The sequence below is a fragment of the Drosophila ananassae genome, chromosome 3R (assembly GCF_017639315.1).
Source record: "Drosophila ananassae strain 14024-0371.13 chromosome 3R, ASM1763931v2, whole genome shotgun sequence".
NCBI classification, from domain to species: Eukaryota; Metazoa; Arthropoda; class Insecta; order Diptera; family Drosophilidae; genus Drosophila; species Drosophila ananassae.
The window spans coordinates 6,561,855-6,811,970 of NC_057930.1; the positions used below are offsets into that span (position 1 = coordinate 6,561,855).

General features: G+C 38.9%; 17 protein-coding genes and 5 long non-coding RNA genes across 36 annotated transcripts; 6 read left to right on the plus strand and 16 right to left on the minus strand.

Moving 5' to 3' along the window:
* Positions 1-938: 938 nt before the first annotated feature.
* Positions 939-11,093, minus strand: LOC6496722 (ATP-binding cassette sub-family G member 1). 4 transcript variants are annotated; one of them, XM_001967295.4, is made up of 11 exons: positions 10,988-11,093; positions 5,303-5,519; positions 4,222-4,511; positions 3,938-4,083; positions 3,560-3,798; positions 2,953-3,260; positions 2,722-2,890; positions 2,556-2,656; positions 1,741-1,896; positions 1,469-1,677; positions 939-1,399 (listed from the first exon to the last, which is right to left on the minus strand). In XM_001967295.4, the coding sequence occupies exons 2-11, from the start codon at positions 5,388-5,390 to the stop codon at positions 1,261-1,263; spliced, it is 1,845 nt and encodes a 614-aa protein (XP_001967331.1). In that variant the 5' UTR covers positions 5,391-5,519; positions 10,988-11,093; the 3' UTR covers positions 939-1,260. The 4 variants fall into 4 exon arrangements, with proteins under 4 accessions (XP_001967331.1, XP_044572031.1, XP_032309171.1 ...); XM_044716096.1 differs by having other exon boundaries at positions 5,303-5,589; positions 10,988-11,086; XM_032453280.2 differs by lacking the exon at positions 10,988-11,093 and adding an exon at positions 10,724-10,856.
* Positions 11,094-27,988: 16,895 nt separating this feature from the next.
* On the minus strand, positions 27,989-83,532 carry LOC6496721 (protein O-mannosyl-transferase TMTC1). 4 transcript variants are annotated; one of them, XM_044716093.1, is made up of 9 exons: positions 83,358-83,532; positions 76,881-77,167; positions 50,138-50,248; positions 43,685-44,219; positions 38,055-38,889; positions 36,967-37,081; positions 28,888-29,368; positions 28,737-28,821; positions 27,989-28,459 (listed from the first exon to the last, which is right to left on the minus strand). In XM_044716093.1, exons 2-9 carry the CDS (start codon positions 76,931-76,933, stop codon positions 28,122-28,124), a joined length of 2,553 nt encoding a protein of 850 aa, XP_044572028.1. In that variant the 5' UTR covers positions 76,934-77,167; positions 83,358-83,532; the 3' UTR covers positions 27,989-28,121. The 4 variants fall into 4 exon arrangements, with proteins under 4 accessions (XP_044572028.1, XP_001967330.2, XP_032309187.1 ...); XM_001967294.4 differs by having other exon boundaries at positions 83,063-83,532; XM_032453296.2 differs by lacking the exon at positions 50,138-50,248 and having other exon boundaries at positions 83,063-83,532.
* On the plus strand, positions 62,593-63,997 carry LOC26514526. Of its 5 annotated transcripts, none has more exons than XM_032453298.2 (3): positions 62,593-62,671; positions 62,750-62,965; positions 63,037-63,997. In XM_032453298.2, exons 2-3 carry the CDS (start codon positions 62,814-62,816, stop codon positions 63,656-63,658), a joined length of 774 nt encoding a protein of 257 aa, XP_032309189.1. In that variant the 5' UTR covers positions 62,593-62,671; positions 62,750-62,813; the 3' UTR covers positions 63,659-63,997. The 5 variants fall into 5 exon arrangements, with proteins under 5 accessions (XP_032309189.1, XP_044572034.1, XP_014759276.1 ...); XM_044716099.1 differs by having other exon boundaries at positions 62,595-62,671; positions 63,040-63,997; XM_014903790.3 differs by having other exon boundaries at positions 62,601-62,965; positions 63,037-63,663; positions 63,730-63,997.
* Positions 83,533-98,737: 15,205 nt separating the features above from the next.
* On the minus strand, positions 98,738-99,947 carry LOC116655417. The gene is made up of 2 exons (XM_032453310.2): positions 99,311-99,947; positions 98,738-99,251 (listed from the first exon to the last, which is right to left on the minus strand). The coding sequence occupies exons 1-2, from the start codon at positions 99,353-99,355 to the stop codon at positions 98,778-98,780; spliced, it is 519 nt and encodes a 172-aa protein (XP_032309201.1). The 5' UTR covers positions 99,356-99,947; the 3' UTR covers positions 98,738-98,777.
* A 644-nt stretch (positions 99,948-100,591) lies between these two features.
* Positions 100,592-101,376, minus strand: LOC26514639. Its single transcript, XR_001408231.3, has 2 exons — positions 101,195-101,376; positions 100,592-101,143 (listed from the first exon to the last, which is right to left on the minus strand). It is a non-coding gene; the product is annotated as an uncharacterized LOC26514639 (long non-coding RNA).
* Positions 101,377-106,961: 5,585 nt separating this feature from the next.
* On the minus strand, positions 106,962-113,866 carry LOC6502736 (gustatory receptor 23a). Of its 2 annotated transcripts, none has more exons than XM_044716098.1 (3): positions 112,997-113,866; positions 107,201-107,359; positions 106,962-107,145 (listed from the first exon to the last, which is right to left on the minus strand). In XM_044716098.1, exons 1-3 carry the CDS (start codon positions 113,864-113,866, stop codon positions 107,056-107,058), a joined length of 1,119 nt encoding a protein of 372 aa, XP_044572033.1. In that variant the 3' UTR covers positions 106,962-107,055. The 2 variants fall into 2 exon arrangements, with proteins under 2 accessions (XP_044572033.1, XP_044572032.1); XM_044716097.1 differs by lacking the exon at positions 112,997-113,866 and adding an exon at positions 107,410-108,470.
* Positions 109,196-110,319, plus strand: LOC116655418 (ryncolin-2-like). Its single transcript, XM_032453311.2, has 3 exons — positions 109,196-109,369; positions 109,418-110,032; positions 110,087-110,319. Exons 1-3 carry the CDS (start codon positions 109,242-109,244, stop codon positions 110,211-110,213), a joined length of 870 nt encoding a protein of 289 aa, XP_032309202.1. The 5' UTR covers positions 109,196-109,241; the 3' UTR covers positions 110,214-110,319.
* Positions 113,867-118,478: 4,612 nt separating the features above from the next.
* Positions 118,479-119,668, minus strand: LOC6496718 (uncharacterized protein CG1339). The gene has a single exon (XM_032453332.2). It carries the CDS (start codon positions 119,631-119,633, stop codon positions 118,479-118,481), a length of 1,155 nt encoding a protein of 384 aa, XP_032309223.1. The 5' UTR covers positions 119,634-119,668.
* A 2,226-nt stretch (positions 119,669-121,894) lies between these two features.
* On the minus strand, positions 121,895-123,836 carry LOC6496717 (TATA-box-binding protein 2). Of its 2 annotated transcripts, XM_014903778.3 has the most exons (3): positions 123,664-123,836; positions 122,704-123,614; positions 121,895-122,600 (listed from the first exon to the last, which is right to left on the minus strand). In XM_014903778.3, exons 1-3 carry the CDS (start codon positions 123,714-123,716, stop codon positions 122,587-122,589), a joined length of 978 nt encoding a protein of 325 aa, XP_014759264.1. In that variant the 5' UTR covers positions 123,717-123,836; the 3' UTR covers positions 121,895-122,586. The 2 variants fall into 2 exon arrangements, with proteins under 2 accessions (XP_014759264.1, XP_001967322.1); XM_001967286.4 differs by lacking the exon at positions 121,895-122,600 and having other exon boundaries at positions 122,659-123,614.
* A 7,311-nt stretch (positions 123,837-131,147) lies between these two features.
* LOC6496716 (probable proteasome subunit beta type-2) lies at positions 131,148-132,330 on the minus strand. 2 transcript variants are annotated; one of them, XM_001967285.4, is made up of 2 exons: positions 132,101-132,330; positions 131,148-131,707 (listed from the first exon to the last, which is right to left on the minus strand). In XM_001967285.4, exons 1-2 carry the CDS (start codon positions 132,195-132,197, stop codon positions 131,172-131,174), a joined length of 633 nt encoding a protein of 210 aa, XP_001967321.1. In that variant the 5' UTR covers positions 132,198-132,330; the 3' UTR covers positions 131,148-131,171. The 2 variants fall into 2 exon arrangements, with proteins under 2 accessions (XP_001967321.1, XP_014759263.1); XM_014903777.2 differs by having other exon boundaries at positions 132,091-132,230.
* Positions 132,331-133,967: 1,637 nt separating this feature from the next.
* Positions 133,968-136,773, minus strand: LOC123257342 (piggyBac transposable element-derived protein 4-like). The gene is made up of 2 exons (XM_044716095.1): positions 135,828-136,773; positions 133,968-135,768 (listed from the first exon to the last, which is right to left on the minus strand). Exons 1-2 carry the CDS (start codon positions 136,150-136,152, stop codon positions 134,063-134,065), a joined length of 2,031 nt encoding a protein of 676 aa, XP_044572030.1. The 5' UTR covers positions 136,153-136,773; the 3' UTR covers positions 133,968-134,062.
* Positions 136,774-139,025: 2,252 nt separating this feature from the next.
* Positions 139,026-140,719, minus strand: LOC116655435 (odorant receptor 23a-like). The gene is made up of 2 exons (XM_032453335.2): positions 139,627-140,719; positions 139,026-139,574 (listed from the first exon to the last, which is right to left on the minus strand). The coding sequence occupies exons 1-2, from the start codon at positions 140,331-140,333 to the stop codon at positions 139,151-139,153; spliced, it is 1,131 nt and encodes a 376-aa protein (XP_032309226.1). The 5' UTR covers positions 140,334-140,719; the 3' UTR covers positions 139,026-139,150.
* Positions 140,720-143,033: 2,314 nt separating this feature from the next.
* Positions 143,034-144,713, minus strand: LOC6496715 (odorant receptor 23a). Its single transcript, XM_001967284.4, has 2 exons — positions 143,622-144,713; positions 143,034-143,569 (listed from the first exon to the last, which is right to left on the minus strand). Exons 1-2 carry the CDS (start codon positions 144,326-144,328, stop codon positions 143,146-143,148), a joined length of 1,131 nt encoding a protein of 376 aa, XP_001967320.2. The 5' UTR covers positions 144,329-144,713; the 3' UTR covers positions 143,034-143,145.
* A 3,456-nt stretch (positions 144,714-148,169) lies between these two features.
* On the plus strand, positions 148,170-152,458 carry LOC6496713. Its single transcript, XM_014903775.3, has 2 exons — positions 148,170-148,473; positions 148,536-152,458. Exons 1-2 carry the CDS (start codon positions 148,302-148,304, stop codon positions 152,153-152,155), a joined length of 3,792 nt encoding a protein of 1,263 aa, XP_014759261.1. The 5' UTR covers positions 148,170-148,301; the 3' UTR covers positions 152,156-152,458.
* Positions 152,459-156,209: 3,751 nt separating this feature from the next.
* Positions 156,210-156,848, minus strand: LOC26514922. Its single transcript, XM_014903791.3, has one exon. The coding sequence runs from the start codon at positions 156,736-156,738 to the stop codon at positions 156,364-156,366; it is 375 nt and encodes a 124-aa protein (XP_014759277.1). The 5' UTR covers positions 156,739-156,848; the 3' UTR covers positions 156,210-156,363.
* Positions 156,849-164,369: 7,521 nt separating this feature from the next.
* LOC6496714 (casein kinase I) lies at positions 164,370-166,026 on the plus strand. The gene is made up of 2 exons (XM_014903776.3): positions 164,370-165,560; positions 165,609-166,026. The coding sequence occupies exons 1-2, from the start codon at positions 164,575-164,577 to the stop codon at positions 165,676-165,678; spliced, it is 1,056 nt and encodes a 351-aa protein (XP_014759262.1). The 5' UTR covers positions 164,370-164,574; the 3' UTR covers positions 165,679-166,026.
* Positions 166,027-192,474: 26,448 nt separating this feature from the next.
* On the minus strand, positions 192,475-196,373 carry LOC26514868. The gene is made up of 4 exons (XR_001408228.3): positions 195,131-196,373; positions 193,113-193,562; positions 192,905-193,055; positions 192,475-192,660 (listed from the first exon to the last, which is right to left on the minus strand). It is a non-coding gene; the product is annotated as an uncharacterized LOC26514868 (long non-coding RNA).
* Positions 194,041-196,379, plus strand: LOC123257360. Its single transcript, XR_006507428.1, has 2 exons — positions 194,041-194,701; positions 194,829-196,379. It is a non-coding gene; the product is annotated as an uncharacterized LOC123257360 (long non-coding RNA).
* A 7,566-nt stretch (positions 196,380-203,945) lies between these two features.
* On the minus strand, positions 203,946-205,153 carry LOC26515564. The gene has a single exon (XM_014903794.3). It carries the CDS (start codon positions 204,768-204,770, stop codon positions 204,462-204,464), a length of 309 nt encoding a protein of 102 aa, XP_014759280.1. The 5' UTR covers positions 204,771-205,153; the 3' UTR covers positions 203,946-204,461.
* A 12,033-nt stretch (positions 205,154-217,186) lies between these two features.
* On the plus strand, positions 217,187-226,926 carry LOC26515515. 2 transcript variants are annotated; one of them, XR_004310511.2, is made up of 3 exons: positions 217,187-217,567; positions 217,621-218,284; positions 226,200-226,926. It is a non-coding gene; the product is annotated as an uncharacterized LOC26515515 (long non-coding RNA). The 2 variants fall into 2 exon arrangements; XR_004310510.2 differs by having other exon boundaries at positions 217,189-217,567; positions 217,624-218,284.
* Positions 226,927-229,354: 2,428 nt separating this feature from the next.
* On the minus strand, positions 229,355-230,502 carry LOC6503295 (targeting protein for Xklp2 homolog). The gene is made up of 2 exons (XM_032453308.2): positions 230,105-230,502; positions 229,355-230,001 (listed from the first exon to the last, which is right to left on the minus strand). The coding sequence occupies exons 1-2, from the start codon at positions 230,483-230,485 to the stop codon at positions 229,438-229,440; spliced, it is 945 nt and encodes a 314-aa protein (XP_032309199.1). The 5' UTR covers positions 230,486-230,502; the 3' UTR covers positions 229,355-229,437.
* A 9,667-nt stretch (positions 230,503-240,169) lies between these two features.
* On the minus strand, positions 240,170-241,136 carry LOC123257350. The gene is made up of 2 exons (XR_006507408.1): positions 240,869-241,136; positions 240,170-240,811 (listed from the first exon to the last, which is right to left on the minus strand). It is a non-coding gene; the product is annotated as an uncharacterized LOC123257350 (long non-coding RNA).
* Positions 241,137-250,116: the final 8,980 nt, after the last annotated feature.

A 250,116-nucleotide genomic window follows, 5' to 3' on the forward strand; every position in this document is an offset into this window, starting at 1 on the left:
CCAAATAAAATATACATAATTAATTTAGAAACAATATTTTCATCAATTTAGTAGGAGTTTTTTATCTCGTATTTTAAAAAAGTCATGGCAATCTGCAAAATCTGACGGTACATATCGTACATACATTTCGTTTGACATTAGTTTTTTTAGCAGATCCCATAGATTTTCAATCGGATTCAAATCCGGGCTCTGAGCTGGCCACTGCATAATCTGAAATCTTCGATTTCTTAGCCAATTTTCTTCGATTTTGGCCGTTTTCCTATTAGGTCCCATCTTGTTGAAAAATGATTTCTTCAATGGGGTAAGCACATTTATCCCCGAAGTCTGGTAAATTGGTCTCCAAAAAAAAAAAATAGGATAATGCTCCTTTTTCATGATTTATTAATTTTGGAGATTAATACATTTTTTGGTGTTTTATAACACTTTGAACTCAGAAGTGACAAAAATGTATCCACATGTGCTCGTCACTGTTGTTCTGGACTTTGTTTCAGCAGTTGCGTAGAGATTTTTTGCTGTCGGCCTGTGTTAGTTGTTTATTTTCAATCGACAAAATTATTACCTCATAAAATAACAAGAAATATGCAATTTTTCTTTTAAAAGGATATTTTTCGCAAAATAACAATTATTTATTAAAAAATAATAATAATAATAAATAAACAATAATTATTATTTTCATTCAAAAAATAAAACTCATAAAAAAAAGATTTTTAAAAATTTTTAATTTGTTATTCAATATCATAAACTCAACTCATGTTCAAATGAAATCTTCTGTTTTTCTCGCCTTGCACCTTACCTTGAAATTTCCTTGCTCTACTCAAGGCGAGTGCTCACAAGCACGAAAAAGTCCGACTCTGGTCCAACACCTCCCCCTTTCCCATTAATATTTTACTTTTATTTTTAAGTTATACATCTGAGAAATTTTATACAAAATGCTTAACTATTTTTTCCTCAAAACTTTTATTTCACTTTTATTTCATCATATAAGCGTCGCTTAAAATTAGGTTAAATACAAAAATAATTACACGTAAATAATAGTTTGCACATAAATCCGCATGAAAACAGTAGAAATATCTATGTTTCGTGGTTGTAGCCACATTAAGCGTTCAGCTTGGCTATGGTTTCGTTGCAGTTTTTAAAGTATCACACGCCGGTTTATAAAGCTTGATCTATGCAACTAAGCGATAAGTAACGTAAAATCACATTCGATTCAAATTAAGCTCAATATTCAAAGCACACATACACTGTCATATTGTATTTAAATCAGTTTGATTTGATCTTGCGTTTTAGAGTAAAATAAGCTAGAACCTTAAACAGCGTGATTTGGCCCAAAATCATCATTATATTATAACCATAGTGTCCCTGCTCCATTCCAAATTGTTGCAAAACTGTTACCGCGTATCTGAAAGCGGGTGTATAAAGAATATAATTGACATATGTGTTTGGAAGCTGGTTGTTGGTAAAAACTTACTTAAAGTGGCAGTAGAATTCAGAGTCGGGACAGTTCAACTGTCCCCGATTATTTCCATATAAGGAAACTACCATATTTTCCAGGGCATAACGCATTGGAGAAAGATACGAAATAAAACGCATAGCAGCCGGAATGTGATTCAATAAAATTAGGAATCCGGAGAACATAAGCATAAAGCATGTCGAAACAGCACCAATAAATGTTCCATTCTATAAAAAAAGAGTGTCAATATATGTTTTTTGTGCATTTTAAATTTTTTCAATGTTCCTTACCACTGGGTTTAGTACGGTGCCTAGAAATACTCCTAGGCCATCTGCACAAAACGTAACCACAACAGCAGTTAGCAAATATTTCACAAATCGGTCCATTTCCACAGGTTGTTCGGTCAATAAATAGCCAATTGTAATATAAACCGTTGAAAATATAATCTGAAAGAAATAGTAATTCATACGACTTAAATATTTTTTCGATGCAATCCATATATGAGTTTCCAAAAGATTTTAAAATATAGAACAACTCCAAACTATATTTTGAATATCGGTACTAACAAGATCTCCCGAAAACTACTCGACCGATCTATATAAAATTTTAGCAGGTCTTCAAAGTTTATTTAAAATTAGTAATTGACTAATAATATCTAATAATAACATTGCAAATTGAGTGAAGGATTTTTTTTATTTTAATTATAACTACTAAAAAAATTTAGTTACTTTTTAGTCCATTTATTGGAAAAATTTTTTTGCCATACAAAATTTCTCGACGAAATTACGGGGTTATGCCTCAAACTCTATAGTATTTGACAATGGTATGGTAAACACATCCTATAATATCCTATATAATATAGTATCCTATAATGTAAATATTCCTAATCATGTCTGCCTATCTATAGACCTAAGATATCTAGCGTATCGTTTAGATACCTGTTCTCCCTAAGATCGTGGGCACTTTTGCCCTTCACATAGCTTTGTTAAATTCTTACATAAGGCAAACCATTTAGGGTTTTACTATTTAGGGTTAAACTTATTTAAAGTAGAAAGGTCAAACTAAATAGAGATTTAAAAATTGTTTACTATTTTTTCTAACTTACATGAACTGGCGTAGCGGTAATAATTGTGGCAATGTAGTAAGTTCGAAGTTTGTACCAATTATTAAACGTTTCTTTTTTGATAATTTCGATTTCGGAAGGATCTATAAAAGTAAGACGGACGATGTTTCAGAGTATGAAATGTAATAAATGCGTTATTTATATTTACACCGCAAAATTCCAGGCATTATGGTGGTATACCAAAGATAAACACAATGAATCATAATCATGCCCACGTTGGAGATTTGTTTGCTGGCATTGCTGCCAGAATCGCCAAAGAAGAGGCCGATTAGAATAGCGCAGGTTATGTGAATGCCAAGCTTAAGATATGTTAAAGTCTGTAAAAAAATTTACGAAATTAATTTGGTAAAAAATACAACTGTTCTTTTAGATATGTTACCCAGTCCCGGAAGAATTGCAAATGACAGCGACCGATCAGCAACCAAAGTCGCATATATTCCGTTGGAGGATACGTGTACCGCGTGAGCTCTTTGGATGATTCGATTTTCTGGATTTCAATCTTCTGCACGTGGCTCTGAGCCTGCCCCTGCGACTGGGACTCGTTGAATTTGGCCACCTGAGATTCGCTTGGCGTTTCTGAATCCTCGTCCTGCATTAATTGTTGGGCATATCGCCATCGAGTATCTTTGGCACTTTCCGCCAAGACATCCGTGTGATCCCCATAGTCACCATTTACGCACTCAAGAACTGAAATAAAGTTTATGATAAAATAAGAACACAAAAAACAATATTCCTAACAGTAACGAGAAATCAAAAAACTATAATTTAAGATCCATTGGTTCATAAAAAATTATATAATATTCAAATTATTTAAAAAACTGAATTTTTTCCCCATTAAAGATAATTGCAATTTTGATATTTTAATATGTGTAATCCAATCTGATTTTTTTCCATGCTGATAGTGACAATACGAGTTATGAAGGGGCAAGAGGCAGTGGAAATTTTAATGTGTTAATTGGCCAAAAAAAGAGAGGTTTTCAACTCACGGAAGTCGGCGGGATTGTGGTACGGGGGGCACTCCATGCCGATCCCACTGAGAAACCTGACAGTGTTCTGGGGCGTGCCCTGATAGGTGCATTGACCGGCGCTCAGCACGTAGATGAGGTTGAAGAGATTGTAGATATTGGTCGATGGCTGGTGGATGGTACACACAATTGTGCGCCCCTCATTAGCCAGGCCACGGAGAAGCTGGATGGTGTCGAAGGAGGAGGAACTGTCCAGGCCACTGTGCGAGATCAGAGAAAAAACGAGAAGATCATATCACTGAGGTTCAAGGACTTATAGCACTGTCATTTTAACAGCCTGAGCAACAGGTTTGTTAGTGTTTTAATTCGAGGTTCGAGAATCTCGATCCTCTCACTCACGTTGTAGGCTCGTCTAAAAATAGCACTGCTGGATTGTCTATCAGCTCCAGGGCAATGGAAAGGCGCTTCTTCTGGCCGCCACTCAGGTTGGAACATTTTGTCTGCCGCGCCTTTGTCAACTTCAGGGAGTTCAGGAGGTAATCGATCTATAAAACACACGCCAATTAGTATTTTTCCGTTTAATGGTTTCACTGGTAAAACTGTTTATAATCATAATATAGTAAATAATCAACACTACTTTTGTAATTGTATTCTCTCTCTTGTTATTTTGAAATTGTACTCACATAACTTCTTTTATCCTTCATGTTAACACATTTGTTTGATATTTTAAGTGTTGCCGCCATAAGCATAGTTTCCTCGACAGTGAAATAGGGAAAAAAGTGATCATCTTGCATAATATATCCGCACAGTTTTCGGGCCTTTCCGATTTCTATCTTTCCACTAACTCCACTTTTGGTGAGGCCCGTGAGAATATTCATCAGACTAGATTTTCCGGCTCCCGAGGGGCCCATTATGGCGGTGAGTTCGCCAGATTTGAATGTTCCTGTTATTCCCTTTAGCACCTTTTTTTTCTCTACAAGAATGAAAATACAATTAATTTTTTAGTCGTTACAAATAAAAACATTCAAATGTTTTTCAATAAAAAGATAATATAGAAAATAATACTTAAATTTGAATCTGACTCATGATTCAGTAATTTCTACATCAAATATTTACAATAATTGTGTAAAAAAGAGATAAAAAATGTTAACATTTTTATCTTATCCATACCCAAAAAGAGCTTGCAAACACTTCCACTAATGATGAGATATTTAATATTTCTGGAAAATTATGCGCAAAAAGATATCTTTTCACTCGAGCATGACCTCATTGTGTTTATGATGCAGAGCTCCTTTAATTTGAATGTTCTAAATGACTAAACTTAACCGCTTTGCTTAACCTTCTCCCAATACCAACAATTGCGCACGCGCAGCGTAATTAAGTTGCATGCATTAAGGTCAACAGGTTATCTCCGTAAAAAGCGAAACACCAATTAAATTTGCAAACGCCGTAAACCAGAAGTATATTACAATTTGGATGGGTCGGACTATAAAAAGATTTCATAAGCAAGTTGAGATAATGCCACGAATTACGCACACTTTTCAGATTTTTTCCATTAGAGATAACACCCTGATCTGCTGGCTTTATAGATTATTAAAATGAGTATCACCTGTGACACCAGGGTCTTTTCTTCCGGTGAAGCTCGAGTGTTTGATAGTCTATTTCCAGCAGAAAGCTAATTCAGTTATTTTTAGATGATTATGTATAATGCAAGATTTTTGTTTATTGGCTATATTTTGGGTTAATTGAGGTTTGTATCCTTACCATTTTTGGGCGCGTTAACCTGGTAAACGAGATCTTCGAAGTGAATATCGATGCCGAAGACGTTTTTTAACAATTTGCTGCTATCCATGTTGTGATAATTTGAATTTTTTAGTTTTTTGCAACAAATACAAATATTATTTGTTCGATTTTTGAAATTGATTAGCTTTGATGGCTTTTTTGGCACATTATTTACTTATAGTGTCCAGTTTGGAAAGTACTTGAACATTTTTAAACAAACAACAATAAATTATGGTTACGCTTTCTGAGGTCAAAAGAGTAATTTGTGGCTGATGGAATCGAGATTATATCACCAGCTTGCGAAAGGAAAAGACTTATGGCGACAATTAGAGCGCGACTTGAATTGCTGACCTCAAGTTCATGAACTTTCGCAACGGAAGCCGAAAACTGCCGAGCTGAAGAAGGATTGCGATTAAAACTTAAAATATTGTTTTAACTATTTCTCGACGGTTTCCCTGAGTTGAGTTCCGCGCATGCGCTACCGCTCGCAACCAGCGAATACCTGCGGAAGAAGTTGCCGACTACTAGCACGTCGAAGCCGCTGTTTCTGCTTCTGCCGCTGCTGCTGCTTAAGCCAGCGTCACTGCTTCCGTCGCGGCAGAAAAACGCAATCAACAATACTGGGGCTACAAAAACAAATTATAACAAGGCAGAGAGCCAAGCACATTCGCATATCAAATATAAAATAATTTGGCAATGCAAATCGCGTTGGAAGTCAACAATCGAGTCGGCAGAGCGGCGTTAAATTTCAAGTTTAACTTTAGCCGCCTGTCGCCTGTTACTCGTTTTTTAATATTGGGCGCGAGAACGTCAGACAAATTGGTGTTTGAATTTATGAGTCAGGCCTAATAACAACCGCTCACCTACCTTCAAAGCACCTATAAAGTGTACAAACAATATATTGAACCATAATGCAAAGTTTATCAACGGCCTTGCCGAAGAACCAGAACATGAAACGCTAAATATTGTTTACCCAATAAATAAACTTTGAATTAATGTGTGAAATACCTTTCTTCTGATCTGTTGAAAGCAGTAAGTGAATGATTTTTTAAAAACGTAAGTTTCTCTGCTGGAAATATTGCCTGTCTATTTAATCAAACTTCCGCAAGTTGACGAATTAGTCATGTGACACGTATTCACCTTTAAGACAAACTACATCAACGTGACTTTCAGTTTTTATAATCGTTCAGCTGCTTAACATATTAATAAAAGCCCTTTTAACGGCTAGTCTAAAACCTGAATTTGAAAAAAAATCGTATAATCTACACTTCAAACCCATGTACCCAACAGTTTCAAGGTACAGTGTAATTTACCGCAGAGTGTCCCAAGAATAAATGTCTGTTCCGCAATCGAGGGCAGACCGATTAGCGGAAAATCAGAGGCAAGAGTGGCCAAAACATTTTTCGAGTTTTCAATTCAGGGCTTGCAACACCGTCAAAAAGTTGCAATATCAAAATTAAGGTAAATGACCAAGTTGTACTAAGAAGAAAAACGCATTGCTTGCGGTGTGGAGCCGGCACAGCAGTAAAAAAAGAGAACGTTGCGGCGGTCAGTGCACAGAATCAAAAGAACAAAGCAACAACACCGCTGACAACGACACCTGTCTAAGCTGCGCTGCGGCGCTTAATTGTCAGCCAGTCGGTCGCGCTGTCTACCAAGGCAGCGGCGCCGGCAGAGCACTCGGAAAAAGTGAATCTGAATAGTTTTAGTTAAAAAACTCGAAGGGTGATGAGGAAAAGCATCACAGTAATCACTCTTAAATGTTACGCATTCAATTATGTGGCTTTTCGTTAAATTTTACTTGTTTATTCAATTTTTATGAAACTTTTTTATATTGTATTACACTTGCTCATATTGTATTTACACTTGCGAGTTCCATAATAAAATATTGTCTACAAGAAATACAAAGATTTAAAAGGAAATGTAAATAAAAAGGCGAAAATAATATTACTAAATTAAATTCTATCTCCAAGGTACTTTAATTGACGTAACGATCTAACGATTTGGAGGTTTTTAGGAAATTATTAAATGTTTTTTAAAACTCTCTATTTTATCTGTCGAGGTACTACTGTACATGGCCCCTGGCTGTATATTAGTCTCAGTTTTCGCGACTTGTGCAATGAAATTCCTTCTTTGAATGGCCAGAGCCAGGCTCAGATTGAGACCGAGTGGCTTTAGAATTTTATTACGTGACCGTTGAATTAATGGCACAAGATTTTTATACTCGGCTTATATTGTACGAAATAAAAAGAACCTTCGGAACGTAAACAAGTGGGATGAAAACAATACGCACGGAAGCGGACAGCCCAATCCCAGGCGAATAAATATTTTATATATTAAGTGAGGTTATCATTATGATACACCGCCCCCAAACGGCCAACACGACTGGCTGGAGCTCCCATGGTTATCTTTTCTTTTTGAAAATAATGTCAATTAAGTGGTGCTACCTTGGTGTTCAGGCTGACCCGCAGGTTCGATAAAATTACAAATGCAGTCGACTATCGGACAGGCAGCAATAACAGATAATAAATAATAATAATAAAAGCACTAACAAAACAGCATGTTGATTTGTATACAGATATATGTATGTATCTACATACATACATATATATCTTGGGAAGGCAAACACTTGCGCTCAGAAACTCTGGAATGTCACAAGCTATCAATTAAAATAAATTGTAATAATATTGCCTTTGACTTTTCACATTTGAATTGAGTCACTCAGGGTGAATCCCTCCCAGAAATTATTTTTTTCGAAGTATCTCTGACTTATTTTATTAGTCGAGTCCAAGACTCTATCAAGGAGATCATAGAAGGATTAAGAAGATTATTTTCTAAGATGTTAAAAGGAAACAAGATAATGCAAGATCGAATTCATCGGATACATCAATACCTGTTATGAGCTTGTAATTGGTTAATTTGTCTAATTGGGTTTCATTCGTAATTTAATAAGATTATAATATGGTAATGTAATTGGTCAAAGGAATATTTTATTAAAGGAAGGAAGGAAGAATATTAAAGGAAGAATTCTTTGCGCAGTTTTATTTAAGAAACTTTGTAGTTTTTCCAGTCTATTTGCGGCTATGATCCGCAGTGAGGATCCCGGTGAAAAAAAACAGATGCCAAAGCGTAAATCATTCTAATCTAAGTACTTATTGCATAAACAAAGCATATTGTATAAACAATCCAAAAGTCTGCTTGGCACATCAATCGACAGATTGCTGAAACACAAAGGTGGGAAATGAAAAAGTTCCTGAACTTGATGCACGTGTGAGCGATCGGTCTGGCTATGTAATGTTGCGGGGAATAAAATATTTAAATAATCGCAATAACCTGATGCTATAAACAGCGTTTGCATTTAATTACAGCCAGGTTAGATAACTCTGCAAGCAAGTATTCTAATCCATTCATGCCACAGTCTTGGCACATTGTTTACACTCAGAAGTCGGCGAGACTTTGGGAAAGGTGTCAAGTTTTTCATCGATTCTGTCAGCAATATGTCGCAACACCTTTTCAATGCTTGCAAAAATTTCGAGGTATGGGCAATGAACCCCGTTGCATTGCAATGGGTGGCAATATTTACTGTAATCAGGTAATTCCAAAACTCTAAACAAGTTTTCTGTGAATACGCCAAGTTATCTTAATATTTGAGCTGTTGGAAGTGGGTCTTGGGATTAATTTTTGAGTCATTATTGGAGACTATTGTTGGGACGTTCGTACAGAGAAGACGCAACTTTCCTAAATAGGGTACACGCAAAAAGGCATGCTGCCCCACTTAGATAAATCTTTTGTAAAAAGAAAATAAGCTTTTATTTCCTAGAAGAGATAAGAGCGTTACATTTTACACAATACTGGACAATTGCTGAGTAGACTTGTAAAACGACTGAGTGACGCTCATTCAAGCTTTTATTATCCGCATATAGAATTCTCCTGTCACCCAGCTAGAGATTCCGTTTAAAACACGGACCAGATATATTTGTATGTATAACGTCTCAAGTGGAGGCAAGGTTAGACGAAATCAAATTATGCTCCCGGGCTCCATGGTCGGCCCGTGATCATCATTTCTCTGCTGATTACAGAAATTCGAATTTCAAGGCCTGCCGCACCGAAACGCCCAAACTCAGATCGTTTTCGGTTCATGGCTGGTTGTTTTTTAATTAGCATGGATTTCAATTTCCGTGGTGCAATTGTACTCACGCCGATAAGTTGTCTGTTTGTCCTAATAGATGATAAGGAGGGTCAGCCTTTTCGCACAGCCGCACCCCTACGCACCAGACCCCTACGTATCATGTGGACACTGAGAGAAACGGGCGTCTTTTACTATTCATGCAAGTGTAATTATTTTGTAATAGGTAAGAGAAACCGACTTGAGAAGCTGGCGAGTTGAATATAGTATTTAGGGATTCATTTCTTAATGATCAAAGGAAATAGAAGATTAACTTTTACCTCTGGCACCAAATATCAATTAACTAATGTTTTCTTGATATAACATATAAGCTTCTAATATAATACTATTGTGGTATGGTTTTTTGAACTGTGGGTCAAATGACTATCTTTGTTTGCACTCGTGTTTAGATTGGGGCGTGAACTTGGTGGCCCATGCAAAGCGCCGGGTATTGCATTACAAAATGGTACTTTTCCACATACTATGCCCACGCCACCCACCGTAGTACCCACCCAGTGGAGCAAGCCGGTCAGGCTGCTCCCCATTCTGCGGTGGTGACAATGGCAGTGGAGCTGATAGTGGTGGTTAGAGGAGGTGGGGTGGGCGGTTGTGTGGTGGGGAAGCGGGTGCCATCTTGGCATTGGTTCTGGTCATGTCCGGGCCATGAGATCATCATCACAATTTGGCAGGGCATAATCGCTGACTAATAAAATGCAAATAAATACTCCAGTTTATTTGATCAAGGCGCCCAAGGAAGGGCCGAAAAGCACAATATTTTCGTCGTACAGGGCGTATGCTTGATGGATGGCTAGGTCCTCGTTGAAATGTTCAATACTTTCTACCAGAAAAATTGTACTCTGATTGCCATATGTACTCTGATCTACGAGGAACAACAGAGAACGAATGGCTTTATGTGTGCGTCCGGGCTCTATTTTCTGTATGAACCTATTTCAAGAAGAACAGACCCAGAAACCGAAACGAGGGCCCACGAATTAGAGCAAAGTGAGCCAAAAATTTGAAAATAGAAGGGGAAATAGAACACAGCTGGAAATTAAATCAAATCATCAAAATACAATTCGATTCGAAAATCGCTTTCGTCTTCGCTTCGTTTTCGCTTTCCTTCCCGAATTCCGAGTTCAATATCAGCTCATGTTATACATTTTTCGCATGCGGTTTCGATTGTTGGTTGATTTTATTCATTATTCATTTTTCTTCATTTTGTGTTTTAGCTGACTCACATAGCCCGAACTTTATAATAAAAGAAGCCCAAATATTGTCCGATCGTAAAAATTTTTAAATTCAAATACGGTGTTTTTCCTTTGTTTTTTTTGCTTCTATCACTCGCAAAACACTAGTCACAAAACTGACACAGCTGGCTTTTAATATTTACCGCGAAAAAAATATGGTTTATTTATAATTTTTGAGAATATTTCCGAGCTAAACTTTTGAATTGTAACACCCGCGGAAACCAAGAACCAAAAAAATTATCTGTATATACCGACCAAGTATATATTTTTGTGTATATTCTTTTTGGCTGGGACGTGGCAAAAACGCTTCCGAATCGCTTCGGAATCGGCGCGAGACTGAGGCGACTTTCAGGCAACCACTGGCCAAGTACAACGCAGCCCGCTCGAATAGTTTATTTTTTATAAAGTGCTTGCCGGCGTCAGCGTAGATATTCACTATACCCTTGCAGAGGGTATTCTAATTTTCTAGAAAAGTGTGCAGGATATTTTTAGATAGGTGTCAAGGATTATTTCCCATATATAGTATAATGTTTATAGTGAATTGTGTAGTATTAAGTATATAGTGTCTGAGGCTGTAGGCTTCTTGTATCGTACTTTTAAATTAAAAGCCTCTCTCGCTTCCAAATTTTGCACATACCTTGTCTTCTCTAAACCCAGTATAGATGTACATAGTCGAAAGGGGATCAGGCGACTATATCCTATAGCTGCCATAAACGTAACAATTGTAATTGCAATAACTTTTGTATTTTTACAGATAGAAGACTCCGACTTTCTTAAGAATAATAAGGCATCGGCCGACTATTCCTTGTTTATACAATGCAACAATAGAAACTATTATATTGAACTGAAAGGGTATATTAGATTCGGCTCTGTTTTCTGTTGCAAAAAAGAGAGCGGAGAGAGCAGGCCCTACTGTACCTAATTTTATACTAATAATCCTCTTCGGAGATTCTTCTCAGCGATGTCTACTATATGTATGTTTATCATGAAAGATTTATGGGGGAATCTTTTATCTGCTTCACAGAATTTTCTCAGCTTTGCATTTGCCTATCAAAGTCGTCTCCCACCATATTATTCTCTTTATTTCAAATACAGTAAATAAGTATTTATTTAAAGGATCAAAAGATGTACCTTTTAGAGCTAATGCAACTCTTGAATATTCAAGGTCAATGCCAAGGGGAGCTTAGGAGCTTTCGGTGTACGCATTCTGTGGGCAAATGGGATTCTTATAATTAGACATTACTCAGAACAGAAATATGTATATTAAAATACTGGTTTTCTCAATTGACCCTTGGTAATTCTTAAACCTTAAAATCAATCGGGCATCCATTAAATCCATGCCCTGTCCTTGGTAATTACAAATTGTTTTCTAATTGTTTGTTAATAAAATAATTCTCTAGTTATCATTTCAGTTCGACTCATACATATTGCCGCTTGATAAATGGCAAAATGGACTGAGATTGTCTCATTTGTAGCAAGTGGCGATTCATAGGCATCGAACTTGATGTAATTTAATTTAATTATTGTACCTTGAATTAGTAGTGCATTGAGTTACTACTAAATAAACATAATTGTTTTTTGCTATTGAATCTTTTTTTGTCAGTACACTTTGTGGAGCTGCCCCATCCATTAGCGTTTTAATTAGTGATTCTTATCTGGCTAAAATACCGAATTAGCCAATTTGATATACGACACTGTACTCGAGGTACTAGCTCTGGGGAGTACAGTTATTTGCACTTCAATAATAATGGAATGTAATATCTAAATAGGGACAGATATGCGTGATAGTTGATTGTTGTGGCGGGGTTCTATTACGATGCCTTTACAGTGGGGTTCATGTCCATAAAAACAATAATTAAAATGGAAACAGTTTTAGATTAATAAGATTCGTGTAAAGTCAAAAAAATTCGTGTAAATTTTTAAAAAATTAATTTGATGTACTGTCGTTGATACATATTTTAGGCAGAACTTGGTAAGTTTTAATTAAAAAAAAAAAATGTATTTAAAAATGGATGATTAATTGCTCAAACCCATTAGAATATAAAAAATTTATCCTTTACTGTTTCAATAGAACGGGTTTATCTGGTTTCAACCACTCGAAAGTTCAAACTTGGTCAATATATGTTGATTCCAAATCGAGTGGTAAACCTGTTGCTGTTTAAGACAATAAAATTACTGTAACCGTGTCTGTATTCTGTCTAGACCACGCTTGTTAGATGAGGGTTATCAATTCAAAATAATCTTATTTCGGAAGTAAATAGAAAAGATGGAGTTTAACCGTGCATACTCGCTTTTCGTCGAGTACAGGCTGCAATGTATTCTAGAATTGAGTGTTATATATATTTGGACCATCATCATTAGTCATTTGGATCCCAGAGATATATTTATTAGAAATACAGTAATAATTTGCGATTCTAATGTGAAGTTCAGACAAATCTAGATACATGTAGTGGGGTCTGGAGAAATTATAGATCAAGTATTATCAAGTATAAATTAATTGTTTATCAAATCTTATCTTTTTAAACTTATATTTTTTTTACTCGTGTTATCCAATTCCCAGCATGTTTTGATCGCGTTCCAATGATCGTGATCGGGTTTGACATTGACATTGAAATCGAACATCGTACGCAGTGGTCCGCCAATAAAAACACGCAACCTAAGCGAAGACAACAGCAATCGTAAGTTGTCGTCTTCCCCCTTTACGGATTTGTAGAGGCGACAACAACCGGCTGGCCTTCTTGGCCCAAACAAAATAGAAATAAATACAAGCCAGCTCCGATATCCAACAGCAAAGCATAAAAAATTAACTGCTTAAAAGTGTTGGGAATGCCGCCGACCCCGTCAATTTCCCCTCTCCTTTCCCCTCTCAACTACTGTTATTTTTGGGTGAGCGATATCGCGTCATATGACGCTTTTGAGGGGGCGAAGCGGGAGCCCTGACACGGCTGACTGAACTCACACACCTTAGATAAATTCATTCAACTGCAGTCTATTAAATCAAACGATATTAGGATGGCATTTAATGAACTAAAAGTAATGCAAAAGGTTAATCTAAATAGTAAATAATAAAATATGAAATACATGCCGGAGTTAAGGCCTTCAATCACAAAAAATATAAATTATAAATAAAAGAATCCGCACTCTAAGCTTTAAAACTAAAAATGTATATATATTTTTGTTATTCAACAATGCTGTGTAATAATGGAGAAACTGTTTATTCATTTTGCATCGAATCAATAAACATTGAATAATTCTAAAGTGAAAATGAGAACAATTACCCATTTTTCCAGACCCGGCGATCGGGAAATAAAAAATGTGCTAATCAGTGGACAATTACCGGATTTAATTGAATCAAAAGTGTCAACGAATTCATAACTTAACGTGTCTTATAGATATGACACAATGCACGGACATGTGTAACCGGTTGGAATACGATTTGGCTTTTGATTTGTAAGCTGTTTTTATGTTTTTATTGGTCAAGTTTTCATTAATTGCTTTCCCTGAGACTCGGTTCCAATTAGCACCCTACATTCCAATAACGGTAACAGAATTATCTCTAATGAGTTATACCAAGGATCATAGAATAAACAACTCCAAATGGAAAACGGACCACTTTACTACGGCTGCGCTATGAATCCGTAATTGCAACGGCATTTTGAATTGGAAGTCAGGTTATAGTTGTAATGGAATCCAATATTCACTTACATATTTACATGTCAGTCACGAGCACCGGCTAGTTTTTGTGAATGAAAATGAAATCGTATCGCTAAGAAGTACTCTCACCTTTGTTTTTTCCAACTTCAGGTTGATAGAAGAGATCCTCGAATTGTATGCTGATGGGACAGGATTCCACGGTCTTTGGCGTCTTTGTGGTAGCCAGTGCCAAATCACGTAGTAGTTTTAATAAGATATAGTAGGTTTAATAGGTCAAAAGAACAAGCAACGAAATTCAATACTTCATATATTTAGTTATCAGTTTAAACTCTGATTTTCACCGGTATTGGTACTTCTGAAAGAACGCTAGTTGTCAAAGATTGTTTCTACCATCCCGTCTCCCGTCAGCTTTAGAAAATCTCACAAGAATAATATAAGACATTTAATTGGAAATTTTATTAGAGTCGCACTTTTTCTACCCGGATATTATAACAAATTGATAGATGTGCACAATCTGATCACTGCTTTTGGTTTCAGGTTTAATGTTTATTCGTGACTCGATAGAAATTCTGATAACAGGAAAAATGTATTTACTTAAGTTTTCAACGATCGCTGCCGGGGGTATTATAATTTCCGACCCCATAATATTTATATATTCTATAACAGGATACATTTCTGCCTGTCAGCCACTATATAAATATAAAAAAATATTCGTATTTTCGGGAAAAGTGTTTTTTTTTTAGAATTTAGAAGTATAACTTTATAACAATTTTATAATATGTATCGAAAATATTTCAAAATATTTCGAACAAAAAAAAATTAATTCGGCGTCTCCTAAATTGAAAACCCCGTTGACACCATTTTAATTTTATTTTGCATTTGCCAAAGTCAGTACATTTAATTACAGGCTGCTCTTGAATCTGTCCAACTTTTATGGCAGCCTCGCCAGACCAGATTAAATGCATCTAAACTCCAGCGGCTCAAGTACGATAAAAAATATAATTAACTATAAAAATATAATTCTTTGCGGCACTAGTTTATGACCTATATGTGTCTAACAAATCTGTCAAATCAATTAATAGTTAGTTCAAGTGGTTTGATGTGGAAGCTCAGCTCACTTGTCAGAAATTACCTTCATGTGAATTATTGTCATAAAGTAATCGCGCCTTGTTTGAAAATTAAAACTGGATAAACGTAAAATCCCAAACGTGGAAAAAAAAATATTTAATTAAATTATGAATTATAATTCCTAACTGTTTCCCTCAGAAACTGGAAAAACAAGGTCTAGGAAAAGTACGATAAACGTGATCACAAGGGTCCATTCCATATGAACTTAACCTGACCTAGTGGACTATTTGATCTTGTACTTTGCACGTGGGAAAATCATTTGAATCAATTAGCAGTACAGTTTATTTATTAAACGTTTTATTTGGGCACTTAAATTATGAATTGTTTTGACTTGCTAGTTGAAAAGAATAATAGTATTTGCCATAAAAAACTATCATCAGAATGATTAAATTAATTGCCATAGAAGCCGGGCTTATTTGTATTCAGTTGTTCAGTAAATATGAGATGAGATTTAAACTTACATTTACAATAATAAAATCTTGTTGCGTATTTTAAGAATTTTATGATTTATGAATATGTCATTTAGCGGAGGATAGATTGGCTACTCTAGTATTACCAAATGGGGATTTTGAGTTAAAATAAACTCATAAGGAGTTAAAATTGGTGTACCGACTATCGATATCATGTCGTAGAAAGAGAATATAACCAGCAGTCGATCCCTCGTGTTCCTATCCGATTTCTTTTCGATTTGACCCTCCATAGGAAAGGTACAGCAAGTAAAGAGGCTGATAAATTGTAGATTAAATTAGAGTTTAAAAACAACAAAAGCAAAAAACGAAATATAATTAATATGTAGCAGTAAAAGATAAGATTAAAAGTGACATATCAAACATTTTCTTATAGTGCATAAAGTACCAAGATTATAACTATTTCCATGCATAAAGGCATTTAAATAACAATAGCAAAATTCTTCCGTAAAATGGTTCAATGTGTCTATTAAGAATTATGTAAAAGATAAATAACTTTCAAGGTCAAGTGAAGAGAAAAGCTCTAAAGAAAAATAATAGGAAATGAAATTACATTATAAGATCATGTAAAAATCACAGAATCATTTAGAGAAGAGCTTACCATGGGAATTTGTCAACATGAGAATTAACCTATATTAACGTAGAAAAGAATCGGTAGAACAAGAGCTAATCAAAATAACGGTAAACGGCTAGTGCATATTGTAATGATAAGCAAAATAATAATATTTGTGTTTGTGTTCTCTCCGTATATCTAAGTTTTCAGCTGCATCACTCATGGAAGCGGTTTCATCGCTTTATAACGCTAAATAAGACATTTGATTGGAAAAAAAATATTTAACAAAGAAATCTTAAAAAGAAAAGATATGCATTCAAAGTAAACACGATTGAAATTAAATTTAAATTTAAATATAAATAATATTTAAAATCTCTGTCCTCCTTCTCTATTCTTTTTAAGATTAATTAACATAATTAATTACGGTAATTGTGAAATTAACTTAACTAGAAAAAAACTATCGACTCGCTATATCTAATGCCATGATCAGTTTGATTTTTTTATACTAATTCTAGAAATTTATGAAATTTACATTTATGTATGAGAAAACTTACAAATCTAATCACAATTTTTATCCACATTTATCTTAAGCTAGATTTTATTTTTAATTGTTAATTTTTTGAATTTTTTATAATGTATTAATTATTAATCCTGTTCTCCTGTGCTGATCGATGTGATAGACGCAAGTATAGGCCATGGTAGGGTAGGCAAAAAAAGCCAAAAAAAATTTATGATCCTAAGACCACCCCAAGACTGCAGCTCATCGAAAACCACTTCACTTGCAGACGAGACAGAGCCGGATAACAAATGCGTGCAACGCTCAGTCGGGACTATCATCCGCTCTGGGTAATCAGTTAAACATCTAAATAATGAATATTTTTTAAGTAAAGTTCCTGAGAACGTTATTTTTATTATCTACATGAAAAAACGCGTTCCACATTACAATCACTAATACATATCTTCCACATTGTAGTTGAGTGTAAAATTCATTCCGTGGCGCCACCTGATGTGATTTTACTTGTATGATATATTTTACAAATTATTTCGTTTCGGCACCAGGTGTCGCCGGTAAATTTTTTATTTCAGTGTGACCAGGCTTGAGAAAATGAGACCATAAAATGTCACGGCGCTCCTGGTGGCAGAACATGGCACTACATTTTGTTTACTAGTTTTGTCCAGAAAAGTGTGTGAACTCGTTCTATTCTATTCACCCGCTACTCGCCCAGTTTAAATGCCGTGGTTTAACAGCAAGGCGATTTTTCTTAAATACTTCTACAATATTTACACTTACAACTCACACTTAACAACGTACACGTACAACCGTTCTTGGTGGATGGAAATGGGCTCTTATGCCACTGCAACTCAACACGCCAAGACCCAAAACGCAACGCTCTTAATTTGCCCACAATTGGACTGCTGCAACAATATTTGTATAAACTTATCTTCCAGGGAAGAATTGTTGGAGCGCTCCTCTAGCTTGGCCAGAGTTTCGAGTGTTAATCGAAACAGCTAGCCGGCGGTGGGGGAGTTCAGTTTGCTTCGTATCTGCGCGATACAAGATTTCTTGTAAATCCCAGCAACTACCAACTGCAGTGATCGGAGCCAGCCAAAGGAGCACCAAGATTGCAGCAAATCGAGATGCAGAGCACTACTGCAAAGATTCAACCCGGAGACATCCAACCGAGGTGCTCTGCGGCCTTAAGTTGAATTAAATTTAAGTTGATTATTTATCAATTTTCGAATAGTCTTTTCGGTTTTATTATACCCTTGCAGAGGGTATTATAATTTTGGTCAAAAGTGTGCAACGCAGTGAAGGAGACATCTCCGACCCTATAAAGTATATATATTCTTGATCAGGATCACCTCCTGAGTCGATATAAGCATGTCCGTCTGTCCGTCTGTCTGTCGGTTTCTACGCAAACTAGTCTCTCAGTTTTAAAGCTATCGAATTGAAACTTTGCACACATCCTTGTTTTGTTTGAAGGCAGTACATAAGTCGGAACGGCCGGGATCGGTCGACTATATCCTATAGCTGCCATATAACTGATTGATCGGAAATGCCATAACTTTGTTATGTTAGAAAGTTAGAAAGACTTGGTACAGATTCCTCTTTGGGCAAAATAATTCAATATGCCAAATTTCATAAGGATCGACCATAGTCGGCCGCTATATATCCAATAATATAAGATGCGTGGCGCCCCCTAGCGGACTGCGACTCAACTGCAAGGGTATATCAACGGCCCGAAGTTAGCTTTCCTTTCTTGTTTTTAGTTGTATCCACTTTTTTCTGTATGAATTCGGGTGAATTCGATCGAGCACCATTTTGTCCTTTGCAGAATCGTTGATGTTGCCCGGGCCTACCCACGAACGGACTCGGGAAAATTTTGCTTATTTCTAAGCAATGTTCTATGTGTTTTTCATATTGCTTTAATGACGAGACTGTATAGAGACAAAACATTACATTGAGTTTTCTTGCACAGTAAGATCCTTGCACAGGGGCTCTACGCCATCATGGACATCGTACTATGGACCTTCCTTCATTCACCATAACTTTCTGGTATAAAGATGGCGAACAGGAAGGGCTCTATGTGGTCTAAGTCGATGGAGTCCAAATATAAATCCTGTGGGGACTAAATATTTTGTAGGGCGTTTTTGGCCAGTGCGGCCACATTAGAGAGGGGGTTCTCGGCCAAGTTCGAGAAACTGGTGGTGGTGGCAAACGGTCGCTTTTAGTTCGAACTGCGGTAGCTACAATAAAGCTGCTGGTGATGGTCAGACCCTTTTTTCACCAATATTATTGGTGTTGCTGTTTACACATTTAATTAATACATACACAAATAACTACAAAAGCTTATCATATTTTCCAATAAAAATTTGTTGGAGGAATCAACAAGGTTGTCTTTCTCGAAAAAATATTTTCAACAATTTAGTGATATGCAAGACTTTCTTGACTATTTTCGTTCCCCAGTTCATTGCATTACATTTCCAATTATGTTTTCCCTCTTGCGGAATTATCTAGTGGAATCAACAGCCACCGCCAAAAGTTTGACTAAGCGGCTAAAACTGAAGTGAGTACTATAATTGGAATTCGGCCAAATCAAAATACCAGCAACAGTGGGGAAACGAAAATGAATTATTGAGAAAAGATTGTCCGGCAGTTCGAGAGGATTCTCTCCGGCCACTCCGCCCTCATTATCGGAATCTATGGAAACATTTCGCTATTTGTCGCCCATTTCTGGGGGCAGTCTGGCATCCTCTGACTTGGTTCGTTGCCGTTCGTTCGTTCTTGTTCCTCTTGTAGTTTTTGCTTCTTGTGCCCTCTGATTTTTTCAATCAAAATTTCAAAGCCAACTTAAGCTGAGCGGGATTTGCCGAATGTGTTTGCCAATGGATTCTCATCGGGCGCCTGTGAATCCGTGAATTGGGTAACCAGAAATCGCGAACAATCCGTCCGGCCATCTGCCGGTTTGTCTGCCAACCTTCCAGGGTTTGTGTGTGCTTTGTCTTATTTTCATTTCACTTTTTATTTGTTGGCTGTTATCTATTTGTGTTTACTTTGCTTGTGCCATAAGGCGACAATCGCTCCCATCGCCATCACCGACATCATCATCATCGACATCCTCCCTCCTTCGTTTGAGGCATCTCAGTGCGTGGTAATCCAGGGATGATGATATTCCCCAAACTAAACTAAATCAAAACCGAAATCGAATCGAATTCATTGTCGTCTCCATTTTGTGCCTTAGATTATGCCAGAGATTTTTCGTCTTCGGGTTTCAATTTCAGTGCGAACTTTGCCTCTTGGGGTCACAGTAACTTGGCGTTGTTTTTCAGCATTTTTATTCTCATTACTTCAGTGCTTTACAAAGGGTGTATTAATTTTCAGGCCATTCTGGGGCGTAACGGGAAGCAGTGGTACTTACGTATTTTGTTGTTCATTTAATTTCAAACTTTATTGTAAAGCTATTATGTCTTCTCAATGTACGTATTCACATGGTAATATATTTATGAAAAAAATGTTTATGAAAAAAAAATTAATCAAACTTTGTATTTTTTATCATTTTATTTTTTTTGGAAATAAACCCTATATGTATATATTCCCTATATGTACGTATAGGGAGTAGTTTTTCAAATAATTTTTATTTTTTTAATCTTATGCACTAGACTTGTGAAGGGCTTGCCTCGCATCTTCTGAAATTGCTTTGTATCCTGAAAGTGTCCACTGCTTATGGGGTATCCGAAAGTTGTTTCGCCAAACTTAAAAAGCATCTGGTTGGTGATGGTTAAGTTTCGCTTGAAGCTACAGGTTATGATGATTGCTGGTGCTCTGGCGTCCTCTGTCTTGTGGCACTTTGTCTGCGCTTTGGTTTTGTTTCGCCCCAGCAATTTTTGCTGATTGTTGTGTTTTGGAGCAGCTTCAATCAAAAATACATCACTGATGACTTCCCCTCCTAGTCACTCCCATTTGTGTCTCATAAGAGTCGCAAACTGATGCTGACACGGCGGCTAACCCAAGAAGACTTCACTTTCTCCGGCAATTAGTTGAGGTCAAAGTTAAGTTGCATGTTGCATGCAACGTCTTAGCGCGTAAGAGGCATTGGCGAAATTTAATTTCTAACTAATTGTTCGTCGGGCTAAGTACTAGAGGTTAAGATTCCGTCAGAAGGCGTTCGTGCATTTGGCAGGAGCCACCACTCTTTCCATGCTCACCATCCTGCGAGGACAGGATAAGGCTTATGTGGATGTGTGGCACGTAGAAACCGCGATTCAACTGCCAGTTTCTAGTTGGTTTTCCCCGCTTTCTGCAACTGGTATTGCACCGTATTCCCAGACAATGGTCTGCTGCTGACAGTGGGGGCATGCGGTGGCCTCCCCCTAATAGTCTTCCTGCCAAAGCCCCTTCGTTCTCCCGAGCAGCCGCAGCAACGTTTGTGTGCGTTGATTTTATGGGCTTGCTCACATTTCATCATCACAACATTGTGTTGTATCCTTTGATTGTGGCTTACAATGCGTCTGATACAATAATTCTGCTGTCTGTCTGATTGTGGTTGGTCGCAGTGACCACTGCAAGTGCGTGTGGCAAGATTAAAAAATGTCATAATTTGTTAAGCTGCTGTAGAAGGCTAGAATGTTTTTTGAGTGAATTGGGTCTCTAGTTGCATATGTAAATAAATAAATGTATCCAAATCTTAACATATAATGCTGCTGAATTTATGTCTCCATGCTTTCCAAATTGTTGTATATTTATCCAACGAGAGGAATGCCATTTAAGGTTAAATGGGGTTGGAAAGTAATTTAAAAAAGATAAAGTTTAACATTGATGTTATCCATTTTGCGGTGACAGAAAGTGCTGTGAGTCTTAATATTAAAACGATTGAAACAAAAAGAACTGATTAAAAAGGTATGGACAAATATATGATATCCGGTACCAATTACATTCTACGATTCTTCTTATGAACCATATTTTCCTACGTTTTGAAAAATAATTATTTTCTTGTGTTTATTTTTTAATCATTTTAATTTTAAAGCGAAAACATACATATAACACATTATAAGCGTTGATTATATATTTATATGAATAAAAAAAATGTTTATTCAGAGATATAGATTTTTTTTCAGAGGTGTAGACCACTTTTGTACCAAGTTAGTAAGTAATGTCATACATATCTTTACACAACTTAGAAGACTTAACTGTGATAATTTCAAGTGGATACATATGTAATATGTAAAAAATAACATAAACTTTTTAAGTAATTAATTTGTTGCCATAGATGTGAACAAATTCAGAAAATTAAGTTGCCAATTGAATGTCCTAGTTTCATTGTTTTCAAGTCCTTTCCCGAGCCCGCTATTCCCGAATATTTCCACTCGATTTGTAAAAAAATTATATAGACAGTACAAAATAATAGGAGAACAAAGAAGGGCAAATTTGTTTTTGATAGAAAGTCATGTCAGAAACAATGTCCCAACTATTGTATGTCATCCTTTTTTATGTTTTTATACAGAATGCGACGGCGAAAAAGGACGTGGCCGAAGGGCGGAGAGCACTTGAAAATTGCGCCACAGACCCGTTGAGTTCGAGTTGACCCTCATCAAAAGCTAACTAAAAACTTTTCGTTTTACTTTAGTTTTTGTGCCGATTCCCCTGCTATTTCGCCCCCACATACATACATAGATACAAAAATATACATACATACCTTGTGAGTATCTGCGTTCGCTTCCGAACTTGTATCTGTGTTTCTCTGTCCGTATCACTATGTGTGCATGCTTTGTTGTTTTTGTGTCTTTTGGCCAAAGTGGAAAATAAATGGTTCCACAGGATGACCATTTGCGTGATGTGCATGTGTGACGTGTCTCTTCTCCCGTGTTTGGTCAAAAAGTTGAAAAGCCGAGCGTCACTTTTTTGCCCAATCCGAAACACCAACAACAACAATCACAACTACCTACATCAGCTGTGGCCAAAACAAAAGTCAAAAAGAAAGTTCAAACAAAAAATCCAATAGAAATTTAAACAGTTTGACGCATTAAATACTCATTGGCCAAGTTGCCAGCAAGGATTTTGGGAGAGAGGTGGATGAGAAGCTTGCGTTTGGTTCTAACCAACAACCCACTAAACGAACCAGTTGGTGACACAACACATCGAACAGTGTAGTTCAATGTGAAACAGTTAAATTACTGGATTTTATATTAAAAGATACAAAAAAGTCGAATTTTCGTTTTTCTTTTCGTTACACTTTTTATTTATTTTTAACAAGTTTTGTTGAAGCTTCATTAAAACAATTATTTTTTGCGTTCCCCGCAAAACCGACAGCTGGGGTATAACGCACGGCTCGAATCAGGTGAATAGACGTAGATAGTGAAAGGATCACTGTGGACGGAAGTCCACGAGGTGACGACCTGCATGCCTTGGCGTGCGCGAGGAAACTCTATATATAGCCGAAGAATTAAAAATTTTCTGTAGGCAACCGATCTAAATGAATTATATGCCAATCGAAAGGTATTGTTTCAATTAGAAAATTTTTCGAAACATATTCCAAAAGTTATTTGGTTTGGGAGAAATTAGGGTGAAAGTAAAAAAATGTTTAATCACTAAAGTGGTGCTGGTGGACACATTCTAGTCCCCAGATAGAATATCCCGATCCGATCCTCGACCCGATCCGACATTTCTTTCAGAAGTTATTCGAAAAATTCGATTTTTTCTTCTTCAAAATGAAGCCAGTGTGCGTCGGTTTGTCGGTCTGTCTGTTTGCACTATTTTTTTCTTAACATATGATGTTGATGTTTGTTACTAAAACTTTTTGAAATACCTTAAGCTTCGGTCAAAAAATTACAAAAACTTTGTTAATTAAAAAATTCATAACTTTATAATTAAGAAAGATATTAAAAAGAGTATTAGAAAGAGACTATTTCACTTTCTTTGAGACCAAACGTCTATATAGTACACAAAAAAAAATACACTGAAAATAAATTTTTTTTTTAAGAAAAAAAATAATTTTTAAAATTTGCTCATTTGATCCTAAATATATTGCACGTGGAGATAGCTTTTGAGATGACGCAACTTTTGATATATCGCTCATATCTGGCAAAATTCGTTAACTCAAGATATAGTCCTGTAATTGCAGCTACCAATTTTGTGCAGCCTCCTGTGAAGCTTGCATTTACTTAAAAAAATAAAATAAGGGACTTAAAAAGTTAAACATAAACATTGGCTCAACTAGGACTCGCACTCAGGCCTTACGTGTGAGGAACCACGACGCTCTCCACTCAGCCAACTTCGAACTTTGTTGCTTGAGTGTCTCATGTCTTAATGAGAAGACTCACAAGATTGGTACCTCAACCGACCTTCTTTCAGAAAGTTATTCAAGAAATTCGATTTTTACAGCTTCATCAAAATGAACTGGTTGTCTGTTTGCACTATTTTTTTTTCCTGAGCAACTGAGCAAATGAGCAACTATTGTTCTACAACTTTTTGAAAAAGCTGTAAAAATCGAAGGTACCAATTGAGGTTGAGGTACCAATCTTGTGAGTCTTCTCATTAAGATATGAGACACTGAAACAAAAAGCATTTTTTTAAGAAAAAAATATGGAAAATATGGAGTATATCTTTTCAGCTTTTAGTTTATTTATTTAAAAAAAAGTCAAAATAAAAAATTGGGTTAAAAAGTAAAATAGAAACATTGGCTCAACTAGGACTAGAACTCAGGCCCCCGAGTTAGAAACCACAACGCTCTCCATTCGGCTAACCTCAAACTTTGTTGGTTGACGGCAAATTTTTATGTAATTCTGCTTTGTGTTTCAGTGTCTCATGTCTTAATGAGAAGACTCCCAAATGCACAATTTTACGAGTAAAAAGCTTTATATGCATATGCACTGAACATATAATGCATATATATCACTGCTTTACTTAAATTACAGCCATTACCGTTTTTGGGTCTAATCATGGATTAAAAGCTAAAAAAAAAATTAGGCAAACTAACTCCGCCAATACTCACCCAATCGCACACCCAAAATAAAGTGTTACATTCAACAATTGGTTTAACTAGAAAAACTGGAAAAACGTTGTTTTTTTTTAACTTTTTATATTTTGCGCGGATGATTGATCGGATATGCCATAACTTTCTTTTTTTTATAAGTTAGAAGGATGGGTCCGATCTGACAAATTTTGATAAGGATCGGCCTACTATATCCTTTAGCTGCCTGTACTATATATATAACTGATCCATCGGAAATGCCATAGCATTGGTGTTTTTTAAGTTGGAGGGTTGGGAATTTCCACACATGTTATATTTGGTCAAAACATCTTATGTGCAAAATTCATAAGGATCGGCCGACTATATCCTATAGATGTCATATATTTATGCTGTGGAATGTTTTTTAAGTTAGAAAGATTAACAAGAAAAACAAGAAAAAAATCAGTCGCGTGCCGAACAAGAATATTTTTTATATGCAATTTTGTACACCTATATAGCATATTTTCGTCACTAAAATTGATATCAGATATTTTGGGTTTCGCATGCAGGTTCGTCACCGGTACATTACCTCGTCAAGAGGTTTTTTTTATGTGACAGAATAAAGATAACGTGGAAGCGAAGGATTCTTTCTGTGGCAAATTATTGATAAGAGATTATAATAATATATGCGATTGAGACCATGGTAGTCCGAGTGCCGATCTAGATGTATGTATCATGTAAGCTTAGGAATAAAGGAAAAAAGGTTCTTAAAAATCTGCAGGAAACACATCAACAATCTGAAAGGTTTTTATAGGCGCTGACTGTCGATATCACCTTTGAAAATATTAGAAATGAGAACAATATCTGAATTATAGAAGTCGCAATAAAAACAAGGAAGGGATATTTTATACATAATATTATTTATTGTATGTATATAAATATGTAAATTAAATATGAAATAAATATATGTAAATATATTTATATATATAAAATAAAAGGTTTGAGTAATGTAAGGGCCATTTCCGTTTTATTTAAAGTTATACACAATTTTAACTTCTCGCATATATTGACTCAGAATATTTTTTGCCAGCTTGAGAGCCAAAATATATGTAGGTACATAGAACACGTCAGGTATACGACAAAGTATGCATAAATCTGCTAAATGTTGGGATTAGTCGGGTACACCGGAGTGTCTCGCATCCATATTTAATTATGAATTCAGAATTGAGAGCTCTCGTCCACTTGTCGGCCCAGTTAACCCTTTACTTGACATAATTTGAATTGTGTCCACCCCGGTCATTGTCGTCATCAAAACCTTCATCCTAGTTGTCTTCTTGTGGGGCAGGCAGTGTCAGAAGTGCCACTTCATCAGTCGGTATCGATGTGGCCGCTCAGAAGCATCCTCCGGCTGTTGTCTGCGCCACCTGTTTTTCACCCGGCTTATGTCTGTGTGTGCACTAAAAAAAATCTTTGAACTTCTACATCAAAATAATTATGGCCTTTTGACGAATAATCAGATTTTAACCTCTTTAATTTTTAGAATAACTATTGGATATTGAAATATTGATATTGAATGTTGAAAGATGTAAGCTAAGTCCGGGTTTTTTAAAATTGATGAGTACTTTATATAATTCTAAAAATACCTTTAATACATCACTATTGATTGCAATTAAGAGATTGCAATTTAGGTTCATATAGGTAAAAAAGTGCTACTGGGTTTGTTTATTCTCTTAAATTTCGCAAAAATATATGAATTTAATATACAATAACGGATTTATTTAAAAATATTTGTATTGCAGAGAGAAAGTAAAAATAACCCATATTTTCCAGTGCAGTCTGTTGATTTCTACCCCACTGACCTGGCCGAATCGGTTATGTTTCCGGGATTGAGTAAAGTGATGGTGGAGGCTTGGCAGAGGGTCAGTGTGTTTTTGGGCAACTCCCTTTATTTGCACTCCCAACATGCAGTGGCATTCGGAGGCTCCAAAGAGCTTCCCAGATTTCGTCGGACGTGTGCGCCGGTGTGGTTTTTGGCGGATTTACTCGAGGGGCATCTGCTTGGCTTAGTGCTAAATGTGTGCCTACGCAACGGATGCCTCCCAGGCACACACGGCCCGCACACCTGTCATATCTGTGAGCTGGCTGTGTGTCTTTGGGAGCGTGCTGCTGATGGAATTTTAATTAAATACTTGGGTGTCTATGTTAATTTATATGCGCATATGCTTAGCCAGTCAGGCAGCCAGCTTGTCTCCCTGTTCTGTTCTCTGTTCGGGGCAATTCCATTTCCCACTCTCCGTTTTCCACTCTTCATTCTCCATTTTCCACATTGATGTGACGACGATGGCAAGACTCACCTTTGAAGTGGCTGCGCATGTTTGTGATTAAGGGCTTTTGGGCCGCGCCGGGCATGCTTCCCTTCGTGTCCTCTAACTGGGTTTCATTGTTTAAAATTTAATTATAATTTAATGCTTAGTAAGCACTATTTCTCGCATGAAGTTGTCTGCCAGCCTCTGGACCCCTTTCTGGTTGCTGCGGTTTTCTCTTCGGGTACACGCTTCTTGGCTGCTTTTTGCCAAAGCCAGTTGATATTATCATGTCTGTCCGCTTGGCCGTGTGTCCGCCCGTCTATCTATCTGTCTGCGCGATGAGTCCTCAGCCCACTAACTCAATTCTGTCTATGCTTCTGTTTTTGATACCCCCCCCGAGTTCCCAGCTCTCAGTCTTTTGTCTGTGCCCGTCACCTGTTTTCGATTTAGGACTCAAAGGAGCCGGTATGGAAATTATTTCTGTGTGGCTTTTTGAAGCTTGGTAAGCAACAGATTGCTGTGTTCCCACAATGGAAGATGGATCTTGAAGTAGGGTTCATACCAAAAAATGTATTTAAAGGTAGCTCAAAACAACAAATAAATGTATAGGTTATCGTATTTTATTATTTATTTCCATTCCGAACAAAATAAGTCCCAATGTATTTGTATTGTTTGTGCAAATAAAACCACATCAAATAATTTTTTCCCAATAGTTTTAATATTTAATGTTTAAAAATATATTGATATTTTGTCTTAGTAGTTCCCGCTTTTATTTACATTTCTTTAAATACCAAGAAGTAAGTCCAGGCTTCTATTTTAACTGCTCATCGAGTGCTACGTATTGTCCCAGTTGAGACTGATTTTCTTCAGATTCGCCCTGCTAATGTCATGTCCTGGCTGAAGCTCCAAGGCCCTGTGATAGCACTCAACCGCCTCATTTCGCAGGCCACGCATCTGTAGAATGGCGCCCAAATTGGCGTGGGCGTGGGCGGCCAGTGGCTGCAAGGTCACCGCCCGTCGATACCACAATTCCGCCTCCACGAGGCGATTTAAGAGACGGAGGGCATCCGCCACCGAGGATTGTAGGGCGTAATCGTGTGGCGCCAGGGCGGCGGCCCTTAACCGTAGGGTAAGTGCCTCCTGATGGCGCTCCTGCTGCTCCAGAAAGTCAGCTGTGGGGAAAAGACACGGGTTAATTGGTTACTGAACTTACTGCGAAATAGCTTTCAAGGAAAAAGTTTCAACTATTTAAATAAAAGATGTTAACGTTATCACTCAAAAACTTATCCTACTTCTTTTTTATTTTCCTATACGAAGTAGTTACATTAAGTGATTAAAATCGTTACATTTTTCCCTTTTAAGAAAAGGATTCCAATAACCAAGCCAATCACTTACATGCTAGTTATGTTTATTTTCTACATTTCTAATAATACATAACGATTTTCTTACCATAATGGTGATGGGAACTGGGCTCCAAGGGCGCCAGCTGGAGCGCCCGTTTGAACCACATTTCAGCCTCCGCTATGCGACTGCCCTGCGATCGAAACAATTTATTATTAATTTTTAATTTTCGCCAAGCCCGAGTATTTTTTTTACTTACATTTCTGGCCAGCGTCTGGCCGTAGGTCACATAGACGGCTCCCTGCCGCGGTTGCAGATGCAACGCCAATCGCTGTTGCCTCTCGGCCTGCTCCCAGTCCTCCAGATCCGCGTAGATTTCGCCGAGACGCAGGTGTAGCTCGGCTCGCTGGCTTTGATGAAGTAATCCAAGCACTACTAAGGCTTCCTTCATCAACGATGCAGCTTCCTTCAATCTGCCATCGGAGCGAAGCAGTGACTCCAGTTGCACGTAGCAGGTGTAGCGGGCCGTTTCGTGGGCCCCCCGATCCCGCACCTCCTGCCCTCCGAGGCGGGCTCCGGTCCGGAGGACTGAGATGGCTTCCTGCCGGTGGTCGCCCAGGGACGTGAGGGAGGAGCCCAGATTCAAGTAGGCCACGGCCATTTGGGGGCGAAGCGCAATGGCTCTGCGGTAGCAGGAAACAGCTGAGCTCAAGTTGTTCTGCTTCTGGTGCACAACGCCTCTAAAATGGTCCAAGAACATATTGAAGTAATTACAGTAAGGATATAATTAAGGATATACTCTTGGATAAATTTAAGTGCAACAAGAAAGGAAAGCTAACTTCGGGCGGAGCCGAAGTTCATATACCCTTGCAGTTCAGTCGCAGTCCGCTAGGTGGCGCCACGCATCTTATATTATTAGATATATAGCAGATCGTATATAGTCGGCCGATCCTTATGAAATTTGGCAAATCAGATTATTTTGTCCAAAATAGAATCTGTACCAAGTCCCATCTTTCTAACTTAAAAAACGCCAAAGTTATGCCAATTTCGATCGTTGTATGAAAGCTATAGGATATAGTCGGCCGATCCTTATGAAATTTTGTACATAAGATATGTTGGTATATATATATATATGGTATACAAATATAACATGTGTGGAAAGTCCCAACCCTCTATCTTAAAAAACAACGAAGTTATGGAATTTCCGATCAATCAGTTATATGGCAGCTATAGGATATAGTCGACCGATCCCGGCCGTTCCGACTTATGTACTACCTGCAAGGAAAAGAAGGATGTGTGCAAAGTTTCAACTCGATAGCTCTAAAACTGAGAGACTAGTTTGCGTAGAAACCGACAGACAGACGGACAGACGGACATGCTCATATCGACTCAGGAGGTGATCCTGATCAAGAATATATATACTTTATAGGGTCGGAGATGTCTCCTTCACTGTGTTGCACACTTTTGACCAAAATTACAATACCCTCTGCAAGGGTATAAAAATCTTAATTTTTTTAAGTAAATAGTATAAATAATATTGTGTTTTAATACAGGTAAGGTTTAGAATTACAATATGGGACCGAATAAAAAGAAATATTTGATAGCTAAAATGTAATATATATGCAAATGGTTTTGAATATCTGAAGTATTTCATACATTAGTACTAATATGCAATAGTATAATTGTTAATTAACTTTAAACTTGATTCACTTCAAACTGAACTATTTTTAACAAAGAATGTTCCCAAAAATGCATGGGATTTCAAGAAAAATAGTTTTTCTCTAGAGCAATGCACAGAAATTCTCAAAATAAATGCACTTCAAGGAAGCACTTCATATTTTTTCCCGCTCTTGAGAGCTATCCTAAAACAAAATTTAAAAAAAAATCGTGAATAAACGGAGAAAAATGTATCCAAGTTACTTAACTCGAGGGTGCGCCTCTGATAGTGTTGGAAGTAAATTAGCTTTAGGCTAATTGCTTGTAGAGTCGCGATTTCTTGAAAGGCTGACCTTCAAGTAGATTCTGGCTTGTTTCATTTAATTAACGCAGGCCCTGGCTTCGGAAAGTGACTATGGGGATTTGCTGCTTGGCTTATATTTGCCTGGCGTAGGACAATAAGTGGGTGGCGGGCGCTGGGAATTGGGGCCTGGAGGGGGAACCCTCCAGCCGACAAATGCATGCATCAACGGTGTCGTCTGGTGGTTATTCATGCATATATTTAAGCCCGGATGTCTGGGCTTTCAATATAAACAAAAATTTTTGCTGCTCGTTTGCATGGATAGGTGCTTTTCAATAAAGGCAGTCCAAAAAAACGGATAGTACCAAAACAGTGCAAAATAAACCTAGGCCCAGATTGCTCCAACACAGGATCAACGCCAGCATCCGGATGGCAATAGCAACAAAAATTATCCAAACAAGCGACGAGCTCTAAAAATTTTGTTGAGTGGCGACAAGGCTATAAAATCAACAGGAGGGCTGATTGTAAAGTCTTGGGTCTTTCACAAAAAGCTATTGCTGCCTGTTAGCATTTGTGTGAGTTTTTAGAAATTCTATAAATGTATACATTTAGACTGATTTTAAGGCCTACAGATCAAGCTAAGAGCCTCCAAATCAATACATGTGTGCATGTGAAATTACTAAAGTAAATATTCATATTTGCATTATTTTTGATACAATATCCTTATGTCTTTTACAACAGATTCAGATTCCCTTCAGGTTTAAGAAATAGATGTAAGAACTTTTGTGTAAACACTCGTGTGGATGCCGCAACATTGAATGCTAAATTTGTTTAAATTTTATTTTCGACATTTCATGTTGAAAATCCCTCGTTGCCCACAATTTCATTCCCATTTCCACCCACTGGCTGCATTTGTATGCTGTACTTGGACCATCCCAGCTCGGAAAATACAAATAAAAATAGAAATAAAAAAGAGCGAATGCATGCGAATTGCAAGCGAACAACGAATGGATCTGCTCAACTGAATATTGAGTATTCTATTTTATACCATGCTATTCAAGTATGTATAGAGTGTTTTTGGGTTAAAAGAAAAACAAGCCATGTTGTTCTATTTGTTTTGATGCTTTTCCATTTTTTCTTTGAGCAGGTAAGCAAACAGCAAGCGGCAACCGGCCAGCGCCCTGCAACCCCCATCCTCCAACATCCAACCTCTAACCAGGAACAGCCATACAAAATAAGTGCAGGGTGAAAATAAAACGAGCATCGGGAGTGAAAAAGAGAAATCGAATTATACAGCTCAGTGATTTTTGGTTTTGGTGTTTGGCTCCCTGTTACTTTGACTTCCCGCCGCTACCGCTACCACCGCTCTTGCCCCGCTAGCCCCCACCAGAAACCATCAGGACCCACAACCACTCAACTTATCCTTTGCTGTGGCATTTGCAGCTAAAAATCAGAACAGCATCAGCAGGAGCACAACAAATCCATGACAGATGACTGGCGCCCGGCTAGACTGCAGCTCAAAAAGAAGCAACAGGAGCTGCTAGTTCCGGGATGTGGCACGTGGCAGGATCTGAGAATCCGCAGCCGCAGGGCGTAAGGTGTTCGGCTGCAGATATGCCGGCTATAGATGGCTTTAATAGTAAATAATGTACAAACAACTGCTTATCCACATCGCCCTAGCATGTCAGTGGGTGGTTGGATTGCTCGACTTTTTCGGTGGCGCTCGAGGGTGGCGGAGCCTTCTACGATTGAAGGGCACCTGACATTGATTTTCGATTAGAAAACGAAAAATGCTATACAGAAACAGCTACTACATTTGCACACAGCTTGGTAGGTTTTTAAAGCTTTCATAAGCCTGTTTCAGTGTTCCTTCTGACTTTTAGATTTTATAAACTGAGAAAAATCATCCATCGTTTCTAATGCTAAAAACAAGTAATGAGTTTCTAGCTCGTGAAAAACACAACCCTTATTATATGAAAAGAAACAAAATGTAAGTCTACCTAGTTTTTAGAACTGGGAATAATGAATGAAATGATGTACATATGCTATTATTTCTTTAATAGTCGCTCAGAGAAGCCAACAAGTTTTTCCTTCGAAAATACATTCCAGAATGTAATGTTGATTTTTAAATATTTTTCGCAGGAGTTTTTAAGTCAGAAACCATGTAAAGAAGGTGGCTGCTGTATTGTGCAGGTGGCCTTGGAGAAGGTGTTGGGGCGAAAATTCAATCAGACAACTTTTCGATAAGCTGCAAGGGCGACTCGGTAAAGGAAATACAAACGGATGCCTGGGGTGTCGGGAACGGGGTGAGGAAAGGGTGGTAAAGCGGGCGACAAAAGCGTTTTAAACTTTCACGGCACTAAAATAAAATCTCTGCCTTGGCTTCCCACCAGTTCCGGAGTTCGGACTTGGTCAGAGGCCAATGTGCCAACAGCCAGTGAAGTTCAGTTCGCTGCCTCGAACCTCCTCCGTTAGGGGGTGTAGGTGGGAGCCTAGCCACTCCGACTAAAGCCCTTCTCGGGTATCGTTTTGAGCCCAGTTAATAAGCTGCAGGCCAGAAGCCTTAGCAGTTATGAAGTTCGCGCTTTGCTTTTATGTCATTGGCATTATTTGAAATTTTATCTAAGCCGTCAACAGTAATATTTTCATTCTACTCCTCCTTCTTGGCTTACATTTCCGCAGATTTTCCTTTTTGTTTGCGGAGGACTTGCCCAAGGATTATGGAGGCTACTGTGTCGATGCTGGAGCCCTGTGTCCCTTTGAAGGGATAAGGGAGACTAATAGGTGTGGCTACGGATATTTAGAGAGATTACAATTTGTCGGAAATATTATTACAATTATTCCTTTGCCAAATCGGTCTTGAAATCAGAGCCGCATTAAGTCTACAAATTTGGTGTTTGGTTTAATCCTGAACATTGACTTTTAGAAAAATTACATTTTATGTCAGCCTTTCGACAATAAAATGCATCGCAATGTGAGTATTATGTAAATGTGGCACACTGCCTTTTAATCCTCTACTTTAAAGAAGGAGTTTTTGAATGATTCGTTCGTTCCCAAAATTATTTGGTTAAATGAACAAACAATCATATCCAGGGATTAGGTTTGAATAAGAAAACTTTGTCAAATAAAAGTTCATTTTGCGGAGAGTGAACATGCCCACATTCGAAATTTTTCTATAAATGAGGCTGTCTTGCCCGAGGATCCATTCACGTGTGCTATCTTTGTTCACGGGCTTTCGTGAGGATTCAGAAATTATTTGTATTGGATTCTGGTACACAGCCACTTTCCCAGACACCTTTCCTGGCGGAAAGCTGGAGAAATGACTTAGCGGGAAAGGATTTACCTACAATTTGCCGAAGAAGCAAAGCGAACAGATTTATTCCATACGCCACTTTTTTGGAGCGTAAAGCCTATTATGTCAAACACAATAATCAACAACAGGCAGCAAGGCACAAGGCGACAGAAGCAGCAACGGCAACAATAATGACAACAGGGCGTATGAGCAATGGCTGCCTGGGTCCGCTCGGAGCCCTTGAGAGGCGCAGTGTTGAACGAATGTAAGCGACCAGTAGTGTAAGTGACGTCCTGCATATTCAAAAGGAGTCGAGCAGTTGAGCTGCCGAAGGGCCTGGAACCACAGTGGTTGTGTTTGCGGAAAAACTGATAAACTAAAACATCTAGGACGAAAATTGGCAAACTCACTGGAGAGCCAACATTAAACGCCTAAAATAGGATTCTTCAATTCATTATTTTTAAATCTTAAAAGCCTCAAAGCTAACATTTATTTGGAGCCCATGGTGTCCTGCGTTAAGCGTTGGCATGTTTGCACTTCTCTCGTAATGCTCAGCCCTCCTTTCGCCTTCCCGGCTGCAATCCTTTTCCTGCCAAACTGCACACAAATCCCCATGAAGAGAGCAAAGGGGGAGGATTGATGCAGAACGAAAGCTTCGTCTGCTCACAGCGTTCTCAGTTGGCGGTCGCCGTTAGCGTCGATGCAACGAGTAAATTGCACTATGACTATCCAAAGCCGGATTTGCACTGGAAACAAAATTTGGGCCTCCAACTGGCTAGAATAAATAAATTAATTATAGTTCGAAAATAAATTTCTTTTATTTTTTAAACCCCTATATAGAAAGGTTTTCCATTTCCATATATGTTAGTCTACGATTAAAAATGGCTTCTATGCGAGCAAGTGACAGCGGGTGCCTCCTCTGAGTCCAAAGTACAAGTGCCATTGGCCCCAGAAAATGGCTGAAACTCGGGGAAGGGCCAGGACCTCGGCGGGGGATGAGCGGGATGCCTAAGTCATGCGTCAGCAATTTTATTTTCTCATATTGTTGCATCAAGTGCAGCAAGTAGCAGAAATGCCAATTTCCCTTTTGTCATTTTCTAGTTTTGTTTGGGATTTTTTCCAATCTTATTTCCATTCCCCGGCCGTTCCTAGGATATTGTTGTTTTTTGTAGGACATTATATATGTCGGGGCTTTTGTTTATTTATTGTGTTGGACAAGCAAACGGCATCGGCATGCCAGGGAATGCAATTGTCGCAGCTGCTGCTTTATTGCCCTGTTGTTAGCTTGATGTACGTGTTTGGGCTTCGAGGTCGTGGTTGTATTTGACATATTATCCTAATTGAAAATAATAAAAAATAAGAAAGGAAAGTTAACTTCGAACGGAGTCGAAGTTGATATACCCTTGCAGTTAAGCAGCAGCTTATACTATTATTATATATATCGGATCGTATATAGTTGTCTGATCCTTATGAGAATTTCACCATCGCATCAATTTTCTTTGATGCATAAAGCATGTTTAAAAATATCAAGGTTGTGCCATTTTCGATCGTTCAGGTATAGAATATAGTCTGCCGATCCTTATGACTTTTGGCCAAATATAACATGTGTGGAATGGTAAAAAACACCAAAGTTATGGCATTTCCGATCAATCAGTATAGTAGCTATAGGATATAGTCGACCGATCTCGGCCGTTCTAACCTAAATACTGCAAATACCTCCAAATAAAAGAAGAGTGTGTGCAAAGTTTCAATTCGATAGCTTCAAAGCTGAGAGACTAGTTTGCGTATAAACAGACATACGGACAGACGCACATGCTCATATCGACTCAGGAGGGGATCCTGATCAAGAATATATACACTTTATAGGGTCGGAGATGTCTCCTTCACTGCGTTGCACACTTTTGACCAAAATTATTATACTCTCAAAAATAGAACACTATGGTTGATCCAATACAAACAGAAATCAATAGCTTTTGAAAGCACATACGGCAGCATGTTCATTTTATTTTTGATTTTGTTCAGCTTTGGAAAAAACAAAACAAAAGTTTAAAGACGAATAAATTTACCAAACTAATGACTAATAAATATAATATTCTTTATTTTTAAGTTTTCCTTTAGGTCACATTGTTTTGGCCAAAACCAGAACATGTACAAATATGGTTCAGTTACCAGTAAGCAACCCGCTCAAGACATTTCCGAAACTCCTTTAATTAGAAACAGCAGCCTCAAATGTAGCTCCATGTACAACTCCGTGTTTACTTTGTGTTACTGGCTGTTCTCGAAGTATCTGAAGGAATCTGGGGTGCCTAGCCAGACCATTCAGTTTTGGCCTAATTAACACCATATCTGCAGGGGATTAGCATGCGGAATGCTCCTCGCATTCATTTGGGGCTTATTGTTTCAAAGGTGGCCCGCTCGCCCTCAACCCACCCCCACCCTCATGCGAAGGTGCCACAAAGGCGGTGCAACAAAAAACGAGTTAGTGGGTGGGTATGGGAGGAAAAGTACCGAGGGAAAATGTGCAACCAGCAGCTATTTGCTGTTGATGGCTGCCGAGTGCATGCAAATTGCCATCCAAAAGATGTAAAAAATGCGCCCCGTGTGTTGGAGCTAAAGTTTCTGACCGAGTTGATTTGTATGCGCGATGTGTCTGGCCAGTCTTCACGCAAGTCCCTAGTTCCATTCAACCACACAGCCTCTCCGTCTACCCATCCCTCTGCATGCTTTTTTTCTCAGATGTTGCCCAGTTTTTGCAGGCAAAAGAGCGAACACAACCAAAATAGAAGCATCTGCAGTTGGGCATTAAGAGCAGCTCCTTTACACGCCAACTTCACTGCCCCCATCGTCTCCTTACGCCCGCGCTCCACGCCCACACACCACCCACCTCCAAACGCCCAAGGTCGCGACATCCATTCACTTTGAGCTTTTGAATTTTGAAAAGGCTGCCAGCGAAAAACTGACATCATTCTGTGGATTTAGCTTGCATGCTGTGCGGCTAAGGTGGGAGTTCGCATCAATTTCCTAAAGGGTTTCCAGTCCCGAAATTGGAGGGCGAGGATGGCTCCACATGCTCGGGAACGTTTACTCACAGATTAAAGTGCGCATCGGCCATGGATGGTCGGAATTCAATGGCCATTGTCAGAGCCAGCTTAGCCTCGTCGTACTTTCCTTGGGCGCTCAATATGCTGCCCAAATTGCCCAGGGCTGGAAAAGAAAATATACGTATTACGATACTGTGGTAAAATTATCAATCTTGTTCACAACAGTTTTAAGTCGAAACAAGTAAGGACCTTTATATTCGAGTTTTACAATTAACCGTTATTAATCTCCGATCCGTCCCAATGTCCGATCTTACTAATCTTACGAAATTAAATTGATTCTTAAAAGACATTTATGTGGCATACTTGTTGGCATAAAAACTAAAAAAATTGTTCCTAACACTCCATTTTTATGGGAGTATATAAATCTACGAATGTATATCTTAGAGATATATCTTTAAGTACTATTTGTCATAATCTCAGAGAGTCACGCATTGATACTCACAGATTGTCGGACGGACAGACGGTCATGGATTTATCTGCTTGGCTGATGTTCATCAAGCATATGTATTCCGAACATATATTTTAGGGGTCGGAGAAATTTTACCATATATTAAATTATGTAGGCCGTGAAATGGCCATGACCATGTATTTGTATCGACAAAAATTAAAAAATGGTATTTAGCAGTTATCTAAAACTTTTTCTATGTTCTATTGCAGATTCAGCTTGTTTAGTAAAGCTTTACAGAATTGTAGATAGCCATTACTTTTTAAAAATATGACGGAAACTGTGGGTGATAAGAACCTATGTTTGTTCTGGACTTTGGTCCAGGGAAGCTTAAAGGTTTTGGAGCAGCTGAAATTATGCGTGGATATTTTTTGCTGTTGGCCTGTGTTATTTTTCATTTTATGTAAGATATTAGAGGGCTTATATGTTGGATTTTAAGGCCTTTCATTAAAATTTCTATCATCAGCAGAATAATAGTAATTATAAAAAAATACTCTCCAAAGCTAAATAGGGTTTTTGTTTTTATATTCGTTTTCGGGTTTTAGAAAGATTGGACGATTAAACTTTCTCCGAGATCAGAGCTTATCAAGTTTTTATCCAGAAATGGCCCTCTTTCGTGTAACGTACTCACCCTTTGGGGGATTTATGGAGATTGCACTGCGAAACAATTGTTCTTCGTCCCGCCAGTCCAGGTTGCGTCTTAGAGTCCTGACGCAATGGGATCCCAGAAGCACTCCGAGGAGGCAGAGTAGCAGCGCTTTGTAGCGCCGGGAGCTATGGGCCCGACGCCAGATGCTTCCGAAGCCATAGCCGAAGAGCAAGCAGTAGCCCACGCTGGGAAGGTAGAGAACTCTCTCGGCCACAGTGAATCCCACATAAAATAGCAAATTGCTGGCGGGCAGGAACGGCATCACCAGGAAGGCGACGCACATCAAGCGAGTCGGCGCATAGCAAGGACTCTTGGAGGCGGTGAAGGATGCAGAATCATAGCTGGCGGCGGTTTGTGAGTTTTCCGCTACCTGGTGGTGACAGTGGCAGGTGAGACCCAGCCAGGTATGGCAGCTACTGCCCCCCAGACGTCTCACTAGGGGCAGGGATATGTCCGCTACCTCCGAAAAGCCCATGCAAGGGGATTTCCTCGAAACCCCGCTGCTCGTCCAAAGCAATAGAAACAAGGAACCGTAGATTCCGGCACTAAGAATATTTCTGGCATCCCATAGTGTTCTGATGAGCGGAATAGCCTCCATGCTCCAATCGAAGCTCAGGTCCTGGGGCCAGAGCAGTAATTGCAGGTTGGCCACGGGCAGGTAAAGGAATGTCAAGGAGCGAGTCTTCCAGTTTGTCTCATGGGCTGTAGGATTATCGGCTGCTGCGAAGGCGGCGAAGGGGCGTGGCAGTAGGCACAGGCGGCAGTAGAGGGCACACACCAACGAAAAACTCAAAATCGTGACAGATCGGAGGCGGTGCTGGAAAAGAATTTTAATTTTTTATTAAAGTCTATGAAGAATTCCGTCATTTTGTTCAATAAACTAATCCAAAGTGTAGAATTAATTAACTAAACAGCATAAACCAAATGGAATACTAATTAAAAACAAAAGCTAATATAAAACTCTAAAAATGAATTCAAATAATGGCACAGGCCAAGAAGAAATATTATTTTTTTTTTTTGGGCGGTTCCCACTGCATACGTACAGCCCACCTCCCGTCCAACCGACCGAGGGACGCTGCCGCGTGACGTACGGCTCGAATCGCGGGAATAGATCCGAGATAGTTAAGCGAAAAGTAGGAGAAAGATATCACGAGGAAGAGGGTTGCACAGATAAGGCAGTTAATATAATCGATTTAAGATTGTTAGTAGAGCAAAGTGACAAGATGTGGTAGAGACCATTGTAGTCCGAACATAATACCCTGAACGGATCCTGTTGGGCGTATGTCGAACTACAATGGCTGAGGAGTAGAGGACGAAAGTTTCTAGTCCTTCTACTAGGAACGTTAAAATTTAAGCGTGTTAGTAAATGCTGGCTGTCTATATTTCCATAAATAAGATTATATAGAATCATGACACCCAGCATCGTTCTACGGTTTGTTAATGATGGTAAGTTGATTAGTAAAAGTCTACTGCGATTAGAGGGGAGGAAAAGATTTGCATCCCAATTAAGTCCCCTATGAGCAAAAGTAAGGAAGTTTTTTTGTACAGATTCAATGTGATCTTGGTGTACTGCATATTGAGGACTCCAGACACACGATCCATACTCAAGAATCGGACGGACCAGTGGTGAATATAACGTTTTAGTTATGTACGGGTCATTAAATTCTTTTGACCATCTTTCAATAAAACCAAGACCACCCATAGCTTTATTAACCATGGTAGATATATGATCGGTAAATTTAAGTTTCAAATCTAATAGGACACCTAGATCGTTAACCTGAGTTAATCGTTCTAAGGCGTTCCCACTAGATCGGTAAAAAGACATGAGTTTAATTTCGATCCATTAAGCTTTAGGTTATTTGCTAAACACCAATTTTGAAGTTTATCCAAATAGGATTGAAGTCAAGACTGGGCGCTAGTGAATTTATACTGAAGGCATAGCTTAACATCATCAGCGTACATAAGTACAAGTGAATTAGTTAAGGCAAGGGGCACGTCGTTAATAAACAGTGTAAAAAGTAGGGGTCCAAGATGGCTTCCTTGGGGCACCCCAGATGTGGCGCGGACTAAACGCGAGGTAACATCTTTAAAGAAAACACGTTGGGTTCTCCCAGATAAGTAGCTCGAAATCCAGATAAAAAGATCAGTTGGGAATCCCAAAAGACTGAGTTTACTTATAAGAAGCGAATGGTTAACAGAGTCAAATGCTTTACTGAAGTCAGTGTAAATGACGTCTGTTTTGAAGCCATTCCGGAAGCCATCCGTGATAAAAGATGTTAGCTCCAATAAGTTGGTAGTGGTGGAGCGGCGCTTCATGAAGCCATGCTGGCACGGAGTTATTATTGAACTACATAGGTGTTGCAAATGTGGAGTGATAAGTTTTTCAAAAAGCTTTGGAATTGCTGACAATTTAGAGATGCCTCTATAATTAGCAGCGTCGGATTTTTTCCCTTTTATATGCAGCGGAATAACGAAGGATTCCTTCCACATAAGGGGAAAGATCGAAGTTTCCAGCGATAAATTAAAGAGTTTAACGAACGGTTTGCACAGAGCCTCGGCGCAGTTCTTCAGAACACAGCCTGGTACTTCATCAGGGCCTGGCGAATACACGGGCTTGACCTTAAGAAGATCCGATAACACACCACTTTGATCGAAAGATGGGCGAAATATAAGATTGGCTGATTGGATATCATAAGTGTAAGGCTGAGCTGAGCTGCTGCTAGGTGAATACGTAGTTTGAAAAAACTGTGCAAAGAGATCGGCCATTGCCTGGTCAGTGTTCGCATAAGAGTTCTCAAACGTAAGCAGTGGGGGAAAAGATACATGTTTACGCTTAGTGTTTACAAAGTTATAAAACTGCTTTGGATCCTGAGTAAACTGAATCCTGCAGCGGCGAATATAACTCCTATAACATTCTGCGTTATGCACGGTGAAATTGGACCGAGCTACTAAGTATCTTGAATAACTACGGCACGCAAGCGTGGAAAAATATGTTCAAAGTGTAATAAAATTTTTGTAATGCGATGTTTATATCCTCGCATGCCAGTAAATCCGACCAATCAAATTCCAAAATTAACTTATTTAATTTCATAAAGTCAGCCTTACGAAAGAAACGAACTTTCTGAGATTTAACTGTAGACTTAAGGTCAAAAGAGTAATTATTTTCGATTGAAACCTCAAGAGTGGGATGATATGGATCCTCAGGGTTAGAAAAGGGCCAAGTTCTGGAAAGAGTAATTCCATCAGGATCAGAAACGAAACTTAAGTCCAACAGCCGACCTAAAGAATTTCTAACGTGGTTAATTTTCCCGAGTGATATGTCGAACATGTCCTCAGGGAAGTCATGGTGGGAGTTAAGCTGTAAAGACGGTGAATTATCAACATTTGACCACATAAGTTCTGGGATATTAAAGTCACCCAGAGCTATCAGCTGGTCACCATCAGACAGACGATCGAAAACCAAACGAATAGCGGACAAATGTTGCCAGTATGTTGGCGGTTCGGATAAAGTTGGTATGTAAGAACAGGTAACATACAAAGATTGATCGGACAAAGTGATTTTGATGCAAAGGAATTTAATGTCACCAAACTCTTGTGATTTTACCTCTTCAGAAGCGAGTTTGGAGTCTACAGAGATTAACACTCCTCCTCCCCTTTGCAGAGTTCTATCGCATCTAAAAGTGGTGTTCCTACTAGAAAAAACTTCGGAGCTTAAGATCTCCGGCTTTAACCAAGTTTCTGTAAATACAATAATGTGAGATGCAAAGAAAGAACTATCAGAATACAGTTTGGGAAGTTTACTACGTAAACCTCTTGTATTCTGATAGGTAAGTGTTAGAGAAGACATTAGTTTTTTAAAACTGAGGAAGATGAGGTGGAAGGTTGGTCAGTGGCCGTAACATGTGAGAGTTTTACACCCACAGGTTTGGTTATTTTTTTTTTCACCGTACTTGGCTGATGTTCTTGGACGATAATATTCTCTGGCCAAAAGCTGGCGGAACAAATCGTCTTGAACATCTGCAAGGGCACACGTATTTTGAAAGATGACGTGTGCCTGGTGTAAGAATATTTGAATTTTGTAATATCCACCACCTTTATGTCGGCTTTTGCTTTGGCTTTGATGTAAGCCGAGATATCAATCTCCGAAGTATCAGGGGCAAGCCGGGAAACAAAAATGTGTTTTGATGGTGGGATCACCTGCAAGGGTTTTGGTGCCGCCGTAACTAATACTGCGGGGGTCCGGGCGGTTGGTTGCCCTGTTTGGTGACTGTTACAGGGGTTTGAATTATTGGGTCTGGGATCACTTGAAGCGATGCCACAGAGGACATATCGGACAATTGCTCATTAATCCTGAGATATTCGGAATTTTTCTCAGGTCCGGCCCTTGGGGTGGCCAGAGATATAAGCGGCTGCATAGTTGTCGGCTGAACAAGCTGAAGATTATTCGCCACAAGCACATCACTAAAAGAGGATTTCTTACGCTTTGGGAACTCGTTTAGTAGTTGAAGACTACTTAACTGCGTATCGAGCGCTCAGAGTTGGACATTGATTTTACGAAAACCACTAATCAACTCCTTGAATCCGCTTTTAGTCTGCCTCATGAACGATCTCATTTCGTCCTGAACAGCACGACAACCGTCACAGCAAAAGTGGAGACCAGACCTACGCGAGATTGCATCCGAAACTGAGGCCGTGAACCCGGCACACTTAGCGTGTAAAACGTTTTCACAGAGCCAGCAATGGATGTTAGGCTGGGAAGACGAGACTGTCTTATTACAAGACTTCAACGCACAGACCAATTTAAATTCCATATTTATTCCAAAATTTAAACAATCAATTTATAAAAAATTATTAAAATTTCAATAACACAGCTCCACAAAAAAAAAAAAAAAAAAAAATTCAGAGATCAGACCATACCTCCTATATGGATTTGGGGTCGCTGAATCCGAATCCGTGGTCAGTTGGTCGCCATCACGTCAGGTTTTCGAGAAAATAACGGTTAGATAGTCGAAAAACGCCGTTTTTGGCCATTTTCGAAAAATCGTACCGCAAAATTCTGATGTGTTACAAACCTAATTCAAAATGGAAATGCTCAATTTTTCGCATGCACCGTTAGGACAGGGGGTGCGTTTATATGTAGGCATCTTAGCAAAAAATGTATGCCGAACACAAAAATTTCAAAATTCAGCATATTCAAATAAAACATGGTACCCGGGGGTTTTTGGGGTCGCTGAATCCGAATCTGAGGTCAGTTTGACGCCATCACGTCAAGTTTCTTCATAACCTCAAAAAACACACTTTTCACTTTTTTGGCATGGAGCTCGTTTTAAAAATCACAAATCAGCCTTTCATTTCCATTTTGAATTAGGTTTGTAACACATCAGAATTTTGCGGTACGATTTTTCGAAAATGGCCAAAAACGGCGTTTTTCGACTATTCAACCTTTATTTTCTCGAAAACCTGACGTGATGGCGACCAACTGACCACGGATTCGGATTCAGCGACCCCAAATCCATATAGGAGGTATGGTCTGATCTCTGAATTTTTTTTTTTTTTTTTGTGGAGCTGTGTAATTAAACCAAATTGCAGGAAAAATAAGAATGAACCATTACCTTTTCTTGTCCCCTTCCCATGGTGGCCAGGACATCGCACACCACGCAAAGAAGCAGCGTCACGATGGCCGTCTCCTTGAAGAGTAGCCCGGACATGGCAAGGAGGACGGTGAGGAGGAGAGACCCCCATTGCCGAGTGACCATGTGCCGGCGGTAGATGAGATAGGCGAGAAGGCAGAAGATGCAGGCGCCCAGATCTGCTCGACCCACCAGCCCCGCCACCGCCTCCGTGTGGGCTGGATGGACGGCGAACAGAGAACCGGCCGCAAGGACTCCAAATCGCGAGGGCAGCAAAGTGCGGCCCACTAACACCACCAGTGCGGTGGCAAAGCTGTGGAGCAGCATATTCACCAAGTGGTATCCGGAGGGGATGAGTCCACCCGCCAGGTAATTGAGCCGGAAGCTGAGCACGCACAACGGACGCCAGGAGCCGTGGGAACCGCTGTCCACGAGAGGAGTGCCCCAGAAGTCATTTCGCAGGAGCTGAGCTAGAGCACCCTCCCCCCTCACGTCGGCGTTGGTCAAGATGGCTCGTCTGCAAGAGGACATCGGAGAAATTATTAAGATGGACATCAAAGCACTGATAAAAATTATAGTAGCGAGAGGTAGGAGTACTACAAAATAAAACTGGAAGATTTTAGTTGGAAAATTTTTTTGTCGTTTATTAAACTAAAAAAAATCTTTTATTTTAAATTACACAAATATTTTTTTTATAAGAAATTGTTTTCTCTTAACAACATTTTATTCAGATTTTGTTTTGTCAGATCGGGATAAGAAATGGAACAGTTCACATCTGATTCAAAAAAAAAAAAAAACATTCGTTTTCAAGTGTCTATTCATGGGCAAGAACGTTCAAATTACGTTCGTTAAGAGTAGGTGAACGACAACCTGTGGCACACCTGTCCTATTAATTAAAATGATTAATTGCCCGACCTGCCCAGGAGCAAAGCGAATTCTCCACGGCGCTCTTTATATCCACAGTTACCCACGTACTTTTGGCGGATTCCAAAGTGGCCAATTCGACCCGATTCGTCTCGACTTTCTTGCCACACGGACAAGGGATATATGGGACTGACTGCTTTTGTCTGCGCCTGCTACTCTATTTATTTTGCTTTTACTTGGATTGCCGGAGACTTTTGGGTGTGCTGGGTAAATTGAATGCATGATGGGACTTTCCAAATCGGGCAGGAAAAATTATAGTGGCTTTTTAGATTAAGGTGGAATATATTATTTTCTATATTCGTTTAAGTGATCTTTTTTTGAATTGTAAAGTTCAAAGATAATATGCCTTGAAAAATTAAAACTAATTGCCCCTTATAAATGGGAATGTTTTTTATATTCTTTTTATCAGAGTAGTCCTATTTTATTTATTAACTTTCACGTCAAGGTTAGAATATTTTAAATTCCCCTTTAGAAAAAATAACATTTCGCGCAGCAATAAATATTTTTGGGACGTCCGTTAGTCGTCTATACCCGTTCCTTCCAATTTTCTAGGTGGCTATTTTTATTGTTCTTTTGTTTTTGCACTCGGCATAAATATTGTTAAAGTGCCAAGCGACAGTTGACTCTTCGCCCCACCGCTTCCAACTTCCAAGCCCTCCGCCGTGCACTTGCGACTTGATTAATTGCCGATTTGTTGGAGTATTTTGTGCCTTTGTTGTAAAACAGCACACACACAGGTACTCCCCGCACACCTTGTGCGCGAACACCCACCCGCACACACCGTACACATCGAAGGTCTCGCCCGAGCAGGAACACTGTCATAGTGTAGTGGACGGGCCTTGGTAATTGCCTCGCCGTTGTAGCGCTCCTTGTTGTCCTAATCGATTTGCCCGGCACAGTGGCTCCGGGTCAGGTCGGCGTACCCGTCCCCACCCCTTTAGCCCGGTTGCCCTATAATCAGGGTTAGTTTGTTATCGGTGTTGTTGCTTGCTGGCTAGTATTTATAGGTGGCCTGCAATAATACTTCGGCCATTTTATGCATAATTAGTTTTTAGATTTAACTAGCAAATGTCATTTATTCACTTTCTAACTTTGTGGATAGCGCAAAAGAACAACGTATCAGTTTTAATATTTATTCCATCCAAAATAAACAGTCGCTCTCATTTGGCATACGTATGTATATACATATTTTAAGTTACATTTCTTATCCTTTAATAATAAGGGTATGGCCGAAGGGTGTAATCTTAGGAGGTTCTGGATCACAAAATTTCAAAGGTAGCACCAAACAAATACCTTGGAAAGCCCGTGGCAAGTAAAGGGGGTCCGGAGCCGAAAATTGCAAAAGAAAGTCATTTGCCAGTACATGAGTTAAAAAGCATTCTGAATAAAAATTCGGTTTTCAATTTAATATTTTATTTATCATTTGAAAGCTGGGAATGGGTGGCCGGAAATATGAGTTTTGAACAGGATGCCTGAGAGAGAGTATGTGAAGCTCATTCAATACCTGAACATGGTAATAAAAAAAATGTCAAGTGAGTTGAGTAAGCGGGTGGATGGCGACTGCAGGTGGTAAGAGTTGCTGCCGCAAATTGGGTTTACAAATTCGACGTAGGAACGTGCCCAACTATAAAGCAAAGTTATTGGAAAGATGGGCGTTTTTCCCCTTTCTATTGGTGGGTGGGGGCAACACACTCATCTGCACTTCTGCACTTCAATTTAAATTGGCATTCCGAAAACCAACCGCACCAGACCGGGGCACCGCTCCTGATCGGGGTTCGATTCCTTTTGGTTTGCTCCAAAGTAGCCACAAAAATGTCGTCGAGAGCAAAAAAATTCTTATCGGAGGAGCACAAAGCAATGAAGAAGCGCAAATGAAGGAGCAACCAAACTTCCCAGGGTTTCGCCTGGTATTTACAGTTGCGGTCGGAATAATGAAGTCTTGGGTCTTAGGGCGTGTAATGTTTCAGAATTGGCATGTACTGATCGGACAATTAATATTCGAGTTCCAAATTTAATTGTTATGAAAATTAGTTAAGAGGCATTACGTCCTGTTCTTATTCTTCAATTTAATATTTTATTTTGGTGATTTATTGATCATGTTTTTACAGTGTACAGTGCAATCATTTTATTTTGACTGTTGCCAGAATTTTTGGGAACGTTCAGAAATGCTTTTACATTTTGAGCTCAAGCGCTTTCAAATTTTCTTTCCCAAAAAAATTTAAGAGTCGGAAGTGGTTTCCACGCCTCATTTAAAACGGGGTGCAGGGTAAGGGGACACGCAGAGAAAATAAAATTTCATTGCTTGGCTTTGGGGCGAGTGCGTAGAACTCATAGAGCGAGGTCGTGTGTATGTAGATGGGCTTAATTCTCGACCAGGTGGAAACCGGGGGTGGAGTTGACACCTTCGTCGGCGTCAACATTATCGTCATCAGCAAAATTTCCGCAGTCCCCTTTTTTGTGCTTTATCATCGCTACTATTGAATGAATAGCAATAGCAGTCCAACAACCAAAACATCAACACCCACCGACATCAGGCAACAACAAGGTGCCACTTTGTCAGCGGCAGCGCCGACAGGAGGAACGGGGCGCAACAACCACAGCAACAATGGCAGGCTTCAAGGAGCTTACAAGTGCGGCATGTTACTGCCGTTATCGTTCGGGTTTCACTCTCAACTCGAGCAGGGCCCAAGTTCTGGCGCAGAGTCTCAGGACATCGAGGAGGACCCAGATAGCACAAGCAGCACAGTGTACAATGGGCGATTCTTACGGCATTTGGTCAAATTTACATGAAATCAAAAACGGTAATGAAATTTCGTTGTTAGAACAACGGTATAAAAAAACAAAATATTTTTTTCTGATCCATCCAGACCATATATGAAAAAGAAACACAATGTAGACTCGGTTGTTGAATAACATTAGATTTTATTTTATTATTTTTAATTATTTCGTATTTTTTTATAAGTTTTATTCATTTTATCAAAGCCGTTCTCTGTATCAAACCTATATTACAAAAATTTCAAAAGCCGATGGAAAAAAAACACGACAACCTAAAACTATTAAATTTTTTCCTGTAAAGCAATTGACAAGTGCTACGTATTTTCCCATAAGGCAACGGCTCGTAGCGTTTCGTAATTTTAATCATACAATTCAGTTAGGATTTTCATTCGCGAAGTATTTGGGGAAAACGTGATTTGATGCTATAGATTATGATGGTAAAGTTTTGATTTTTTTTTTTGGGAATAAGTCGAATGTTTTCGGTCTTAGGCCTGGGATTCCAGCAAGTGAGTCTTAAAATCTTTTCGATTTTCCACTCCACTGTTTTGCTCACCTATTTCATCCACAAACATCCGCTAGAACAGACGAACAGGACTGTGGTTGGCTTTTGTTGAAGACAATATATCATAGCATCAGCAGCGAATGTGGACACCATTCTGGGCCTCCTATCCTGTGCCATACAGCCCCCTCGCAACCCTGCGTATGGCTGCCCACAACATTTGTGTTTGTTGCCTTTGTTGTGCTTATGTAAAGAGAAATTTTCGATTTTATATACACAAGCAAAATAAAGAAGAGCGAAAAATTCTGTTACTCCGGCTGCACTCCGCCTTGCCAACAAACGCCGCTCTCGACCCCCTTGCCCAGTGGCCAACAGTGTGCCATCAAAATTACGTATACGCAGTTGTGGCTCCTGTTGGAGATTTTTTACGGGCTCACATCGGTGTTGTTGTCGCTGTCCTTTTAATACGGCACATAAATTATTGTAAGACTGCAGATTGGGGCATGTTTGGCAACATTTTGTTACGGCACTTTTTGGTTTTTGGAACACGGAAATATATCAAATCGAAGGTGTGAATCACAGGCCAGCTCCTCGAATGGGAATAATGCTAGGCTTTAAAATGTTTAAGCCGAGCTAAATGTAAGAAATTGTGTTTGATCCAGAAATAGGTACGCCTCGTTGGTAGAATTACTTTTAAACTTATTGGGACACATGAAGGCTCTTCATCAAAACGCTGCCAGCCATAACTTATTAAAATCTCATATCTCTCTTTAACAATTGCCAGCAACCGAGACTTTCCAGAGCTGGGCCCCCACACGTCTATATGGCAACACGCCCCTGCCCCAAGCCGAGGCTGAACTAAACCATTGCTCTTTTTCCAGTTGATAGGAAACAAATTGAAGGGAATTCTGCCATTTAATAAATCATGTTTTGTCTGGCCTGGCTTGACAATAATAACTTGTGCTCGTGTGGTCACTGTGGCCATGTTGTGGGATGACCGCAGAGCCTGGGTAAGGACCAGACGAAAGGTAGGCAACCGGTACGACGCCTGCACTGCGAGAAAAGTAGTAATCTATGCTGTTAACAAATTCCTTTGGTCCAAAATGGATTTTTGATACTTTCCTCAGTGCAGGTATCGGGTCCTGGAACAACTAGTGTTGGGGAAATGCGTGAAAGTGACCGCAGGAGCTTCCGCCTGAGCAAAAACATAAACTCGAATACAACTTTTTGTTGCCCAAGGGGAAGCTGAGTTACATAAGTTGCGTTTATTATTTGTCCGTGTGTGTGGATGTGCTTGTGTGTGTGAGTGGTTGGTAAGTTTTGCGCTTGTTTTCTGGACAGCACAAAATAACGAGCAACAGCGAATGCTTTGAGCTGAGCACTTTGTGCATAACTTGGTCGGGCCCCAGCTCCTCCCACTTCCAGCAATCCCCCATCCTTAGAGCCTCGACAATTGTTCGCTAGCATTGTAGTTGAACGGGGAACAGGATCAGAAGCTAAGGCAGCAGCAGGAGTCACTTGTTTGCCGGAACGGTCAGAAAACTCACCGGGTTGACTTCTGGCTAGAGCTTGACTATTGTGCGAGTGTGTGTGAAAGGACTACGAACTGTGGCCAAGTCCTTGGGGAAATTCCTGTCCATTGTACATGACTTTTGATATTTATGGGTAATTTCGTTTGCGTTTGCAGCATTTCAATGCGCTCAGGTGAAAGAGAAGGAGCGAAGAGGTGGAAAGAGAGAGAGAGAAAGAGAGTTACAGAAGTCCCCAGCCCAGGGACATAAATCAACATTTTGTTTTTTAATTTGCTCCAAAGCCATCCGCCGTCGTCTGCCTCTGACAATAGCAGTGAATCACCCCTATAAACCCATAAACACACTCATACATACATATATACGAGTATATAAAGTAGCTGTATATAAGTAAAGTATATAAAATATCAACAATTTTCAGGCGATAAGCCAGCAACTGGTCTGCCTCAAGTTTTACAATTAGGCATGCCGGGAATTTATGGAGGCGATTTTATCAAATAAATGGCGGCACTTGGCGCACAATTAATAACAAACTTTTTGTTTTAGGTGGCCTTTTTATTTTATGAATATTAGGCGTCGGCGACAAAACGAAGCTCCTGGCCAAAACCGGAGAGACAACAGAGCCGGCCAGACGAGCTTCGGGCAGGCCATTTACCTTCGTCAACGTGCTGACATATGGAATTTTTAATTCGGTTAAATTTTTCTCACCTGTCATCGTAGACAAATCCAGCGTTAAATGTGTTTAGGTACAGGACGAAAGCCAGCGCCGAGCACCCGACGAGTCCTGCGTAGTCCCCGGCCGAAAGGGATGGCGACATGCTGCAAAGGAGCCAGAGGGACATAGAGACGGATGTAGTGGCCGGGCATAAATATAAAAGTCGAGTGTCATAAAATATATGCTGAAATTCATTCTCGAAGCGGCAGTGGCAGCGGCAACACCACCAACAGACGAACAAAGCACTTAATCCTGACTGAGGCACGACTCTTCTCCGGCCAGATGGGCCATTTTCTGCGGCATTTTCGTTATGACAACATTTACATATTTTCCTTTTTTTACATGATGTAGTGGCTATTGTTATTGTTGGTGGTGCCCAAGATGCAGGCCGCCTTAGGGACGATTTAATTACTTAATTTTTCTCTTAAAATGTTCAAGGTGTAGAATGTTCGACTCTGTGCAAGTTAATCAAAAAGGCATTTTAAATCATTAATTACACTGTGCGACAAAAAAAAAAACGAAATACACTTGGGAAACGAGATAGTGTAGGTTGTTAATCTGGTCGAAGAGAACTCAAAAATATTTTTTTTATATTTTTGGAACCCTCCAATTTTTTTTTATTTAAAAAAAAACCGTTTTTCGGGACTTTTTTGCGCTTAAAAATTCCTGAACGCGTTTTTTTTCAACCGATTTCAAAATTTTCGGTGTTTTTCAATAGTTAAATGTTGTAGCTTTTGAAAAAAAATATATCTTCGATTTTGTTGAACAAAAAGGACAAAATTTTTACACCTGAAACTAAAGTTTTCGACTTTTATTCGTGTTTTTCGGATTTTGATGCCAGTTTTTCGGTAAAACTTACTAAAATTCTGTCATGTTTGCCACATATCAATGTTGTCTCATTCATTCTGAATAAAACGAGACAAATTTCATTAAAAAATAATGAAAATTGGTGAAGTTATAACGCTTTTCCCAAAAAAAGTCAACTCAACCTAGCGGGCGCTTCGGAGGAACAATGTGTATAAAAATAAGAGTATATTGCTTTCTTCTGACAAAAAGTTTGTCATTTATGCCACATATTAATATTGGCTCAATAATACTGAATAGAACGAGACAAATTTCATTAAAAAATAATACAAATTGTTGAAGTTATAACGCTTTTCCCAAAAAAAGTCAATAAAACCCTGGGAGCACTATAAGAAGAAGAGCATATTCCTGACTTATACACACAGGTACTCCGGAGCGCACGCAAGGTTGAATTGACTTTTTTTGGGAAAAGCGTTATAACTTCACCAATTTTCATTATTTTTTGATGAAATTTGTCTCGTTTTATTCAGAATGAATGAGACAACATTGATATGTGGCAAACATGACAGAATTTTAGTAAGTTTTACCGAAAAACTGGCATCAAAATCCGAAAAACACGAATAAAAGTCGAAAACTTTAGTTTCAGGTGTAAAAATTTTGTCCTTTTTGTTCAACAAAATCGAAGATATATTTTTTTTCAAAAGCTACAACATTTAACTATTGAAAAACACCGAAAATTTTGAAATCGGTTGAAAAAAACGCGTTCAGGAATTTTTAAGCGCAAAAAAGTCCCGAAAAAACGGTTTTTTTTTAAATAAAAAAAAATTGGAGGGTTCCAAAAATATAAAAAAAATATTTTTGAGTTCTCTTCGACCAGATTAACAACCTACACTATCTCGTTTCACAAGTGTTTTTTCACTGTCGCACCGTGTTATTAGTGTAGAATTTGGTTTCAAAAAACATCCAATTAAGAAATCAATCTCACTTTTATGTAATTTGCTCAAATGGCCAAAATATATATATAAAGGAGAATGCGTACTTGAGATGCATATTTCTGTATTCATGTATTTAAATACCTTTATCTAAATTTATTTTTAAAATAATTCCATGTTAAATTTCATGTTTGAAACTTACGAAACTATATTTCGTCAAAATAAAATGGAACTTTTGTCACAAAAATAAACTTTCAAATAAATTGTCACTTAAGTATTTGAGTTATTAACTGAGCATAGACGACTACTTAGTTTCCTTAATTTTTTAGTTCTTTTTGATTTATTGCCTTGAACATGAAGGTGAGCCAAACGGCTAATTTAATAATGAATCTTTGACGATTCCCACCCTGCTAAATCGAACCCCATTCTGGCCCCTTGCACCCTCCGAGTGCTAGACTATGCGGTTCGGTTCCTGTGCGCAATCAGCAATCTAAACTGTTGAATGCAAACAAACCCTGACGCACGTACCTAATGATTATTGCCGCAGTGGAGCGGAATGGCCGGGAATGTGATGGCTGCGGGACACAGGCCATAGAATGGAATGGCTTCAGCAGGACAAATGTCGCCATCATTGTCCTCATCATCATCCCTGTAGTTGGATTTGTATTTGTAGTTTAAGTTGTAGTTGGATTCGTGGTCATCGTGTCGGTTCTGGCTCAACTCGTTTGTCATGGCATTCTTCGTTTTATATTAGCCGCAGACATGTTGTGTCTACGTGGCCCGTCTCCCCTCTCCACTGCTACTCCCTCTGCACAGTTCGTCCTGGCCCCACATCCTGGCCCCCGTCAACGGAAATTAAATGTTATGAGGACATACTGGATAGCCCATGGCCGGCAATCGGAACACACAGCTCTGGAATTCTGGCTCTGAAATGCAGAATACGGCAATCCCATTGTAATGCAATCCCCTTTCCCGGATTCCCGGATTTCGTATCCGAGCATCATCCAGCTCCCTTCAACCTGGGCGCTGGTCGCTGGCGGTGGCATTGTTGTCATCATCACCATCAGCGCCATTACGAATAATGAGTGTGGTTGGTGGCCTGGTGGGTTGGCGGACCGGTGGTTCTGGGCCTGGGTGGTTTGGGCTGCTTCGCCTCGGTCATGGCACGAAAATTGTTATCTCGCATACTGCAGACGATTTCCGGCAGGCATTTTCCCCACGTGAGTCCCAGACGGCCGTCGAGCACTCTTCCCGCGCACGGCTACTCCGATTCGGATTCAGATACCGGTGATTCCAAAGGGTCAGACTGCGACACAGAAATTAAGTTCGCGTCGTTTGGAGTCGACAAAGGTGTCCAACAATGGCAAAGTGTGTTCCAGATACAGAGGCATAAATAAGAGAATTCATATATATTTGGAAGGTTTTTCAAAATCTGAATAAGACTAAGATGTTCATTGTATTATAAAAAAAATGAAGGTGCGTTCTACTATGTTACATTTTAGAAATTCTTTTAGAATACCTAACCTTTACCTAAAATTTCAACATATAGGTTTGTATGACTTGACTGTTTTGTAATAAATACATATATGTTTCTGTAACTCTTATATAACAGCAATAGAAACATTTAAATATTTAATGTTATTTATTCATTACTAATTTTCTTCCTCTGTAGTCTCCCTGTCACTGGAAACCGATTTTATTTGCTTTACCCAACCTCGTTTTAGGTTTTCTCGTCCGAGCCATTCGTTCTTCGAGGGCCCCAGACCAGCCGAGCTTTGTTTTCGCCCTCTTTGCGGTTGTTTCCAATTGGCTTTGCTTTAATTAAATTGCATTTTTTCAGCCAATGACCAAAAAAGCTCAAAAGTGAAGGTAAAGTAGTTTCCAGTAACAACTTGTACCACATTAGGTTTGGTACTCTGAAAAGAATTGGTTTACTCTCAATTCTTTGATTCTGACTTTTATGAGCAAATTCAGCGCCTCCTAAAAATTAGTCCCAATCAATAATCGGCAGAGGCCCAATTCCTCAGCTGCCAACACCTCTTCGTCGTGGCCTCCCAAGATGGGCTCTGAGTTATTTCCAGACCGTCACACACATCCCACCTATCAGGACCCACAGACAAGGGCATCCACACACATCCTCTACGGTTTATGTATGTTCACTTGCTCCTTTTACTTCCCAATGACGCTGCTAATGAGCTCTAATAACAATAATGATGGCCACGCAAATTCGAGTAGAGGGTATAAACACACGTTGTGCACATACACATCTCTTTATGGAATATGTTTATACATAGATATCAATGACTGGGCCCGAATAGCCATCATTTGTAGGGAATGATAATGGATTGAGGCCCTGGGGGATGCATCTGATTGCCATTGTCAGGAACGAAAATGATAGTTGGCCGGAATTCGCCTCTTAAATGTAATGATTTCCCCAAAAACAGTAAAGTGATATTCAGGAGTCCAAGTGATGAGACCAATTTGGACGAAGGACTTTGCGGAGTCACTTATTTAATTTTGGTTAATTTTGATCATGATGATGCGTTTACTAAAAATAAATACCTATCCCCAAGTCTTGAATCTGGGGCTTCCAAGGACTTACAATTCGGAATACATTATGGATAATTTATTTAAGTACCTACCGTGTATCTTTAGGAGATTCTTAATTATCTTATATTAAATGAAAAAAACCTTTTAACTAGGCGAACCCACTGCCCCGCAAAGAATATCTGGTATCAATTTTGGTGACGAAAAAGTGCTATACAAAATGATACATACAAATTACACAGTGTAACAGTGATTCTGAACTTTTGAAGGGACATAGTAGGAATTGTTTATTGGGTCGAGTATATCACGAAACCATGTTTGAAATAATTGTAACACCCTCAAAATCTTGATTTATGGTTAAAAAACCGTTTTTCGGGACTTTTTGCGCTTAAAAATTCCTGAACGCGTTTTTTTCAACCATTTTCAAAATGTTCGGTGTTTTTCAATAGTTAAACTGTTACTCCGGTGCGCACGCAAGGTTGAATTGACTTTTCTTGGGAAAAGCGTTATAACTTCACCAATTTTCATTATTTTTGATGAAATTTGTCTCGTTTTATTCAGAATTAATGAAACAACATTGATATGTGGCAAAAATGAATTTTTGTAAGTTGTACAGAAAAACTGGCATCAAAATCCAAAAAACACGAATAAAAGTAGAAAACATCAGTTTCAGGTGTAAAAATTTTGTACTTTTTGTTTAACAAAATCGAAGATATATTTTTTTATATTATATATGGTTACATCTTCTTTTCAATTTAAAAGGTCAACCCCACCACCGTAATCGTTTTAAGCCCCACTTTAAAATAAATTAAACACTTTTATTTACTTTTCCGCAGCGTTCCTAATGACATCCTTTAAATCCCATAATTCCCTTCCGATACTTTAAATAGGCGTTTTAATTGAATTTATTGATTTTTGCATTTTAAGCTTACGGCTTACGGTTTGTCCCTGTTGACATGGCTCATGGCATTTTTGTGTCGTCTTCCTTGAAGAATCACAACTGTCAGAAAACTTAGCGCCTAGGGAGGCGCCGCCCTTCCCGGCACCTGCGAGAAAGTTGAGACGACAAAACGGAGACAGGACCTCCTCGAGCGGTGCAATTAATTTCGATTGTCGAAAATAAAACGAACCAAAATGGGAGACTTCGGTGAGTATATAAATATATATAAACTAATCAAAGGACGCCACGTAAGGAGGAACTTGTCCTTTCTGCCCAAAATGTTCTAAGGTCCTGACGAATTACTTGCTGATTTTACCAGAGCCCGTGTGTCCTGAAGATAAATACGTATCTGTAGGTCGGGCACCGATTGCGCTGAAATGTCAAAGTGCAATTAGCCGTCTGCTGAGTCGTTCGTTCTTTACATTTGTCGTTGCAAATATTTATTTTCAATTTCAAATGTATGCAAATGTCGCAGCCGAGCTTCCGCCATTAATCTCAGCTGCACCACCTGCTGGCTGGGCGAGTGGGTGCTGGCTCTGGTTCTGGCTGAGAGGAGGAAAAATAATTAGGTTGTCATGTTTACGGCGTTGAAATTAGCTGGCAGTATCGGAATGGCACATCTTTTGATGATGATCTCGACTGGAAAATTTCCATGACTCTTCACTTTTCAGCGCTGCCTCTCCCTTTCGTTTCCGTCTCTCCTCGTTTTTTGTAACTAAATCTGCTTAAAAGCTGACCTTATTTCCAGCCCCGACTGCGGGGAGAGTCGGAAATTGCAGCAAAACACAAACGCAGCACACCTTAAACCGGAAGCGGAAACATTATTCCCAAAATGTCAAAAAACATAACAGAAACCCATTAGACACACTTTTGTTTCTGGGTCACTCAAGTCACCCTCACCCCCGACCTAGCCAGCCATCCAGTCATCCAGCCCTCCAACCAGAATATCAACTTCCCAAAAGTGAAAACCGAGCGAAGTAAAAAGTCAAAATTGTCTGAGGGAGCAGGACGGGCAAGAGAGCCCGGGCCGTGGCCGGAGAACTGAAACAAAACGAGGTGGGTGGACGTTGTTGGGATAGGAAGTCGGCGCCAAATCCGGAACTGACCAGGACACATCCTCTCCTTTCTCCTTCTCCTCACAAGTCCGGGGTCGCACGGAAATCAAGTTGTGTCAACAGCTTAAAAGCCAAAATGTAATAAGCCAGGGAAATGTAATGTTATAAAATATCAAATAGAAAATGGCGATGGTCTGACGGGGCACTGTTTTAAGCCATTAAAGTTTTACTTTGAAACCCAGGGCATAGGTCGGTTGAGTGCTTGAGTGGGCGGTAGTGGGCAGATGAGATGAATAGCAGAAAGAAAGCGAGGTCGCAACCCGCTGAGGAAAATCAACCCAAGAAAAGCTCATGCCGAAACTGCGATACATCTTAGAGTTATGAAAGATTTTGGATAAGCTTAATTGATTACGAAATTAATGCAAATAGAATTTCAACCAGAAATTTATTGAATTAATTTTTAGAATTATAAAAAAAATATTTAGAAAAAAATATAAAGGTTACAGAATTCAAATCTAGTTTAAATTTTAGACAAAATCCACTGAGAAATAAATATACCCGTTTCAAGGAAAAATCATGGTGCTTGCCTTAAACCTTGTACAGCCGCAAAATATGCAATGTTTTATTATTGTTGCCTCGAACAGTATGCAACACTTTATTTCAGCGCTATGTGCTTCCGCTCCGACCGCTTCTTGTATTTCCTTTCGCCGTCCCTCGCCAGTTTTTCAAGGATCTGGAACGGTTCCAAGCTTTAACTTTTTGGTATGCAGTGCCAAAAAGTATCCCAGATAGTTTTTACATGCTATTTGAATGAGACCGACCGGAAATCGCGCTGTGTGGAAATGGTTTTTTTGTGCGAGTGTGTCAGCACATAAGTGGCACTCGAAATCATTCTAAAACACTCTTTTGGGGAGATTAAAATTTAACTCAGCTTTCTCCTCTTGGCGCTCAGAGCTCAGAGCAAATAATCTATGGCCCTGTAATAAGTTAACTTCTCCAAATTGATATGCCACACAATTGGGTCCACAAACGGAAGTCACAAGCCCTTTTTAAGCCGTCCGATCATTAATGGGGCATCGAACCAGGCACAAAATGAATGTTTGCTAACTTTACCCATCAGGCTTTGTATATTTCCACCCTCTACCGAGCACCGATCGGGAGGAGTTCAATCAACCCTTTGAAAGTTGGAGCGTCCAGAAAGTTTTGAAAAGCTCTGCCTATTGGCCACTCAGACTTTTTAATAGCCGATTCGGCTCGGCAGGACGTCCATTGAGTGCGTTGCCCAAAAATTTAAGTTAAGGGCTCACGGGCAATGAAACGGGCTAGCGTAATGTAACGTATTGCAGCTTGCTGCACGCAATGTGTATGTTTATGCTAATTAAGTCTGGGCAGTCTCTGGGTCTGGAGTCGGGAATTTATTACCTAATTGCTTAAGCCCACGGTTTGATTGCTATTTGCACAGCAATTGACATTAAACAGTTGAATCAATAAAAAATTCAAAAGGAAGCCCTACACACAAACGCATTAAAGTGAGACTTCTCTCAAATATTTAATGGGTGAGTCTGGGTGGTGGCTTATCCTAGCCCCTGGCCTAATGACCAACTTAACAAGCTGTTACTCGCCTAGATGTTGTTTTTGCGGTTGGTACGATATTAAAACAACAATATTATTATTAGTAGTAACAGAAAACGGTCATTGGCCAAGCTCCGATTGAAGAAGTCAAGAAACCTCAATTAGGCTGTCAATCAACACGTCCGATGGAGTCGCGTCGATTGCAGTGTGGTCGTTGACACTCAGCCAAATTATAGAGCTATTGATTTTAAGCCGCCAGCCCCCTTCCCTTCTAGGCCACAACTCCCTTCAGTAATGACTCGTATAGCTCGGAGGCGTTGGCTGATATGGCCCAGGCAGTCCTCGATCTCCTAATTAGCTGCCTGTCCATGGAATGGATTGTTCCCGATTTTCGCCCGGCCCCTGCCGCAAAGTGAGCAGTTCAAAGTGGCGCTAAAGAAGAAAAACAAGCACTTGAATAATGAAAATAACATTTTGCCATGACTTCGAGTTCTGAGTACGTGAATATTATGAACGTACCAGGCCATACATTTTTAGAAAGGTAATTAGTGAGAATGATCACTGTGGACGGAAGTCCACGAGGTGACGACCTGCATGCCTTGGCGTAATGAACTTAGGATAAAAGTAGATAAAGTAATAGACTTAAAATATCAAGAGCATGTGCATTTTTATACTTCATTCTTTCTCAGTAATGAGATTTAACTGAAAATAAACATTTACTAATAAGCCCCTTATTAAGTATTTGAGCCTTACTTGCTTCTTTTCTTTCGACGAAAAAAATAAACAATAAACACGGTTTCTCGAGAATCGGAATATTCGTAAACAAACGTTTACGGGAACTAATTGGCAGACATGCAATATTTGGAGCAAAACCGAAAGTTCTACTGAATTCACGACAGTATGTGATTTGGATCCTCAGTGTGAGCTTGAGTGGCAACAAATTTATGTGAGTGCTGGAGATTATTCTCCACTTGATATACGACCGGAACGGGCAGGGACTGTCAAATCGCAGCCTTTGTTCGATTTAATTATCAGTTATACAAAGAGCTGCTCGATGGATGTCTTGCCAAGCGACCAGAGCCCGTGTCCTTGTGGCAGGGATGTAACAAAAAACCAATAATGGATGTGGAGTTGCACTGCTGGCGATGTCAGGCGCATGCAGCTTCCACCTACCGGCCATCGGCAAAGAAACCTCCCCAAATATCGATTAGCGTTTGTAATGGCTCCGACCTATGGGATTATGCACTGAAACATTTAGTTATAGGATTGGTGGTTATTCCATAGTTTGAAATGGTAAAGTTATCCCTTTCCGGAATACTTCGTTATCATACTCCTTGGTATCCACTTCAATTGAAATTCTTCATGTTATGCTGAGCTTTACTTCTTGAAATTTGGGGTTCAAAGCAGCTCGATTGTTATACCCTTGCAGAGGGTATTATAATTTTGGTCAAAAGTGTGCAACGCAGTGAAGGAGACATCTCCGACCCTATAAAGTATATATATTCTTGATCAGGATCACCTCCTGAGTCGATATGAGCATGTCCGTCTGTCCGTCTGTCTGTCGGTTTCTACGCAAACTAGTCTCTCAGTATTAGAGCTATCGAGTTGAAATTTTGCACACATCCTTCTTTTCCTTGCAGGTAGTACATAAGTCGGAACGGCCGGGATCGGTCGACTATATCCTATAGCTGCCATATAACTGATTGATCGGAAATGCCATAACTTTGGTGTTTTTTAAGTTAGAGGGACTTTCCGCACATGTTATATTTAACCAAAATATCTTGTGTACAAAATTTCATAAGGATCGGCCGACTATATCCTATAGCTGTCATACAACGATCGGAATTGGCATAACTTTGGTGTTTTTTAAGTTAGATAGATGCGACTTGGTACAGATTCTATTTTGGACAAAATAATCTGATTTGCCAAATTTCATAAGGATCGGCCGACTATATACGATCTTCTATATATCTAATAATATAAGATGCGTGGCGCCACCTAGCGGACTGCAACTGAACTGCAAGGGTATATCAACTTCGGCTCCGCCCGAAGTTAGCTTTCCTTTCTTGTTTTCCCTCAAAATAAGAACTTTATCTAAGGATAACAAACATTGTGAATTCGATGTTTAATCTAATATTGGGCTGATGTGCAATTTTTTCAAGTGTCCTTACATTGTATACAAACAAACACGTTGCTAAAATTGTAGGAGCCACTAACCCCTCACCCAAACACTTGAGTTCTCGGAGCAGGACCGCCTCCTGTGAGGAGGGTTCGGGAAGCCGGAGCAAATGACGCTGCAAATGAAAGCAGGAAACGTTGCCGCATTCATTCATTTTACACACAAAAGCCATTAACCGCTTTGATTCCATTGTTTTGTTTGTCATCATCATCATCAGCAGACGCAGCATCGCCAACAGGCAACATCGTCCCCATCCCATACATTACACCCCAACCCAGAGGAAATACAAACAGCCATTCCCCTTTGTGGCCCTCGTCATATTCCCAATTCTAGGGTCAGGGGTCATTAGAGGGTAGGGAGAGTGCCGCTGTCACGGCATTGATTTACACGATTTGACAATTTGATCTTTAAAGCCAGAGGAAGGGTTTTTACCTCTTCTAAAGAACTCAACAAGTGAGGAGACTCTCAACCGCACTATTAAATAAACAACATTAATGCTGGAATAGGTCTAAATGTGTATCGGAAAAATAATTATCTTGTATAATCATCGGGGGTTTAAAATAAAAATTAATGTAGCTTTGGAATTAGACGAAACATAATGCCTCAATCTTTCTCTACTCTTGACGAGATTAAACAGCAATTAACTAATGAAACACTGACAAAAAATTTTATACACATTCAATAGCATAATTAGGCCTGCCTGCGGATGTGATTTAAAAACGCCTGCCTTTTTTGGCGCCTTCAACTCAACACCTATGTCCGGCGGACACCGCATCCTGAGCCGAGCTTTCTTGTCCATTTGCCAGTGTTTCCCTCCTGCGCCCCAATATTATTATTATTATTATTGCAAGACTTTTGCTGAGCTGCGGGTTTTTTAAAGTGCTTGCGGCACTGCTTCCGTTGACTGTAAACCACGGACCATCGACGCGGGTTCGACCGTCTCCTTCAGCCGTCTCCGTCTGTCCGGCGATGGCAAAAAACGACTCTTGCGGAAAAATCAACATTGCACAAAAGTTTTCAACGCTCATCTGCCCCACGAAACCCGCCCTGCAACCATCACCACCCACCCAGTCTCCAAACATCCCTTCCACCTCGTCATAGCTTGCCTCCCTGCATTTGCTTTTTTGTTTTGGCTTAGCGCTGATGATGTATGCACTTTGAAAAGAGTTGAGCAAAGTGGTTTTTCGGGTTTGACGAGCTAACGTCAAGTACAAACTCCACCCACCACCCACACTAACACCCACCCTCACTCCCCTTTGTCTTGGCTAAGAGTTATAAGTGTGTGGGTGTTTGATCGTCCTTTGTGTGGGAGGAAGCTGCATAAGTTATTAATGGACTTCAATGGGGTTTCAATTATGCAATTTCTGCGATTTGAATTTGAATGATATTTTTGATTGTTTGCTTGCTCGCCTGCGTTTGTTAGAGGATTTTGAATAACGCTGCGTGGAATGCATTTTTTTAATTTAATCGCAAAGTTAATGGCTTCGCTCTGCCGCGAACTGAAGCGTCAATTAATTCGCAAATAATTAAATTCTCTGATGGAAATGTTATGCCACAAAACAACGGGGCTTCGCTTGGTAGTTTGTTTTTGTATCAAGCACTGATTGTGGTGTGAATAGTGATTTTTTAAAATCAAAAATTCAATTAAGTTGTGTACGTAAAATCATGAAGTTGACAAAAATAACCTGATGCTTATAAAGGGATAAAGGAAAGAAATATACGTGTCAGATTCAATAGAACAAATTCAGTATCAGTAAAATTTTTTTTAAAATATATTTCCTATATTTAAGTAATTTCCTTGCGGTTCTGACTTGCTTACCACAAAAAAAAGAGTGCGCGAATGTCGATCTCTTAAACATATCGATTAAGAACATAATTTACACGATAATGCTTTTGTTCATATGGATATATGATACAAAAGTTCATGGAGTGGTGGTCTTAGCCATTTAAATAGGTTTTTCAATACCGATTATTACAAAACTAAGAACAAAGACAATTTACAATGTACATACATATGTACATAGACAAAAAATAAAATAGATTTTGTGGTGAAAAAACGGTTATTGATTTACAGTATGAATTGCGAGTTGAATTAAATATTATGGAAAATATAATAAAAAACAGGATTTCTCTCCACTACGCTATCATAATTTTTTCCACTATTAATTATGTTTATCAAATGTATAATGTATATATAAAATTTTAAAGATCCTTTACTACATTACAAATTACAAATGACTATTACAATACATGCTTCGTCAAATTAAAATTATAATTAGATATAATTTATTAATGAATAATGAAAAATTTTTAGTTAATATGGTGAAATTAACCACGATAAATAAATTTGACAACAAAACTTGAGACAACCCATGGGACCAAAGTACCAATAAAATAAACATAATATTAATAAATGACATTTGGCCATTTTCATTTAGATCTGGTCACTCTTGGGTTAAAGTTTAGCAGGTTCCTCAAAATACTCAACCTTTTTCTGTGTAAGAATTACTACGATTGTAGTAATTCAAGACTCAAATCCCCTTGTTAGATGTGTAATAATGCAATCCCTTTAACAGAAGAGATCTTTTCAAGAACGAAAGACTACAATCCATACGAACTGCGAATGCCCAGGAGTCCATTATGAATGTATCGGGAGCTGAGAGGGAAGATTCCGGAAGAAGTACTTTTGTATTAGCCGATTCCAGGACTCCAACAGAAGACGACGTGCTGAATATATACCAGGATGTATCCAAATTGGCGGATATTGAGAGGCATCTGAATATGTTGTATCGGTGAGCACGAATTTCAGTGAAATACTAAATTAAAATTAATATACATATATATATTTTTTTTATTTTTTAAGCAGACCTTTTACTTGCTTTTCGAGCACAAAAGCCCAGTACAACTTGATGGAACTGGAGGTCCTTCTAGGCAACGCCAAGTACGATCCGGACAGACACCTGGCTTTGTTCGTGAACCGCTTCCACCCAGTGTGCAGCCTAAAGATATACGCTAACGGGAACATCTACTGCCAGGCCTTTAGCAGGGAGAGTGCGCGCAGAGGCCTCGTCAACATGGTGCAACTCCTGCAGGACACGGGCTACAGCCCATCCCTACCCCACATAAAGTTCAACGTGGTTAACGCTACCTTCTGTGTGCCATTCCATCTGGATCTGCGTCGCCTCCATCAGTGCCATTTTGCCCACAGCCAGTATAGTCCAACGAAGCAGCCGTTTGTGACTTACAGACTTCCGGACACCCTGATCAAGTTTGCCATTTTTCCCTCAGGCTACGTCTATGTGATGTTCGCCTCCCTGCCACGATACACCAAGCTGGCCATCGGCCACATCCTGCCTATCCTGTATCTCTATAAAGCTTCACCAGTCGATCAAGGGGCCCTCGGACTTTGCCGCGGAGACATCAACTTTCAGGTGCTCTGGGAGAAGGAGTTTCAGAGGGAAGACGACTTCTCAATCGAATGGTGAACAGAGTGAATAATGACCCCCTTCTGGTTCTACCGATGTTTAGTTTGTAAATAAACTTTAATTTCCCGCAGGCCTTCCGAGAAACTTTGCACAGTCACATGCATATGAGCTTAAATAGCTCATGAATGTCGGAGCCCCGCCCAATGCCACGTACTTAAGAGAAGTTTTAATGCCTGGTTAAAGTCTTTTAAGGCTCTCCGAAAAAGTTTACTTAAAACTGAGCAGGTTTTCACAAGTTGTTGGCTATATGGCGGTTCCAACAAGGTCTACCAATTTGGGAGGAGTGGAAAATCAGTCGCAAATTTACAATACAGATTTACAATGCCAGTTCGTTCGGAATCGAATGTTTGCTATTGTACACAAGTGGTCACTGTAGATGGGCGGCTGGATGCATGTAGATGCATGGATAACTGGTAAAGGTGCGCTTGTGGTACTAGTTGGGGGGCAGAACACCCACTAACATAATAAAAATGACAGCTAGCATGACAAAACCTAGAGAGAAATCGAATCGGCAGCGAAAATGTGTCAACTGGCATTTGAGCTGGCAGCTCCATCATCCATCCTATATCACAGCCCAGCCTTTTGCAGCCCAACCACCTTCTGTCCAGGTGACATGAAAAACAATTCAGTGTCATATTTGTGTGTTCGCTTTTTGTGTTTGTTGTGTAAACGCAGCTTCACAGAATGGTCTCGTCTGAGGGTTGTGGTTGTTTTTGGCATTCTACCATAACGTCCGTATAATTTGGAGCGTTTTTCGTTTTGTCATTCGAGCCACTTCAATGTTTGCTTTTGAATATTAGAAGTTGGAAAGCGATTCTTTTGTTTGGCCTACAGGGTTTTGGTTAAATCATTGCCATTATTAGAAATGGACGCAAATATGGTCAAATTTGGTTTGTCGGACCGATTTTTTTGGTTCTAAATTATAACTTCTAGTTAATTTCTGCATTTTTGAATTGGCTGATGATGTGTTGAGACTCAAGAGAAAGAGCTCTGTTCCATGAGTGCGCCATTACCTTCATGGTAAAAATAAAGTTTTGGTCGATTTTGAGGATTTGGAGCCTTAACTGTTAAACGTAGGATCCTTAAACGTATTTTAAAGGGAAACAAATGAACTAAAGTCTTCTTATTTGAATTCCAGGGGCAAGCTTAAAATGCAAAAAGTAATTAATATTTTGCGAGTGGGACAAGCCCGTGCCGGGGCCCTGCTCAGCTCTCTGATCCCGCACGACTCTGCGGTGAGTAGTGCTTGGAGTCTTCATTTTCATAATTTCCGTACAAAAACTACAGGAACTAGCCAAAGGACGAGGAAAGCCGAAAAGAGCGAAACGAAGCGCAGTAAATTCCAACGCACTGGAATTTATGCAGCAAATATTAACTTACCGCACACATACATTCGGGTAGAGTTCTCGCTGCATAGATTCAACTGGAGCGAAGAGTGGGCCTTTCGGGCCTGCTCCAAAGCTGGAGTAGGACCTGCCAAATGATCCCCAAACCACTGCCCGATTTTCGCTTGGGCAGCAAGAACTGACAACAAAACTCATTAGCAGACCCGGCGACCGTGACCGTCGCGCAAAATGGGCGTGGCAATCACCGCCGACTCCCGTCTCGGATGGGCGTGGTCCGCTGGTCAACCGCAGCCCCGGAAATCCAGGGAGAACTTGGACCCATGGTCCCAGGCAGAAAAACGTAGTATGCACTTCCGTTTGCGAAAAGTTCTTTCCCATTTTTTGGCTTTTCCATCTCCTCGATTTGCTTATTTTGTTCATATTTCACAGGCTACATTTTATCTCGCTACGGCGGTCTTAGTTGGCGAAATTGTGTGCAACCACGAAAATCTAATAAGCGCGCAAATTTGTTGACATTGCGCAAATGTTTTTTACGGGCCTAGGAGGAAAACTTTCGCCGGCCGGGGCCAGGCCTTCGTTAAAGACGGGTCTGATCTGGCCTTGGGCCTTAACCCATTTTGTTGCGGTGCCAGATTCAGTTTCTTTTTGTGGCTGGTCAAAATGGAAATGAAATGTCGCTATATGCGCCAATTAGCAAATAATTATGCAGTGGCCGAGAGATGATCTTTGATTTGCTTTGAACTGAACGTGGAACTTTAACTGAACGTGGAACTAAACTGTATATCAAGTAACAGGAGGTTTAACACCAATTCCTACCATATTACGTGAAGTTTAAATAAGCAAAACATAATTTTTTAATGGACTAATGGCGATTTCCGACAAGCAGGAGTTGGTCCTTTTATCGAGTTGCTCCTAAGATCGTTACTGCGGCATGACGAAACTTACTTTGGGCTTTTTTTTCTTTACCTGTTCCTGCGCGATGATGCGTAAACCTTTTTGGCTTTTGCACTTTGCAAGGCAGTGAAGGGTGAAGGCAGGCACAGACTCCGGAAAAAACGAGTAACCAAACAATAAAGGAAAAGCCGCAAAAGGACTCAGCCCATGGAGAGTCTGCATCGTTTGGTTTTTGCAAAGGCTTTATGGCCTTGTGTGTGTCCTGGGGAATCGAGGCATTCGTCAGAACCGGCGAGACAATTTCATTAACCGCTGCGGCATTTAAAGGCCGAGACATCGGCTCCTTTGATTTTTATCGGTTGACCTCGACACGACAATGTCCTGGTTCGTAGTCTGGTAGCCTGGACGCCTGGCAGGCTGGCTGACAGGATTAAATGCTCGGGGCAGGGCGTGAAGTTTTTAATTATTTTTGTGGTTTGAAAATGCATTTCTGGTCGCACACCCCCACGCCTGTCAAGGCGAAGGACATGCTGCCAGAATATGTTGTTCGTGCGTGTGTGTGCATCGTGAGATGAAACAACCGCAAATTCCTCGTATTTTCTTGCCGTTGTCCTGCATCCCTCAGTGGAGCTTACGGAATTCGTTTAAAAAAGGAAAGTGCAATAACATGTTATTGTACACGGCCAGGACTCTTCCCCTTCTCCCACTCCACCTTTATTTCCACTATGGATGTTAACTGTAAGCGGCTTAAAAACACGCTCTACCTTATTACGTAATTACAGGCGAATGACAGGGAAGGATGTTGCCTTCATTATTGGAAATATTCGTATAATTGAATACTGAATCCGGCAAGAATGGTAGAATCGTCCCCCACTCGAATTCCCAGAAAGCAATAAAAAATGTGGTGTTTTTTACTTGTATTCAGAGTCTTGCTCATTACTGGTATTTATTTATTTAACCATGGATACCATATTCGAATAAGTGCATGCAACGCCGATTTAATTCAAATTAATAACAGATTTAATATTTATTTTTTCGATTTTCCATAGCTTAGAGCTGCGTGGGCTTTGCAAGTTGGCAAAAAAATATATTTATTTTAAAAATAAATTATATTAAATTATTTATGATCTGTGTTACTGAATTAGCTGGACTCTTCGTAGCTTTAAATGTTTAAAAATATTACGCTTATTTTTGGGTGTTGGTAATTAAATTTAAATGACTGTAGGATAAAATATCTTATGAAGTGTATTGGAATTTAAGTCTTCACCTGATAAAGCCGTATTAAACCTATTTTATGCTTCATAGTAATAATCTTTCCAGAACTATCAGCCATAATTACATGAATTTGTGGGCAGGGCCTATCGCTAGTCGGCAGAGCATTTTTGAGGCCAGGAGGCACATTTTCCAAGCTCACTTCGCAGGCCACTTTCTGGGAATTTAAGTGAATGCCATATTTCCAAAGCCCGACCATGGCTTAGCCGGTTGAAAGCCAACAATTTATTTGGCAGGAACAAAAAGGAGGGCAGCTATTTTTCGAAGAAATATCCGTACAAATTTTCACAATTAATATGCACTTCCTGTGCAGACGACTTGCAACCATTTTTGTATGCAGCCGGCAAACTAGCAACAACAAGTAGCGGGAGGAGGTCGCAGGTGGTGGCAGGGGTGGTGGAGTGCTGCGCTGGTGGGTGGTGCAGGCAAGGAGCAATCCTCAAGTAGACTCGCACTGCCTTCGAGTTCATATGTGAGTTCATTGCTGCCATTAATGAATACGTGTGCAGCAATAAAGCCATTTTTTATGGGCAAAAGTCACGTGAGAAACTATTTAGTACATTTACGAAGGAGGTGGGAGTTGCGAGCTGGGCGAGGGGCCAGTGCAACTTTGTGCCTGACACAGCCAGAAGAAAGCCAACTTTCTTTTACATAAACGCCCTACTGCCGCACATACTTACGTGGAGGGAGGAGCTGGCGGAGCCTCGGTAAAAAAGTGAAAATATATATATATATATTTCTAGTTGCTCACATGCATATTTATGCACACTAACTTCCTCAGATAAAAAGCGAGGCATTTGTGTACTGGCTGAATTAATTTTTGGCATTTATCAACTAAGCAAATTGAAATCGTGTCGGTCGAGTCTGGCATTCGTAACCCAGTTTATTGTTTTGTTCGGCCAACTTCGAGTACTTTTTGTGGGAAAAGGCAAAAGCAAGGCGAGGGCTCTGCTAAGTCAAGCCCTTGGGGCTCTATGTTGTTGAACAAGTAAATCATCGAGTTTTTGATACTTCCTCAACTTTTTTGGCACATCAGATAATTGATTTGCGAGTGGAGCGACTAGGGCGTTAATGAGTGACGCTTGCCAAAGTTTTTGAAATATTAGAAGCCTGCTGCCTGGCTTTTTGGTTGGCTGGCAGGCAGGATGCATGAATTGGTTGTGGATGGAAAAGAAAAGGAAGCCTTTCGAATTTATGAAGTTTCGATCAAACTAGCAAGTGATTAAAGTGTTTGTTGTGAGTTATTCAAAGTTTGGGGGGTGTGTATGCACGAAGAAATGTTCACATACAGAAACAAAATAAAAAGATTCGAACTATGTCCTACAGCTGCCATATGACTGAACGATCGGAAATGGCACAACCTTGCTATTTTTAAAGATGCTTGGGGCTAATATCCAACATTTTTATTTGAAAATTTATTTGACGGTGAAATTCTCATAAGGATCGGACAACTATATACGATGTAACTGTAAATACGACTGTAAATATTAAAATTTTTTTTTTATATAAATCAATAATCACAGCATATCACAGATTTTGCAAATATGGCCTTGTTTATATTTCCCCAACAAAGAATCTTTTACTAAACAGAATTAAAATAAAAGAAAAAAATTTTAAATTATGCAATGATTTCATGAAAGCATACAGGACAGAGAAGAACGGTACCGAAGATCCAAAATGTGATGCTCCTCCAGTAAAAATACAAAAAAAGAATCAGCTGAATCTGAAATTCAGGCGTACACGGCCTTAAAAATTCCACTAATTAATGCATTTTAGGTATTGGAGTGGTGGAATAATAATCAAGATTTAATTTAAAAAAAAATTAACTTCAATATATTGGGCCATTGTTATTATTTTTCTTATGTTTCATTTTATTGATGACATTTTTTGTGGACAAACTCTGTGCACCATTTGAATGTGCTTGAGTAAGCTATAGTAAGCACAGAGTTGTTCTTTGTACTTATCTTCCACTGTTTTCCATGGTCAGTAATGTCAAGCTTAAGCAACTACCTTGTTCTCAAAAATACGAAAGTGAGGCTAGCCTTGGTTATACTTTTTATTCGGTGTTTTAATACCGGTCAAAGAAAACAAATGAATGTTGAATGAATTTGTGTAATAAAAATTTAAAATAATAGTTTTTCTAATAAAGTTCAAACTCTCATTTATTATTTTCAGTCCCTGAAATTGGTTTTTCAAATACAATTTAACCATCAAAATACTTTTGCATACAAAAATTTTAAAAAGAGTTTCTCAAAACATCTCACAATCATATTTCTCTTTAAACTCGGGGTAATAATATTCATAATACGTAATTTGTAAAAAAATGTTTTGTATTTTTAGTATTAGGCTATTCATGATTCAAGGTACGTGGATTATCTTTATTAAATACGTGTTTAAAAGTCCAATCGCAGCACCAACTTGCTGCCTCAAGGAGCCAGGCGCAAAAATAAGCATGCCGGGCACTCGGCTATAAAAGCTCCAAAACGTGTGCACTTTATAGATCTCTTACCGCAAAATAAAAACAAGAAAACATTACTAGCCAGTGTGTGGGTGGATATTACGGCAATACGGCAATGCACCCATTAGGCCGACCGGTAAATGAGCATTGAAGCAATTCATAAAACTGCCCCAAAGAAAAGCCAATTTTATTCTCCCTAGGCACGCGTAAGCGGCAGCTTCGTCTACGGTTTGGTTCTTTGCCGTGGCGCCATTATAATGGGCCGGAGTCCGGAGTCCTGAGTCCGGCTAGCCTATGGTGAAAACGTGTTTACGCTTTTATTATGTAAAGAACCGGACAAGGAGCTCCGTGGCCATAAAAGAGCAGACGCACACTTGAACTCCACAAATCTGCGTGAAGTGTTTTAGGCGCGAGGCTTTCCCCAGGATACACCAGGCTACTCTGTTAGACCGGCCGTGTCTGTGACCGCTTACGGTCGTAACGTATGCAAAGTAATTGCGCGCATTAAATATGTTCTGTTTTTATAAACTGCTTTTAACGAGAAACAATTAAGAGAGACCGTTGGTCCAGGCGAGCATCATAAAAATTAAAATTATGCAAATGCCAGATTTGAGCCACAGAATGGGACATAGACTGCAGTCGAATTTTGTTAATTTTGTTGTCCTGTTTTGCTTGCATTTACATTTCCTATTCAGGACATGCAAATGCCACAAAGCCCCATAAGACAGCCAATTGCCGGTCTCTTCACTTTTGTTGTGATTTTTTCCTCTTAAAAATTGTTGAATTCCAGGAGTTCTTTATTGCTCAGTCTCCGTTAGGATCTGCACTGCGGAGTGGATAGGAAGCAATGCAGGCGACGTGTTTCCATCATCGTCTCTGTGCTCGCCGGTAATTAACTTAAATCGCGTTTTTATTTGCCAAGTGCTGGAGAGGCCAGGGCAAGGAGCAGCGGGCAGGAGCAGGTATGGGACAGGAAAGCAAGAACAATGAAAAAATCCGTTCATTTGTGAAAATTGTTTAGCTCCGGAAGAATAACAGCGAATCGGATGGTGGAAAGCGGGCAATCGCAAATGGAAATCTGAAAATCCACTACTGGGAAATGTAACTGTAATACAAATGCTTTTCCCCCAAATCGATACAGAGAAAAAATTGACAGCGTCTAAAATAAACAAATAAATATTTTTGTTTCAAATGAAGTTCTATAAACATTTGTTTTATTATTATTTCATACCCAAATATTTTCTAATAATTTCCGGTATCCTAAATTTCCAGGCACAAAAAACACAGTTCAAATAAAATATATTTTCGTTTGTAAAGAAACAAATATATTAAAATTTTTGGCAGTGCAAAAACGCATCTTTTGAACGAACTTTCGCGAAACTCGCCATTCGATACCCAGGGAGGAGCTTGTTGGTTTTTAATTTTATAGCCAAACAATATGCTTACAGACTTCGTTTGCAGTTTTTATTAAAAATCGATTGCAAACACACAACAAACTCACATCGGAATAGAAAAATACATGCACTTGAGCCGGGATCGGAGTGCAGCGGGTTAGCAATAATACCCGTTTGGCTTGTGGCTTTGCAACTTGCACACAAACCCAACTATTTGGGGGCGGGTCATGGAGGAGATGGGGGCTCGGTTGGGTAGTACGGCATCCCTGCCCAGAGATGAAATACTGCAGCGCTGGTTGGCAAGAGTGGCAATAAGGTAATGCCCTTGCCCAGCCAGCAGTGTGTGTATTGACATGTTCGTGCACAAATTAATCATGGAGTCCCCTGTGAATGCCACAAACGTGCCCTGAGCCCGGAGAATCCAGGGGACGTACGCCCAGACATCCAGACACACATATGTACATGTGAACGGAACTGTAATTAAAATTGTAGATAGCTGGAAGCACTAAAGGTATTTGTTATATGAACCATGCGGTCCGGTTCCTGAATGAAGTATGCGTTTTATTGTATTGCGTCGAGATGCGAGGGCTTAGAGGTATTGTTGCCAACGGTTAGGTTCACAGGAAGGGCTTATCGGAGGCTAATATTTAGAAAAATCGAGTGTTGTGCTTTAAACTGTCTAAGCAGCCAGTTTTTAAACAACTTTAAAGCAATAGTCACTTTGTTTCCGCTGCCACTTCACTGTGCACGCATTTCCTCCCGGTATCGTTTTTGCTCTCCATAGATACTTTATATAGATACCACTGCACAGATATTCGCCTGTATATCCGTATACATACACACGGAAATGAAGCACCCACTGCAGATTACCAAAGTCGCAGCTAACATATTTTCAAGAAACAGAAAAAACTCCAACAAAACTCGGAAGAGAACGGCGTACAGCGGGAAACTGTTGCAAGTGTGCTAAAGTTTCATGCTTCATTGGATGCCGTCGCCATCGCAATATTCAGTTTCTTGTTTCTCTAGGTCCTTGGAGCCCGCTTTCTTGGAGGCAGCACTGGGGCACGCGCTTCTCCAAGAACAATCAAATTTGCAGAGAGCTTCTGCGGGTGTAATATTTCGAGGAGCTAGTCAGACATGCGGCTGCCACTTTTCCCGGTCCTTTGCTATATCCTGCTGCACCGCACTCGCCGCAGAGGAGGCGGTACTTTCATAATCGAAACACTTTTAGCACACAAAAACCGATAGCTGAACTGCAGCAGGCCCACATGCCTCGGGGGCTTGGGACCATTAAAGCCATAACACCGCATTTAAAAGGAAAACTGCCCCACCCTAGTGCTCTTCGTTGTCTATAGCCTTTGGATCACACATATGCTTAACGCTTTCTTCTGAGACTGTTTCCCTTAGCACACATATACAAAATGTAATATATATACGTGTATTGTCTGACGGAAGGACCTCTTCTATAGTTGGTGGGTCGCAAAACGTTTGGTTTTCTTTCGCCTCCTGTCCCCTTCACTTTCCTTCAGTTTTTTATTTGCATATTTTAATGCAAATTGTGCAGAATTAATTTAGTGCTGTTTAGTCTCGAACCGAAACTCCAGCCCAACTCTCCGACCCCATCCAAAACCAAATCCTTCCCCCGCTAGCAATTTACCACATTTTTTCCCTGCGTGCGACTGTGTGAGTGTCTCTGCTCGTGTCGCGTGGGTGGATTTCGTTTCATATGTAAATATTCAAGTTTCAACTTATTTTCAGTTCGTCGTTGGCTCCTTTGTCGTCTTAGTATATTGTTTATGCCCGAATCTTGTTTGAGGAGCACTGGAGTGTGGCCTAGTTTTGGGCCAAAGGGCCAATGGATGTGCGAAAAATATTTTATGAGCTGTATTATGTAAACTGAATTTAGATTCCATTTCCATTCTGTGCGCTCCTCATTTGGTCTTCATTGTGCAAGTTTCTGGCATTTTCGGCTTTTAGTTTTCAGTTTGAATCCGCCACTGAATGAACCAATTCCGACATGGCCGGGACTTGGGGCATCTTGGAATCCCTTAGAAACTCTCATTAGCCGGACTCCCACTCAGGTTCCCTCCATCGCGGCGCTTGAATATTCATGCGTGAAAAAGGCGACAGCTATGAGAATTATTACACAGAATTGCATAAAAAATGTTGCTCACGTACAAAGGAAATGAAATGAAATGAATTTGTGAGCCGTCCTTCACTTTGTTCGCTAGTTATCTTTCCATTCCTCTACGTACGATTTTTTCATCTTTTTTTATTTTTTTCCCCCGTAGCTGAATCTGCAGCTGGGCCTTGGAGGGCGGGCGCTCAGGGAAATTTATGCTGATCATTCATAATGTCAAAGACGCGCGAAAAAGCATACTGGATAGTGGCTGCTCCAGGACGTCAGACTAGGCCGTGCGCCATCGGCGAAAATGAATGGCCGAGGTCAGGTCGGGGCAAAACCGCTGTTAGCCTGACCTAGAAACGGTGTCCCCATCAGGGAACCACTAAAATCGTACCTAAACCAAGTACGAAAGCATGAATGAAAGATACTTTATATGAATACTAAAAATTGCTCCTCAATTCCAAATTCCGTTATTGATTTAAGAGCGCCTAAATCTTATTATACATAATTAAATCGTATTATACATAATTTTGTGAAAAGTGTGCGAAGCTACAGCTCAGACTCTACAGTACATATGTATATATTCATGATCATGATCACCTTCTGAGTCGATATCCGTCGGCGTCCGTCTGTGTGTCCGTTTCTATGCAAACTAGTGTCTCAGTTTTCAAGCTATCAAGTTGAAACTTTGCACACATCCCTCTTTTGTTTGCAGGCAGTTTATACGTCGGAACGGCCGGGATCGGTCGACTATATCCTATAGATTCCATATAACTGATTGATCCGAAATGCCATAACTTTACTGTTTTTAAGTTAGGGGTCGGGACTTTCTGCAAATATTATTTTTGACCAAAATATCTTCTTAAAAAATTTCTATATCCTATAGCTGCCATGTAACTGAACAATCGGATTCGGCAAAACTGTGTTGTTTTTTAAGCTAGATGGTTTGGACTTTCTGTGGGACTTTCCATTTTGGGCTATCTAATCCGATCTGCCAAATTTCATTAGGATCGGCCAAACGTTGCGGAAATGGCGTTACCTATCTATTTTTAAAGATGCTTAAGACTGTTTCTAACTTTTTTAATAAAAAAATGATTTGATGGTGAAATTCTCATAAGGATCGGTCAACTATATACGATCGAATATATATATATGGAAGTGCAAGGGTATATCAACTATAGCTTTCCTTTCTTGTTTTGTAACATTTTCTTGCAACATTTTCTTACAGATTGTAGTTCGAACATGATGTATTAATATTCAATAAAATGTAAAAATATTGCAGTATCTTTAAAAAAAAATCACGAAAATATGTATTTTTTTTTTTACTTTTATACCAGGATAAGCCCTAAAGTTTAGTCACATTTTCAGCGTAAAAAAACAAAACAGTGGGCGAGGCTGGAAAACGAAAGTGAGTTTTCATTTAGGGCGGAAAATGCTGCCTTCGCCGGCCCAAATTATTTTTATGGAAAGCGGCCATTGCAAAGCAATGTTAAGATTAAGCAAAGCAACAGAGACTCGAAACACGAAAAACCGTACACAATAAGAAAGGAAAATCAATTTCCGCTTTCGAAATAATTCCAAAGCCATACAAAAGCGGGATCCAAAGCCGGGACTGAGCTCCGACCAAAGCCAGAAGGAGCAGATGAACAAGAGCCATGGATGTGTACGGGAAACCGGGAAGGGGAAACGTTGCCATTATCCTGTGCGGCAGCGAGATAAGATATTTGCACAAGAATGGCATTCAGTTGATAAAATCCGATTTGAAAATGAGCGAATGCCTGGCAATGAGCAAGGCACGCGGCTCAGCCAGCTCTCCAATCGAAGGGACAGGGCTCCAAGAACTCGGCAGGGGCCAAGCTGAAACAGAAGCTAAGGCAGCAAGGAAGAGGTGGGGCGGCCTGGCTGGGTGGCGCCTGGTTGGGATAACAATTTTATAAATAAATATTTGTGCGGGCAAATCCTGGCCTTCTGTCTCTTTGCGTTTCGCTTTTGAACTCAACTATCGGGCGATAAATCATTTGAAGTTCCTCGTTCCTGCTGCGCACAATTGGCCCGGTGACAATCTCTGCTCGGGCGGACTGTTTTCCCTTTCCCATTCCTGTAGCCACTCCAGCCGTGCCTTTTTCTTTACGCACTTTTAGTCCCGTAAATCTGTGCCGGAAGAAGAGGACGACCGAGGCAACTGAAGACACCGGAGAAGCAAGGAGATGAAAAAGTTCAAGTAGAGAAACGGAAGCGTGTCTCCGCCTGATAGTCTCAATGACTTCCGTTCCTGGCGTTTAATGCTTTTTAATGAGTTGCTGCTGCAAAATATTTGAGGACATTCACACTGATATGTTCGGGGCGGTGGGTGTGTCCTGTACATCGACATAGACGACTTAATCGATTTCATTGCTGGCCAGCCGGGCTCTCAGGTCTCACGTCAGGAAATTGCGCAAGATCCTCGAAACTTTTCAGCTTTAGGCAGGGAGAAATTTTATAGCACACCTTTTGGCGTTTTTTATTGCTTTCCGAAATGAGTTTATCCGAAAACTTTCGAGGTTAAATATATAAAGGATTAATTGGATCTAGAGACGTAATGTTTTTAACACGAGAAATTTTTCAAAATGTAATAGGTCTAAAATAAATTACAATTTTGAAATTACATTATTTTAATAACGTTTATTTTGAAGACTTTATATTTTTCCCTTAGATGTATTTTAGTAGACAGAGCTAAAAACTGAATTGTTTTCATCGAAAACTGAATTCATCTTGGCACATATTGGGTTCTGGTCCTTGCCCTCTGATGTCCGGTTTGAGTATTGTGTCCAAATCGTTTTCGGACGACAGGTTAGAATTCGATTGGCCCGACTCGGACCTCACCTCATTATGTATGCCGGTCAGGTAATCCTGTAAAAATTGTCCTTTCTTGGTATGTGTTGTGTGATGTCAGTTCGAATTTGTTAGACAGGACAGGACTTGACCGGCTCTGCTTCACTTCTGGTTTGCCAAACTTGATTTGTAGGTTGTGCCTTAAAGTGGGTCTTTAATTTGTTTTGGTCACTGGCAGCGAGATTTGACTGTCGGTGCCTTCGGCGGGGGCAATATGTCTTGGTAGCGAAGCACCAAGATGAATGCCATGGGCCCCGGGGCTCGGTTTTCTTTCTTTCTGACCCTCTCATACCCTCCTTACCATCAGTCCTCGTTCGTTTTACAAATGAGTGGCCCCTAGGTCGTTGCCAGGGTCGCGATTTCCGCGCTCACTTCTGCGTCCGGTGTTGTTCTTACTGTATTTTTTATTATTTGTTTATTCGTTGACCGTCCTTCGTCTTGGTCTATTGAAAAATTTCCCTAGTTCTTGGCTTGGGTAAAAACGGGGGCTGCGCACCACCAGAGAAGCGGTGCAGGGAAGATAAACAAGTAGCCGCAAATGGCCAAGTCAAGACCAGGGCCGACACGTCCTCGGAACAGAGACAGGCCCTAACAAATTGTGGGCAATATTTTCATTTCATCAAGAGTGTCCTTGGACGGTGCTGCCACCGCCTTGGGGGAGCGCTGGCAACTTTATTGCATTATTGAAAAACTTGTCAAAATATTTTGAATGTGTAGGAAAGCTCTTTGCTGTTATTAAATTTGCCTCCGTCTGTGGAGCTGTGCGCAGGGCGCACATAATTTTGTAAAAATATTTTATTTCGAAAATGCGAAATATCTCTTATTGAAGTCCATATTTACATTGTTTATTTTGGGAGCTTACCTCGGACGTCGGGAGCTCTTGGGACTAGCCTGAACCTGAAGCCGAGTCTGCATTTTCAAGCGACTGGCTTTGTGTGGCTCTTGTTATTGGAATTGCTCATGGTTTAATTAACGCAAATGGCAATATTAAAATTTTATGAATATAATATTTTATGCAAGTAAGGAATTTTATCGGCAGCAAAATTTGTTTTTGCTATGCTTTTTGCCAGTTGTCCATTTTAGCATGCGAGTGAATTCTTTGCGGTTTAATTAAATTGATGTTGATCCTTGGTAAAATCGTTGTGCCCACTGCAATGAAAACATGAAATATTTATTTATTAAATATTTTGATTTTAATATAGAAACGTTTTTTGGATTTGTGGCTTAATGATAGGAGAAGGGACGTGTTATTTTTCTATGGATTTTGGTGCCAAAATGGGGAGGGGGTGATGCTGAGATCCTTTTCCGTGAAGTTCCGTTTTGTGATCAAATCGAACCATCTCAGATAGGAATTGAATTTTTTATTTTCTTGCACTAAAAATGGTTTCAATGGCATGAGCACGGTCAGAACAGCAATTAATTGATAGCAAAGCCCCTAATGCTGCTTTCTCACATTCCCCATCTCTCTTATTTCGTCTATGGAGTCAGAAACAATCTAAAACAACAGTTCTCCTGCGGGCACCATATTTTATTTTCAGAAATAATGATGCTTGTTCTGGAATAATAGGTGCACATTGATGAAATTTAATACGTGGCGAAGAGCTCAATTTGTTCGTTGGCTCTACGGACCGAGGACGGAAAATGATTGGTACGGGATTGGGAACTAGAGTGGGTTGTGGGAAAAATTCGCATCAAATTTCCAATTAAACAACAAATTCTAATTTATATTGCGCAAGTTGTCAGTTTCGTTATTTTGTTTGCCTTTGTATCTAATTCATAGTAAATTATTTTTGGGTAATTATTTTGCGGCAGGCTATTAAACATCTCCCACATAACGTTGTTTGCTCTATGTCGCTCAATTATTTTCGACTCATAAAGTCGATTTCTCTGCTCCCTTAGTATGCCCCACTGTCCAGCCGCTGGAATTTATAATGCTGTGTTTTGTTTGCAATACCGGTATATAATTGAAAATGTGCCGGCTAATTAGTTAAAGGCTTTGACCTCGTTTGCTCTCCTCATATGGATTTTAAGTTCGTTGCTTTAATCGCTGCTTCCGTCACTTTTGTTAAAAGGCCAACCGCCGAAATTCCCGTCCCTGTCAGGACCTTACACTCCATATAAACATACATATGTGTATGCATAAGAATGTGTTCCGGGGCGCAAGTGTCTATTATGTGAAAATGCGCATATGGCTGATTGGGTGGCATATAAATGTCGCAGTCAATAATATACGCAAAAGGTTCCAGTATACGCGTTTTAAAATGTTCATTCGGGGGTAAACTAACGAATTAGCCGACTGAATAGTACCTTTCAAAATAATATATTTTTTAATTCAATCTTATAGCTGCAATCCGTCCCTATACCTTAACTTTTTATCAATTAATTTTCAATATAATGTATAATCTAATAATAATATAAGTGAAGTTTGAATTGGAATATTCCAGTTCAAACTTCATAAGTGGAGTGTTATGAAAAAGGTACACCCTGGTCTCATTCGTTTGCGAGGATACTCTTGCGGAAGCGGTAAAGCCCATGAGTTGAGCGAGTGTCACGCACATTTCCCCATCTCAATGGCAATTTCTATGCGCATTTTTCTATTATTTATTATTTTTATTGAGGGGCTGCCAGGGAGGGAGCTCGTGGCGTGTTGACAGCCGCCATTGATTTCGTGTAGGGGCGAAAAAGAGAATTAGCCACGTTTTCATTTCATTTGCATGCAGTGCTGCATTAAAATTATATTCATACATACACGAATGTATCTCCAATGCAATAATATTTGTCCCTGATTTGGTATAATAACATAACCGCCTGTCACATAAATTATGCATTGAATAAGCAAGCCAAAATGATTGGGTGGAATACGTTTTGATTTGCTTTTCGAATTTTTCGCATACGAGAGTCACTCATCTAAAATTAAATTAGCTATTCCCCATTTCTATTTTTCGTAGTGAAGCCATTAAGGATACTAAATTCTTGCTCAAGACCAGAAAAGTCTCACTTTTATGCACAATTGAAATCCAATTTCGCAACACCCATGAAATGTCCTGGGCAGGCGGGGGCGTGGAGTTGGTCAATAAGTCAATTTCTGTATCGATTCGAAAGCAAAAGCAATTAAGACCTGTGCTGCAGGAAAATGTTCTTTAAATTGAAAATCATAATTATTCATGACAAGGCGGGCGGAGTGAGCGCTTCATACATGAGTAGAAAAATTGTTATAGTCAGTCACTCGTGTGTTGGCTGTGTGGTGAGCTCTTAAATATAAAACATTTAACGCCCGCCTTTGTCGATGCCTCGGCTCATTCATTTTTTCAACAATTTATAAGGTCCAGGCACGTTCATTCAGATGGGTTCTGGTATCCGTCGAGCCCATTGTGAGTGGTTTTTCCATTATATTCGCTTTTTGTTTTCCCCACATACATATGAATGATTCTTTTTTGTTTTCTGCATTTCCATTCATTCAAACAAGTAATGAAGTCCTCTTCTTCGGCGGAGCGGATCGTTGGCGCTTGTTGTTGCTTTTATTCGATTTGATATTCTTTTTATCGATGCACGTTAAATTTTATTGCAATTGTTATGCGCTCACATCTTTGGCGCTGCTGTGGTGATGGCGCGGTGTGGCGGTGTTTTATATTTAATAAATTTAAATCACTTTATATGCGAGTTTTATGTGCGTTAATAATGCGAACGAGCGGGCAGAATGCGTTTCAACTTTCCCCTTCTTATGGTTCTTTATGGACAAAGAGCAAAAATTGCAAAAGCAATTTATTCCACACAGTCAACCCGATACAATATGGACATAAACTAACCAGCGTTTATGTATCCTGGCCAGTGTGCTTGGTATTAATAATAAATTTGACGTTTGACGGAGGAGTTCTTTTAAAATTAGACAGCTTCTAGCGTAATACAAAGCATTCATCATATTAAATAAAGTTCGGTTAAATATTCAGCTTTGTAAAAATAAACCACATTAGAGATATTAAGCCACTAGATCAAACATGCCGTATTGTGTGTCTTGAATCATTAATAGCAGTATACTTTCAGGTGGCAAAAAATATAAAAAATCAGACGTATGGGAACTATATATTTTTGTCTCATTTGGCGCATTTATTTTAGATCATGGAACAATATTATAGTGCCAGTTTTTCTACCCATTTTTCTACAATATATTGAATTCAATCCATTTTTTTTTGCATTTAAAATATAATAAAACTTCATAAATATAACTTCACATGATGTATTCTCATCATTATTTCAGAGATTCTCCATGAATCTATTTAAGCTAATTAAATTCCCCACTTGCGCCTTCAAAAATTTCATCCCATTTTGAGTGCAACTATGCATCAGAATTTAAAACTAACACAAGTAACTATACAATTTTGTTTCCTTTCTGACCACACTATCCAACGGCTGCTTTTGCCCAACTTGGAAAAAGTTCGAGCAGTTTTTCTACTTTTTGGTAGCTTTTTTTTTTTTTGCTTGTGCACTTTGGATGTCAACACATCGACATAATGCCACATTAGTCCAATTTACACACAGGCAGGCAGCCAGGAAGTGGGACTCGAGCGCCAGACAAGCAGCAAACTTGAACTTTTAGGGGCAGCCAGATGGCTGAGACACTGCAAGAGTTCCTCAAAATGTTACTTGAATACATACGTATATTTGTACGTCTATATTCCAGTGCTTACATATAGTCCAGTGCTACATTACATACTTCAAAGCACCCACGGCCACAGCATTTTTGGCAACCACGCGCATTCCTCGCACTCTAATTACATGTTAAACTGAAGCCTTGGAGTCTGGGGGGCTTGCGGATTGCGGAAAACTGAAAACTCAAAACTGAAAACTCGGCTTGAGCATGCGTTGTGGTTTTTCATTTGCATTCGCCTGGAAGAAGTTCGTTCCAGAGTTTTAAGTGAATGAAATTTCTTGGCCCGGCCACTTCTTTTGGCTGGCGAGGATAATTAAATTGGACACAAGCACCATAGCTAGGCCATGTCTACACACATATAAATAACGTTTATATGTTCTACTGTGTATACCACTTACAGTATAGACTATATTTATGATTTCTTTGGCTTTGCTCTTGTCACTGACTCTCGAGGATGCGGAGCTGCGATAATTCCAGCAGGCGAATTTTCAGAGTTTTTGGTTTACGGTTTAGTGAGCAACAACAATTTTCTTGCCATGAATGCACTTCTCAACCCAACAATCACTAACTCTCAACCTACCATTGCTTGTTTTGGGTTTTCTCAAGCCGAAGTTTTCGGGAGGAAAATCATTTATCAATGTCAGCGAATGCAGAACATTCTCTCTTCGCACGAGAGAACTTGTATATGGCGGCAGATTGCGACGGCCTAACGTCTGATAGTGGGCGCTTGGTTTCTGTGCGGCGATGGGAGCGGTGCAGCCAGAAAATGCGTGAAACAAGTTGGCAAAACTTTTGACTTTGTTTCGAAAAATTCTCAAGTGATTTTGAAAATTATGCACACACTAAATGCATCGGCCATAGTTAGATATTATGGAAACTTTTTATCAAAATTTAACTCCAAAAATAAGCAAAACTAAATACTGCAAAAACTCCAAAACGGAATAAAAAAATCGATCATGCACTAAAAAAATTGGGTTGGTCTACTAGAAAATTTTTTTGCAAATCTTTATAAAAGTTTAATCTAAAAAAATTGAAATTAGTTCTGACGGACTTACTCTACATGTCATATATCAATAAAGGGCCTAGTTTATAAGAAAGTTTACTGTTGTGGTACATCAAGGAATTTAATTTGATGGCTGCAGGAATCATATTGCATGCATCTCTTTACCATTCACACTATTTCCGTTTGGTTATTTCCGAATGAGGCGTGGCTTTGTCTTTGGCTTATGCCTGAAACTTTAGCACTTAGTGCTAGGACTCTGCTCCTTTGCCCCCCACTCAGGACCAAATCGGTCGAGCGAGTGTTCTAATCCTCTGGCCGCCACTTGTTTGCTGGCGAAACAAGTTTGCACTCAAAACTCGTAAATAATGGATGGAAAAAAGCGCAACCGCACCATTCATAATGGAAAAAGTTGCCTGGCCACTTGAAACTATTGCACAAGCACTGGGCTGGACGAGTCGAGGAGCTGGAGGATTCAGCAGGAGGATTGGGACCGGCATGGTTGGTTCGGATGTGCAGGCCTGGCTTGTGCTGGCCATGATGCTGCTCCTGTTCCGGGGATGCACCGACCGCCACCGGATTTATTGTCATGTGTACAGTAAAAACAACAAATAACAAACACCGAGAAGAGGCCCCAAGCCATCAAGACGGTTGTACAATGTTTTTTGTTATTGTTGACAGTGATGCACTTTTCGTTTTTTTAACAGTTAAAAATTTCTTTCTAACTTTTTTTTTATGTACTCTTTTAAATTAAAATTAAAAAAAATGTTAATTAAAATATTCCATATTCGATCAATAACAATATGTATTTTTAAAGAGACTTCTGTTGGTCAATACTAATGGGTGCTCTTGCATTTCCGGTGGCTGTGGCCTTGGTGTGGTTTCGCAGGAGAGCCTTGGGAAAGGGATGGAAAAAACGGACGATAGAGTGGGTGATGGGTTGTGGAGCCTGTTCCGCTTATAGTCACTTCGAAGCCAAGGTTATAGTCACATTTTTAATATGCTGTCTGTTCCGGTGCGGCAAGATGTTTATGATGCGCATTTCCAATGGAATTCCATATCCAAAATACATGGGCAATGCTGGGATATTTAAGTAATAAATTAAAAATGGTGCTAAGTTTTAAGTTCCACCGGTTTTGAGGAGTGAATGTTCAAGCCATGCTTCAAAATTAAATGTCTTCTTAATGTGTTGCATGAAATATGTTTTGTGTTCCCAGTAAGCCGGCAATGAAATTCGATACCTGAACATAACCGATATAATTCGTTTATCTTTTAACTAATCTAGTTTGAGTTCTTCTGGAGAATTTTTTTGAAATTTTGTTCTCCAAAGAATTATTCTATTACAAATTGAACTTATACATTTTCCAGTGTTGTATTGCATTGTCTGTGTCCTTACCTTTCACTGATTTATTTGTGCCTTTTAATGCGACTCAACCCTGAACTTGGAAAGCGGTGCAATTAAAATTTGGGTCGACCAAAGCAGAACGAACGACAAAAGCCGGAAAAACCAAGGGGAAAACCGGGAAAAGAAGGAAATTGGATTCACACTTAAACAAACATACACGAACACCCACTCGCACACGCACACGGACTCGTACACGCAACTGGAGCAATTATTGTAATAATTTGATTTTAGTTTAAATCTTGTGCGGATTTAATTCGATTTAATATATGTTGCTGCATGTACGCACATATTTGCATTGGTCATTTCGGACTGAGGTTATGCTTGGGGTTAGGGCGACACTAGCCACCCGCTAAGCTCGCAAAAAACTCGTAACTTTGGCCAGCCGGCGAAAACCGAACGACGACGGACGGCGACGTACCACCACGCGGTTCGGAAGCAGACTGAGCAGCGACGGCGGCAGAGGCAGCAGCGAGTGCCCGAGCACCCGGAGCGCCCCCGCCAATGAGGGCGGCACTCGCTTGAGCAAGACCCTGTCTTCGGGTCCCATCTTGGTCACTCGTGACCCAAAGCCGGGTCAAAGCGCCGGCGCGCTCCCTTGCGCTGTTACGTCCGCTGTAAGCTCTTCTCATGGTGAGTTTCAAATGTTAACACAGATTCTGCTAAAGGAAGCAACAGTTTGGTATTGTTTTTAGGAACGAATTGTGCTAAATATTTTTGAAAACTCCTTTTATACAAAAAAAATATGTTTAATTTTTTATGAGCTTTCATAATTTTCAATGTTATCATAGTATATTCGGTGGCAATTTATTTCTTCGTTTCTAGGAAGAAACCCTATCCTAGCATTTTTTATCCGCTGTTATCTGGGTGCGCTAAACAGCCCCTCTTCCTATAAATCTGAATTTAACAGTTCAACCGTCTTCTTCTAAAACTATGCGACCTAAAGTAAAGGATTGTTTTCATCACATATTTCGTATTCATACAAATGTGTGCAACATTTAGAATCACTTAGTTTTTCTTAGCTGTAGGTATATTTTTTTAAAGGCCAAGTTGATCCAGCCATTTCCGTCTATATTGATGCGTGGTTCTTGGACACTTTATCTGGTACTTTCCCAATGTCCCACGCAGATCAAGTTTGTTGCAAATATTTGCCGCTTCCTTACCTTAAAATTTGTATATGTGGGGAAAAATACTTTAAATTTGACGAAACGACAAACGACTATTGATTGAGTTTTTTTTTTTAACGTGAGTTCATTGGAGTACGTAGGAGGATTTATCATCTTTTTCTAACCCCATTCTTCTTTAAGAATAACGTTCAAAGAGCTATCAAATAATCTAAAAATATAGCTAAAAGTATAACTTAAAAATATATAAAATATCTAGACAACTGTCTAGCCAAATATTATAGCTAAAAACGGCATAGTTTCGTTAAAATTGTTATTCCTTTTTTTTTGTTAAACTTCTTCCAAGCAAAGATTTTACCATAAAGTTTGATTTTTGGGGATACGATACTTTTAAGGAAATATGTACGTCGATACGTGGCCTATGAAAGATGCAAGAAAACTGCTTCGACCGTTGACTATAAACGTAAAATTAAGTTTATGTCAAAGGAATGCTGTACAAAGAGATTTGCCTAAATAAAAAATAAAAATAATTAATAGTTTGACTTAGCCAAAATAATCGGTATTTCATAAAAACTTTTCTTATTTATTTGGAATTATTGGGTTGTGTCCTTTAGAATCAATTTCATCGGCTTGAGCAAGACTGGACCATTCAAAATTTAGTGAGAGGACAATTGTCAACAATTGATATTAGATATTTTGGTCGTTCGTCACCTGTATTGTACCTCGTTAAAAGTTTTTTTTATATTTTATATACATACATTATTAAATAAGTTGATTTTACTTTGAAGTTAACGAATTTAGATTCTGGTTTGCCAGAAGCTTAAGATTTGATTTGGTCCAAATGCTGGAAGGACAGCCGAAACATAATAAGCTTAAAAGTCTCGTATGAGGGTTTATGTATGCGTTTCAACACCGCACATTTGCATAAATTTATAAATCCGGATTACAAAATAGTTTCCACTGCGTGGTTGATCCCACCACCCCGCCTTCCACACTGGCCGGCGCTTTCCGGCCAATTTTCCTCTCTTCCAGATCTGAGTTTGCCTCTCTTTTGCCGGCGGCTGCTGAATTAAGGAAACAATGGGAAAGATAATGCGAATTCCAAATTGGATTCAATTAAATTATTTTGCATTTGTGGCATTTTAATGGGCACGTTCGCATATGCAACTCACTGCGCCGAGAAGTCGGAAATTAAGTTTGATAAGTAAGTGCTTTAAATTATATAAAACCACATTTCTACATTCTGGGATCCAATGCACTTTGAGTTTTACATAATGCAACAGCTGGCTCAACCAAAATCCCACCACCCAGCATACAACCACTGTCCATGTATACAACCACCCCATCACCCAGCAACCATCAAGCCGCCTAACCCAAAGCCCCGTGCTCTTATGAAGTTCAACAAATTATTGTGAATGGATTTCATTCTTCTTTTTTTCGGGGTTGATTTGTATGCAGCGCTAAAAGCTTGAAAAATGTTCGCCCGCACGTGTTTCCTGCGCTTTGATAGAAAAACTCAAACTCACACCAGCGCTCCAGACACACATTTGAGACACATTATATAAATAAAATGGGAGAAGAAAAACACAACAATGAAATGCCAACTACAGGGGGTGGCTGGTTGGTTAGTGGATTTACTCCCAGCGACAGTCACATTAAAATTTAGGATGGTGTAGGAATGAACGAAGTGTGAGAACGAAGTGTGTGCGGCTCAAAATCCCGCTCAAATGTGTAGTAAAGAAAAAGAAAATTCTTTTGTTTTACAAATTCTTTTTAAAAAAATATTATTTTGTAAAATTATATTATACAGTTTTCTTATACTTACGCCTTAAAAAAGGCCATAGAAACTAAAAAAATAAACTTTTCTCAATTCAATTGCAACTTCAAGGTAATTGGCGATTTCTTGCATCTAGAATTAAGCGTAGAAAATTATCAGAAAATAAGGTGTTACAATTTATATGTATAGGAGAAAAAAATTAAGTTCAGACAACTTTTAACATCGATATGGAAAATAACTCCGCTAATACTATAACAAAAGTAACAAATAACTTAATTCATAGTATATTTAATTAATTTTTACAAAATCACTGATTGGAAAACAACGTATTGCGAAGCTCCCGCTCGTAATCAATTTTCAAGGACGAAACTGTTCTGTCCAGTAGGGACATTATACCCAAATGAATGACTTGGCCAAGGTAAAACCAAGTGATTTTTATGAAAGCATGCACAATATTCCCATATTCCAATTCCCAAACCGGAGCTCCTTTTCCAGATATGTTATTTCCTTGCCGGCTTACCGTTAACTTTTTCAGATTTCCCCGGCTGGCTGACGGGCTGCATTTGCTCCAAATTGAATCCTTCGAGAATGCGCGAGACAAACATCTAAATTGTCAACGTAATGCGACAAAATATTGAAGTCAGCAGGTAAAGCCACCTGACACATCCTCTACAGAAGCTTCTGTCGTGGCCGACCGTCCTTTGGATCCTCTCTCCGTCGCGCTGTGTCGGATCCCTATGCGACTCAATCCAGTTGTGCGGGTCCTGCCAGGCACGAATTCAATTTCGCGTCCACAGATGCCATTCACCTTCGGCACGTACGACTATCAACGTCAACAAGTTACCAGTGGGCGGCGGGAGCTGCCAATAAAGAATGGGGTGGCGGGGACGGTGTCGCCTGGATTGGGGCGTGGCAAACTAAAGTGGAAAACAGCAGTCAGACAATACAATTGCTTCCTTGACTGCATCACAGAGGCATCGAAGACATCATGCTCCTGCAGTGTCCTAGAAAACTTTCCCGCTGCTCCTGACATTTTTTTCTGAATTATTTATTTAGTTTTACTCATTTTTTCTTCGTATGTCCTTTTCCGGCTCTCATTATTTTTCTTTTGTTGGAGACTTTTCCATTTTTATTACTCTGCGTTGATGGCGACGAGTCAACAAAGTTTAAATTTAAGCAGGATCGGTGTCCGTCTTTCCGCGTATCCATTGTAATTAAGTGCACATAGCAGACACTCTAGCGTCTTTGATTACCTCTGAGATTTCCTAGGGGTCCTCGTCCCCGTGTGCGATGCCAAAAATTAAATATGACTGTGAAATATTTTCAATTTGTGGACACGGAAAAAGTTTGCCTCGCCAAGACTTTCGGCCTCCCCTGTATATACATTTTGTTACTTCTCTGCTTACCCGGCTTACCCGTGGGAAATTTGCTAACAGAAAATAAAAGTTTCTGGTCAAGTGGGTGCAAAAGTTTTAAGTGACGCACTTTTTCACCCCACCTCCCATTCTCCACTCATCCATTTATATATTTTTTCCCTTCTGGAGCAGTGAGAGTTAGAAGATTACTTTTGTCGTTCGAATGTGCCGGAGTGGAATTTTATTAGGCTTGACTTACGGGCCATGTGTACATTTGTACGAATGTACATAAAGGCATTTGCCGCAAATGCGTGTGGTTGTTGATTAAATTGTAAAAGCTGGCAGGTCCAGTAAAGGACACTGAGCTATGTGAAGTTATTACTCGGGGGAGCAAATGCCAAATTGCGGGCTCGATGTTTGTTTGAAAAATGTGCCCATAATACGGGCTTATCGTTTTTTTCAGGAACCCTAATTATTAAGAGTTTTATTTTAAAAATCGCAACACAGAATACACAATTTTTAAACAATTTTGTTTCCCACAACTACAAAACAATTTTGGATTTTTATTGGTTTTGTTAATAAATAAGTAATACAATTAAGTATTAACCAGAAACCCTCAATGAATAAATAAAACACACAATAAAGATTTTATAAACCACACGCTCTCAATGCCAGAAATGAAGTGAAGTAAAATGTCAAGAGGACAAGATATCAACAAATAGGCGAGAAACAAGGAACACATTAATAGTGTGTATACACTTGCTACATCCTTACATTCAAGTGAATATATAGCATAACTGCCTATGTTACTTTTGCATATTTGAATACGCAAATTTCAATACGCCGCCTTAAAAGTTACATTGATTATCACTACGATTCTTGACATGAGTTTGTGCTTTAATTTTAATTAGTATCTTCATTTCTTTCAAAACTTCATATTTTCATTTAATTCTGGGGATACATTGGGTCCAGCATTTGCTGCAAGAGTTGGGGAAACCCAGTAAAAACCCAACTAGACCAAAAAAAATATTAACATAAGTAACATAAGTTTTAGATAACAAAATAAGTTCCATAAGTTTGAAATTAATAACAAAAAAAACTTTTTTTTTTGTTGATTTACTCAGCAAGTCCCAGCTGGCTTCGCAGGGAAATAAACCGTGCAGTTGGTAATGGCTTCGTCAGTATATCGGCTAGTTGCAGATCTGTGGGAATATACTTTACACAAATTAGTTTTCTTTCAATTTGCTCTCTTGTAAAATGATATTTAATGTCTATGTGCTTTGTTCTCTTATGGCAAGTAGGATTATTTGCAATACTTATACAACCCTGGTTGTCCCCTGTTACTAATAACCCTGTTATTAGTGATTTAAGCCAAAGAGCTTCTCTTACACCTTCAAACAAGGCCATGTATTCAGCTTCAGTAGATGAAGCAGCAACTGACTTTTGCTTCATGGTACTCCATGAAATCAAACAACTTTCAAACATTTTAAATAAATACCCAGTGGTACTTCTTCTGTCAGTTTCATTTCCAGCCCAATCGGAATCTACATATCCTGTAAGAATACTATTAAAATTAGTTTCTTTCTTGAATCTTAGCTTGAGATTAACAGTTCCCTTCAGATATCTAAGAACTCTCTTAAGGCATTGCCATAGTTCCTTATTGTTGTAGTTTGCATACCTGCTTAGAATACTTATTGAAGTACTTAAGTCAGGCTTTTAATATATGCTGATTGACTAAAACAAATCTCTCCATCAGATCTGTCAATTTTTATGCCAATAAAGTGTCTAATTTCCCGTAAGTCGGTCATTTGAAACTTATCATGCAGATAAGATTTAAATTTTGACATTGTATCTGATTTACTTGTTGCAATTACTATATCATCTACATATAACAGGATATATATATTTTTCGAAATATCTCCCTTATCCAAAATATAAATACACCTATCAACCTAAGTTTTGAAATCCAACATCCTTCAATACACTTTCAAAGACTTCGAACCAACATCTAGCAGCTTGCTTAAGGCCATATATAGCTTTATTAAGCTTACACACTTTCTTCTCATAAGAATGATTCAGGCCTTTTGGAACATTCATGTAGATTTCATCCTTTAGAGTTCCATTTAAAAAAGCAGTTTTTACATCCATATGATGAACCATTAAATCATGTTGATTTGAAAGTGTCAACAAAAATCTAAAACTGGAAATTCGTGCAACTGGTGCAAATGTCTCATCGTAATCAGTCATATGTATATTCATGAGTGAAACCCCGCGCTACCAGTCTAGCTTTGTACTTTACTAAGTTCCCAAACTCATCTTTTTTAATACTAAATATCCATTTGCAATCAACTAAGTTTTTATTATCTGGCTTATGCACTAAGGTCCAAGTATTATTTTGAAAATGAGATCTAAGTTCATCCTGTATAGCATTTTCCCAGAAAGATCTGTCCTCACGAAACTTAATCTCTTCAAAAGTATTAAGAATATCATCTAAGCATGTTTGAGTATTCATAAGACATCTTTCTAAAAATCGATATGATAATTTGGGTTTACTTTTAATTCTTTCACTGCGTCTGATTTCTTCTTTCTTTTTATTTTCTTTTAATTTATCACCAGTTTCAACGACTGGATCGGCATTCTCAAGATATGTGGAATTTTCATTGAGTTGCTCATTTAACTCAGAATCAACAGATTCATTATTTTCCACCAAAGGAAAATCCAACTCTTCATTCTCTTCAGTTAGAGATTCATTATTTTGTTCAACAGTATTACTTTGAACATCCGAAACTTTTCCATGTAAAACTCTCGATTTTAGCATGTTTATTTCATCCACCACAACATCTCTTGCTATCATAAATTTCCTCGATTCCTCATTCCATAATTTATAACCATTTGGTTCATATCCAACAAGTATAGCTTTAATTGACCTTTCTTCAAACTTTCTTTTTTTTACTTTATTCAATGCATATACCGTCGAACCAAAAATCTTCAGATACTTTAACATTGGCTTTTTGTTATGCCACATCTCAAATGGTGTTTTATTTATCTTTTGCAATGCTCTACTTGGGGATCTGTTAATTAAATAGGTTGATGTTAAAACAGCCTCACCCCAAAAATGTTTATTAAGTTGAGCACCATTGATCATAGATCGAGCCTTTTCGGTGATAGTTCGTATCATCCGTTCTGATACACCATTCAACTCTGGAGTATGAGGAACCGTTAAATGATAGCTGATGCCTTTTTCAACACAGAAATCACGCATTTCACCAGAAAGATATTCCCTTCCATTATCGATATACAAATTCACAATTTTTAAATTGAAGTGAGCCTCGCTCTTCGCTACAAAGTCCTTGAAACAGAAAAACACATCCGACTTATAAGTTATTAAATAGGTTACACAGTAATGTGTATACTGATCAATAAAAACTACATAGTAGTTCTTATTATCAATGGTAGTGGGTGTTATTGGGCCACAAACATCGGAATGGACAACAAACAAAGGTCGTGTAATATTTTCCTTATTTTTAAATTTTTGAAACTTTAATCTAGATTGCTTGCCATTTATACAAGCCTCGCATAATTCATGATTAAAATCAATATTGCTTAAAATATTAGTATCTTCAAAAAGACTATTTCGCTTTATTTCTAAAAATTTTCCTACGCTTATGTGACCTAATCTTTCATGCCATAATCGATACTCAGCACTATTTGAAATTTTAGACATAAATACTTTACTGTTTAATTGAAATTTTATAATAGGTACATTGAACTCACGGATTCCATTAAAAACCAATTTACCATCCTTGGATACTTTTACACCTCCAGGATTAAATTCAATGGTCATACCTGTATCCTGCATTTTCTTTACCGATAGTAGGTTGTGTGGAATATCCTTGCAATACAAAACGTTTTGCATGGTGATTTTGTTTCCGCAGCTGGTAATATTGACAACTCCTTTGGCTGTAGCGTAGATAAACTCTCCGCGTTTGGCAATCTCGATGGGCACATTTGATTGCAAATGGTCATATTTGGAGAACAATGCTGTGTCATTTATTAGGTGGTCTGATGCTCCTGAGTCTAGTATAAACTCAGCCTTGTTTGTATTTGAATTGGAAGTTGCATTTCTCAACATGAAGGCAAAACTACGCTCTGGTTGGGTTGCTGCTGCTGTTGCCATCTGAGCCTGCCCTTCCTTTCTTTTGTTTACGTTAGAATTCTGATTTGGCTGTCTTTTCAAAAAGAAACAATCCTTCTTTAAATGTCCTGGCTTACCACAATGAAAACATTTTGGTTTCGGTTTGAAACTTGGCTTGAACAATTTTTTCTTAAACTTTTGCATTGGATTATTGTTAAATTTTGCATCTTTGAACTCCTTGTTACCTACTGCTTGCAAGACTTTAGTACTCGTATCCTTACTAATATTCCGAAGCTTTATTTCTTGGTCAATAAGTCGTGTTTTTACAAAAGCCAATGTCAAGTTATCTTCTGATAGAGTCTCTATTGCCGTTATAACACCATCATAACTGGATGGAAGAGTTAGAAGTAAATGGGAAATTTTATCCATATCATCTAATTTTGCTCCGGATGCGATAAGTTCGGTAATGAGGTCATCAAATGAATTAAAATGATTCAGGAGTGAAGTGTCACCTTTTAACTCCATGGCTAAAAGTTTTTTTCGCAGAGATAGTTGTGATGCCAAGCTTCTTCTCTCGTAAATTGCATCTAAATTTGCAAAAATCTGCTTAGCAGTGCTCTCACTGTTAGTGAAAGATAGAAATGCATCACTTAGGTATTCAATTATTAAACCTTTTGCATTTCGTTCTGCCTTTTTTATCTCATCAGTCACTTTTTCCTGCGTTTCATCTATAACCTTCAGAAGATCATGCTCTTCCAGCAACGCTCTCATTCTAAACTTCCATATTGAATATTTCTCACCGTCAAACGGTTTGATATTTCTTTTCCCTTTATCCATTGTAAGATTCTATCACACAAAAGCAAATTTCACAGCCACAATTTCCAGCAACTTCTTACAGCAATAACTTTTCTCAACAGTAGCACTATCTTGTAACACCGTCCTGCCGCTACGTGGTGATTTGCGGCTAATTTGTCAAAGCGTTTCCAGAAAAAAAAACTCGCGAATTGATTAAATGTATATAGGTATGCTTTACTTATTCACTGTAGTTGTGTCTGGGCCCATAACCTATTGGTTTTGTTAATAAATAAGTAATACAATTAAGTATTAACCAGAAACCCTCAATGAATAAATAAAACACACAATAAAGATTTTATAAACCACACGCTCTCAATGCCAGAAATGAAGTGAAGTAAAATGTCAAGAGGACAAGATATCAACAAATAGGCGAGAAACAAGGAACACATTAATAGTGTGTATACACTTGCTACATCCTTACATTCAAGTGAATATATAGCATAACTGTCTATGTTACTTTTTCATATTTGAATACGCAAATTTCAATAATTTTAAATAGAATTTTGTGCAAATTTTTAAACTAACCAAATTCCAATTCTTTGTAAACTAAAAATTTGTATAACTTCAGAACCACTGAAGACCTAAGCTCATAGACCTAAGCTACTCATAACCTAAGACTTAAAACATGTATTATATTAAAAATCTATATCTACTAGACTTAAAAGCCAAAGGCCCCACTGTAATAACCCACTACTTTACCCTAGGCAGGGTAGGCAAGCAGGCAACTTCGGGTTTACTTTATAATGGTTATTGTCTTTATTAATTGTCTTCCAATAATAATAATAATGAGTCGCGGTCACCTCGCCCGCAGTATGTCTTTTCCCGTTGTCGCTTCACTCTCGAGTGCCGCCCTGTTGATCATTCCTCTCTTTCTCTTCCGGTGCCGCGTCGCTGCCTGGATCCCGTTGGTTCTCTTCCAGTGCCGGTTCCCACATCCCTCCTTTATTAACGAGTTTCAACTTCAAGGGTGGCTGGGGTGCTTGGTCCGGCCGTCGGATTCGGCTGGTTAAGTTGAGGTCCTGGGAAGCCGCATCTGCTGGAAAAGTGATTGGACTAGCGCCTCCCTCAGGAGTCTGGGGTGGCTTAGGCCTGGCAGGCATTTTGGCAGGTCCGATATTCCTTGTTAGCTTTCTACCATCACGCTCTATTTCAACTATATTCCTGTGCTTTTCCACAACGGTATATTCAGTATTATCGAAGATAGAAGTGAACTTGTTTGGAAACACCACGTTCTTCTGGAAAACCTTGTCACCCACCTTGATGTCGCTCTCTCTTGCCCCTCTTCTCTTGTCAGTCGCTTGTTTTCCTTTATGTTTTTCCACCAAGTCTCGATCCCTTTCGGGTCTAAATACTGCTCTTCTATCTCTTCAATACCCGGTATCTTGTCTCGAATGACTCTATTGAACATCAGTTTCGTGGGAGCAACCCCCGTTGTTCCATGTGGAGTAACGTTATACATAAGAACGAAACTCGGAATTTCTTCCTTATAGTTCTTCCCGTTAGCGTACGCAATTTTTAGTCGTTTGACTAAAGACCTGTTCATGTTCTCTACTTTCCCATTCGCCTGAGGCCAGTAAGGTGAGGCCTTAACTTGTATTATGCCGCATGCGTTACAATAGCCGGCGAATTCCTGACTAACATATTGTCTACCATTGTCTGTTTTCAGAAATTTTGGATATCCTAACCTACAGAAAATTTCTTTCATGACTTCGATCAAACCGGCTGATGAGATGGACTTAAAAAAATTTATATTGCATGTAGCGAGAAAAATAGTCTATGAAGACCAGGATGTACTCGCCATTGGGTAGAGGGCCTAAAAGGTCAGATGCTACCCAGATCCATGGCCCAGTAGGGAAAAGGTGTCTGCCCATAGGGGGTGGGCGAGGCGCTTGAGATACCACGCAACAATCCCGACAGGCTTTGACAAATTATTACACAGCTCGGTCCATTTGTGGCCACCACACCTTTGACCTCAGGCGGCGCTTTATTGCTGTTTCTCCTGGGTGGCCCTCATGTGCTAATTCTAGCGTTTGTGCTCTTAATGGTCTTGGAACTACTATTCGGTTTCCCCTCAGTAACATGAAAGCTCAGTTGATGAAAGCTCATTCCGGAAAGGGTAGAAATTTTTCGATGCCTCTGGTGTCCAAGAGTTGTTCTGTAGGCAGCTGATCGCGTCTATTACTTCGTCGTCCCTCAAGCAAAACGCAACCATATTTGAAATGGTCAAGAACTTAGGGACGGAGCTCTGCACCAGGCGTAGTATACTATATTCCGTATTGGGATCCATTTCTTTCGCTGTGGATAGTTGGCAGAGTCGCGAAAGCGCATCCGAAATGTTTTCTTTCCCAGCTTTGTAGATAACGGTGAACTTGTATGACTGCAGCCGCAAAAGGCACCTTTCGATGCGAGCTGGGGGCTTTGAAGTTGGCTTAAAGATTGCCTCCAGGGGCTTGTGGTCCGTCACCAGTTCGAAATGCAGTCCGGCCAGGTAGTAATAGAATTTTTCCACAGCCCAAACCAGGGCAAGACTCTCCTTCTCCGTTTGTGAGTAGCGTGTTTCCACCTCCGACAAAGCCTTGCTAGCAAAAGAAATTATTAGCGGGTCACCTTTATCCGAGAACTGCAACAGAACAGCGGCAAGGGCTACGGGACTGGCGTCTACAATTACCCGAGTTCTATGTTTGGGATTAAAATATGCCAGCCTTGGTTAGCTGATCCTTTAAGTTGCTGAAAGCCATCCTCTCCGCATCGCCCCATGTGAATTTATTTTCGGTCTTGAGCAATTTCCTTGAGGTATCCGTATGGTGTGCCAGATCTGGAATGAATTTCCCCACATATGGTTACCAGACCGAGAAAACTTCGCGTTTCCTCTTTGTTCTTGCGGGCTCTAAAGAAACGTATGGTATCGATTTTTTCGGGGTCAACTTCTATCCCCTTTGCGAACATCAACCGTTTGTTGCGGAAGAGGCCTTTCGGGGTTATAAATGTTGTGATCTCCCTGCTCGCTTTGTCCAGGGCCAGTTGATGATATACGTCCTTCAAATCCAGGCGAGCGAAAAACTTGGCTTTTTTAAGCCTGGTCATGAATAAATCGAATGTGGGTAGATGGTAGTTCTCCCTTAAAATGGCTCTATTTGCCTGTCGCATGTCAACACAAACACGGATGTCCCCATTCTCCTTAAATGCGAGAACGATTGGAGATATCCAGGAGCTCGGGGCAGTAACTGGCTCAATTATGTCGCGACTCAGGGCTTCATTCAGTTTATCCATAATCCCATCCTCAAGTGCCACGGGAATTCGTCTCAGAGGCTGCTGGTCTGGTCTCACTGTATCGTCTATTGACAGCTTCACCTCTATGCCTTACCATTTCGGAAATGTTACTATTTCTTTTATTTGGTTAATGTTCCTTCCCAACGGAAGGACTTTTAGCTCCACTGCTGTGTCTCTGCCTAGTAAGGATTGTCTTCCATTTTCGATTACTTAAAATATAGCAAATATTTCAGCCCATGGTTCCACTGATATTGGGGCCTCAAAAATACAAATTACTTGTAGCAATTTATCAGAGGCGTATCCTCGAAACTGTTTTTCGGACTTGAATCGATCGTTGAAAAACGTTGCTTTTTTCTCTTTTCGATCGCGACCAGTCTGCGTGACTTAGAAGATCAAACTTGGAACCTGAGTCAATGATCAGTCGGATGTTCCGGCCGCTTACATGGCATTTTATGTGTTCCTCCCCCTCATCACTAGATATTTTGAAACATGGCGATGCCTCTTTCCTTTGTTTCGGCCTCGTCGCCTCCTCTCCCACACAGCGTATGTAGGAGTTTGGCCTTTTTAAGCTACCCCGCTGGAACTTCGAAAATCGCCTCTTTATAATAGTTCGGCACATCTTAGCAAAATGACCTATTTTCGAGCATTTATTGCAAGATGCTTTTCTGGCAGGACATGTTGGGTCGTTGTAGGTATGTCCATATTTTCCACATCTCGGGCATTCCCTTCGGCCTGGCTTGAAGTTTTGATTTGAGATTTTACAAATGGGACCATCACCAGGCGTTGATATCATTGTTTTCGACGCCTTATCAATCTGCTCCTGCACCTGGCATGCTTCGATCACTTTATCCAATGAATGCTCCTTTCCCAGGAACTTTTTCTTTAATTCCAACGGTGCCCAGGCGTCTATCATCTTTTCCTTAAGGCAGATGTCTTCAATTTCCTTTTTACAGGAGCCAAAAGAACATTTACTTATTTGTTGACGCAGTTGTAGTACGAAGTCCGAGGAACTTCCATTTTCAGAGGGTGTTAGGCTTCTGAACAAGTGTCCCTCAAACGTTGAGTTTTGCTTGGGCGAGAAGTATTTCCCTAAACTTTCGACGAGAACCGCGTAGATGTCGATGTCCCCTTCATCGTCCGGGTCAATAAGGGCGCCCGGTAAGGAGTACGCCACCGACTGCACCTCCCAAGAGAAGGATTTTGCCTCGCCTCGAGATATATTGTGAAAGCCCTCAGCCACTTTCCCATTCGTTCCTGAGGATCGCTTTATCCATCGCCTCGCACAACAAAGGCTTAATGGCCGTGTCTCCCATTTTAGACGCAATCTGGAAAGAAGAAAGGATTTTTTCCTTTTTTTTGAAATCTTAAAATTTTTTTTTTATTATTATTTTTTTTTGTTTTTTTTTTTAATAAAAAAAAAAAAGATCTATTCCGTTTGTCTATTGCAATTATTCATTGGCTTGTACTCTTTACTCAGCTTCCCGTTTCGAAAGCTTGCAATCTGTACTCAGCTCTCGACTTTTTCCGGTCGTTTCTCTATAATGGTTTGGCTTGCACTCTTTGCCTAGCTTTTTTTTTAAGATTAGGATTAGTTTACTATTTCCTATTTCACTAGTTAGTTTAGCTCATTTCTATTTTTTTTATATGCATAGATTGTTTTCTAGCCCATTGAGCATTGCACGTGTATAGACAACCACTTTTTTTACCAATGAAACGTTACTTAGTCGAATCTTTTTTTTTTTTTTAAATGTCTTTCTTTTTTTTTATCACTCGTCGCCACTGTAATAACCCACTACTTTACCCTAGGCAGGGTAGGCAAGCAGGCAACTTCGGGTTTACTTTATAATGGTTATTGTCTTTATTAATTGTCTTCCAATAATAATAATAATGAGTCGCGGTCACCTCGCCCGCAGTGTGTCTTTTCCCGTTGTCGCTTCACTCTCGAGTGCCGCCCTGTTGATCATTCCTCTCTTTCTCTGCCGGTGCCGCGTCGCTGCCTGGATCCCGTTGGTTCTCTTCCAGTGCCGGTTCCCACACCCACTAAGTTAGTTTAGTTTTGTAAACTGCTCTACCTTTAATAATAATAATATCCTATAGCTGTCATATGTTTATGCTCTGGCATGTTTTTAAAGTTAGATAGATTGCATTTTGGGCAATCTTATCCGATTTGCAAAATTTTATTAGGATCGGCCGAGTGTATCCTAGTGTTCTCATATAACTGAACAATTTGCAATGGCTTAAATTTGTTGTACGAACTACGGGTAACAATGTAACTGCGGATTCCGTTTTGGACAATGAAGTCCTATCTTTTATAAGGATCTGCCGACTATATCCTATACCTACCATATAACTGAACGATCGGAAATGCCAGAACCTTTCTATTTTTAAAGATGCTTGGGGCTGTTTTCAATTTTTTTATTCGAAATTTTTTTGATGGTGAAATTCTCATAAGGATCGGACAACTATATACGATCCGATATATATAAAATAATATAAGCTTCTGCTTAACTGCAAGGGTACATCAACTTCGGCTCCGCTCGAAGTTAGCTTTCCTTAGTTAGCTTAGCTTATTTTTTTTTTGATAATTTATTATATAGTGAAACTCTCATAAGGATCGGCCTCTCATATGTTAATTTGTTTAAACAATTTTGTTTCCCACAACTAAGAAACAATTTTGTATTTTGAATAGACTTGGGCAAATTTTTAAACTAACCAAATTCCAATTCTTTGTAAACTAAAAATTTTTATAACTACAGTGGTTCTGAAGCTACCGAAAAATTCTGTACGTCTTTGGAAAGGTTTTTGATTATTCCACCTTATTGAATGTCAAAATTTATGGAGTTAAATAAAAAGAGTTTTGGTGTTTATCCTTACTATTAAAGTATTGCTAACTGTGTAAATCGCCTGTGCAGAGGTAACTTTAATATTCTTTATATTATGTGTTCTTTTTTCAATAATTGAAGATCTATATATACAAAAAAACAACTGATATTAATATCAGATATTTTGGGTTTCGCCTGCAGGTTCGTCACCGGTACTATACATCGTCAAGAGGTTTTTTTTTATTATTATTTTCTAAGCAAAAAAATAAAAATCAATATAAAATCATTATTTTGTGAGTTTTTAAATAAAAACAAGAAAGGAAATAAAATTAGACCAATTTAAATTTATTTTAGTTTTAATTAAATGTGTTTCAAATGTTTTCATCAATTAGGTTCATTGAAAAAATAATACCTCCAACCATTTTTCCATTCTTATGAAAAGTAAACTTGACTTTTGTCAACCCTCGACCTAAATACGGTGGCCAGGAATCGCCATTTAATTTTAGGTTCCTTATAGGATACTCTCCCTTCGACAATGGGCACGGAGGATCAGGAAACTCGGTTTTTTGTAGGGCATCTTGGAAGTAATGAATCACGAATGTATTGAAGATGCGGCAACTTTTGCCCTGCTGCTTGAGATTGGACTTCACCCAGTCTCCGTTTTTGAAAGTCCAGAGCTCTCCATTGGAATCCACACTATCGTCTAAGTCTATCAAAAATCTTATTGTTCCATTTAACCGGCGCTCCCTTCCGATTAGTTTCAAGTCGAAAAATACCAATGTTTCCTCGTCTCCAGCTAAACACTCCAGGGTTTCAAGTCGCACCTCCACTGCTTTTACCAAAGCCTATTATTCAGTGGATTATTAACAAATTGAAAGTGAGAAAAAAATGTATGTTCGTTTACCGCAGATACCGTGAGCAATAAAAATTGTGCCAAGAAATGCGTCATTTTAGGGCTAGATCGGATCTCAAACTAAGCGGATGGTTTTTCCGGCTTTTAAACTCAATTCGAATTTGGCATGACAAGTATATTTAATTACGCTATTACACAAGTCGGTTACATTAATTTACAGTGGATTAATTTGAAGTGGGCGTTTTGATGTTAGTTTTGAAAAGTATAATCACTAATTTGGCCACGAAATCTACAATAAATAGAATTTAAGACGCGTTGATAACCAGTATATAAACCATAAAGATCCAGTGAACGTTCTTTTGTTGAAAGAGGGATCCTGAGAGCCATTTCTCTCTTGGAATTTCAGGAAATCAGAAGCATTCCTTAATGGCTTTGCTAATTGTAAGGCTTGTTTTACAAATCTCGATTTCCCTTTGAATTGAATCAGATTTGAAAAATTTTTTCCCTGTGCCCATAAGGTCACGAATATTCATTTTCCTTGTCTACTCCTGCTGGGCAAGATAGATCTACGAGTATTGTGGCGAATGGCAAGTCTTCGAGAAGATTCCAAGCCATAAACAAATTCGTAATTGCCTTGTAATGCCTTGTGTTGACAGGACTCGACAACCAGATAAGGTCCTAGGCTGACAGAGAGGGATGGAAACAAAAGCTGTGAGTGAGTTGGCGAGACAGAGAGTTGGGTAACTGAAATTAGCATAAAACTTCAATTTCGCATTCGGAAAATACGTCCAGTGCAGAAACACTGATGGGGAAGGGGCTTTGGAAGATTGGTGTGGGGAAAACCATATTTTCCATCGAACCAAAAAATCGCAATGGATTGCTACTATAATGTAGGGCTGAATTACGGCCCAGCCACACACAGGATATTTCCTGCATTAATTAGTAATTTATTCCAACTTTCGGGGCTTAGATCCCACACAAGTGGAAAACTGTGGACATGGAGTGTAAATGAACTTTTGTTCATTTGACTAATTTCATTTCTAAAGTTCTCTCTGTGTCTGTTCAAATTTTATGAATATTTAAAAACTCCCCCGGCAATTCCCCGAAAAATGATTCGCAGTCTGTGGCCCTGCGTGAAGACAAAGCCTCCTTCAAATTGAAAATTCATCAAAAAAGTTTAACAGTTTATAAACTGAATAAAATATTCAAGCATACAAGTTTCTATTAGTTCAAAAAGTTGGATTGGCTAATAATTTAGTAAAAAGCAATTAGCCCTCACGTCCCGTAACCTCCCAATAACTTAATTTCGGATCTACTGCACTCAAATTTAAATTAGAAGTAGTTTTAAAATTTATTCAGATTTCGTAAAGTCTCGTCAGAGTTCGTAAAAAGCTTGCTGATTAACTTATCAAAAAATTTAAACAAATGAATTTAGAATTAAAACAAAGTTGTGACCATCCTACATCTTTTTTCCCTTTCCTTTAGCTGCATTTGAAGTTCTCAGTTTAAATATTGATAGGTTTTCTATGTTGTCAGTTGCATCAAAAGTAAGTACCTATTTTAATTGATTATTTGTTGTTATAGTAGTCTTGATTCAGTAATGTCTTCTTGAAAATGACGCCTTACTGAGTTTTTTCAGTCTCTCGTCGTACTCTCTAACATGTTCGCAGATTACTTGGCAAAATTTATTGAAAAGTAGACACTTTTTGCAAATTTGCTTCGAACTAATCATTTCCATGTCCTGCGAGGCTTCTACGGCAAAAATGAAATGATTGTTCTTAAAGCCCTTCAACAACTTAAGTTCTATATCATCCAATGGGGCATAAGGAGGCAGCTTGCGAGCCTGCATGGATTCCCAGATTTTCTCAGATTCCATGATCAAGGCTAATGGAACTATAATATAATTTCATTATTTTATTTGAATTTTTCGCTTACTGATTTCTAGTATCCAAATATGCCTGATATAGTCAAAATATGCTGACAACTACACGTGTTCTATCTTAACACAAAAAAGTGTTAAAATCTTGAAAGGCTATGCAATGTGTACTTTGATACCCTACCAAACTAACAAACAATTGTTCCAAAGCCCATTGCAATTGTTTTGAACAGTTTCAGGAGTTACCAGGGCTGGTCTTAGACGATTTCCTGTTCTATGCGTTTGCAACATCGACGCCCCCACCCTTTTATTTAATCTGAAGAACATAAATAAAGGCATAGATTCACATACTAAGATTGCATTTTTATGCAGATAGGACCAGGCATAAGTTACATGCTACATTATTATTATAATAATATAAGGAAAATAACATTAAATCAAAATTCAAATCCACTATCTAATCAGATTCTATCGATAAAAGATAGTGATGGTCAAACCTTTCTGCCCCATTGTTGATCCAAGATTTTATTTCAGCACGCCGCACAGTGTAATATCGAAAAATCTAGGTCGACAAAATTCAATAATAGTGGCATTACTTAAGGTATCAACATGAAGTTTGAATACAACATTCAAATTATCATAAGCTATTATCAAAGAAAATGGGCGTGACACATTAAGTAAAATACTTAAAATACCATATGTTTTAACAAATTTTAAAAATTCAAAAAATGTTTTTGTATATTTTGGTACAAATTTTTCTATATATATTATATATAGCTACATATATAAAATATATATAATATTTTGTCTATATATATTACTACTACTATAATATTATATATATATCTATATAGTAGTAGTGTATCTGCAAATACCCTAGATAACGAATCCTCCATAAAACCAGTATACCCTGCCATACCTATCAAATCATATATAAACAAAATTCCAGAGCCTACTGTGGGAATAATTCAAATCGGCTAGACACAAACCCTTTCCCATAGCATTATCATTGGCATCCAGACATACCCAGTCGGACTTTTTGGTGCTACCTTCGTTCCGCAGCATGCGTGGCTGGCATCTTTCGCAGCGTGAGCGCAGCTACCCCGAGTAGAGAGAGGAAATTTGTTCTCTCAACAAAGATTTTCCTCTCAAAAAACCTCTCAAAAGACTTAGAAAAAATTTCAGCTCTCTAGGGACTTAGAAAAATTTTTGCGTGGGACTTTTAACTTAGAAAAAATTATTTCATGAACAATTCAACGTATATTATTTAAGTCTACAAATTTATGTTCCATAATAATTTTATTGAAGTACAAAATTTAAACATAGCTCAATATTTAATGAAAAATATTATTTATATAAGGAATTTTTTTTTTACATTAAGTGATGGTAGCAAAAAAATAATCCCGCGTAATTAGTGTGCGTTTTGTGCAGCGTTTTTAAGCTAAATCAACCCAAATCGAAACGGTCACATAGGGTTGTTCATAGTGCGTCGCATTGGTTTATTATTATGAAATGGTAAGTTTACTGCTCCGTTCATTCAATTATTTATATTTTATTGTGTTAATAGTGATGAATAAACGTTATTTCATTAAACAAATATTTTCAGTTCTGGCTGTACTAGAAATTTGGACGTCTCAATATTTTTATTTGTATGAATCTAAAATAATATGTTTTTTTTTTAATTTATTTTCAGCTTTTTTTTATTTCTTTTTATATCTTTTCAGTTTTATTTATTAATATTAATAAATAATAAATATAATTAATAATAAAGAAATATGACAAACAACGCATTTCGAATTTAGTAAAAATCAATGGGCAGGTTGGGAAAAACAAAAACAAAAACTGTGTTTTCCGCAGATGGATGTGCGCCGCGAGCATCATTTGCTATCGCGGGATGTTCATTTGGCAGTTGCAAGTCCCGACTGGGTAAACATATACATAAACCATTCACACGCCTTTATCGACGACAGTAGACGTCCCAGTCGTGCCTGGCGCTCGCCAAACGCGCATCCCGCGGTAGGAAATAGGAGTGCGCGGCGCACTCCCATCTGCGGAAAACCATCATTCCGATTTACATTGGCGTGGCCGCTTTTCTCACCCAGCGGAGCGAGCATCAATATGCTTGGCGATCGGAAAAAGAAGGCGGTTCTCCCCTACCCGCAAGCTTACCGGCTAGGGGAGATCGGCGTGAAATCTCACCCAGGGAAATTCTGGTTGAAAAAAAATTTCCCTTGCTTTTTGCTTTGCTTTTGGTTTTTGTTTTTGTTTTTCCCAACCTGCCCATTGATTTTTACTAAATTCGAAATGCGTTGTTTGTCATATTTCTTTATTATTAATTATATTTATTATTTATTAATATTAATAAATAAAACTGAAAAGATATAAAAAGAAATAAAAAAAAGCTGAAAATAAATTAAAAAAAAAAACATATTATTTTAGATTCATACAAATAAAAATATTGAGACGTCCAAATTTCTAGTACAGCCAGAACTGAAAATATTTGTTTAATGAAATAACGTTTATTCATTATTATCAACACAATAAAATATAAATAATTGAATGAACGGAGCAGTAAACTTACCATTTCACAATAATAAACCAATGCGACTCACTATGAACAACCCTATGTGACCGTTTCGATTTGGGTTGATTTAGCATAAAAACGCTGCACAAAACGCACACTAATTACGCGGGATTATTTTTTTGCTGCCCTCAGTTAAAGTAAAAAATAAATTCCTTATATGAATAATATTTTTCATTAAATATTGAGCTATGTTTAAATTTTGCACTTCAATAAAATTATTATAGAACATAAATTGGTAAACTTAAATAATATACGTTGAATTGTTCATGAAATAATTTTTTCTAGGTTAAAAGTCCCACGCATAAATTTTTCTAAGTCCCAAGCGAGACGAAAATTTTCTAAGTCCAGTTTTTTGAGAGCGAAATCTATGTTGAGAGAACAAATTCCCTCTCTCAACTCGGGGTGGGTGAGAACAAGGTACGAAAGATGCCTGCCGGAATGCACCGAAACGCTGCTAGCACCGAAAAGTCCGACTGGGGTAACCATCAAACCCCTTTTGCTCCAAATTCATAAACAAGTGCCCATCCTGGTAGCCTACATGTCAGCATAAAACTCTGACCAATCAAAACTATTCAACCAAAGTCCATCTATGCTGCCAGCGTCGCTGTCACCGATAAAAGCTATAGTTATAAGAAAATGGAATTTGTAAAATCAGTTTATAATCAACGATCAATCCAATGGGATATCTTTATAACTCATTCTTGATATTAAAAAATAAAATTTATAAATTAAAAATCTTAATTTTTATTTTTTTATTTTAAATCGGGAATTAAAACATATAATTTATATAATATTTTGTTTCAATGTTTGTTTTTTTCTAAGTTGACCTGTCCTTTCTTTCACTATTTCCACCTTAATGCGGACCTCATTTACCGCACCTTTTTGCTGTAAATTGGAAACTAATTAGCGAAACAAAGAAAATACGATTTTTTATTTTAATAATAAATAAAAAATTAAACATATTTAGGAACTTTTATTGAAAAAATGTGTACTTAAAGCAATTGATTACTTGAAATTTTATCAACTTGCCCATTGCAAGATCGTGTGCATTTCATATGTACCGTTTTAAAAATCTTTATCTCCTAGAAAAATTCGTTTATATGTTTTGATTCTGTGATTTTTTTCATATTTAAAAATATTGTTACGAGTTGCTAAAATATTCTTGACACCAAAAATACTTATTTATTTAATTTTGTCCACCTAGATTGGGAAAATCTTTGGGGAAATCCTTGAAGAAATCATTAAGCCTTGGTGACTGAAACGCTAAAAATATTAAGCCAAGGGGCACAGTTCGATTTCAATATTTTTTTTTGGTTAATTTCGTTCAATTAGTCAACTTAGCTGATGGTCAACTGCAAAATACATCTAATGAGCTATCTAACTATATCCGCTTAGTCAGAAGCTCTAAAACAACTTAAAAAGGGTAAGCGCTACAAATTTTAATTTATTATAATTAAAAGTAAGGCTAAATTATAGTAATAGAGATTCAATCAATTTACATTTAAATTCATCTTGGGACTATTAAGGGGATAATAAATGCGAAAATTGGTTGTAATTTTTACAAATATCACGAAAAGAATCATGTTCCGCAAAATAAGCTGCAAAAATTGGTAACCAAAGGGGTCGGAAGGACTTGGTTACCCTGATTGGAACTGAACATAATATTTTTTCTAGTAGTACATAGTTTCGAATTCACTTGACCCGAATTGAAAATGATCCTATGGAATAGCATGACCCCAGCACAAGAACGACGCACCTGCAAAGGAGGTAGATTTAATAATTTTAGTCGGCAACAATATATTGAAAGGCGATCATGAAAGCCTCAATTTATATTTTTTAATGCGAATAAAAAAACAGCTTTTGAACAGAAAAATCTTTTGATAAACGTTTAATAAAAGCTAGAAAGCTAAAAGATGCATAAATGTATTCATGTGCATTTTAAAATTAATTATACCCGCAAATAATTATACCCGATACATTTAGAGTACAAGGATACTCATGTATTCGTATAAATGTACATATGTAATAGGGTGAAGTGTGTATTCTTGATCAAAAAATCTTTCTGTGTAATGACACTAATATATTAGAATTATTATTATATTAATTCAGCTAAATCGTCCGATTTTTAGAGAAGTTATAGACATATATATTCTGATTCCCATATTAGCTTGCAATTTTTGAACGTCAAAATTTTGCCTTAATTACTAGAGTCAGTTCAGAAAAGTTTTTTTTGGAATAGATTTAATGCCAAACTATTTCAATGCCTAATATATAACTACAAAGTTCTACAAGAAGTTATAAACTTTTCATTCTGCTGGAATGTTTGAGTTTTTTATTTCAAAACATATAAAAAAATTGCACAAAAATTTGAGAATCATATATTGAAAGGTTAAATAAAGTCTTACTGGAAGAGATCCGTACCGGGGTACTCGCCTAAAGCCGTTTTTTCTTGTGCTGTCTGACTTACCCTGCAATCAAACAGTATTTATAAAATTACCGCGCAGTGTTTATAAGTACAGTATTTATAAATAGTTCCTTAGACCAAAATCGGACAACCCAGGGCAGTTGAAAAGAATGCAGATCATGAACCGCCTACTCCAGATGGTTTATAAATATTTATAAGCGACTGTTGCAGTTGTTATATGCTAATTTGGAACAGAAGTGGCGGCACAGTAAAATCTTGAGCATCTGGCAGTGCGGTAAATATTATTTACATGGCTCGGCGACATTTGCATATCTAACGACAAAAACTACTCCTCAAGCAGTTTCTCCAACATTTGCCTATATACTTTCTGCATACATGCATACATCCGAAGCTTAACCCTGAGCATTTCCAACACCAGTTTACACAAATTAATGCGAACTCGCACGTGTTAATTCAAGGATGTGCGGTTGTTTTATCCTTTTGGTTGGTATTTGGTATGAATTTGCATATTAGAAAAAGTTTTCTGCTTGTGAAATGTCAGTTTAATATGCGTGAAGTAGTTTCGTCTCCTATAATGCTTAAGAAAAACGAAAGATAAAACTTTTGAACAATCTAACTTTCTGTTCCGAACGCCCCACGTTGAACCCAGTCCACACACAGTCGTGGGCGGCATTAATAATTAGGGTTATTCTCTGGTTGGGAATGTGACAAAATAAGCATTTCTGTGTGGCTCTAAGTTTCTTGGCTTCTAACACAATATGTGTTTCATAATTAAATCATTTAACATTAAAATTTAATTCTTGGTTTGAAAACTTCCAGACTTATTTGAGATTTGATATCATTATAAAGACCCTCATACCAGGAAAGTATTCACACAAGGACGGTATTCATACAAGGAATGTATCCCATTGCTACACTGATCCAGTAATTCTCGTCGCACTTCTCTCGGCAAACATGAACTGTATTAAGATTACCAGGTAGGTCACCACTGCTGCAAACATCTGAGAGGTTTAAAAACATTATGAAATTGAAGTTTTGAAGGTCCCAGGTACTCACGCTACTGAGCAGATGCAGGTTGAGGCTGAAGAAGTCCTTGGCAGTGACCACAAATTGCTGATGGAGCGTTTGCAGTGAAAACTCACTGACTAGGTCGTTGTACCTCTTACTACCCACGGGTTTCACCAACTTGGAGATGAGACACCCGATCTGGCGACCCTGAAAAATTTATTAAGGGCAATTCAGTCGCAGTGCTATTTGAATCTCACGAGGTTATATCCCTGTTGGCAGTGCCAGCAAGCGGCGGTCATTTGGAGATCCACGTTGAAAATGTAGAGTACATTTAAAAGGATTGCGTATTTTCTTAAAGGAGGAGTCCTCACGTCGACGAAGAGCCAGTAGGCATGGCACACGTACATCGCGAAGAAGTCTATGAAAATTATCAGTAGGCTTCCCCCGAAGTTGTCGTTTATCCGTTCGTACAAGTAGTAGATCTCACTGTAGCGGCGCTTTAGATCTAGGACTCTGTGAGCCTGCTGGTCAAGGAATTCCGCCTGCTGCTTGACTTGGGGCAAACGGCACGACACCTCGCGTGCCAGGGTCTGAAACTGGCCTTTAGCCAGTCGTAATTTTATGTTAACCCCCATGACCTCAGAAATTAACGAGACGATCTGCAACTGAAGGGCCAGAAAGCTGGGTTGCAGCTTCAAGTGAAAGGACCAAACTTGGTCTGAGCTTGTAGCCAAGTTCGTTAGGATCATGAATGTGTTTAGTAAAACGGGAAGGACAATAGCCAGCGCCGTGAAGGCTACCAGTGGGTTCGAGGGCTCAAGAATCTCAACCACATCGCCTTTTGATTTGCGTAATTTTAGTGCACGGATGAAGCTGTTAGCCACCATATAGCAATGCGATGCTGCAAATAAAAAGCTCAACATGAAGCGCAGTTGACAGTCTAGATTGCAGACTTGAGCGCCACCAATCCTTGGAAGTCCTTGAACCAACAGGAACAGGTACCAGTTCATCCAACAGCCGAACCGTAGCCACAGGACTAGTCGTGGCTGTCCCAAGGACCTGAGAGAAAACACCACCAATAGAAAGTGTAACAGCCTGAGCATCACACACGAGGCAGCTTGAGATCTGGTCAGCGGAAACATGACTACTAATCGCAAAGTATTGGAAATTCCTCAACTAGGTCTAAGGACTCGAATCCATCATTGTCAGAATTCGTTTTTCAGATTCTAATCCACTTTCTTTGACAGCTAAAGTGCTTTCTAAGAGTATGTGCTAAGTACCCAGGAAATTCATAAAACGGGTAAAATTCTATGGGAAATATAAATAATCTAGCAATATGTGGTTTAATTTTACCAAGGGTAGTTCGTGACCTATATATACAAATCTACCTCATAGGTTTGAATATATATTTTGGAATATATTTTCATATATATGAATTCATATATTTTTCTATGAAGCTACCAGTTTAATCCATAAAAATTTAAAACGTTTCAAAAAACAACAAGTAAGGAAAGCTTACTTTGGGCGGAGCCGAAGTTTATATACCCTTGGATATATTTGGCCGAAACTTATAAGAATTTCATAATAAAAATAATTTTCTATAATACAAAATTTACAAAAGTCCAAACTTCTATCTTCAAAAACCCCTAAGTGTCGTTTCCGAAGGTTTAGTTCCATGGAAGCTATTGGGTATAGTCAGCCTATCGAAATGAAATTTCGTTTTTTAGGTTAAAAGGTTTTAGTTTTTATTTTAGTTCCTGTAAAGAAAGTTGATTCCGACACTATATCCAATCCCATATCTACTATATATCTACTATACTACTATATACTATCTACTATCTACTATATATTAAAAAATATGCCGTCATTTAACTGCAAGGGCATATCATCTTCGACTTTGCCCTGTACTTTTTTCCAATACGATTCAGTATCAGCATTATCTGGAGGGGTAGTACATAAAAGTTTCGTTATAGTACACATACAGAGCGAAACAAAGATAAGGAAAAAGCCCGGGAATACTAGTTCGAATAAATCAGCTCTATTTAGATCAGTCATCTCAGATCAATCTGTGTTTATAGAAGCCACCAACATGCACTCTAATTTGGTTTTATTTCTTTTAATAAGCGTTTTATCGTCCAATAATGGTCAAAGGACATGTGAAATGTCGACAATTTGCGGGAACGCGGCATCGATTAGATCTCAAATGATCGCCGTGCGGTAAGCAATGAAAAATAAAGCTATATGAAACTGAAATAAAAATTTTAGAGTGGAACAAGAACGGCATGGCGAGCTTTTGGAGGACTTGTCTCACAAGCTAGATACCTGCGTCTCTAGGAGCAGTGTGGAGGCCAAGCTCTACGGTAAAAGCTGTGCGGAGCCCTCAGTCTTGACGCAAAATAGTGAAATCATCGTGGTCGTGGTGCCGCAATACAGTAAGCACCCCTTCGTAGTGGCCTGCGATCAGCTGAGTCACGGGGGCGGGTGGACAATCTTTTTGAGGCGCACTGACGGAAGTGAAGATTTCTATCGCGACTGGAACGACTATAAGAATGGATTTGGTAGGCTGGAGGGTGAGTTCTTCCTGGGCCTGGATAAATTGCACGCCATAACCTCAGCCCAGCCCCAGGAGCTTCTTGTCTTGCTCGAAGACAACGAAGGGCAACGACGCTACCAAGTATACGACAACTTCAAGGTAGGATCGGAGGAAGAGGGTTTTGCTTTGCAGTCGTTGGGCAATAGCTCTGGGAGTGCCGGCGATGCTTTGGCAACGCATCTGGGTCAAAAGTTTACCACAAAGGATCGGGACAATGACAAACATGCCACCGCTAACTGCGCAGTCACGTACAGTAGTGCTTGGTGGTACAACGCCTGTCACCATAGGTAATTTCTATCCGTTTTTCGTACCCTGTGAAATTACGACTTTTCTTTACCCAGTAACCTGGCTGGAAAGTATGGCGATAACACACATGGAAAGGGTATCAACTGGTATCAATTTAAGGGGCACACCTATTCTCTGAAACGGGCTCAAATGATGATAAGACCGAAAAGGCTGTGCCATTAACTTTTAAATAAAATAAACGATCACTGTGGACGGTAGTCCCCGAGGTGACGAACTGCATTCCTTGGCGTGCGTAAACTAGAGACAGCCAATAAACTTTCCTACTAAACACATCTTTATTTTCTTTGCACGAGGTATTCAAGTCGAAATGGCTGGGATCGGTCGATTACATCCTAAAGATCCAATATAGCTCAAGGATCGGAAACGGGTCTCCTTTGGTGATTTTGAAGACAAAAGTTTGGGACTTTTTAAAAATTAATTTTATAAGAAATTTAATGATAATGAAAACTTCATTAAGATTGGCCTGCTATATCCGATATTCGTGATATAAATCAGATCCGACATACATATATCTAATAATATATAGTGCCTCTTAACTGCAAGGGTATATCAACTTCGCCTCCGCCCGAACTAAGCTTTCCACTCTTTTTTTACCCTTGCAGAGGGAATTATAGTTTTGGTCAAAAGTGTGCAACGCAGTGAAGTAGACATCTCCGACCCTATAAAGTATATATATTCTTGATCAGGATCACCTCCTGAGTCGATATGAGCATATCTCTGTATGTCTGTCCGTCTGTGTGTCTGTCTGTCTGTTTCTACACAAACTAGTCTCTCAGTTTTAAAGCTATCGAGTTGAAACTTTGCACACACCCTTCTTTTCTCTGCAGTCAGTATAAGTCGGAAAGGCCGGGATCGGTCGACTATATCCTATAGCTGCCATATAACTGATTGATCGGAAATGCCATAACTTGGTTGTTTTTCAAGTTAAAAGGATGGGAGTTTCAATGGATTCCTCTTTGGGGAAAATAATTCGATATGCCAAATTTCATAAGGATCGGCCAACTATATACGATCCGCTATATATCTAATAATATAAGATGCGTGTCGCCACCTAGCGGACTGCGACCCAACTGCAAGGGTTCCGCTCCGCCCGAAGTTGGCTTTCCTTTCTTGTTTTTAAATCAAGTCGCCGCAGTTGATTGTCATTTGAGCCCTTTTATTGGCATTTTCCATCGCTTTGGCCAGAACTTCCGCCTATATTCCGCGGATATTGTCTTTAAGAGCTGCAAGAGGATTGTTGACCCGCGACTTCAAAAAGCGCCACAAAAAGAAGTCTGGAACGGTCAAATCAGGCGATCTTGCTGACCAGTGCAAATCGCCAAGAAGGGAGATTAGGCGCCCGTGAAATGCATTCTTCAGCCAATAGTCACCAATAACCCACGTTCTGGAGCAGTATACCGTAACATTGTTTATATACGTGTATTTTTAATGTGTTTACTATTCTTGACATTGTTCTTGAAATTTGAAGAACGCCTTAGTCGCGCGGCAGGCAGAAAAAAGTACTATAATATTATCCTCATAGTCTCTGACATCCATGCACTCATATATGTAGACAGTAGGACGTATAAGTATAGTATAACATATAAAAATGCAATATATCAATGATCTCCACGAAAGCCGAATTTAAGTATACATAATTCTCTAATGTCGAACGCGACATTCGTACGCATTCCAACTGGAAAAAAACAATGTGCTAAGCTTGTTTTTTATTTTGACAAAAGTGAATCTAATAGGTCTTGATCAGTTATATAATTGGTGCAAATATTAATTTTGGAAGACTTTTTGTTTTTAGAATATTCAAAAAAAACTAGGGCTGTCGCACGCGACAAAAAACAGAAGTTACTTTTTCGAAAACCATTTCAAACGCTGATTTTAGCGAAACCTGATGGAAAATTTGTCTGCAATTAATTTCAAAACGTGATTTATTATTTGATCTTAGTAATTCTTTTTGTTTCACTTAAAATTATTTGGTAGTTTTTTTTTTTAAATTCAACAGTGAATAATGTCGCACGCGACATGTCGCACGCGACAGTTTCTTCCCTCATATTTTTTTAGTTGTTTTTGTACTTTTAAAATAATAAAACGTGAATTTGGAGATTCTAAGTTTAATAAGAATTAATTTAGCGCTAAAAAAAATTAATTTAGGCTTCAAACTTAACAAACAAGGAGAAAAGTAATATAATTATATGTAATATAATAATATAATTTTTTTTAATTGGTGTCATTATTTTTTAAATTTTGTCTCCAACGCTTGCAGCTGACTTTATTATTATTTTTTTCATTCATCTGCATTAATAAAAAGCAAACAAAAAATAAAAAAAAAAAATTTTAAATAAAAAAAATTTTTACCATGTCGCACGCGACAAACTTAAAAAACGTTTATAACCGAATGCACTACTTATATTTCACAAAATTTTTTTTTTAATACTTAAATATCCAATATATATACTTAAATATGGACCCAAGTTTTATGGTCATTCGACAAATTTCTTCGTCGCACTAATAACAAATGTTCTTTTTCAATGTCGCACGCGACAATGAAATAAACTGATAATCTGATAAGAAATTCTTAGTAATTAGCAATCGCATCGTTTCTTTTACATTATTGTTGTAATCTTTGGTTATTAGCCGATATTACAAATAGTGAATATCAATGCAGTTTATCTCTCTTTACGAAAATTATGTAAAACAAATTGTGCCGCTGAAATGCTAAAAACTAAACTTTCGCACATTTGAGACTTTGGATTAAAATATTTCGAAATGTGTTATAAGTAAATGTTAAATATTATTAAATTAGTTAAATTTAATATGTTCCCTATAAAAATGTGTGAAAAAAACATTCTTTTATTGACTTTGAATTTTTTTGTCTCGGTTGACCTTTCGGGAGAATTACCCATATGTCGTTTTTTGTATGTATGTACAAATAAGAATCAACTGCCACTTACGTTTTCCGCACCAGCATCGCCGTGCCAAAATAAAGTGACGATCGGCGTGCCAAAATCGATGGCGGTGGCTCCGTTAAAAAACAGCGTCAGGAGAATCTGGTCCTTGTACAGGCCCATCAGCATCCAGTAGGCATTGGTTACAAACTCGAAGCCGGTCACCAAGTGGAGGCCCAACATGCCCCAGCCGTAGCAGGTACTAAGTGCCTCGTAGCACTCGAAAATTCGCTCGTAGGTGATCCGCAAGGTCTGTAGTTGGCGGCAGGCCTGGACTCCGTACGGCTGCCATAAGTCATTGCCCGATGCTAAGGATAGCAGAGACCGCCTCAGCCGAAGGGACCGCTGATTCAGATCCATAACGTGTTGCACGAGCTGAACATACCGAAACCGAAGAAGCCACATCAGCGGCAGGGATATGGTAAACACGGGGGATACCTGATTCCTCGAGTTGATCAGAACCCTTACAAGGTCACAGGTAAACTGGCTCACTATCAAAGCGAGAAGATGTCCTGCCTGATGGCATCTGCCAAACATTCCCAAACGTTGGAGCTGCAGTTCCGACTGGAAGCGCAGGGTCTCCAACTGGCCGTGGGCCGCCTGCTGCAGGACACTTTCCAGGAGTAGCAGCAGTCCTAGCACAGAATTTCCCGTGAATAGTACAGTGCCCACTACGTTGCCGACACTTTCGAAAGCCACCGATTGAAAAGTGAAGGAAACCGATAGCAAAAACGCGATATAGGCGACCCAAACGCACCGGAGGCCAAGGGAGAGAAGTAGTCGCCAGTATTGGGAAATTGGAGGCAAGGGCAACAAGCCGGTTACCCAGAAAACTGTAGACAGGATGAGACGGGTTAGGCATTCCAAGGACTTCATAATGTATTAGACTCAAACGGACACTGGTCGTTTTTATTCTGGGTGGTCTATTTAAACACATATACCCGAACATGACTATGACTTTTTAAATGACAAGCTATTTTGGAGGGCCATAACAGGGTGATGTGAATTTATTAACATAAAGTACGATTGATGATATATTAATTGCTATATTAGTGAGTTCCTTTTAAGTCTCAAACAAACCAACTAAGATTCAAAATCGGCTCGAATCTTTTTTATACCCTTGCGGAGGGTATTATAATTTTGATCAAAAGTGTGCAACGCAGTGAAGGAGACATCTCCAACCCTACAAAGTATATACAATGGTGGACAAAAATATTTTGACATTAAAAAAGTTACACATTTTTCTGTGATTAAATGTTTTTTATTTATCAAAAGTCAATGAAAAAAATATATTTATATACAACAGTAGAGTAGATCATAATATAGGGGAAAAAAATTCATTTCATATTAAGGTTTACAAAATAAAAATAAAAATTCAAAATTGTGAGTGGACAAAAGTATTTTGACAATATTATGTATCTCAGTAAATCTAATAAATTTAAAAAAGTTATCAAAATTTAAAGTATTGTTAATGAAAAATATAGCCCCCTTTGACGTCTATTACCTTTTGTAAACGTCCAGGAAGCGATTTTACTAAATTTTGAAGTGTTTCTAGAGAAATATCCTTCCAAAGTTCTTCAACCTCAGCAATTGTCTCTTCGCGCGTTCTTGTTAGATTGGAACATCTTTTACGCTTTATATAAGCCCACACATTTTCGATTATGTTCAAATCGGGACTCTGGGGTAGCCAATCTAATAAATTGACGTCCAAATCCCTTAAGAAATTCATAATCATTGCGGCTTTGTGACAAGGAGCATTATCCTGTTGCAGGATAAAGTGATCATTTAGGACATGTAAATACTGTCCTTTATTCATTGTGCCTTCAATGGGTATCAAATCGCCGATCCCGTTAAAACACACACATCCCCAAAACATAACAGACCCTCCACCATGTGGAATGCGTTGGCATACAGGTCTTAGTTTTGAACGTGTGTTTTTGGGTAATCTACAAAATATTTTATTTTTCGACCCATGGTACTCAAATGTACTTTCATCAGTCCACAAAATTTGTTCCCAAAAAGATTGAGGTTTGTAACAAATGTTTTAGCAAATGCTAAACGCGATAGTAGAAATACGCGATAGTACATTGGTTCATGCTATGTCAAAATATTTTTGGCCACCATAGTATATTCTAGATCAGAATCACCTCCTGAGTCGATATACATAAGCATGTCCGTCTGTCCGACTGTCTGTATGTTGCACAAAAGCCATTGGCACCTCGGCCAACATCTGCATCCACTGGTAGGTGGTGTTGTCATTGAACTCACTAGAGTCTTTGAAAAAGAAAAAGTACATCATGCCTCCACACATAAATATATAAGGTGCTTCCAGGGCGAAAAGCAAGAGCTTAATGAAAACCGCCATGACAACCCATTGCCAAGGCGTGTGATATTTTTTTACCCTTCCACTGGACTGAACATATCGGAAGGATCCCAGGTCGAGGAAGCAGCAGAAGCCATAGACGAATCTTGTATTGGCGAAGATAAAGAACCTGTACAGCCTAGTCCTGAGGTCATGTTGCGTTGCCGCCATCCTTTCAACTAAATTTAGCCTCCAAAAAACGAATATACTTCCTGCTATTGCGCATATACAATGTTGGCACTTCAGTAATTGCTGTAATTAACACATAAATAAATTCACAAAGACAATCGATTAATGTTATTGTAAATAAGCCAACATCTAGCACATTATCTAGGGTTTGTAAATGGGCTGCGCTAGGTTACATGCATTTTAGATGTTTTTTGGGCATTTTTAGCTGCCTAGAAGTATGGAAATATTTTATTGCCAACTTGTTCAAGAGTCCCATATTTTCCAAGACTTTCTACGCAAACAAGTCTCACAGTTTTAAAACTATTCAGTTGAAACTTGCAGACATCATTCTTTTATTTGCAGACAGTATATAAGTCGGGACGTCCGGGATCGGTCGACTTTATCCTATTGTTGTCAAATAACTGATTGATCGAAAATGCCATAACTTTGGTGTTCTTTAATTAAGTTGGTAGGATAGGTAGGACTTGGCAAAGATTCCATTTTGGGCAACTTAACCAAATCTGCCAAATTTGATAAGGATGGGCCGACTATATCCTATAGGTGTCATATTACTGAACAATCGGAAATGGCACAACCGTGCTATTTTTAAGATGCTTGAGGTTGTTTTAAACATTTTCATTAAAAAATTGATTTGATTGTGAAATTCTCATAAAGATCGGACAACTATATACGATCCGATAGATTTATAATAATATAAGCTAATACCTAACTGCAAGGGTATATACATAAACTGCGGCTCCGCCCGAAGTTAGCTTTCCTTTTTTATTTATATTTGATATCAGATATTTTGGGCGTTGCATAAATGTTCGCTATGGGTATTTTACATCCTCAAGAGGTTTTTTAATTAATATAATTATAATTTTATATTTATTTTATATATTTTTTTTGTATACCATGATAATGTTTGATCACCATGTATCTTTGTACATGGTACAAAGTACATATATACAATGCATTCCAGTTAGATTCTAGGGCATGCGTGTCGCATGGACTGCCGTTCACTGTGATAGGCTATAGAAAAATAAGTACTAGGTGTGCGCCAAAGTAAACAGGACTTTTTGAATTTTGCGCCCCCATGGTGGCGCCATCTATCTGTCGACTGGTGCACTAGCTATTATCGGTTATCCAGTGACAATTTCATGACATTTCATCGATTGCAAGTGAAGTTATTGCGTTTTAAGGTCAGGTTGCGTTATCGGTGGGAAATAGAGCTTCTAAGAAAGAGCCGTCATGAAATTTTGTTTTCAAATTGATAAAACTTTTACCGAAACATTTCAATTAACGAAACAAGTTTATGGCTTTGATTGCCTACATATTCCGTAGCAGAGTGCACGAGTAGTTCCAATATTTTCAAAGGGGTCGTGAGGAAATAAATAGCGATCAACATGTGGGCCAATCAAAACTCTTGAACACTAAAAATTCCATCGAAACTGCGTGAAATCATAAAAATCAGCCCAAGTCATCATTGAAATCGATGGTTCGATTTATCGCATTTTGACCGAAAGTTTGGGCTAACGAAAGGTGTGTGCTCGGATTGTTCTGCACAAATTGACTGACGTCCAAGTGTTGCTCAGAATTAGTGATGGCACGATTAATCATATGATACACAATAATCGATTATTTGGACTCAATTTACGATTTAACTGTATTGAAAAAATGTTGCATTTGCAACATTTAAAGCTGAAACATAGAAAAGAGTCTGATTCCCTGAAGGTAAATATTGCACTTCTAATTGCTAAAAATATGTATATTAATAGTATTAATATTTTCAGACCGTCTGCAATAAAGACTCTGAAGGAAATGAGGAGCACATGCACATTGCAAAACTTAGTGTAAAAAATCATATGATTAATCATTTTCATTTTCTTCGATTAATTGCAATTAAAAATCGGATTGACTAAAATTAATCATATGATTCAATAATCGATTAATTAATTTTTTTTTTACATCACTACTCAGAATCCCACATTCGAAGGACATCATTGAAGAGGGCAAAAAAGAAAAACTTTCTTTACAATATTTTTATTGGTGACGAAACCGGAAATAAATTAATTTTGCCAAAAAATCATTTGTTCTGTTTATTTTTTAAGTTCTGTTTTCTTTGGAATAAACCTTGTAGTCAGCATCAGAGCTTTTACAGAAATACGTCAACAAAAGTTTGAAACAACCGACCTGCGCTTCATTCATAGAAATCTTCGAATAAAATCTTATAGCTCTACCTTTTAAGTCTCTGATACGCACGCATTCATACGGACAGACGGGCACGACATCTTCTTGACTGTTGGTGCATTCACACGACTACAATATACCCTTTTCAATATACTCTACGAGTACCGTGTATCACTTGTTCAAGATAAACGACATGAGACTGTAGGTGCTGCAAAATCATTCTCACTTATATTGTCACATGTATTACGTTATGCATGTATCGTATGCATTACGTATTTGCCAAACATTGATTTAAATCCATTTTTTATGCTATGGAGTGAAAAATTAATAATATGTATGCGAGTACCCAAACTTTCTAATTTATTAGTTTCATTATACAGAAAGTTTTTATGTTTAATAATGCATGTAATTCATTAAAAATAGTTAAATGTTAAAAACAGATGTTAGATGTTAAAAACATCTTAGCCACTAAGCGGCGCTAGACGACAAAACGGCGATTTAGTGGGTCTGTACCGGAAGTCTGTTACATCTCATCAATAAGTACATCCCAAACAGATCCTCATTATAGAAGTAATTCGTGATAGTATTTATTCTTATAGTACCTCTGCACAAAGGCTGCTATTATCGCTGATCAAAAACTGAAGGTATGTGGTGGCATTTATGAAGAGGTATACAAACATATCAAAAACCAGGTCCCGATCACAAATTGATCCCCGATTCCACATGAAATTTCGCATTGGAATTGAGAGCCTCTGCTGCTGAAAGCTCTCATTCTAGGATTACAGAACATATTATTAAAATGTCTTGGAAAAATCTTATAAATCCGACCTTGCAACTTATAAGTCTGGAAACTTCATTCGAAATCTTGGTATCTTCCTTTGCATGAACTAGTTCCACGAGAAAAATCCTCTCGCAGAGTTGTGCTTCTAGGAATTTCATTCGATCACTGGCCATTCCCATTAACAGAATTCCAACGAGGGGATATAGAAAGGAACCCATTTTTTTGAGCAGCAAGACCTCAGCTCTCTTCATGATGGACAATTGTGACCAGGAAAACAGGCAGTAGACCGTGTAGGTGGACTCATGGGCAGTGTAGTAGACGCAGATGAACAGCATCGACGATACTTTGAGCCAGGCACTAGATACTAAAAGATGTATTTTGGCAATCTTGGCGTAGATACTAAAGACACAAGTGATCCTTTTGTGACACTTCAAGCTTAGTGCCCTTCGAGGTTGCTTTAGGGCAAGGTGGGTATCCAGAAAGCCCAGTAATGAACGTTGCCAGCCCAGTAGCAACAGCTGATACAGAAAGTAGGCGCTATAGAATATCTCGAAGAGAATCACGTTTAATGTATGATATCGGACCAGAATGAAGTGCTTTTCCGTGGGTGTGTACTGAGCTGCAATGTGGTGAAATGTGAGAAACACTTTCAGCAAGAAAACGACCAGCAGCGAGTCATCCAAGTAAAGTTGCGCGTCGCCAAAGATCCTCCTGACCAAGCGATGCATTTCCAGGACTTTGTTCACCGCTAATGTGAAAAATTCACAGTACGTCGAGTTGTGGCTAATGTAAATCAGACGCGCGGTCGACACAAAAGCCATTGCCTCCTCGGCCAACATCTGCATCCACTGGTAGGTGGTGTTGTCATTGAACTCACTAGAGTCTTTGAAAAAGAAAAAGTACATCATGCCTCCACACATAAAGATATAAGGTGCTTCCAGAGCGAAAAGCAAGAGCTTAATGAAAACCGCCATGACAACCCATTGCCAAGGCGTGTGATATTTTTTTACCCTTCCACTGGACTGAACATATCGGAAGGATCCCAGGTCGAGGAAGCAGCAGAAGCCATAGACGAATCTTGTATTGGCGAAGATAAAGAACCTGTACAGCCTAGTCCTGAGGTCATGTTGCGTTGCCGCCATCCTTTCAACTAAATTTAGCCTCCAAAAAACGAATATACTTCCTGCTATTGCGCATATACAATGTTGGCACTTCAGTAATTGCTGAAATTAACACATAAATAAATTCACAAATACAATCGATTAATGTTATTGTAAATAAGCCATTATTATCAATATTATCTAGCCCATAAGCCCATTATCTGGGGCTTGTAAATGAGCTGCGCTAGGTTAAATAAATTTTAGATGATTTTGGGCATTTTTAGCTGCCTAGAAATATGGAAATATTTTATTTTCAACTTGTTCAAGAGTCCCATATTTTCCAAGAGCAATATATGAAGGACAATCTGTGAAGCGTAGGAAAGTTGTTTGAATTTAATTTGTCTTTGATCGCCAGCTGACGCCAATGTCAGCCATGATGACATATCCTTCAATTTTTCTGCCAGGGCACCTATCCCGGAGTGCGAAAATCTGCAATATTAGAGGACGAGCATGTCTCATTTTGTTTATGGATTTCCATCAGGACAAGCTGTGGCCAAACAGCAAACGAATCCAATCATATTGTAATTTAAATCGATGATTTTTATGAAAATTATATTCACAGATGACAGGTTTTTATTGCACTTGTCAATAACACCCCAAAAAAATGAACGAATTATTATTTTTGTTATTAAACACATTGGTTTATTGCTATAAAAACTTTGGCTGTTTATTGCCCGAAAAATCGATCGTGGGCCTCGTAAAGATAAGTGATGATTGGTATTTATTTTTTCTGCTGCGAATAGAGTCTTTAAAATATAAATACTTATGCATTTGAGCTTAGACTGGGGGTGAGGCCAAGCCGACATAAGGCCCAAGTTTGTATCGCGTTCATAGATGGCAGTGATGGTTCTCTGTGTTTTATTGCCGAAGAAGTCGAGCAGTAGCCGAGAACTTCATAAATCACAGAAGTTTGTTTTCGGCCATGAAAAGGCTTACGGGGGTTTATCAAAACGAAAATTTATTGGCGCCCGGAATTTTAGATTTATGTATTTCTACCCTCTAATACCAAGATATAAGTATTTTATTGACAAAGCACAATCCGAATGACGAATGATTTGAGAGGAAAAGTGTTTTATACGTTTTATAAATTCTGTGAGTTGTTCTTTGCCTTTAAATATTTTGGTCTCTGGTGAAATTGAATAATTTACATGAGTAAGTCGAATTTCCACGTAACTTTTTTCACTGCAGTTTCATCTTTTCCAAGCAAACACATTTGCGGCAATGGTAGCCGCAGCATGGACTCGGATTAATTTTCATTTAAATTCCAGTTAGTTAAATATGCAGAAAGTCCTTTGGCATCCTGCAGAGTGTGTGCGAAGGCCTGCCACCGGTTAACGAACCAGCTTACCACTTTGAGTAGTTATTAAAATTGCAAAAGTCCATTTACGACACCTTTCGAGTGTAAAATCTTTGCGGTCAACCGCAGTCGGAAAAAGTGCCCACTGGGGACAATGTTCGCACTCTTATTAAATTTCCATGAGGTAAGGGTGGGGGTCAGGAGACCACTCCTGAACTCAATTCGGTATCTTCTCTTATGCAATTTATGTTCTCTTGTAAAGTGCAAAGTCTCCTAATCTTCAAAGGCAACCGCAACTCTTTTTGTTTCGACGGCGAGTGAATAATTTTTGGCTTTGAAGCAAAAGTCCTTCGGCTAAAATGCATAATTCATAAAACGCAATTCCCCTTAGCAGATGCCAGACCCATAGTCGTGTTCATCTTCTTCCTTAAACTTTGATGGCTCAACTTTTAAATCGGATTCCCCTGCTCTAACCTGCTTGATTTCCACCGCATCGGATTCGGGTTCGGTATCGTATCGGTAGGTTTCCCGTCTTAATCCACTCGTCGGTGGTTTCTCCAAAATTTTTGCGGCCAAAAGCGTTAAAGGGCAACAAAGTTTACCATCTTCAACCAAAAATAGATAAATTAAGTATTATTTTACAGTTCCATCGGCATTTTTTATATCCCCCCCTTATACGAGTTCTTATTTATCCTGGCCAATTCATAATGTAAGACACTGTAGCATCGAATGGACGAAGTTTCGATTGTACCCCGTAAAAAAATTAAATGTCTGTTGGAACTCTTACAAAAAGGACGGTTTTAGAAACTAACCGTGAAAAGGAACTAATGAAAAAGTTAAAGGATGTCCTGCAAAACTAATTCTCGAACTAGCCACAAACTTTTTTTAGGAAAATGATTCAGAGAAGATCCACCCAAGAAATTCAAAGCCCAACAATCATTCAAATTAAAATAGATAAATTTTTATTTTAAGGGGCATTTTTTTTGATTCCTCATTCTATTATTTTCGACTTTGGAACTTTAACTTTATAATAAATTTTTTGGCTAATACTAATTTAAACTAATTTTGTAAAGGCAAAATATACGGTTTCCGTAATATTTTTACTAAAAGGAGCAAAAGTTGTTTGAAATGTCGTCGCCACTTGGGTAGGTGCTGTGGCACGTCGGAAACGTATTAAAGACGGCAACTTGTTTCGCATAATGTGACATTTTCCGAGAAAAGTTGCGGCAAGTATGCGAAAATGTTTCGTTATTTATGTATGCGCCTGTTGCAGTAGCAACTTCTTTGGCCATTTTGGTTCTTGCTACGCCTTTTTAAGCCACAGAGCTCTTTTGGAGCTTGACTGGCGCCCGGAGCCTAGGCCCTTCGACATCCATTACCTCTCTTGTGTTGCCAGTGGTTAGTCAGAGTGGAGTGTCACTGGTTGTTTGGTGGTCGCTCGGCAGCTGGCGGGCGAATAAATCACGTATTTAAACAAGTTTCCAACTTTGTAGGGGAGTGTAAACAGGACACGTGCACAACTTTGGTTTATGACAAATGTTTTCGGGGCAAAACTAAGTGAAAATGCTATCGCATCCCAGGACCTAGAACGGTGTTATTCCTCAACTTAACTCCGCTCCTGTATATGTGCACTTTTGCTCAGAAACCAAGTTCTACAAAAAAATCAAATCAATACAAAAATATTAATGATACACTAGTCTTTAAAAGAAATTTAAAAAATGTCTAATCAATTTAATCAGGAGTAGAGCAGCAGACCTTCTTTGTCCTCCTCAAGCCTCCGCTCCCAGAGCAGCTTGTATGATATATCGCCCACCATTCGACCTTGCCGTTCCGCCGACGTTGCGTACCCGTTCTTGAACTTGGCCAGAATCGGCAGAAACGTGGCTATGGCGGCGCTGGTCTCACTGCGACAGGAAGAGTGGAGGGCTAGGACGTAACCAGTTGGGAATACGGCGAACCGGACGCCATCCTCGTCGAGGGTGTAGGTGATGAAGGGGCGCTTGGCGTTGTTGTGAGTGACCTTGTCCGAATACAGCTGGTTCAGCCGCTGGAGATCGATCTTGAAGGGCATCATAAAGGTAGCGTTTACTATGTTTTTGCTAAAGTTCTTTATATCCGCCTTGTAATCCAGCTCCTGGACAACCCGCACCACCTTGAATAGAGCATTTCGGGCGGAGGCCGCGGTCAGGGCAGTGGACACCATCTTTCCACCTGAAAATATCTTAACATTGGCGCTGGGATTACGCACTTTAATGGCCACGGAGGGGTGGATCCCGGGATCGTAGCGGGCGTCAGGCAGGAGGATGCACAGCTCGTACATGTTGAAGCGACAACTCACGTCCATCATACAGGTGAAGGGCTTGTAAAGCAGTTCGAGGTGCTTTTCGACCTCGCCCAGCTTGCTCAAGTTGGCGAACGCTTTTTCGAAATCGATTTCATAGTCGGGAATCTCCGGAGCACCTTTTCGAGAAGCCTCGTCCCAGTTGAAGTCAGTGGGCAGGTTGCAATAAAGATGGGCGATTTTATCCGCGCATCCTCCACGTTCCAGATCTATGCCGTCGATTTTTAACTTATTCTCGGAGTCACTCAGGCTCAGGTCTTCCACTATGGTGGCGAGTTCCGAGACATTCAAGTTTGGTTTGTTCTCGGACTTGTCACCTTCATCCCTGGAGGAAGTATATAAATTAACATTCTTAAAGACCAGTTATAACTTACTCTCCGTCATCTAGGGGGCCGAGGGCGGCGAATTTATAAATTAACGAGTCCATTGAAGTAATCCACAGAAAATGCCCGATTAAATAATATTTTTTCGTTTTTGTTGCTTAGTTTTCATGTATTTGCCAGTTCGAACAATGGAGCAGTTTGATGGCAAAAGCAAAACAATCATCCGCTTGACAAATAAGCATTTTATTTAACAGAGGGGGTGCTTTTAAATGTTTTAGCCTATCAATCAGTCATCATAATATCAATCATGTAGAGCCAATATATTATGCAAATAAATCACTCCGATGGCGTAAAACCGAAGGTAAAAATATTAATCCAATCCTACACCACAGTAATTTCCAGGATATCAGATACCCCCAGGCCGTAATACCTAACCTAAAACCTAGATGCTTAGAACTTGGTTGCGCAAGCATGTGACAAACTATAATAAATTGCAAGGGGCAAGGGTGCCGGCTAAACAAAAAAAAATAATAATAATAATAGCCATTTCAATCAAGTTACGCGCTTGTCAAGTTTATATTTACCCACAGTTGACCATATTTTATGTCGATTCCGGTTATGAAATTTACAGAGCTGTCGGAAAGAGTTTGGCGACATTTTAGTAAATATTGAAATTTAATCAAGCAAAGTGCAGTGAACGCACCCACTCTCAGACAGGGTGACAGAGGAAGGCATACACAAACACGGGGGGAAAGGATATGCAGGATAGCAAGGATATGAACACGTCCACCCTCAGACACCTGTCATTGTCGTTTCTCGCCACCATCCCCTGCCGAAGGGCCATTCCCTCAGCTTCGAGAATGTGTGTATGTCCCACACAATGCATGTGTGTGCCACACACACATGGATAGCAGGTGTATGTTTGTCGAAGACAACAATCAATTGAATCGATTTCATTTTACAAATTGCGTTGAATTTTGTGGTGCAGCCACCACCAGCTGCAATTGACGGCGAGGCCAGCGGCAACAATAACGAGTCCTGGATAGCTTACTTATATGTGTGCGATGGATGGACCTTCAACCAAAATAGACACTTGTATCGAAAGTATCCGTGGTTTCATGAAACGTATCTGTGCCCTTTCGTTTCGCACAGTTTTGAATTTATTGCAAACCAAGTTCACTCCAATATAGAAACAACCACACCCCTGCAGCATGCTCTGCCCGCAGGATGTGTGCACATACTTGGGGCAACTGTCTCTTATGGTCTGATTTTGATAGTCAATTGCTACACGCAACAGCTTCTAATTGGAAGAGAGATTCGGCCGGCTCGAGAGATGACCAAAGATGCTCAGCCGATATAAACATAGATTGCATGGAAAGTATCGATTGGACTTCCCTGGTGGAGCCAAAAAATATCTCTCCAAAAAGGACTGTAAGTAATCCTCTAAATGGACATTTCATTTTTTCAGCATTGATCACCTATACAGTGAAATCTGTTCCAAAATAAGTGTGGGCATTTATTCGAGCTTTTGCCAAAAACTGGAGTGGCATGCAGGTTCGCCACCGTTATGTTACCTAGTCAAGAGGTTTTTTTATTCGATATCAGATATTTTGGGCTTTGCTTGAATGCTTGTCACCGATATTTTACAACGTCAAATGGTTTATTATTTAATATCATTATTACTTGATATTTATACACAGATTCGTAAAAAAACGAATATAAAAAACACCAAACATAGATCCAAGTTTTTTTTTCTATGTAGCTTCCAAAAGCCGAAGACCCATTTGTCATACACGAAATTGCAATTTAGAGCCTCGGCCACATAATGCCCGTGCTTAAATCGATTATAGACCATTACAGGCGACGCCTACGCAATTCGCAATTAATATGCTTTTTGGATTGCCATTGCCATGGCCGTTTCTATTGGCATTAGGATCAAGGATCTGGGTTGGGGATTTGGGCGAAGGGTGGAGGATTTGGGAATACAAACGGCCGCACTGCATCTGCAATTTTGTGTTGCTGTAATTAAAAGTTGTGGCGCCGCCAACTGTGACCGGGTTAAACCGGAACGGAGGGGCGGCACGGATGGCACTTCTCCACCCGGCGCGCGGCTGCCCACTCATTCTAATTCGAATTAAAGTGCCGTTTTTGTGTTGTGCAAGTAATTAGAACATAAAGTGGAATCGAAGCTACGGCCAAGCCAAATTACATTTCCCAGCGTCAGAGTTACGGTGGAGTCAGTCGGCGGTTTGAGTTTAATTTTGTTCAGTCCCGCCGATGAACAATCGGAGATAAGTGCAGGCAGGCATGAAATATAGCAAATAAAGCTCTGGTGGTCGGTGGACCGGTGGTTAGTAGTCGGTGGTGCACTCAAATAAAATGTCGTCGGCACGCAATGTTTTCATTTAGCTAATAGTCATTAGGCAAGCGACGAGTAACAATTCAAATAATTACAATTTCTTTTGCAATTGGGAATTGGGAATTACCTGCCAGCGGAATGGGATTTGGGGGCGGAGTGAGGTGGTCGAGTTGTTCAGTAGTTCATTCTTTTTTTCACTTTTTGGTAAATTAATTCAAATTTATTATTCACCAAAAAATGTTTAAGACGGGGTTATTTATTTAAAGTTAAGTCATTTCAATGCGCATACGAAAATATTAATGGTCTAATTTTTTGAAGTATTCGTTAAATGGAGACGCCCACATCAAATATATTTATTATGTGATTAATATTTCGCTTCTCAAAATCACGCAGGCTTTTAAACCCTAGTTTTACTGTATGGCCATATAATTGTAAGTAATCCCAAATCAGTATCAAAGTTTTCTGCTATTTGAAAAAAAAATTGGCAAGTGTGCAGTGGAGGAAACCCAGTCGCAGTCATTTTTATGGAAAAAACTTTATCATTCGCCTTGCTCGGAAAGTCTTCAATCCGATTGACACATTAATAATTGTGTTGCCAATGCCACTGACAGCACATCCCATTCCTTCCAACGCTTTAGAAACAGAGTGTTAAGTGCATCGGAAACTTTTGCCCAACCTTCCGCCCGGCTCGCCTCATCCTCATTTTTTATTATATTTTTTCATGGACTTTAGATTTTTTCTGCTCTTACTGTGTGCATTTTAGCCACGCATGGTCATCACAGTCCTGCAACTTAAATTGAATCCCCAGCCGTATCCTCCCCGAAGGAAGTTGGCAACTTTGCCAAGCCCTGTCGCTAGCTGTCGTCATTCCCTGCTGAAGGTGTTCATGCGTGCCAAGGAATCAATAGAAAAAGTTTGAAATTACAAAATTGGAAAGAAAACAAATAGTGGGGCGTACGAGCAAAATAAACAAACAAACAAACGGAGGAAACGATTGAGGGGCCAGTGGGAGTCCCATAGCTGGCAGGATGTTGCCTTTGGCCAGCTAGTCAGGCATCCAGCCAGCCCCAATGGCAAACAAATCCTCTGACTCTGACAAATGCTGAAAAGTTTAACTGCGCTTAAGAGTTCGAATTTTTTGTATTATTTTTTTTTAGTGCGTGAGTACATGGGATAGACTATATGAAGTGCCCGGCCGGCCGGATTATCCGGTATATCGGGGGTACAAAGGGACTCTAGCTCAATGACCCAACTGAATTTTCCATCAAGGGACTCTGAAAATGTTGCCTTAAAACTACTGGTAAATATAGTTGAATAAAATATACAACTATTTAAAAACAAAAGCACCTACTATATCCCTATTTTAAGAGATTATTCCTACACAAGGAGCAACAAGTCGGTTTTTTTTTACATTTTTTCACATTTATAACATACACCATTTATCGCAGTTAGTCTAAAATGTTGTTCAAACTTTTTTAATAGAATGCTATTTTTTTGTACAGTCCAGCTGAAGAAAATATAAAATAAACCTGTTAAAGTTTTGTGACATAAATTCAAAAGCAGCGAAACTCACTTCTGATGAGACATCGAGTTCCTCGAATCCAGGCATGCCCGAATACCCATAAATTACACCATCGCTGATGCTTAATGCTAGGACATGTTCTTGCAGTATCAGCATTCCTCTTAGCGCTTCGACCCATCAGGAGTCGTGATTAATGTCCGTCGAGGGCCACGAATATTGACGCGATCGCTAGCCAAGTCGGTGATTTATAGTCGATTTACCGGGGTCTCGCCCCGGAACGTAATGCAAGTTGTAATTTGGGAACAGTTGCATTGTTGGGGTATCGTGAATCAGAGAGACCCAAAACTATCGGTAAACCAGTACCAATACTTGGAGAATGTAAATTTAAATATGGGAACAATTAAATTTCCTCCAAACGATGTTCCTGGGTCCTATAAACTGTGTCCCAGCAAATAAAAGCTTTCTTTCAAAAATTTCACCTTTTACCGTTAATTTCCCCAAGGCATTTTGTTGCGTAAGTAATACTCGCACTCTCAGGTTCGTGGAGGTGTTTTTTGTAAAAAGTTTCTTATTTGTGCTGGGACTGTGTGGGGAAAGGCTTGCCACAACTCCTAATTTGGGTGTCACGTGTCTGGATACAAGCCGGTAATGCTGTTGCTTCATAGACAAGCATTTGAAATCACGGAAAATCGATACACCGACGTGAAGCCTATCCATTGCCAAAAACCCCATAGCTATGCATAGTCGCAAATAGCGTAGAGGCACCGCCGGCTGTTTGATTTCTGTCAAAGGATTATTTTCGCTCAAGTCAGTTATTTCCTGGCTTATTCTGTAGATTTCCAGTTGGCATACCTCAAGTGGCCAAAAAGGATGGTCGAATTTTCTGGAATTTGCCTTTTGCCGGTTCTCTTGTGAGCGACTTTCAGATAAAAATGCATAATTAAACAGGCGAGGAGTCGACATTGGGACGCAGCTGATGTCAACAGACCGGCATAAATTCAACCGTACCGCATCATAATGTCCGCAAATCCTGGACCTTTGCAATTTTAATAAGCACTCGAGAATGAAAAGGAGGATGACCGGTCACCGGACCGGTCCCGCTCCGGCCGCCTGCAGCAAAGTCTTTAAGGAATTTTAATGGGCTTGGCCGAGGACGAGGCTTTCCGCAGTTTACCCTTTGCATATTTAATGACTGAATTTAAATACAAAATTAAATCGAAATGCTTGTCGCCCCGCAACCGACACCTGGCAGTCGCCTACGCATCTGCGACTTATATTTAATCCTTTTTCGCCCGACGAATGTCCTGGCTGTTCCAGCCTGCGCTGCATATGCCAGCGGTTTTTGGCCCGAAACAAATGGGCCAGGCCCATGGGCGTCAAATGAAACATGGCCCTCTGATTGATGGCTTTGACTTTTGGCTATAATTTATCATAGATCCCAGCAAGCAATTGTTTGGCTCTTGTCACTGCAGTCCAGAAAAACAGCAGATACAGTGAGGAAAACAATTCAATTTGTCAAGGATCGTAGTACTGTTTTTTTGTAATTACAATTTTTTTCTTATTAAATGTGCATTTAATTTATAATAATGCTAAAATCATTTTCTGATTCATTACTTAATATATAAATAATAAAACCAATAATTAAACTTTTTTATGCGAAAAAATCTGGTATATTGAGTATAAACCTCAACCTCATCTCTGGCTGTAACTTATAAAAACGACATTTTTTAAAAGTGGTTAACATTTTTTCAAGTGCAATCAGTTTAGTATCGCTGGCGGCAACAGATGACGTCCATTCCGTTGAAAAATGTTCAGAAAAGTGTCATAAGAGGAAATGAGGCACGGGGCCAAAGAACTAATTGCAACAAATAATAAAAACTAATAGGCTGTGGAAAGAGGAATCTAGTTGCGACAACTCCCCCTAGCCACTGCCCTCCGCAAGGCCCATGAAAAATGACAACGCAAATGGGCTGCTTGGGCTGGTCGGGGCTGTAAGAACTTGTAAGAAGGGGAAGAAAAACTGAAAGGATCATCATCATGAATCATCATCAGAGTCGTCACACGGAAACATTCGGAGAGAGTCGGATAGAGCGACTCCGAGGATGCAAGAAAGTTAATGTCCTGTCAAGAAGTCACTGCCTCGTTCCGCCGTTAAACGTCACAAATTGCTGGGTGGGAAGGTCGGGATGGGGCTAGAAACGGGGGTAACAAGCACATTATCTTCTTGGACTCAAACTTTGAGATGTCAAGTTACCTCTACATGGCCATGAATAGGTATATTTCGCCTATGTTCATATGAAGGTGGTTGGAAAGAGGTCAAGTTTCCAGGGAAAGTCATGTTTATTTGGGACGCTCCTATGCCAAAAATTTTCCTGGAATGCAAAACTTTTACTTCCCTTAAAAGTAAAAAATATTCAATATATATGCAAAACATTAAAACGAAAGTGGGATTTGTTGCCTTTTGCTACACTTAATATTTGAATATACATAGTTTTTACTATATTATTTGTACCTATTTATAGTTTTATTATTTGATTTTTGCCTTATTTTCGTAAATTTTTTAGATTAATGGTTAAGTAAATTAAAAAACTGGGTTACATTTTAATCAATTAATTATTTTTTGAAACAATCACGTATTCAATAATAACGGAATAACCATTGTTGGGTAATCTTATTCATTTTGTCGCAAGGTAGTGAAACTGAAGAGGTTGACACTGGTACTTCTCGGTTGCGATAGCAGCAATTGGAAAACCAGCTCAATTGGCGATACTTTGTGACGTGCGGTCAATTAGCAATGGCAACTGCCACTGGACGCAGTCAAACAAACCCTCAGCTTCGCCTGGTGTTTCAAGGAGAGGATGATACGGGCCCCCCCAGCCAGCTGGAAGAATCCCCATCCTTGTGCCAGTGCATTTTTCCATCACTCCGAGCTCATTTTTATGAGTTCTGCTGACGACTCCATCCTTCAGGACTACCGACATCCGGACAGTCTGACAGACTGCCGCTCAAATGGGAAATAGGGACATGTTGGTTTTCCAGCTTTCGATTCGCAGGCGCTGTCATTTCATGAAGCAGCTTCTAGTTCATAAATGTAGGGGATGCACTGGCAATAAAACCGAGATCTTTATTCGATTGATTTAGATTCGCACATGGATATGCAAAGCCTAGCTTGAAATATATTTTTTAAAAGCGCCAAATACAATTTGAATTAAGTTCTTTAAAAAAAATAGATGATATTCAAAAATACAAAAAGTCCAATAAGTAATCTTAATATATCTTATTTGATACTTTTAAAATATTTTTTTCTAATATTGAAAATTCCATACTTAACCTCTTTTTAATGTATACTTTTTATGTAAGCATTATGTTTTTAATTAATTAATAATATATTATTTATTATTAAGCTTATGCAATAGGCTGGTTTAGAATTCAAAGAAAAATTTTTTCTACTCAAAAACAAATAGAGACATCCACATACTCCGACAGCTGCCACCCAAGCCGAACAAGGACCTGCCACAGATGCTAATACACGGTGGCATTGAGCCGTGCGATGTTCCAGGAAAGTACCAAATGCCCTCCCAATCCTGCCCAAACACACTACTTTACTGTGATAATCATACGAGGCCCGTCGAATATTTAAAGTAAAATGCATAATTACAAGCCTCTTGATAATTTATTCTACCAACTCAGGCTAACGGCTTCGCGGCTAAGCGATCCTGGATTTATGGCCTCCATCTTGCGCATTCCTTTCTTGTCTACCACGTAGACATCGAAGTTCCGCTGGTTAATGATTAGCCGTTTCTGGATCTCCACCACGCACTTTCGCAAGATAGAGTAGGCTTCCGCTTGGGTAAGCTTCGAGTGCCAAAACCGCTGCAGAATGCTGCCACAAAACATGCTGCCCCATCCGTGGCCGGCGTGGTTGATGGACTGTGCCGCCCCCAAAGAATCGATGTAGTGGAGGTCGGGGCCCTCGGCGGCATCGTACCCTGCCAGAAGCATCGCCACATGGTACCGGGTGTTTGTGCGTATGTAATCCGCCAGATTTTTGCGCGTAAAGTGCGCTGCAGCTTTGGCACTGAGATGGTATCCGTGGGCGATTTTGTACAAATGCAGGTTCTTGGATATGTAATCCGTAAACTGTATGGTATCGCCTCCATCGCCAACTGTGGCCATCATGTTGAAATCAGAGAGACGGTGAATTTTCGATTGATCTAAAAATTCAAAAGGATTATTAGTCGTTCATAACTATATCATAAAGGAGTTCTGAAGAATTCTCCTCGATTTTGGTTTTGTTTTAATATACATATATAACCTTTTTTTAGTCACTGCGTATCTTAAAATCTGTAAGGGGGATATTAATGCAATATGTTACTATGAATCGCAGATATAATACAATTCACTATGCAACGAAAGAAAAACTATCTTTGCTTTTATCGGTGGATGTAGTTACTTTATAGTATAATTTCGTCAACATTTTATATACAACATAAAAAATTATTAAATAATGGATAAATACAGAATAATAAAGCTAATAAAGAAATTGAAGAATATTTTAGTTTTCGGAAATAATATGTAATGGGCTTTAAATAAATACCAATATTTACCATCCTTCATAAAGATCAGAGACTTTGCTTGCATTGTATCCGAAGCGAGCATCACAAAGTCTATTCCCTTGATTCCCAAAATGGTTTCCATTGCCATGATTACAAAAAATTTTAAATTAAGTACCGCGGAGGATTGCCAAGATTTTTTTTGTTTCGTGAAGTGGATTTATGTTTCAATTGGATGAGTGTTGGGTATTTGACAGTTATTTAAAAGGTGTTCTTACCTAGTATTTTTGAGCTTTATTTTTATGCTACGCTTTTATTGGTGAATGGTCACTGTGGACGGCAGTCCACAAGGTGACGAACTGCATGCCTTAGCGCGAGCGAGAAGACTCTATACGAGGTGTGTTCAAAAAGTAAGGTGACTTTATATTTTCAAGAAAAACTATTAATTTATTTATCAATATTTATGTTGTTCCCTTCAAAGTAATCCCCCCTCAGATATAATACACTTAGGCCAACGGTTTTTCCAATCATTAAAGCACTTTTCGGTATAGCCTTGAGCTCTTCCAGCGATGCAGTCTTTATCTCTTCAATCGTTGCAAATCTTCGTCCTTTCATAGGTCTCTTTAGTTTTGGGAACAAGATGGGCCCAAATCCGGTGAATAAGGTGGCTAAGACATTATTGTGGTGTTGTTTTTGGCCAAATAATCCGTCAAAAGCAAAGATGAGTGAGCAGGGGCATTATCGCGATGCAAAAGCTATGAATTGTTTTTCCACAATTCTGGACGTTTCCTTTGTATTGCTTCTCGCATACGGCGCATAACTTCCAGATAAAACTGTTTATTGACCGTACGACCATATAGTAAGAACTCCTGATGCACCACTCCATGGTAATCGAAGAAAACAGTTATTAAAACTTTGACATTAGATCGAACTTGGCGTGCTTTTTTCGGTGTTGGCTCACCTGGGCTCTTCCATTGCGGTTTTGGTTTCGATATCATAACCATATACCCATGATTCGTCACCACTTATGACCCTTTTGAGTAAATCTGGGTCGTCGTTGACGTCATTCAACAGCTCTTGAGCGATGCTCATGCGACGGTTCTTTCGGTCAAAATTCAAAAATTCAAAATCCATGCAAAACACTAAAGTTATGTCATTTCCGATCAATCAGGTGATTGACAGCTATAGTATATAGTCTTATATACTGCCTGCAAACAAAACAAGGTTTTGTGCAAAGTTTCAATTCGATAGCTTCAAAACTGAGAGACTAGTTTGCGTCGAAACAGACAGACAGATAGATAGACGGACATGCTCATATCGACTCAGAAGGTGATCCTGATCAAGAATATAAATACTTTATCGGGTCGGAGATGTCTTCTTCACTGCGTTGCACACTTTTGACCAAAATTATAATACCCGCTGCAAGGGTATAAAAATCGAAAATAAGTTTCCGCGAAATTTGAAAAGTCAAGCCGAAGAATTTAACATTTACTTTATGCATCCCATCTGAATGAATTATATACTAATCGAAAAGTATTGGTAAGTAAATTTGGGCTGGTGAAGACATTTCCCCAGATAGAATATAAAGAAAAGACGCATAACGACGCATCGATTGGTAACACAACTGATCCGAAATTTCGTTCTGAAGTTATTAAAGAAATTGGATTTTTACAGATCTTTCCAAATGAAGGCAGTTTGTCCTTCTTTTTGTCTGCTTGCACTATTTTACCAATCCTGAAAAAATTGGAGATGTTTATTACTATCGTATAAGCAACTTTTGTTCTACAACTTTTTAAAATACATTAACCCTCTAAGACTACTTTCCAAAATAATTGAAAAAAACTATGCAAATAATTTTTTTTAAAGTAAATGAATGCTTCTAAGCTCAATTATGTGCTTAAAAATATCGTAGAATCTTCGGTTCACCTGTAAGGTGAGAAGAAAGGTAAGCGGGCCTGAAGGCACGCTTGGGGCTTTGAGGGAAAAAAAACATTTTCAAGTAATGAATATTTTTTTTTATTTTTTCTTATGGTACTCTACAAAACAGTTTTTATTTGCCGTGCAGCATAAATGCAGATTGCATTTCGTGCATATGCATTGCGTTTGTGAAGTTTTACAGTGCTTGCAATATCTTTTTCCACTGTTTCGATCCAACCAATGGGGGAAATGGTTTAGCTGATCAAAGCGCAAGTCCGATATTGGATGTTTTGATTTGTGACCATGTTTGAGCTCATGAGGTCGATGAGAGAGTGGAGACTGCTTTGCCCGATCTGCCTGCATTGTTCGTCCTGACTGAGAGGATGGAGACTGGTATGCCCATCGCGGTGAAGATGTATTGTTGGTATTGATTGGGCGACCCGGTAAGTTTTTGTGTTTATATGTCACCAGCCCTGCAGCTAGTGTTTCGCGAAAGTCTGGGAGTGCAAGTAATTGTTTGCATTCGTTCTCTGTTTGCATACGTCTGTATAAAATATAGGCGTTGGTGGCTGCCATATCAATTAGGTGATAAAAAATACGTGTAGCGGCATCCCTAGTTTTTGCTCTAATATGATAGCGTCCCATTAGGCCGTCCATGAGATCTACGCCGCCCATGTGAGCATTATACTCATGCACAATTTGGGGACAATCAATTGAGATGTGTCGCTTAGTCTTTCTATCAAAGCGAGAAGCCTTTGCAGTTCCTTCACGAGGGTTTGTCTTATCAAATGGCTTTACGCCCACATAGGTGGACAAAAAGCGAACAGGTTTGCTGTCTTTCCAGAGTACATTGGTTATATCGACACCATATGAGGACCCAACGTACTCAGTCGAAAAACCCCTTGGCAATTTGTTAATGGCAATATCGTTTGGCAGCTTGCAATTGGGGATACGGTTTCCTCGCACCGTGCCAAGGCTATAAATACCTATCGCTCTTAGATATACCATCAAAGGCAGAGATGTATAAAAATTATCGAAGTAAATGATGTGATTCTTAAATCTTTCTACGGTTTGTGTTAAGCGCACCACAATGTTGGCTGAAGCACCAAGATCTGGGTGACCAGGTAAGACCACATTATCACCTGCACCGCTGTAAATCTCAAAGCGGTATGCGTATCCAAATGAATCGCATAATACAAATAGTTTAATGCCCCACTTGTGCGGCTTATTTGGCATGTACTGACGCAAGTGGTGCTTCATTTTTGTGCTGCACATTTGCTCGTCAACACAAAGGCGAGCATACTTAGGCACCGAGTCAAACCGTTTGTTGAGACAGTCTGCAAACTTTCGCGTACGGAACAAAGGATCGTAGCCTGGTTCACCCTTTTTGATCCGTTCGCTCTCATCCCGTAGCGACAAGTACTTTTTGATTGACTCGAATCGGCTTCGGGACATGCAGGCTTGTATAGGTCTGAGCGCATTTTGTCCCCAGTAGCTCTTCAGATTTGGGTAGCGATAAAAGGACATGTACATCAAAATACCTATGTAATGATGCATCTCATCAGTGTTAATTTTGAACTTATTGTTTATATCATCATTTAAAGCTGCGCGCATGGTTTCGTCGACGATCATATTAATGATTTCTGCATTAAAAAAATAGCAAAAGAACTCTAGAGGAGTTTCGAGCTCCTTTATGTCTGCTGGAAGCGAAAAGTCGCCTCGAAATGCTACATTGTTAACATGTAACTGCATACATTTCTCTCGCCACATAATCTTACTGGAATCTTTTGTTATTGATTCAATACCTGTGTAAAAAAAACTAATTATTCACAAAAGTAACACATAGCAATTAAATTTGGTTTACCAGCTCCATTGAATCCACCCGAATTTGGCGGAGATGCGCACGCCGAATCTTCACTGATTGGTAATGGTGATCGCGGTCTTTTTTCAGTTCTCTGGGAAGTCTCAGCTTTTTGTGCATTGTTTTGGACATTTTCAACATTACTTTCAATAAATGATATAGTTTCAGCATCCTCTAACGCAGAATTAAGAGCATCCATTATATCAATGTCCTCCTCCTCGTCGTCACTTGAACTTGACACTTCTACATCCGACGGAACTGAGTCAAATATCTTGAGCAACTGCTCATCTGTCAAGTCGGACAGCTTATACCGAACCCGGTTTGCCATTTTCTATAATATTTCTAATTCTATTTAGTAAAATCACTCCATCAACAGAAACAAACACATAAATTGCAATCATTTGTGAAGTTATCAGCTGGCAACAAAAGTTGTCTTGGATCCCCAAACGGGCCTCAAGGCACGTATCGCTCGTTCGCTGTCACAAAGCATGCTTTTTATATATTTGCAAATCTTTAACTTAATTTTAAAAGTAAATAAACTTACCTTTCAAGAAAAAAAATAATGAGCTGGATAGGTTTTATATATTTACTAATATTTGAACAGCAACACACAACCTACCGCAGACAAAATTTTACGCGCGAAAAAACATATGCTTTGTGTATTCCTAAACATAAGTCCCGTTAAGAGCTTTGGAGATCTTAACAGCTGACACTTATAATTGAATATGCTTTTTATTAACCGCCAAAAATTATTTAAACGATTAAAAAGCCTTTAGTTTATTTGTTAGGGCCAAAAACGTAATACGTGCCTTCAGGCATGCTTACGTCTTAGAGGGTTAAGTTTACGTTAAAAAAATAAAAAAAAAAAATGTGTTCATTAAAAAAAAGTGCTTACACCTGTTCGGTGCATTTGAAACGCGTGTATTTATCCGGCTTCTATTTAAAACTATTAATAGCCATTTAAAAGTTTTTTTAAATCTATCTATTTCACTTCTTTGAGACCAAATGTCTTATTAGTAAGCAAAAAAAAATACACCGAAAAATAATTTTTTTCGGAAATTTTTTTTTAAATTAAATTCTCTTGTTTGTTCTTATTTATGTTTCACTAAATCACTTATATATGGGAAAATTTGTTTACTTAAGATATAGTCCTATAAGCGGAGCTACCAATTTTGTGCAGCCACCTGTGAAATGTGTGTATATTTTTTTTGTGAGCAATTTTTTTTGAGCTGGTGCATGTATGTATATGTGCAATAAACTTGAAAATATGGAGTAAATTCTTTCAACTTTTACTTTATTTGAATAACTAAAACCGAAAGCCAAATTGAAATATTATTTAACATTAGTTTTTAAATAAAAAATGTTATATTCAAACGTACCAAAAAGTTTTTGAAAAGTTATTAAGTTTTGGACAAATTTGAGAAAAATAAAAAGAAATTTAAAATTTTCAATAAATTCAAAGCTATCATGATTAAATTTACTAATCAATAATCCTAATTCTCTTGAATATGAGTCCCAACAAGACATTCGGGTCACATGAAAAAAATGTAATATTCTTATTCGGCCCGTGCAAAAAAAAACCAAAACAAGAAAGGAAAGCTAACTTCGGGCGGAGCCGAAGTTTATATACCCTTGCAGTCCAATCAGTTATATGGCAGCTATAGGATATAGTCGGCCGATCCTTATGAAATTCGACAAATTGTTTTTCCCAAAATAGAATCTGTACCAAATCCCATCTTTATACCCTTGCAGAGGGTATTATAATTTTGGTCAAAAGTGTGCAACGCAGTGAAGGAGACATCTCCGACCTTATAAAGTATATATATTCTTGATCAGGATCACCTCCTGAGTCGATATGAGCATGTCCGTCTGTCCGTCTGTCTGTTTCTACGCAAACGAGACTACGAGACTCTACGAGACTAGCTCTCAGTTTTAAAGCTATCGAGTTGAAACTTTGCACACACCCTTCTTTCCTTTGCAGGCAGTATATAAGTCGGAACGGCCGGGATCGGTCGACTATATCCTATAGCTGCCATATAACTGATTGATCGGAAATGCCATAACTTTGGTGTTTTTTAAGTTGGAGGGTTGAGACTTTCCACACATGTTATATTTGACCAAAATATCTTGTGTACAAAATTTCATAAGGATCGGCGACTATATCCTATAGCTGTCATAGAACGATCGAAATTGGCATAACTTTGTTGTTTTTTAAGTTAGAAAGATGGGATTTGGTACAGATTCAATTTTGGGAAAAAAAATTTGATTTGTCGAATTTCATAAGCATCGGCCAACTATATCCTATAGCTGTCATATAACTGACTCATCGGAAATGCTATAACTTGGTTGTTTTTCAAGTTAGAAGCATGGGAGTTTCAATGGATTCCTCTTTTGGCAAAATAATTCGATATGCCAAATTTCATAAGGATCGGCAGACTATATACGATCCGCTATATATCTAATAATATAAGATGCGTGGCGCCACCTAGCGGACTGCGACTCAACTGCAAGGGTATATCAACTTCGGCTCCGCCCGAAGTTAGCTTTCCTTTCTTGTTCTAACTTAAAAAACACCAAAGTTATGCCCATTTCGATCGTTCTATGACAGCTATAGGATATAATCGGCCTATAATAGTAGCTATATATAGAAACTATAATATTTCATAATTATAGTTATGAAATTTTGTACATAAGATATTTTGGTCAAATATAACATGTGTGGAAAGTCCCAATCCTCTAACTTAAAAAACACCAAAGTTATGGCATTTCCGATTAATCAGTTATATGGCAGCTATAGGATATAGTCGACCGATCCCGGCCGTTCCGACTTATATACTGCCTGCAAAGAAAAGAAGGATGTGTGCAAAGTTTCAACTCGATAGCTCTAAAACTGAGAGACTAGTTTGCGTAGAAACCGACAGACAGACAGACGGACATGCTCATATCGACTCAGGAGGTGATCCTGATCAAGAATATATACATATACTTTATAGAGTCGGAGATGTCTTCTTCACTGCGTTGCACACTTTTGACCAAAATTATAATACCCTCTGCAAGGGTATAAAATGTAAGGCACGTGCCAGGTAAGAATAAATTTTATTTTTTCGTTACCAAAATTGATATAAGATATTCTGGGCTTGCATGCAGGTTCATCACCGGTATTTTACCTCGTCAAGAGGTGTTTTTATATTATTTATAAAGAGGAAGATTTTCAACGATAATCAATTCATTTCTTTATTATGCAGTAATTTCGATCGGCATACATGGATACTAGGGTATGCGGTGCTTGTGCTATGGTATACGCACTTTACTTGCATTGTGTAAATTTATGTTTCTTGCTTCATGGTGTTGCTCATTAAAGTAAAGAAAGAATAGGCTGCCTTGCAGGTGGCCTGGAAGGTGCTCAAGTGAATAGGCACCAATCCACCAGCTAGAAGAAGCTGGTTCATCTTTGTGCGCTCCGAAAGGATCAACATGGTGCTGCGAAAACTGCGGCTCTGCTCCACCCAATTGCAACGAAAGGCTGCGTAGTGAAGCTCATGGAAACTGTTCTCCATATTGGTTCCATAGAAGCACAGTGGATAAGTCTCAAGAGTAAGGCCAATCAGAAAAGACACGTAGTATATGCGGTCATAGACGGTCTCTACATAAAACACCAGACCGAAAACAGTGACTCCAACATTAATAGCAATGACAATGAACTGAACAAACATGGGCCAGGTGATCACACTCCGGGAGAGATCCAATAACCTGCCAAATGAATATGAAAATTCGGTTTTCGGGCTTAAATTTTTCAACAAACCTATAGAGCTGCTTCTGATCCTTGATGCATTCCCTGAGCTCCGCCTCATTGGCCTGCAATGATTCGCCCTGAAATCCGATTCCAGATATGCGTAAGTTCAACAGTTGGCACTGCTGAGCAATCAAGAATAGAGCCAACGGTGGAAAGGAATCGCCCACATAATTTTGGAAGACTTGAACAAAGACAACGAGCTGCTGGTATGCCACTGCCACGATGTACGAAGACCAGGAACTCGTCCAGTCCAAGGGGAACCACGACGGATACGGCAAGGAGCGCTTGTCTTTGAACAAAAAACTCATTTGCAAACTGACAATTACAATACAAGATATTAATAGAAAACCCCTGGAAAGAAAATGCAGTCGTTTTTTCATCAACCGATGACAGATTCTTTGTTCCAGGCCTGCCACTCGCTTATCCATTTCGGCGATGATATTTTCCATTTCCGCCAGGTTGCTAAGCCTGCGAGTGTAAAGTCCAAACTTAACAATGGTAGCTAGTGATGTTATTGTCAGGCTAAAATTGGTAATGTTTTCCAGCGTCGAGTCGTAGCTAAAAAGCGAGAGTGCCAGCATCGGGAAAGCTAAAGCCACCAAAAAATGGAAAGCCATTGCCCATCCCCGGAAATGGCCTTCACTCAGGTCCTGGGCCCCCAGAACTCGCCAGGCAAGCCTTTGGTCGCAGAAATAACTTTTACCAAGGATTTCCATTTCTCTTAGCTGTTCTACTTTTACTGAATCCTGTTGACCATGGGGAAGGACTTTTATGGCACCTTTCCGAGTAATTATAGTAATTATTGTAACAATAATTTCAAGAAAAATAGTATGAGTAAGATTTTATATACTCTTCCTTTATTATCTCTTTGGACCTTCAGATATTTTGTACAAAATGTACAATAAGCAATATAAAGTCCGGCTTTATTAAATTTAAAATGTGAATAAATTGTTTAAATGTGAGTAGTCTACCTACAGAAAGTATACCATTTAATTCTTTATACTCTACCAATCCCGGCTGGAGTATAAATGTGCAAATTAAGTCATTATCTTACAGTACAAGTAAAAATATAATTTCGTCAGCAGAACACAACACCTGGAAACCCATTTGAAACGCGTGTATTTATCCGGCTTCTATTTAAAACTATTAATAGCCATTTAAAAGTTTTTTTAAATCTATCTATTTCACTTCTTTGAGACCAAATGTCTTATTAGTAAGCAAAAAAAAAATACACCGAAAAATAATTGTTTTCGGAAATTTTTTTTTAAATTAAATTCTCTTGTTTGTTCTTATTTATGTTGCACTAAATCACTTATATATGGGAAAATTTGTTTACTTAAGATATAGTCCTATAAGCGGAGCTACCAATTTTGTGCAGCCACCTGTGAAATGTGTGTATATTTTTTTTGTGAGCAATTTTTTTTGAGCTTGTGCATGTATGTATGTATATGTGCAATAAACTTGAAAATATGGAGTAAATTCTTTCAACTTTTACTTTATTTGAATAACTAAAACCGAAAGCCAAATTGAAATATTATTTAACATTAGTTTTTAAATAAAAAATGTTATATTCAAACGTACCAAAAAGTTTTTGAAAAGTTATTAAGTTTTGGACAAATTTGAGAAAAATAAAAAGAAATTTAAAATTTTCAATAAATTCAAAGCTATCATGATTAAATTTACTAATCAATAATCCTAATTCTCTTGAATATGAGTCCCAACAAGACATTCGGGTCACATGAAAAAAATGTAATATTCTTATTCGGCCCGTGCAAAAAAAAACCAAAACAAGAAAGGAAAGCTAACTTCGGGCGGAGCCGAAGTTTATATACCCTTGCAGTCCAATCAGTTATATGGCAGCTATAGGATATAGTCGGCCGATCCTTATGAAATTCGACAAATTGTTTTTCCCAAAATAGAATCTGTACCAAATCCCATCTTTATACCCTTGCAGAGGGTATTATAATTTTGGTCAAAAGTGTGCAACGCAGTGAAGGAGACATCTCCGACCCTATAAAGTATATATATTCTTGATCAGGATCACCTCCTGAGTCGATATGAGCATGTCCGTCTGTCCGTCTGTCTGTTTCTACGCAAACGAGACTACGAGACTCTACGAGACTAGCTCTCAGTTTTAAAGCTATCGAGTTGAAACTTTGCACACACCCTTCTTTCCTTTGCAGGCAGTATATAAGTCGGAACGGCCGGGATCGGTCGACTATATCCTATAGCTGCCATATAACTGATTGATCGGAAATGCCATAACTTTGGTGTTTTTTAAGTTGGAGGGTTGAGACTTTCCACACATGTTATATTTGACCAAAATATCTTGTGTACAAAATTTCATAAGGATCGGCGACTATATCCTATAGCTGTCATAGAACGATCGAAATTGGCATAACTTTGTTGTTTTTTAAGTTAGAAAGATGGGATTTGGTACAGATTCAATTTTGGGAAAAAAAATTTGATTTGTCGAATTTCATAAGCATCGGCCAACTATATCCTATAGCTGTCATATAACTGATTCATCGGAAATGCTATAACTTGGTTGTTTTTCAAGTTAGAAGCATGGGAGTTTCAATGGATTCCTCTTTTGGCAAAATAATTCGATATGCCAAATTTCATAAGGACCGGCAGACTATATACGATCCGCTATATATCTAATAATATAAGATGCGTGGCGCCACCTAGCGGACTGCGACTCAACTGCAAGGGTATATCAACTTCGGCTCCGCCCGAAGTTAGCTTTCCTTTCTTGTTCTAACTTAAAAAACACCAAAGTTATGCCCATTTCGATCGTTCTATGACAGCTATAGGATATAATCGGCCTATAATAGTAGCTATATATAGAAACTATAATATTTCATAATTATAGTTATGAAATTTTGTACATAAGATATTTTGGTCAAATATAACATGTGTGGAAAGTCCCAATCCTCTAACTTAAAAAACACCAAAGTTATGGCATTTCCGATTAATCAGTTATATGGCAGCTATAGGATATAGTCGACCGATCCCGGCCGTTCCGACTTATATACTGCCTGCAAAGAAAAGAAGGATGTGTGCAAAGTTTCAACTCGATAGCTCTAAAACTGAGAGACTAGTTTGCGTAGAAACCGACAGACAGACAGACGGACATGCTCATATCGACTCAGGAGGTGATCCTGATCAAGAATATATACATATACTTTATAGAGTCGGAGATGTCTTCTTCACTGCGTTGCACACTTTTGACCAAAATTATAATACCCTCTGCAAGGGTATAAAATGTAAGGCACGTGCCAGGTAAGAATAAATTTTATTTTTTCGTTACCAAAATTGATATAAGATATTCTGGGCTTGCATGCAGGTTCATCACCTGTATTTTACCTCGTCAAGAGGTGTTTTTATATTATTTATAAAGAGGAAGATTTTCAACGATAATCAATTCATTTCTTTATTATGCAGTAATTTCGATCGGCATACATGGATACTAGGGTATGCGGTGCTTGTGCTATGGTATACGCACTTTACTTGCATTGTGTAAATTTATGTTTCTTGCTTCATGGTGTTGCTCATTAAAGTAAAGAAAGAATAGGCTGCCTTGCAGGTGGCCTGGAAGGTGCTCAAGTGAATAGGCACCAATCCACCAGCTAGAAGAAGCTGGTTCATCTTTGTGCGCTCCGAAAGGATCAACATGGTGCTGCGAAAACTGCGGCTCTGCTCCACCCAATTGCAACGAAAGGCTGCGTAGTGAAGCTCATGGAAACTGTTCTCCATATTGGTTCCATAGAAGCACAGTGGATAAGTCTCAAGAGTAAGGCCAATCAGAAAAGACACGTAGTATATGCGGTCATAGACGGTCTCTACATAAAACACCAGACCGAAAACAGTGACTCCAACATTAATAGCAATGACAATGAACTGAACAAACATGGGCCAGGTGATCACACTCCGGGAGAGATCCAATAACCTGCCAAATGAATATGAAAATTCGGTTTTCGGGCTTAAATTTTTCAACAAACCTATAGAGCTGCTTCTGATCCTTGATGCATTCCCTGAGCTCCGCCTCATTGGCCTGCAATGATTCGCCCTGAAATCCGATTCCAGATATGCGTAAGTTCAACAGTTGGCACTGCTGAGCAATCAAGAATAGAGCCAACGGTGGAAAGGAATCGCCCACATAATTTTGGAAGACTTGAACAAAGACAACGAGCTGCTGGTATGCCACTGCCACGATGTACGAAGACCAGGAACTCGTCCAGTCCAAGGGGAACCACGACGGATACGGCAAGGAGCGCTTGTCTTTGAACAAAAAACTCATCTGCAAACTGACAATTACAATACAAGATATTAATAGAAAACCCCTGGAAAGAAAATGCAGTCGTTTTTTCATCAACCGATGACAGCTTCTTTGTTCCAGGCCTGCCACTCGCTTATCCATTTCGGCGATGATATTTTCCATTTCCGCCAGGTTGCTAAGCCTGCGAGTGTAAAGTCCAAACTTAACAATGGTAGCTAGTGATGTTATTGTCAGGCTAAAATTGGTAATGTTTTCCAGCGTCGAGTCGTAGCTAAAAAGCGAGAGTGCCAGCATCGGGAAAGCTAAAGCCACCAAAAAATGGAAAGCCATTGCCCATCCCCGGAAATGGCCTTCACTCAGGTCCTGGGCCCCCAGAACTCGCCAGGCAAGCCTTTGGTCGCAGAAATAACTTTTACCAAGGATTTCCATTTCTCTTAGCTGTTCTACTTTTACTGAATCCTGTTGACCATGGGGAAGGACTTTTATGGCACCTTTCCGAGTAATTATAGTAATTATTGTAACAATAATTTCAAGAAAAATAGTATGAGTAAGATTTTATATACTCTTCCTTTATTATCTCTTTGGACCTTCAGATATTTTGTACAAAATGTACAATAAGCAATATAAAGTCCGGCTTTATTAAATTTAAAATGTGAATAAATTGTTTAAATGTGAGTAGTCTACCTACAGAAAGTATACCATTTAATTCTTTATACTCTACCAATCCCGGCTGGAGTATAAATGTGCAAATTAAGTCATTATCTTACAGTACAAGTAAAAATATAATTTCGTCAGCAGAACACAACACCTGGAAACCCAAGGGCTATTAACAAATGTTTATTTTAGGTCTTATAAAATGAGGTTTACGTATATAAAATTTTTTCCTTCCTTAAAAAATGGTATTTTATAAAAAAAACCTACAAAACCTACTCCAACTTCGTTTAATTATCCACTTCGAGGTTCGTTGATGTGCTGTTTTCTTGAATTAGATAGAAATGAGATCAGTATTAAAAAGTCGCTACAACTTGCCATCATTCTGCACAACATTCTGTAAACTCATGGTATCTGAGAATAAGACGACAAAATCTCCAGCCCTGACTCTTAGAAGAGTGTTTGTTTCAGTTTTCGATTTTGAAGTGAGAGCGGCGTGTCACGTATTGATTATTTGTAATAAACTCTTTAACAAGATGGTTTAATTGTTTTTTACAGTACTCTTTTTTTATAAAAGTAGTATAAATAGTTAGTATTTAAGTTTAAAATTTATGTTCAAAAGTAAATCTAATAATACTAACCAAATTTGAAAAAATAAAAAATTGATGAAAAATGTGGTCAAATGGTTGATGATTAGTCAAACATTTTTTATTCTATTCGGCTCTAATTTTTAGTCTTCCTTGCATTCACAATACAATTTTTGCGTAGAGTGATTACAAGGATCTACCCCGTTGCCCCGAATGCGCTTTCGTCCTTTTCCGTTTGGATTGCACCACCGTGGGTGCGAGGGCACTTAAAAAGCACTTAGTTGTGTTTCATTGAAATAATTTTCAGCGTTTCCGCACTTGAACACGATTTTCATTATCCGCTGGCTGCATTTTACTATCGCCTCCCATTGTCTGAAAATTTAATGTGATGGAAATTCGCGCCATTCTGAATAATTATCACATCTATTTGTGAAATGGAAATATTTCCGCAATTAAAAACATATTTTCTAGCACCCTTACAGTAATGCAGACCGTTTCCACTCCCACGTCCTTTGTTGTTGCTATTTCAGGCATTAATGCTGCAATTAAATGGAGGGGCTGCAAACAAAGAAGGAAGCGCAAGTTAATGGTACATACTTCTTTGTGATATAAAATTTGTCTCAGGGTCATCACAGTCTGGCCACAGGGCACTTGCGGAACGGGATTCTATTCCTCGATATGTATGATGGAAAAATGGCAGGAGCTAGACATACGAATATATTTGTAAGTCGGCGAACGCGTAATGCCACCGACGCGGCATTAATAAGACGATCACGCATATATGTATGTTGACCCTGTAGTTGTGAATACTGCGCGGCTATTACTAATACTTATTCGTATTCTATTGGCTGAATGAAGGGATGCTTTTAACAACAACAGTTAGTCAGAGAAGAATACATTGGAATAAGGAACTGTATATTTTCACATTGTAATGCGGTCATCTATGTGACTCTAAGTGAAAATATCTGATATTAATTTTGGTGACGAAAATATGCTACATATATGTATGTATACAAAATTACACACTAAAAATATTATACAGAGGGTATTATAATTTTGGTCAAAATTGCAGAGGGTATTATAATTTTGGTGAAAAGTGAGCAACGCAGGGAAGGAGACATCTCCGACCCTATAAAGTATATATATTCTTGATCAGGATATGTCTGTCTGTCTGTCCGTCTGTCTGTCTGTCGGTTTCTACGCAAACTAGTCTCTCAGTTTTGGAGCTATCGAGTTGAAACTTTGCACACATCCTTTTTTCTCTTAGGTGGTATATAAGTCGGAACGGCCGGGATCGGTCGACTATATCCTATAGCTGCCATATAACTGATTGATCAGAAATGCCATAACATTGGTGTTTTTTACTTGGAGGGTTGAGACTTTCCACACATGTTATATTTGGCCAAAATATCTTGTCTACAAAATTTCATAAGGATCGACCGACTATATCCTATAGCTGTCATAGATCGATCGGAATTGGCATAGATTTGATGTTTTTTAAGATGGGACTTGGTACGAATTCCATTTTGGGCAAAATAATCTTATTTGACAAATTTCATATGGATCGGCCAACTATATCCAATAGCCGCCATATAACTGATTCATCGGAAATGCTATAACTTGGTTGTTTTTCAAGTTAGAAGCATGGGAGTTTCAATGGATTCCTCTTTTGGCAAAATAATTCGATATGCCAAATTTCATAAGGATCGGCAGACTATATACGATCCGCTATATATCTAATAATATAAGATGCGTGGCGCCACCTAGCGGACTGCGACTCAACTGCAAGGGTATATCAACTTCGGCTCCGCCCGAAGTTAGCTTTCCTTTCTTGTTCTAACTTAAAAAACACCAAAGTTATGCCCATTTCGATCGTTCTATGACAGCTATAGGATATAATCGGCCTATAATAGTAGCTATATATAGAAACTATAATATTTCATAATTATAGTTATGAAATTTTGTACATAAGATATTTTGGTCAAATATAACATGTGTGGAAAGTCCCAATCCTCTAACTTAAAAAACACCAAAGTTATGGCATTTCCGATTAATCAGTTATATGGCAGCTATAGGATATAGTCGACCGATCCCGGCCGTTCCGACTTATATACTGCCTGCAAAGAAAAGAAGGATGTGTGCAAAGTTTCAACTCGATAGCTCTAAAACTGAGAGACTAGTTTGCGTAGAAACCGACAGACAGACAGACGGACATGCTCATATCGACTCAGGAGGTGATCCTGATCAAGAATATATACATATACTTTATAGAGTCGGAGATGTCTTCTTCACTGCGTTGCACACTTTTGACCAAAATTATAATACCCTCTGCAAGGGTATAAAATGTAAGGCACGTGCCAGGTAAGAATAAATTTTATTTTTTCGTTACCAAAATTGATATAAGATATTCTGGGCTTGCATGCAGGTTCATCACCGGTATTTTACCTCGTCAAGAGGTGTTTTTATATTATTTATAAAGAGGAAGATTTTCAACGATAATCAATTCATTTCTTTATTATGCAGTAATTTCGATCGGCATACATGGATACTAGGGTATGCGGTGCTTGTGCTATGGTATACGCACTTTACTTGCATTGTGTAAATTTATGTTTTATTATGTTATTTATGATTTCTTCTCGAAAGAACTTTGTCGAGATAAGTAGACGTTCGTTCTTCTTCTTTAAAATTTTTTTCTTTTTAATAAGTTTTCTTTAATATTTCCGATATTAAAACTGGCATCTAGCGACACATAAATGTCTGTGATGCAGTGGCGTAGATAGCTTTTTGATATGGGGGGAGATATGACTCCGAATAATATCCTGTTTTTTTGTAAGTTTTATTTTACTCTGCGATAATAATAATAATAATGCTGTACTGCACAGTCATCGCGTAAAAATGTGTTTCTTTTTCAATTTTAAGATTATATCATCTTATAATTCTCAGACCCAAGGGGGGGGATTGATCCCCCTGATCCCCCCCCTATCTACGCTACTGCTGTGATGTATGCCGGCCAGAATCACATTGATTTCAAAACCGATTTCAACATTTGGAAAGAGAATCAAATGAAATAGCTTTGCAACTGACATAAGCACACAGTCGATATGAAAGTGAGTTTCTAGTTAAATTGGCGGCAACTGTAGGGTGGTAGCTCGGGGCTGGTGAAAATGTCATTTGTAGTGACGAACCAGAGCGTAATCCGATTTGGGAGCACCCAGGAAGAGGACGATTTGGAGCGGACATTGATGTTTTTCAATGTCGGTATATCGACGGGGGGGCTGAGCAACGACCATCAAAACGAGATTACCGCTTCAAGGACCTTCGATGGGAATGAAAAGCGTGAGTTGATTAACAGCTTATGCGGTTTCCAAGTCTTTAGACTAACGTATTTCCCTTGCCAGGACGTAATCCCGGTGGCGGGACAAACAATCGGATTGGGGAAAGTACAATGTCGTTTTGCCAGCAAAACAAATTCTTTGCTCAGAGTCAAAATAGTTTTGAAGCGTCTGGATGTAATTTGAGGCAATATGGAAAACGGGTTTCGGGAGGAAAAAGGGATAATTCCGCCTATACGGAGAGTCGCCGACACTTTCACTATCATTCGAATAAACCCAAAAGGATCTATCATTTGGAAAATACAAGTTTCCAACGGCCTACTCGTGATTATAACAAAGCCATCGACCCAGACGAAGTTGGGAATATGGCCAGCAACATGTTTTCTCCGGGGCTTTATCGGACGCAAGTAACTGAAACCGGTAATCCATTGGCCTTGCGTGCCTCTATTTCCCATCATGGAAATTACAGAAATTCTGAATACTATACAAATTTAGAAGAGTCCTCACAAGCCGAAGCACCACTTGGAAATGTCTTTTCTTACCCAGACGACCCTCCCGAAATAGATTATAGACGAGACTATGGAACACCCTTGCCCCGCGGCTCAGAAAATCCTCGTAGGAGAAACAAACAAAGAGAAATTTCTGGATCACCACCACCGGAATATCAATCAAATTATACCAACAGCAACTTTAATCATCACAGTGGCTTTGAATTCAATAATCCATATTATAACAGCGATAAGTTATATGACCGGTATTATAATGTCGATGAATACTTCAATGATAGATATGTTGAAGAAGGCCACGAAGCATCCGATCAATACAAATATCGCCCAGATTACGAGTACTACGAAGAACGACGTCCTTCTCTCCCATTACCCATTCCACAACCTAAACAATGTAGAAGATATAGAAATCCATCAGCTTCATATAGTGGACAGAGAGAGGAGTCTGAACGATACCACAAGCCTGAAAAAAACTATAGTGGCAAAAATTCAGAATCCAAAAGATACCGTAATAATGAAATTCATAGTTATCGGATAGACAGAGAAGTACCAGACAAGAATTATCGGCACGATGAAGATGCCTTCAGAAGATATGATAATGTGTCAAAAGAAATTTCTCGTCTTTCTTCACCCAAAAAATACCATTGCAGTGAGCCAATCGAGATATTCAGGCCAGATATTACCAATAGTCATGCTGAAAGAAAATACTGGCCAGATAGAAAATCACGAAGGAAATATAAAAATGACTCTTCCAAGAAACATCCGCGGGAATATTTTCGCAATCGCTCAAGGCATCCAGAGCTTGAGGAAATACCTCGATCCCAAAAACTTTCAGGAACAGATTCCTGGGGTCATCCCAATCAGTACGTGCATCCCAGAGAATGCAACCGCCTTGAGAAGCGGAAGCATCACAAGTCAACACCTAATCAAAAAAAGTTTGGATATTTTGCTGATTCGAATATCGGTAACGACATACCACATAGGTTTTTAGAAAAAACAAGGACGCCGTCATCCATATTTTTTACTATCGAGATACCCTATAAAAAAAAGGATCGTGGACACTCAACGCCTCCTAAAAACTGGAATAAAAGACGCGGCTCGGGGTGTGATACTATTGCACAAGATTCGGTTTCTGCCTGCGAACTTAACAAAGAACTTTCAGAGGTAAACAGCCATAGAAAAAAATGTTCTGCCTTTGAACTTAACAAGGAACCTACGGAGGTGAAGTGCCACCGAAAAATAGAAAATGTTTTCAAGCCCCACCCATCTTTGTTCGATGTGAAAACTCGTCGGTGTCGCAAAACTATTAAGCAGAAAATTTCTGGTTTTTTGAAGAGATCAAAACTTTGTTTAAAGAGATCGACCAATTTTAAAAGAAAATCTAAGGTCATGAAGTCTTCCTGCAAGTCATTACAAGGTCATTTAAATGGTTCGAAGCTTAGTGTTTGCAATTTATTAGGACGAAGTACCACAGTGTCCCGCAAGCAAGAAAGGAATATGTCGAGCGGTCCGAATATCTTAAAAGGAAAAGCCGGTAGTTCACCTCGAAATGAGGATTTTTCGAGAAACAGTAACGAGTGTTTCATAGAAGAAAATGATCCGTGTAAACACGACGAAAATGGATCCCATCAGTATTTTTGTAAAAAGGCAAGAGAATCCAGGTATCCCACCGTTTATAGGAACTGGAAAAAGGATCGGGAAAACGAGGATAAATACCAGCAGTACTCCATGTACAATTTTGTGAGTTCAAATCATCGGTGCCGCAGGAGCAGACCGGAAAGTGAGCAATATGACCATGGACTGGCCTCTTGGAGAACTGAATATATTAAACCTAAAATAGACAAAGTGGTTTCCCCACGGGTTTCCAGTGGAAATTGCAGTTTGTATAGTGAAGACAGGAAGAATGAGAACGAATCCAGTCCCAGTCAAATTAACGTGTGCCTAACCATTCGCGCTGAAGACTTGAGTTTGACCGGAAATCCTAGAATTGTTTCCTCCAAAGTAATTCGAGGCTCCCGCCTATCCAACGAGGATGTTAAAATGAGTGTTTCGAACGTCTCCTTGACTCGAAAAGAGAGTGACAGCGATGCCTTTAGAAGTGTGCGATTCTCCACAACTAGTTGCTCTTCTAGATCCAACAGTTCCCAAAATTGTTCGTTCATGGCTGAAAACGGCCAAGTTCCCTGTAAGAGGAAAACTATTGAGTCGTGTTCAAGGCCTCCTGGTCGAACGTCGCCTGGTCGAAGGTCATCGGGCTCATCCAACAGCTGTCGACGTCTCCGAAGTAAAACTAGTAGTAATTCGAATAGTCAGAAATGCCACATTAAGCTGAATAGCCAATGTTGCTCTAAGCGATCCAGACCGAGTGTGTGTCCTAGACCGCAGTCCAATTTGAACAGAAAGTCCAGTTTGAAGGGGGTTAGCCAAAACTGCGGAAAAGATATTCCTAAAAAAAGAGTTTGCCTTAATACAAAAACTTCGAATTATTGTCTTCCAAAAATTAGCTCTGTGGATGACTGCTCCGGAATCAGTAGTCTCTGTTCCGGAGATATACGGAATATAAAGCCTTATTGCTGTCGCCGATCCAAAAGTCACAATGCCAATTTTGGAGGATGTCAAAGATCAAAAGTCCGTTCAGGACAAAAACCAAGAAGATGCTCATCAGCACCCGTAACAAAAATTTGCTCATTGCCGCCTTGCTCACCAGAGACCGGTTCCCGTTGCTCCCAGTCTACTATAAGTAAAGACTCTGGCTCTTGTAATCGGAAAAAGACTCATCCAGAAAATCTGCAACTTGCTTGCATGCATGATGATTGTTCCCCTCGAATAAAATGCAATGGCTCGAATACCAGCAGTAATACAATTTTGTCTTCTCGGGGTAAGGCCGCAACAACGCGGGGCGACTTGTGTTACCCCAACCTGGCAGACGACTGGAAACAAAAATCCAAATACCCGCGAAGTTTTGTGGAGGAACTGAAACGAGAGCTTTTGCTAAGTTTCAGGCAGGATCAGACTCTCGAGGCTCAAAGACCCTGCTTCCGCCCTACACCCCTCATGCTTTTACCCTGCGTCCCCGAATCCATGCGCCAGCCCAATGGAAATCTGACTCAAACTACCTTTTGTGGCGCGGAACCTGTGGTATGCTGGGCACCATGCTCCAACCCACAGGCTCGTTTTTGAGAGTACGCACCAGATTTTAGTAATATCTTATCTCATATAATAACTAAAATCCTTAGATTTAAACTAGCCCGTGGGTTGGACACTAGTCTTCAGCATATGTTCAGGTTCTGATGCGAAAATTGACTGACAAAAATATCCCAAACAGAAGCCGCCATAAGACATGGTTTTATTAAAAAACACTTTCATAAAAAAATTAGATGGTATTTCTTGAGAAGTTTTGGTTTATTTTTATTATAAGATGCTTTAAAATTGAAAAAGGCGTGGGTCGCAAATTAAAATGAATTTGAGCTTCAAAGCGTTTTACTTACATAATATTTTATTGGGGGAAAACTCCAATAGATGTAATGCGGTAACAAAGTTGCAAAAATTGTTTTTTTTTCATCACAGAATGTTCTTCACAAGATGAAGTAAAAGGAAAAATTTTTTTGGCAAATCTTTAATCATATAAAAAAACCTCTTGACGTGGTAAAGTACCGGTGACGAACCTGCATGCGAAACCCAAAATATCTGATATCAATTTTAGTGACGAAAATATGCTATATAGGTGTACAAAATTGCATATAAAAATATTCTTGTTCGGTACGTGACTGATTTTTTTTTGTTTTTCTTGCACGTGCCGAACAAGAATATTCTTATATGCAATTTTGTACACCTATATAGCATATTTTCGTCACTAAAATTGATATCAGATATTTTGGGTTTCGCATGCAGGTTCGTCACCGGTACTTTACCTCGTCAAGAGGTTTTTTTATATGATATCAGTTGTTTTTTTGTATATATTGAGCTTCAATTATTTAAAACAGAACGCATAATATATAGAATATAATAATAGAATGTACAGGCGATTCACACAGTTAGCAATACTTTAATTGTAAGGATAAACACCAAAACTCTTTTTTTTAACTCCATATTTTAACTCCAGATTTTGACATTTAAGAAGGTGGAATAATTAAAAACCTTTCCAAAGACGTAAATAATTTTTCGATAGCTTCAGTGGTTTTGAAGTTCTACGTATTTTTAATTTAAAACGGTTTTGGAATTTGGTTAGTTTAAATTTTTTAATTAAAAATTTTCCCAAAAATGTATTTAAAATCCAAAATTGATTCGTAGTTGTGGGAAACCAAATTGTCTCAAACAGATGAGAGGCCTATCCTTATGAGACTTTTACTATATAATAAATTTAAAAAAAAAAAAACAAGAAAGGAAAGCTAACTTCGGGCGGAGCCGAAGTTGATATACCCTTGCAGTTGTGCCATTTTTGATCGCTCAGTTATATGGCGGCTATGGGATATAGTTGGCCGATCCCTATGAAATTTATCAAATAAGATTATTTTGCCCAAAATGGAATCTGTACCAAGTCCCATCTTTCTTACTTAAAAAACAGCAAAGTTATGCCAATTTCGATCGTTCAATTATATGGCAACTATATGATATATTCGGCCGATCCTTATGAAATTTGGCAAATTAAATTATTTTGTCCAAAACAGAATCCGTACCAAGTCCCAAGTCTTTCTAACTTAAAAAACATCAAAGTTATGCCAATTCCGATCTTTCTATGACAGCTATAGGAAATTTTGCATATAATGTATTTTGGTCAAATATAACATGTGTGGAAAGTCTCAACTCTCTAACTTAAAAACACCAAAGCTATAGGATATAGTCGATCGATCCCGGCCGTTCCGACTTATATACTACCTGCAAGGAAAAGAAGGATGTGTGCAAAGTTTCAACTCGATAGCTTTAAAATTGCGAGACTAGTTTTCGTAGAAACCGACAGAAAGACGGACAGAAAGACAGACGGACATGCTTATATCGACTTAGAAGGTGATCTTGATCAATAATATATATATTTTATAGGGTCGGAGATGTCTCCTTCACTGCGTTGCACACTTTTGACCAAAAATAGAATACCCTCTGCAAGGGTATAAAAACAAGAAAGGAAATCTAACTTCGAGCGTAGCCGTTGTTATACCCTTGCAGTTAAGCAGAAGCTTATATTATTATTATATATATCGAATCGTATATAGTTGTCCGATCCTTATGAGAATTTCACCATCAACAAAATTTCTAATAAAAATATTGGAAAAATCCCCAAGCATCTTTAAAAATAGAATGGTTGTGCCATTTCCGATCTTTCAGTTATATGGCAGGTATAGGATATAATCGGCCGATTCTTATGAAACATAGGATTAGATTGCCTAAAATGGAAACCGTAGATAGTCCCATCATTCTAGCTTCAAAAACAACAAAGTTAAGCCAATTATCCTAATAAAATTTTGCAAATCGGATAAGATTTCCCAAAATGCAATCTGTACTAAGTCCCATCCTTCTAACTTATAAAAAAAACAAAGTTATGGCATATCCGATCAATCATATAATAAACATGTATTATATCTAAAATAAATGCGCAAAGATAAAAAATTATAAAAAACTGGAAATTATGCTTTTCCAGTTTTTCCAGTTAAACCAATTGTTGAATGTATGTAACAATTTATTTTGGGTGTGCGATATAAAATAATAAATATTAGAAAAGTATTGGCGGAGTTGGTTTGCCTGGTTTGCCATCAAGCAACGAAGTTCGAGATTAGCCGAATGGAGAGCGTTGTGGTTTCTGACACGGGAGGGCCTGAGTTCTAATCCTCCTAGTTGAGTCAATGTTTATGTTTTACTTTTTAAGCCCTTTTTTATTTGGATTTTATTTTTGAAATATTTGAAAATATTTGAAAAAACTGTAAAAATCGAATTTCTTGAATAACTTCTGAAAGAAATGTCGGACCGGGCCGGTTGAAGTACCAATCTTGTGAGTCTTCTCATTAAGACATGTGAAACTGAAAAACAAAGCAGAATTACATCAAAAGTTGCCATCAAGCAACAAAGTTCGAGGTTAGCCGAGTGGAGAGCGTCGTGGTTCCTAACACGGGAGGGCCTGGGTTCGAGTCCAAGTTGAGTCAATGTTTACGTTTTACTTTTTTAAGCCCTTTTTTATTTGGATTTTATTTTTAAATAAATAAACTAAAATCTGAAAAGATATACTCCATATTTTTTAGGGTATAGACCAAATATATGCAGACTCCAAAAAGCAAAGTTGCCAATCAAATACACACACATGTATAAGTAAATGAAAGCTTCACAGGAGGCTGCACAAAATGGGTAGCTGCACTTACAGGACTATATCTTGAGTTAACGGATTTTGCCAGATATGAGCGATATATCAAAAGTTGCGTCATCTCAAAAGCTATCTCCACGTGCAATATAAAAAGGATCAGTCGACCAAATTTTGAAAAATAATTTTTTTTCTTAAAAAAAAAGTTTATTTTCAGTGTATTTTTTTTTGTGTACTATATAGACGTTTGGTCTCAAAGAAAGTGAAATTGATATTTAAAAAACCATTTCAACGGTGTAAAGCTCTTTTTAATATCGTTCTTAATTATAAAGTTATGAATTTTTTCATTAACAAGGTTTTTTTAATTTTTTTACGTAAGCTTAAGGTATTTCAAAAAGTTGTAGAACAATAGATGCTCATATGATAGTAACAAACATTTTCCTTTTTTTTTCAGGATTTTTAAGGAAAAAATAGTGCAAACAGACAAACCGACAAACCGACGCAAAATCGAATTTTTCGAATAACTTCTGAATGAAATGTCGGATCGGGTCGATTGAGGTACCAATCGACGCGTATTTAGCTCTAGAATGCGAATATATAAAAATATTCTATCTGGGATATTCTATCTAATTTGTGCCCCACTTTAGTGATAAAAATTTTTTTTACTTTCACCCTAATTTCTCCCAAACCAAATAACTTTTGGAATATGTTTCGACAAAAATTATCTAATTGAAACAATACCTTTCGATTGGTATATCATTCATTTAGATCGGTTGCCTACGGAAAATTTTTAATTCTTCGGCTATATATAGAGTTTCCTCGCGCACGCCTAGGCATGCAGGTCGTCACCTCGTGGACTTCCGTCCACAGTGATAGCTACTTAATCACTCAACTTATACAACTCTCACGAAGCTCATTTGAAACTAAATTTGAGCTTGCATTTGACATAAATTTATGTTTCAACGTAACATTTATTTGGAAGTCATTTTTGTGACAGTTTTTAAAATATGCATTATACATATAAGTTCAAACAATTTTTACATATCGTAGCAAACAATTTTTATAAATATAAATTAAATAAATTTGAAATTAATACCAAGTTCCCCTAGTCAAAAAGTGCCGTGATAGTGAGGATTCCTTTAGAACTCATTTTGCAAGTAACCTTAGACTGGTCCACTTTGTCCGGCATTAATATTCGCTTAATGAGATCCTGGCGATCGCGTGGGTCATGTTTGAAGGCGTTTAGATATATGAATTTGTCTTTCAGCTGAATAATAATATTATCCGGTGGAAACTCCTGCAAGTTATAAACCCAGGACACAAAACTCTTAGGGTTCACTTTTGGTTGACCACAGTCATCATTATTGGGCATATGCTTTTTGTACAACCAACGGCAGCAATCGAAACCTTCATGCTCTAGTTCCTCTTCTTTTGATTCATATTGTATCTTCAGATGTAGAAATTCTCCAGTCGAAGACATTTTGTCCTGCTGATTTGCTTCACCGAAAATGGAAATCCAAAATGGAAATGGAAGGGTTCGACAGAACTGTAATGTGTCAAGATGAACTAAAAGTAACTGACTACTTATTCACATTTTTTTTGAACAGCTTACAAAATATATTGTTGGGACTTGTGCCAGCATCAAATAACATAATTATTTCAATTTAATTCTCCCAGTGTAACTAGCCGCAGCGGTCCACTAATTGCCCGTTATCAGCTGTACCATATTCATTGTTTCTCCCAGATTCGCATGCGCTTTGTTGTTCTTTTGTAGCGCATACACTTTGGGAGCTTTGGTGGAGCTTCTGCGCAAGCTTTTAGGTTTTATGACTTGTAATTCGGCATTGTTTTGGACCGGCGGCGGAATTTGTTTTGGGGTTAAATTGACCCAATAAAAATATTGAAATCGAATTGTGGATTGTGTATTAATTCGGTCGCTATCAAAATTCTGATAGCTCAACATATATATTAAAAGATATTTAAACTTTCAAGCTTCCATACTTGAAACTAAAAATGTTGTGCATTAGGTGTGTATTATGTAGGCCACTTTTAATGTGGGTCTGCATTATACACCTTATAATACCCTAAAGAGATCTCGTTGAGCATACGTATGTCGAACTACAATGGCTAAGGAAAGGATGACGAATTTTTCTAGTCCTTCTCCTAGGAACGTTAAATTTTAAGCGTCTTAGTAGATGCTGGCTCCTTCACTGCGTTGCACACTTTTGACCAACATTACAATACCCTCTGCAAGTGTATAAAAACTATTTTTTTTATTAGATACTAGCTGACCCGGACACGCGTTGCTGTGACTTTTTCACACAGATGGTATTTGTAAAAAAATATGTTGATCTCCTTATTTGACTTTCTACTACTATAACATTTTAGTACAATGAAATTATTTACTAACAAAGACGAAAATGTTGATGTTGGTATACAAATTCACTGGACTGAGATTTGAAGGGGAAGTACGTTGAACACAATTAATTAAAATGTTCTTACACTTGATATTAAGCAGAAATCAATAGGTACAAAATAAAAATTTATCAGATTTATTATTTCCATTTAAATTTATAACAAATAAAGTATATTACAGTATAATATAGTAAATAATAAGTGACGCTTTAACTGAGGTAGGCAAGACAGATAGTCTTAAACTTTTAAATATTAATATCTATTTTTATGAATTATAAATACTTTCAATTTAATTTAACACTAATCGGTGCACAATGTTTTTTGTTAACCTGTCTTTACCTAACACAAATAGATTCAACGGTTTCTCAACACGTTAACACGCAACATACATATAGTTGCCCATGATAAAAAGATGGATTTTTCAAATCCAAACCACAAATGGACATTGACCTTGAGATTTATTTATAAACATGGCGAAAGCTAAACGAATTGGAAACTGTAGCCTTTTGAAGGGTATGGTAGAATCTGATGGTATCATCGGAATACGTGGCAGCAGGACCACTTTTCCTTTAAACTTCCCAGCCAAAATGGTTGCTTTAAGAATGTTTCCGGTGATCTTTTCCGGTGAAACGCGTACCGTTAAATGATTGAGGTGGATTCAAATTACGGAGGAGAATAATAGGGGAACCAATCTTTAATCGAAGATTATGTGGTGGCATTCCAGGGATATTTAATGAATTTAAAAATTCAATCGGAAAATTTACACTTTCATTTTCATCAACAACAGTATCATTTCAAAAATGATATGTACTGGAAACAATGATGGTCATCGCCATTACACGGCCTACATAATTCAATATATGGTAAAATTTGATCAATTTCTTCTCTTAGGTGTACCGCGGAAACAGTGGGTGATAGAACCTATGTTTGTTCTGGACTTTGGTTCAGGGGAGCCTAAAGGTTATGCAGCAGGTAAAATTGTGCGTGGAAAAAAAAAGTTGGAAATTGTCGGCCTGTGTAATTATTCTGTATATCCGGGAAAATACTCTGAATCAATTCATTTTTATCCTAAACAACAGTGCAAATTGTCCGGTAGTTGAATACATTGCGTATTTGGTTGCAGTTCTATTTTACCGTTCCCAATATCTAGTTATAATATGAATTAAATTTACACTTCAGTCTAAGTAACACGTGGCCGGCTATACTAACACCAAAAATTTATAAAGTGGAATTAATTGAATTATACGGTATTTCGTTCACTACAAAATAAATTTAATTAATTTTATAGCGTCAACAACACGTGGTAATTATGCTGTTAAATTGTAGCTTATATGACACGTTCGTAGATTTACCATAGCAGCGCCATCTATTGATTACTTACTCAACCCAGTCGAAAGGTAGAGACATCTGTTAGAATCATTTGGAGTTAACAAATAATTGTGACTGTCAAATAATAACAGCAAATAATTAGCAATAAATTGAAATTTCGACTATATTTTGAGAATTAAACTAAGTTGGATCGAACTGCACATGGTGTGCGAATTTTATTATAATCGGTTAAGTGGTTTAGGAGTCCATTAAAGACAAACATTGTGACACGAGATTTATATATATTAAGAATAAGATATGGACTGTAGCCAAAAACATTAAAACATAAAAAAATCATTATTATGTAAATTATTACTCCCTCATCCCATTTCTTAGTTTCGGCCAGGTTGAAGAGCAAAGTTCAATTCGCACTTAAATTAATTATGTATTCATTGGTTGGATTTCCCAGGTTAGTCTTTGTAACTGACTTTCATCCTCCTCCTCCGTGTCTCGGGTTCCCACCAAGTGACTCGGGTTTCCGATCGGTGGCACAAAGCCGGTGGAAGGTTCTATTATTCACAGGCGCAATATATTAGACAAACATGCTCTTAAATTGGCCCGCCCACCTGCCCCTAGAGTCTGCGATTTCGAGAACGGACCCACTCTAAATTGCTGTCAATGCATGTCGCTGGTAGTGGTCTGCACTCGCATTCTCATCCACAGTTGGAATTTGTCCTGGGACTTGCACAATGTGTTTAATGGCAGAATCAGCCAATTTAGGTTCCAGCAGACACGCTTAATTTTAACACGCCCTAGGGAAAACAGAGAAATATGTAGAAGCTCGGGATGTTCATAGTTTCCAAGATTTAAAATGAGTATTATACTTTCTGTGCAACATATTTGCAACCTGTTTTAAAAATAATTTTTTCTAAGCCGGTTTTTGTAGTGAACCTTTATAGCGAACTGTACTAAATTATTTATTTTATTATTATTTACTAAATTATTTATTTTATTAAATAAATACAATGTATTTATAACTACAACCCCCACAGGCTCGTACCATTATGTAAAGGTTCTCTTTCAAGCTTAATTTTTATAAATCTGATCCCAATACTTTAAGAACTGATCCTTCTTTAAGTAAAAACAGAGGACAAAAAATCTATACAAAACGCATAACCTCTACGGGTCTCACATAGTGGGTGCGTCTTTCACTTGCAAAGTCTATTCGTGTAACTGCTTGAGACTCGACAGAGTTTCGGCCAGTAGTGCTTGAAAGCCTCATATTTGGGACTTATCTCACGTTGATTAATAAAACGTTTAAATAATTCGTTTATTCAATGCGCCGTCGGCAGAGAGACGCATAAAATTTCTTTCTTTTAATAACAATAATTTTTTTAAAATTTTTTTTTAAGTTAAATTTTTTATATAACTATAAATATGTATGTAAAAACTAATAATAATAATTATACATTTTTTAATTTCATATTTTAAATAGTTATTTTAAAACAAAAAATAAAATAGTGTCATTTATTATGCGCAGATTAAATGCGTCACGGTACATTTGTACATATAATGTCATGGGAAGTAAACTGAAGCTTAAGCTTAGCTTTAAATTAATTCTGCAATTGTGCTAATACATACATATACAGTTGCGTTTTGCTAAGATGATCGGTGGTAAATGGGTGGTCATTTTGGGTTTCAAGTTAGCTTTTACTGAGCTACAGTTTTTGTCCCATTTTTCTCGCTCCCGACTGACTTCTCGATGCATGCGAAATTTATAGGTTTTGTTTTGTGATTTATGGAATGGCCTTTCGGTCGGTGCACGCATCTTGGAAGCGGGACAAGCATAAACCCGGAGAATATTTGCAACCCTCGTGGAGATTTTTACGCCGGAAATGTGTCCATCGACTGCGTGTTTTGTCCCACACACATATGTACATATATAAATATAATATATACACTGCTGGCCAAAATTATAAGTACACGCTCATAAGATTTCTTATGTCACGTAAATCTTTTTTTATTACCGTAACGAACCAATTCTAATTTCTTTTAGTTTTCTGGCATAATGTTGATTATAAAAATACTTAACATAAGAATATTTCACGAAATCTGATTGTCGACTAAACCTAAAAAAACATAAAAAAGGGTTGGTCAAAAAAATAAGTAAGCAATTCTTCAAAGCCTCTAACTTAAAAATAAAAAGAATTTTGTCTATTTTTTTTTTTATAGTAATCTTATGCTAATAACCAGTATATCCCCCCTTATTTTGTATAACTTTTTATATCCGTTTCGGCATGCTGGGCATTTAATTTACGGCACGTCTCCTTGTCTTCTCTGTGAATTCTTCTTTATTTTGAAATGTGTTTGTGCCAATCCGACGATTAAGCTCTCCCCATAGGTTTTCTATTGGGTTTAAGTCTGCAGTTTGACTTGGCCACTTCATAATGTCCACCTTGTTTTCGGTGAACCAAGCCTTGACCAGCTTTGATGTGTGTTTTGGGTCATTGTCCTGTAGAAAGACCCATCTCAAGGGCATGTCTTCCTCAGCATTATGTCAGACAATATATTTTTATACCCAAATCGGGTCATAGTATCACTGATCTAGACGATATTTCATGATCAATATAAGCAGCAATGGATCAGCAGCAAAGACTTAGGATTCGGGTGTCGGTCGTTTGACAGGATTTCTTCGTCCAACCTCGAGTTTCGAATTGAACCTTGCATTTTAGGGCATTCTGGACCAAAATGACTGCCCATGTCTTTTAGCGATTTTCCGAAGACTTTATCCTTCCTTTTGCAGAATTAAAGCAATTTTTCTTTTTTCTGTTGTACAATTCTTTTTTTTTGCCCAACTATAGAATTTTTTTTCTTGGGATATACTTAAATATGCTAGGAAATAATAAAAACCAACATATCTTAACTCGACATATCCAACATATCTTAACATATCTAGCTTTAATCCTTTAAAATTTATCAAATACACAGGTGTACTTATTATTTTGACCAGACCAATGGGACCAGACCAGGGTGGGCGATTTACCCAGCTTAGTATTGAATTAAAAAATTAAGCTTAGTATTGAATACACGAGGTTCCCATATATCTTGTTTTAGAAATTGTGTAACATTGTAACTTATCAATATAAAACAAGAAAGGAAAGCTAACTTCGGGCGGAGCCGAAGTTGATATACCCTTGCAGTTGAGTCGCAGTCCGCTAGGTGGCGCCACGCATCTTATATTATTAGATATATAAAAGATCGTATATAGTCGGCCGATCCTTATGAAATTTGGCATATCGAATTATTTTGCCAAAAGAGGAATCCATTGAAACTCCCATGCTTTTAACTTGAAAAACAACGAAGTTATAGCATTTCCGATCAATCAGTTATATGACAGCTATAGGATATAGTTGGCCGATCCTTATGAAATTCGACAAATCAGATTTTTTTTCCCAAAATTGAATCTGTACCAAATCCCATCTATCTAACTTAAAAAACACCAAAGTTATGCCAATTTCGATCGTTCTATGACAGCTATAGGATATAGTCGGCCGATCCTTACGAAATTTTGTACATAAGATATTTTGGTCAAATATAACATGTGTAGAAACTCCCAACTCTCTAACTTAAAAAACAACAAAGTTATGTCATTTCCGATCAATCAGTTATATGGCAGCTATAGGATATAGTCGATAGAAGTTTCAACTCGATAGCTCTAAAACTGAGAGACTAGTTTGCGAAGAAACAGACAGACGGACAGACGGACAGACGGACCGACGGACAGACGGACAGACGGACAGACGGACATGCTCATATCGACTCAGGAGGTGATCCTGATCAAGAATATATATACTTTATAGGGTCGGAGATGTCTCCTTCACTGCGTTGCACACTTTTGACCAAAATTATAATACCCTCTGCAAGGGTATAAAAATTGGCGGGTTTGCATTGCATAAAAATCGAGTTATATCGAAACAAATGAACACTATATCTGTGTACTTATTATTTTGGCCAGTAGTGTCCCTGCAGTACCAAAAAATCACTAAGGAAAATATTCCTCAACGATAGAGAGGGACACACTGAGAAAAGAGTGAGATGCAACGTCTTTAAAAACAATAGAAAATGCAAAGACAGTCGATGAGAGAAAAAAATTCTCTCAGCAAAGTAAGTGAGCGGAGAGGGAGAGTATGATCACATATTCTTGGGTTTCTAAATATTTTTCGCGTGAAACTTTAACCCAATGGTTCAATGGTTAAGATGTCTGCCTGTTAATCCTAGATCGTTGGTTCGATTCCCACCGGAAGACTATGAATATTATGAGTTTTCTTTATGTTTACTTTTATTTATTTTTTAATATCGCAACCTCAATATAAAATTTTACATTTATTCTTTTTTTTAAATGGGGATTTAAAAAATAATTGAGATTGATTGATATATACACCTTTGTAGAGTCATATTATTGTCAATCGCAGTCTACGCGCGATTCCTTGATAGCTTAGAGGCTTGCATGTTGGTCTATTAAACAAAAGCACGGAGGTGGAGGTTCGAATCCCAGTCCAGGCGAAAGTAAGTAAAAATAATACAATGTAGTTTATGATATTTGTAAAATGTTTCTTAACATTTAAACTCGTTTACGATTTGCGAAAACAAATTAATACATAAAAACATTGGTGTGGTGGGTTTCTAAAAATAGACAATGATTTTTTTTCAAAATGTCTTTCCAGGGATTTTTTTGCAAAAAATGACCAAGGAGTTCTTTGATGAGTTCTTTGCAAAGAATACCAAATACCTTCCCTAGGATTTCTTTGCAGGTATTCCTGGGGAAATTCCCTAACCAGTTAGGGAGAAAATTCCCCAGGTCACCGATGCATAGGACATCCCATACAAAAATTCCTTAACGAATTTCATATACCAGCACTGGGGAATTCCTAATGCATGGTGAGCAGGTAATGGAGAGTTCCACAAGGAACTCCTCAACACTGGAACTGCAGGGGTATGTATGTTTATACATACATATGGATGTAAAAGTGTAAGGATGGAAAAGGGGTGAAAAATATCGGTAAAAAGAAAGTTTTAATTATCGTCAGTTATTTTTGTCGGTCGTTGCATGACGGTGAAAAACAACCTCTTATGCAGTTATACACGAAAAAAAAATATTTTCATTTTAAATAAAAAATATCTATGCTAGAATCGCTTTGAAATTGACAATACGATTCTCATTGGTAACTTTTCGTATTAATATTGCTAAATTATAATTTGGTAATTGTATTAGATTCTTGAAAATTTAAGTTTTGTAAAATAAAGGATCCATAGAAACAATTATTCCATTGCCTACATTTTTAAATTTGTTGTATTGAAATAAAATAAAATCCTTTGGAGTGAAGTAGTTTTCGAACTTTTCTATTTTGTTTTACCAACACTTTTATAAACTAGAATTCAAAAGTTAACTTTGTTTATAATTTATTCTGCCATGCTGAATGATTGACTGATGGGAGACAGTTATCGATAAAAGACGCAACCCTGGGCGCTAAAGCTAAAGAACTGCACTTTCTACACTAGCAGGAAGAACACGTGTTTTTATACTTTGGTAAAAATGAGCGATGACGAGAAGGGTGGCGGCTTCTTGAGCAAACCAGTGATCATCCAGGACTACTTGCTGCGGCGCAAGATCGGGTCCGGATCCTTTGGGGATATCTTCATGGCGGAGCACAGAATCACTGGGGAACGCGTCGCCATCAAAATGGAACGAAATGATGCCAACCAGTCGCAGTTGTACTTTGAGTTTAAGCTGTACAAGATCATCCAGAGCGGAATGGGAATACCGAGGGTGCGCGAGTTCAAGTCCGACGCCCGCTACAATATGCTAGTAATGGAGCTGCTGGGTCCCTCGTTGGAGGAGATGTTCGTATACTGTTCGCGTCGCTTTTCCCTAAAGACGGTGCTTATGCTGGCAGACCAGATGATTGAACGGCTGGACCACCTTCATTCGCACCGCTACCTACACCGCGATGTTAAGCCGGACAACTTCCTTATGGGCGTGGGCGCCAACCAGCACCGGGTATATATGATCGACATGGGATTGGCTAAAAGCTATTGGAACAAGATGAGCAACAAGCACGTGGCCTACAGGGAAGGGCACCGTCTCACCGGCACCGCTCGCTATGCCTCTATCAATGCACTTAATGGATGCGAGCAATCACGGCGCGACGACCTGGAAGCCGTGGGCTATGTTTTAATGTACTTCCTTCGAGGGAGCTTACCTTGGCAGGGCCTAAAGGCGGTGGCGAAAAAGCAGCGATACGAGCTCATAGCCGAGACCAAGGCCTCTACCCGTTTGGAGGAACTGTGCTTAGGCTTTCCGGAAGAGTTCGCGTCCTATATTGGGTACTGCCGTGCCTTGGGTTTCGAGGAGAGGCCGCATTACTCGCACATACGGCGAAATTTTGCCGATCTAATGCATCGCCAAAAATTCGTTAACGACTGTATCTATGACTGGAACCTGCTCAAAATGTCCGACGAAAATAAGAAAGAAGCGAATAAATTGGAGGTTAAGGAGGATACTGAAGTAGTAGCCGTACAGTAGGTAATATTTTTCCGTTGAATAAAAACGTAAACTGTATTCTACAGCGTGCCAGCCTGTCAGAAATGCCAATTTAAAATACACAAGCTGCCGGCTATCAAAAATGAGTCCAATTAACAAAAACTGGGATTTGTGCAACGTTTGCATTCTGGACAGATTCCTGAAACTGCAACTGCAACAGCCGCTTCAGATTAAGTTGAAGCTGAAGCAGTAGCAGCTGCCAGAAATGTCTATCAGAATGGATGGCAGCCGAAGTTGAATGCCAGGGGTGCTTGGGTGAGTGCTGGGAGTAGCTACATCGAACAAATGAAAACGTACCAAATGACAGCATCCAATTTACGTTTGCAATTAAACTGACACCGAACAGACACTTGATTTAGTCCGAAGGTTGCCCTCAGACCAGGCAGCCTTTCAAGTTATTTCGCTGTCCAAGGTTTTGTGATGCATGTATGCAGCTATTTGTATATTTGTTTTTATTACGTAATTGTTAAATAAATTCAATAATGTTATCAGTGATTAGGTAGCCCCTCCTCGTATACGAATATTACCACGTCCCGGCATCTGAACAAGTTGGTGCAGTCCGCCATCTCAGGGTTTTAGGATTTTCAGTGCCAAGTGATGTTTATGAAATTTTGTTTTCTAAAAGCTTGAAACTGCTGACCTTTAACACAAAAGCTTCTAGAAATTTTTAGTGACTACAATATTATTCTCAAGCTTTATGAAAATTACATGCATAAGTTTTAACCTAAATTTTTTTAACTTTAGTAAAACAAAATCTACTAGTTATAAATTTCTTTATAACAGCGAAATGACTTGCTTGGTTGATCAAAATGTTGGTTACCAGTGGGAGAGAAATATTTATGCGGACGCCCTATCAAAAATGGCAGCAATCATCACGTTCAGTTAACACCTCGTTTTGCTAGTGTGGGAAATCCCCACGGAAAGTGTTTCCCCTCCTCGATTAATCATGTGAAGTGCAAAGCGTTTCTTCCATTTCGAATACGAATAGTGAAAGGCGGAACGTCAGAGCGAGGCTAAAAGCCTCATCAAGGCCAAGTGCCGTGTCAATCGGCCATTAACATGGGTCGGGAACACCTCTCTCTGCGTCCGATAAATAAAAACAAACACCTACATACATAGATGGCCTGGCCCACTCCAAAGTGGAGCCCTCAAAAGCCGGAAGGAGAAATATGCGAGTTCTAACCGAAGCGGAAATTGATTGAAGAAAACTTCAAAACAAAATGGTCGCTGCTAGATTTTTCTGGTCGCTGTGGCCAAACAAAAGTTGTCGGGAAAAATAAATAATTTCATTAAAATATTAAATACGGTAACACTTGAGAATTTGTGAGAAAATTGCTCATTAAAAGTTTTCACCTGGAGAGGCCCTCAAAGAGAATCTCGACACTAATTTTTTTTTTATGTAACTAAGGGCAAGTAAAACAACCACAAAAAAAGGTCACTTTATGTGTTCCTCAGCAATTGTTTCACGACATGCATTCTTATAGCCAGTTTTTCAGCTCGGCTACGACCTCCTGGAATTAAAACTTTTTTTAGTGTGTGGTAGAGAATCTTTTTACTAGACCCCTTTTCGTCCCGTTTCATGTGGAATGTACATACATACATATATTGCTTTCCATATCACAAATATAAGTTTTCTTCATTGAATTCGCTCTTGCTCTCGCCTTTGGTAAAATTCAATTTTCGTTTGCATTCCCCTGGGGACTCAAGATGACTCGAGTGCATCCACATCAAAGCTTAATTTTCAAAAAATAATATGCAAAAATTGAACTCGTAAATAAATCAAATCAAAATGTCTTGTATTACGATTGACGACACGCTTTCGAAATTTGAAATTGAGTTACATTTAAATATTTTTCCAACAGTAATTTCCAATAGTCTCTTGGATATGCACTTGAAGTTCTAAGCTTCAAAGTTTTCCCCTTCCAATCCCAGATTCTCTGTCCGAGTCATGAATGTCGGAATGGTTTAACGTGAGCATTTGCCACGTTGGCTTTGTCCTGTATGTATGTATTGCTCCTGATGGAATTTAAGCACTGTATTCGTTGCCGTTCAACTTGATTGTTTTTGACAATTAAGTTTTGCCAGAGCCGAAAGCTGAAAATGTGTTTTGGGAAGTGTATACATCTATTAAACTAATTAAAGCTTTTTTTTTTAAATTTTAATCAAATAGCATTTAATTACACAATAACACTATCCAGTTAGTACTTAATTTTGTTAATACAGAGACAATTATTATAAATAATAAAAAAAATTGTAAATTAAAAACATAATATTAGAACCTATAAAGCTATCTAAGCTTACAATACTTTGGTTTTGTTGGTTTTTTCATTAACTATTCCAAATTCTTTAAGACCTCTTTAAAACCACTAAATAAAGGAACAAATATAATAAACTAAAAATAAACTGCACATTAAAAAATATTTTTATTCGGAACGTGCAGAAAAAAAACCAAAAATTTAAGAAAGACACGGTACCGTGCCGGGTAAGAATATATGATATGTATTTTAACGTGCAGTTTTTATAACTAAATATATAGCATTTTTTTCACCAAAATGGATATCAGGATTTTTATACCCTTGCAGAGGCCATAAATAGGGTCCTTCTATAGGGTCGCTTCAAAAATGTAAACAAATAATGGTATATTAAAAAAAAATAAATAATTTTTTATATTAGTTTTGGTGTAATTTATTCATTCGTAATATAAAGCACTACCTTTACAATTTTCAATCTCTAAAAAGTCTTCCAACGGCAGAGTTTTTAAACTCTCCATATAATTGTTAACTAGTTTAAGTCTGAGAAGAGCGCAAAATTAAATCGCATTAATTTATAGCAAATAATTTCAATTTCCTTTCGTGAATTGAGTGCCTAACAGGGCGTATAATTGATTCCACATCCGTGAATGCTCTGAAAATGGCGCCGACAATAAATCTCGCCCTTCATTCGCCCGGAGTTCTGAACTTAAAATTATACGGATAAGATCAAGAATAAATTTACATACAACTACTTGGCCGCAAAATTCCCCACCCAATTCGATTCGAAATTGTAACCTTTCACAACAACCGGAGCACCTGGAGCGAACCACTTGCACAATGTTCGCGGTGATTAATTATCTACATGAAAGCGTGCAATTTTCAGCTTACCTTGAGCTTATAGTTCACCCCTTTCATTTCTTCAGATTCCTCCCTTAATCCGGTTGTTGTATTTATGGAGTGTTTAGTTGTCTGGCCCGATTGGAGGTCGGATAAACTGGAAAAGTTATAGCGAAACTGATTTCCATAGCGCACTTTATCTAAATTAAAATCAAAAATTCTCCGAAGTCCAGGTCACTTTTTCCGCACCCCAATTGAGCCTTGGACCCCAAGTTTGGTTGAGCTATATCAGCACACATATGTATGTACGAAGTTAGTATTACCCACACCTATTCTCTGACATGGGAGTGCTTTTGCGTCAAAATCGCACAAATCTGCTACTGATATTTTTGGTTAACGAGGTATGTATTTCATTCTTCAAAGACTGATGCGAATCCGGAAGCCAAGCCCAAAATATTCTATATTAATTTTGGTGTTAAAAAAATGCTATATCATATAAAAAAACCTCTTGACCGGTAAAGTACCGGTGACGAACCTGCATGCGAAACCCAAAATATCTGATATCAATTTTAGTTACGAAAGTATGCTATAGAGGTGTACAAAATTGCATATAAAAAATATTCTTGTTCGGCACGTGACTGGATTTTTTTTGTTTTGTTTTTCTTGAATATTTTTTATTCCATTTTCCTTTCCAAAGACGTAAAGAATTTTTTGATAGCTTCAGTGGCTCTGAAGTTTTACGTATTTTTAATTTACAAAGGTTTTAGAATTTGGTTAGTTTAAATCAATCAGTTATATGGCAGCTATAGGATATAGTCGATCGATCCCGGCCGTTCCGACTTATATACTGCCTGCAAAGGAAAGAAGGGTGTGTGCAAAGTTTCAACTCGATAGCTTTAAAACTGAAAGACTAGTTTGCGTAGAAACAGACAGACTGACGGACCGACATGCTTATATCGACTCAGGAGGTGATCCTGATCAAGAATATATATACTTTATAGGGTCGGAGATGTTTGCTTGAAAGCGGTTCACACTTTGACAAAAATTATAATACCCTCTGCAAGGGTATAAATATGACAAAAATTTGGGTGAAAGTAAAAAAATCGTTTCATTAAATTGGAGCTAGAGGGAACATGGAGTCACCAGAGAAAATATTTTCTTTTTTCCTTTGATAAAAATTACTAATCATTAGGTGTGTATTTTTGTACACCTACTTATATAATATTTTTTCGTCACGAAATTGATATCAGATATTTTGAGTGTGCGGGTTCGTCACTGGTATTTGATGTCAATGCTAACTAGATAGTAGTTCCAGTAAAAGGTTTGAATCCTTTGCAATTTGAATATGGGACAAAGACCTGACTAAACAAGCGCTAGGCATTGCCCCATTTGTTTATACAGTAAGTACAATTCATGATCACTGATAGAGGTTTGATAATTGAAGAATTGATTTGATCCCTTCTGATGATCAGCCCTGATATATGTACACATAAAAATACTTATAATATACAGATTTCAAATGTGGATTACTGAATTATAGGCTCCATTATACGATTGAAATTAAAAAAAACTGTTTTTTTATTCGGAAATAAGCATTGTGTTACATTTTTTCATGGCCAAAAGATGGAGCAATGGAATACGAAGCCACCCCATGTCGCATTTTTCGACCCCCATTGAAACTGTTTGTCAATGTCACAGGAGTCAACGACTGTGGATTGTTTTGTGCAGGTAAATGGTGTGTATTTCAATTTCGCAGCGAATAAATTGCCAGCAATAAAGCGGAGAAAAAAACGTAATTTGTTTGGATCGTTTGTTTCCTGTGTCATATCTGCCAGAATGTATCTTGCTCCCTAGCGTTCTCAGTAGATTTGTATCTGTTAGTTACACTTACAAATGCCTAACACATTTATCCACCCCAGAAAATAGGATTTAGAAATTGAGCTGTGAATTGAATGTAAACCATACATATCCTAGGCCTGTTTTCTGCCTTCCCCTGCCCGCCTCCTTCGAAGTTTTTAAGGTTTTGGGGTCTGATAATTCTTGAACGACTTCTTCTTTTAGAGACTTAGTAATGCAATTAGCTAGAATAAATCGAAAATGTTGGTTTTGGATGTGTTCTGTTCATTTATGAATTTCCATATACTTTTGTGACAAATACCCTTTTTGTTTATGTGTCTCATTTGTATGTGCATTCTGAAATACTCTTGAGTGCTGAGAGGCATTGATTGCCAAAGTGTTTAGTTTAACATATGCAATGCTATCTTGCGTCTTTCAGTCAAAAGTCCTAATAACTTCATTTGCCAAAACGCATTAGGCCGTCCAAAAGCACCAGTTGATGCTGCACCCTAAAACAGGTTTACTTCTTTAGCAAAATATCTGGAAACATCATCGCCCGGTCGGTCCTGGGTAGAGGACCGTAAATCTTAGGTCGGCTTAGCGAGCCATCCGACCAGCTTTACAATAGTCGACTTGAGGGCCATTAGCAAAAATGAAAACAAGGCCAACGCCCCTGACATAAACTCCCACAAAGGTGATCCTGCGAAATGCTTATTAAAACGGCACTTACCCAGTGACAGGATGTGACGACACATCCTAGGGCGCACAAGCCAAGGTAATTTAGATTGCGTCTGGTGGGTCATAACAGGCCCGGTTGACATGGAGGTTAAATAGATTAGGGATATCGCTTTCAGCCAAGTGGCGAGGTCGTGGGTTGCACCTGCCCCGAAAAGTAATTTCCAAATATTGAGACAAGAAATTCCAAAAGGGGGAAGTGGGCGTGGGCTTGGGCACGTGCCCAGCTTTGTTAGCTTCCGGTTACGGTTCCTTCTCCTGCGTATACATTAATGGCCAGCACAAAATTGAATTATTAATGTTGCTGTCATTGGGATTGAGCGCGTTGAAAGTTTTCCATCAAGTTCACGAAAAGGAGCATTTGTTTGCCCGGACACCACAATTAAGTTGTCAGTCATCTGGGGAGTCAGTCGCGACGTCACAAGCCAGGGTTAACAGCCTGGGCGATGGCTGTTAACTTTGATTTGACTGGAAGAGGTGTGACCAGACACTTCCAACACGAATTGGCTGTCAGGTCCAATCTTATTAAAAATTATTTGAAATCATAGTAGACTTTTCCAACCTACCTCCGGCAGAGATCCAAATATCATTATTTTCACTTTAATTCGACACATCAACCAGCATGGTTGTCCTCACATATTTTCTATTTATTTTAATTATAATTTTCTTTTTTATTTTATTTTTGCATGATTATTTTACATTGGGTGGTCTGCTAGATGTTGCTTAAGCAATGTGGTTGTTATACCCCAACGAAAAATTATTCATCTTATTAATATTTATTAATTAATTGTTTTTTTTTTTTAATTCCGCGGAATCGTAGAAGTATCTGGCAGTTTAAAAACACACCAATTTTTTATATTCTCTGTTCTTATATATTTTCTTTATTTTTATTTACTTAATCATTGGATTGTCAGCTAGATGTTGCTTAAGCAATCTCACTCTTCTGATTTTCTTATTTATTTTCCTGCTTTATTTAACAATGAATCGTGCGTTAATCTGTCTAATAGTATTAAAATTATATGTATCTTTGCAAATTATATGCAGACTTTATTTACTTTTTTATTTTTTTGGTCAGGGTGGGTAAACTGCTTCAATTTTCTTTTAAAAATATTTCTGGTTTATCAAATGTCTAACAAAATAATATTATTTAGTTTTTGTTTGTTTCAAACTTAAGCTAAACGGAATATAGGTTAAAAGGAAAATAAGGCTATAGGTTTTTGTTTATATGTTTTTTGTGATAATAAATTTTTACTATACATTTTAATTCCATTGACATTTTCAATAAACATTTTTTTTGAAATAGGCGAGAAATATCTATTTGTGATTCTATATTAGTATAATTACTTTTTTGCTTACAAATTCATATTTTTTTGTGGTAACTTATGTTTGCTCGCTGAGTGACTGTTACGAACGTTGATAATTCGCCAATTTTATAGCATTCGAATGAATAAATGAAATATTTTTATTTTCGTTCATTATTTTCTTGATTTTCTTATCTTTACGGTAAAGATACGTTTATTATAAGTATCTTAAAAAAAGGGTACGGTACCCTTGCAGAGGGTATTAAAATTTTGGTCAAAAGTGCGCAACGCAGTGAAGGAAACATGTATACCTAAAGTAAACATATTCTTCATCAGGATCACCTCTTGAGTCGATATGAGCATGTCCGTCTGTCAGACTGACCGTCTATCTGTCATTTTCTATTCTACACATGTTATATTTGGCCAAAATATCTAAAAAACCAAATTTCATAAGGATCGGGCGACTATATCCTATAGCTGTCATATAACTGAACTGAACTTTGTTTTTTAAGCTATAATAGCACTTCCTACGGATTCCATTTTGGGCAATCTAATTTGATCTGCAAAATTTCGAAGGATCGGCCGACTATATCATATAGCTGCCATATAACTGAACGATCGGATATGGCCCAACTTTGTTATTTGTAAAGATTCTTGGGGCTGTTTCCAACATTTTTATTAGAAAATTGATTTAATGCTGAATTTCTCATTAGGATCGGATAACTATATACGATCCGATACATATATAATAATATAAGCTGCTACTTAACTGCAAGTGTATATCAACTTCGGCTCCCCCCGAAGTTCGTTTTTTTTTGCGTACGTACAGCCCACTTCCCGTCCAACCGACCGAGGGACGCTGCCGCGTAACGTACGGCTCGAATCGCGGGAATAGATCCGAGATAGTTTAAGCGAAGAGAAGAAGAAAGATATCACGAGAAAGAGTGTTGCACAGATAAGGCGGTTAATATAAGCGATTTAAGATTGTTAGTGCAGCAAACTGACAAGATGTGGTAGAGACCATTGTAGTCCGAACATAATACCCTGAACGGATTGTGTTGGGCATATGTCGAACTACAATAGCTGAGTAGTAGAGGACGAAAGTTTCTAGTCCTTCTACTAGGAACGTTAAAATTTACATTTCCATAAATAAGATTATATAGAAACATGACACCCAGCATCGTTCTACGGTTTGTTAATAATGGTAATTTGATTAGTAAAAGTCTACTACGATAAAATGGGAGGTAAAGATGGTAAAGGTTGCATCCCAATTAAGTCCCCTAAGAGCGAAAGTAAGGAATTTTTTTGTACAGATTCTATGTGATCTTGGTGTACTCCATATTGACGACTCCAGACGCACGATCCATACTCACGAATCGGACGGACCAATGACCAATGATGTTATGTAACCAATGTAGGTTATTTGCTAAACATCAATTCTGAAGTTAATCCAAATCGGATTGAAGTCTAGACTGGGCGCTGAACGTCATCAGCGTACATAAGTACAAGTGAATTAGTTAAGGCAAGGGGCAAGTCGTTAATAAACAGTGTAAAAAGTAGGGGTCCAAGATGGCTTCCTTGGGGCACCCCCGATGTGGCGCGGACTAAACGCGAGGTACCATCTTTAAAGAAAACACGTTGGGTTCTCCCTGATAAGTAGCTCGAAATCCACATAAGAAGATCAGTTGGGAATCCCAAGAGACTGAGTTTACTTATAAGATGCGAATGGTTAACAGAGTCAAATGCTTTACTGAAGTCAATGTAAATGACGTCTGTTTGTAAGCCATTCCGGAACCCGTCCGTGGCAAAAGATGTTAGCTCCAATAAGTTGGTAGTGGTGGAGCGGCGCTTCATGAAGCCATGCTGGCACGGAGTTATTATTGAACTACATAGGTGTTGCAAATGTGGAGTGATAAGTTTTTCAAAAAGCTTTGAAATTGCTGACAATTTAGAGATGCCTCTATAATTTGCAGCGTCTGATTTTTTCTCTTTTTTATGCAGCGGAATAACGAAGGATTCCTTCCACATAAGGGGAAAGATCGAAGTTTCCAGCGATAAATTAAAGAGTTTAACGAGCGGTTTGCACAGAGCCTCGGCGCAGTTCTTCAGAACACAGCCTGGTACTTCATCAGGGCCTGGCGAATACACGGGCTTGACCTTATGAAGATCCGATAACACACCACTTTGATCGAAAGATGGGCAAAATATAAGATTGGCTGATTGGATATTATCAGGCTAAGCTGAGCTGCTGCTAGGTGAATACGTAGTTTTAAAAAACTGTGCAAAGAGATCGGCCATTGCCTGATCATTGTTCGCATAAGAGTTCTCAAACGTAAGCAGAGGGGGAAAAGATACATGTTTACGCTTAGTATTAACAAAGTTATAAAACTGCTTTGGATCCTGAGTAAACTGAATCCTGCAGCGGCGAATATAACTCCTATAACATTCTGCGTTAAGCACGGTGAATTTGGACCGAGCTACTAAGTATCTTGAATAACTAACTGTTCAGCCAGATAATCTATGTTTATTTAAAAGTCTACTCTTACTATTCCATAAATTTATAAGGTGCTTTGTATACCAAGGCGGATTCGTTGAAGCGGACGGATATTTCCACGGCACGCAAGCGTCGAAAAATATGTTTAAATGTAATAAAATTGTTGTAATGCGATGCTTATATCCTTACATGCCAATAAATGGGTTATTTAAGTCACCCAGAGCTATCAGCTGGTCACCATCAGACAGACGATCGAAAACCAAACGAATAGCGGACAAATGTTGCCAGTATGTTGGCGGTTCGGTTTTCTTTCTTGTTATTTATTTAATTTTGTTTTTAAATTACATTTCCTTGGTACCAACTTTTATATTGTTGAATTACATTGTTGAATGCATTGTGTTGCTACCTGAATGGTGTTTGATCCTTGGAAGCGCCTATTGGCTCCAATTGAAGTGCTGGTGGGGCGACGAAATTGTTTTCAAGTGGGCCCTTGGCCGAATGTTTTCAAACAGAAGCCACTTTCCACACAAAGGACGAACGTGCTAAGTGCGCAAGTCGCAGTGCAGGACACTCTAAGCAGGTGCACCTCGGGCAAATAATAACCAGATGCATGGCTACCCAGCCCCCGAATCTTCGAAAACGCCCGTTGCTCCAAGAATAATTCAAATGAAACTTAACTTGAATTTATATGCTCGGCATTCGGCACTGACTAACAAATGGTTCTTGAATTGCATGCCCGATCACTGTGGACGGAAGTCCACGAGGTGACGACCTGCATGCCTAGGCGTGCGCGAGGAAACTCTATATATAGCCGAAGAATTAAACATTTTCTGTAGGCAACCGATCTAAATGAATGATATACCAATCGAAAGGTATTGTTTCAATTAGATAATTTTTGTCGAAACATAGTCCAAAAGTTATTTGGTTTGGGAGAAATTAGGGTGAAAGTAAAAAAAAATTTTATCACTAAAGTGGGGCTGGTGGACACATTTTAGTCCCCAGATGGAATATTTTTATATATTCGCATTCTAGAGCTAAATACGCGTCGATTGGTACCTCAATCGACCCGATCCGACATTTCATTCAGAAGTTATTCAAAAAATTCGATTTTTTCTTCTTCTTCAAAATGAAGCCAGTTTGCGTCGGTTTGTCTGTTTGCACTATTTTTATCTTAAAAATCCTGAAAAAAATTGGAAAATGTTTGTTACTATCATATGAGCAACTATTGTTCTACAACTTTTTGAAATACCTTTAGCTTACGTCAAAAAATTAAAAAAACTTTGTTAATGAAAAAATTCATAACTTTATAATTAAGAAAGATATTAAAAAAAGCTTTACACCGTTGAAATGGTTTTTTAAATATCAATTTCACTTTCTTTGAGACCAAACGTCTATATAGTAAAAAAACAAAAATACACTGAAAATAAAATTTTTTTTTTAGAAAAAAAATTATTTTTCAAAATTGACTCGACTGATCCTTTTTTTTTATTGCACGTGTTTTCGATATACTTTCGATATATCGCTTATATCTGGCAAAATCCGTTAACTCAAGATATAGTCCTGTAAGTGCAGCTACCCATTTTGTCCAGCCTCTTGTGAAGCTTGCATTTACTTATATGTACATGTGTATGTATTTGATTGGCATCTTTGCTTTTTGGAGTCTGCTTATATTTGGTCAATACCCTAAAAAATATGGAGTATGTATATCTTTTCAGATTTTAGTTTATTTATTAAAAAATAAAATCCAAATAAAAAAGGGCTTGAAAAGCAAAACGTAAACATTGACTCAACTTGGACTCGAACCCAGGCCCTCTGTGTTAGGAACCACGACGCTCTCCACTCGACTAACCTAGAACTGTGTTGCTTGATGGCAACTTTTGTTGTAATTCTGCTTTGTGTTTCAGTGTCTCATGTCTTAATGAGAAGACTCAGAAGATTGGTACTTCAACCGACCCGGTCCGACATTTCTTTCAGAAGTTATTCAAGAAATTCGATTTTTACAGTTTTTTCAAAATGAAGCCAGTGGGTCTGTTTGTCTATATTTTTATACCCTTGCAGAGGGTATTATAATTTTGGTCAAAAGTGTGCAACGCAGTGAAGGAGACATTTCCGACCCTATAAAGTATATATATTCTTGATCAGGATCACCTCCTGAGTCGATATGAGCATGTCCGTCTGTCCGTCTGTCTGTCTGTCTGTCTGTCTGTCTGTCTGTCTGTCTGTCGGTTTCTACGCCAACTAGTCTCTCAGTTTTAAAGCTATCGAGTTGAAACTTTGCACACACCCTTCTTTCCTTTGCAGCCAGTATATAAGTCGGAACGGCCGGGATCGGTCGACTATATCCTATAGCTGCCATATAGCTGATTGATCGGAAATGCCATAACTTTGGGGTTTTTTAAGATAGAGGGTTGGCTCTTTCCACACATGTTATATTTGACCAACATTGAACATATTGAATTATTTTGCCCAAAGAGTAATCTGTACCAAGTCCCATCTTTCTTACTTAAAAAACACCAAAGTTTGCCAATTCCGATCGTTGTATGACAGCTAAAGGATATAGTCGGCCGATCCTTATGAAATTTTGCACATAAGATATGTTGGTCAAACATAACATGTGTGGAAAGTCCCAACCCTCTATCTTAAAAAACAACGAAGTTATGGCATTTCCGATCAATCAGTTATATGACAGCTATAGGATATAGACGGCCGATCCCGGCCGTTCCGACTTATGTACTACCTGCAAAGGAAAGAAGGATGTGTGCAAAGTTTCAACTCGATAGCTTTAAAACTGAGAGACTAGTTTGCGTAGAAACAGACAGACAGACAGACAGACAGACAGACAGACAGACAGACGGACAGACGGACAGACGGACATGCTCATATCGACTCAGGAGGTGATCCTGATCAAGAATATATATACTTTATAGGGTCGGAGATGTCTCCTTCACTGCGTTGCACACTTTTGACCAAAATTATAATACCCTCTGCAAGGGTATAATAAAAAAGAGCTTAAAAAAAGTAAAACATAAGCATTTTGCCTCAACTAGGATTAGAACTCAGGCCCTACCGTGTTAGAAACAACAACGCTCTCCACTCGGCTAATCTCGAACTTCGTTGCTTGATGGCAAATTTTGATGTGTTAATAAGAAGAATGCAAAATTTTATGAGTAGAAAGCTTTATATGCATATGCCCCCACTGAGCATATAATGCATATAAATTTACTTAAATTACGTGTTTCGGTCAAATCATGGATTAAAAGCTAAAAAAAAAACCAGGCAAACCAACTCCGCCAATACTTTTCTAATATTTATTATTTTATATCGCACACCCAAAATAAATTGTTACATTCAACAATTGGTTTAACTAGAAAAACTGGAAAAACGAAATTTCCTGTTTTTTTTTAATTTTTTATCTTTGCGCATTTATTTTAGATATAATACATGTTTATTATATGATTGATCGGATATGCCATAACTTGGTTTTTTTTTATAAGTTAGAAGGATGGAACTTAGTACAGATTGCATTTTGGACAATCTTATCCGATTTGCAAAATTTTATTAGGATAATTGGCTTAACTTTGTTGTTTTTGAAGCTAGAATGATGGGACTATCTATGGTTTCCGTTTTGGGCAATCTAATCCTATGTTTCATAAGAATCGGCCAACTATATCCTATACCTGCCATATAACTGAAAGATCGGAAATGGCACAACCATTCTATTTTTAAAGATGCTTGGGGCTGTTTCCAATATTTTTATTAGAAATTTTGTTGATGGTGAAATTCTCATAAGGATCGGACAACAACAACAATAGGATCCGATATATATAATAATAATATAAGCTTCTGCTTAACTGCAAGGGTATTTCAAATTCGGCTCCGCTTGAAGTTAGCTTTCCTTTCTAGTTTTTTTTTTATAATTTATTATATAGTGGAAATCTCATAAGGATAGGCCTCTCATCTGTTAATTTGTTAAAACAATTTGGTTTCCCACAACTATGAAACAATTTTGGATTTTAAATACATTTTTGAGCAAATTTTTAATTAAAATTTTTAAACTAACCAAATTCCAAAACCTTTGTAAATTAAAAATACGTATAACTTCAGAGCCACTGAAGCTATCGAAAAATTCTTTACGTCTTTGGAAAGGTTTTTAATTATTCCACCTTCTTGAATGTCAAAATCTATAGAGTTAAGAAAAAAAGAGTTTTGATGTTTATCCTTACAATTAAAGTATTGCTAACTATGTGAATCGCCTGTCCAGAGGTTACTTCCATATACATATATTCTATATATTATGCGTTCTGTTTTAAATAATTGAAGATCAATATATACAAAAAAACAACTGATATCATATAAAAAAACCTCTTGACGAGGTAAAGTACCGGTGACGAACCTGCATGCGAAACCCAAAATATCTGATATCAATTTTAGTGACGAAAATATGCTATATAGGTGTACAAAATTGCATATAAAAAATATTCTTGTTCGGCACGTGCAAGAAAAACAAAAACAAATCAGTCACGTGCCGAACAAGAATATTTTTTATATGCAATTTTGTACACCTATATAGCATATTTTCGTCACTAAAATTGATATCAGATATTTTGGGTTTCGCATGCAGGTTCGTCACCGGTACTTTACCTCGTCAAGAGGTTTTTTTATATGATATTACTATTACCTCCATGTCGTGTCTTAACTGCAGAACGTCTTAATCTCCGTCTAGTCGATTTATTGGTACACTGGAAATAAAATTGTGTATTCTATAATTGCTAATATTTGACGGGCTTATATTATTACTCTTATAAAACATTTTGGTCAGCTTTTGTTAAAACAATCGTAGATGGAAATATCAGAAAATTTTAAATATTACGGAGCTGACTTTTCAGTCTTTGATTAATCTTCTAACTAATAAAAAAAAATCTTACACAAAAAAATGGGGTTACCCATAAAAGTAATGAATTGAAATTAAGAAACGATTGATTAAGAAACATAGTAACCAACTTTTCTTATTTTTTAAATATAAACTAAAATGAAAATATGAAATAAAAACAAGAAACGAAAGCTAACTTCGGGCGGACCCGAAGTTGATATACCCTTGCAGTTCAGTCGCAGTCCGCTAGGTGGCGCCACGCATCTTATATTATTAGATATACAGCGGATCAGATACAGTGGCATATTGAATTATTTTGCCCAAAGAGTAATCTGTACCAAGTCCCATCTTTCTAACTTAAAAAACACCAAAGTTATGCCAATTCCGATCGTTCTATGACAGCTATAGGATATAGTCGGCCGATCCTTATGAAATTTTGTACATAAGATATTTTGTACATAAGATTATATTTTTCAAATATAACATGTGTGGAAAGTCCCAACCCTCTAACTTAAAAAACACCAAAGTTATGGCATTTTCGATCAATCAGTTATATGGCAGCTATAGGATTTAGTCGACCGATCCCGGCCGTTCCGACTTATATACTACCTGCAAGGAAAAAAAGGATGTGTGCAAAGTTTCAACTCGATAGCTCCAAAACTGAGAGACTAGTTTGCGTAGAAACCGACAGACAGACGGACAGACGGACATGCTCATATCGGCTCAGGAGGTGATCCTGATCAAGAATATATATACTTTATAGGGTCGGAGATGTCTCCTTCACTGCGTTGCACACTTTTGACCAAAATTATAACACCCTCTGCAAGGGTATAAAAATATTAATCGTTGTTTCAGTATCTTCCTGTTATAGGAGTATCTTTGAGATGGTTACCAAATCCTTAATGAAGATTTTGTGGCTGCACAACAGAGTGCGTCAGAGGACCTCCTTGGAAAAAATGATGGTGCAAATGTATGTTTATAGTGAAAGGACTCGACTGTCGCCGAGGAAAACTAATTACGCGCTCCTTTAACAAATTAAATGCATTTCGGCCTGGCTCGGCTACAAAACAAGTACCCCACTCGACGCCTGGGTGAGCACATAATTGCCACTTGTCGCGGCTCCTTGAGAAATGCTTCTTCGGCGCTCTCAAAAATGGAAAATTGCGAATATAACAACTGCCTCATTATAGCAACTGCGGAATCAAAAGAGTTGACTCGCAATTAAAATTAATTAAATATTTCAAACGTGAAATGAGCTCCGGTCGCATTACGGTGCTATTATTAGCACATGAATGAGAATTATAGAATATAAAGACCATAAATCCTCTTAAAATCTTCCGATTTGGTTGTAGATTGTAGCAATTTGTTTCTATTGTACCAATAGAAACAGTTTTTAAAGTACTTTATTTAACAGAAATATTTGGACTTTTGTGGGGGTTTGGGGCGGAAAGAATGTTAAACAATCTTGAATTGCGTTGGTATTATAGCAGTTTAAAGCCCGTTCACACAGACAGACATGGCTATATTGACTCGGCTATTGATGCTGAGCAAGAATATTTATGTATACTTTATGGGGTCGGAGATGACGCAAGAATAAAATATACCCTTTAAATCTTCGAGTACTGGAAATTCTCTGCGACTAAAAATATCTTTTCTTTTTCGTTTTTTGGATAAATTGTATTTTATTAATCTCAATATTCAATTCTTATAGTCTGTTACCAAAAAGTTCCTTTTGCCGTCCGTTCAAGATTTGAGAATAAATTTGGAACCTTCTGCGCAGGCCAAGTTTTTATACCTTAATACTATAATAATAATTCCGATCCAGAATTTCTCAGGGTTTTACGATACACTTCGGAAACGGAAACACCAAAGGTCCATTTAAATAGGAATTTGACTCAATCCTAAAATTTGTAGTTGCTAGAATAGAAACAAGTGAAAGTGCTAATATACTTGAACAATTTTTGTGCCTGTCCTTCGAAGTAAACTGTTGTGTCCCTGCGTGGTTTTTGATCGTTTTTCATAAAAAATCTCAATACCAACCAAGGGTTTTTATTTTCTTGAAAGTAAACTTCTACTCAAATCCACAAAAGCCACATTTTGTTTAATTGGACAATTTATAAGCAGTTCAAATAATATTACTTGCCCTTTAACATATATGTTCAGAATGTAAATGTTTACAATAAAATTTAATAATGATTTAAGTTTGCCATATCGAGCTAACCATATGTTTTTACAAAGATTTAAAGATTACATATAAAAGTCTGATACTCATTAGCAAAATATTCAATCGAACACGAGCACTCCACTCATATACCAATTGCTGTGGCTCTTTTGCTTTGCACTTATCAAATGCGAAAGCTTTGGCAAAGATTATTAAAAATTGATCCTGGGTAAATATGGAAAATTCCTAGCCATATTGAAATCGAACACGTACTGAGACGTGAGTCCTGCCACAGAAGCCTACAGCTGTCGGAAACGGTTTCGAATGGGAATTGAAATAGTTTTGAACAGTATGAAGGTCGGAGCGAACACGCATTCAGCATGTCGGGTATGGAACATGTTTTCTAGCCTATTTTATTAATCACATTTTTGGCACATATCAGGCCAGTACTTTGCTCCGGGACAGCCGCATTAAATATTAAATGCCAAGGAAACAAATGCGGCTTATGCTGGCGGCTCCATTTAGTTTAGTCAGCTCCCGTTTGAGCCTTAGTTTCAGTGTCAGCCGGCTAACATGCACAATAAATTGTATTTAAAATGAAGCAGTCCGACGGCATCTTCCATTTCGGAGTCCGGACACGTGCGAATTCATTCAGGACGTGTGGCGCTGGCTCTGATCTTTGACATGGCCTCCTGGAAACAGCAAGAGGAAACCAGGCAGGAGTCGATGTTTGCCTTTTGACGTTTACAAATTACCCACAGCTGGCAAACAAAATGCTGAGGCATTGTGTGTGTCCCGCTCCTGGGGCTGTATTAAAAGTACATATGTTCCAAGGCTCTCCCAAAACCAAGTGCTCCTCCATACGCCTGTTTGGCTTTGGGTAGGCGTGGGTGGTGTGGGCCGCAGTTAGTTTATTTTTTGAATAAATTATTCATCCGGCTTTGTCTCATCAAATTGAGCGACCTCGTTAGTCTCTAAAATGTCAAAATTTCTACTGCCAAACATTTGTCGTTTCAATTATTTAAATGTAATTTCCAAATTGCACTTTCAAACTGTGAATGTGGGCGGCTGGGAAATAGAGGATGGTCTCTACCAGGTGGAATCAATGTATTTTGTTGCAGTTGTTAAAGTGGTAATAAAATATAAATATTAAAATGAAAACGAAATCAAAAAATTTAATTTTCTATATAATACGTGCAAAATCTACATTATTTTCATAAATTATTTTCGTGATCGTATATTGATAGTTACTGAATAAACCGAAAACTTCGTGTTTATATTCCCGAATAACATCCCAAATTGGTACATTAACCCATAGTATGGAATGGGGCTTTCGTCGGGGGGGCTTGACCCTCGGGCGCGGTCCTGGCGTTTATGCGAAAAGTTTAATCAACAAACTAAATCGCTTAGCAGCGCAAACTGTAAGTAAATTACTATGTCGGCATCCGCGTGAAAAAGTTGCGACCGTTCGCGCGTCATAATGATAAAAGTTATATGTCCCCGCAGATGTATATTCAGTTATACAACTATACAGATTGAGGTTCCGCTAAGGGGCAAACACACAAAATATTTTAAATAATTACCATCCGCACTGCAATCGATTTCTGCAGTAGGAGAACACCAAAAACTCTGGCACTCGGCTCACATTCATATCGTATAGCAGCGAAAGGCCCATAAAAATTTGAATGGAGAAAACTCTTGAATGGCAACTTTGAATACGCATATGCTCGAGGAGTTCACATGTTAATTAAATAGAAAGCCGGGTCGAGGCCGTGAATGCGAAAGCGAATGCGAACGAGGCCCTGATGATGAATCGCACTCGAAAGTCGAGTCGTCTTGAGTCAAGGACCTGGCTTTCGTCCTGGCCATGCCAGCAGCAGGAGGTAAAACGGGACCATTCATATCAATTTGTTTGGCCTACGCATTGAATTGCGGTTTGTGGATAAGCCTTCGGAAATGGCAGTTCCTAGCAATGTGCTAGGACCATTCTGTGATCTCTTTGCCATCCTCGAGTGCTACTCAAAATTTACAGAATTCATTTATGCAAATGAAGTGCCTTTTATGGCGCCCAGGGATGAGATGTATGCGGATGTGGATGTGGACAGGGCTGACTTTGAAAACGTTGATGAGAAATACCAACCCAGACCGCACTCCAGGGCGGAATACATTGGTTTTAAGATGCGGTTGGCTGGGAAGTTCGCAGAGATACTTACAAAAGAACTAAGGCAACGACTGGGACGAGTAATAAATGAAAATTGTGCCAATTATTCGGTTCTTTTCCGCAACAATTAAACAATTTAAGCACATACGAGTGCTTTCAGATATTGCCAACAGATTATGCACAGATATTTGATCAATAGCTCTTATAAATCAACAATAAAATAAATTTATGTTTAAGAATAACTGTAGGTATTTTAATGCATTAGGTCACATTGTATACTATTTACTTTAAAAACCATTTAAAAACTGTTTAAAAACTACTTTAAAAACTGTTATTGTTGCTCAGAAGAGTCTATATGATTGCACATTGTAAAATAATCCGAATATTACATGCGACAGCACTTGGAAAAAAAATGCCTCTCCAATATACATACGTAAATATATGGCATTTGAGGGTTTTGTTTCCAAAATCTTTCACTTGTCCGACGTCGGACAGCCAAGCAAGTTATTCACCCATAAATTGAGAGTTGTTTATCTTACTGTGCTCGTCTGGCTATTCACTTGTCGGGCTATAAAGAACGCCGGCCAAGTCAATCTGGGCCCATCAATAAAACAATCAATAGACGCTGACAGCTGCAAATCCCGCTGCCTGAATGGATAAATTTTTCTCGGGGAGCGGAGCCCATTCATAAATTGACACATTATCGAAATTTATGGCGCCAACCAAAAGACACAAGGGCGCGATGCGATGCCAGGATGCAGCAAATATCTGTACGAAATTAATGATGCGACACATTGGAAAACAAAGGGCATCAGGAGCAACAGTTGCACATGGTGGGATGCGATGGGAAATAGGTACGAAATCAAACAATGGTGGTTTGATCAATCTGGCGACTGGGAGACGAGATCCGGTGTGGTGTAGGCAATTGGCTATTTTCAAGCGGCACTCGGCCTCCTATAAATGAAGATGGAACATAGCAAAGAATGATTCTTTTAAACAAGCTTATTCCACGTAAATTAGAGAAATAATCAGAAATTCCTTTATAAACCATTCATTTTGTTTATAAAAAATGCATAGCTGCGAATTCAAATGCATTTCTTAGGAATTATGGGGAGCAGACAGGAATTATATTCAGACAGGTCTTCGAGATTTAATTTAAATCGACTTAAATAAAAAAATTTATTTTTTTTTTGCAACTTCTAAAACTGCAAATATTCTTTGAAACAAAGTAAATTCATAATTATTTTTTTTACCTAAAAAAAAGCCATGGGCAGATGGCAAAATAGTAGAAGTGACCGACTTAATATTAAAGATTTAAAATTCTTGTCTGGAAACACTTAACATCGCCGTCATCTGTAAATTCAAGTTGGGCGGTTGTGATTTGTTGTTGGGTCTCTCTGATGACGTTTTTATTAAATTCCAGTAGCGTGCCACCCCACTAGCGTACACAAGCTCTAGCGAACTGAAGCTCAACCACAGTTAACATTAAGACATTAAGTTCAAAAATTTTTTAATAAACTGCCATAATGAAATAGAACACAATGAAAGTTCACGCAGAAAGTATGTGGGGGTAGCCGCCGACTAATTTTTTGCCGTTCCGAAAAGGGGAGAAAATCCCGAAAAAAAAATTAAAGAGGCTGAGGAGTGAGCTGCCTGCTCTTATCCTTGCCGTTGCCCAGCCCCCTGTGCCTGATGGAAATGACTTGTTTTGGCTTTGTTGTGGCCAGCGGGGAGGCAGATGCCTGTTTGATGTATTAATACGAAGAGCCAGCAGTGGGGCTTGTTGGCTTGGGGGGTCTCGGGAGGCGAGTGTAAATTTCAAGTTGCTGCAAATAATTGTGACGTGAGCAAACTCCGAAAGGCACTTGGCAGACAGATGATGCCGGAGTGCGAAATGCCACTCGAATTGTCAGGAGTCGGAGTCTGATCTGGAGTCGGAGTCGTCTACAATTGTTGTTCACCTTTTTACACGTAGAGAGCATCAGCGTCAACAACTTTTTAACAAAGGCGACGGGAGTCGCAAGACGCTCCAAGGACAGGATATTTCAAAGGGGCTGCGGGCTGGGGGAAAGTATCTGCAGCCAGACAATGGCTGAGCTGACTTATTCATGCTGCAAAGTTACTAGCATAGACAGAGGACGGCGAGGACTTCCGCAGAAATCATCCTGACACAACGCCGTTTGACATTTCGGCCTGAATCATTTATTCGTTGCACTTTCCGCATTTTCCCCAGCAGACTCTTTTTTTGTTTCACTTTTTCTCCGCTCTTTTCTGTGCCTCCTGCCGAGGGAATCGATGTGAAATGTAAACTTTTTCAGTTTAGTTTTTATTACGAATTTGTTGTGCACTCTCGTCTATTTCTGTTAGTTTATTTTTTAGCAGAGCAGGGTAGCAGGGATGTGGCGGCGGATTCTTTTATTTAATCAGCAACTGACATCGCCACTGGCCGCTCATGTGACAATGGGAGCCCGAGCCGGGCCGTAATCCCAGTTGGCCGAACCGTAAAAGCCCGTGGCTGCCACATACATATTATTCCGTGGATTTGTTGCATTTGTATGCATTTGCCAGACAGTTTGGAATCAGTGTGCCGCACAGGTTTTTTGAATGTGATTCGGGAATAGGGGATCCTGGGCAGGGCGCTCAAAGGTGGTGCCATCTGTGGTGGCAGGACCTGGTCGGGGGCCCTGGGCGCGGATTTAGGTAATGCAGCTACGGGTTCTTTATTTCTCTCGATTTCCTGCTGACAAGCGGAAATCCTTATAGCTCGGCGCTTAAGCAAATAGTGGGGGAAAACGAAAAAGCTTTAAATAAAACTTTTTCCATATTAAAATTGCTCACTGTGCGGATTAGAGACCCATTAGGGGAATTCGAGTCATTGCCATTGAATCTGATTTATTGAACGAGGAAGGGCGAGGATTTGCACATTCTTGAATACTATCAGCCAACAAAATATTCCAGATATTAATCACTGCACTAATTAAACCAATAAAAGTAGAAGAGTCTGGTGATTATGCCGATACACATTAATATGCATTCAATAATTAATAATTTAATCAAGGCAGAGCCTAAAAAAGACAGCAACCGATGTCAACTAGTCAGTAATGAGAAAATGCATGTTAATTAGCTGGCGTTTAGGGTCATGGCCCGTGATCAATATATTGAAATCTGATTATTATTGTTTCTTTAATTTTCCTATTGTTTCTTTTATTGTTCCTTTAATTTGGCAAGTTTGTCTAATTAAGCAAATGCTGTGGGGAAAATAAGAGACTCTGTTGAAAGGGTCTGAGGATATGCGGATGTGTTGGCATTGCGCGAGTACTTCGACTAATCAAACTAATTAGGGAATTATTTCCTCTTGAGGGGTGAAGGGGTAAGGGTTGTTTATCTGGTTGGTGTGCGTACAACTATTTGCATGTTTTCAGAAATTCAGACGGCGGCATATGTACATAAAGCCCTTCGCCTCCAACCGACAACGTCCTGTCTGCGTAAAAATAATTTATGTATGATGTTTGTTTTACGCACTGGGCGACGTCGATCTGCCCTCGACTTCACCCACTTGCTTGTAATTAGGGATTAAATAAGATTACAACCATCAATATCAATTATTTGAGCAACCACTTACCCACACCTCCCCCAGAACACACGCAAGTCGACAAAAACACGTATTAGTTGCTCATTGGAATTTATGCAGAAGAAAGAAACACGTGGAACGGACGTGGAAAAAAGCCTAGCACACACAGCCTGATAATGATTCGAAACAATACATTAAATAAATTAATGTCGATTTAATGAATGGAATGCATATTCATTAGGCCGTGCCAAAATCGCTTCGGTTTCCCGTGTATTTAGTTAATTGCAATTGAACTAAGTCGGCGAGTGGGTGGGTGGTAAGTAGCCACAGGTGACTGGCCACCCCCGAGCCAGGCGGCTCGCAGGACAAAAGCTGATTACGTTAAAATGTTTCGCCAGGAGGGTGGGGGAGGAAAGGTGAATATATTAGGCTTAAATCGGCAAATATGCTGCACTTTGGCACAGCTCGTTTCAGTCCATTAATCAATTAAAAACTAGATTGGTAAATCCAAAATTAATACCCTGCCATTTACCTTTAACAATTATTAATGTGCTTGTTTAATTAACAAAACAATAAACAAATATGTGGTAGTATGAAGATAAAACTTATATTAATTTAAAATATTTTTACGACCAGTAAACAGATTTTTATTTGATTCATGTTCATAAAAACTACTAATTTAATGCAATTGTTGACTAGTCTGGATTTTTATTTATTTTTATAGATGAGTGGGTACTGGAATCATCAAACATCAATTCAATTTTACCTATTGGATCCTAAGAAATGTTAATCCATTGTTTCGGCTTAATTAAAAAAAACATAAATTTAAAAAACGTTATTTGTGACGTCATCATCTTTATAAGCACCTACGGTAAGAATTTTCAATCAGTTAGACAATAAACAAATTTTAAGTTTTTACCTTACAGAGTGAATTGGGATGCAACCATTGAATACTTTGAATATTAATAAATTGAATATTAATAAATTCTTAGCTGTTTAACATTTTACTTTAAATTAATAGCTAATAATTGATGGCCTACATGCAGTTCGACATTACTCACAAAGAGTAATAAAAAGTGGATCTTCGTGTCCTCTTGCCCAACCATTTATTTTGGCAAGTGCAGGCGGAACGACTTACTCAAATTTTGGCAATGCCCCCTCCCCAGTTCCACCCGCGTGACATTGAAATATTACAATAACTGGTGTGCATGGATATGCGTATCGATTTCTTTTGCCATGGGCCCAGCTTTCGGCAAAAAACAAAACTGGAGGTACTGCCAAAAAGTCAAATTTTTTGTGAATGTTTTTGTCACAAATGACTTTGCCGTTTTAATTGATTGCCGGCAATAAACTGAACAGTCGCCTTTGTTCGGGTGTGCGTGTAAGTGGAAGTGTGTAAGGGAACTCCCCAATCACGCCCCGAAAATTTCACCCCCACTTCAAAAGTCCGCAGCTGTCGTAGAAAGTTTAAATGGAAAGCGTCAACGTCATGCATGTGAGAGTGAGTGTGTGAGTTAGGCGTGGGGGCGTGTCAAATTTGTGGATCGCCATTTCCCGGCTGGGTTTTGCGGAAAATTCCTTGTTTTATTCTTAGGAATATGTGCGCGACAATTTCAACTTTTATTTGCGCAACATGCACCCCCCTATCCGAGTGCCATAAAATTCTCAATTACATTTATGATTTCTTGCGCTGCTTTTTCCATTTCCCCGCAAAGATTGTTCCGCGTACAATTGTGTTCACTGTACAGTGCCGTACATATATGATACTGTTTGGTTTCCGTTTCTGGCTCCGTGTTCGTCCTGTTTTGTTTTCTGGTTTTTATTTTTATGTCGCTTTTATTGCATTATTTTCAGCGAGCCGCCGCCGTCGTTCTATGCATGTGTTTATTCAGGAATGTGCTAGAGAAAATGGAAATGGAGCCATTTTTCCGTTCGAGTCAGAACGTGACCGAAACGCAATTTGCCGAGCTTAGTTTAATTTGCCCGTATTAAGCCCGGCCAAATGGCCTGCAATAAAGAATTCCCCCAACTTCAGCCATCCCCCAGTCTCTTCCTCTCTGCGTTCCTCCCACTCGATTTCTCGCTCGTCCTTGGAAGTTTTCAATAATACGCATACGACCCGTCTGTTTGATTTTTAACGCCGGCCATCTATTGACATGGACATGTTCGGAAATTTGTTCTTCACTTGGGTCCAGGAGCTGGGATCCGCTCTTAATCCATTTAATGGACTATTAAGCGCTTTTACGGCCACAAGAGCGCACGATGTCCTGCTTCACTCTGTCCTGTTCTAGGCCTGCTTTATGGTCCTGCTCGAGTTTACGATAATCTCATCATTTGATGTTGCAGCACGTTCGTCACTGCCCACTTTATGCTCAACAATATTTGCATCGTGCACGCAAAAAAATGTTTTCCGATTTTCCTGTTTTCTTAGCAACTATATAAAGCTTATCAATAGAATCAATACCTAACTGTGAATGCATAAAAAGTGGGGGAAAAAAAAATGGGAAAATACATATAAAAGGCTTTTAAAAAAATCCTCAAGTTATAAGGCATAATTATTTAAGCTCTGGGAATATATGGACCAAAGTATGATTTTTTGGATACGATTTTTCACACAATATATAATATATTCTTGAAATGGAAAAGCTTTGGAGGATCAAGCTAAATTATTGTTTATAAACGCAATGATATAAAAAAGAGTACAAGTCATTTTTCATAGAGTGAAAGCTAAAATGAATACTAAAAACGGCATGTAATTTTTTTTTTTTTTTTAAGTGCAAGAAAGTAAGTGCTAGAATGGAAGATGTAAATTTTTGGGTTCAACTTCGTCCCCTACGACCCTTCCATTTCTTTCAATATCCCCTGCTCTCGGCCCCGGCATTTGTAGAACTTGTCAGCAGCGGTGTGTAATAAATTGATTGTGCCAGCAGGAGGCAATAGATGGGCCTCCGGACCAGAGTCGTTTCTTTTTGAAATTGATACCCCTAATGGCAGACAGGACTGTGTGTCTCGGGAGTGCTGGTTTGCCGGTGTGTGTGAATAGAGCCTTGATTGACATGTGAATGGGGAAAGACGCAGCCACTTTCAGTTAGCCGCCCAATTAAGACCGCTTTCTGCCTTTGTGCCGGCAAACAATGCCAAACACAAAGGCCCGGCCACGGCCAAGCCCCTGCCACGGGCTAGTGGACAGTGTACCAGGATTTGGATCCAAAGTCCAGAGTTCCGAGACCAGAGTCCTGAGTACGGACATGTCGACTTGGTGGCATGGCGTGTCTGTCACGCAGTTTTTTAGACGGACATCGTTAATGCCAAACGACCGCAGTCACAGCCGACATTTTCCAACCAAGAGACAGAAGGCCCTCGGTCCCTGGTCCTTGGCACTACAGTCTCCATCCAGGGGGTGCATTGCCTTACGGGCCATTCGGGGCGTGGCAGTTTGTGACTTTGTTGCGTGATTACCCTAATTGATGGGCATTTCCGCCGAACAAATGAAGCCACTCAATTAACACCTTTCAGGGGAATAAAAGCCGCACTTCAGCCGCTCTGAGAACTCATCCTGTCCATGGCTTGTTATTTATTCAGTAACATTTATTTAAATTAAGCTCTTTAGTCACTCGGCGTTGAATATATTCATATTTCGGTTGACTTTGCTTTGGCCAGAGTGGCCATGCAAAATTAATGGCAACTCCTTGCACAGCACTGCCTCTTGCAATTAAAAATTTCTTGAAAACTTTTGCTCCATTTGCAGAGACACTAAATGGAATTTAAAATTACATGTGTAATTATTTTCGGCCACCAGCACTGTGCCTGTCAAAAATGGTTCGTGGCGCATATTATTATATCATTTGCAATTCCCTTTCATTTTGCTTTCTAATTTAACAAAATTAGCAAATAAAAAAGTTTTCCCGCAAAATTACACAAATATAATTCAAATGCCACGAGACTGCGCCGCACTCCCACACTCCCATCAACAACGACACCCCCATCCCCTCCAAAATGGCACAAGTCGAACTAGCAATGCGACCGAGAACAGCGCCCCAGAAACATGAAATTCGAGGCGGAGGCCAAAAGTGGGCCATAATGGCCGGAGGGGTGGATGGCGGTGCGGCTGGGTCAGGTCAGCGCTTATTTTCGGCGAAACTTTGTAAAATTGTATGATAATTTAAATATACAAACAAATTTTGTGGCGCTTTCAATATAACTTTTACCATTTCTTGGGCTCCTCGCGCTCTTCCTTTCCGGGCCAGTTCGGGCGTTGAGTTATTAGCGCATTAAGTGCGAAATTCGGGCTTCCCATGGTGACAGCCACAGATTGAAATTGTTTTTCTTGTGGACACTGAGAGATCCTATTGACTTTCCGAAACAAATTTTAGAAGGTTCCATCCATGAGTACCTATTATTTATCAAGGAGTTATCTACAATTCAACAAGGTAAGCCAAGAGCAAAACATTAAGTAGGAGCTAAACTTGGTTAGCAAAAAATATGTTATAACTTATAAGAGATGTCACAAATAATGGTGTTATTCTCACAGTGTACAATCAAGCAGTAGCTCTATCCTAGGGCGATTCGACGTCTATGCTCTCGTGTTCAAGTGGCTGTCAGGCGGGCTTGATTGATGGAACTGACAATTGCGGCGGCATCCATGCAACAATAAGTCGTCTGATACTCACACACCCACACCCAGGACGTGCCGGCTCCTCCGCGTCCTGTCAATGGTTCAATCTAGATGTACGCTGCAATTTTCGAGGCCTGTCAACTTCAAAAACAGAAATACCACATTTGCATGACAGCTCAATTCGTGAAATATTCACCAAACCCACTCGGCGCATCCGAAAAGAGATACGTATACATGGGCATGAGCTAGGCAAAAAAAAAGAATAGCGACACTTTTGGATTTAATAGAGTATAAAAATTTTAACTTATAAAAGGTTTTGAAATTTAAAAATAATGGAATTATTCAAAAATGCTTTTTATTCGGATTTTGAATAATACCGAATTGAATAATAATTTAAAGTAAAAATCTTTAGATGGGAGAGCGTGTACTACAAAGGAGACTAGAACTAGGAGTATTCTCCATTCGGTGTAAGTTCTGTGGCTGTAGTACCTTGATTTATTTAACATTCTGCAGGTGGGCAGTCCAGGGAAAATCCGGGGAAAACACAAAACTCGACTGGCTCTCATCCTGCCAATGCGTATGTCCTTCCGCTTGTCACGGTCATTTGTAATAAATATTTGACGCACCGACTTTTTATGGCCTTAACAGGATGAAACAACGTCAAGCCGCACTTAAAACAGCAAATGGAAATTCTCACCAGTCGCAACCACAATTAATACACCGTAGACTGCAGACCGTAGTCAGCTTCGGATCCGGAGTCCGAGTCCATCTGTCCGTGGCAATGGGACTCAGTTTGGGTATGGGAATGGGAGTGTAAATGACAGTAGTGCGGTTACCGCATCATCTCGGGGCTGTGCTGCATTGCCAGTGGAACCGCCCGGTGCAATCAAAAACGATTCGCATCCGCAATATCAGCGATGACCTCAAAATCAACATGGCAGCAGGGCGCGCCGCTCGGCCAACCAATTTATTTGTTGACCCGTGGGCAATGCAGTCAATTTTTCCAACTGCCAGACAGCCAACAACAAGCACGGCAACAAGGACCTGCAGGAGGATGTCGCCAATCCGAGCTCTCCGCTTGTTTGTTCGTCGTCCTGCTCACAGTCGGCCTGGCCATAAACCTTTGAGTCGCAGTTTTTACGTTCAGCTGCGGAAGACCACAAAATAATGACAGGAAATTATCTCGCAGCAGACGCCGGCAGAGCTTCCCAGTACCGCCTGGCCGACGTCCAAAACAATTTCACTCTGCTGTGATTCCAACAGGATACCAAAGGCAATAAAGGGCCCTTTGACAGATGCATCACCTCATATCTCTGGTTCGCGTTGCATTCCAACTAATTTCGAAGTGCGGCCTTGTTCGGCCCAATAAGGCGCTCCGAACTCGGTAATTGGAAAATGAAACACAATTACCTCTGCCCATGGCGAAAAGTTGGCCAACAAGTTCTTACACCTGAAGTGACGCTCAGGAAAATCTCAAAAGTTTTACAATATTGTTAACATCAAAAAATGCAGGATGAAAATGGAGGGTCCTGGCAGTAAGAATCAGCCAGCACACGTTTTGTAAGGGCCAAGTGCAAAAGTTTGGCTTTGTTTCATCGCCCGCCCGTGGCTGTTCTTCCTGATATTTATTCTTTATTTCGTTATTAGGCAATTTGGAAAGTGCGATTAAGTTTTCGACAAAGCCTAGCCGACATCAAAGTAAAACTTTCGACGAGTCGGAAGGAAAAAGTGGGTGTATGTAGGTAACCAAAAAACCGTATATTTCTTGGCAGAAAAAGCGTATTTGACAGATTCCCGAATACACTCAACTAATTGAAGTGATTTTGGCGCAGGTAAGTGCATTTACCACATCAAAGTGAATCATTAACCAAAACTCGGGCAAACAAATTGATTGCATCGCCTTGGAGTAATGGACGTTGCCACTTCTGGTTTGTTTGTCTAATAAATTGAACACACAGAAACACATCCCATCCATTCATATAAGCACACACGTTGTAATTTCTAAATCAAAAATAAACATCGGACGGGATTGGGAGGTGAATTTGGCCAAAATCAAATGTGCAGCTGCTAATATGAAAAGTACACACAAACGGAAGAGTTAATCCTTATCGACAATTTGACATCAGCAGTTTTCGGTGCTTTTGCTTTCAAATAACAGAAACCATTAAGTTGTCACATCCAGGCAGCCACGACCCCTAGTGCCATAAAAAAAATATATGGCTATACGTTGGAAATCGGAAAAACGGGAAAAGTGCCGAAAAGCTGGTGGAGTGCGACGGTAGCATGGTGGGTGGGGTGGCGGTGCATTGGGAAAAGCAAGCCACAAGTGGTCATTCAGACAAATGGCCAAATGGCTGGGCTCATGAATAATTCAGATTTTAAATTGCATTTATGCAAATGCGGATGCTCGCAGATTTTCGCCACTGGCTGTCGCGCTTTTCCGGGGGCAAAAAACGGGACCAGGAGTTGCCCCTTTGGTGCAATGCATTTGCAACTTAATGCGCCGAAAGCTGCGAGTTTTTCGCTAATGCACAATTTGTATGCGTCAACACTTTCGTCAGCGGAAAAGGGGCAGAACCAGCTAGCACCAAGTGGAGTTTCCACGGGCTTTCATTTTTATCAACGGAAATATCAAAAAGCCCATTGATAAGTTGGACTACCCACTGCCCACCATCCATCTTATGCTTCTGCAAATAGCTGCATCCCATCGCTTACCAAAGAACTAAGCCGAAATGGAGGCCAAGTGAATCAGTGACCTGCAAGACATAAAATCCTGTCCTCCTCATCCGCAGCCTGCCGCTCGATCCAGGGCCACCTGTTCGACGGCCAACTCTTTGGCAATTTGTGTGCATCGCCGACTGCAGATGTTTTTCCTCTGCTCGGTTCGAGGTCTCGCTCCACAAACTTGCAGATTTATTGCCCAGAAACTTTTATTGCCTGCAAGAATATGTACGGGCCGAGATAAAGATGCAATCTGGAACTTGTTTGGCGAGTGGAACACTTTGCCATCTGCCATCCAAAAGAGTGTGGGGTAATTGAAGTCACTCAGTCGTGGAGGTGGCACTAGTCCAGGTCGCATTTGTCTATCCCTGCGTTCCCATTTAGACTCGGATCTAGATATATAATTGAAATTAAATTTCAGGTTCTTTAATACCATATTTGCCAAACTTAAAAGCATGCTCCTAACGATTGATTGGACCGTTTACACAAACATAAATGTGCCCGAAAACGTTATGATTTACTTCATTTTTGATTTACTTGTTTTATGTTTTTCTTTTTGAACAGCTTGCAGTAAACTTCGAACCTAATCGGAAATCTTAGCTCTATTAACCTATCGATAGTTTTGTCACAACTTTCTCCCATCCCTGAAAAAAGAGTGCAAGCAACTCTAATTTTCTGCATTTGATGCCACTTGGAAACTTCTCAGAATGGGGCCAGTGGATCAAAACCCAGCAGCTAACCACGCTACGAGGAAAGGTATTCAAAAAAAGGAAAATAAGTTGCAAAAATTAAAGGGGAGCAATTGGAACGTGAAAAGTAATAGCTTGCGGAAAGAAGGGTACCCAAATGAGTCAGTTTGCAAAACCCAAGTTCAGACCGGTCCCAATCCAACACTTATTTCCGATACGCACTACCAATTGTTGGACTGAAGCTGCTACAAGAATACCACCAGTGATCTATGCCACATGGTCTTTGGGCGAGAGACATTGGGAACCTATTCATTGACTGGGCGACCTGGCAGGTTCTCAGTGCTCCTGGCCAAGCATTCCAAGCCCAAGCTAAATTCCTCGAAGCTGAAGAACATAGTGTTTCTGACCACACACAAGTTTCAGATGGATCGCAAGCAGGTGGAACTGGTGATACGGCAGGTCTGCCGGAACGCAGCCAGAGGCTCGAGGAGGAAAGATAAATAAAGTCAACATATACTTTTGTATTCACAATAAAGAGTCCCATTTCCATAGAATGTCAGTTTACCTTTGGGATGCCAACCGTTTGGGACACCGTAATGGGACCTCCTCAGGCGAAATCAATCTAATGGAAATAATAGACCCTTCCACAAGGACAACAACAGTGGCCCAACTAAATGATGCTAATCGGATTTGAAAATGAGAAGCCGCTTTCCCCTCGAACGAGTGCAAAGAAAAGGCGGAGTCGGCCAAAAGTGGGTTTTGGCCATCTTCCCGGCTAGAAGCATATAGAAGTGGATGGGTCTAAGTCAACCAAACCGCCGAACAGTGATGCCAATGACAATAACCACTTTAGAAGAGGGACAAATAGACCAAGGAAAACACCTTGAAGGTTCCTTCAAGTCACTTTTAATATTTTAAGATACTATTCAGATCGAGATTCCTATTTATTTATTAATAGCGTATGGATATAACCACCATTTAAACACCTCTAAATATCTTTGTACCACTAGCGATTCTTTTTAAAGAAGTATTTTAATAAGGCAGAAATAAATGAATTTAACCTTTCATTGAAGGCTAATATTTTGTTTATTTCCGATGTCATTAAAGTTATAAGCAGATATGATCGGGAAAAAGCCAAGCTGACAGCACCATGCCAGGGAGCAGGATAAACAAGCAGAAACCGCATTGAAATGGACAGAATGCCTGTCCCGTGCCCATTCGAGGATGTCCTGTTGTGGGTCGTCATCGAAGGGGAATAAATTCGAAGCGATGCGGCCCGATTGGATATTCATTTATGCGCCTCGAAGATAAGCACTAAATAAATAAATCCCCCGGACTGTCAGTGGGATGCGGGTGAGAAAATGTAAATAAATGACTGCCAAAAGAATATGGCAAAAATTGAAGTCAAACGCCGCCGGGCGATTCGCATGCAAATTAAATGACAGTTCTTTTGGTTTTGCCCGGCAGCCACTGTAAATTGTTCACACGGCCTGCCGTAAATTACAACTGTCAATCGAATCGGGAAAGGACAACAAGTCAAGTTGGGACTCTCCAGGCTGTGTTTACGCACATATGGTGCCTGAAATCAAAACATCATGAAATTGTTTTTCCAGCATCATTTGCTCGAAAAATTTCCATTTTGTTGGCTTCTTATTTCCGTGCGTTTACAAAAGGGATATGAACAACATCCGGCGTATTCGGGCCATAATTTCTAACAACATTTTACTACTCATTGCATTTGACCAAACACTAGCAGCCCAAACACCAGACAGCCAGCCTTTTTTGGACCAGAATCGTCCCATCATCCCGTCTGCCCATCAACCCAATAACCCACCAACCGACCGACCAACCGACCGATTTGGTTATTACAAACTCATATCTTGTGCGATGGTAACCAAAGTGACCGCAGGGCAAAATGAAAGGGCCAGGATGTGGCAAGTGGGTGGTTCTGTAGTCTGACCAATTTCAAACAGAGGGGCGCTGCTAAAAATTGTTCAAAATTTGCATTTTATATTAACGGAAACAGTTGTTGCCTTTGAACACACATTGCTTTCCACCAACCCCCTTCCAAGCCACATCCATCTCTGGCTCTCTGGTCCTGCCTGTTACACAATTCTAAAGCAAATTTGACGCGTTTATGCATGTAAATTAAACAAATTTGATTTTAAATATCTTCTGGCAGAGGCTATCAAACGTAGCAAGTGGATATGATCGGCCATATGCCCGGGGACTGACCAACATTCCAAATCCAGACTAAATAAAATAAATTCAACAAATTTTGCTCAGGTTCAAAACGCTCAGGACGTCGAGACCAATGCAAAGCCCTGAGATTGAACTTAGAGGAGCTCAAGTCACCGTATTTTATGCGGTTGCTGAACTTGAGGTCCATTATTGTTAAGCATATTGAAATGCAAAACCCCCAAGAAAAGCAGCAACCACTTGTTACGCTCCATTGGATGCGTCTAATCTTCGGACATCGAGTCAGTATGTTTTGGGGATTAGGAAGCAGACCCTGGGGTGTAGCCCTATTTATAAGCTTAGTCTTGTAAATTTATGAGCATGTATAATTAAAGACTTATTTTTTAAAGTATTTGTGTATTTCTGCATTTCCGTACTCACCATGCTGATTTTTTTGTTTTAGAGGCAGCCTTAAATTTTGATTTTGCAATATTGTACATAAAACATTTATCATGAGTTTTGGTTAAATTATGCTTAGCTTCAATTGTAGGTTTAATTATAAATTTTATTTATAATTAAACGCCAAGGCATGCAGGTCGTCACCTCGTGGACTGCCGTCCACAGTGATTTATATTATCTGTGTATAGATTCTGCTCAAAAATACGCGTCGATACACGGTACCTCAACCATCCCGATCTGACATTTCTTTTAAAAGTTATTCAGGAAAACTATTTTTAAAGAATTTCGCAAATAAGATGTTTCTCAAATTTTTCTCCAAAAAAAGTCCCGTCCTCGTTTGCTTTTTTAATTCTTTTAAAATTTAAAAAAAATTTGAGAGTGTTTGTTACTGAAATTTACGCAACGTTTTTTCTACGATTTTTTTATATTACGAAAAGATTTAATCTTAAAAAACGCGAAATTTTATAAACCAACATCACTTGCTATAGTATGATAAAAATGTTTTTTAAATATCTTGGTCATTTTCTTTAAGATCATATTTCTAAATCGTAAGAAAAAAGAAAAATACACTGAAAAGAAACTTTCAAAATTTTAGTTTCAAAATTCTCACTACGAGAGAAATAATCCCGTCAGCGCCATGATCTACTTGTGAATTTTTCGCACTCCGTAAAATATATCCCAGTAAATTTGCAACCGCTTTAGGGGCTTTTTAGGCGACACGAACGCTAGGTGGCGATACGCATGCCCTAGCTTCTAACTGGTATATACATCTGTATAATCATTAGATCTTCCTCGCTTGAATTATAACTCCCAAAGTGCCGAATAATTTAAGCTTGGAATATTTGTTTATGTTACTCTGTAAAAGTAACGTATAATATATATCGATACAATTTTTAGCAATCGATTTTTTTCTTCATAAAAGTGAAACGGTAACACTGGGAAGCTATTTCAAATTCGAAATGGACAGGGGAAATATGAATAGCGCTCTATTTTTTCGCTGAGCTTGTACAATGTCAGGCAGCGACAATAAAAATAAACTATATAAACACATGCCGGGTGAAAATATTTTTACTTATCGAAGGGAATCGAGGCAAAAATTGATATCAGATATTTTGGGCGTGGCATGCGGGTTCGCCACCGTTATATTACCTCGTCAAGTTTTTTGTATTATTTTATTAAAAAATAGGAATAAATTCTGGTTTGTAAGAGCAAACCTTTTCAGAAAAAAAATAAAAGAGAATATTGTACTTGCACGTCTGAACATTTTCATAAGCGAGCACTTTATTCACAGCCCTTTAATGGCAATTGCTATTAAATTATTTTCTTTTTTATACCGAGCTAATGAAGAGAAGACAAACAATAATTCAATTTAAACTATTTACTATCACATTTTCGCCCAAAACTTTAGCTGGGTGACGAGAAGTTCGCACGTGTTGAAGCATCGAGTCAGGGGATTATGGGCTAAATGTCGCAGTAGCATCCGCATCATCAGGGGATCTCCACCCCGAACCACACCAGCACACGGGCTACCCTCACCACCCACTACCGACCGGAAGCGGGTCTAGATTTCGATCTGAGATGGATAGGGGTCCTGGGCTAAGCCCTGGCCATATGCACGGCAAAATCGGAAGAAAATTTCGGCAGCAAAGTCAGTTGTAGTCAGAGAACATTGTTGGCCGGCACTTAAAAGTCCATTAATGGCATTAAGTGGACATTGTGCGAGTTTTAAGCACATTTTCCCAACAATGTTGGCCAGCTTCCCTTTGCTGACCTGCTGGCCCAATCGATGCTTAAACGCATTTTCCAAAGCCCCAGTATGTAGCATTGAAGAGGGGAAAAATTAAAGATTTGAACCAAAAATAATTTTGATGGGCTGCTCACGTTGCGCCGGGGATTTGCATGAGAGGCAACACCGAAATCTGACAATAGCCGTGCATTTTCAATGGCTGAAAAAGACTGATCCCACGGGAGCCGGGCTTTGTTGTTGTCGCAATGGGTCTGGTTGGTTGTTCGATTTTGCGCCGCTGGCTTTGAATTCTCGGTTCTGGCCAGGAATAAAACGCACGAATGCGCCGCCATCGCAGCATCAACAGCAGTAGCAGCCGCCTCCGACGGCGCGCAAAACAAAAATGACAATGGCAGGCAACAAATTTTTGCAATTCCCAACAGCACTTCAACTTCCGGCTGCCATTTTTTCGTCCCCGTTCCAACCTCCTAGCCCGCCTAGCTGACAAGTTTCGCAGCAACCATTGAAAATGTGACTCCATTTGAGATTTTCCGTCGAAAAAAAAATACAAATGTAATGTGATGTGCTCGAAGGAATCGACGTTTTGATACCAAAGTGGAAAGTCCAAAATTAATATAAAATTAAGAAAGTATTTTTTAATTTTATATTTTAGAATTATAGTGCAAGGACTATAATAAATAAATTGGTCCCTTAGAAAGCTTCCAATCCATAAACTACCATTTTAAACTGCACCAGAAAAATTGCCTTCAATATTGAATATTAAATGTTACATTCAATGCTCAAATTAAATTAAAGCTTAAATTACAACTTTATCAAAAGTTGTATAAATCATTAAATAACTAGTTGGCCTCCACATGGCAAAAAGTCTTCACGAACAGTAACCCCTTTTCCAACAAAAATAAAGAAAGAAAATGTTTAAATTTGATTACATAGTGTTTCATTATCTAGCCGTTCATTTTCATTTACTTTTTTTAATGTTTTCTATGTATAAAATTTAAAAAGTAAAATTAAATAATGGCATCCACCCTCAAAATGCAAATTACCTATTTATTTATCTCTTAACTACATACTGTATATTATAAACTACCACTTAACAAAATTTTTCTTTATAATGTGTTTCTAGTCATTTTTTAACCCTTCAGTACTTAGCAATTATTTAATGAATTTGGAAACAGGTTAAATAAATGAGATCTAGTAGTAGCTTAGTAGTTATGTAAATAAAACTAATATTTAATTTTATATTTTTAAGATTTTAGGAACCATGAAGTAATAGTGTACTTTTAAAGAGTTATAGTTGCCTTTGGCATCCTCAGTCTGTATGTAGTGCCGCAATCAGCTTGCAATCGAATGCAATCCGATGTGCTGATGTGTGGACTAGAATGGAGAATGAAGAGGAGTTCCTGTGCAGGAGGACTCGTCGGCCCGAGTAACTCGTTCCCTTCGAAGGACCCCACCATCAGCTCCATCGCCACCGACTCTTTGAATGACATCCGCATTGCATTTGCATTTCGCAGAGCTCTCAATCAAATGTCTGGAACAAAGTGCTGTGCTGTTGGGAAAAGTTGTTCAGCTTTTGGAGCCAAGCACGACCAGACGCCGCGTTGGGACTCCGTTCCCGAGTAGTTGTAGTCGGAACTCGAAACTTGGAACTGAATGGGAACGACATGGACTTAGAAGCGCACAAATTAGAATCAAGGCACGTCCAGCGCTCGGCCATCAATCAAATCCCGATAAGGAGCAAATTCAATTTTGACAAATCACAAATAGGCTTTTGTAAACTGAAATTAATGGCAATCGCTCGAATAGGGAGGCTCCTGCGCTGACGAATACTTGACGTAATTAAACACACAAATTCCCAAACTCTAAGATGCACATTTGTCGGACTCCGGGCATCGGTCTGATCGCCTTCGTCTCCGGATTGTGCACTTCTATTTAAACAAGGCCACTTAATTACTTTGTGATGTCATTTGCTTAAGGCCCAAACATGGCTTAAAGGGCTCAAGAGGCATTCAATGCTTTTGTAGTGGCCGAATCCAACGGACATGGATGGATGGAAAAACCATAACCGAAACAATAATTTGTGCTCTCATGCTTGTGCGCAATTTGTGGGTCCGTTCAAATATAAATAAATGTTGCTGCAACAATAAACAATAAAACGGAGAAAAAAGAGCCATTATGGCTTAATGCAAAGGCCCTTGGCCATAAAAATATACGAGTGTGACTGCAAATGCAAGCAAATGCACTGTTTGCCGAAGCGAGTGTGGGAACTGTGCAGTGTGTAAATATTTTCAAACATTTTCTTTTGATTTATTTGAGTGGAACTAATTGTGGGCGTTGAACCGCAAAAAAAGTAACCGAAATAAATCATAAATTTCCCAGAGACCGATAAAGATTTGAGATAAAACAAAAAATGAAAAGTAGCAACGGATGAGTTTGTATTTACATTTCATTGGCATTGTCGAATTGAACTTTGGCTTTGGGCCCCACAAAAGGTGAAATTATTTCATTAAACTATCGTCAAATAAACATAAAGGTCAATTCCGGCAGGTCGCTTCGACTGCACGACTGGATGACTAAATGGCCAGAGAGCTTCGTGTCTGTTAAAAATTAATTTCGGTATTTTTGCGACACCCGGGCGGAGATATTTGTGCGTGTTTGCAGGCAGTTTGTTGCCTTCCTTCGACAAAAATTTAACACTTGCCAACGTCACAAGGACCTCCATCCAATATGTCGTGGGTCAAACGCAGAAACAGAACATAGAATGGGAGGAAAGTTGGAAAAACCAAGCCAAAACCTAATTAACACATGCTATCGCACATTCCACAAAAATCCTCGCATCAAGCTTGCCAAGGAACAGAGGAAAATTGCAATTTAAAAAATAATTATGGAAATGTCTGCTTCGAAAACTGCCGGCAGCTCCAGGCTGCTCCAGAAGGCGCTAAATGTTAATGAACATTATAAAAACAATTGCGAGTAATTATAATTTGAATGATAATAGCGAAACTTCTTAATCCCCGCAACGGTAATTTTTATCACTCCACAGCCCGACTCGAACCCCCGAGACCAAAACTGGCTACAGCTTCCATTTCACTTTTCCACACTCACAAAGGACTCGGAGACAAAAGCGGAAAACGTGAAAAATGCATATTAAAGGATGCTGGAAAGGAAAAACACGATGTTGCTGCCAGGAGACAACAGGAGCAGGAGCGTCGAGCTCTCGCAGTAATTACATTTTCAAAGCGAAATGAAACCTCAACAAGGAGCGCTAAAGCCGATCTGAATCAAAGAATAAAAAGCTACGGTCGGTCTGGGGGACGGCAATCCCTTTAAATATTACGGGAATGAAAATAAGATGCAAAGCTACGTAGAGTCCAGCTTTTCAGCGGAGAGACGTTTTTAAGCCATTTTCGGTTGCAAGAGCCTCACAATCGGGGTTTCGAATAAGAACGACTCAATACCAAATTTGTAATACCCTATTAATGGTATTCTGAACCAAGCGCTACTTATTGAAGTTGAAAACACAGACTATCCAAGCGTCAGGAAAATTAATTCTAATTTGCTGAACCATCCAGAATAACCACACGCCTGGACACTGCCGGACGTGGAGCTCATCGAGCCTTCGACGCCAGAGACTGTGCCCACTTTGCAGCTAATTATTCAGATGAAAGGTCTCAGGAGAGAGGATAGAGGAGAAGGAGCCACAGCAGCAGCGTCGAAAAAATCGGGGCTAAAGAAATTCGCTGCGAAAAATCAAACAACGAAATTGCTACTTGCAATTTCTCGTCACGTTCAAAACTTAATTAGTACATCAGACCATCAGAGCGATGCGGCGCTGCGGCGACGAGATGCTGCTGGAAGAACTGAAAGTGTAGCCTCCAAGGATTCCCAGGCTGAGACTGTCATAAGGACGTCATGTTTCTTAATTAGTTCTTTGTTATCATAACTTTGCGAGCAGTTGCGGCCCAGAAATTGGCTGGACTGGCGCTTCATTAGCACGGCCATTCGGCTACATTTGAAAAAAATTTATCCGAAAACCAATACTTATTTGAAATATTGCACTTTAATCGAATTTTGAATAATGCTCATTTTTGGATTCTATTTGGCACTAGTAATGTATTCAAATTAATGTTATAATTAACTGTAACTTTACGAGTTTAAAGTTTAGTGCATAAAATCCATTATTTGTAAATTTTTAGATCCTACAGCTTAATTACAAATTCTGAAATGCGTTTCGTTTCTAATGTCTAAAATGTTATCTAATGATAAAAAATACATTCCCGTGTCTCTTTTTTTGACGCATTCTCCTTTCGCCAGAAACGTAATACTGCATAAACGATGATTTTACCTTGGGTCCGCCCACATCTTGGATCAGTTTCGATGGGGATTTGCAGGAGTTGAACTGGCAAGAGAAAATACTCGCCGGAGGCCACTGCTCTACTCTCTTGATGTGCACACAAGGCCGGGAGCCTTGGCATGCCGCACACGTAGAAGATTTCCGCACGAATTCGCAAAGCAACTCTTGATCCCTTTGACTCGGCCGGCGACATGTTTTCTTTACCATTCTCTTTGATGTTTACAAATTACACCGAAAGTTGGCAAACAAATTTTCTTATTCACTTTTTCCCCGAGTGCACACAATGGGATGGAGTGGAAAGGCAGCCAGGCCGAACTGAAGCAGAACCAAAATAAACCGTCGGATTTGGGATGTGTTTGGGGTTGGGATGACGATTGGAAATCGACTTGGACTTGGGCTAAACGATGAGAAATGCTGGCGAATGTGCCAAGTGAAATTGCGACCGAGAGACAAAATTGTGTAAATACATTTACAATGCATTCTTGAGCGCTGGCCAAATACGAAAACTTTTGGGCATCCTTCGAAATCGATTTAGCAATTGGATTTCCGGGGGATTATAAAAAATGGCTTACTTTGATGCCAGAGCAGAGTCCTTTGACGGAGCATGCCACAAACTAAAACAACAACTTTCGAAATTCTCCAATTATATTTTTACGCTATGGAAGTTTGATGCCGCACTGACGTCGTATATTGCTGATCTGCATCAGCCAGGACTCCGTAGCAAACAAACAAACACAAACACTACTCAACACACACCCCATTCGCACAAAGCATAAAGTTTGTATGGCAGACAGGACGTGGGGGAGGGATTTCATTTGTGCAAACAACAACGATAAAAACATCTTGAGGTCTAAGGATGAGCAAACTTTTTTGTTCACTCATTCATAAGTTTTTAATTAAATTGCCGTCACAATTTTTTGCTCTTCTCTTGGCGCAAACGAGATTCTTTTTTTAATGAAGCCAACTTTGATATTAGATACGAACAAATGAAAGGGCTTAAGAACGTTTTTGATATTTAAATTGGAGATATCATGGGGAAAGATCTAGGCCATGTTTGGGCTTTGCAGCAGCTTACTGGAAGTAGTGGGGAATACCCAATTTTGTATTTCAAATTACTCATCGCCATCTTTCCCCGCTTTGTAGACCTTTGTAGCTTCTTTGAAATAATTTATTTCAAAATCAATCATAGCATATTTAAAATTAGAATCTTAAGAACTTTTATCATGCATTCATTTAAAACCAGCAAAAGATTCTTGTTTAAAGGCAGATATTTGATCATAAAGTGCATGGACGGAGAGAATAGGTTTGGTCTCAAACCAAAAAATATCCCAATGTCAAAAAGTAAGGACGGCATTCTATTCTTTCATTCTATATTAACCGACCAGTTCATAACAACGTGTTCTGGTATAAGTTTTTAGATCTTATACCAGATCTAAAAACGCATCATCTTCGGATGATTCATCTGCTAATGATGCTCGATGAAACTTACACGTCGGTCGCGATGTCCAGATTTGACTCGCTAATTCCTTATGGAAGAATCGTGAGTCACTCACACCAGAGGTTCCCTCACATTCCAATACCTTTTATTCTATAAAAGTTTTTAACAAATTTTTGATTCAACTTTTTGCATACTTTAAGGTTTTTTGCAACAACCCATTAAAAAGAGCCTATTGGAAGGCAAAACAAAATTATTTGAATACTCAAAAAGTTAAAGTTATGTAGTAGTTAATTCTCCAAAAGTTAAATAAAGTGTTAGTAGGGAATCGATTTTGAATTCAGAACTAAATGAAACAATTTGGAAATCAAACTATTCCAAAGGTAGCTTTCTTTCATATTTATCTAACAAAATATTCGTTCTGCGGATTTAATTATGTTGTTTTATTAGGAGTAATGATTAAAAAACTGGCATAGAAAAAACTCTTATTTATCTTGGGCTTGAAATATTTTTACAATGTTTAGAATAATTGCTTGACTTGGTACAACTAAAAAGTATCCTAATCCTCAACTTCTAATAATATTGGTTTTGGCTAAATGCTTTTCATTAGCGTTTCGTTTTGTTTAATTGAATGGGATTTGTTTTTCGTATGCCTTTTAGCGGGCAAGTAATTGCACGCGATGTCTACACGGCAGGTGGAACGAATTCAATTGGTCTGCAAGGGCAAGGACGACGGGCAATTAAGCGAAGGCCGTTTAATAATAAACATAAACATAAATGTTTTCGGCACTCGGTTGTGAAGAAGGCGTTAATGGTATTTGCTCAGCCCGTTTGATAAGCCCTGTTCGCTACTCGTAAAGAAAATAACTAAGAAACTGACGTGGACTTGGCAAAAGTAATATTGTACACTGGAAATTGTATACATCTGCTCGGGCTAGTTCATAGAACTTGAATCTGTTACACTCACTAGATAAACTCGCATTAAATGGAATTATTCACTTAGTTATTTTTTTATTGATATCTAATGAAAATCGAGATCGTGACACTCGTTTCGAGCTGTGTATTGTCATGTGCACTTTATCGTGTAATTGCGCAACCACATTTGGCCCAATAGCGGCTCAAGTTGACAGCGGAAACGCAGCTGCAGATAGCTTTGGAAAATAACTGGGAAGCCGGCTATGGCAGTTTTCCATCGAGTGCATGGACCACCCAACCCGAGCCATCCCGCCGGTGGCTCAATCGTCAGTGCCATCAATCACGTGATTGGCATTTGGGTTTGCTTTTAGGGTCCTCTCTGCTGGATGTTGTAATTGAGCTCTGAGTGCCGAGAAGCTCAGACGACTCTGCCCGAAAGAGGCCTGGATAGAAATTAGTAACATAACCGGATTTCGAATTTTCCAAATGCAAAGTATTTTCAAATTCTAGCTGAAATCCTGAGCCTGAAAGCTACTGGCCACTTCCGTAGCCCAGACAATGGCCAGCAGTTGGACAAAAGCGAAAAGCCAAAAGAAAAGGCAGCCAACAAAAGACCATTGGGTCAGGGGGTCGGGGAAAATAAGGCACACACCAACATAGCCATACAAGCGGGGAAACATGGCAAAAACCGTATGGCCAAAATGGATAAGCTTCCAGTACCAGTTCCCTGACTCGGTTCCATAGAAAATGCCATTTTCACAATGCCCCTTCAATGCTCCTACCCACCCGCCCGGCAATCCACATCCGTCCTGGTTTTTGCTTTTGTGATAAAAAAGAATATATATGTATATCAAAGAATAAGAGGAGAAAAAGTCGTAGAAAGGATGAAGGACGAAGGAGAAAAGTTTCCTGCGGGCAGCGGGCGCATCCTCTGGGGGTGACTTAAATAAAATTTGTTGATTTTATTGAAAAGTGATGATGTGTCAAATTTTTTTATCGCATTACCAGAGCGCGGCTCTTATTTTGCTTTTAACCTTGCCATTTGCATAAAATTCGCATTGAATAGACACATTAGCATTCTTAATGGCGTGACCGCTGGAAGTCATTTGGTTGCCTTAGACCCGCTTTCTTCGCCTCATGCCCATCACGCCCTGTAAATTTATCAATGCCGAACACGTTTGGGTTGCGAAAGGTCTGGACAGCTGTGAACCCCGACCCGGGGCCCAACAGCCCCCAATCCCCATACCCATTTGAATCCCCATCCAAACTGAAGCGCTTTCTCCGAAGTGACAAGTGAGCAATATGTCAGGATCCGTTCTTGTTGGTTTTCCTTATACAAAATCTGGGTCCTCCACTGATTTTTAAGACAAATTGAACAGCGAGTCTAATGGGCCGTCTCCACTTCGGCTTTGAGCTGTTAGGTTCTGGGTTAGTTGAATGAATTATGTGTTTAAGAAATTTTCAGTTCATCGATGGCTTGCAGCCATTCATCTGTTATGTATTTCGATTTCAGAGTGAAATGAGGGGTTCCTAGTGGGTAGTAGTTTGTATATTAAATGTAATTATTTTAATGTGCGTATATCTGTTAATTTATACGTTTTGAAATTACATCACAGATTGTATTAAATTGTATTAAGATATAGAAAATTTTGAAAATTGTATTAAGATTTCGATTACGACACATATTTTAACTTTATTTATTTAGTATTTAGAAAATGTGCTTTACTGGTAGCCATCTCCTTAGAAATAAAAAAAAAAATAAATTCTTTCAAAAATTGGTGGTGTTTTTAGGATGATATTGTGAGCTTTTTTTAAATAAGAAAAAAAACGCTGACAAATATATTTTTTTGAATATTGTTTTATTATGAAAGAAAAAAAAAACTGATAAAACTCGAAAATCAATAACTGAAAAAATGGTAACACTTAAGCATCGCACTTAGTTGAAGAAGTTAGTTAGTTGAAGAAATAATATTCTCAATGATTCAATAATTCTAAAAAAATTAGGGAATTTTTCCCCTATCTAAAGTAAATTGCACACCAAAACGCAATGTGCGTCTAATACAACTTTGTTACATTAATCCGGATCTGGAATATTTAAGTTCCTATTAGTACTCTTCACTAAAAATTTTCTGAAATTCATATCTGATTCTGCAACTACACTAGTCGGCATATATATTTTGACATAGCGATGCTTCATTTTCTTTTTCAATTATTTCTTTATTTAAAGGAAAACAATTATTGATTTAATTTCCAATAGATATTAGTAATGTTTTATTACCAAAATAACAGTTTTAGGTTTTTTATAAATATATTTTGTATTTATTTTTTAATTTAAACTAAAATAAACTAAATTCGATAGGTGGCATAAGTATTTTGACATAGCTTTGTTTCACAATTAAATATAACAGAGTGCAACAGTGATTCTGAACCTTTATAGTGAAATAGTAGGAATTGTTTAACTGTTCGAGTATTACACAAAACCGTGTATAAAAAATTGTTTAACACCCTAAAAATCTTGATTTATTTTAACAAAACCAGTTTTCGGGACTTTTTTGCGCTTAAAAATTCCTATACTCGTTTTTTTAAACCGATTTCAAAATTGCCGATGTTTTTCAATAGTTAAAGGTTGTAACTTTTGAAAAAAAAATATATCTTCGATTTTTTTAGGCAAAAAGGACAAAATTTTTACACCTGAAACTGAAATTTTCGCCTTTTGATCGTGTTTTTCGGATTTTGACGCCAGTTTTTCGGTACAACTTACAAAATTTCTGTCATGAATGCCACATATCAATGTTGTCTCATTAATACTGAATAAAAAGAGACAAATTTCATTAAAAAACTATGAAAATTGTTGAAGTTATAACGGTTATTCCAAAAAAAGTCAATTCAACATTGCGAGCACTATAAGAATAAGAGCATATTCCTACTGTTACTCCGGTGCGCTCGCAATGTTGAATTGACTTTTTTTGGAATAACCGTTATAACTTCAACAATTTTCATAGTTTTTTAATGAAATTTGTCTCTTTTTATTCAGTATTAATGAGACAACATTGATATGTGGCATTCATGACAGAAATTTTGTAAGTTGTACCGAAAAACTGGCGTCAAAATCCGAAAAACACGATCAAAAGGCGAAAATTTCAGTTTCAGGTGTAAAAATTTTGTCCTTTTTGCCTAAAAAAATCGAAGATATATTTTTTTTTCAAAAGTTACAACCTTTAACTATTGAAAAACATCGGCAATTTTGAAATCGGTTTAAAAAAAACGAGTATAGGAATTTTTAAGCGCAAAAAAGTCCCGAAAACTGGTTTTGTTAAAATAAATCAAGATTTTTAGGGTGTTAAACAATTTTTTATACACGGTTTTGTGTAATACTCGAACAGTTAAACAATTCCTACTATTTCACTATAAAGGTTCAGAATCACTGTTGCACTCTGTTATATTTAATTGTGAAACAAAGCTATGTCAAAATACTTATGCCACCTATCGAATTTAGTTTATTTTAGTTTAAATTAAAAAATAAATACAAAATATATTTATAAAAAACCTAAAACTGTTATTTTGGTAATAAAACATTACTAATATCTATTGGAAATTAAATCAATAATTGTTTTCCTTTAAATAAAGAAATAATTGAAAAAGAAAATGAAGCATCGCTATGTCAAAATATATATGCCGACTAGTGTATATCTCCCTATATTTATTTAGTCCATTAAACAAGGGTAAAATGAGGCTTATAACAATTTAGAAGGTTTACCTTCTAAATATGCCCTCAAAATGCCCTTCAGAAACATTATTTTTTTTATCAATGACAATGTTATGTTCAGTAACTTGTTCCGAAGACCCATGCAACACCATTTTGTTTCAAGAATGTACTTTTTTAAAAGTTAGCTATGTTAAAAAAAACACAGGCCGACACTTTCCAACTTTTTTTTTCCTCCAAGCATTATTTTACCTGCTCCATAACCTTTAGGCTCCCCTGAACCAAACTCCAGAACAAACATAGGTTCTTATCACCCACAGTTTCCGCGGTACACCTAAGAGACGAAATTGATCAAATTTTACCATATATTGAATTATGTAGGCCGTGTAATGGCGATTACCATCATTGTTTTTAGTACATATCATTTTTGAAATGTATGTGTACCAACTAAAATTAAAAAATGGTATCTAGCAGTTACCATATCTTTGGAATACTCAACCAAAGTTGAAATCTCAGATTTTCTACATTAATTTTTGGTCTTCTATGATTTTTCCCCAAACATTTTTCTATGGAAGATTTTTATTTTCTTATTGAAATCAGTAGATCATACCATGTTTTAATTTTGGGTTTAAGGAAAAACTGTAAATAATTTTATTTAATTTATTATAGGTCGTGAAACAATATTTTCTTCAATTAAATTGGAGTTTTTAATCTCACATTTTCAAAAAGTCATGGCTATCTAAAACTGTTTCTTTGTTCAAAACGTATCTATTGCAGGTTCAGGTTGTTTAGTAAAGCTTTACGGAAGTTGTAGATAGCCATGACTTTTTGAAAATATGAGATTAAAAACTCCAATTTAATTGAAGAAAATTGAAGAATGTTTGTACTGGACTTTGATTCAGGAGAGCTTAAAGGTTATGGAGCAGGTGAAATTATGCGTGGAGATTTTTTGCTGTTGGCCTGTGTAATCTTTGTAGAAAGTAAGGGCGTGGTGTGGAAAAGAAGATTACGGCTCATATAGCAAAACTCGACTATAGCCTTTCTTACTAGTTTTCGCTTCAGGATTTCCTCTGAAAAATTTCCATTGATGTACTGGTTTGTTCATTTTGACATTAGGGAAATGAAAAAGGCCACTGTTAGAGTAACTGGCAGCGGAGCTGCGATAGAAAACTCAGCAATTGCTCTGTGTCCAGGACAATCCCTCGCCGGCCCAAATGAGGAGAAATGCTTTTGCATTAGAGCGCATTCCGGCCATAAATAACATGACGTTTCATTAGCCTGGCAAAATGAAAAGCTATGATCGCCTAGCCGGCTGCCGAGGACAATCAAGCGGCTTCTAATGTCCCCCGGTGGCCACTGGCAACTGAGTGCGTTTATTTGTCTGAATGTGTGAACACTGTAGAGTGTACGCATGTAGGTGTGTGCGTGTATCCTAGCAGCTGGCAGCTGTCGGCGCAGGTGTTTTAATCACATGGCTGAGAACGGAGAGCTGAGAGCCAAGCGCCCCACTGTACCCGCCGCAGAGGATATAAATTTTCATTTCCATTTCATGGTACGCAATAAGGCCCAGGACTATGGGCGAAGGACGAAAGACAGAGGTTCGCCATTTGCCTTTGTCGCTTTTTATTGCCTGCACTTCATTTGTTGCGCAATTCGGACCCGACCACCGGGCCACAGGGTTTTGAACCCGAAAAAACCGAGTGCCCATAAAGCGAGTGGAGGTCTTTGGGTTAGACGACCGCAAAAAGTTAATTAGAATTAATGCGATGGGGCTGGCCCACAATCGCATTTAACTGCAGCTGCTGTAGCCCCTGCGTTGGCGCTTTCTTCACATTATATGTTTACATTTAAATGCCAACGGGCATCCGGCGAGGAGAGCCTAAGGACGAGGGCCCCGGAAGAAGAAGCGAGGTTCCATTTGCCAAAATGGTGTGCAATAATCATTGCTGTGTGTGCGAACAGTCTCACGTAGCCGTCGTCATCGTGACGTCTAAGAGCGTCGGGCCAAATGGCAGCAAAATAAGGCCGAAATATTAAAATCCAACATTCACAAAGTCACGAAGCGCCAGAGACACCGACGGCAGCCGCAACAGTAATAATAACACCACCGAAACAAAAACAAGGACAACAACAGGAACCGGAAACGGAAAGGGGAACGGGAACGGGAACAAGATCAACAATGCTAAGCAAATAGAAAATGTAATGAAAAAAAATTCTCAAAACTCATACACAAGGAGCGATGGTTCGACGTTTTGATACCCAACTACTATCTCTTTTCAAAAGAGCCCAATATAAAGTCTATATAAGAATCCTTAAAGTCTTAGTTGCTCTAAATAATAGGGCAATAGGTTAATGATCACGTTTAGATTAAGCTTGTTCTCAAAGAAACTTAAACCTTTTCTCGTTTTGGTTTAATAAATTTGTACCTTAATCAAAACTATTTAACAGAAATCGACATGATGAATATTTTGTGAAACACATGCCATAGGGTCAGAACTATTTAACACCACAGTGAGCGGTTCGTCACCTATGTGGTGAGTGTTTTAATTAAATTTTATAGTTATAGATACTCCAAATACTACTTATTAATTAATAATAAATATATATCCTATTGGTGAAAAAAAATATCTTGATTTTTAAATAAACTTAATGAATGACAATGTTGTAAGTCTTTGATTGATTTGCAGAATTTTACATATTTTTTAGAGAAAAAGTCCAACTTTTTTAGATATATCTTATCTATATATATATATATCTTTTAGAAATGTTCATCAAAATAAAATCTTTATTTCACACTCATTTGGAATTAAACCACGTACACCTAAACCATCCAATATAGTAAAATTGCTATGCGCATTGGGCCCAACAATTGTAGTCTCGCCAGTTTCCCTCAAAATCCAAGGTACATAGGAAAAACAAACACAGAAAGTTTACTTTCAGACAGAACAGAAAAAATGAGCGGAAAACTCATCAGCCTGAATGGAGGTCGCCACGGGTGCAGTAAACGTGGCTAATGAATGCTTTTTGGCCCAGTGATGGTAGCTCTGTGTTTAATTTAATAACACGCACACACCCTCATCCCAGACACACACACAGAGGGACAGACTCGTTGAAATACGCTCTGCGAAAGGACAACATCGACATGTGTAGGAATCCACCACATACACATGTTGGCATATGCTCGTGTGCTTGTGTATTGAACAAATAAATTTGAAATGTTGACAACATTTTGTTGTTTGTTCATAAACGAGGCCATCGTCACCTGTGGGAGTGCACGTGCCACCACCGACCACCAGCGCACCACCCACTAGGGGACCAGCCACCAGTTCCATCTGAGCTACCAGAACGGCATCCCTCAGCAAGCCGTGGGGCAATAAAACTCGAAGCCACCGACAGCAGCGCAACTAGAGCTACTTTGCCCCATGGGACTCGGCAGATGGCATAAAAAGCAAAAACTTTCATATTACTGCCACATGACCATATACTTCTATGTACATAGCGGGACTACACCCATTCGTACGCACCCCACACCCACATCTACGCCCATTTCAAACCCATAAACTGTCATGTAAAATCCTAGCAACTTTCGTTTGCAATTTGCTTAAAGTTTATGGAATAGAAGATATTCTATAATAAAAAGTTCTTGTAAGGTGTACGGTCAATAATAACAGGTCTTACCAAATGAATAAAAAAACAGGCTATAGTGGCATCGAGAGGAGCAAAAGCTTATCCCTGCATATCCATATACAATCTATCTTGTTAATATTACAAGTCGCTCAAGAAAGAAAAAATTATATACATATGTGAAAATCCCGGTTTTTGGGACGAGGCATTTATTTATGAGAAGCTATTGCGATTTCTCCGAAAAAGCCAGTGGTAAAGCCCGTCAAACAAAAGTGTGGAACTGGGAAGTTTTTTGGAAACTATCGTATATTTTGGAACAAATTCGAAATACTTTTCAAAACAATACTGTCATATTTCTGGCATATTATATTCTAACTATAGGATAAACAAACGTATTTGTATGAAACTAAATTAAAATATATGCATCGCAAATTGATTTTTGTTTATTGTTTGTATACCATTAACCATTTTTTGCAGGCAAAAGACTAAAGAAAACAAAATTCGTATATAATAAAACTACATCAAAAAGAAAAATATGAATTTATTTGCGGGGTAGGCATTACAGTTACGAAGAGACACCCCTCCCTTTAAAAGAGCACCCCTCTCTTTAAAATTATTATGTGATGTACAGCTAAATCGATTATTTTTCGTCGACTGAGGTCCTTTATATCACACACGCCTTTAAAAGTAAGAATAAGGAATGCCAGCTTCTAATCAATTTCAAAGTCATTTAATACAAATTTTAGGTGCACCCGCCGCAAATGATTATCAAAATTAAATCCCATAAAAGGAACAAGGACAAAAACTTCTTATCGCCTCCCGCCATTCACACATTTAACCGCAGGACTCGCTTTGCTGACTTTCCAGCTGGGGGGAATATGGCGTTAGCAAATCACCAATCACGTTGCCACAGATCCTCCAGAAGGTAATGCTCCTTCATATCTCAACGTCACAACGGCATCGTCATCATTTTTCTGCGGCCAACGCAACGGCGATGACATTAACAGTTCTGCATAAATTTGCACCCGATAAAAATTTCAAATGTTTTCATCAAATCATTTTCGGGGCGGTGGCTCTTGGGAGGAAGTGGTGGATATGGCTTCTGGGATCTGTGTTCCGGGAGGTCTACGGGAATCAAGGCGAGTCGTCATCCATCATTAATGGAGCGCAGAAGGTCTGAAGGAGTTGAAATGGCAACTAAGCGACGCGGGCAACTGAGGCATCTTCGGGGTTGGGGTCAGACGTCATGGTTTTAGGGCTGTGGGCTCATGGGTCCGGGGTCGGAGGTCGGTCTGTTGGCGATGACATTACTTTTTAATGACTTTGACTTTCTGCAGCAATTGCTGTGCGTCTGGCACTCGCACCGCCATTGTTTCGTTTTATGAGCCTCATTGAAGACGCTGGGCGTTCGTTCAGATTTTATACTCTGTTTTTATTATTTTCCTTTAAATTTTCCTCGCCATTGTAGGGTTTTGATTTTCCGCATTTTTCAGGTTTTATTTGGCAAATTGTATGGAATGAATAAAAAGACTTTGTGAGTAATGATAACAAATTATTTTTAAACTGTGTATCTTAAATTACAAACGGAACTTAGTATTTAATATTCGCACTTCAAGTTTCGTCCTGGCAGGTTGTCCCAAAAAACCCAGTATTTTTTTGGCGCCCAGCGCGCTTATAGTATTGCTATCTGTTCCGGTAATATTTTTTGGTGTTCTTATCAGGGAATTTACTTGCATTTTAAATTTAAGTTTTTTCCGTGAACCAACAAACCGAAGTGCTTAAAAAAGTGGAATGTTTTTCCAGCTTTTTGTGTAAACTTTGGCGTCGTCGTCCATAAAACAACAAACTGGCAAGAGTTATATTGATTTCGCATGTTACAAGCAGGACAATATTTCACTAGGCGATAACAATCGACTTATTTATCCATTTTGCACCAGTCAATTAATTTCCCTTACACCATTATTTGATTACAAAAATAGGCACTTTAACCGCTGTATTGTTTTTTGGCCGGCCGGCATTGAATGCAACAATGCAATAAACAAATAAATGGCAACATAAATCAAAAGTCCAATTTAAATGCGGTAACTGAGCTGGACGGCAGGGCTTTCAAGGCAATTAAAGTGTTCGAACGGACCTTAAATCAGAGGGCAAGGCCCTACACATTGGACTTTTTTTGCCACGCCCCTGGAATCTTCAGACGAAGACTTAAACCGCCGTCCGCTGACGTCCGCCAATATTCATATAATATTTTCACATTGAAATATTTTCTCCTCATAAAAGAAAATTGACTGCGAAAATTGTTTTTTCAGAGGCGCTTGCAGCCTAACTGCCACCCGAACTCGCGCCTTTGTATGGTTCCCCACGCCACACCCCGCTAGTGCACACTTAAAGTTCTTTATTTTTGTGGGCGTGTGTGTCGGCGGCGCTTTGTTTACTTTTTTGCGTGTGCATTTTACGTTTTTATGCTTTATTTTGCATGCATCAGCGCGTTATTAAATTCCGCGCTCCGCATGGAACAAGTATCCTACCAAAACCCTCCATTCCGCCTTCTCATTTAACCGCGAGCTTCTTCTCCATAAAAACCAAAATGAAGGCGCAAGAACGCACAAGCCCAGAAGGTGCTCCTGGGAATCCTCGCGTTCAAATTGAGACGCCTTTTGCATGCTTTGATTTAAAAATGGAAATTTTGACGATTCCTTGGGAAATGTTTGTTTGGCTGTTGACTTTGGGTGTGGACTGACAATCGGAATTCTTAAGCTGGCTATCGATAGAGCTCAGGGCTGCCTGCGTAGTCGGGCTTAGTCAGAAGACGGCAACTCTGTTTTGAGCTCCTCTGCCGGACGTTTGGGTGCGCCACTTAAACTGTCCATAACAATTCGAATATTTTTATATATTTTTTTTTTAAAAACTTATAGTGCATATTTGTAGCACTTGCCATGACGGGGAGCGACACCTATGAGCCGCAGTTGGCGGAGGGTGGCGCCATCTATGAGAAAAGGTTTAGCGTAGGTATTGGGGGAGCGCCTGGAACAAAACGAATTCCGGTAGTTCGCCATTTGTGGACCCCAGGAGCCAGCCCGCCGAAAATCCGGCGTCGGTCCGCTTATGGGTATGGGTGGGATCATTCCCAAGCAAGATCTGCAACAAGCCAGACGTGTCAGCAAGGCGCTAAGCAGCAAAACCACGGGAGAAAAACCAACAATATTCGAAGATCCCGCCGGCAGTTGTGACAATTAATTTTGGGGACGCTCAAAGGCTCCCAATTGTCCACCGGCGTCAGTAAACCGAGTGTAGAGGTGGAAGTGGTGGCTCGAGGAAAACCCAGGGGTGAGTGTTTGAAGGGTCAGGGAAGAGCACTGAATCACGAATCAAAGTTTTAGCAGGCCGAGCAAAAGTCCGAGTGGACTATTCCGTGTCCACTATTAAAGAACTCCAGGTGGCTCAACTAAGGAAGTCCAACCAAAGGCGGACGGAGGAGCACCGAGGAAGGAGAAGAAATCCCGGCCTAAAATAGGCTAACCGCAGCAAGTTCGCTTCGAACCGAAGCTAGGTTCGAGCGAACGGAGGAGCGCAGAGGAGGCGCTAACCGCAGTGTAGCGCGATCTTCAAGAACGGGAGGGAGGAAAACATCGGAGGTGTCCCAGTAAAAGGTCCAGGCTGAATGGATATTCCAGCTTTGGATCCGGTCCGTAGTGTCCCTGGCCAGTGATTTCAAGGAGCCATATTAGAGAAGCAGTGTAAACCCAAAGTGAAATGGATAAGATTTAAGCAAGAAAAAAAACAAGAAAAAAATCGGAAGAAACCCGGGAAAAAAAAAAAGGTTTAAGGAAGCAAAGAAAAGTTTTAACGTAACGTTCCTAATGGCTTGATCGGGAAACAAGGCTAGTCAGAGGAAATTCAATGTCGCTTCAAATTGTGTTATTGTTTTCGTGGATTTATTTAATTGTGCCGCCCCAGTGGGGAATAATTTGTAAGGCATAAAAACTTTGTTTCAGCGACCCCCCCGAAAGCGCTTTCGTCGTGGGATGCAGCAAGGAGTTCTCAGTGAGTAAAACCGGCCAATTTGTTTTATGTGACAATTTTGTTTTGATTTTTAATCCTTGGTGTCCCGACCAATGCGGACTCTAAGAGTCACAAGTTTTCCTATGTGTTTTTGGTTCCTTTAATTTTTTTTTGTTTGGTTTTTAAAAGAAAAAAAAATAATTATTAATACCCAGTCTTTCACTTTGATTTACGTTGTTGATTCATAATTTTATTTAATTCTATCAATTTTAACTTGTGCTATTTGCTAAGCCAATTCTAAGCTGATATGTACGCCTTGATGTTTATTTACATTTATTTATTGAAATTTTATTAGCTTTAGTTCTTTTTATACGCATTTGCCATGATCCAATTTTATATGTATGTTCTATCGTAGGAATAAATATTTTATAATGTTTTAAACCATCAGTTTTATGCCGCAGCTAGCAGAGAGTAGGTAGTAGGAGTACCCATGGAAAGGGGCCGCTCGCAGGATGTGGAAAGCGAGCGATCATTGGTAGGGTGGGCACGCGAGAGTCGCCCCATGACACCTGGGTGACTCGTAAGTAAGGCGCAGGAAGGGAACCCCCCCCATCTCTCACCATCCTAGGATATCGGGACTCTTTCCGGAGAGTAGATATTTCGTCGCGAGCACGCATTTGAAGTTAGATCCCTACCTGGAGAGGCACCCTTGGGAACCGGCAAATAACACCCCCCTTGCCGACGAGCCGAAGCCGGATATTCCAGCGTGCGCTGGTTCCCAGGTTTTACCACCCGCCTCCGCCCATAGATGATTGTAGGAGTTCGTTACAATTATAATCATTTATAGTTATTAGGAATCATAATTTTTGGCGCCCAACTTTAAGGCCACATTTTTGTTGTGACCCAAGCTCCCGAAATCCTCAAACAATAGTAAGGATCAGGAACCAGGTGGTGGGCTATACAACCAAACATAGCCACGGTTGCCACCGGTTGCTATCAAACATGAGTATCTTGCCTACAGTAATGGTAAAACGCATAGGAACACAGAGTATGGAAATATTCTGTTCTCTGTCCACGTTAGACCTTACTAAAGGCAGAGAAAATAATCTTAATCCTAATTTAAAAAATTCCATATAAATATCCGCACCTGCTTAATCAAACGCTTAGGAAATGCAAGCGTATTTTGTCCTTGGACGAAACGCTTGACCACGGGTGATTAGGTCAGATGTGGGTATTTTTGTCATCAAAAGAAAAAAATATATATAAATGAAATATATTTAAAAGCAGGTTCGCGACATTCGAAGGGTATGCAGCGTTGGTCATCTTTTTATAAAGATTGCTGCAAACCACGATGGTCATCATAGCGAACATGCTTAGCTGCAAACGTAGAGAGGTGTTAAACGCAGGAATACAGGAAGAGGGGGATTATGCTAATGAGGCATTAGTGCAATTCCTTTACTTCGTCTGTCCGCGGTTTGCACTAACTGTCTTATTGTCGCAGACTTGCGATAAGCAGCCTTGCACAAAATTTTTTTTCGTTTTTTTCATATTCCCTATTCCTCAAGCCTAATCGCGCAAATTTGGGTTCTTATTGCTATAATCGAGCTATGCTTGCTGGCATTATTTTTATGATATTGTGAAATTTTATATCGGTAAATTTTATTTGTTTGTTTTTTTTGTTTTTTTAATGAGTGTTTGATGTTATCTAAAATTATATAAATTTTGTTTTACATTTTGTATGAGACTTATAATCTGCATTTATTTAATACTTTTACTTTAATTATATTTTAATATTTTAATTATTTAAAATCTGCTATTCATTGCTCTGTACAAGTAAAAGAGTTGTAGCCAGACAAGGGGAGCGCAACAGCAAGTGCAGGGTAGGAGAAAAAGGGTTCATTGACCCCAAATAGATAAGAATTGCAGGCAAGGTACAATTCTAGGTGTGAAAGAGAGAAACAAGAATTACATAATTTGGAGGTCGTTGACTTCTGGGATGTGATAATCATTCACAGCTGTTTTATTTACTGAGCCAATTCATTTTAATATTTATATTTATTAGTTTAGGAAATTAATTATTATTATTTATTTATTTATTTATATATTTATTTATTTATTTGATTGTTTATTTGTCGATTCATCTAATGTGGTTTATGGAGTGGTTAGAATTATATGGTGGTTCGTTTAATTAGGTTTTTTTGGTGAAAGTAGTCAGAAATTAAATTCAACAAGTTAGTGGGTTAACATGGACTCGTCAATTTTGGAAGCCGAGGGGCCTAATTCCTCCAAATGTGTGCTATGTGACAGGACATTGTCAAGCGCGCCGTTAGCCAAGGCTAGTTGTGGACATGAGTTTCATAAGACTTGTCTCCAGGCTCATGCTAAATCCAAGGGTTCGTGTCCAAAGTGCAAGACCGCCAAAGTTCCTATGTCATCGCAACCCCAAGCCACCCAACCGATAGCTCCTGAGCCTGCAGTTAATATGGCTCAAACCATAGAGGCGGTTGTCTCCCAGCAGTTGCGAGGGTTGCAAAATGAGTTGCTAACACAGTTAGCCGACCAAATGCGGCAACTGATTGAGGTCAATGTAGCAGCGCACCTTCAGCCAAACCGAAACAGCGAGTTTGCCCAAAACCCAGACCCCCGATCCGTGTCCTTCCGCCAACCAGATGAAGGGCCATCAATGTCGCGACCAATGTCAGCGTTCTCGAACTCAGATCTAGCGAACCGTCCGGATAAGGTGGGACATATTATAACCAGTTGGAAGCTGCGATTCAATGGATGCCCAGAAGGGTTATCTATTGATAACTTTCTATATCGCGTAGAAGCCTTAACCCACCAAACTTTGGAGGGAAATTTTTCGGTGCTCTGCAGCAACGCGAGCTTATTGTTCGATGGGAAAGCTCGAGAGTTCTACTGGAGATTCCACAGAACGGCAGACCATCTGAGATGGGATGAACTGACAAAAGCTCTACGAAAACAATTTCGAGATACCCGGACAGATGTAGATCTGCGAGAAGCAATCCGGGATCGAAAACAAAAGGAAAGGGAGAATTTTGATTCCTTCTACGACGGGGTAGTCCAGCTGACGGATTGTTTAGAGACCCCTATGACTGAAAAGGAGCTCATAGAAATCCTCAGAAGGAATTTGCGTCCCGAAATAAGACACGAACTTCTCAATTTAAGCATCGACTCCGTACAGCGTCTTAGGGATGTGTGTAGGCGCAGGGAAAGCTTCTTAGAAGACGTTAAGCGGAGTTATGGATACCAGAGACCAGCTCCGTTTCGCAAGCAAGTAGCAGAATTAGTCGAGGATATGGAACCCGATGATGCTACTGAGTTTTCGGCTGCAGAAATAATTGATGAGATAGATGCACTAGCATTAGTTTGTTGGAACTGCAGGAAGGAAGGGCACCGCTACCATGACTGCGAGGCAAAGAGAAAGATTTTCTGTTATGGGTGTGGCACCCCAAATACATATAAACCATCATGCAGTAAATGTCAAAAAAACGGGAAGGTGAACACACGGCCAAACCAGCAGTCGTGTGTTCCACGTCGAAATTTCGAAAATCAGGAGAAGCATTAAATTGTTTGGCCAATTTGTCCGAGTCCGTGATGTCACCAATGGCCAAACTGGCCCAGTCCGATGCCTCCATTGTGTCCGATCCGGTCGAATCAAATTCCCAAAGTACTATTTTCTGGCCGCAGCGGGTCAGGAATAATACCCTTCCGGAAATTTCACCCCCTAGAGTGGTTAAAAAGACCCCATCCCGAAGTGCCAAGCGTTTAAAAGATTTCTGGAAGACAGTCAAAACCATAAATGCCATTAGGCACAAATGTTCGGATAGACGGCCGTATGCAGAGGTTCGCGTGTTAGACCAAACGGTTTTAGGACTACTGGACACAGGAGCGTCAGTCAGTGTCTTAGGTGGGAAGTTGGCTGAGCACGTTATAAGAAAACGTATACCCTTTAAGCGTAGTTTCGGGCCGATCACTACAGCAGATGGTCACAAGCAGGATGTTATAGGGCGGATACGCAGTCCAGTAATGTACGAAAACAAAACAAAAGAAATAGAGTTCTTTATAATTCCTGCGCTTAGCCAAGACCTGTACCTGGGCATAGATTTCTGGTCCGCATTTGACCTTCTGCCACCAAGTATGGAAATAGCAGAATTAGAATCAGATTCGCATATCCTAGACGAGACTCAGAAGTTGGCCCTAGGAAAAGTAGTAAGAGAATTTCCCTCGTTTGCCATTTCTGGATTGGGGAAGACGAGCCTAATAGCGCATAGTATCGACGTAGGAGACGCAAAACCAATAAAGCAGAGGCATTTCCCAGTCTCTCCAGCTGTGGAAAAGCTTTTGTATGCAGAGGTCGAGCGTATGCTCAAACTAGGAGTAATAGAGGAGTCAGACAGTGCTTGGTCATCTCCAGTGGTCTTAGTGCAAAAACCCGGCAAGGTTAGGTTGTGCCTAGACAGTAGAAAAGTCAACGAAGTAACGAAAAATGATGCTTATCCATTGCCGCAAATTGACGGTATCTTAAGCAGACTTCCGAAGGCGAATTTTATAACCAGCTTAGACCTAAAAGATGCCTATTGGCAAATACCCCTAGATCCAGCATCGCGGGATAAAACCGCATTTACTATCCCTGGCAAGCCACTTTACCAGTATAAAGTGATGCCATTTGGACTGTCAAACGCACCGCAAACCATGACCAGGCTCATGGACAAAGTAGTGCCTCCAGAACTAAGGAACGAGGTGTTCGTCTATCTGGATGATTTACTGATTGTCTCCGGCTCTTTTGATAGTCATTTGAAGGTCCTGAGTGCGATAGCAGGTCGGATGAAAATGGCGGGATTAACTCTAAACGTGGAGAAAAGTAGGTTTTGCATGCGCAGTGTGAAGTATTTGGGGCACATTATAGGTGAAGGGGTGGTGCGAACCGATCCGGAAAAGGTGTCGGCAATGGTGGATTTTCCCTTGCCGAAGACGTTAAAGGCTTTACGACGGTTCTTAGGGATGGCTAATTGGTATCGGAAATTTATTAGTAATTTCGCTTCAGTAGCCGCGCCCTTGACAGATCTGTTAAAACCAAAGCAAAGGTTCGCGATGACCCCAGACGGACAGCTAGCGTTTGAGAAACTAAAAAAATTGTTAAGCTCGGCTCCGGTTTTGTGTAGCCCCGATTTCAGCAAGGCTTTCTCAATCCACTGCGATGCCAGTAGTACTGGCGTGGGAGGAGTTTTAGTTCAGAAGTCGGATGAAGGGGATGAATGTCCGATAGCCTTCGTTTCGAAGAAACTTAACAAAGCGCAGAGAAATTATACGGTAACTGAGCAGGAGTGTTTGGCGGCTATTATTTGTATAAACCGATTCCGCCCGTATATTGAAGGTCATCAATTCCAGGTGATCACCGATCATGCCTCGCTGAAATGGCTAATGGGTCAAAAGGATTTACACTCCCGATTAGGACGATGGGCCATTTCACTGCAGCGTTTTAAATTTCATTTCGACCACCGTAAGGGCAACCTTAATGTCGTTCCGGATGCGTTGTCACGAGTGCATGAAGAAGAAGTTGCTGCTTTAGATGCAAAACAGGGTCTTCTGATAGATGTAGAGTCACCGCATTTTCGAGATCCTGAGTATTTAAAATTGATGGAGGGCATCGCAGCTAATGCAGAGAATTTGCCAGACCTAAAAATTTCGGATGGGTTGCTCTTTAAAAGAACCGAGCATATAACAGGCGAGCCAATTCATGACAGTTTCTGTTGGAAGCTTTGGGTGCCTTCCCAACTTGTACCGGAGATTTTGAAAAAGGCCCATGATGACCCGTTGGCGTCGCATGGAGGTATCCATAAAACTCTGGAGCGGGTTCGGCGCTATTACTTTTGGCCGGGGCTGGTAAAAGATATCAAGGAATACGTGCAGGCCTGTGAGCTGTGCAAAACGACCAAAGCACCAAACCATACCTTGCGACCCCCAATGGGAGTTGCGCCCGAATCACAACGAGCATTCCAAAAGCTTTATATGGACTTCTTAGGGCCCTATCCTCGATCCCGAAGCGGTAACGTAGGGATCTTCATTGTTCTCGACCATTATAGCAAGTTCGTCTTTCTAAAAGCGGTAAAGAAGCTAACGGCTGACACCGTCGTTAAGTACCTACAGCAGGAATTATTCCATACCTTTGGAGTTCCTGAAAATGTAATATCGGATAACGGTTCACAATTTCGAGCAGAGCTGTTCCAGAAATTGTTGCGTGATAACAAAATTTCGCACACCCTCACAGCCGTGCACTCCCCTCAAGCGAACGCTTCAGAACGAGTCAACCGCTCAGTTATTGCCGCTATTAGATCTTACATACGGGAGGATCAGAAGGACTGGGATGAGCATCTCAGTAGCATTTGTTGTGCTCTCAGGTCCGCGGTACACTCAAGTCTAGGTACCACCCCGTATTATATGGTTTTTGGCCAACATTTTATGACCTCGGGGGCGACATACAAATTACTTAGGGCTCTGTCCTTATTGGACGACAAGTCGATAAGCTTTTCGAGGCAGGACTCCTTGGAGATTGTGCGGCAGCAGGCCTTGAAAGTAATGAGGAGACAACAGGAAAAGAATGAGCGAAATTATAATCTTCGCTCGAGATCGGTGGCCTACAGCGAAGGACAAGAAGTGTTCCGAAGAAATTTTAAACAGAGCAATTTCCAAACGGGCTATAATGCTAAGTTGGGACCAGCTTTTGTGAAGGCCCGAGTGAGGAGAAAGATAGGGAATGCCTATTATGAGTTGGAGGATCTACAGGGCCGGCTGATTGGGAAATATCATGCAAAGGACATTCGACAGTAGGATGTGCAAGTGCTGTGGTGATCATCCTTGGGAAATTGAAACCCCAAGTCTGATCTTGAGGGGGGAATATTTATTGTAGCACTTGCCATGACGGGGAGCGACACCTATGAGCCGCAGTTGGCGGAGGGTGGCGCCATCTATGAGAAAAGGTTTAGCGTAGGTATTGGGGGAGCGCCTGGAACAAAACGAATTCCGGTAGTTCGCCATTTGTGGACCCCAGGAGCCAGCCCGCCGAAAATCCGGCGTCGGTCCGCTTATGGGTATGGGTGGGATCATTCCCAAGCAAGATCTGCAACAAGCCAGACGTGTCAGCAAGGCGCTAAGCAGCAAAACCACGGGAGAAAAACCAACAATATTCGAAGATCCCGCCGGCAGTTGTGACAATTAATTTTGGGGACGCTCAAAGGCTCCCAATTGTCCACCGGCGTCAGTAAACCGAGTGTAGAGGTGGAAGTGGTGGCTCGAGGAAAACCCAGGGGTGAGTGTTTGAAGGGTCAGGGAAGAGCACTGAATCACGAATCAAAGTTTTAGCAGGCCGAGCAAAAGTCCGAGTGGACTATTCCGTGTCCACTATTAAAGAACTCCAGGTGGCTCAACTAAGGAAGTCCAACCAAAGGCGGACGGAGGAGCACCGAGGAAGGAGAAGAAATCCCGGCCTAAAATAGGCTAACCGCAGCAAGTTCGCTTCGAACCGAAGCTAGGTTCGAGCGAACGGAGGAGCGCAGAGGAGGCGCTAACCGCAGTGTAGCGCGATCTTCAAGAACGGGAGGGAGGAAAACATCGGAGGTGTCCCAGTAAAAGGTCCAGGCTGAATGGATATTCCAGCTTTGGATCCGGTCCGTAGTGTCCCTGGCCAGTGATTTCAAGGAGCCATATTAGAGAAGCAGTGTAAACCCAAAGTGAAATGGATAAGATTTAAGCAAGAAAAAAAACAAGAAAAAAATCGGAAGAAACCCGGGAAAAAAAAAAAGGTTTAAGGAAGCAAAGAAAAGTTTTAACGTAACGTTCCTAATGGCTTGATCGGGAAACAAGGCTAGTCAGAGGAAATTCAATGTCGCTTCAAATTGTGTTATTGTTTTCGTGGATTTATTTAATTGTGCCGCCCCAGTGGGGAATAATTTGTAAGGCATAAAAACTTTGTTTCAGCGACCCCCCCGAAAGCGCTTTCGTCGTGGGATGCAGCAAGGAGTTCTCAGTGAGTAAAACCGGCCAATTTGTTTTATGTGACAATTTTGTTTTGATTTTTAATCCTTGGTGTCCCGACCAATGCGGACTCTAAGAGTCACAAGTTTTCCTATGTGTTTTTGGTTCCTTTAATTTTTTTTTGTTTGGTTTTTAAAAGAAAAAAAAATAATTATTAATACCCAGTCTTTCACTTTGATTTACGTTGTTGATTCATAATTTTATTTAATTCTATCAATTTTAACTTGTGCTATTTGCTAAGCCAATTCTAAGCTGATATGTACGCCTTGATGTTTATTTACATTTATTTATTGAAATTTTATTAGCTTTAGTTCTTTTTATACGCATTTGCCATGATCCAATTTTATATGTATGTTCTATCGTAGGAATAAATATTTTATAATGTTTTAAACCATCAGTTTTATGCCGCAGCTAGCAGAGAGTAGGTAGTAGGAGTACCCATGGAAAGGGGTCGCTCGCAGGATGTGGAAAGCGAGCGATCATTGGTAGGGTGGGCACGCGAGAGTCGCCCCATGACACCTGGGTGACTCGTAAGTAAGGCGCAGGAAGGGAACCCCCCCCATCTCTCACCATCCTAGGATATCGGGACTCTTTCCGGAGAGTAGATATTTCGTCGCGAGCACGCATTTGAAGTTAGATCCCTACCTGGAGAGGCACCCTTGGGAACCGGCAAATAACACCCCCCTTGCCGACGAGCCGAAGCCGGATATTCCAGCGTGCGCTGGTTCCCAGGTTTTACCACCCGCCTCCGCCCATAGATGATTGTAGGAGTTCGTTACATATTTGCACTTGCAATATTGTAATAATTTCTATAGCTAATCTTTATATATATTTATTATTTTTATTTTATAATATGTGTTATTTTAATTTTTCCTTTCTTTGTTCCTTAATGTGTTGCAAAAAGATTTAATTTCTTTGTCCCTTAATGTGTTGCAAAATGATGACATTTCTCTGTCCCTTAATGTGTTGCAAAACGATGAAGATTTCTCCTATTCAATACAATTTAACATAAAAAGTTTAAAATTAAAGTTTTTAACGAAAAAATTTCCTAGTCTTTTTTATTCTGAATTTGGATTACGCATGTAAAAATATTCATCGACTATCTTGAAAAATTATTATGATTATAAATGATTATCGATCAATCGATAAATCGATGATTGCTCGAAATGAGTTGTTCCCAAACCTTAAGAAATGGGTCACTAATGGAAATTGGTCATTTTTCCGACCTTCTGAAAAACTTCTATTCGGAGGGCTTAAAAAACTTTAAAAACTTTAGACTTGTCAAGATAAAGTTGGTCGAACCTTATAAAATTTGGTAGATAGTTTGCCCAAAATGGAATCTGCATAAAGTCCCATTTTTCTATCTCAACCAACACCAAATTTATGTCATTTCCGATCAATCTATTGTAAGGCAGCTATACGATATAGTTGACCGATCCTGGCCATTCTGGGTATATACTGCGTGAAAAGGAAAGAAGGATGTGTGCAAAGTTTGAAATCGATAGCTTTAAAACTGAGAGACTAGTTGACGCACAAACAGGTAATCCTGATCAAGAATATAAATACATTAAGAGTCTGAGATGTCTCCTTCACTGCTTTTCACACTTTTGACAACAAATTATAATACCATATGCAAGGGAATAAACATTATAACCATTACAGTCCCAGCTCTTTTCGAATCGAGCTCAATGAGTATCGACAGAATGCTGAGCTTCGGTTTCTGCTAAACGCTACAGTGCTGGGGCTCGTGCCAGCAAGGATGTGACAGGACCAGTTGAACTAACAGAAACTCCTTCTGGAAATGTTAACCGTTAGAACAGTTTTCCTCCTGTTGTTAAAAGGGGCGTAATGGTATGTATGTAACGGCAATGTAACGGCAAATCTTACCAGAATGCTAATAACAGAGATGGGAAGCAAGTTCTGTTAAATCGACTGTCGTCAACGGAACCTGCTAGCGTTGTTTCTTGCTATAAGGCAATTTCACTAAAAAAGTGTGGGAAATCTTTAAAATTATAAACCAATTACGCCGCCCAATTTCAATTTATTTTGATTATTGACTATAAAGGCAGGTGATGGATGTTCACCTTTAAACCCTGTCGACAAATTTGCAATAAACTCTGGGTTTCAGTGCAGCTCGATAAACACATGAAATGCAATTCATCATTCCCACACACATGGGGATAATCCACACGGTAGAGCGGAAGCAGGAGGTATGAATAGGGATGCAGATGGATTTTAGTGGGTGGACCGAATCCTTTTAAAGGACTCGTCCCACGCCAAAAACGTCCCATTAACAGGATCTCAATGCACAAAAATACAGCCCGCTGGCTGATGGCTGGAGCCAAAAAGCGAATGTCAACACTATCAATCATCGCTTTGACAGTTTGAGTGCTTGTTTTAGTATTTGTGCTTTTGATTATGTGACGCACCCACCCACCACACACATGCGAGGCGCATCAATTGATTCACTTACAACAAATTGTTTGCAGTGAAACACGTGGGCGTGGCGTGGTCCCGAGGATACCTAATACCTATGTATGTATTTATGTACCATACGGATGTGCGGGCATAGGAAGAACACTTGATTGATGGAGCCACCGACCTAAGCTATTTTAAATTAGCAAATTGTACATATGTGCGGAAGCACAGTTGAGCCGAAGCTAAATATCACGAAGATTACCGACAGGTTGACCGGGCCATTTTTATTAACATTTTTTAATTGTTAATTTATTCAAAAGTAATATTTTGTATGCCTCCGCACGACAAAACAGAAGTACCATTTTCATGTAATCAAGAACACGACGTGTGTTCGAAAGAGAAGATGAATTTCTAAATAAAGCTGGTACACTCCTTCTACGATATGAATAGGGCAATTTGATTTTGAAATAAATGCACAATTCAAACGTCTAAATTTATACGAAAATATTTCATTTAATACTGTTTCATTATAATACTAATGAATATTTAATGTAGGTTTGTGACCTACAAATTTGTATAGGTCTTCGTTCAGAATAAACTATTTTGGGATCTATTGGTAGCCCAGAAACAGGTCCCCTAATTTTCTGGTGATTAATTTAATTTTAATGAACAAAATGAATTTCCAACAAACAAAATATCTAAACAAATCAAAAAAAAATCAAAACCTATCGTGATAGGACTGCAAATGGATTGGGCCTGGCTCGAAAAGATGTAAGCTGGCGCTGCTTGAGGTAGGCCTCTCGCTCCAACCTCTGGCGCTCCGTCTCCAGCTCTCGGCGCCTCGTCTCCTGCATCCTGGAGCTTTTCTGGTTGTAGAGACGACGCGCCTGGACGCGCAACTCAGAAGAAAGGTTGAAGGGCTCAACCTTTACTACATATGAGTGGGAGCGATGATTCTCCGGTTTCAGATGAAGCCGCGAGCTTAAAGGAATAGCCTTCGCCTTCGGAGCCTGGCGGCGATGAAGCTCGTCCTCCAGTTGGCGCTCCTTCCTGAGCTGCTCAACCCTTTTTCGGCGCTTAGCTTCCATCTCCTGGGAATTCCTGAGTACGTTGGGAGTCACTGGATGGGTGACACGGTGTACAACCACCTTGATCGCTTGCCGTTCGTGTACTAGACGAAAATCCGGCATTGGCCGACTGCGGAATTCACGCTGCTTTCTCTCCTGCTCCTTCTGCTGTTGGATCAGTTTATCCTTGCGCTCCGAATAAATGCCCATAAAGTTATAAGCCTTGCAAAGAAATACATAATGAATTTTGCTCTCTAAAATTAACTCTTGTGTTCAAACTCATAAAACAAAGAATTAAAAGGAACCAAATTATCTAGATACGTACCTGCGGTGGAACCTTCGTTGACATGCTGGGGTTTCTAGACCTAGTGTTACACACATCGTGTTTGGGACCAAGCCTTATTTTCTCCGAAACTTTAAACCTTTGGAGGGCATTGCGAGATTCTATGTTGGTTGACTCCACCGGTTGACGCTGCTGCTTGAGGACATCGGAGCTACCCTTGTTCTTGTCGAAAAACCCCAGGACCCCCTCTAGATCACTCTTTCGGTTAATATTACTCCACTCCGGGAAGCCAACATCCGCCCTTTTGTATTCCGTTTCAAAATTCGACATGGTAATATCATATATGAATGTGATATGTTGCGATGGGGATCGCTTGAAGGGGTGATTGTAATGTTGAATATCGGAATCTCCAGCCACAATCATTTCATAGCATACTAGTTTTCCGGATCCCAGAAAGCATGACATGAATTGGGGCGAATGTTCTTTAAACATGCTTGGTGGTCCGCTTCCCAGTCCGCCAGCTTCAAGTATGCCTGCAGTTAACGACTGCCCATGAGCCGCGCTGCATTTAAAGGAACGAGGGATGTCCGTCAGTTCACATTGTCAGTTTTCTGTCCAACTGTCTGTCCCCGTCAGTCCGGGACGTCTATGTGGTGTCAATTTGATTGCAAAGGTAATTCAAATAATCTCATCATATACAATCAAGCTGTCTACCCGACTGTTGGTCCTTCACCGTCCCAGCATTCATCCCATTCGCATCCACACCCTCAACCACCCCAACTTCCTGACTCCCCATTCTCCGACAAAATGGAAACTTCAAAGCTAGCACTGCAAATAAATCAAATTAAATTTAACATTTTTCCCTTTGCCTCAGAGTGGAGGTGAAATTTAATTTTCAGCAACTGATTTCATTGAATTTTATTAAAAAGGTGCTGAATAATTAAATTTATTAAGAGTTGGAATATAAAAGTGCGAACAGAGTTTCTTTTTTAAGCCAATGTTTTAAACAACATTGGTAACTGAACAAACAAAATAAACATGCATCGGATTAATTAAATAGGAATTTCAACATGCAAACACAAATAAAAATGATCATTCAAAGGGGCTGGTTTCGGCAAACTTTGGTATACTTCTTTTGTTTTTTTTATTATACCCTTGCAGAGGGTATTATAATTTTGGTCAAAAGTGTGCAACGCAGTGAAGGAGACATCTCCGACCCTATAGTCTCTCAGTTTTAAAGCTATCGAGTTGAAACTTTGCACACACCCTTATTTCTGTTGCAGGCAGTATATAAGTCGGAACGGCCGGGATCGGTCGACTATATCCTATAGCTGCCATATAACTGATTGATCGGAAATGCCATAACTTTGATGCCATAACTTTTTTTTTAAGTTAGAGGGTTGGGACTTTCCACACATGTTATATTTGACCAAAATATCTTGTGTACAAAATTTCACAAGGATCGGCCGACTATATCCTATAGCTGTCATAGAACGATCGAAATTGGCATAACTTTGGTGTTTTTTAAGTTAGAAAGATGGGATTTGGTACAGATTCTATTTTGGGAAAAATAATTCAATATGCCAAATTTCATAAGGATCGGCCGACTATATACGATCCGCTACATATCTAATAACACAGGCCAACAGCAAAAAATCTCCACGCATTATTTTACCTGCTCCATAATCTTTAGGATCCCCTGAACCAAAATCCAGAACAAACATAGGTTCTATCACCCACAGTTTCCGCGGTACACCTAAGAGAAGTTGATCAAATTTTACCATATATTGAATTATGTAGCCCATGTAATTGCATTGACCATCATTGTTTCTAGTGTATATCATTTTTGAAATGTAGTTGTACCAACTAAAATTAAAAAATGGTATCTGGCAGTTACCATATCTTTGGAATACTCATCCCAAGTTGAAATCTCAGATTTTCTACATTAATTTTTGGTCTTGTATGATTTTTCCCCAAACATTTTTCTATGGAAGATTTTTATTTTCTTATTAAAATCAGTAGATCATACCATGTTTTAATTTTAGATTTAAGGAAAAACTCGAAATAATTTTATTGAATTTATTATGGGGTGTTAAACAATATTTTCTTCAATTAAATTGGAGTTTTTAATCTCCTATTTTAAAAAAGTCACGGCTATCTAAAACTTTTTCTATGCATCTATTGTTCAGCTTGTTTAGTAAAACTTTACAGAAATTGTAGACAGCCTTGACTTTTTAAAAATATGAGATTAAAAACTCCAATTTAATTGACGAGAATATTTTTTAACCACCTATAATAAATTACATAAAATTATTTCGAGTTTTTCCTTCTATCCAAAATTAAAACATGGTATGATCTACTGATTTCAATAAGAAAATAAAAATCTTCCATAGAAAAATGTTTGGGGAAAAATCATAGAAGACCAAAAATTAATGTAGAAAATCTGAGATTTCAACTTTGGATGAGTATTCCAAAGATATGGTAACTGCCAGATACCATTTTTTAATTTTAGTTGGTACAACTACATTTCAAAAATGATATACACTAGAAACAATGATGGTCAATGCAATTACATGGGCTACATAATTCAATATATGGTAAAATTTGATCAACTTCTCTTAGGTGTACCGCGGAAACTGTGGGTGATAGAACCTATGTTTGTTCTGGACTTTGGTTCAGGGGAGCCTAAAGGTTATGGAGCAGGTAAAATTATGCGTGGAGGAAAAAAAAAGTTGGAAATTGTCGGCCTGTGTAATTTAAGATGCGTGGCGCCACCTAGCGGACTGCGACTGAACTGCAAGGGTATATCAACTTCGGCTCCGCCCGAAGTTAGCTTTCCTTTCTTGTTTTTGAATTATAATTATTTTCTGAGTTTTATTTTTTGATCAACAAATAATAAATATTTTTGAGTTCGATTCTTAGATAAAATATATTGTGATTACACAGGCCGACACTTTTCAAATATTTTTTCCTTCCCGAAATTAAATGCTCCATAACATTTAGGGTCTCCTGAACCAGAACAAACATGGGTTCCTTCACCCACAGTTTCCGCGGTACACCTAAGAGATAAAATTAATCAAATTTTACCATAAAAATGGTATCTAGAAGTTACCTTTACCCTATCTTTGGAATACTCATCCAAAGTTGAGTTAATTACTTATTGAAAAAAAAATAAAAAATTGTAATATTAAAATTTATGGTGGAAATGAATATCCCTCAAGGAGAAAATGGTATAATTGTCGCTATTTTATAATAGCATAAAATATTATAAGTCAATGATTTTTTCGATTTAAAATGATAAAGTAATCATTATTTTCAATCCCTGTTTTAAACAAATCGAATTGTTTAAAACAAGAAACGAAAGCTTACTTCGGGCGGAGTCGATGTTGATATACCCTTTCAGTTAGGTAGCAGCTTATATTATTATATCTATATCCATCAAATCAATTTTCTAATATAAATGTTCGAAACAGCCCCAAGCATCTTAACAAATAGCAAGGTTGTGCCATTCCCGATTTCTCAGTTATATGGCAGCTATAAGATATAGTCGACCAATTTATGAAATTTGGCAGATTGGATTAAGTTGCCCAAAATGAAATCTGTACGAGGTCGACCGATCCTTATGAAATTGTAGATAAGATATCGTGGCCAATTATAACATGTGTAGAAAGTCCCAACCCTCTAACTTGAAAACCACCAAAGTTATGACATTTCCGATCAATCAGTTATATGGCAGCTATAGGATATAGTCGACCGATCCCGGCCGTTCCGACTTATATACTGCCTGCAAACAAAAGTTTTGGAAAGTTATAACTCGATAGCTCTAAAACTGAAAACTAGTTTTCGTAGACAGACAGACGGACATGCTCATATCGACTCTGGAGGTGATCCTGATCAAGAATATATATATTCTTAGGATTCTTATTTATTCAATTCTATATATTAGGTGGTCGAGCAATTAGCGAAAAGCGTCTCATCTAATGGCGCCATTAGCATTAATTTGGCTTATTTATCACCTCGGGTTCGCACTCCGAGATGGAAAAGTTTGCAAAACAACATATTTTTTTGATTAACCAAAACAAGTTGTCGGAAACTCGGCCAGTGATGGGTGGGCAGGCATTTGCCGTAATCCAGTGGAGCTCAAGGAGCTGACTACTTTCCGAGCAAATCCGACTCCAGATTAGGAACTATGTAAATATGTATCTGTGCGGGACAGTCCTCACATGTGCGATGGTAACTTTTAAAAGCCCTCCAGAAACCCGACAATGCGTACAAAATAAAAGTTGGCCGCCCATCTCAGATAAACATTAGAAGAGAAAAAGTTAACAATGGGGGAAAGCAAGTTGGAAGTATCTGCAGAAACTTACCGACTGATAAACGTACCTCACAAACAGAGGGCCGGACTTATCCTCCAAAAACTTGCCGCAAAACCAAACTCGTCCTTCTATCGCTGCGATAATTGCTCCTTTAACTAGAGAACTCCTTCTTTTTTCATTCACTCGCCCAGAAGTGTATGGCCCTTGATTAGTTTGTAGGTGGAGTTGGGGCAGAGGGCGGTCTTTGTGTATTATCTTTCAGTTTGCAATTAGTGGCTCATTTAAAAGAGATTTTCTGCAGCGACTTTTGCTGATTAGACAGGGTCCAGTTGCAGGGCGGGTCAAAGGTCCTGGGGTCGGTGTTACAGAATGATTGAAATTTGAGCCGAAAGGATACAGCACGTGGCAGAGAGTTTGCCGGGGACAGGATGAAAGGGAGGCAAACAACGCCGCCAGCCATGCGAACAGGTTCGCCGTGCCAAACATTAAACGCTACGACTTTGCCTTCCATCGCATTCTTCTCGAATCATTTAACCCGAGCGCAATTTTCATAAAACGAAATTATTAAAATTGTTTATTCGGGTTTGGCAATGTGAGAACACTCATATGTGCCCATGTGTGTCCTTGCTGTTGTGTTGATACTGTGGGTTGGATGGGGTGTTTCTATGTGACCGTGAGTATCTGTGTGCGCATTCTGCTCTGGCAAACGCGACCCAAACACATTAAGCTACTAGCAGAAATTATTATTGAGCAGTTACCCGAATTGAACACCAAACTTTACAATGGAAAGGCTTCTTAAAATATGGAAAAGATAAAATGCCCTTAAATAATGGTCGTTAAAAATAATGATAAAATAGTCGTTAAAATATGATCGTTATTTTCAATGGCACTGTCAGTTATAATTGTTAATAAGATTAAAAAAATTAATTGAAAAATTTAGTAAATTTTTATAAAAATATGTATATACATATGTATTTATCTATAAACAATATACTCCAAAATGAATACCATCAAAATACTACTTAATTTTTTTCCAACTTCCATATTACTTTCAGGACAACATTTTTCAGGAAATATGAAAATTACACGTCAGAAAAATGAATTAAACACTTTTATTTATGGATGTGCTTATTTCGGACGGGGAATCGAACAAAATGCAAACAAATGCAATCGAATTGCGGACTTCGATGCCTCGGAACGAAATGTGTCTGTCAGGCCATCAATTAATGAATTGCGACGGCGACCATATGTCAATCATAATTATTGATTGTCCATTACGAGCTTAATTTATGCATGCCATTCCCAAAGTGTTCGTGCTGAAAGGCGATAAAGAATCGATTAAAATGTTTGTTGGGGACATCAATTCAGCGGAATCGGAATTGGAATATTGTGTCCCGCAGGCACTCCCTCGCAGCGGAATCCGTGAGGTGTTGACATTAGCGATATCTTACATACTGTCTCAGTATCTATTTCGGATATTTATGACACTGCCGGGACTGGGGCTGTTTATAGCATTAATTGTCACCAGCGTCGTTTGGCACGTTGGACGGCGAAATGCAAATTTAATTTGTTAGCCCTGTCGTCTGCCCAGCCGGTCAGCTCGCCATCCCGCTAACTTACCGGGCTCAATGCCAAAGGCCGAACAATGTGCGCGTTTCTTATCGCACGTCAGCAGCAGCAGAAGCACGGCGTTTCGTTAGTCCCACATGTCCTGGCATATCCTTACTGCCAGGAACCCCAGCACTGTGGCGTCCAGCTGAAACCGGATCCAAAGCCGAACCCGACTTGCTTACTTGACGCAACAGCAGACCAATAAACAAAAGCATTAAACCCATAAAACAGGGAACATGGCACTCTCGAGAATTAACACTACATTATTCACAATGCAATTTCGAAACAAGCGAAATGGCAGCCATCCCTAGAGTTCGAAGAGCGATTACTCTTTGATACTCAAATATTTGTTCCAAATGTTGTTTTCTATAGCAATTAATAATAGTTTAAATATAATAATGATACAATTACTTCGAAAATACTGTTTGCTTGTTTGACTCTAATATGTGTTATTACTTATTAAAAATTATGTAATAATTATGTAACGAAAATTAAATTATTCGTTATATTAAACGAATTATTTATTAAAATGTGTGGGGAATAATTCTATATCACTATACTTTCGATATAGTTTCTATTAATATCTTATACAATAAATTTAAAAAACATCGAATTTTCATTTAAAATTAAGCATTAATTTATAAATTTAGTTTAGAAATTAAAAAATAGAAAACTTATCAAAATAAAAAAATGATTGCTTTTATGTTCCTCTACTTTAGTCCATATCCCATATACCCCACAATCCCTTGGGTAAATTTTACAAAAAAATGTTTCAACTCGATGCGGCAACGTCCGATGCGACTCGAAATACGAATGCATATGGATATAGTGGTGTGGCATTTTGTTTTTAAATGTGTTTGTGTGAGTGGAAGAGTGGGTGGGCTGACCCACATGGGAGCCGTTTTTGTGGCTGCCCCACTTGCCTCTGTTCGGAGCGGGACTTTCGCGTTTCGAAGTTGTCTTCCTGCGGGTCGGACACGGGATTGGGCTGCACCTTTCGTCTTTTTCCTTTTCCATTTATTAAAAAATGTGAAAAATTAAAAATATTGTACGCGTGCTCACACCACAGCGTCCGGAGCTTCACTGTTGTCCTGTGATACTTTGCCGTGTTCCTTTTATGCATATTTCCCACAACACATTTTCGAGTCGAGGCAGTCGCGCTTAAATCATCCAAAAGGGGGCCGGGGCTATAGTTAGTTCGCCGCCGAAGTTGGGCTTATCCCATCAGCATCAGAGGTGCAAACGCACCACCACCTACGCCCACCTCACCCCATCCCTTCGTGATTTATGTTCAGAGTTTGCGTTCATTTATCATTACAGTTGAAAGCATTGCCGCTTGGTCCTTGTTTTGTTTCTTGTTTCATATCTTTTTTAATATTGCACAATATGCACGGCAGCCGTGGAAGAGTAATACTTTTAATACGAGCCATTTTTTGTTGTTTTTTTCTAGGTGCTTATCAACGGCTTTTACCATTTTCTTTTTAAACAATACCAATCGAAGTGTCATAGGTACAAATAAAAAATTTTTTTTTCGAAAACAATAAATTTAATGCAAAGCAAAAATAAAATACCTAAAGCTGCATAAGCTATTGTCAAACTTGCATTGGTTGGCTTTGATTTTCCGTAAAACAAGGAAGCACGGCGATGGTGGAATTTTTCGAACATTTGGTACCCATTACTTAGTAGTAGTAATATGATGCCACAAAATATTTAATTTAGGTTTTTAAAAAATTCCAACTACGCGTCTCATGAACAACCAAAGGTTTAAGAAGATGCCATCCTTGACAGATGACACCAAAACTCTTTTTTTTTAACTCCATCCAGGTTTTGACATTCAAGAAGGTGGAATAATTAAAAACCTTTCCAAAGACGTGAAGAGTTTTTCGATAGCTTCAGTGGTTCTAAAGTTATACATACGTATTTTTAATTTACAAAGTTTTTGGAATTTGGTGAGTTTAAAAATTTTAAATAAAAATTTGCGCAAAATTTTTTCGTAGTTGTGGGAAACCAAATTGTTTAAACAAATTTAAAGATAAACCCCTATCCTTATGAGAGTTTCACTGTATAATAAATTATTACAAAACAAGAAAGGAAAGCTAACTTCGGGCGGAGCCGAAGTTGATATACACTTGCAGTTGAGTCGCAGTTCGCTAGGTGGCGCCACGCATCTTATATTATTATATATATAGCGGATCGTATATAGTCGTCCGATCCTTATGAAATTTGGCAAATCAGATTATTTTGTCCAAAATAGAATCTGTACCAAGTCCCATCTTTCTAACTTAAAAAACACCAAAGTTATGCCAATTCCGATAGTTCTATGACAGCTATAGGATATAGTCGGCCGATTTGTACATAATTTTTTGTACATAAGACTAGTTTGCGTAGAAACAGACAGACAGACAGACGGACATGCTCATATCGACTCAGGAGGTGATCCTGATCAAGAATATATATACTTCATAGGGTCGGAGATGTCTCCTTCACTGCGTTGCACACTTTTGACCAAAATTATAATACCCTCTGCAAGGGTATAAAAATATCTATCTGGGGACTAAAATGTGTCCACCAGCCCCACATTTTACTTTCACCCTAATTTCTCCCAAACCAAATAACTTTTGGAAAATTTTTGGACATTATCTAATTTAAAAAAAATTATCTAATTAAAACAATACCTTTCTATTGGTATATAATTAATTTAGATCGGTTGCCTACAGAAAATTATTATTTCTTCGGCTATATATAGAGTCTCCTCGCGCACGCCAAGTCATGCAGGTCGTAACCTCGTGGACTGCCGTCCACAGTAAGGCTAGAGTTAAAGAAGGATAGATAAAGAAATGAAATGAGTGTTTCAAAATACAAAATATAGCAGTGATTAAACACAAAATTAATAAATTTGTATGGTTTTTTCCCCTGTATTTCCCTGTACTGTACTTGTTTTAAATGAGCGTTAAAAAATATCTTAAATACCCATTTGCCGGAGCAGAAAAAGCTTTTAGCAATGTGGCGATTGTCCTTTCGCCATTTGGAATTTTGGCCAGCAAACTGTTCCTGTGCCTCGTGTGTTTGTAGCCCTCTTAATTAAAGTCCTTTTACAACAAGATTTTTTTAATTCCATAAAAACAAATACCACTAACTGTGGTATGAGACAACAGTACAAAAACGAAAAAAAACAGTCCCGAAAACCATCATCAGCAGTCAGTTGTGTTTGCGCAGCCGTGAGTAAAAAATTCAAAAACATAAACGGAAATTACCGCAAAATAGAAACCGCAGAGCTCCAAGCCAGCCCAAGCCGAAACCGAACCACCCAAGCCCACAACTCACCCAACCACCCATCCAACAACCACTTTGGTGGCACATGTACATCCAGATGCCCCACACGTTCTATGGGGTGCAATGACATTGTTGTTTTTGTTGTGGTTGCTGCTGCCGCAATCTAGCAGGACAATCTTTTGATTAACATTCTTGGCTTTTTTGGGGGAAATTAGTTTTTATGTTTATTACCTGAACCATTAAAGGGGCGCTGACAATGCTTAAGGGAAGCTTGAAATGGACTTGTTTGGCCTGAAGGGAGCATTTCCCAATACAGTCAAAATTCTTTAGATCGAACTTAATGGTCATTTAATATAAACACAGGTCAGTATGTTCCCTATATAAAACTATACTATATTATGGTGTAAAGCGTTTTAGAACCAATGCATATGCATCTCTCAGAAATATACATATAATAGAGTTTAAATTGGTACGACACTTCTATTTTACGGAAGCCCCTCTGTACTTCGTTATGCTGATGATGACAGGAAGCCAAAAGCGGAGAAAAGAAATGATTCTAATCAATACTTTTGCCTCCTGGCCAGCAGCCACTTAATTAATGCAAATGGTGGCCACTCGTTGATTTTAATTTAGATTAGAGACTTATTATGTAAATCGAGATTCGAGAAAAGGAATTCAGCTCAGGTCCTTGCGGCTGACTTTCTTTCATCTCCCCTAGCCAGTCTTCAATTAAGCAATTAAATTCGGTGTCACAGATCTCAGGAAAGGCAAATACGAATGAATGGAATATCTATAGAGCCGTCACAGCCACCTGGCCAACGTGTCATTATTAATTGTTATTCGAAATTAATAAATGTCAAGCAACGTCCTAGAGGCAAACACAAACACAGACCTGAGCCGAGCCGAGTTCATTTTGACCAAAATCCGACGTTTTAATTAACTAATCATGCTGCTGATTCTGCTTCTGAAAATATATCCTGGCCATTTTCCTTGCTCAGTTCGGTGGTCCGCTCACATAAATTGAATTTGGTCCTTGCGGTAATCGCATTGGGCACTGGGTGTCCTGCCGGGCGGTCGGCTGGGCCACCGGCAGGGTATTGGCTGCAGCTGCAGTTGTCAGTGGCTCCATGCTAAGCCTGCCGGGCATTTTGACGGTATTTTGTGTGTTTTGTGGGGCTCGCACACCGTAAATCAGTTGGCATTATTTGTCACATGCACGCCCGCTCGACTAGCTCGACTAGCCCAGCTTACAAAACTGATAACGAATATTAATTTTGCACCTGACCGGAGAGGTAAGCAAGAATGCAAAATGAAAACGACTGCCGGCAAACTTATAATGTCTCTGTGCGCATTATTCATCGCCCTGCCCACGCCCAGCATCTGCCCCGCAACCGTAAATTTCGAACCGAAGTCCACAGACTTAAGCCAGGTTGGTAATTAAATCAAAAGATTTCCACTACTAATGGAAAGCAAATATTTTCCATGATGATTCGGAACTGCAAGGATTTTCCATTATGAATGTCAGGCGAATAGACACGAAGATGCGGGTCTATCCCAGCACATTGAATCCATCCTCATATTTAAAACAAGCATAAAATGCGCTTACCTTCACATTTGTTTCTTACATTAAACTTGATATTCCTCAAGTCCTATTGACCCTAAAGAGGCAAAGAACTAATCAATTTTGGTCTAATTCGAATTCGTCTTTTTTGCAAAATATTCAGACCACAAACGAAAGTGTTAGGATTTTCGCACATTCTCAAATTGTTTGTGGTTAGCCAAAAAAATGTATTGTGCATGAGAGAAGTAGTAATTTGGAATATTTTTGCCTTTAATTAACAGGACCAAAACAACCAACTCGTTGTAGTTCAAAGTTTTTTTCAAAGATATCTAGGAACAAACTTTTTTGAAATTTGAAGTTCTAGTATCAAAGAGCCAGCTTGCAATTAAATTTTCACCAAAAATTGCACAAATTGACATCGTAATAAATTTCCTGCTTGCACCTAAAGTGGCAACAAAGGACTGCAACTTGAAACATTTTTAACGACTCCATGGAAAAGTGTCGGCATTCGCTTCCTGTGTGTGTTCTCTCTTTGCTTAGTGCATTATTCCGGCGACCTCGTACCTTTCGCCTCCCAGGACTCCAAGACTCTAGGACAGTCTTTGTGTGCTGGCAGGAGAATTTAGTGCTATCTGAAGTTTCGGGCCAAGTTGTCGGCAGGCGGTGCTCTTGTTGCCTAAACAGATTAAGCTCCAAACACATGTGCTTTGCAATTTTACGCCTTGCCACCGCCGACGAATCACCTCACCGCCGAACCATCCAAGCGCCAAACCACCGTATCCAGCGCCTAGAGGATTCGCATAACCGCCGCATTAATTCCTTGTGCCAGACACCTTTCTCGTTAGCGGTTGCCCTAACTTATTTAATTTCGCAGCGCCCGACCACTAACCCTGAACTCTGCTTGCGCGGAAAATGGATTGAAATCGGCTAAGCGACATGGGTCAGGCCAAGTTAAATAGTATTGAAGTGTTTAGTCAAAACCCAATTTAGCGGCATCTTGTTGCTGTATTTAATTATCGAATGCAGCGGCAACAGTTGCTCTACTAGACGACATTTGCTCAAACTCCTCACGTCCACCGCGACCCGGCAAAGCGGGCTTAGCAGATTTTCCTCGAAAATATTCCGTATATAATTTATGGTCTACAAGGGATTTGCCAGAGGCCTTAGATGGGGCTAACGAATGCGCATACGTGCGCCCACGTAGCCCCCAAGATAACGGAACGAACTATGTAGGACGCAATTCGGGTGGAAAGTACGTGTATATCTGCGACTACTCCTCAAGTGGTGGTCAGGGGGAACGTGTTAACAAGAGATTTCCAACTGAGCCCGGTGCGATGGAGTCTCTCCTGGCTTCAGTGACTCGATATTCTAATTTTGGGTCGTAAAATTAAAAGGTGAGATAAACTATATCGCAGTTTACTTTCCTGTAAATACACTTAAGGGTTTTTTCGTCAAAAAATTGTATCGATTAGCAAAAATGGTGCGAATAGATGATATTTCCAAATCTCCCTGTCAAATTTACAATTATTTTACATTATAATATTATATATTATAGTCCCCTTGTACCACTTTCTTGTACGTTACTTTAATTACATGGTAAAGAAGTCCAAATCCGATCAAATGCTGCTTAATTTTTTTTTCAAATGTATTTCACATATATATCAGGAATTTATATCAGGACAATTAGAAAAATTTTTGAAAAAAACCAATTGCAGAACACCCAGTTCCCACCACACCAAGACTCAGTTGTGTATTACATTATTATTAAACCAATTCAATTATTCATTCCATTCAATATTCACATATTGAAGAATACTCTTTAAAATTTATAAATAAACAAGATGGAAAAGCTAACTTCGGGCGGATCCAAATTTGATATACCCTTGCAGTTAGGTAGCAGCTTATATTATTATATATATCGAATCGTATATAGTGGCCGATCCCTATGGAAATTATATCATTAACTCAATTTTCTAATAATAATGTTAGAAACAGCCCCAAGCATCTTTAAAATTAGCAAGGTTGTGCCATTTCCAATCGTTCAGTTATATGGCAGCTATAGTCGATGTAGTCGGCCGATCCTTATGAAATTTGGCAGATCGGATAAAGTTGCCTAAAATTGAATCCGTAGAAAGTCCCATCTATTTATCTTAAAAACACAAGTTATGCCAATTCAGTATTGTTCAGTTAAATGATAGCTATAGGATATAGTTGGCCGATCCTTTTTACATTTTGTAGATAAGATATTTTGGCCAAATATAACATGTGTGGAAAGGATCAACCCTATAACTTAAAAAAACACCAAAGTCATGGCATTTCCGATCAATCAGTTATATGGCAGCTATAGGATATAGTCGCGCGATACCGTCCGTTCTGACTTATATACTGCCTGCAAACAAAAGAAGAACGTGAAGGATACCCTCTGCAAGGGTATAAAAATGAGAAATCATTCATTAATAAGACAGGAAAACGTGAGTCGGGATAAGAAAGCCACCTACATGCCACCTATTTACATAGCCCGATAAACTGACTAAAGGGCTTTACTCTTTTTAACTTTAACAATCATACTCATAAACTTTGTGACATTAAACCAAAATTATCGCAATGAATTTTGCTCGCTAATAGATTACAAAATGTAATCACATTACTGGAATTCTATGAAAATCATTAATATTGATTACAACATTAAAATAATTGAATTGAACGAAAAAGCCTCATGGACAATGTTTGCGGGTCCTGGTAGTTGATTTTTCAAATTCGATTTGGCGGGTTTTCAGGCTTTTAATTTAATAATATTACACATTTCACACAAAGCTAAGCTTGGACTGCATTAATCCGGAATGAAGTTCAAATTCCATTGTTGGATCAGTGGGCTTATGGCTGCAATTGCTCCGGGCGCAATTAAACTTTGGAATTTCATTACAAAATTCGCTGGCATTCGCCAGATGCCAGCCGTCTTCCGATTCCGCGAATGCCTTCTTTTTAGGGAGGGGTGGTGCAATCAACTCCTTCGCGTTTGAGGCCTTTCTCTTTAGTGAAACAAACTCGGTTTATTTCATTCCCGCCCTCCGCAAAAATATTTTCCCCAAGTTTATTTTACTTTGAAATCTTCTCGTTAAACGGCCATTATCCTTGCGGAGTCAGTTTTCCGAGCACTACTACTGGTCAGGGCTCGGACCCTTGGACCAAGTTGATTTCTCGCAATTTCCGGCCAAGCGGGAGCTCCCAGCACCAAATGGCGGAAACGTAATTTGGCTCTTGGCCATTATTTTCGGTTCGGACCACAAACACCCCAGCTACAGCGGATTGGTTTCGAGGGGCGGTCGGTCGAGCCGGTGGAGGGACACGGCCAGGTCCTCATCATAATCGAAGCCACGAAATTGAAGTACTGCGGCACAATGCGGTTTCCGCTACAAGCTGATTGGCTTCCGTTTCCGCTAATTTTTGGAAAAGTTGACGCCGATTTTGGGTCGCTTTTGGATTGTATGAGCCAGGCTGTTATTGTTTCTTTTTTTGCGAAGTGGCATCAATGGATCTTAGTCTAGTTAATTAGGTTCCTAGCTTATATCGCGCAGATACAGTTCACAGGATATCTAAAGCCTGGCAATTGTAAGGAGAAACTTTATTGGTCCATTGTTCATGTAAGGCTCTTCAGGTTGGTATGACTTGTTACGAACGAAACGCAAAGAGAGCCTTCAGAAACCTGCTTAAAACGTCACCTTGTTTAACCAATTAAAAACTATATGTACGTACATTCTTTATTGTGCATTTATACAAGCACTATTGCGATTAAAATTTACATATATTACATAATATAATTTAAATATAATAGTATAAGTATAATCGTACTATACATCTAAATTGCTCCTGTCAGTGCAGTTTTTTTTTTACAAGATCTAAAAACTGCAGATAAAAAAGGCCCCATATAAGCAAAGCAATGCCAAATCCTTTTCTTTCTTTATTTCTTCAGTGGGGCCTGGCATTTTTATTGCCCCACACATTCGCCATGTCTAAGGACATCAAATATGTATTTGAAATGGAAATTTAAAACCTTATTACAGGCAGAGCAGGGCTAAGAAAAAATATAAATATTTTATGGCAAAAATATTGCAGACCGGATAGGGACAATATATGCAGAACTGACCCAAGTGCTGGCAAGGACACAGCCTGGACTTCGCCTAAATCTAAACGCAGGCGGAGAGCCAGCGAGTTCCTCACACCGCCCAACTCCCCTGTCTTCTCCTTTTTAAAATGTGTAACAAATTGTTCCCCGGGGACGAATTTGGATTAAGTAAAAAAAGGGTTTATTTACGATGCCATACATAACGGCCGTTCGGTCCGTTCCGTCCGACTGTCCGTTCCGTCCGCCCTTCCTTGGTCCTTTTTTTATTACGTGCCCAATACTCAATTTGGCCATATTTAAATTCATCGTCTATTCAGCCAGCCGGCGGCCATTTCGTATGCACATCGAGGAAGGCAAGTTCCCTGGAGTAGTAGCCAGATCTATTGAGTGGTTATTCGAATTGAACTTTGAGGTTGAATTCGCTTCATTTTTGCGTTATTTATTATGCCCAGAGCTTGTTCCCTGGTACTCACTCACGCGCCTGTGTGTTCGAGGAGTGTTGAAGGAAAATGAAATACAACCGGCAGCCGGGCTTGAAGTAGACCCCAAAAATATTATCTCAAAATGACCGGAGCCGACATAAATTTCGTCCATAGGTGGGCAAAACTTGTTTACACAAATTTTTACCACTCTCTCGTTTTCTCGTTTTCGTTCTTGTCCGGCAGGCGCCGTGCAGAAATTTACAAACAATTTGGTGCGACGCGACGAGCTGGCATCTTGATAATATTTCGATTTATGTCCCCGAATTCGCCTTTACCCCTCCTTACTGGATGAACAGAGGCGCAGTCGGCAATAGGATTTGCCTAAAGGGTTTTGTATTTTTTCGAACAAGACATAAAAACGTATCCAAGTTTTTTTATTATGCTCGAATTCCCTCGACTCCATCAGAGAAACAAAAGTTTTCGCGGAAGTGCACTCCGACAAAAACTCCCAACGGTTGATATAAAAAAACTGAAATATATAAGAAAGTTCAATATATATTTACACCGTATCAACTTATTTTCTCAGTGCATCGAAAACTCTTTGTTTTTACTTGTTCCGGCCCCGAAAACTTTTCGGTTGAACTTTTTTGCGGTTGTCCGCCCACAGAATCCAAAACCCCAGGCTGTCACACACGGTAAACTTCAAACTGTAACGAGACGGAACTGATGTCACCTGAGCTGGCTGCCAAGGCTTTTGCGCTCAATTTGACAGACAGCGGAGGTGCCTGGATAGGGGTTTTGAGAATTGGAGTCGAGCGTCAGGAGTTAGGAGTTGTGGCAAGGGATGCTGGAATGCAATTGCAATCTTCGCGGATGAGCTCGTAACGATGTTCGAAACCGAGATATCAGTCCAGGCCAGTGACAGGTGCATTTATGTATTTAATAGACACCTAAGCTCTCGACACAATATTTGAGGATTATTATTAAAAAGTATAGCCAAAAAATATCCTAAATTGAATAAGATAAAGTCGTATAAGTGGGATCAGTCAATAATCCACAGAAACTTTTCTAATTTTAAGCATACAAAAGTTATGGAAATTCCGATCAATCAGTAATAAGGAAGCTTCAAAATACGTTGAAAGGTTGGAATATTTTCCAAGAGTCCTATTCTCGACGGTGTTTTCGATATAATAATTAAGTTAAAGAAATTCCTTACTTTCTGACGCGTACATGTCTTAACGCCCATGGCCGCTGTGTCACTTTTAAAAATGTCAAACTTCTAGCGTGGCGTTTTTTGACTCTATAAAACTCGAAGGTACAAATTGTAATAAAATGATTTTAGAAGAAAAATTTTTAAACCATTTGAGGCAACTTTTTCCAATTTTAAGCTTCTCAGAAAACTACTCAGTAGGAAACTCCGATCAATAATGTACACCAGCTCCATTGTATGTCGATTATAATTTTAGGGCCTAATCATTATAGAGCTGGTTTTATCAATAACGGACTTTCAAGTATTAAAACCAAAGGCCTATTGCGAGTTTGATTAATAAGTAATTAGCAAAATCCAGGCAAACGGAGCCACTTAACTGAAATGCGGAAATTAAGCACACATCACATTAGCCAGCGATGCGATCAACAGCGTTCGAGGACTCGCAGGACTCGAAGGATGCGGAGTGCTGCCTGGTTTCTTTGGCTTTTCGCCGCCTTTTTTGTGTGGCAATTAGTACGCCCTGCTGCACTTGCTACCGCACCGCATCGCATCGAGGGACCTTGGCAGCCGTATTCCGGCCGCAGAGAGCAAAATCCAGATCCGGCAATGAGCTGCATAAAGCGCACATTGAAAATTAATTGCACCCCGCCTCGGTGTGAGTATATATTTGTGTGCCCAGGTATGTGCGTGCGAACCAAACCGCAGGAGCACGATTCGGTGCAGGAGCCACCCCAACAAGCACAACCTCGCCACGAATACCAGTCTGGCCGCATGGTTCGCCTTTTATGAAAAATTAATTTGCTTTTTGTACCGCAATATTATTCCCCTTTATCCGTAAAAATTCCTCTTGACTGTGCTGGCAAGCGGAGCGTATGATTAATTTTTTGTCCTGGTCCTGGAAGATTTTTCGGAATTTGAAGGCTCAAGTGGTTTTTCTCCGGGTGGCAAGAATATTTGATTGCCAATTTTTAATCCTTCCTTCCTAGTTAACTTTAATTCGCATTACTTCAACGAAAGAAAAATTAAAAAAAGAATTAAGGAGTAAGATGCTTGAGGCATCCGAGTTGCTAAAAATGCTATGGCCACTTCACACCATTATCCAGCACTACCACCTGCATTTTGCTTGAAATGTGCTGTTATCCTAGGGATGGTTTCCATTTTGGGAAAGTCTGCTCTCGAACATGCACTCGTAATACCACAAAACTTTTCGCTCTGTTTGGTTTTGGCACAAGTGCGGCAGCTTGGGCAACACTTTCTTTTTTGCCCGCAACAAACAATGCATATTTCTGCAACACCACTACCACCAGGCACACCGCCTTGTACCTCGTTTGGGCTTCTTTCCCAAATTCTTTTTCTAGGGCCGTCACTCCCCCATCAGCTCACATTAGAGGACAAACCGCAGAAAATTATGCACCACAATAAGAGAGTATGAAATGCATTTGAAAGACAAGTGAATCTTGTCAAGTGGCAGGACAGGACTCGACAGCCGGGTGCTGGGAGCTAGAAGCCGCTCGGAGCACTTGAGTCGGTGCTTTAATCAAAAGTCAAATATTTCATGCCAGCCGGACAGGCTCTAGAAAATCTCGTGTGGGAGCTGTTGCCTGTTGATGTGTGTGTGGAATGGGGTTTGGTGTGGTGTTGACTGGTAATGTGTGGGGAGTCCTAGTGCTGGTAAGTGTGTGGAGCATCTGCTGTCGGGATGCAAATGCAGCCATTGCTAACCCGCACAATAGACACCGCCGTCAACGGCTCGTCTTTCCCGTCACTGGGAAAACCATAACAGCCTCCACATTCTCCCAGCCTGCACAGAAAAAAAGGAGCGCCAACGAAAGATATGTTTAAATATACAATTTTTTTATGTTTTTTTTTTATAAATACTTATGGTACTTATGGTATTTATTTAATACTTATGGTAAAACGTAATATTCTTATAGACTGTATTAAGTTATATACCTTACGTTAACATTTTTTCCTAAAATATTATATAAAGGGATCAAACTTTCCCATAATATTATTTCAATAATATATATACATTCATAAATATAAGAAGATTACTTATTATGAAATTAAAAATAAATTATATACTCTTGATTTAAATTTAGCTCCTAGAGAACTCTAAGACGTTCGTTTGGTTTGTCACCTATCTTATTTCGATTCGATCCGTACATTACAGGTCTATGGGGTTAGCGGAAATAAAAAGATATTTTTCGGAAAAATAAATGTGCCCAACTAAAAATGCGATTGCTTCGGTGAAAACGCTTTTATTTCCTATTTTCAAACTTGATTCCAAACCTTAACATTAACTTATTTAAGTTAAATAAGCCATGAGGCTACAGAAATTGTAAGAAGTTGCAAAAAAAATGTATGTAAAATATAAACGAAGCTGTAAAAGTATTTTGTTATTAGAAGAAAATTATAATCAAGATGAAATATATTAAAAAGTTGCTCATAAAGATCCTAAACATATTTCTCTAAGTGATCCTGCGCTCACAGGATCGCAGTGGAGCCTAGGGCTTGGAGTGTGCCTCGGCATGCCTGGGCACTTGCAGCCACTTCGGACGACCCCCGCCTGGCTCATGACTCCGTGGACCCCCTCGCATTCCCGTAGCTGGCTGCTTTCATGAAAATTACATTTTTGCATTGCCGTTGTCGTCGTTGACGCTGCTGCTACTCAAGTAAATGCAAATATTTCTCATTTCTCTTACGAAAATTGTCAAATGTATTCAAAAATGTGCGCCGCATGCGAAATCTTTTTGAATATGTATGCCCCTGCCTCCGACTGGGTTTGTATATATGTATGTATTTCTATCCCCATTCTTTATTCGGATTCCAATGCAAATCAGAAATGCAGGGATTTTAGTTCTTAAAATTACATGACCAAATCGTCGGAGATTGGCCTTTCTGGCCCAGAACTCTTGCCTTTCTTTCTGGCTTTAACTTGTTCTCTTTAATACTCTTGATTTCCTTTATTTTGTATTTAACACAAAATACTGTTTTAAATATAGAGGTTATATCACATAATATTATAAATTGATTTAATAAATTGGTCAAAAGAATAAGCCACTGTGCAACTGCATCTAAAAAATCAAAATTGCGGGTTGTGGCTTTAGATCAATTGGAAGGATGCGGCCAACCTACATGTATGTTTTAATTAAGCTAATTGCCTGAAAACCAAAGCCTAAGCCCTGATTTTATACATTTAAAATATTACAAAGAGGCCAGAAATTAATTAATTATAATGCTAGTTCAAGCACAAAACTCGTTTTTAAGCTTAATTGGCACATAAACGTAAGGTTTTTTCGGAGTTTTAAAAGGTTATGACTCTTAGAAATCCCGTATTAAACTTAACGACTTTTGTTATTATTTGCTGAGGTGCTTAAAGGATAAAGCCCATCTTTGAAAGGGTTTTTTCGTTGGGCTTACAAAAAGTCCTCTAGTAAAATTTTAATAGGCTTTAAATCAACTAATAACGAAACCTTTGCATTGTTTTGAAACCTTATGGATTTTAAACATATTTGGAGCAAAGAGGAGAAATTGT

What these genes read in the sequence shown, in the direction of transcription:
- LOC26514922 (XM_014903791.3), bottom strand. Translation starts at nt 156,738, where the DNA reads ATGTCTTCGACTGGAGAATTTCTACATCTGAAGATACAATATGAATCA.
- LOC6496714 (XM_014903776.3), top strand. Translation starts at nt 164,575, where the DNA reads ATGAGCGATGACGAGAAGGGTGGCGGCTTCTTGAGCAAACCAGTGATC. An exon ending in ACTGAAGTAGTAGCCGTACA is followed by an intron (nt 165,561 to 165,608) that starts GTAGGTAATATT and finishes TGTATTCTACAG; the next exon opens with CGTGCCAGCCTGTCAGAAAT.
- LOC6496718 (XM_032453332.2), bottom strand. Translation starts at nt 119,633, where the DNA reads ATGGCGGCAACGCAACATGACCTCAGGACTAGGCTGTACAGGTTCTTT.
- LOC6496716 (XM_001967285.4), bottom strand. Translation starts at nt 132,197, where the DNA reads ATGGCAATGGAAACCATTTTGGGAATCAAGGGAATAGACTTTGTGATG. An exon ending in TCTGATCTTTATGAAGGATG is followed by an intron (nt 131,708 to 132,100) that starts GTAAATATTGGT and finishes TTGAATTTTTAG; the next exon opens with ATCAATCGAAAATTCACCGT.
- LOC6496717 (XM_001967286.4), bottom strand. Translation starts at nt 123,716, where the DNA reads ATGGACTCGTTAATTTATAAATTCGCCGCCCTCGGCCCCCTAGATGAC. An exon ending in GGCCCCCTAGATGACGGAGA is followed by an intron (nt 123,615 to 123,663) that starts GTAAGTTATAAC and finishes TACTTCCTCCAG; the next exon opens with GGATGAAGGTGACAAGTCCG.
- LOC116655417 (XM_032453310.2), bottom strand. Translation starts at nt 99,355, where the DNA reads ATGACGCATTTCTTGGCACAATTTTTATTGCTCACGGTATCTGCG. An exon ending in TATTGCTCACGGTATCTGCG is followed by an intron (nt 99,252 to 99,310) that starts GTAAACGAACAT and finishes ACTGAATAATAG; the next exon opens with GCTTTGGTAAAAGCAGTGGA.
- LOC26514526 (XM_032453298.2), top strand. Translation starts at nt 62,814, where the DNA reads ATGAATGTATCGGGAGCTGAGAGGGAAGATTCCGGAAGAAGTACTTTT. An exon ending in CATCTGAATATGTTGTATCG is followed by an intron (nt 62,966 to 63,036) that starts GTGAGCACGAAT and finishes TTATTTTTTAAG; the next exon opens with CAGACCTTTTACTTGCTTTT.
- LOC6496722 (XM_001967295.4), bottom strand. Translation starts at nt 5,390, where the DNA reads ATGGATAGCAGCAAATTGTTAAAAAACGTCTTCGGCATCGATATTCAC. An exon ending in GGTTAACGCGCCCAAAAATG is followed by an intron (nt 4,512 to 5,302) that starts GTAAGGATACAA and finishes TCATTCTTGTAG; the next exon opens with AGAAAAAAAAGGTGCTAAAG. An exon ending in TTTTTAGACGAGCCTACAAC is followed by an intron (nt 3,799 to 3,937) that starts GTGAGTGAGAGG and finishes GATCTCGCACAG; the next exon opens with TGGCCTGGACAGTTCCTCCT.
- LOC116655435 (XM_032453335.2), bottom strand. Translation starts at nt 140,333, where the DNA reads ATGGAAATCCTTGGTAAAAGTTATTTCTGCGACCAAAGGCTTGCCTGG. An exon ending in GATCAGAAGCAGCTCTATAG is followed by an intron (nt 139,575 to 139,626) that starts GTTTGTTGAAAA and finishes TTCATTTGGCAG; the next exon opens with GTTATTGGATCTCTCCCGGA.
- LOC6496713 (XM_014903775.3), top strand. Translation starts at nt 148,302, where the DNA reads ATGTCATTTGTAGTGACGAACCAGAGCGTAATCCGATTTGGGAGCACC. An exon ending in CTTCGATGGGAATGAAAAGC is followed by an intron (nt 148,474 to 148,535) that starts GTGAGTTGATTA and finishes TTCCCTTGCCAG; the next exon opens with GACGTAATCCCGGTGGCGGG.
- LOC6496715 (XM_001967284.4), bottom strand. Translation starts at nt 144,328, where the DNA reads ATGGAAATCCTTGGTAAAAGTTATTTCTGCGACCAAAGGCTTGCCTGG. An exon ending in GATCAGAAGCAGCTCTATAG is followed by an intron (nt 143,570 to 143,621) that starts GTTTGTTGAAAA and finishes TTCATTTGGCAG; the next exon opens with GTTATTGGATCTCTCCCGGA.
- LOC123257342 (XM_044716095.1), bottom strand. Translation starts at nt 136,152, where the DNA reads ATGGCAAACCGGGTTCGGTATAAGCTGTCCGACTTGACAGATGAGCAG. An exon ending in GGGTGGATTCAATGGAGCTG is followed by an intron (nt 135,769 to 135,827) that starts GTAAACCAAATT and finishes TTTTTTACACAG; the next exon opens with GTATTGAATCAATAACAAAA.
- LOC6496721 (XM_044716093.1), bottom strand. Translation starts at nt 76,933, where the DNA reads ATGCAGACTCGGCTTCAGGTTCAGGCTAGTCCCAAGAGCTCCCGACGT. An exon ending in GGATTTGTCTACGATGACAG is followed by an intron (nt 44,220 to 50,137) that starts GTGAGAAAAATT and finishes GTCCTCTTGCAG; the next exon opens with ACGAGCCATCTTGACCAACG. An exon ending in CTCCATAAATCCCCCAAAGG is followed by an intron (nt 37,082 to 38,054) that starts GTGAGTACGTTA and finishes TTTCTTTTCCAG; the next exon opens with CCCTGGGCAATTTGGGCAGC.
- LOC116655418 (XM_032453311.2), top strand. Translation starts at nt 109,242, where the DNA reads ATGCACTCTAATTTGGTTTTATTTCTTTTAATAAGCGTTTTATCGTCC. An exon ending in TCTCAAATGATCGCCGTGCG is followed by an intron (nt 109,370 to 109,417) that starts GTAAGCAATGAA and finishes TAAAAATTTTAG; the next exon opens with AGTGGAACAAGAACGGCATG. An exon ending in TACAACGCCTGTCACCATAG is followed by an intron (nt 110,033 to 110,086) that starts GTAATTTCTATC and finishes TTCTTTACCCAG; the next exon opens with TAACCTGGCTGGAAAGTATG.
- LOC26515564 (XM_014903794.3), bottom strand. Translation starts at nt 204,770, where the DNA reads ATGGTAAAGAAAACATGTCGCCGGCCGAGTCAAAGGGATCAAGAGTTG.
- LOC6503295 (XM_032453308.2), bottom strand. Translation starts at nt 230,485, where the DNA reads ATGATTGTGGCTGGAGATTCCGATATTCAACATTACAATCACCCCTTC. An exon ending in CAACGAAGGTTCCACCGCAG is followed by an intron (nt 230,002 to 230,104) that starts GTACGTATCTAG and finishes TTTCTTTGCAAG; the next exon opens with GCTTATAACTTTATGGGCAT.
- LOC6502736 (XM_044716097.1), bottom strand. Translation starts at nt 108,294, where the DNA reads ATGTTTCCGCTGACCAGATCTCAAGCTGCCTCGTGTGTGATGCTCAGG. An exon ending in GCCAACAGGGATATAACCTC is followed by an intron (nt 107,360 to 107,409) that starts GTGAGATTCAAA and finishes TAAATTTTTCAG; the next exon opens with GGTCGCCAGATCGGGTGTCT. An exon ending in ACCTGCATCTGCTCAGTAGC is followed by an intron (nt 107,146 to 107,200) that starts GTGAGTACCTGG and finishes TAAACCTCTCAG; the next exon opens with ATGTTTGCAGCAGTGGTGAC.